Source organism: Moschus berezovskii, chromosome 12 (genome assembly GCF_049115385.1).
Source record: "Moschus berezovskii isolate FMDL1 chromosome 12, NW_MosBer_1.0, whole genome shotgun sequence".
NCBI classification, from domain to species: domain Eukaryota; kingdom Metazoa; phylum Chordata; class Mammalia; order Artiodactyla; family Moschidae; genus Moschus; species Moschus berezovskii.
In genome coordinates this window covers 89,270,089-89,558,446 of record NC_142471.1, presented here as the reverse complement: position 1 = coordinate 89,558,446, position 288,358 = coordinate 89,270,089, and the positions used below count along the sequence as shown (strand labels likewise).

Here is a 288,358-nt window from a genome sequence, read left to right as displayed (position 1 = left end):
CCCTGGGATTCTCCAGGCAAGAACACTGGAGTGGGTTGCCATTTCCTTCTCCAATGTGTGAAAGTGAAAAGGGAAAGTGAAGTCGCTCAGTCATGTCTGACTCGTAGCGACCCCATGGACTGCAGCCTACCAGGCTCCTCCGTCCATGGGATTTTCTAGGCAAGAGTACTGGAGTGGCTTGCCATCATGAACTGCTTATTGCCAAATTCAGACTTAAATTGAAGAAAGTAGGGAAAACCATTAGACCATTCAGATATGACCGAAATCAAATCCCTTATGATTATACAGTGCAAGTAAGAAATAGATTTGAGGGTCTAGATCTGATAGATAGAGTGCCTGATGAACTCTGGATGGAGGTTCGTGACATTGTACAGGAGACAGGGACCAAGACCATCCCCACGGAAAAGAAATGCAAAAAAGCAAAATGGCTGTCTGAGGAGGCCTTACAAATAGCTGTGAAAAGAAGAGAAGTGAAAGGCAAAGGAGAAAAGGAAAGATATAAGCATCTGAATGCAGAGTTCCAAAGAATAGCAAGGAGAGATAAGAAAGCCTTCCTCAGCGATCAATGAAAGAAATAGAGGAAAACAACAGAATAGGAAAAACAAGAGATCTTTTCAAGAAAATTAAAGATATCAAGGGAACATTTCATGCAAAGATGGGCTCGATAAAGGACAGAAATGGTATGGACCTAACAGAAGCAGAAGATATTAAGAAGAGGTGGCAAGAATACACAGAAGAACTGTACAAAAAAGATCTTCACGATGAAGATAATCACGATGGCGTGATCACTCACCTGGAACCAGACATCTTGGAATGTGAAGTCAAGTGGGCCTTAGAAAGCATCACTACGAACAAAGCTAGTAGAGGTGATGGAATTCCAATTGAGCTATTTCAAATCCTGAAAGATGATGCTGTGAAAGTGCTGCATTCACTATGCCAGTAAATTTGGAAAATTCAGCAATGGCCACAGGAGTAGAAAAGGTCAGTCTTCATTCCAATACCAAAGAAAGGGAATGCCAAAGAATGCTCAAACTACCGCACAACTGCACTCATCTCACACGCTAGTAAAGTCATGCTCAAAATTCTCCAAGCCAGGCTTCAGCAATATGTGAACCGTGAACTCCCAGATGTTCAAGCAGGTTTTAGAAAAGGCAGAGGCACCAGAGATCAAATTGCCAACATCCTCTGGATCATGGAGAAAGCAAGAGAGTTCCAGAAAAACATCTTCATCTGCTTCATTGACTATGCCAAAGCCTTTGACTGTGTGGATCACAATAAACTGTGGAACATTCTGAAAGAGATGGGAATACCAGACCACCAGACCTGCCTCTTGAGAAACCTGTATGCAGGTCAGGAAGCAACAGTTAGAACGGGACATGAAACAACAGACTGGTTCCAAATAGGAAAAGGAGTGCGTCAAGGTTGTATATTGTCACCCTGCTTATTTAACTTATATGCAGAGTACATCATGAGGAACACTGGGCTGGAAGAAGCACAAGCTGGAATCAAGATTGCTGGGAGAAATATCAATAACCTCAGATATGCAGATGACACCACCCTTATGGCAGAAAGTGAAGAGGAACTCAAAGGCCTTTTGATGAAAGTGAAAGAGGAGAGTGAAAAGGTTGGCTTGAAGCTCAACATTCAGAAAACAAAGTTCATGGCATCTGGTCCCATCACTTCATGGGAAATAGATGGGGAAACAGTGTCAGACTTTATTTTTTTGGGCTCCAAAATCACTTCGGATGCTGATTGCAGCCATGAAATCAAAAGACGCTTGCTCCTTGGAAGGAAAGTTATGTCCAGCCTAGATAGCATATTAAAAAGCAGAGACATTACTTTGCCAACCAAGGTCTGTCTAGTCAAGGCTATGGTTTTTCCCGTGGTCATGTATGGATGTGAGAGTTGGAATGTGAAGAAAGCTGATCACCGAAGAATTGATGCTTTTGAACTGTGGTGTTGGAGAAGACTCTTGAGAGTCCCTTGGACTGCAAGGAAATCCAACCAGTCCATTCTAAAAGAGATCAATCCTGGATGTTCATTGGAAGGACTGATGCTAAAGCTGAAACTCCAATACTTTGGCCACCTCATGCGACGAGTTGACTCACTGGAAAAGAGTCTGATGCTGGGAGGGATTGGCGGTAGGAGGAGATGGGGAAGACAGAGAATGAGATGGCTGGATGGCATCACCGACTCAATGGACATGAGTTTGAGTGAACTCCGGGAGTTGGTGATGGACGGGGAGGCCTGGCGTGCTGTGGTTCATGGGGTCTCAAAGAGTCGGACACGACTAAGCGACTGAACTGAACTGAACTGAACTGAACTGAAGGCTTTAGTTTGCTCTGCTGGGAGCTGTCCGCGGCTGGCGCTGGGTTGCATGCACTTCCCAGGTCTGAGCGGCTCAGGTTCAGGTCCTCAGGTACTAGACAAAGGTGCAGACTTGGCTGGGCCTGCGTTTTGTGCCTTCCCAGGTTGGAGCAGCTCAGGTGACCAGGCGTTTGGAGAGCGTGGTCGCTGCAACTTATTGCCTTCCCGGTCCCTGCCGCTTGATTTTCTGGGAGTACAGCCGGCGCACTTTCTCGGGTGGACATCGACCGGCCCGAACCCAAGAAGTCCTGGCCAGCAAGGAAGCCCGCCTGCAGCTTGGCACGGGAAGCCTCTCTGGGGCCGCGGCTGCCCCCGCCCGGCGCTGGCCGCCCTCCCCGCCCGCGTCGGCGGGGGCTGGGGGCTGGGCCGCCCGCTGCCTCTCGCTCCGCTTAGCGCCTGGTTCTGTGGGCAGGGCTGGCGGAGTCCTGGCTTGGGGCTTTTCACAGGTTTTTCCTACCTTTTCACCTTTTGGTATCTTAAGTTCAGCCCTCAGTTTGCCCTGGGGCGTTCAAGCCCGGTTCTCCCTCTAAGCGCCGCTGCTGCCCGCGCCTCCCTGCCCAGCCCCTGCCTGCTAGTGGGGGGCGCGGGCGTCTGCGCCGCTTCTCCGCTGAGAGTTTCCTCTGGGCACTTAGTCGGTGAGTTTTAATTATTTATGTCCTTTGTCTCCCAGTTATGCGGCCCTCTGAGATTCCACTTGCCAGTGCTTCCAGGTGTTTGGAAACTTCTCTTTTGTTTTTTTTTAAGCCTCCCTTCCCGGGAGGGAGCTCCGTCCCTCCCTCTTTTGACTCTCTTATCTATTTCCTACCTCCTTTCGTCAACTATGGGCTGCTTTTCTGAGTGCCTGATGTCCTCTGCCGGTGTTCAGAAGTTTTTTTGTGGGATTTACTCAGCGTTCAAATGTTCTTTTGTTGATTTTGTGGGGGAGAAAGTGGCTGCCCCGTCCTATTCCTCCGCCATCTTCCCGTGCTCCTCCTGGTAAACTTTATAACATCTCATTTGTGCTGAAGTTCTGGTCCCTGCTCTCTGAGACAAAGAAATGTGCTGAAGTCCCAGCCTCAGGCACAAATATCCACATGGTGCCACACCATCACATTGTAATAGCTAGTGTTCTTCCCAGTTGTTTTAGCCCAGCATCCGCCCACAGGTCCAGCCCGTTTGGGGGGCTAGAGTGAGAAATTAAAAGGATCATGTCACTGATGTAAAAGTAATTAAACCAGGAGGCCGCAGACGGAGTGGCTCTGATGCCTGGTAGCCCAGGCAAGCTAGCTGAAACCTCAGTCAGGTCAATTCACTGGAATCCAGGAAGATACACACATAGGAACAAATAGCCAGGTAACCCTTCCCCAGTAGGGCAACTGCCTGGGCTGCGTTGTTTCCTTGTTTTGTGTCCACGTCTTTTGTATGAAAACCTTTTCTCTTATTCCTGTTGGTGGCCGGCTCCTAACCATCTTTGATTTTAATCAATGTATGCTCAAATGGGGGCTTCTCAGCAGTGAAGAATCTGCCTGCAGTGCAGGAGTTTCAGGAGACACGGGTTGGATGCCTGGGTTGGGACGATCCCCTGGAGGAGGGCATGGCAACCCACTCCAGTATTCTTGCCTGGAGAATCCCATGGACAGAGGAGCCTGGTGGGCTACAGTCCATGGGGTCACAAAGAGTTGGACACGACTTAACAACTAAAAAACAATGGCAACAATGTCCAAACAATATCTTGAAAATTCTAAAGAACCTCAATTTATCTCTTACCACTGAGCACCTTTCACAGGCAGACATTATCAGCCTGTGGGCACAGCAGGACTCCCTGGGGGGATGAGGAGGGTCTGCCCAGGCTCAGAGCCCTTGAGGTTCTCAGCCCTGGACACACACTTCGGGGAAGGTCTGCTGGTACCCTGGAGTAGCCTCAGGTAAAGCTTCGTGGGTGCTTCCCAAGCTAGGGTCCCTCGGACCAGGAGGGTCTGTGGTTAAATGCCAGCACAGTGAAGGCTGGGAGATTGGCTGGCTGGCTCCCTTCTGAAATCTGAGGATCAGGCAATGTTTTGTTATGGAGTTTTGCAGGGCTGGCCAGGGAGTGGACTCCAAGTGTCTGAGGGTGGAAGTTTCCAGGTTTGGGGCAGGCTAGGAGCTACTTCTAAAATGCAGGGAGAATAGACCCAGAATTGGACTGAGGTTTCATGTAGCAAGGACTTGAGGATTTGGGTACCAGGTGGGAGCATGCTTGCCTGCTCAGTTGCTTGGTCGTGTCTGACTCTTTGTGACCCCCATGGGCTGTAGCCTGCACCTCTGTCCATGGAATTTTCCAGACAAGAATATTGGAGTGGGTTGCCATTTCCTTCTCCTGGGGATCTTCCCAACCCAGGGATCGACCCCCTCATCTCCTGGGTCTACTGCAGTGGCAGGCGAATTCTTTATCACTGAGCCACCTGGGAAGAAGGTAGATCCTAACCCTGGAGACACAGAGCGTGGACACCCAACAGAAACCCAAGAACAAACCATGTGCACTGCACATTCTTCCATCTGCTCAAACCAAGCCGTGAACAGTCAGCACCCTGAGTAGTGGGCAGATGGCCTCCCTTAAATAGCCATGGCCCAAGTAGTGTGTGTGTGTGAGGGTTTTAGGGGGTGGTGTCTCGGAGGTGGGGTTTGGAGCACATGGACTATTCCAGATTTAGAAAGCAGGTGTGTGGGAGGATGTCGAGGGCACTGCGGGAGGGTGTGGGCTGGTTCATCTCAGGGCCTCTTTTGAAGGACATAGTGTTCTTCATATGAGCCCTGCTGTCTCCAACCACATGACCTCGGGGAAGTGTTCTCTCTTGAGGGTCTGTTTCTCTTGATGGTTTGGTTACTCATCTGTGTTGTTAACCAATGTCACTACAGAATCTCTCCCAGGGCTGGGGTTTGGGGTGAGAGGGGGCTGCTGTGCTTCTTGGGGGCCAGGCGGGTGGATGACATCAGAGGAGCCCTAGGGTCCCAGCTGGTCCTTATTCTTCCAGGGCTGCAGAGTGGAGGCGAGGTAAGCTACAGGTTCCCATCCTCTGTCCACTGGAGGTGGCCCAGCCTGTCTGCTCAATATTCTTCCTGTAAGTTTTCATTTGGATAAGGATTCTGCACTTCTCTCAATCCTTTGGAAACCCTTGGAGCTCAGAAGCCTCTCCTGACTCTAACGTCTGATGATTCTGCCACAAGCCTTTCTTCTAGGACAACAGATCTTCCCTGCTTTCTTTGAGACCCAGAGTTTCCTGGACGAGACTCTCAGTGCTGAGACTCGGGGTATCCCAGGCAAGTAAGACAAGCTGGCCATCCTATCACATTCCCATGGTGCTGCTTATCTTTCGAGCCACACTTGCGTTGGAAAGCCTCTTTGATGCCTGCGTGCCAAGAAAAATGGGATTGGGAATCTGATCCAGTAGTAACACTGGATGAGAAGGGAGGGAGGCCCACCCCATCTCTGTCCGGGGGAAAAAAGCAGCATTTACTTTAACTTGCAAATCACAGAGTGGAAGCCAACAGGAGCCTTAGGCTGGTGTGACTGATGGGAGCCCAGGGGAAGGGGAAACTTTAAAAGGGAGAAGAATTTCACGCTGAATCTCTTAATGTGTTTTTACAAAGAGGCTCATAAAATCTTCAAATATAGACCTGGGATCGTCATATTTATAGACACGGCATCAGCAGCAATGGCAGTGCTAGAGTGTGACCAGAGACTCTGCAGAAACACAGCAGGGAGCAACGTGGGTTTAAGTGACAGAATCACCTCCAAGCAGGGGAGGAGGGTCAACCAGAACGTCTCAGTCTGGCTCCTTACTGTACGGAGGAGGCCGAACACAACCTAGTCTGAGGCTCAAGGTCACTGACTCTTGGTTAAGAGCTCGGTCATGACCATCTCTGCCAAGTTCACCCGGGGAGGGGAAGGCAGCCTAGGCCTGAGTAAGGTCCTGCCCACTGAGCGTTTAATCTTCTAGAGGAAGATGAGTGATGTCGACATTTGCTCTAGACCAGCAGACACTCTTGTGATGGATGTGAGCTGGGATGAAGACAGAGGTGAGGCTGGCTGTGTGGAGGGAGGTCCCTGAGGCTCCCTGGGGGGAGGCCCTGAGCTGGGCTCCAAAACATTTGGGAAGGTGTAAAGGGAGGGCACTGCCATCAGGGGACAAACAGAGCTTTTCGACCAGACTCGTCTGGGAGAGATGAACTTGGGAAAGAAGGTGTAGGAGAGGTACCTGCCTGCATCAGGGCATGACCTAAGCCTACCGAGGCTGAATAGTCCAACAGAACTGGAATAAGTCAAGTCCAAGGGCAGACCTTGCGAACCTAGTTCTCCTCCACTCTATGTGTTCCCACCACTGCCCGAGGAATCTGCGCCTTGGCATGGCTCTGTTAACATAGTGGCTTTTAAATTTTTTCCTGTTACGTGCATTCAAGAAGTGATTTCCAAACACTGAACTATGTGGAAAAAATGAAGAATCAAGTGTTCCCTTCTCTAAGGCAAAATGTGAAAAATAAAGAAAACATAATGAGTTTTTCATAAAGGTAAGTTGATTCAGCTTAAAGGGATATCCTCCCCACTGAGAGTGTGCTGTTCCTCTTATTGTTGTTTGGCTGACATCCTTGGTTCTTTAATGGGATTGTGGTGATGGGTGAAGGGCTGTTTGGTTGTTGTTGCTCTGTTTTGTTTTTTGTTTGTTTTAAGCTGTCAACCCAATGTCAGTCCCCAATTTAACTTTAAATGAAAAGCGCGGTTCTGGAAATCCTAAAGGCTGGGAATGATTTATTAGACTGCCAACTATCTCCCTGGCTGCCGTATATGTTGATATAACGTGGGATTTTGACATACAGGCTGTAGGCATCAAGGAAACAGCAGAGTCTGGATATGGGAGACCAGGATTAAGGAGCTGTGTTGGAGAACATAGGATGTTCAAGCAGAAGGTGGGTCCCTAAACGGCGAACCCCACAGCTTCCCTCCTGCTTCCTTGGTCCTGTCCCCTGGAAGATGCACCTTATCACAGTGACGGCAAGTGGGGATGCATCGTGAGGGGTTTAGTGATACTGTAACATTGTTGTTGTTTGAGACGTTCATCGGATTGGCTGGGAAATCAGGTCAGGACATTCTTCACAGGAACCAAGCTTGTGTCCGCTGCTGTGTCCCTGCTCCAGGGTCCCACTGCTTACAGAAGTGTCATTGTCACTCCTTATCACACATCAGACTCGTGATCAATACTTAACATACTGCCTTGTTGTTCAGTCACTCAGTCATGTCCTGCTCTTTGTCAGCCCATGAACTGCAGCACGCCAGGCTCCCCTGTCCTTCACTATTTCCCAGAGTTTGCTCAAACTCATGTCTATTGAGTCAGAGATGCCATCCAATCATTTCATCCTCTGTCGTCCCCTTCTCCCCCTGCCTTCAATCTTCCCCAGCATCAGGGTCTTTTCTAATGAGTTCACACTTTGCATGAAGTAGCCAAATTATTGGAGTTTCAGCTTCAGCATCAGTCCTTCTAATGAAGATTCAGGACTTTAGGATTGGCTGATTGGATCTCCTTGCTGACCAAGGGACTCCCAAGAGTCTTCTCCAACACCACAGATCAAAAAGCGTCAATTCTTCGGAGCTCAGCTTTCTTTATGGTCCAGCTCTCACATCTGGACATGACTTCTGGGAAAACCATAACTTTGACTAGACGGACCTTTGTTGGCAAAGTAATGTCTCTGCTTTTTAATATGTTGTCTAGGTTTGTCATAGCTTTGACAAAGTGTGAGACTGGGACCACCAAAATCTTTGTGAAAGTTGGTTTACTTGAGCTTGGGATGGGGAAGGGTTTTCTCTCCCTTGTCCCAGACACAAGGGAGATTAGACAGTGTCCTGAGAGGCTGAAAGCTGGCCTGCTCTGAGTCTTCTGTGTTACCCCTCCCTGGCTTTCCTCTGGCTATGTCCATTCCTAGAGGGTCAAAGAGTCCAAAAACCAAATTGACATGCCCATCTGGAGCCTGTGCCCCCTTCCCTCTGGGTGAGGCTCTATTTCTCAGAACCCTGGAATTCTCTGTCTAAATGGCTCACTTCCAGGGCTTGTACTGGCCTCCTTCCTGAGTCCATCTCCCCCAAGTGGGCTTTAGTTGGATGAGCATTTCTAAACCCACAACATGGCCAACAAAGGCTATTTGCAGGATATGGGGGAACTGCTTAGAAGATGAAGAACTGGTGGTGGTCATGTGATGACAGGTGGTCCAGGGTAAGCCGGGTGTGGGGAGTGAGAGAGAGATGAGAGTCTGGGGCAGCTGTGACCACACCGAACATCCCAAGGAGGACTCTCGGGGATTAAAAAGATGGTAGAATACCTATGGCTGATTCGTGTTGAGGTTTGACAGAAAACAACAAAATTCTGTAAAGCAATTCTCCATCAATAAAAAAAAATAGATTTAAAAAATAGGAAAAATACATTTACACAATCCATGGAAGAGTCCAAAGAAATTAGAAAAATGGAGGAAGAAAGGAAAATGGGGAAACAAAGGAAAAAAGACAAGGAAAGTATCAGGTCAAATTAGAAAGTCTAATATCTACAGAAGAAAACTAGAAAGAGAAAAGCAAAGAAAGTGGAGAGAAGAAAAGTATCAAAGAAATAATTCTCAGATTTAGCTGTTAGTATGAGGCCTCATTTGGGTGAGAGGAAGCACGTCAAGACAGCGGCCAAAGCAGAGCTCTGAACCCTCCCCCATCCTGCTTACACTGGTAATTCCCTCCAGCCCAGTCAGCGCCTCCTCTGATGTCTTGAGGCAAGATGGGCAGGCCCAGGAGATGGCGAAGGAAGAGGAAGCCACGCCTTCTTGCCATTTTTCAGTCCTTAACCACCTTCCCAACTCAGGGAAGTGGGGCAGGTGGGCGGAGTGGACAGCCACACTTCTCCGGCATGAGTCATCAGTAGAGTCACGGCTCCAGGAAAAGACTGGACTCGATTAGACGCTTTCATGCCTTTTTTCCTACTCACATCTATTTTTTCAGGAGATAGCTGAGCCCATCAAGCTGAGTGACAATCAGGAAGGAATCCACATAAAACTTATGCGCAGATACAGCAAGAATGCAAACAAGGAGGAAAGGGATATGAGAAAAAGTCGGGTGAATAATATGCTTCTAAAGAGGGGTTTTTCTTCCCTTCCTTGGAAGGAAAGCTATGATAAAGCCAGATAGCACATTAAAAAACAGAGACATCACTTTGCCAGCAAAGGTTCATACAGTCCACTATGGCTTTTCCAGTAGTCATGTTGGGATGTAAAAGTTGAACCATAAAGAAAACTGAGCGCTGAAGACTTGATGCCTTCAAATTTTAATTATGGTGCTGGAGAAGACTCTTGAGAATTCCTTGTACTATAAGGAGATCCAACCAGTCAATCCTAAAGGAAATCAATCCTGGATATTCATTGGAAGGACTGATGCTGAAGCTGAAACTCCAATACTTTGGCCTCCTGATGCAAAGAGCTGACTCATTTGAAAAGACCCTGATACTGGGAAAGGTTTAGGGCAGAAGGAGAAGGGGACGACAGAGGATGAGATGGTTGGATGGCATCACCAACTCACTGGACATGAGTTTGAGAAAACTGCAGGAGACAGTGAAGGACAGGGAAGCCTTCAGTTCCCTGGTGGCTCAGAGGTTAAAGCGTCCACTGCAATGCAGGAGACCTGGGTTCGATCCCTGGGTTGGGAAGATTCTCTGGAGAAGGAAATGGCAACCCACTCCAGTACTCTTGCCTGGAGAATCCCATGGAAGGAGGAGCCTGGACTATAGTCTATGGGGTTGCAAAGAGTCCGACAGGACTGAGCGATTTCACTCAGTTCATAGGGTCTGCAGTTCATAGGGTGTGCAGTTCATAGGGTCAGAGAAGGAAACTGCATTAGGAGCAACAAAAACCTGAAAATACACATTTGACAAAATCATGCAAAACAAACCTGTGCAAAGATGCAAAAATGATAGGGGCAGTGATTTACATGGAAGGGAAAGGATTGTGGTGCTTCCAAAGAAGAGAACAAAAGGAAAGGAAAATGAGACATAAACTCACCGGAAGGACTCGAATCTTCTATGCAACAAAGTCGTTGTATTCCAGTAAAAAATGCACAGAGTGATCAATTCTGAATCATAACCTTGTTTAGCTACTGAACACCATGACAAAGGCAGAATCCTATAAACAAAAAAGCCAAATGAGACAAAACAATACAAAAATCCCCCCACAACATCCAGTGCCTGAGAACGGTGGCCAGGATCTAGAGTTTGGCAAGGGAAGGAAATGTGACCCAGAGCTCCCTGGGTTGTAAAGACAAAGGACATTTTAAAGTATGAGCACAGTGTTCCTAAAAGCCTTTTTTCTTTTTGAAAGAACCCTGAGGATTCACCTGGTGGCTCATAGGTAAACAATGTGCCTGCAATTCAGGAGATGCCGATTTGACTCCTGGGTCAGAAAGATCTCCTGGAGTAGGAAATGTAGCCAACCCCAGATTTCTTGCCTGAAAGTGGTGGTTACACAGTTGTGTCTTACTTTTTTCGAGCCCATGGTCTGTAGCCTGCCTGGCTCTTCTGTTCCTGAATTCTCCAAGCAAGAATACTGGGGGGATTCCCATGGACAGAGGAGCCTGGTGGGTTATAGTCCATGGGGTTGCAAAGGGTAGGACACAACTGAAGCAACTAAATGGCAGCGACTGAGGAGTCAAACTCCAGATCTCAGAAACAAGGCTGCTGCTGCTGCTGCTAAGTCACTTCAGTCGTGTCCGACTCTGTGTGACCCCATAGACGGAAGCCCACCAGGCTCCCCCGTCCCTGGGATTCTCCAGGCAAGAACACTGGAGTGGGTTGCCATTTCCTTCTCCAATGCACCATCCTCAAAAGATTGGTGGCAAGCATAGGATTCATTCTACTCTAGAATTAAGACTCAACAATTCTTGGAATGATGTTGCAAAACAGAATGAACATGTTGGAGACCTGATCCATGTAAACAATGATGCATGGAAACATACTATCATGTCAGAATATAATAACCTCAAGTTCTTATCCTTTTATACTCCTTCCTCCCTTAACTTAGAGATCTTTTCTTCTTTTATATATTGCTTAGATTTTGAAAACATGATCGTGTTTTATTTTAACAGCAATAACAAAAAAGTCATTATTCCTAAAACATTTCAAGTTTTCTCTTTTCCATCTGGGTTGCTTCATTCAAGGAAAAAGAAGAAAGAATTTCCATGCCTTTGGAAGGCTCCGGGCCTAATTCAACATCCCCAGGGCAGGGGAGGAGCTGAGGGCTGCAGACCAGAGCCCGTGAAGGGTGGATGGGGGTCTCCTTGCTTCCTGCTGGCCGGGGCTCAGGGGTCTGGGCCAGGCTGGGAGGCTCTGTGAGCACCTGGTCTGAAAGAGTCAATGGCCCAGGGCCGGGGGGTGGGGTGGGGTGGGGGGCGTGGTCTCGAGCAGGCATGGGGCTTGTTTTGTTGGGCAGGATGCTGGGAGGTGGGCAAGGAGCGGGTCACCTGCAGGCCTTCTGGGAGTTCTAGGCCCCTCCTCCTGCCCCTCCCTGATTTCTGTATCAGTGGGCCCTCTGCCTCTCTGGACCAGGTGTGTGGCTTGGGCCTCAGACTTGCCCTGAGCAGCCATCCGGCCTGCTGGCGCCCTTTCCTTCCGTCTCAACTGTAACCCCCTCTGTCTGCAAACTGGAGCTTGAGCAGAGAGAAGCTGGGGGTATGTGGGAGGGAAGGGAAGCAGAGAGCGAGAACCTTTCCTTCCTTCTTTTCTTCATCCCTGCGCTGAGCAGCCTCGTGTACAGCCCTGTGCAGTCTCTGGGGACTGAGATGGCGTGACCCTCTCAGGCCTCACGGCACCCCTGCCAGGCAGGAGGAGACCCTCATGCACTAAATGAGGGCTTCCCCAGGGAAGATCTCCCGTGGGACTCAGGGCCCCGAGGGAGTTGGCGGGAGGTGGGGGTGGTGGTGGTGGTGTGCCCGGCACTATTTTAAAAGTGAGCAAGATGGTGGCTCCAAGCTGGGAAGAGGGTGGCTTCCGTGGAGGATGGGTTTCTCTGCTGGATCCCAGAGGGTGACAGTGGAGTGGGTCACATTGGGTTTCTTCCTGGCTCTTCCCTGGCAGAAGTGCCCATAGGGCCACTTCCAGCTTCCTGTGTCTCCCCACCTCCAGCCCATGCTGACTGGTCCAGTGCTGGGAGCACCTGACCTGCTTGGCCCAATCAGACTGAAACAGCACCAGACTCTGGTTCAGATTCCAGCTCCCTAATGGATTGGTTGGTGAGCTTGGGTAGCTAGTACCTGCTCTGTGCCTCAGTTTCCCAGTATGAACATTGGCTTTCAGGAGGATTAGGTAAGATAAAGCATGTGGCATCACACTTGGTGCCTGGTAAATAATGGCACAGGCGCATTCGGAGAATTGGAGGTGTCCTTGGTCCCTAAGGGCACACCTCGCCCTGGTTCTGATTCTTTTAGAAGCTCAACTTGTCTCTAGTTCCTGAAGTTCATAATCCAACCTGTATTTTTATGATCAACCCCTCTCTTTGGCAATGGTAATGGTGGAGTTCTGTCACTTGCAGTGATGTCCCAGATTGGAGGATAGGGGTGTGCAGAGGGTGTGGGCTGTGGGGTGTTTTTTAGGGTTCGATGGGTAGGAGCGAAGCTGAGCAAGTCTGGGCTGACGCCATTTAACTGGAGCGCAGAGTACTGGAAAGGGCAGCGACATCAGGACCAGGTTCTGAGTGTCGGGCTTGCCACATGGTAAATGCTCAGTGAGAACTGGCTTCCACCCTCTGCGGTCTGCGTTCTCGTGAGCCTCCGCACCCCCAGATCAATCTCTCCTGTAAGGAGAGCTGATCTCCAGGACCATTTCCAGCCAAGAAACTGAATTCTCTGGGGCAAGTGATATATTTAGTGTGTGTGCTGTGCTAAATTGGTTCAGTCGTGTCCGACTCTGCAGCCTCATGGACTGCAGCCCGCCAGGCTCCTCTGTCCATGGGATTCTCTAGGCAAGAATACTGGAGTGGGTTGCCGTTTCCTTCTCCGATATTTAGTGTATACAATTTATAAAGATATAACAATATATGAGATGCTTATCTAGACATTCCTGCACAAGCATCATTCAGTTTGATCCTCATATTCCTATACCCATTTTATAGATGAGAAAACTGAAGCTCGAGTACTGAAGTCACTTGCCCAGTAGTAAGTGGCAGAGACATTTGTACCTGGGCTTTCTAACTCCACATCCCTTGGATTTAATCAATATATTCATTTGCTCATTTGTGACTTGTTTAAATAACAATTATTTTTTCCTTCCAACTGGTGAATAAGGAGAAGAACTGCTTCCCAGGTGGCTCAATGGTGAAGAATCTGCCTGCCAATGCAGGAGATACTTGTTCAATCCCTGGATGGGGAAGATCACCTGGAGAAGGAAATGGCAACCCGCTCCAGTATTCTTGCCTGGGCAATCCCATGGACAGAGAGGCCTGGTGGGCTGCAGTCCACGGTGCTGCAAAGAATCAGACAGGATGGAGCACAGCACGGCACAGCAAAGCAAAGGGGAAGAACTAGTCAATTCATGCAGAAAGGATAGCGGGCAGGGAGGAAAGGAGCTTGTAATGCAGGGTTGTGTCAGAGGAGAGCTCTGCCAGGGCCGTTTCCCCTTAATTGAGAGTATGTTTGGAAAATACTCCCCTCTCTGCATAATGAAAGGCTGGAGAAACTGGCTTATTTTAAGGGACCATGAGCTAATGCATATGCACGCGAACCCTGCTTGTGCAAGCTTGTGTTATGTCTGCCTTTTCATTTGTTTTCTCTGGATGTGTCTGCATTTAATATACATAAAAAAATACCTCCATTGTAACCTGTTTCTCATTTAAAGGAAAAAAAAAAAAACAAACAAAGTTAGAAACCCAGTATAGAACCAAAAGCTTTTAACACAGCAATTCCATTAAAAAATAATAAAATCAAATTATTAAGTAAGCCGCCTGGTCCCCTAAAAAGAGGGTGTTATGATGGTCTTGGCCAGCTCGCTCTGGGTGCCGCCTTCCGCATGCTTCCCCCATCCCCAGGCTGTTATTACTTGTCGCGCAGAGCCTTCTTGGCCTGAGCTCTCAAGTGGGTATTTTCTGTGTGGATACAGAAGAAACGAGCTCTCTCCTTAGAGAGATGCCAACGATCTGACCTTTTGTACCAAAGACCCATCTGGAGAACCGAAATCATTCCAGCAGAATTGCTCTCGGGTGATATCTATGACAGCTTTTTAATCTCCATGATTATGCGGTTTGATTATCTCTCGTAGGTGAACAAGGATGCCGTCTCTGAGCTGTTCATTGCCAGTGTGGGAGTCAGTGCCCTGTGGTCTGAGGAGACGATAGTGTGGCTCCAGCTGAGACTGTTTCTGCATGTCACTTCAAAGGAATTGAACTGCACATTCAACCTTGGTTCTTTCAGCCCTGTTCTTATTGCTGGGTATTACCCTGACCTTGCTGGGTCCTTTTAAGCCTGCACTATTTCTCGCTGGCCAGTGGAGCAGCCAGCATCGACCTGCCCATATTAACCCTCATCACCCCTGACCCCTCCCAGGGCACTTCTACAGGTGACCTGTAGGCCCTGGGTGAGCAGGGGATGGTGGGCATCGTTTAGGAAAGGCTTGGGCAGAGATGAGTGGTGTGGTGGGGAGGGTACGGGCACAGTGGACACGTCCAACAAGAATCTGTCATCTTTCCCAGTGCTGACCTGCCTTTCAGTCTGCCTGCTCCAGGGCCCTCACCCTGGCCTCAGTTTCCCTCTGGCTTCTCTCAGCATTTCCCTCATGCTGGCTCATGTGGATGCATCTGTGACTCCACCTCTGGCTCCTCCAGGGACAGCCCCCACCCCACCTCATATCTCCGGATGCAATGACTGTCCTCAGGGAGCTCACAGGACGGTCCCCAGGGTGCCCCGAGAAGCATAGAGGATCAAGTGGGGCGGACAGTGGCGGTCTTCTGGAGGATGGGATGCTGAATTGAGCCTTGAAGGGTGAATGGGGAAGAGTTCCAGGCAGAAGAAACAGAGTATGGAAAGTTCTAGAGGCACACGGCTACACAATCGGAATTCAGGGTGGTTAGACAGAAGACTCCTGTCAAAGATGGTGACAGGTGAAGTCAGAGCCATCTGGGGCCCAAATACCTTGAAGGTGTCTCTGTGTTACACGCAGGATGGCAGGGTACAGATGTGTGGGTTGTGCACTGCACCACTGTGGCAGCCCAAAGGGCTGCCAGCAGGAGAGAGACCTGGCGGTAAGCGTGGCTGTGGAGAGTGGGATGGGGGCGGCAAGCGAGGAGGCAGGGGCAGCAGGGTTGGGAGCCTTGGGAGTCCAGGTGAGCTGTGCTCTCAGCGGCGCTGGGAGAAAGTGCAGGGTGGATTCTGCTGTTGGAGCTGGCAGCATCAGCACACCAAATAAAGAACACCCATCCCTTGTGAAAACCTCCAGTGAACAACAGGCCTGTAAAATTAGCCCCCATTCGTCATTGCTTTTCCCCAGGTACTTTCCAGGATTTTTCTCCTCCACAGTTTCAATGATTCTTGAAAAAATTATTTTGCTTATTTCAGATAAAATGCACACTTGGAAGCATTAAAAATTTTTTGTTGATGTATAATATTATATAAATTACAAATTGTATCAATACGATATAATGATTCACAATATTTAAAGGTTATATTTCATTTATATTATTAAATATTGGCTATATTCCCTGTGTTATACAATATATCTTTGTAGCTTGGAGGCATTTCTTTGGTTCAATATCTCTTCCACGCTAAGATTCAATACATTTTCTCTTTTGTGACTCAGAGTGTTTCATGATTCCTTCTACCCTCATGCCATATTGATTCTGGAGCTGCAGGAAAACGTGGATGCTTGAGATGGAAAAAGGCAGCAGGGTTTGGTAGAGTCCGACACCATAAATCTTCCACTCCCCCTCACCCCACACAGGGCTCAGTCCTTCACCTTCAGCACCCAATGGAATAATTTCCTCACCTCCTTTTTCTCTCCCAGGGCTGCCCTGGAAACAATCTGCCATGCTTAGTCATCTACTGACTCGGATGCTCTGCATGGCTGAGAAGGAGGGACTGGAGTTCCCAAGGGCGATTCAAGGGGTATCAGGGAGGGGTGGAGCGGAAGGGAGGACCCAGTGAGATGTGGGGAAAATGAAGGGCTTCTGGCAAAGAAACACATTTCCCTTGCTGGTGTGACCAAAGAACCAGAGTGCCATTCAGATGGAAATATGTGTGGTTGCCTTGGGACTTTCTGTGCAAGTTTGTGTAAGCGAGTTACTGTCACAACAAAATCAAATGAGCAGTGGTTTAATGCAGAGCAGTTCACTCCCTGCTCTCAGGTCAGGGTGGAGGCGGGGAGTGGCTGTCCTCCACGTGGTCACTCAGGGACCCAGGCCCTTGGTCCCAACCCCATGGTCCCAACCCCATCGCTCTCCGCATCCCTAAGGCTGAAGAGGAAGGGTCTGGAGAGGAACGTGTGGGTGGGTTTTACAGACAGTCCCGGAAATGGCATGCTCACTTCTTGTATTTATTTTTCACAGCTTCATTGAGGTATATTTTATTTATCATAAAATTTGCCCATTCCATGACTGTAGAACATTTTCACAGCCCCGTCATTAACCCTGCATTGGATTTCTTGTATCCATTTACTGTTTCTACCTCACTGCTGTTGTTTAGTCGCTAAGTCATGTCGGACTCTTTCATGACTCCATGGACGATAAAGCCCATCAGGCTCCTCCGTCCATGGGATTTCCCAGGCAGGAATATGGGAGTGGGTTGCCATTTCCTTCTCCAGGGGATCTTTCCAACCCAGGGATTGAACCCGAGTCTCCTGTGTCTCCTGCATTGCAGGTGCATACTTTACTACTGAGTTACCAGGGAAGCCCATTCCCACCCCACACATAAACACTAATCTACATGTCATCTCTCTAAACCTGCCTATTCTGAACATTTTGTGTACATAAAATGATACAAGGTGTGGTCTCTGTGTCTGACTTCTCTCACTGAGCGTAATGTTTTTGAGGTTCATCCTGACCTAGCTTGGGTCGGTACTTTGTTTCTTTTTAATGTCAAAGAGTAGTCTATTGTATGCCTGGACTGAACCAGGTTCACTTTTGCTCTCTTTCCATTGGTTGGAACTCAAGTTACGTGATCAAATCCCACTGCAAGAGCAGCTGGGAAATGTAGACCATGTGCCCAGAGGCAGGGAGCCTATTATGGTGAACAGGTAGTAATCTCCACCCAAGGACTCCTTCCTTGACTCCAATTACCTGACAAAAGTCTATAAACACACAAATGCCATGCATGAGTGATATGTGTGTGTGTTGTGGGGGGAGGGCAGAAACTGCAGAGTCCTGATCTGACCTGTTGCCAGTTCTGTTCCCTTTCACAAGCAACAGAGGGTGTGCTTGGGAGGAGATGGGAGGAGCACAGACCATAAGGGTCAGAGGTGACCTTGAGGACATTAATGTAACACCTTCCCTGCCCGCCCAGAGGCGTGGACTTCAGGAGGACAAGGTAAGTGCACATCTTACCCAGCTCCTGGGAGGCAAGGAGAAGCATGGGTTATAATTAATGAAATCCCTTCAAATGCACTTGAAATAGCTTGTGAGAGGGACCTGGGGGCCAAGGGTAGGTAGTTCCAAGTCCATCGCTTTTGTGCTCTTGGATTTTCACATCAACAGTCTCTTGTAGATTCTGCTTAACTGTTGATGCAGACGCATCAGCAGAGCTCCAAGTCTGGAGGCGTAATTTTTAGGAGAAAATATGAACTCTCCTTGCATTCTTAGAATAGTTGTCAAGGGGGAAATGTCTTCCAGAAAAAGCATGGTCTTTGCAGGAGGGTGAAAGGAATTGCACTCCCGGGCCTTTCCTGAACTTGATGCTCCTACCAGAAGTTCAGGGTGCAGAGTGGTTGGAGGTGCAGCCCAGGAGTTATTTCAGGATACATCTTGCCCCAGCTCCCTGCGATTCTCAGCAGTGCTTTTCACTTAATATTTTAATCATCTGGCAGAAATGTGGAGGCTGATTCTTTTCATGGAGTCAGTGAGTTTCCAAGCCAGAGAATTCTATCACCTTGAATAACAGGCCCAGCCGCCTACGCAGACCTGCAGTTGGCCGGCTTCTCCAGGACAGCTGAGTTCCCGCACCTGCTCTGGGAGCCCACAGTCTGGCCTGGGATGCCTGACAGTGGCCAGGCATCCGAAAAAGGGAAAGAAGTGCTGCTGTTTCCTCCGTTTGTAGGCAGAAGGCTGGAAATGCAGCTGGGACTCTGTTTTCTGGAGGGAAGTGGCAGCCGGAAGAGTTTAGAAAATTCTGCAGATAACTCTGAGGAGCCATTCTCAAATAAGTTCTGCCCTTCCCAGACATTTCTGATGATCTGAGGGGCAGGGGTCAAGAGGGAAAGAGGGTCGGGACCAATTTTGTTGAAATCTTGTGGTCCTTCCCTAGAAGACAGCTCAACTGTCTCATGTCCGAACGATGGCAAGGTGGGATGCTGAAAGTCCATTCCTTCTTCAGGTCCCCATATTTTAAAGATCCAGACAGCAAACATGAGTGAGTTTGCGTCAGAGCCAGAAGTAAAACGTGGTAAAATCAAGTGCTTTGAGAACCCACCTAAAACTTCCTCTTTCCATCCTATGGAAGGAACAGCCATCAAAGATCTAGGTAGAGTCTGCTGTGAACCAGGAACGTCTCCTATGTTGTCAGGTCATCCCACAACCTGCCAGGGGCACACAACTGTGATTCTGCTTTATCAACCAGGTAAGTTGGATTGATCAACCCCCTTGAGGTCACACCACAGGAAATGGAGAGAATTACAGTTTGAATCCAGGTCAGCCTCCCACACAAGCCTGGCTCCACAATGGCTCAGCCGGTAAAGAATCCGCCTGCCATGCAGGAGACACAGTAGACGTGGGTTCCATCCCCGGGTTGGGAAGATCCTCTGGAGGAGGAAGTAGCAACCCACTCCAGTATTTTTGCCTGGAAAATCCCATGGACAAAGGAGCCTACAAAGGACACTACAGTCCGTGGGGGTCACAAGGAATCAGACCCAACTGAGCGACTAACATTTTCACTTTCGCAGCCCCCAGGCCCAATCATGGATGAAGTGAGTGATCATGATGTTTTAACCTTGTGGGCCTGGCACATCCTGTCATGAGCTGTGGAGCCTTGCAGGATGGCCCCAGGTGGAAGCAGCAGCAAGTGACCAAACCTCGGCTGTCTGTAATTAGACCTGCCCGCTCTTCATTCCTAAGACAGAAACGCCTTCTCAAGTCATCGGTTGCTCAGACTCTTCTACTCTGTGGGGCAGCAGAGTCTCTGACTCTTCCATCTGAGCAGACGAGCAGGAGGGTGAAAGTCCTCCAGGCCCAAGGCAGGCTGTGCTTGTCTGGCCAGGTGGCTCTGTGGCACTGGACAGCCTCTCCAACGGCCTCGTCCTGGATCTCCACCCACCGGGGCTGTCAGCAGTGTCTGGCAACCTGGCTCCAGCTCATTGGCACACACAAAGCCCGACCATGCAGCCAGCCTGGATGTTCTCAAGAGCCAATTTGTTACTTTTCAGACCTAACCTCATCACTCTGCACTTCGGGGAGCTGAACTACTGCCCTTGGGGAGGTCTGAGGGGGCATCTGGCTTTCCTGCAGCCTGCTGGCCATCTGAAGATTTATCACTTGCTGATCACTTAGCCTGAACAGCTGACAAATCCTTCTGAGCAACGCTGGAGAAGACAGAGTTCCCTGGAGGTCCCACTTCCTAAAGGGGTCATTATAGTGTGGCTGCTGTCATTTGCGACCACCCATTTCTCAGCTTGCCAGGAACTTGTGCATTCCATGCTTTATCCTGTGGCCCCCGTAAAAAGATTATTTTTTGAAGGTTAAAGTCACAGATCTCAGAAAATAGGAAATGGACATGTCAAATTAATTTAACTCATCATTTAATGAGGAAATCAATAGTATGTTATAACCAGTTCAAAGAAAAATTAAAAGAGCACGCTACATCATGAGAAACGCTGGGCTGGAAGAAGCACAGGCTGGAATCAAGATTGCTGGGAGAAATATCAATAATCTCAGATATGCAGATGACACCACCCTTATGGCAGAAAGTGAGGAAGAACCAAAGAGCCTCCTGATGAAAGAGAAAGAGGAGAGTGAAAAAGTTGGCTTAAAGCTCAACAGTCAGAAAACTAAGATCATGGCATCCAGTCCTGTCACTTCATGGCAAATAGATGGGAAAATAGTGGAAACAATGGCTGACTTTATTTTGGGGGCCTCCAAAATCACTGTGAATGCTGATTGCAGCCATGAAATTAAAAGATGCTTACTCCTTGGAAGGAAAGTTATGACCAACCTAGATAGCATATTAAAAAGCAGAGACATTACTTTGTAAACAAAGGTCTGTCTAGTCAAGGCTATGGTTTTTCCCGTGGTCATGTATGGATGTGAGAGTTGGACTGTGAAGAAAGCTGATCACCGAAGAATCGATGCTTTTGAACCGTGGTGTTGGAGAAGACTCTTGAAGAGTCCCTTGGACTGCAAGGAGATCCAACCAGTCCATTCTAAAGGAGATCAGTCCTGGGTGTTCAATGGAAGGACTGATGCTAAAGCTGAAACTCCAATACTTTGGCCACCTCATGCGAAGAGTTGACTCACTGGAAAAGACTGATGATGGGAGGGATTGGGGGTGGAAGGAGACGGGGACGACAGAGAATGAGATGGCTGGATGGCATCACTGACTCTGTGGACATGAGTTTGAGTGAACTCCGGGAGTTGGTGATGGACAGGGAGGCCTGGCGTGCTGAGATTGATGGGGTCGCAAAGAGTCGGACAAGACTGAGTGACTGGACTGAACTGAACTGAAAGAGACCTTGGGGAGGCTAGACACAAATTTAGACATTGTTGCAAAACCGGTTGATACTCAACAGGGCAAGAGTCAGTGCTATTCCTCTGGACAAAATTCACTATCCGGTGTACAGGCAAATCATTTCCATTCTCTAAGTTTTCCACAATTTCCAGAGTTGTCAGTTAGCTCAAAGATGAGAAGAGCAGGCCCCTAGGAATCCGGCAACCCAGAAGGGACACCCACAGTCTTGTCTGCCCTCAAATCCTCCCACGTGTGTGCTTATGAGTCCTCATCCCAGCTGACAGCATGTTCACATCTTGTCGCTGCTTTCTGACCAAGATAAGTGACCAAGTGAGATCTTTGGACCCCGAGCTCTGGCTTTTGAGCTCTTTTGAGCTAAGTGGTCCCCCAAGGCAGAGGAAGGTGAAGGATGTCTGAGGTCCCGCCTGCTGCAGGTGTGAGGGTCTTCAGCCTCTGTTCCAAGTCTCTTATTCTGCTTCCATGACCACCACGCCCCAAGGCTGGGCCCAGCCGGACCTGCCTGTGGAAGGGAAGGGATGCCAGCTGGCCAATCCATCGGCTCCCTGTCTCTGAGTGTTTCCCACAGAGAGCTGGTCACACAGCTCCCAGTCCTGAGTCTGGCTTCCCAGGCAGCGTGGGTCATGTACACTGAGACCATTCTAGTCCCCGGCACAGGGACGCTCACGGCAGACTGAGAACATCCTCCTTATTTACCTTCATCTCACTTTCCTGTCTGCTTGGGCTGGAGGGAAGCCGCAATGCCAGTCCCTCTGTGCCGTGACCTCTACACCCCCCAGATGCTGGTCCTCTGCCAGCTTCTGCTCCAGGTGCCCAGCTCAGCACATCACATATGCAGTCTTGTTTACATGCCAACAACCCTGCAAGTCAGGGTCTGAGATCGATCCCTGGGTCAGGAAGATCCCTGGAGAAGGAAATGGCAACCCACTCCAGTATTCTTGCCTGGGAAATCCCATGGACAGAGGAACCTGGAGGGCTACAGTTCATGGGGTTACAGAGTCAGACACGACTGAAATGACTTAGTACAATTTTTCATTGGCAAGCACTCTGTCTTATGGCCGCCTGGGCGATAGGGAGCCTGGGAGAGGGAGCACAGGCCCCTAGGAATGCCTTGCTTCTCTCCCCTCATCACTGAGATGAAGACATCGAGGCCAAGGTAGTTCAAGGCCACACACAGGTCAGGGGCCGGGGCAGAACTGAAGCCAGGTCTGCCTAACTCCAAAGCTGGGCTCCTTCCACATGATGCCTCTGAGAGCGGCTGTGTGACCGGGGAGGTCCAAACCCACCAGGACACCCAGAGGAGAGACTTTTGGAGCCTGCCTGCCCTCTTCCCACTGGGCCCTGCTCTGTGTGCTTTAGGGTTTGGCAAAAACACCTGGGTCTTGTTTCCAACCTCACCCGAGGTGGGCCCAGGTAGAAAACATCACCATGGCAACCCTTGTTTCCAAGGGGCCGTGTGTTACTTCTGGAGAAAATGATACCTTGGTTCCCAGCACTTAGTGTGCTGTGGGTCTGCAGGATGAGTTTACTGGGCACTGCTTCTCATGATTGGCTCAGCGGACACACTTCACGGCTTTATGTCCCTGTTGTGGTTTCCAGGGAAGCATGATGTGTTTGCTCCTGGAAAGGAGGGGGCAGGGGAGTCCGGGTGTGTCATCTGCTGTCTGATGAGACGGCTGTCCGATGAGAAGGGCTGGGAGGGCTGGTGCTCTGTCTGGGAGGTGGGGGCACATGGGCTGTGTCTCACCTGCATCCCAGTGCCACTGCCTGTTCATGCTGAAGCCTGGCATGACCCCTCTCCCTTTGCACTGACCCCTGAGACAGAGAATATAGGAGCGGCCTGGAGCATTTGGAAGACGGCTCTGGTGGACACTGCTGGCTGGTCACCAGCGGCCCTTCCTGGTTCTCTCTTGCTGAAGGCCTCTGCCGTGATGACCCCTGTTTCCCCTCCCCAGGTCCCCGCTCTCCCAGGCTCCCTGTCGCCCAGGCGGCCACGAGACAGAGTGCTTGCCAATGAAATATTGTGCTAAGTCGTTTCAGTCATGTCTGACTCCGCAACCCCATGAGCTGTAGCCGGCCAGGTTCCTCTGTCCATGGGATTTTCCAGGCAAGAATACTGCAGTGGGTTGCCATTTCCTTCTCCAGGGATCTTCCTGACCCAGGGATCGAATGTGTGTCTCTTATCTCCTGCACTGGCAGGCAGGTTCTTTACCACTAGTGCCACTTGGGAAGCCTAGCAAGAAATTAGGGGATGTCTTCTGGAGGCATCTGGGGAAAATTATTCCCTTTCTCAAGAGCCCCTTTCTGCCTCTTGTCAGGAGTCACTCCAGGAGGGTTTGCAGTCATCTCAAGACCAGGAGAATTGCAGGCATTGACCACGTGTATAGACATGGTTGAGCTGGAAGCAGCCCTGCGTCTCTCACCCCCTGACTTCTTGCTTTGTGACTTGATGGAGTACCTTTTATGGTCTGAGCCTCTGCTACTCCAACTGTGATTCCCAACCAGCACCTTTGGAACCACTTGGGGGCTTGTTAGACACGCAGACTGTCAGGCCCAGCCCTAGATGGACTGATCCAGAAGATACAGTGAGAAAAGATCTCTGAGTAACTCACGTGACACAGAAACCATGAGAAGACAGAAGAGAGGGTGGTGTGCGGAGGGTGGAGAAACTATTTTTTGGAGATTTGTTTTCTTGGTATTTTGTGTTTATGCCTCTCTGAGCTATGAACGATGAAATTGTAACTCTATTTAAAAGGAAGGCAAAGTTTCTTCCCTCCTCCCTGCCCTCCAGCCTTTCTCCCCATCTAGCTGCACGGGTGGATGGATGGTGGGGTTCTTGCAGGCCGAGGATGGAGGAGGTATTTACACTTGGCTTACTGCTCTCAGGATTAGATCGTCCCTCATCCTCTCTGAGTTCCTTGGACTGCAAGGAGATCCAAACAGTCAATCCTAAAGGAAGTCCTGAGTATTCATTGGAAGGACTGATGCTGAAGATGAAGCTCCAATACTTTGGCCACCTGATGTGAAGAACCAACTCACTGGAAAAGACTCTGATGCTGGGAAAGATTGAGGGCAGGAAGAGAAGGGAGTGACAGAGGATGAGTTGGCTGGATGGCATCACCGACTCAGTGGACATGAGTTTGAGCAAACCCTGGGAGACCGTGAAGGACAGGGAAGCCTGGCGTGCTGCAGTCCATGGGGTCACAAAGAGTCAGACACGACTGAGGGACTGAACAATAGCAACATCCTGTCTGAAGTCTGGGCTTTACATTTAGAAAGATTAAACCAGCCTGTTCAAAACAGGGGAGCCATGAGAAACAAAAAATTGCCTGGGGCACTTTCTTTCAAAAAGCTTGTTTCCCTCCTCAGACGAGCAGTGAAGATGCTCAGAGAAGAATACGTTGTACATTTTTAGCTTCAAGGGACTGTCAGGAGGCTTTGTGGATGGGAAAGAGCTCTCTTAAAGGAGGGCATTTGGTTCTTGGAAGAACACAGAGAGCTCGGATTCCAGTGCAGCCTCTTTCCACAATGCAGGGATTCGAATGTTTTGCTTTTTTTTTCTTTCTGACAGGGCTGAACACCGGAGAACATGATAGCTCATAGGAGTTTGTGGGTGGAGGGACCTCAAAGTTGTAGACCATGAGGAGGTTTTCTCTGGGTTACAGCAGGGAGGCACCGCAGCTTCGGCCTCGCTCCCCAACGCAGGAGGGGTGTCAGAAGCTCTGAGGGGAACACGGCTTTCGGAGCTCCCTCGCCGGCAGGGGCGGAGTCGAGTCTAGAACCCACGTTCACAGTCTCCTCTTCACACGCCAGCACCACTCCCGCCCGCCCCCCGGCCAGTTATCATGAAAGGAAGGAGATTTGGGGTCCCCTGACTTGCTCTCAGCTTGTCAGGGAGGCCAGGTCCCTGAGTCGGGGCGATGCTAGGAGCTCAGAATTTTGACAGAGATTCCAACTTGGGCTCCTTCTAGCTGACCTTGGCCTCTCTGAATCGCAGTTTCCTCATCTGACTGAGGTGGGGAGAAGAGAGGCCAGGTTTACCCTTCCTGCTGCCATCTTCTTAGAGAACAGAACTTGAACGGCTGGACTGCACACCCCCCCCCCCCACCTTGCTGAATAAGCTGAAGGCGGTTGATCAATACCCATGGAGGAAGAGAGAAGGGTGGCCACGGACTCCAGGACCAGAGTGAAGGAGCATGGGAAGACAGAGAGGAGAGCAGAGCAGAGGCAAGTGCGGCTGGGCGAGAGACTTGAGGAAAGAGCATGGCCCAGCTGGAAAAGAATCCGCCTGCAGTGCAGGAGACCCCGGTTCGATCCCTGGGTTGGGAAGATCCCCTGGAGAAGGGGAAGGCTACCCACTCCAGTATACTGGCCTGGAGCATCCCATGGACTGTATAGTCCGTGGGGTCGCAGAGTCGGACATGATTGAAGGACTTTCACTTTTCAGAGGGTGTGGGAAAGAAGCCTGAAGGTTCCTAAGATATGGTTCTCCCTGGAGGCAAGGAATTCAGCGAAGACCTTTGTTCCTTTGCAATACGCTTATTGGCAGTGCATTTCCATTCTGCTTGGATGCATCTTGGCATTGCTATGTGCCTAAGAGGGGCCTCCCACAGGAGAATGGAGAACCACTCCCGCTCTTTAGTTTCCCCAAGACAGTCCAGACTAGAAATCAGGCTTGCTGGGCATGTGGTTCACGGGATCTGTTCTTTCACTTGGGATTTGTGGTGTGTGGAATTGTGACACCCCCACCCCACCTCAACTCCTAGCAAAATTCATTCCCACCTGGAACCCATGAATGTGACTTTATTTAGAAGTAGGGTCTTCACAGGTATAATCAAGTCAAGATGAGGTCAGTCTCGATGTGTGTAGGCCCGACTTCCAGTGTGACTGGTGACTGCAGAAGGTGAGGAAGCTGGGATTCAGAGCCACAGACACAGGGGGGAGAAGTCCAGTGGAGACAACGGCCAAATCTGGGACCATGCATCTGCAGGCCTAGGATGGCTGGTTACCACCAGGGGCTGGAAAGGGCCGGGAAGGATCCTCCCCCAGAGCCTCCACAGGGAGCTCGGGCCTGCCGACCCTGTGCTTTTGGACCTCTGGCCTCCAGAGCCACGAGAGAATGGATATCTAAGGTTTTCAGTGACCAGCGTGTGGGACTTTGTTACCGCAGCCCTGGGGCACAGATGCAGGGCGCCCCCCCCCCCCCCATGTCTCACCAGCTGCCCGCCCTCATGTCCCCTCCTGCTCCTTTCCTGGACCTTCCATTTGCTCAGATAATACCCCTATTCCCTGTCCCCATAAGGCTAAACTGGAGGTGACTCATCCCACCCCAGGAACCACCCTAATTCCCAAGCAGAGGTTTGATGTCCCCACCAGTGACTGGTTCTGGAGCAGGCACAAGCCAGTCTGGCCAATGAGAGATGAGGGAGTTGGGAGGGAAGGTTTCCAGGAAGGCTTCCTCTCTCAGAAAGGAGGCTTGGGAGGAGATGCTCCCTCTTCTGTGGTCTTTTCATCCCTTTAAGGCTGCCCTGGCCTACCCGTGACCCACCTGGGACTGTGGAAGGGAGGAGTCGATGCAGGCAGGACCGGGCTTCCCATGTGATGAGATATTCATGAGATCGAGAGTCATCACTGCGTAGGCCAGTGTGAATTGGGAGTTCCTTCTCCTGCAGCCCAAGGCGTGCTTATGACTCCCCAGGCCTGGGTGCAGAAGTGGGCAGGTGAGAACAGATGCCATGGCCAAGTAGGGGAGCATAAGTCACTGGCAGGCCAGCTGCCCCACCCCAAATAGCTGCCGCCCAGATGCCAGTGGGCTTCTTCGTTTGCTTCTTGAAGAACAAATGCAGTGACATCAGTTTTCGATTTTCTTCTTGATCTTTGATAGCTCACCCGTCTCAGGACATCCCCCTCTCGCACAGGCTCAGAACACTTGGGGCTTATTTAGTCCCAAGGCAACCAGTCCTGGGTCAGTGCTAGCTAAGAGGGATTGGATGCTGGGTGGTCAGTGGACTGGTTTGCTTCCTGCTGCCATGTGTGTGTTGTCGCTGATGGAGGCTGGATGGGCCTGCTTGCCCATCACTGTGATGTCTTTGCTGATTCCTTGTCCAGGCCACAGTGCTGGGTTCCAAGGTCATATCTGGTGAAGTGAGTGAAAGTCACTCAGTCATGTCCGACTCTTTGCGACCCCATGGACTGTCCGTAGAATTCTCCAGGCCAGAATCCTGGAGTGGATAGCCTTTCCCTTCTCCAGGGGATCTTCCCAACATACACATCTGGCTTAATTAGTTTAGTCATTCAGTCGTGTCCGACTCTTTGCGACCCTATGGACTGAAGCCTACCAGGCTCCTCCATTCATGGGATTTTCCAGGCAAGAGTGCTGGAGTGGGTTGCCATTTCCTTCTCCAGAGGATCTTCCCAACACATCTAGGATGACCTTTAATTTACACCTCCTTGGTCAGTTTTCCTCCCTAATGCACAATCGCTGCTCCAGGGTGGCTTGATCCTGTGATCTTCCTGACTTTGCCATCGGTCTCAACTCCAGCAGATGCCAGATACATCATCTTGTGCAGTTGTGCTCTCAGGGTCCTATGGTTATAGCTCACGATGCTTACAGAGTCAGCCCTCCCCGTGTGAGCCCTGCACGCTGTGTTGAGTCTGGGCCACCAGCTCAGCGTCCTCCTCTCTCCTGTACACTCCCAAGAGGGAGCCTTGCTATATTTTGCTACCTGCCATACTATTAGTGGGGCTTCCCTGGTGGCTCAGACAGTAAAGAATCTGCCTGCAATGCAGGAGACCTGGGGTTGGAAAGATCCCCTGGAGAAGAGAATGGCTACCTACTCCAGTATTCTGGCCTGGAGAATTCCATGGACAGAGGAGCCTGGCGGGCTACGGTCCATGGGGTCGGAAAGAGTTGGACACGACTGAGCAAGTAACACTTTCACTTTTCATACTATTAATAGAAAGCATCTCTTTTTCTCCCACACTTTCCACACTTGAAACTTAGGGTACAGGCACTGGAGTTCTAGACCTTTCTTCTCCAGAGGGTCTTGTGTTCCTTGTACAAATTGGTTTACCTTGTACTCAGAGCCCTGTGTTCCCAGGGTGAAGCAACTCTCAGAGAACACCATCTTAGTGCAGTTTGGGGTGAGATCTCAAGGTGCAGAGTGTGGCCAACGAAGCACAAGGAAGGATGGAGAGCCAGCACAGAGATGCATCCTTGAGGGGACCAGTGCACAAGGCGCCTGACGGCCTGATCCCACAGACCTTCTGAGACACGTGTGGAAGGGGTCTTCAAACTGTCCACCCAACAAAAAAAGGTGGAGACTCATGACCCCATCGATCAAGGGTGTCCCTCGGGGTGTTCACTTGCAAGCTGGGAGTAGGGGCTCTCTGGTAGTTCAAAGCCCACCGAGAGCTGGTTGCTGCAGCCTAGGTGAAGTGAGTGGTGGGCTGGGAGGCCCCCGGAAGGATGCTCAATGACAGGACAATACTCCCTGCCTGCAACACACTATGGGGTGCCTGGCAAGGGTGTCTCCTAACCTCTCAGTTGCATGACCAAGAACTGAGTCTGGACAAAGCACTGGACAAAGACAAGTGGCTTCAAGGTGGCTGCTGCCTCTGCCTGAAGCGGTGGTAGACGCGAGCCTTTGGCAGTTACATCTGCGCCTTCCTAGGCTGACACCGTCTCTAACTTCATCAACACCTGTCCTTCTGCTTAAAACAAACACATGCAGACCTAGGCTCTGCATACAATCCTAAATCCTGATTTTTTGTTACTTAATATTCAGCTTCAGTATCTCTCATCAGACGCTTGTGAATTTCATCCCCCATGGCTGCCTGACTTCCTGGTACGGCACCTGGTCTGAGGAAGGCGGCACTCTTGTGACAATCTTCTGCAGAAAGTGTCTTACTCTTCGTTTAACTAGTAGACGGTGACTCTGTTATAATTAGCCTACTTCAATTTGTCTCAAATGAGTGCAAAGGGCAGAGCTGATAAGCATGATCGCCCCTTTTTGATAAAGTCCAATGTATAATTTTTTGGAAATATCACTTCTTTATGTATTGGGGGCTGCTCTCCCCCAGGTAGTGGGGCAGGAAAGAAGCCAGAATTCTCTCACTATACCAGAAACCCACCAGCTACATCCTCACTCAAGCTTGGTAATTCCTCAGAAGGGCCCTGAAACTGGCTGAAAGCTGTTAAACTCACGATCGTGGTTTATTACAGGGAAAGGAGATGTTAAAATCAGCCGAGGGAGGAGGTGTCTGGAGGGAGTGCCAGAGAGTTCCAGGTGTGAAGCTCCCTGTGGTCTCTCCCACTGGAGTCATGGGCTTCTCCTGGCAGCGATGTGGATTTCACACTTGAGATTTTGCTGACCAGGACAGCTCACCTGATCTTTGGGGTTCAGAGCGTTTAGGGGTGTGCTTGTTGATCACCCATGGCTGACCTCAGTCTGCAGCCCCTCTGGTGGCTGAGCTGACAAAGCAGGTCCAAAGAAAAGTGAAAATGCTAGTCGCTCAGTTGTGTCCGACTCTTTGTGAACCCATGAACCATAGCCCACCAGGCTACTCTGTCCAAGGGATTTTCCAGGCAAGAATACTGGAGTGGATTTCCATACCCTTCTCCAGGGGATCTTTCCCACCCAGGGATTGAACCTGGGTCTCCCACTTTGCGGATAGATTCTTTACGGTCTGAGCCACCAAAGAATAAACCACCATAAATCACACTGTTAGACTATCCACCGTGGACCGGGACCCCCAGATAAACCAAGTCACTTACTAGCAGGCTGTCCCAAGGGCTTAGAGGTCACCTCCTAGGAGCCAAGGGCAAAGCCAGATCTTTCTTTGAGTGAGGTTAATTTCCTATGATGGCCACCTCATGCGACGAGTTGACTCACTGGAAAAGACTCTGATGCTGGGAAAGGTTGGGGGCGGGAGGAGAAGGGGACGACCGAGAATGAGATGGCTGGATGACATCACCGACTCTGTGGACATGAGTTTGAGTGAACTCCGGGAGTTGGTGATGGACAGGGAGGCCTGGCGTGCTGTGATTCATGGGGTCGCGGAGAGTCGGACACGACTGAGCGACTGAACTGAACTGAACTGAACTAAAGTAGCTAAGCATAGATGTATCCATGGACATGCCAGTCTGTACACAGACATCTAGGAACAGAAGTTCCATGCATTCTGGGCTGTCTAAGAAATCATTTCTCAAAAGGCCCTCCTCCCCTCCCTGTCACCTTTGTTAAGTAACAAATAGACACCTGGGGCTCTCTTCCACCCTAGTCCTTTTCCACTGCTGGTCTTTTGGCCAGACCAAGTGGTGATCACTTCCTCCCCTCAAGTTTTCAGGATCCTCCTTGACTGATGTCTTAGTTTGCTCAGGCTGTTATGACAAAACACCACAGACTGAACGGTTTATAAACCACAGGACTTATTTCTCCCAAAGTTGGAGGCTGACTGTCTGAGATCAGGGTGCATGTATGGTCCAGTGGGAGCCCTCTTCTAGGTTACAGATTCCCTGCATTCTCACATGGAGGAGAGCAGGGGAGGGAGGCAGGCTCTTCTTGTGGCCCTTATCAGGGCACTAACCCCCTTCAGGGAGGCCCCACACTCATGAACTCATCCAATGCCAGTTACCTCCTAAGGTCCCATCTCCTAATACCACCATACTGGCGGGGAGGAGGTACGATTTCAATATATGAATTTCTAGGGGCACAAACACTGAGCCATAACTGAGGGCCTCATTGGTCCATGCTCACTTTTGGGGTCAGTTTTTCCCATGGATGGCTGAATCCTCAGACGCCTGGGCCATAAACCAGGACATCATGGCTAACACAGTGTGGGTAAGTCCCCCCTCCACCTGCATTCAGACTTTCTGTTGTGCAGAAGGAAGATTTATTAGCTCATTACCAAGCTCTGGTGACTTCCTGGGCCACTTATGCTCCACAGTTGTGAGAGGACAGTGATAATTGAACATTAAACTATGCAATTAAAATTAATGTCAGGAAATGCCATTGTGAATTGTTTTGGGAGCATTCTTCTTGTGAGTCGTTGGAGCCACACTTTGGATGTCTATTTTCCCCCTGGCTTTCACAGGAACAGGGAAATTAAAAGCACATGGCAACTCTCAGGCATGTTTTGAGTTTTCAAATCCCAACCCTCAACTGGAAGTTTGAGTGCTTGTCATCTCTGGGTCATGTGCAGTTGGTTGGATGGTGCTAGAAGGCCAGGCTGCTCTGAAGGCGCAATTGCCAGCCTGAGCGAGCTCCAAGAGTCCAGCGAGGGGACCGGCAGGAAGCGCCCTCCCGCCAGCCGCTCCTCCAGCCCTGTCCCTGGCAGAGAGAAGACTGCGTTCCTTGGGAATGTTTCAGGCCCAAGATAAACGAGCTGGAGCCATGGGGCTGCTGGCAGAGTGTGCATGCCCCAGTGTTTTCATTCCACTGACAGCACCTCTGCCTGGAGTTCAGATGGTGTGGCAGGAGCCAGCTGATGGCTTTCACATCAACAACTCGAAAGCAGGTCTGGGAGGTGCATGAAAGGCTTACGGGAAGAACTGGGAGTTGCTTTATTGGCTCCCTGTGTGCAAGTGGGCAGGGCTTTTCCAAGGAAGTTTATGGAGCCATCAAGGAGTTCATGTGTCAGTCCATCTTTTATTTATCCAGGGTGGGAAGGGGCCAAGGTGTTAGCTGTGCTGGAGAGAAGGGCTGAGCGGGGCTGAGCTGGGCTTCCCAGGGAAGGCAGTCCCCTCTAGGGTCAGACCACGGCAGGTGGAGGGTAGAGGCGGAGGTATTTGTCAAGTCTACTTCAGCTGGAGCTCCAGGCAAACTGTGGAGGCCCTGGCACGGGGAAGCAGGACAAGCATTTGGGGTTGTGTGTCCCAAGGTCTTACTTTGGCATTCCAGTCCTCTATAATGAAAAGGGCATCTTTTTGGGTGTTAGTTCTAGAAGGTCTTGTAGGTCTTCAAAGAACCGTTCAACTTCTTCAGCATTACTGGTTGGGGCATAGACTTGGATTACTGTGATATTGAATGGTTTGCTTGGAAATGAACAGAGATCATTCTATCATTTTTGAGATTGCATCCAAGTATTGCATTTAGGACTCTTTTGTTGACTATGATGGCTACTCCATTTCTTCTAAGGGATTCTTGCCAACAGTAGTAGATATAATGGTCATCTGAGTTAAATTCACCCATTCCAGTCCATTTTAGTTCACTGATTCCTAAAATGTCAATGTTCACTTTTGCCATCTGTTTGACCACTTCCAATCTGCCTTGATTCATGGACCTAACATTCCAGTTTCCTATACAATATTGCTCTTTACAGCATTGGACCTTGCTTCTATCACCAGTCACATCCACTGGGTGTTATTTTTGCTTTGGCTCCGGCTCTTTTTTTCTGGAGTTATTTCTCCACTGATCTCAAGTAGCATATTGGGCACCTACCAACCTGGGGAGTTCATCTTTCAGTGTCCTAGTTTTTTTCCCTTTCATACTGTTCATTGGGTTCTCAAGGCAAGAATACTGAAGTGGTCTGCCATTCCCTTGTTTAGGGGACCACATTTTGTCAGATTTCTCCTCCATGACATGTCCATCTTGGGTGGCCCCACACGGCATGGCTTAGTTTCATTGAGTTAGACAAGGCTGTGGTCCATGTGGTCAGATTGGTTAGTTTTCTGTGATTATGGTTTTCATTCTGTCTGCCCTCGAATGGAGAAGGATAAGAGGCCTATGGAATCTTCCTGACGGGATAGACTGACTAAGGGGGAAACTGGGTCTTGTTCTGATGGGTGGGGCCACGCTCAGTAAATCTTTAATCCAATTTTCTGTTGATGGGCGGGGCTGTGTTCCCTCCCTGTTGTTGCACCTGAGGCGAAACTATGGTGGAGGTGAGAAAATATGGCGACCTCCTTCCAAAGGGCCCACGCACTGCTGCACTCAGTGCTTTCAACCCTGCAGCAGGCCACCGCTGACCCACGCCTCCACCAGAGCCTCCTGGACATTCATGGGCAAGTCTGGGTCAGTCTCTCATGGGGTAACTGCTCCTTTCTCCTGGGTCCTGGCACACACGAGGTTTTGTTTGTGCCCTCCAAGTGTCTGTTTTGCAAAAGTAGGAAGTCTAAAGATACCTGGAGTAACAGGCAAATTTGGTCTTGGAGCACAAAACAAAGCAGGTCAAAGGCTAACAGAGTTTTGCCAAGAGAATGCACTGGTCATAGCAGACACACTCTTCCAACAACACAGAGAAGATTCTACACATGGACATCACCAGATGGTCAACACCGAAATCAGATTGAGTATATTCTTTGCAGCCAAAGATGAAGAAGCTCTATACAGTCAGTAAAAAGAAGACCAGGAGCTAACTGTGGCTCAGATCATGAACTCCTTATTGCCAAATTCAGACTGAAATTGAAGAAAGTAAGGAAAAGCACTAGACCATTCAGATATGACCTAAATCAAATCCTTTATGATTATACAGTGGAAGTGAGAAATAGACTCAAGGGATTAGATCTAATAGATTGCCTGAAGAAATATGGACAGAGGTTCGTGACATTGTACAGGAGTCAGGGAACAAGACCATCCTCAAGAGAAAGAAATGCAAAAAGGCAAAATGGTTGTCTGAGAAGGCCTTACAAATAGCTGAGAAAAGAAGAGAAGCCAAAAGTAAAGGAGAAAAGAAAAGATATACCCATTTGAATGCAGAGTTCCAAAGAAGAGCAAGGAGAGATAAGAAAGCCTTCCTCAGTGATCAATGCAAAGAAATAGAGGAAAACAACAGAATAGGAAAGAGTAGAGATCTCTTCAAAAACATTAGAGATACCAAGGGAACATTTCATGCAAAGATGGGCACAATAAAGGACAGAAATGGTATGGACCTAACAGAAGCAGAAGATACTAAGAAGAGGTGGCAAGAATACACAGAAGAACTATACAAAAAAGATCTTCACGACCCAGATAACCACAATGGTGTGGTCACTCACCTACAGCCAGACATCCTGGAATGTGAAGTCAAGTGGGCCTTAGGAAGCATCACTATGATCAAAGCTAGTGGAGGTGATGGAATTCCAGTGGAGCTATTTCAAATCCTAAAAGATGATGCTGTGAAAGTAATACACTCAATATGCCAGCAAATTTGGAAAACTCAGCAGTGACCACAGGACTGGAAAAGGTTAGTTTTTGTTCCAATCCCAAAGAAGGGCAATGTCAAAGAATGCTCAAACTACTGCACAATTGCACTCATCTCACATTCTAGCAAAGTGATGCTCAAAATTCTCCAAGCCAGGCTTCAACAATTCATGAACCATGAACTTCCAGAAGTTCAAGCTGGATTTAGAAAAGGCAGAGGAACCAGAGATCAAATTTCCAACATCCGCTGGATCATCAAAAAAGCAAGAGAGCTCCAGAAAAACATCTACTTCTGCTTTACAGACTATGCCAAAGCCTTTGACTGTGTGGATCACAATGAACTGTGGAAAATTCTGAAAGAGATGGGAATACCAGAACACCTGACCTGCCTCTTGAGAAACCTGTATGCAGGTCAGGAAGTAACAGTTAGAACTGGACATGGAACAACAGACTGGTTCCAAATAGGAAAAGAAGTACGTCAAGGCTGTATATTGTCACCCTGCTTATTTAACTTAGGTGCAGAGTACATCACAAGAAATGCTGGTCTGGGAGAAACACAAGCTGGAATCAAGATTCCAGGAGAAATATCAATAACCTCAGATATGCAGATGACACCACCCTTATGGCAGAAAGCGAAGAAGAACTAAAGAGCCTCTTGATGAAAGTGAAAGAGGAGAGTGAAAAGGTTGGCTTAAAACTCAGCATTCAGAAAACTAAGATCATGGCATCCTGTCTCATCACTTCATGGCCAATAGATGGGGAAACAGTGGAAATAGTGCCAGACTTTATTTTTTTGGGCTCCAAAATCACTGCAGATGGTGATTGGAGCCATGAAATTAAAAGATGCTTTCTCCTTGGAAGAAAAGCTATGACTAACTTAGACAGCATATTAAAAAGCAGAGACATTGCTTTGCCAACAAAGGTTGACTAGTCAAAGCTATGGTTTTTCCAGTAGTCATGTATGGATGTGAGAATTGGACTATAAAGAAAGCTGAGTGCCAAAGAATTGATGCTTCTGAACTGTGGTGTTGGAGAAGACTCTTGTGAGTCCCTTGGACAGCAAGGAGGTCCAATCAGTCCATCCTAAAGGAAAGCAGTCTTCAATATTCATTGGAGGGATTGATGCTGAAGCTTCAACTCCAATACTGTGGCCACTTGATGTGAAGAACTGACTTGTTTGAAGAGACCCTGATGCTGAGAAAGATTGAAGGTAGGAGAAGGGGACGACAGAGGATGAGATGGTTGGATGGCATCACCGACCCAAGGACATGAGTTTGAGTAAACTCTGGGAGTTGGTGACGGACAGGGAAGCCTGGTGTGCTGCAGTCTATGGGGTCACAAAGAATTGGACACGACTGAGGGACTGAACTCAACTGAGCTCTCCCAAGGTCTTGCCCCTTCCTGGCATTTAAAGACAGGATATTGGGTGTGAGTGAGAGCTGGCATGGGGCAGGCTGTGCATATGTGTGGTGTGCACTTGTTCCAGGAAAGACCACTTCTCTCTGGATTATCATGCAGTCCAGAGCTAGCTTCCTAGGCAGCAGGTCGTGAGGATGTTGCCATTTGCAGATAAGGCTTGTGGGAGGAGAGAACACTTCCGGAAGCAGAGGGGGAAGGTGGAAGAGCAACAACCAGAACTCTGGCCAGAGCACTCACTTCAAAACAGGACCCAACGGGGTTGTGAAGCCACTTATTCAGGGACAAAGAGTCTTCTGGTGTCCAGTCTGCTGGCTTCTCAGGGATTCCCCAGCTCAGTGTCCCTGTGGCAGACTGCCTTAGGAGTTTGGCAGGTACTCCACTTGGGACCTTGTGGCGTTTCCAGGCACCATCTGGGGCAGCCCTGTGCCCGGTGATTGCGCTTAGTCTCTCAGTCGTGTCTGTCTCTTGGCGACCCTATGGACTGTAAGCCCTCCAGGCTCCTCTGTCCATGGGATTCTCCAGGAAAGAATACTGGAGTGGGTAGCCATTCCCTTCTCCCGGGGATCTTCCCAACCCAGGATCAAACCGCAGTCTCCTACATTGCAGGGGAATTCTTTACTGCTGAGCCACCAGGGAAGCCCGCCTATGCCCTAGTTACTGCTATTGGCTAATAAACTGCCCCAAACTTAGTGGCATAAAACAATGACTTTGTAATCCTTGCAGGTTCTGTGGGTCAGGAATCTGGAAAGAAGCCTGTGGGGATGGATGGCTCATCTCTATTTTCTGGCTTGAAGACTCAAAGGTTGTGTTACCTCGGGCAAGACGTGTCACAGTCTGTGTCTCAATGTCTTCATCTATTGGAGAGAATGATGTTAGTACTTATGGGATCTTGGAAAAGGGTAAAGGAATCAGTGGTGTGTAAAGGGTTTCTAGGTGTGTCTGCAGTGAGTGCTCACGCTCTGCTGATGGTCGGTTAGAATGGTCTCATTCAGTTCTCACAGCAGTCCTTTGAGGCAGGTACTGTTAAGCTGCCCGTTTTATGGATGAGGACACTGAGACACAGGGGTAATTCTGTTGTCTTAGTACCATTGGAGGGTGGGACACTTCTTCTAGAGAAGGAGTCTCGAGGAGACCTCAAGGAAGATCAGGAGAGAACATTCTTTCTATAAAGGGGGCATCGTTTGCCAAGCCCCGGAGTTGAGCTGGCACATGGAGCACATGTGGAGCTGCCTGTGGAGTGCGGCTGGAACCTCAAAATCAAGACAAAGTAGCGGTGAGAATGAGCAAAAAAGGGTGGCAGGACTTGGTGAGGCCCATGTGCTCGTCCACAGATGAACATTTACTGGTTCCTATTATGCGCTGGGCCTCGTACTAGGTTTAAGAATATATTAGTAAGTCTCTCCTGTCTCTATCAGTTAGGGTGCATTTGGCTGGGACTCAGGACACCTGAATAGCAATGACTCAAGGAAGTAAAGGGATTTTCCTCACATAACAATAAATCTGGAGCTAAGCAGTACAGGGCTGATGCAGTAGCTCAGAACCACTGGGTACTCTATCTTCTTCCATCTTTCTGGTACACCAGATTTAATTTGTGGGGTCCATTCTCATAGTTGCAAAATAGCTGCTGCCCCTCCAGACATCACATTTATGATCCAGGCATAAAAAATGGGGGAGAATAAAGGACAAAAATAGAAGAGAGTTGAGCTAGCTGCATCTGTCCTTTTTAAGAAAGCCCTGCAGAAAGCTAGACTATGCTGCAGGCCAGCTGAACTGCAAAAGAATTTGGGAAAGAGAATAGTTTTTTCCACTTCCCTGGAAAAAAAATTGATGTCCTCTAAGGTTTGAAGGAGCGGGGAATGACTGTCTTGGAGGCAGTCAGTATTTTCTGTCACGGGAGCTCAGGTTGAAGGAGAGAGATGCACATGTGAACAAATTATTCTGGTAAGTCGAGGGAAGGGCTGTCAGACCCAGGGAGGGCTTGTCTGAGTAAATCTTAGGAACAGCAGGAGTGAGCAGAGAAGAAGCAGAAGGCAGGGGGAAGGGAACCCACTGTAAGAGTAGTCATGGGAAGATTGGGTTCATGCTCCCAGCTCTTTACTGTGCCTTGGTTTGGGATTGACTGGTGACTTCATCTGGTTATTGGACCACTAAGGACATGACATGGGCACCTCTTGGCTTGCTCTCTGGCCCTCTTGGGACCTGCCATGAGAAGAGCATGTCCTGGGTAGCTTCTCAAAAGAAAGGAGTGGAGAACTCAGGATATATAATCTCTGAGGCCATTTTAGCCCTGAAATCCTGCCTTACTTTTAGAACCTTATGCAGATGTATGTTTCCCAATGAATTTCAACAAAATAAGGCATTTTTACCTCATGTATGCATCTTGGAGGCTAATTTTGACCTTGTTAAACTTATTACAGTTTGCTGTGGTTCTATCTCTAAATTCCCCAAGTTTTGTTCATTACTCTAGTTTCCAGAGGCTTGGTGCTTAACAGGCTGTCAGGACATGTTGGATAACCGAATGGATGAATGATGCACGAGCAGCTCTTACACTCTCGAGGGAGAGTGGGACAGGAAAGTGGACGATGAAAGCAAGGTCCATCTAAAGCGTGGAGGGTGGAGAGGCACAGTCCTGCAGGGGCCTCGAGCTCTGCCTCGAAAGACGGGTAAGAGAGACTGGGGAAACGCCAATTTTGTGAGCTGTGTGCAACTTACAAATATATGTTGGCACAGGCCGAAGATTTCCAAGAGGATGTTTATGAATCGGAGTGTTTTTTAGATTTATGCATTTCAATTAAATTCAATCTATTATGTGAAATTGTTGTTGCAGCCACTCTCTGTACACTAATTAGCAATCAAAATGCCGACAAGTTGTGCAGATTTAGCAAAGGCTGGCAAAGATGATCCCTGATTTACTGGAAAACAAAGTTAATAAGCGTGTGAGAGTCTTTCTAATAATCTCTGCTTAATGAGTTCTGGAAACTTGCCGAAGATCTAGGCAAGCATTCAAGTCTGATTCCTCTCAGATTTTAAAAAAGTAGGTGCTGTTTTTATCCGTCACAGATTATCATGACTAGAGAAAAATGGTGAATGAACCCCCAGATCTCTCCCTGCTAAAACTTTGTGGGTTAAGGGGTGGGAGAAGTGCCAGAGGGGGGCTTAAGTTGATTCCAGGGGTCACATCTCCCCCCGGCCTTCTGTGGACGGTGGGCCCCCTCAGGTCAGGGGCCCTGCCAGCTGAGTTTGAGGTTACCAGCTCAAGTACAGTGCTGGACTGTATACAGCAGGTGCTCATTGTCATTGTTGATTGGATATGTGATTTGTTGTTCAGTCGCTCAGTCGTGTCCGAGTCTTTGCGAGCCCATGGACTACCCACGCCAGGCCTCCCTGTCCATCACCAACTCCCGGAGTTGCCCAAACTCATGTCCATTGAGTCGGTGATGCTGTCCAACCATCTCATCCTCTGTCGTCCCCTTCTCCTCCTGCCTTCAGTCTTTCCCAGCATCAGGGTCTTTTCCATTGAGTCAGCTCTTCACATCAGGTGGCCAAAGTATTTGGAGCTTCAGCTTCAGCATTAGTCCTTACAGTGAATATTTATGGTTGCTTTCTTTTAGGATTCACTGGTTTGATCTCCTTGCAGTCCAAAGGACTCTCTAGAGTCTTCTCCAACACCACAGTTCAAAAGCATCAATTCTTCGGAGTTTAGCTTTCTTTGTGGGCCAACTCTCACATGCGTACATGACTACTGCAAAAAACCATCAGTTCAGTTCAGTCACTGGGTCGTGTCCGACTCTTTGCGACCCCATGAATCACAGCACGCCAGGCCTCCCTGTCCATCACCAACTCCCGGAGTTCACTCAAACTCACATCCATCGAGTCAGTGATGCCATCCAGCCATCTCATTCTCTTATGGAAACCATTAGTATGGGAACTGAAGCCTTTAACCTTTAAAAAAATTGTCAAACTTACAGAAAAGTTGAAAACTTGTACTCTTCACCTAGATTCAGTTCAACATTTGCCGTGTTTGATTTCTTTCTCTCTATAAGGCTGTATCTGGGCCTCTGTATCTACTGTACCCAATACACCTATATGTAGCGTGTGGAAATAAATTCTGACTATTATGACATTTCGCAGCTAAATCCTAAACCTTTACTACAAATCTCCTGAGAGCAAAGATACTTTCCTAGATCATTGCAGTAGTTTTTCCATTAAAAATAGCAGTTGCTTTAACTGTATAATATCCAGTCTATGCTCATAGTTGCTCAGTTTCTCAGCCATTCTAAGAATGTGTCTTATAGCTTTAAAAAAGAAAAAACAAAACCAGAATCCAGATGAAAACCAGAACACAGCTCGACACATGCATTACATTTGGTTGCTGTGTCTCTCGTTCTTCTAAACCTAGAATGGTACTTGCACATTCTTTTTCTTTCCTAAGATATTCCCTTTATAAAGTGTGCAGGCCAATTGTCTTGTAGAATACCCCACATTCTTGATTCATCTACTTGTGTCCTTGTGGCCTGTCTTCTTCCAGCTTCTGCATCTCCTCTTATTGGGAGTTGCTCTAGAGTCTTTGCTCGGTTTCTTTGGCGAAATGCTGCTTCATAGGTGCAGTTGCAGGCATCAGAGAACCTGGCCGGCATCAGGAAGCCCACAGCGTCTGGCTGTGTCACTGGTGGTGATCGCATCACTTGGATAAGAAGGCAACAGGGAGATAGCGCCGTGTTAAGACCGCCTTTTCCTTAGTGACTAGTCATCAGTGGGGTGATACATTAGCATTGTGTGAACGTCTTGTTCCCAACAACTTCTCGCCAGTGATTCTGGCCTGAATCAGTGACTGCACTGGGGTTTTGAAAGGGAGCTCTTCTGTTCCTATTGCATTCTAGAGCTGGGAATATCTCCTAGGGAAGAGCTTCCCCACCCCCAGGCCCACCCACTTGAGAAAGTCCTCTCACTGCTCTGAGCCACATTTTCTCTGGGAGATTTATCTCCGCTCTCGGAAATGTTGTGAGCCTCCGTAAGCCAAAGTAGTTTACCAACTGGTAAGTTCTGTATTTGCTTATGCAAACTGGGGAGATGGTTACAGACTGATCGGGCTGGTATTGAGTGAGGAGCATTGGAAAAACATCACGTAATGAGTGTTGTTTCAATGAATGATGAGTCCCCAAAACACAGGTGTTCCGGGAGAACAGCAACACATTAACAGGGGGAAAACTGCATTAAAAGTTTGCTCATTTTACACTACAAAAAATTTTGAATCTTACAGTTTTTTGACCTTAATTCCCTGGGCTTTACGGATCTCAGCAACCATACCTGTGGTTAAGACAGTTGGACCCACCCCTTACTCTTCAGAAATCATTGTCTGTAGGATTTGCAAAATGGGCCGAACGCTGGGCTCAACCAGGGTCAATTCTGCCACCCCAGGGACATTGGACAAAGAAAGCCTGAAAACATCCTGGAGGGCTTCCCAGGTGGTTCAGTGGTAAAGAATCCACCTGCCAATGAAGGAGACACAGGAGATGGTTCAATCCCTGGGTCGGGAAAATCCTTCTGGAGGAGGAAATGGCAACCCACTCCAGTATTCTTGCCTGGAGAATCCCATGGACAGAGGAGCCTGGTGGGCTACAGTCCATGGGGTCACAGAGTTGGATACAACTGAGCACTCCCGCAGGGACACAGTTGTCACAAATGCATGTGTGTCGGGGGGTAAGTGTCACTGTTACCTACTGGTTAGAGGCCAGTCGCTCAGTTGCTCAGTTGTGTCTGACTCTTTGCGACCCCATGGACTGCAACACTCCAGGGATGCCGCCAAACACCCTACAGGGCATAGGACAGTCCCACAACCAAGGAATGCCTGCCCCCAGATGCCAGAAGGGTGCAGGTTGAGAAACCCTGGAATGGAACTTGAGGCTCATTTAAAGGGAAAAGATTCAAGGGGTTGTGCAGGAAAACATGGGGGACAGGGGCGACCTTATTGACTTCCTCGCGTTCTCATGCACCCCCCAGGACTGGGTCTACCATGGAGGCAAAGCCGCTAGGAAAACAAAGTAGCAGGCGCCCCTCCCACACACTCTCCGAACCACAGGGCCCCCTTTCCAGCTCCACCAGTCAGAAGGATCCCTTTCCTCAGCATTTTAAGTGCTTAAATGGCTGCCCCGCCCTCTGATGAAAAGAGATTGCAGCTTCACAACTGGAGCCTGTTCAAGGCAGGGCTGGGAACAAAAGGAGAAAAAAAAAAAAATGGAGCAAAATGGGGATTTGTCCCCATACTCTGCATGGCAGGGGTGGCCTTGCTGAGTCTCTGCCCAGAAAGAGAGGATTTCTCTGGGGACTTATATTCTGCTCACATCTGTTGCACAGCTTGGCTGCCTTAGTGTCTAAGCGGGAAAATAAATGGGCAGGTAGTGACCCCAGGACATTCACTTCCGTATTTGCGTTTCTTCAAATTTTGATTTCTGTCTCTGCTCTGCTTACTATTGTTTTTGTTTTGATAGCTATTCCATCTTTTCTCTTGGAGTTTTTAGTGGGAAAGATAGAGCAGGTGTATCTCTCCAACAGAACTGAAGCCTGTAAAGTTATTTTTCATGGCTGTATCATGTTTCATCGTGCTTGATATTTTTCTCCTATTGGATTTTAGGCCATTTCTATTCACTTTCATTCTTATAAATAAGCCTCCATGAATATCTTTTTCTGTATTAAGAAATACTGTTCTTGAAGCATCAGCTCCTGCCCAAGAGTTTTGTCTCCAGGCCTGCCCTCCAGAATTCAAACTTTTCAGCGCCTCCATACGTGCGTGCCTGCAGAGTTGCTTCAGTCGGGTCTGACTCTTTCTGACCCCGTGGACCATAGCCCACCAGCTCCTCAGTCCGTGGAATTCTCCAGGCAAGAATATTGTAGTGGGTTGCCATTCTATTCTCCAGGGGATCTTCCCAACCCAAGGATGGAACTCAGGTCTCCTGCGTTGCAGGCAGATTCTTTACCATCTGAGACACCAAAGAAGCCCTTCCAGCCCCAAAGCAACATTTGATTTGTTAGAAGACTATTGTCTAATAAATAAAAGAGCTCTGAAAAACCTACTTCATGTAAAAACAAAGTTTAAAGAAGTGGGGGAAAAGAATTATTGTCTTACAGTAGATATTTAGGCAGGAATTACTGAGAGTTTAGGCAGAAATTACAAATAATATGAACATTTTTAGATCCTTGTGTTCTCTTCTGTCTGGAATGCTCTGCCCTGTATTCTTGCAACTGGGTTCTACTTGTCATTTATCTCAGTTTAAATGTCATCTCCTCAGGGAGACCTCTAATTCCTCTACCACTTGCTACATAAGCTTTCTTCCCTCATTTTTCATTTTTTTAATGGAGTAAGCGTGCATATGTGTTAAGTTACTCTAGTTGTGTCTGACTCTTTGTGACCCTACGGACTGTAGCCCACCAGGCTCCTCCATCCATGGGATTCTCCAGGAAAGAATACTGCAGTGGGTCTCCATGCCCCTCTCCAGGGGATCTTCCTGACCCAGAGATTGAACATGCATCTCTTATGTCTCCTGCCTTGGCAGGTGGGTTCTTTACCACAGTGCCAACTGGGAAGTCCCAACTTGAAGTACAGTTGATTTATAACGTTTCGGGTATACAGCAAAGTGATTCAGTTATATACACACACACATATATATTCCTTTTCAGATCTTTTTCCATTATACGTTACTACAAGATAATGAATATAGTTCTCTGTGCTACACAGCAGGTCCTTGTTGTTTATTTTATATATAATCGTGTGTATCAGTTAATCCCAGTTTTCTAATTTACTCCCCTCACTCCACCCACTAGCACACTCTTGATCACACCGCCCTGTTTTAACCTCTCCCGGGTTTAGCTCACCATCTGAAGCTGTCATGTTCATTGACTGTTCAGACTGTGTTCCCGTTATGACATCATCCCTTCCAGTTCAGGCTCCTGTCTCTCTCACTCTTCAATGTATCCCCAGCACCCAGCATTGTAGCTGGCACACAGCAGACAATCAACACACACTTATGGAAAAAATGATATAACATGGTGTTTAAACACATGTTCTTAGTCAGTTCGGGTTTCAGTTCAGTTCAGTTGCTCATTCGTGTCTGACTCTCCGCGACCCCATGGACTGCAGCACGCCAGGCCTCCCTGTCCATCATCAACTCCCGGAGTTCACTCAAACTCATGTCCATCGAGTCGGTGATGTCATCCAGCCATCTCATTCTCTGTCGTCCCCTTCTCCTCCTGCCGTCAATCTTTACCAGCATCAGGGTCTTTTCAAATGAGTCAGCTCTTCGCATCAGGTGGCCAAAGTATTGGAGTTTCAGCTTCAACATCAGTCCTTCCAATGAACACCCAGGACTGATCTCCTTTAGGATGGACTGGTTGGATCTCCTTGCAGTCCGAGGGACTCTCAAGAGTCTTCTCCAACACCACAGTTCAAAAGCATCGTTCTTCGGCGCTCAGCTTTTTTTAATAGTCCAACTCTCACATCCATACATGACCACTGGAAAAACCATAGCCTTGACTAGACAGACCTTTGCTGACAAAGTAATGTCTCTGCTTTTTAATATGCTGTCTAGGTTGGTCATAACTTTCCTTCCAAGGAGTAAGCGTCTTTTAATTTCATGGCTGCAATCACCATCTGCAGTGATTTTGGAGCCCAAGAAAATAAAGTCAGCCACCGTTTCCACTGTTTCCCCATCTATTTGCCATGAAGTGATGAGACCGGATGCCATGATCTTAGTTTTCTGAATGTTGAGCTCTAAGCCAACTGTTTCACTCTCCTCTTTCACTTTCATCAAGAGGCTCTTTAGTTCTTCCTCACTTTCTGCCATAAGTGTGGTGTCATCCGCATATCTGAGGTTATTGATATATCTCCTGGCAATCTTGATTCCAGCTTATTCTTCCTCCAGCCCAGCGTTTCTCATGATGTACTCTGCATATAAGTTAAATAAGCAGGGTGACAATATACAGCCTTGACGTACTCCTTTTCCAAGGAGTAAAAAGAAAGCCTTCCTCAGTGATCAATGCAAAGAAATAGAGGAAAACAATAGAATGGGAAAGACTAGAGATCTCTTCAAGAAAATTAGAGATAACAAGGGAACAGTTCATGCAAAGGTGGGCTCAATAAAGGACAGAAATGGTGGGAACCTAACAGAAGCAGCAGATATTAAGAAGAGATGGCAAGATACACAGAAGAACTGTACAAAAAAGATCTTCATGACCCAGATAATCACAGCGGTGTGATCACTCACCTAGAGCCAGACATCCTGGAATCTGAAGTCAAGTGGGCCTTAGAAAGCATCACTACGAACAAAGCTAGTGGAGGTGATGGAATTCCAGTTGAGCTATTTAAAATCTTGGAAGATGATGCTGTGAAAGTGCTGCACTCAATATGCCAGCAAATTTGGAAAATTCAGCAGTGGCCACAGGACTGGAAAAGGTCAGTTTTCATTCCAATGCCAAAGAAAGGCAATGCCAAAGAACGCTCAAACTACCACACAATTGCCGTCATCTCATACGCTACTAAAGTAATGCTCAAAATTCTCCAAGCCAGGCTTTAGCAATATGTGAACCGTGAACTTCCAGATTTTCAAGCTGGTTTTAGAAAAGACAGAGGAACCAGAGATCAAATTGCCAACATCCCTGGATCATCGAAAAAGCAAGAGAGTGTCAGAAAAACATCTATTTCTGTTTTATTGATTATGCCAAATCCTTTGACTGTGTGGGTCACAATAAACTGTGGAAAATTCTGAAAGAGAGGGGAATACCAGATCACCTCACTTGCCTCTTGAGAAACTTGTATGCAGGTCAGGAAGCAAAGTTGGAACTGGACAGGGAACAACAGACTGGTTCCAAATAATCTGGGTTTGGATCCTGGCTAAGACCTCAGAGTTTGAAAGTGAGAGTGAAGTCCCTCAGTCCTGTCTGACTCTTTGCAACCCCATGGACTGTAGCCTACCAGGCTCCTCTGTCCATGGAATTTTCCAGGCAAAAGTACTGGAGTGGGTTGCCATTTCCTTCTCCAGGGGATCTTCCCAAACCTGAGTCTCCCACACTGCAGGCAGACGCTTTACCATCTGAGCCACCAGGGAAGCCCTAAAGTGAAAGTCAGTCGTGTCTGACTCTTTGAGGCCTCATGGACTATAGAGTCCATGGAATTCTATAGGCCAGAATACTGGAGTGGGTCACCTTTTCCTTCTCCAGGGGATCTTCCCAACCCAGGTCTCCCACATTGCAGGCAGATTCTTTACCAGCTGAGCCTCAGAGGTTGATAGGGGTGTAAATGACAATGTATGAAAAGCTCAGTGCCTGGGGTCTGCTGAGTGTTTCAGGAATATTAGTGTTACTGTACTGTCTTCAAATCGCTACTTCTGTAAAATGGGGCTAGTGATTCTTCTTCCCTCTTAATGGACAAAAAGAGGATTCAGTGAGAGCATGTTCGGTTGTTAGAAAGGAAGGGGCCATTCAGATCGGAGGCTTTATGTCTTTTCACTATGCATATAACATAGTGAGAAAATTTAGAATGGGTTGGGAAGCCCATTACAGCCATCTGCCAAGAGTGGCAGTTAAAAGGAAGTTTCTGTCCACAGGCTCGCTCCAACTCCCTGATGTCTTTGTAATGTTTCATTTTGAAGGAAAGTGTTGAAGAAAGTCCAGGCTGGGTGTAAGAAATGACTGTGTAATTTCATTATTTTTAATGACATTAAATGTGTTTGTCACTGCAACTCGCCTTTGTGTGGCTAAGTGCATCACAGCCGATCCTTAATTAGAAACGTAATGAAGGCCCTCTTCTATGGGTTTCTCTGGGGAGACGCTCCAAAGGGCAGGAAGTGAGCTGGAAAGGACCCTTATGATAACTTGGCCAGACCAAACCCACAATGACTTTGATGCCTACTGTATGCCAGGCTCTGAACTGAGGGAGGTGTGAGACCCGAGGTCTCTATCCTTGGGGAGCTTCTGAGTTAATGAGATCAGACACCTTGCCACACACACACACACACACACACACACACAGGAGTTTTAACAGGTAGAGAAAGCTTAAGGCAGTTCATGATACACGGCCAAATTTAGTGGATAAAATCTCCTGTGGGACTGTGGGAAGGAGAAGTGACTGTGATTCCTGGCTGGCAAGTGTGTGTGTTTGTGTGTGTGTGTGTGTGTTTGTGCGTGTGTGTGTGTGTTGGGGGTTGCATTGAACTGCCTGTCTTGAAGCCTTGGTTGTCTCAATTTAGACCTGGACTCCGGATCCCAGGAGAATCTAGCACCTTAGCCCGCTCACAGCTCTCCAGGACTCCTGTCCTGACCTCAAGGACTCCGTGTCCTCCTCTCCACTCACCTAGCCTACCCATTTCAGGTCCCACCAATAATGGCACTTTACCCGTTCCCCCTGGGATGCAATTCCAGCCCCCAGGGTTGGGAATGAGTAGTGGCTGAGATGGTCTCCCATCTCGCAGTAATTCATTGCCTCCCAAAGCATTAAGTGGCCCTGTCAAACTCTAAGCCTGAGGACAGAGCAAGCCTTATGCCAAGTGCCCTGGAACCCACAGGCTTCCAGAGCTGATGCTGGTCTCCAAGAGGGCATGGATATAGGCTTTGGTCCAGGGGTTAGGCTCTGGTTTCACGGGCAGAAACCTGCTCAAACCCAGGAAGGACTTTTCTGGAAGAATCTTGAAGTCTTCGGTGGAACTCCAGGACCAGGGATGCACACCAGCTTCTAGAGCAATCAGAACCAGAGCTGGAACATCTGAAGAACACTTTCACGGTCTCCTGTTGTCGCCTGTTTAGCTTTCAGGATCATACTCATTCAGAGTCTACTATAGACAGCACAGTGAATCAGACACAGGCCCTGTCCTCAGGGAGGGACAGATGAGCCAGGACAGCTGACGTTATACAAGGCAACAAGCTTATAAAAAAGTCCCAGTTGTGTTAAGTGCCAAGAAGGAAACAGACATGTGCCCGAATGGAAAGCAGTGGATGGGCTTACTGTGGATAGAGAGGTGGGAGGTCTCCCTGGGGGGATGACGTGCAGACTGAGATGGACGAGGAAGCAGCAGGTGAAGGGCAGGCAGGGCAGAGGAATGGTTAGTGAGAAGGAGGGCCTACCGTATTTGAGAAAGGGAGAGAAGCTGGCTGGGGAGGGAGGCGGGAGAGTCAGAGCAGCAGTTGTGAGGGGAAGGACCAGGGTGGGTCCAATCACAAACGCCCGAGAAAGGGGTTCACACTTTATTCTTTTGTGATTATTTATTTTTTAAATTGAAGGATAATTGCTTTACAGAATTTTGTGGTTTTCTGTCAAACATCAACAAGAATCAGCCATAGGTATATGTGAAGGGGTTAAAGCTGGGGAGAGATGTGACTGATCGATCAGTTGTGAATTGATCCTCTGGCCACTGCTTGGGAACAAGTTTCAGGGAGTAAGAGTAGAAGTGAGGGCGGTTAGGAGGCCATCCAGCAAACTCTGCCTGGAGATAGTGGTGGCATGGATGGGAGTAGCAATTTGAGAGATCAGCATGGTACTCAGTCATGTCCAACTTTTTGTGACTCCATGGACTGAATTCTCCAGGCCAGAATACCGGAGTGGGTAGCCTTTCCCTTCTCCAGGGGATCTTCCCAACCCAGGTCTCCTGCATTGCAGGCGGATTCTTTACCAGCTGAGCCACAAGGGAAGCCCAAGAACACCGGAGTGGGTAGCCTATCCCTTCTCCAAAGGATCTTCCCAACCCAGGAATCGAACCAGGGTCTCCTGCATTGCAGGTGGATTCTTTACCAACTGAGCTATCAGTAAAGAGAGTAAGAAGATAAAACAGACTCATGGTTCATCTTGGAAGCTCAATCAAGATGTACTCATGATGCTCTCCTGCGGGTGTTAAAATAAAACTGAGTTCTGGGTTTTCTGGCTTAAGTCACCAGCTAGGAGCAGAATGGCATTACTTACTGAGAGGAGGAAATGGGTTTGGGGGAGCAAATAGGGAACTCACTTAGGACTGAAGTTTAAGATGTTGATGCGACATCTAAGCAGAGACATCCAGGAGGCTGTGGACAAACCAAACTGGAGCTCAGACTTGGGATGCAGGGTCGTGTGTGGTATTTAAACCCACAGGAGAGGAAGAGATCCCATAGAGAGAGGACAGCTGGAGGAAGAAGGGGCCACCCAGGGCTAAGAGCATGACCCCCTGAAAGTGAAAGTGTTAGTTGCTCAGTTGTGTCTGACTGCGACCCCATGAACTGTAGCTCAGCCAGCTACTCTGTCCATGGGGATTCTCCAGGCAAGAATTCTGGAGTGGATTGCCATGCCCTCCTCCAAGGGATCTTTCCCACTCAGGGATCGAACCCGGGTCTCCTGCATTGCAGGCCGATTCTTTACCATCTGAGCCACCAGGGAAGCCCTAGGGTGTCCATAAAGGATGAGGAGACAGAGCAGAGCACCCTGGTCAGGATGGTGGGAGGAAAGCTGAGGAAATGTGTTATTCTGGAACCCACTGTGGTAGAGGGTTTGGGAAGCAAGCCATGGTCCTCCGTGTCCAATGTTTCTGAGAGAGTGACTAAGAAGAGGACAATCAGGTTTAGCCACATGGAGTCCGTGGCTGATCTCACACAAGGGCAGTGGCTTCGACCTTCAGTTTGACCAAAACCATTTTTCCCTGCTTCTTAGCCTGCAGGGAAACTTAGAGCTCCTCCTGGGTTACATGCTTCATCCACAGGTCCAGCCACCAGCCGACACCGACTGCCTGAACTCCAAACCCCCAAGTGAGAGAATGTGCAGTGGTCCCCCCAGGCCCATCGGGTGTGGTCCAGGGCTGGGGAGAGGTGTAGTGCACGGGCTGAAGGCAACTCCCAGCTTCCAGCGCCAGGAGGATGCTGCCTCCTGGGCTGGACCGACGCTTGGCAGTGTGCCCACTGCATCCGGTTAAATAGTCCATGGCATGTTGCGGAGCTTTATCTCTGTGGACCTGAAGCTGCTGGTCACCATGGAAACAGAAGCTTTTTGTTCACCACTCCTCTTCTCTTTTCTCCCCCTTCTCCCCCCATTTTTCTTTCCTTCCTGTCCTTACACCTACTCCCTCTCCTCCCTCTATTTTTATTCCCCACCTTCTATCTCTGATTTATCTCTCACTTGTCCTGATTTCTTTGTCTGTTTTTACTTGTTCTATTTTGTGTAGCTTTGTTAGCCACCTTTAATGTCTCCTGTGGGAATAAGGTGGCAGAAACAAATATTCATTCAGACATCTGCATGTACCACCTACACACAGAAACACGTTCACAATACAGTAATTCCAGAGCTCTTCTTCCAAGTCAGTGCTACCCAAATGGTTATTAGGAAGAGAATCAAGAGCGGGGGAAATGCATTCTAGCCTCGTCATTCAACAAATGCTGCTTGAAATATAAGGAATTTCATTTAGATTATCCTGAGACCTGCATTTAGATGAGGCAGCGCTTCTTTGGTATATCTGAGTATAACTTAAACCAGCTAGGGTTTGATTGCCCCTATTTTAATAAACACAGCAATCCATCATGCTCAGCTAAAAATACCCACAGCACATCTTTTATTTTATGTATATACACAACCAATCCAGATTCTTCCAAGAATGACTCTGCCAAACGCTATACTCATTAATCAATTCAGGGCAGAGAGCCCAGCAGCTGACAAGTCTAAGAAGTGTGTGGATTTAGAGTTCTTCCTCTCTCAGGTGCCGAGCCTGGGACCACCTCCGTCACTAAGAGATCTTCCAGCAGACAGGCATTTCTGGACCACCAAGCAACTGAGTGCGGACTGGTCTCGTCAGATTTGAGGGTCACCTACAGAAGGTGATAAAGAGACAAGGGCCCTTTCGGACCTGTGGGGCCAGATGAAACCACAACCACAAAATGATTGAACCTGCTATTTGACTTTAGAGAGACAAAAGGGACTAGGGGTCCACTAGATTAAGGACGTTTTCACAGAATATATCAAAGGTCCGAGTGGAGGGATTGTTTTGGGGGGCCCGGTATGAAGGGAGTTAACGCCTTGCAGGCTGGGTTGAATTGGGGCTCCTGACCCCTGGCAGGCAGTGCTCCCCAAAGAGGGAAACCCCAGAGGGTGTTAAGGTGAAAACAAACAAACCCTGGCCCTCCTTTTCCCTGGGGAAATGTCTGCAGGCATGGGACTGTCACCTGGGCTTTGGAGAAGAGTCCCAGAGTCCAACCTCCGCTGCCCCTCGGGGATCTCCAGTGATAAGTCTGTTTCTTCACGTGTGCAGTGGACATGAGAACCCCTCCAGGGCTCCGTGTGGGGGCCCAGGAGGCAGTGGTTGCAGAGCTTGCCCACAGCAGGTGGGCAATAGTGGTCCCTATTATCCAAGGCTCTGGGAACCCTGCTATAGTGAACATGAGCACCTCGGAATTAGAATTGCTTACCAAGTATCTCTGCAGCCTCCCTGCTCTCCACCTCTGTTTCAGCCTTCCTGTCTCCCCTAAATCTCCTAAAGACGCTAGTTCAGTTCAGTTGCTCAGTCCTGTTGGACTCTTTGTGACCCCGTGGACTGCAGCACGCCAGCCGTCCTGTCTATCACCAACTTCCAGAGTCTACTCAAACTCATGGCTATTGAGTCGGTGATGCCACCCAACCATCTCATCCTCTGTTGTCCCCTTCTCCTCCCACCTTCAATCTTTCCCGGCATCAGGGTCTTTTCGAGTCAGTTCTTTGCATCAGGTGGCCAAAGTATTGGAGCTTCAGCTTCAGCATCGATCCTTCCAATGAATATTCAGGACTGATCTCCTTTAGGATAGACTGGTTGGATCTCCTTGCAGTCCAAGGGACTCTTAAGAGTCTTCTCCAACACCACAGTTCGAAAGCATCAATTCTTTGGCGCTCAGCTTTCTTTATAGTCCAACTCTCACATCCATGACTACTGGATGGATCCGCATACATGACTACTGGAAAAATCATAAGCGAAAGACCCTAAGCTTCTCCCATTCCTGGGCTCTTGAGACTCCTCCTTCCTGGACCTCTCAGACTGGGGAGCCAGAATCTGCCCCAGTCCTCAGAGCCATCACTGCTTCCTGAGAAGTGACTCTGATGCTCCAGGACTGGGGGGGGGATCCCCAGCTGGTGGAGGAGCTGCCCTACCCCCAGTGAGTGTTCCTGAATTACACTTCACCTCTGTTATCTGCTCCCTTGTCCACTGGACTGAGAGGCCTGGAAGCCAAGAGGCCTTACCAAGTAGCATGTTACTCAGTAGATACTTGTTCAATGCATTAGTACATGAAGGAGTCACCCAGCTAGGTAAATATCAGGGGAAGAAAAGTCATCCAGATCTGTTATGGGTTGGATTGTGTCCCTTCAAAAGGTATGCTGAAGGCCTCATCCCCAGTATCTATGAACGCAACCTTATTTGGAAATAGGGTCTCTGTACCTTTAATCCAGTTAAAGGGAGGTCATTAGCATGGGCCTCCACCCAGCACAAATAAATGCAGTCCTTGTAAGAGGAGGGGGATTTAGACACAGTTTCGGAGTCACGGAGGATGGGATGTGAAAGTACAGGGGCGCAGGTAGAGGTGAGATGGTGATGTGAGGATGGAGGCTGAGGTTGGGGGGACGGAGCCCCAGCCAGGAACACCTGGGGCTGCAGACACTGTAAGAGGCAACAGGGCGTCCTCCCCTGGAGTGCCTGGAGGGGCCATGCCCCGGGGTCACCCTGATCCCAGACCCCGGCTTCTGGATCCGTGAGAGGGTAAACTCAACGAGTTTGAAGTCATCCAGTTCGTGGCACTGCATCGCAGCAGCCCCAGGAAACTAACACAAGGTCCGTGGTGAGTCAGAGCGTGGCGCAGCAGTGGATGAGATGCCACGGGCACCTGTGTCTTGCATCTGTCACAGTCGGGGGCATCTCCACTAATACTCGTCACCGACTCTTCTGAGCCAAACCGGTGCTTCTATCTGGTGGGCACTACCAGGAGGCCCGCTGAGATGCAAAATCCTGGAGCCCGTGGAATCGGGCGGCTGTGAGAGTGCCCCCACCTGCGGGCCTGGCTCTGAGGTGAGGCAGGGGCTGGGGGCCAGGGGGCCAATCTCCAGAACCTATGGGGCGGGGAGTGGGTCACTTTTGATTAATGCTGAGATGACGCTGGAGGGCTCTTTGAGGGTGAGAGCTCATGGTCTTCGTCAGTCACTAAGAGGAACCCTACATCCAAAGCCATGGATGCGCAGAGGGAAGTGGAGTCAAAGAACTCTCCCAAGGCAGGGGCCCAATTATGTGGTTGGGCCAATGTGGCGGGGTTGAGCTCATGGGACGTGGCTCTCAGAGACCTGCCAGGCACTGTAGGCTGGTCTGCAGAGTGGGTCTGTGATGGTCCTATCTACTGACCTCCCCATGGCCCTCCTGGGTGGTACCATCCCTAGACAAGGGGAAAGGTCCACATTCCCCCCTCCCCCCGACCCCCACCCCGCCATGATCAGAGAGCTCGGGGCAGGGGGAGGGGAAGGGTTGCGGAGAGAAGAATGGTATAATCAGTTGCTGGTGCTTGGCCTTTTTGGCTGATTCTAAATGAAATCAGATGCCTTGCTGAAAGCTGTTCCATGGGGAGCTTTTACTGGATTTCCACTTGAGTCATGCTGTAGACATCGGAGACTGACCGTCAACCTCTGCATTTGGGGATGTGTCAGCAGAGATTTAATAACATGTGATTGGGAAGAGAAATATCCTGGGGGCTTTGAGTAACCCAGCAATTAAGCCTCGTTGGATCCAAGTAGCCCCGGACCGAGGCGTTTAGAACCAAGTGAATGGCTGGGGAAAGGCAGCAAGTGGTAGGTCCACAGGCTTCGCTCTGTCCAGTGGAGCAGCCCAGAACGTAAGTTACACCGCTGCTTTCCGGGCCTGGCACCAGCAGATCACTTTCTTCAGCACAGATTCAGTACTTTAGCAAAAGATGGTCTTTAAAAAAAAAAGTCGAGCCTAGTGTGGACAGCAGTCTGAATTTATAGAGACAGAATTTGGGTGGGATGGATTTTGCTGGACTCCAGCTGTTATGGAAGACTCTACTTGGTCGCCTGGTCCCCCTGCAGTGTCCCTGGTGCCTCAGGCAGACGCACCTGGCGGTCCTGAGACAGCTCAGTGAGGGCTTCCCCGCCCATCTCATCCCAGCCTGGACTCAGGCCATCTCCACCTGTTGGGGCACCCAGGCTTCCCTTACCCTCTCTGCCCTCATTTCTTCCTTTATTCGTTACCCATCCTACCTTCATCTTTCATTTCCTCTCTCCCTTCTTTTTCTTTTTAAAGTATTTACCCAAAGCTGTATGCTTTGTGATGTTATTGACTTTACCCCTTTCTCCTCTAGAACATAAGCTCTCAGGGGTAGTGAGGACGGGGGTTGGGGGTGCCTCTTGCGCACATCGGTTTGTCCTAAACTCTCCCGGGGGTCCAAGCCCTCTCAGCACGAAGCCAACACTCACGAACTATTTCTGAGTGCACGAATGAACTTATGGGAGAGTATCTATGGGGTGATCACTGGAACACTGGAAGAACATTTAAGCATTCATTTTCCAGTTATGTCAATGCTCTCAGGCATGCTTCAGTTCAGTTCAGTCACTCAGTTGTGTCCGACTCTTTGCGACCCCATGGACTGCAGCGCGCCAGGCTTCCCTGTCCTTCACCATCTCCAACAGCTTGCTCAAACTCATGTCCATCGAGTCGGTGATGCCATCCAGCCATCTCATCCTTTGTTGTCCCCTTCTCCTCCCACCTTCAATCTTTCCCAGCATCAGGGTCTTTTCCAATGAGGCCGCATCCGGTGGCCAAAGTATTGGAGCTTCAGCTTCAGCATCAGTCCTTCCAGTGAATATTCAGGACTGATCTCCTTTAGGATGGACTGGTTGGATCTCCTTGCAGTTCAAGGGACTCTCAAGAGTCTTCTCCAACACCACAAATTGATGGTTTCTTCAAAACCATCAATTCTTTGGCGCTCAGCTTTCTTTAGGGTCCAACTCTCACATCCATACTTGACTACTGGAAACACCATACTTTGACTAGATGGACCTTTGTTGGCAGAGTAATGTCTCTGCTTTTTAATATACTGTCTAGGTTGGTCATAGCTTTTCTTCCAAGGAGCTCCTAAGAGACAAGTGCACAGGGATGGCTCCATGTCACCCCGTGATCGTCAACAGGGTCAGGGTGGGCCATGGGGTGGGGCCAGGGGGCTTGTGGTGGTGACACTGGCTTCCCTCTGCTGCGTGGGGTGGCCAAGGACGCCGTGGGTACCCTGCTCACGCCTGCCTGGGTGACATGATTTGCTCTGTGTCTTGTCCATCCCGAGCAAGAGCATTTTGATAATAACATCGTATAAAGCGCAGAGATTTGAAGAGAAAGAAAAGATCTGACTTGAATAATAGCCTCTGTGCTAATGATAGAAAAGCTGATGGTTTAAAAGGAAAAGAGTTTTCCATTAGGAGGCCTCTAAAAATAGTCATTGTGATTTGAACCACCTTCTTCAGTTTCAGCCCAAATGTTAATTACATTAGCAAATCATTTCAGCAGTGGGAACAGGTATCCGACCTCTTCTGGGCTGCCTCCTGTAAACACTCCACAGAGAGGGGAGCTCCCCCTCCCTGGAAGTCCAGCTGTTGGGAACATACAGGCACACACACGCACACACCTTTCCAGCACTTCTCACAGGTGTCTCTCAGCATGAAGTTCACTGTGCTGAACTTGCCGGGGCAGAAACTCATAAATCCTGCTGGTGAGTCCCAGATGGTTACCAGACTTCCATCCGGCAGCTGCCGGGAAGTTGGAAACTTCCAGTAGAAAACAAGGGCTGGTTATTGCAGGGGAAGCCGCCACGTTAGCTCTGCCCCACCGGCACCATTTGGGGTTCCTTTCATCATTCTGGCTCTTGCTGGTTTGGGACCCTGCTTTCTAGAAAATGCTCAGGAATGGACTGAATCCTGAGGGAAATGTGAGCGGTTTCCTGCAGAGATTTCTTATCTTTGGAAGAGTACCAGTCCTTAGGGGAACAAAGTTTGGGGAAATTCGGTGCCCATGGTGCAAAATGTAGTATTTATTTAATAGTATTTTTTTTTTGTTTGTTTGTTTGTTTGGCATCCACAGAAGGGTATTTGCAGTGTGACTATTATGAAGTATTGGAGTTTCTGGATTTAATTTAGACAATTTTGACATCATGCACACAGGCCCAGAGGCTCAGAGACAGTTGAGGGAGGCTGACAATGATTTATATCGGGGATGTTTGGAGAAGGGCAATCTGACAGACCCCTCAGGATTCTTAGCTGCTTGGAACAAGAGCTGCTACATCTGCTGGAGTGTGGAGGGCCACTGCGGGTGGGCAGGAGGGATAAGAGAGCCTTGGCTTGGCATTGGCTTGACATTTCTATGGGGTTTCCAGGGTGTGAAGCATCTTTATTCCAGCTCTCTGCTGAGCTACGTAGGCATGACTGTCCCATTTTACAGATGAGGAAACTGAGGCTCAATACAGTTAAATAAGATTAGTCTATGGTCTTGTCCACATTCCCCTTTTCTTCCACATTTCTGAAGAGACTTCTGGAATAAAATGTGGGGATGCAGGAGTCTGGAGTGGGAGCAGGTGGAGGGGCTGGCCGGGGGACGCTTCCTGCAGTTGGTGACATGGTTCCTGGCGGGAGACGTGGGTGAGCAGGAATGGGGGGGAAACTTGGGGATGATGTGACCTCATTTCTGTATCTGGACAGAGGAGCCAATGCGATGGCCAGGGCAGAAGAGAAGCAGATTAGACCTGAGGGCAACCGGGAAGCCTGGAAGTCTCCCTCCCTTAGTGAATAAAAACTGAGAGGCCAGCAGTGGGGGTGATAAGGACATAATCTAATCCTTCCCATAGTGAGGCCCTAAAGTCAGCACTTTACACTAATTAACTCATTTACTCCCCACAGATCTGTGAGGTGGGCCCTATTTTTATTTAATTTGATTTGTTTATAATTTAAAAATTCTTTTCCATTATGGTTTGTGACAGGATACTGTATATAGTCCCCTGTGCTATATATATGGTAGGGTCTTGTCGCTTATCCATTCTATATATAATAGTTTGCATCTGCTAATTCCAGACTCCCAGTCCAAGCCTCCCCCACCACCCTTATTTCTTTATGCATTTTCAATTGAAGTATATAATTGATTCACAATGATTCAGGTGTACTGTAACGAGATTCAGTTATATGTGTGTGTGTGTTCTGTCACTCAGATATGTCTGTCTCTTTGCAACCCCATGGACTGCAGCCCACCAGGTTCCTCTGTCCATGGGATTATCTTGGCAAGAATACTGGAGTGGGTTGCCATTTCCTCTTCCAGGGGATCTTCCCGATCCAAGGATTGAACCCATGTCTCCTATGTCCACTGATCCAGGGTCCACTCTCTCAGTCAGCCTCTCTCTTACTGACTCAAGAACCGGAGCCGTCAGAAAACAGCGCCAAGGTGTTCCAGGTGCAGTGAAGGAAAAGAAGGATGCAGAGCCAGGAAATGAGGGGAGAAGTCCTCCGTGAGACTGAATTTTCCAGGACGGGCTTTCTGAGCAAGTGACATTTAACCAAGACCTAAAGGCTGAAAGGGATTTCATTTACACAACTAATATCTGTAAAGGTTTCATTTGAGGAAGAAAAGCTTGTATGTTGATTTTCATTGTTATGCTATTTTTATTTCACTTTATAAGCCTCATTAACTTTTTTTTCCAAAGAAGGAGTTGAGAGCTGCTTTAGCTGAGATGGGACAAACTCGTGAAGCTCCTCTAACTGGGTGGGAATCAATGGGAGATGGACAGGTCCAGCCAGGCTAACCCACGCCAGAGGCTGAAAATCTCCTATTTTTGTCAAGTTGTAGCTGTGTCTGGCAAACCTTGTTTAATTTGGATCTCTGGGGTGTTTAAAAATTTCATTGCTTTGGCTCCGGCTTTTCCTCCTTTCCTCCTTCGAGAACAAGATCCCTTGTAAAATTTAAAGTGGCTGGGACAGCTGGGGAGCGCTCTCTGTACACAGTGACGCCTAACCCCCAGCTCCTGAGCTCCATCACTGGGAGACAGGGAGGAGGGTTCCCTGGTCTCTGGTCTCGCAGAAGTATCAGGGTTTTCTTCCTCACAAGGGGCACCCATCCCTAGGAGGGCTTCACCCATGTCAGCAGAGGACCAGAGGGCTGGGTGGTACAAAGGTGCCACAAGATGTGTAGGTGGGTATCTCAGGTACCAGGCTGTACTGGAAGGCTGGACGGGTCACTTGGAGAAAAAGGCAGTCCAGGTGATACGAATTTCGAGAGTCGATTTCATTGCATGACTGCTTACTGAGCACCTCCAGTATGCCAGGCACCGGGACAGGTACTGAAGGGGACCCAGAGAGCAAGCAGGCTTTTACGCTGCTAAGAACTTTTCATATAGCCATGCAGCCAGCAAGTACCAGGTACCTTCTGCGTGTGGGAGACAAGCCAAGTGCTTTCTGCGCCCTCTCCTTAGAGAAGCTCGTTGGGCAGTGGGAAACTTGCAACTGCCTGAGGGTCATGGGAGCCACGTGCAGGGTGCTGTGAGAACCTGGTGGGAGGGGAGAGGATCTTCAGTCAGGGAGGGCTTCCCCAGGAGGGGATCTTGAAGTACAAACAGTTTCCCAGGAAAGGAAGGGCCAGAGAGCATCCAGGTAGTGGGAAAATCTGTGCACAAGTCAGGGGGATGATCACACCAGGAAAGATGGAGTGCACGATGTGGGGTCTCCTTTCTCCATTAGACAGTGATGAGCATGCACCATGTCCGATACGACAAGACAAACACAGCAAATAAGAGCAGCAGCTTACCTTCCCTTAGCACTTACTACATGCCAAGCTTCCAGCTAAGCAGTTATGTGCATCATATTATTAACGTCTTACCACGATTCTCTATTAGGTCAGGATCAGATTCTCCCACTTCGCAGATGCATAAACTGAGTCCAGGATGGCACAGTCAGCCCCTGCTCCAGCTAGTGAGGCATAGACTCAGGGTGAGACCCTGAGACCCACATTGGTCTGCCTCTGATGGGTAACCTATTAGTGCCCTGGGATGCAGGTCCTTGGATGGGTCTCTCCTGGATGGGTAATCATGTTTGGAGGCTGTTTATACATATGAAATTTAAACACTTGAATACTGAACAGCCCTCACCCCTACCTCTGGGATGGAGAATGGAAACAATAAACAAACAGGCTTCTGTTTTATCCACTGGACTTTGGAAGCTTGGTTTTAAAAGAGATTTAAGAATTTTATCCAGGTCGTTACAGCGGCTGCCAATTTTGGCTGTATACACAAAGCATTGGATTTTCAACCTTCTTAGAAGTAGAAATGGATTCTTAGCTACAGACTTTATAACTGGATGTGACGACTTACCCTCCTTTTCACATGGAGGAGAAAACGTGCTGAGGGGAAGGGAAAGGAAGTGTTTGTGGCTCCCAGGAGCTCCATCCTTTACGTCTGAGCCCCTCTAAAGCATTCTGCCTTTAAGCATGTGATTTACAGCTTGGGTCGAGTCATCAGTGAAACCTAGGTGTGAAGGAATGCACCAAGATTTTTTTAAAAAAAGTGTTTCCTGATTGTGCCCTTAAGGGTAGATGTAATTAAACTGAATAAAAAAAACCTCTCTGTTCTGCTTTGAATATATGGTCAGTGTTGTGATCTCAATCAGGTTATTGTAGCTTGAGAACAGGATCTACTTTTTTATTTATTGTTCAGGGTTACTTATATAATACAGTCTCTGCATGGCAAAAGGGTATATATCACAAATACTTTTTAATATATTGCCCTATTATATATCTATTACTTCCTAAAAGTCACTAGAAAGTTATGGAAGAATAAAAGGTTAATTGGCATTTCCAAATCATGAATTTTGGCTGACTCTAGAAGATGGTGCCATACAATTGATTGGTTTATTCAATTTGGTGGAAAAGAAAGAAACCAGTTAAGCTGGTCTTCCGTATTCAAATGGCAAGGTAGACATTGTTTCTGTAATCTGCATCCTGGTTAATACAATATTCTCTGTTGGTACAAGCATTTTAGGAATTTAAAAAAATACTTCTCAGATAAATTTTTCTTTTCCATTGGGTCCATAATCTTTAATGTCTTCTCTTGTAAACAAATAAAGACCACAGGTATGGCGGGCATGAGTTCATTAGGAATGCATCAGGGAAAATGAGTCTGCCTTCCAGATGGAGGTCACCTGCCCCCATGCCCACCTGCAAAGCTGGGGAGGAGGGTCTTATAACCTTGCATCATCACCAGCACTTGACACTCGCCAGCTTTCCCATTTCTGTGCAGCTAATAGTTGCCAGTTGATGCCTCCTCATTTTAATTTCTGTTCCTCTGGTTACTAACAACTTTGAGCATCTCTCTCTTTAGCTTTTCTCTGGCTGTGTGGTACGTGGGGTCTCAGTTCCCCAATGAGGGATCAAACCTGTGCACCCTGCAGTGGAAGCGCAGAATCTTAACCACAGTCCCCAGTGAGCTCCCTTTCATGCAATTAGTGATTCCACAGAGATTAATGCTCTTTCTCTTTAAGGTTTCATGCATTAGGTGACCATAGGAGCAGCTCCAGAATTTCCAAATTCGAGGAATTTAGATCCTAAGCAATTCCACTGGAAGGTGGGGCTAAAGATGTGCTAGTGGCTAAAGCCACCCCAAGAATCCTTTGTGACCAGCACTAGGGGCCTGTGCCTAAGTGCATCGTGGACCACGTGATCGGCCAGAGACTAGTGGGAATAGGCTTTGATCTACAAGAAGTCATTACTGCCCATCAGCTTGCAGGACAGGAGCAGAGGAAGGAGAAGTACCTCGATCTCTCTCTCTCGCATCCTCCTGTCTGCTGCTGACACCTCTCACTGACCATGACCAATCAGAAATCAGAGGACAAGGACGCTCGTTCCAGCAGCGTGCAGACAATGGACCACTGGACCACAGACTCACCAAGAGGGATGGGGATGGGAGGGGGTGCACAGAGAGGAGCCCTCATAGAGGTCAGAAGCGTCATATCTAACGTCTTGTCCTGTACGTAGTAGGTGACGAGAAATGCGGACTCTCCAGGGATGCTGAGCAGCCTCTGACTAATCTGAGTTCAGTGTCTCCCCAGGTGTCTGTTGGTATAATTTCCTAACAGTTTTGACAACAGCATCTTAATGTCCACAGGCGGAGCGTCTCAAGCTGAGGCAAGTTTCCCCAGGTCAAACTCAAACGAAATCACAAAGCAGAGGCAGAACTGAAGAGAAACTGAGCAGCAAGGGTAGGAGGAACCGTGAACCAAGAACAGGGCTTATCAAAAGACGCCAGGTCTATAGCGTCTGAGAGTGAGAACAAACATGTTGAAAATTAAATATGAAATGGGTAACTATGCGGCAATGAGATTGAGGACATTACAAAGGACACTGCCGTTTAAACCACCACATCTCAACAGAGTAATGAACACGAAAACCTTCCAGCTTTGTAATTATCATCATCGTTGCCATAACAACTTAGTATCTCTCTTTGTGAGCAGCTATCTTGAGACTATATTTTTAGCAATGACTGTGCCTGAACATGTATTTTTCTTTATATAGCAGATAATGTTTCAAATTACTGATCTTAAAAAAAAAAACAATTTCATTTTCGTTCTCTCTGAGTGTAAACGTCTCGGGGATAATTAGGGAAATGAGCAGGTGTGAAAGTTCGTTATGAAAATGCTATAAAAGTATTGATGTCTTGACAACATTTGCTTCAACAGAATGTTCTCTGGACCTGTACACTCTTATTGCTCCTTGTCAAGCAGCTTAACATACAAATTTTCTCTGTGGGGTTCATAAATATTTGAGAAATGATTAGCTCTGTAAGGTGTTTAAGGATTATTTGACAAGTACGGATTTATGTTGTGGGATAGAAATTGGCTTAGCAGAATCCCGAGGCTCAGGAATGAATGAAGAAACACTGGCTTACCTTGCTTAACAGAAATACACATAACAGATTCCCAGCTGAAGCAAGCAATGAGTTGACCTAAAAAAAATCAAACAAAATACCATTTGAAGAATTTGGAGAACAGGAGGAGTCCCGAGCTGCCATTTTGTTTTCCAAATTTGCTCCAGCTATTACACCCAGCTGGAAGGGTTGCTCTTACAGCTTGGCAAATATCCAAGATAAGTTAGCACTTTACTGAGCTCTGCTTACACTATTGGGAGATGATAATAGCCCTTTGTTAGGGTCTTAGACTTCAGTTAAATAAATAGTTTATTAGGTTGAGAACAGAGAGTTCTCAGAAGGAAGCACTCTTTCCCAATGCCATGAAAGCCCTCAGCCAAGATAAGTCATACAATAAAGACTCACTGAGAATTTTCTGTCTTTCTTGTACTCTATTGTGTGGAGGATGCAAAATAAGCAGATCTCAATAATTACCAGTTTATAAAGAGTTTAAAGACTCTGCACAAGGGACAATGAAGAGTACTCCAGTCATTGCTGCTGGCTGGTGTGCTGGGAGAACTAAGTTCAGATGAGTATGTGAGTCGTACGCAGAGGGGTTGGGTTTCCATGGGCTGGGTAAGCACTTTGTGTTCCTCAATAGGAGAACAACATTATAAATGGATGTTTCAGGGAGAAAGTTGGTAGCTTCCCATGTTGGGTGAAGAGCAAGCCACAGACGGCAGAAGCAGGGGGACCTGCTAAGCAAGTGCTCCGGTAGTCTGGGATGGGGTGCTGAACAATGGACCAGGTACTGCCAGTGGGAACAGAGGAAGAGACGATTAATGTGCCAGGAGAAGCAACAGGACTAGGAGACGCGTCAGCTGTCTTAGCAGGTAGGGCATGCATGGGGCAAAGTCTTCGTCTGGGAAGCTGGAGCATGAGGACTCCTCCTTGGCAGACAGGCTGGAGTTGAGAAGCAGGATGAGACTTGGTGAACAGGAGAATGAGGTCAGCTTGGCCACCCCTCATCCTAAACTTGATGAACTCTGGCTGTGCACTAAGCATTTCTAGGCAAGTCAGCCCTAGTAATGGAGAATCAGAGGAAGATAAAGGTGGCTCCAGGAACTGTACAGCGGGCTGCTACGTGTTGGGAGAATTGGCGTCAGTGCCAATTCTTGTTCTATTTGTTCTGCTTGCTTTAATTATGTGCCTCTCCATGGAAAACAAACAAGCAAGCAATAACACAGAGAACAGCGATTAGTGGGATTCATTTCCTGGTTTGAGGGATGTGTTGAGAATCTCGTTTGAGTGGGACACTCTCTGATGGTTTACCAGATGCCAGAGAGTAGGTGTATGTTATTTTAGTTATTTAAGAGGTGCCAGGAAAGTAACATGTTTTCAAAACCTGTGGGTTTGGGCCCATCAAGATGCAGAGTGCCTGATGTTAGCTGTTGCATCAACGCAGGAAAGCAGGGTTTAATCTGACTGGCAGTAGTTTATACTTTGAATCTGTGGGTGACTTTGGGCCTCAGTTTCCTTCCCTGAAGAATGGGAGGGAGAAAGTTAGTCTCAAGCTTTAACTGTATCAGACTCATGTGAGGAGCTTCTAGACATGGCAGTGTCCAATCCCACCCTTAGGAGACCCTGTGGGTCTGGGGTGGGGCTTGTATATTTAGCCAGGTCTGGGGTCTCTGGTGGAGGCGGTGCAGGGGGGCAACCATGTCTAGATGGAGGATTCCAGGCGATTCTCTTGCTTGTGCTTCATATAGCCAGCTGGAACTTCTGGGTTTATCACTTGCTGACTTTTTGCCAGTGAAGCTCCGTGTGGACTTATTTGTTGTCTGAAGTGCCTGGCTGTAGATAAAAGAGCCCCTTGAGTGAGCCTGGGAGATATATCCCAGAGGAGGGTGGGTAAGCATCCAGAAATGGGTCATGGACCAGCTCAGCCCAGGCTGCTTGGAGAGTGGAGGGGGGAAAGGAGGCCTTCTTCCTCTCTCACTCTGGAGACTTTTGCTGGCTCTGGGTTCCAGAACGTTCTGAGGGGTTCGACAACCAGGTTCAGGGACTCCTGACCCTCAGAGATAGGGCGGGGCCCACTTCAGCTGCACCTCCCACCCCCCAGCCATTCTGCTTTGGCTTAGGCCTGGAAGCCCAGAAGACCTGCCCTAAAGGACGGCCTGGTCATTGGTCTATGTGGGGACAAGAAGAGAAAACGAGCTGGTAAATGAGGGAGGCCAGAGGCAGAGGAGAGCCCCAGTCTACCCACTGTGTGGGCTCGAAAGTGTAGCTTCAAAGAAAAGAGGAGGACTTGCCTGGGTGCCCAGACCCAGCTCAGTGGCACACTGGAATGGCAGGGTCCCAGGGACTGGCTGGTGATAGCCCAACCAAGGGTTGAGGGTCAGGCTGTCCCTGGGGTCAGCAGAAAAAGCCCCCAAAGACACTCCTACCCGAATCCTGGGGCTCTGTGAATCGAGTCGGTTACATGGCAAAACGTGGACGAGGTCACCACCTTAAGAGAGGGGAATTATTCTGGATTATGAGTGGATGCACCTGATCACAGGACCACTTCAAGTAGAGAATTTTCCCCAGCTAGGAGGAGGGAAGATGTGGCAGAATGGGAGAGAGCTGGGGCCACTGGAGGGACTCAGCATGCCAGCATCGGCTCTGAGATGCAGGGCCCACGTGGGAGCACCAGAGAGAGAGGCTGCAGGGAGCTCCTCGCAGACGGCAAGAGGAGGGACACAGGCAGCTCCCTGGAGGGAAGACCGGCCAGTGAACAGGACCTCAAGGCTACCACCTCCAAGAACTGACCTCAGCCAGTGCCCATGTGAGCCTGGAAGATTCTTCCCTGGAGGCCCCACTAGAGAAGGCAGCTTGCAAACTGGAGCCTGGATTTTAGCCTGGGGCCGCCCACTCAGATTCTAACCTGTAGACCTGTCCCATAATAAGTATGTGTTGTTTTAAACCAGTACACTTGTAGTAATTTGTTACAACTGCAATAGGCAGCCAGCGCAGGCCACATTTCCCCAACATCCCGGCCTGAAGGATGAACACACAATTTTAGTGGGGGCAGGATGGTACTTTTTTCAAAAGGAAGTGAGCTCCCTGTCAGCCTGGTGGGCCCTGGAGTGAGAATCTGCTTACCCGATGACCCAAATATGCCCTGTGGCTCCCAGGACGGCAGTCCTAGGAGGGCTCCAGCTCTCTCCCCACCCAGCAGTCACTTCTCAGACCAGATCAGGGCTCCTGGTGGCTCAGAGGGTAAAGAATCTGCCAGCAATGCGGAAGACCTGGGTTCGATCCCTGGGTCAGGAAGATCCCATGGAGAAGAGAATGGCTACCCACTCCAGTATCCTTGCCTGGGAAATCCCATGGACAGAGGAGCCGGGTGGACTACAGTCCATAGGGTCGCAAAGAATCTGACACAACTGAGTCTAGCACTTTCAGACAAGAACTTCTAGGGACGCTAGACCCCACCCTCACGAACTTGACTCCAAGGAACCCTGGGGACCTGGGGACCATCTACAGTATCTGAAATAAGATCGTGGTCAGGTGGGGGAGAAAGTTTTGTCTGGCCAGTGGGGAACCCGCGTCTGGTGTGGAACCAGGGAAGAGGCAGGGGTCAGGAGAGCTGGAGGCTAGGCTCGGGGCTCTATTTGCTTTAGGACCTTGGGCCATCGAGGGTCACGGTTCCCCACCTTCTAAGGTGGGTGGAGCGCCCTTTCGGATAGACATTCCTTGGAGTCTCTGGGGAAGCAGGCTCCCAGCACCGGCCGGCTTCGGAGGGAGCTGAGGGGAAGGGGAGAGGTTTGAGACGGTTAACGGGATGGACGGTTCCCAGGGCCAGCCACCGCGGGGTCGGCGGGAAAGGCAGGGAGGAGGGGAGGGCGGGGCCGGCCCCCCTGCGCCCGCCCCGAGCCTCGGCGCGCCCCTGCCCGCCCAGCCCGGCCCGGCCCAGCCCGGCTCTGCCCAGCCCAGCCCAGCCCGGCGGGCGGGTCACACGCGCCGCCGGCCGGCCGCCTCCGCACCCCGCGCTGCTGAGCGCCCGGCGCCCCTGCCCCGCGCCGCCGTCCGCGCCCGCCGCCCGCCCGGCGCTCCCGGCGCCCGTGACCCTGCCCGGGGCGCGGGGCGGAGCGGGCATGGCCCGCCGGGGGGCCGCCGCGCTGGCGCTGGCCCTCGCGCTCCTGGCGGTGGCCCCGGCCGGGGTCGGGGCCCAGGGCGCAGCCGTCGAGGACCCCGACGACGACGTGCAGGAGACTTGGAGCCTGGAGCCTTCGTACGCGCGCCCGGAGCCCCAGCCCGAGCCCTTCTCGCCTCCGCCGCCCGCGGGGCCCTGGGCGGGGGAGCGGGGGCCGCGCCCACCCCAGCCCAGGCCGCCCAAGAAGGCGACGGCTAAGCCCAAGAAAGCTCCCAAGAGGGAGAAGTTGGCTCCGCAGACGCCTCCTCCAGGTAAGTTAAGTCGCGGCGCTGGGCGGCCCGAGGGGGCGCCCGTGGCCGTGTGCCTGACCCAGCGGTGGCCTGCCGGGTCTGGGGCGACAGCTGGCTTCCCGCTGCGTGTGTCTGGGGTGAGAGAGCCCCGCGAACTACCCCCATCGCGGCCCCCACCTCCTTAGGCACTGACCGCGCCGCCCGAGGCCCCTGCTAGCGCCCCAGATCTTAAACCTGACCAGCTGCCCTTCTCAGCTGCCTGGGGAACGGGTCCCTCAGCGCCAAGTTTGAGATTTACTGGGCAAAAGATCTTACTGCCTACTTCTCCAGTCTTCTCCCAGGGCGTTTTCTTGAGAGTGAATTTCCAATTTGGTGATGCGACCAGTGGGGGTCTGTTTTGGCATAGTGGCCTTCTGGGGAGAACTCAGCTGGCCGGCCCTTCCCCAGCCAAAGTTCCCCGGCAAGCTCCCCCCTTCCTATTTTCTGTGGATCCCTTGAATCCTCTGCCCAGGAAGGGGTTAGGATGGCAGTGCTTCTGCTGGGGAGCCTTGGGCTGCAGCCCCAGGAGGGCCCCTCAGACCCACCCACCCCTCCCATCCTTCTCAAATGCATCCCCATGTTCTGCCTGCCGAGCCTTGGGGAAATAGCTTCCATTCAGTTTCTTACACTCTTTGTGAATAGAGGACTTTCTCTTAATTGTCACAAATGTCCTGGGCTCAAATTGCAAAGGGCTGCGGTCCTAATATTTCAGAATTGAGGAGTGAGAGCAGGACTGTGGCCAAGTTCCCCGGCCCTGGAACAGCCTTTCTTGAAAGGAGATTCGTGCCCGTGGTGGCACTATTACACGGCTCCTGGCACGAAAGGCATCACCTTTGTTTGGTTAAACTGTTCACCGAGGATAGCAGCAAGGCCATGGGGCAGGAGCCGAGATGGGGGTCCAGAACTCCTGAATCGTGGGGTCGCATCGCAGCAGCAACTGTGCACTTACCTGAAGCGGCAGGGGTCCCGCCGTATTCGAGTTTGTGTGCTGTGTGTGCAATCACTCAGTCGTGTCCGACTCTTTGCGATCCATGGACTGTAACCCACCAGGCTCCTCTGCCCAGGGGCTTTTCCAGTCAAGAATACTGGAGTGGGTTGCCATTTCCTTCTCCAGGGATTTGAGTTTGTGGGTGATTGTAAACCTGCAGGCCCTTCTCTGAGTTGTGTCACCCTGCACAGAGCCAGCATTCCCCATATTTTCTGGAGAATTATGCCTATTAAGATCTGTAAAAACCACACTGGTTTAATAATAGGAATCGAAGTGGGAAAAGGCACTCATATTTGTAGACCATTCGCTGTGACTCTGCTAGGAGTTTTTTGGGCAGCCATCTCATTTATTTATTTTACGGGCTCCTAGGGGTGGATATTCTTGTTACTTTGCAGATGAGGAAACTGAGGCTCTGACCATGTCAGCAGTCTATTCAGGGTCACTCGCAAGGCGGCGTGGCAGCTTTTAGGCCCTTCTCCTGTACTTTTAACTCAAGGCCTTTTTTGTTTGGTCATGTGAATCAAGCTGGCATGTGTTTTTGTTTTTTAGCATCTGCCACGTGGTTAATGCAGCGCTGGGCATGGTGGGTCGAGTTGAGTGGGAGACAAATCTGTTAGGCTCTGGTATGTACTGGGGGGTGGCCGGTCGGACATGGGGGAAGCCCCAGGCTTGACTGAGAATCCAAGGACTGCACTGAATCCCAGTTCTGGGGCTCAGTACTCAGCTTCTTGACCCCAGCATCTTCATCCGCACATGACGGCTGCCTCGCTTTACTCTGTCACTTGTTCTGGGAGCTTTTCAAGAAAAGCTTGTAGAGTGTCAGCTCATAGTTGTGCTGGTCCCTTCTGAGCTGTTCGCTATTCTGCAGGTCGTTACCAGGATGCTCAGCATCAGGTACTGGGTGAGGTCCTGGGGGAGGGGATCAAAAAGGCCCCTCCCCCTCTCCTGGAACACACTGGAATCGGATGCTCAGAGGGTATTTGCAGGTGTGTTGAGAGCGGTGGCGTTGATTCCCCAAACTGAACACAGGTCCCTGGAAGCTCCAGAGACTCAGCCTCCAGGCCTGCTACCATTTCAGGGTGTGTTTCTAATAAACAGTTCGGGGCTTTTTAGACTCCGCCCCCCCCAACTCTGACAAGCAAAGTGTGACTTTGATCCAATACTTTTAGCTCTGATTCTCCCCATCCTCATCTTTTTGGCCCTTGACCAGGGGAACCCTCTACCCTGAACCTGAAGTCAGAGAGGTCAGAGTTTGGTTAAGAATAACTTTGCTTAGGGCGGTTAGTGATAGTTTTGTGCAGTGAAATTACAGTAAGAGAAAATGATTTTGCCTCCCTTAAGGGGTGGCTTGATACAGGTACTGCTCCTTTCCTGGTGGCTCAGTGGCAGAAAATACACCTGCCAGTGCAGGAGGCATGGGTCTGATCCCTGGGCTGGAAAGATCCCCTGAGGAAGGAAATGGCAACCCACTCCAGTATACTTGCCTGGAAAATCGCACGGACGGAGGAGTCTGGTGGGCTACAGTCCATGGGGTCGCAAAGAGTTGGACACGACTGAGCAACTAAACAACAGCAAGCATGATGTAATAGAAGCACTCATCTCTGTGTTGGGCCGTTTCATAAGCAGATTGCAGTAGTATCTTAGGACGGCGTTTATCATGTTCTTAGGGGCCACAGTGGGAATGTTTATTGTGAGCTTTTGGACTGGGTGGGCGGTGTACTGTCTAGCCACTGAGGCGGGAGTGAGGGGTTAGGTTTAGAGAAGAAGAGCATATGTGACTGCTCATTGAGGGTTTTCTCATGTGCTTTGTCTTCCCAGATGAGAAAATATTTCCCACATAGTTTGTATCGTACACAGAGGCTGGGCTCAAGAGAGGATGGGAGGCAGATGCTGTGTCTCTGGGTCTAGGGGAGCCTTGTCTGAATCCCACAGGAAGCTTTACTTAAGGGGCCAAGGGCACTGGGGATTCGATCTTGGTGTGAGTTTGGCTTTGACTCTTAGCTGTTTTTTCATGCCACCAATGTGCAATGGCTTTCACGGGCCGACATTCTCCTGGAAGTGGCTTGGCTAGCTGAATCCTTTGGTTAATTGAGAGTACTGCATTTTTCCATGAGTGACTGATGGATTCTGGAGTAGAGCCCTTATATACGGAATAGAGTGGAATCTTAAAATTTTTTAAAGTTTTTATTTGGAAATAAGTATAGACAAGAAGGAAATTGTAAAAGTAGTGCAGAGAGATCCTGTGTACCCTTCTCCCAACTTCTCCCAATGATAGCATCTTTTAGAACTATAGTACAAGATTTCTCTACCTTGGGAGTATTGACATTTTGAGGTGGACGTATGTGTGTGTGTGTGTTTATTCATGGGGAAGGCTGTCTTGTGCATGGTAGGATGTTTAGCAACATGCCTGACCTTGACCCTCAAGATGCTAATAGCACCTTCTTCCGAGTTGTGACAACCAAAAATATCTCTAGACATTGTCACATGTCACCAGTGTGCTAAGAATGGCTGCTATATACAGTATCAAAACAGGAAAATGACATTGGTACAATACTTTTAACTTTCAGATGATGTGCTAAGTTGCTTCAGTCGTGTCCAACTCTGTGTGACCCTAAGGACTGCAGCCTGCTAGGCTCCTTGGTCCATGCCTTGGTCTCTAGGCAAGAGTACTGGAGTGGATTGCCATTTCCTTCTCCAGGGGACCTTTCCCACCCAGGGATTGAACCTGTGTCTCTTACGTCTAACTTGCATTGGCAGGCAGGTTCTTTACCACTAACATCACCTGACATTCCCCAGTTTTCATGTGCACTCGTGTGTGTGTGTGTGTGTAGTTCTGCATTGCCTCACATCTATGGGTTCACGGAACCACCACCCCCATGAGGATACAGGACTGTGGAATCCTTGTCTGTGATTGAGCAGGACTCAATCTGAGGCCCTCTTTGTGAACATCAGCAAATCCCAGAATTTTAAATCTTCAAGGAACCTAAGTGTTCATTGAATGCAAATTCTTATTCATAGCAAGATTTTGCCAGCAGGCTGCTGCTGCTGCTGCTGCTAAGTCGCTTCAGTTGTGTCCGACTCTGTGCGACCCCATAGGTGGCAGCTCACCAGGCTCTGCCGTCCCTGGGATTCTCCAGGCAAGAACACTGGAGTGGGTTGCCATTTCCTTCTCCAATGCACGAAAGTGAAAAGTGAAAGTGAAGGCGCTCAATCATGTCCAACTCTTAGTGACCCCATGGACTGCAGCCTACCAGGCTCCTCCGTCCATCAGATTTTCCAGGCAAGAGTACTGGAGTGGGTTGCCATTGCAACCAAGCAGGCTGCTTGGTGTTAAAAAATGGTTGAAGAAGACTATTTAGGTGATACTAACTTGAGCACTTCATGAAGTGGGCAGGCAGTCTCCTTGTGGGGAATGGCAAAGTGGGGCAGAAGGCAGGAAGTTTTTATAGAACAAAGAGAAAGGAGAAGAAAATAGAAAATATCTGGTTGGCTGGGGTGAGAAGACCCAGAGTTGACCTGGCATTTGGGAATTAACTGAATACTTCTGGTCAGGAGAAGATTGTTAGTGCCAAGAAGTTTATGTAAGTTTAAATTTGGTAATGTGGCACCGCGGGCAAAAGCAGCTCCATCTTGGGCTTGGAAATTTACTTCTACATTGGTCTAGGCAACCATGTTTCCACTGATGGGTGCTCACCACCTTGAAAGGCTGCTTGTTCATTGGATAAATAGTGCTGATTGCTAGAATGTTCTTCCTCACAAGGAAGAGCTGCTTTTCTCTAATTCCATTTATTCAACTGTCCCTCGCCAAATTCAATATTTTCTAGATCCCTGCAGTTGGAGGTCCAAAGAATGAGTCTCTGGGCCCCGTTTTCATCCTCCCAGGGTGAAGAGTGAGATGAGGGAGCACAGTCCGGGCATACGAGTGGAGGTGGGGTGTACTTTCCATGTCATCTCCCAGTTGATGGCTTTGGTTTGGAACCATACTCCTCTCAGAGAAGTAAACCGTAGTCACATAACTGACTCGCCGTGCTCCCTGCCCAAAGAGGCAGTGAAAAACAAGCGAGTTCATGAACAAGACTCAGTAGGGGATTTGAAGATGTTTTGTTCTCCCCCTCCCATTGGGCTGGGAGTAGCCTTGCACGTTTGGGTTCCTCCGTGTTGGCTGCTTCCCTCAAGGGCTGGGGAGCACACGTCTGTTGGATCCACGCTCGCCTGCATCACACCCACGGTTCTGGCCCTCTGTCTTGAGCCCGTGGAATTCGCAGAGTGGGCAGAGAGCCACGTTTGTTTGTGTGTCTGTGCCCAGAATTGGCGAGTTTGTACTTTGTCCTGTGTTCTACTCCGGCCTGGGAAGGGGAGGGGCTGGCAGTAATCAGAGAGTTGTTGTGTGAGCATATCTGGTTGTAAACAAAGTCCTTTCTGTTACGCACTGCCAGCTAGTTGCTGGAAAGAGCTTCACGTTTAAGCTTTTGCTTCAGCACCCTTCGGGGCTTCTTGCATGCTTCGCCCTTCGGTTGGAAATGTCTTCTCTTGGGCCAAGCTGGTGTGTGAGGATTAGGAGCGTGTGTTTGTAAATGTTTCCCTGCATATTTTAAAAGCAATCACAAGGCCATCAACACACCTAAACAAATAATAAGAAATCTTTGCATCATGGAATTATATTCTCTCTGGAAGGGTTAAATCCAATTATTATTATTATTTTTTTTTGGTCCAAATCAACTTCCTAGAGAATTCCAAGGGAAAGGACTTTTTATAGAAAAGGTCTTCTCATGTACATCAGCAAGCAGCTTTCCTAAGACACCACCTCTGTTTCCAACATGCTTTCCAAAGTCAGCTCTTCATGCTGGCAGATCTCCCCACCGTGCCTGTGGTTCTAAAAGCCCAGGCTTGTGTGTGGGTGATGAAGGGGCAGACACCTGCGTGTTTGGAGAAGCTGGGTTGGAGGCCTGGCTTCTGAAGATAGCCGTCGTGTTTCCTGTGTGCCCTGAGCATCCCTGACTGCCGGGTCTCACGGAGGACAGTGCCTTAGATCTCATGGCAACAGCAGCCTGGGCCCTGGAGTCTGGATTTTTTTTCTTTTTCTTTTTTGGCCTTGCTTCATCGCATGCAGGGTCTTAGCTCCTCAGTCAGGGATGGAACTCTTGCCCGTTGTAGTGGAAGCACAGAGCCTTAACCATTGGACTGCCAGGGAAGTCCCTGGGAACCTGGAATTATGAGGTAGGGGTCTTCTCTGGATGTCCCTGAGGTGGTCAGGGAGCCTGAATTCTCAGGCTTGGCGTCTCCAGCAGCGGCTCTGCCCTCTCTGGCCTTCTGAGGTTCCTCTTGCTTCCCTGGGATCATGAACCCCATAAAATCGGGGTGGCTTGGAATGGCCATGGGAAGGGCTTGTGTCCGTAATTGACTGGCATCCCACTGGCTACTGATCTGGGCATCATAGGAATGTCAGAGCCACACAGGACACCTGCGGATGTTAATTCAAGGCTCTACGTCAGACTTTTATGGAATATTTGGTTCATGAGAGGCACGTGTGAGGGTTTGGCAGAGTTTGTTCAGGATTCAGAGAGATTCAGAATATGGCTGTGCCCCTCGTGGGCATAGGTGACATCGTCACGTCTTGAATCCGTCACTGTGACAGGGGAGTAATAACAAGAAGCAGCTTCCCAAGGTGGTGTGAGGTTAGAAGGTCAAGGCACAGCCTCCCAATCTCTCAAGGGACGGGTGAGAGGCAGCTCTGACCCAGGGTCTCCAGGTCCCCCAGCCACGTTGAGCCCTGATGGCTTCCTGACAGCAGTGCAGCTCAGGTTTTTGGCATCTCCTTCTCCGAGTCTCACTGCCTCCCCTTCTTCATTTGTGCTTCATGAAACTATCACCTCCCCCGGTCACTCCTGCAACACAAGGCCTTGTCCCAGGCTGTTCCAGGCAGAACCCAAATCGAGACTGCTCATACCCGCAGTGCCCCTGGCAGGGCCCGGCACACCCCACCTGCTGCTGTTCTGGGAGTGTCTCTTTAAAGACTGAGGGCTTCTTGGTTGCAAGTCAGGAAGGTAGAGGCTGCTGCTGCTACCTGGAGACTGGGAGGGGCTGTCCCTTCTGCCCCAGGGACCCTGGTGGAGACCAAGTTATCTGAACAGAAGGGTGGCCCACAGGGGCCAGGGGCTGACTTCCCAGGGAAGACACGGCTGAGTGGAGGATGGGGGTATGGGTGGGAAGAAGCGCTTGTGATGGATTAATTGGCTGGTTGGTTGATTGATCGATAGACTTTGGTCCAGTCCTGGTAAAAATAACAAACAAACAAAAAACTTCAGAAATTGCACCCGATGCCTCCATCTCCAACTCAGACCTTTCAGGTTGTTAGTTAACTGAAGCAAGCACATCCTTCCTGCACTCAACCTTTTGGACCCCAGGCTTTTACCTGATCCCTGGGAAACCTGTTCCCACCAGGACCTTGGCTCTCTCAGGTTTGGGATCTGGAAGAGTGCACAGGGCAGTCCCCGCCCCGTGTCATGACCCTTTTCCTGCTAACACACACAGGGAGCTCCAGTTTCGAACTGCTTAGTTTGGGTTTTTCACGTCCTCCTGCAAGATCCTCCTTGGTCCTGTGGTATTTGAGAAAGTGAAATTATTGTCTGTCCCAGTGCCGCCAGGCGGCCTCTCTGGGGAGCTTCGAGAACCCTCAGTGGCTTGGGGCCAGGACCTTCCTCCCCAGGCAGGGTTCTTCCCGAGAGCTGGTGAGGGGCTCAGGGCTCGGGGCTGCATCCTTCAGGAGAGAGAGAGAGTGCTGATGCTCCCGGGCTGGAATTTCCTGGGGAAAATGCAAATATGCATCAAAGAATTTTTTCGATTTCTGGGGCTGCTACTGTAAGCTCCTTGTATACTGAGGCGAGGGGGGTGGGGAATAGTTTCCTATCAACCAAGAAGCTTGATATTTATCACCAGGGACCAGAATAGAATATGCGGTCCCCACTGGCAATTCCGTTTGCTACTTTTAAGGAATTCGGTTTTGTCATGCAGCCCAGATGGAGATGTTGATTTGGCTCCGGCTCCTCCTCAGAGCACTATTTCCACTTCTCTCCTTTCATGTCTACAGACCATATGCTGCCTTTCTTGCTGCAAGAGAAGAGGTTGGGAAGGGCCCAGGCCTGGCACCGGGCTCCCACTCTGCCGCCTCCTGGCTCTCTCGGTGACCTTTGGAGGGTCTCTTCTCCTTTGGGTTTCTGTGTTCCCATCTGTAGGGTAATGGTCACAGCAAGCTTCCTGCCCTCGATGGGTATCTGCCAAGATGAAACGATTCAATCCACGAGAACCTATATGCATGTTCAGTTGCTCAGTTGTGTCCGACTGCTTGGGACCCCATGGACTGTCCATGGGATTATCCTGGCAAGAATACCAGAGTGGGCTGCCCTTTCCTCCTCCAGGGCATCTTCCTGATCCAGGGATCCAACCCACATCTCCTGCGTCAGCAGGCGGATTCTTTACCGCTGAGCCACGGAGGAAGCCCTAATCTATGAGAGGATGCCTTGTAAATTGTGACTCATGGGCCGCGTGTCGGCTGTTACTTGCCCAGCCACTGGGATGGTGCTCTGTGAGCGTGGGACTCGGGGCGCACATGAATAATGAGGAGACGGAGCCTGTCTTGTTCGCTGGTGGCCGCCGGTCAGGCGCGGCCCTCAGCGCTTGGATATACGTTGTCTGTGTGCGCCCCACGACTTGCAGCGAGGCGGGTACCATGTCTCCTTATTTCACTGATGAGGGGATGGAGCACAGCAGGGGAGAGGTGGGTTCCCCGAGGACACACGTGGTCGGTGCAGTGGCAGAGCCTGGCTGCCCACGGCTGGAACCACATCTGCAGGTAACTGTCCCAGAAGTAGGTCTTCCTAGAGAAGGTGGCAGGGGCCCTGCCTGTTTCTGCCTCTTTGCCACTCCCTGTGGGGACTCTGTTTCCCACATGTTGATCTCAGGGGTGACAGGACATCTGCCCCACATCTGGGCCGTTCTTGGCTTCCCAGAGCTGAGCGCAGGGCGTGGGTCCAGCCCAGGGGAGTGAGGCTGAGTGTGTCTGCAGGACCGCGTTCTCCGACTCCGTCTCCCGTGTTGCCCGCGGTGGCCCCAGAGAGGTTGACTTGGCAGAGGAAGGGCCTGGGATGAATGTCCGGCTTCTGGGAAGTGTTGGATGGAATGTTGTTCCCCAGAACTTTGGCTGTTTCCTCTTACATTGTGTAAAACTCCGCCCCCGCCCCACCACCATCTTATCTTTCTGCCAAATCAGACTCTTCCTTCTCAAAAGTTATGGCGCCCAATTTTCCAAACAATCAAGATTTTTACCGACTCACCATCAGGCTCTTTCAGAAGAAATCGTCTTTGGAAATCACTGGCCGTGACATCCCTCCCCACGAGAATGGGACCGGCGCCAAGTGACATCAGGCTGATGTCATCAACTGCACTCGGGTTGGCAGCCTTCCTCCTCTGGCCTTTCTGAATGTTTTGGTTTTTTGATTTCCTTGACCCAAGGAGGACTTTTAATTTTGTGATATATATTTTTTTAGCTTATATTACAAATGAAAGATACACCCAGCAGGTATCACCCAAGAATATGATGGAGAGAGAATTGCCCTTGGCCAGGCACGATGCACCCTTGATTTATTTGATGATGTTTTCTTGATAAATCTCTCTTTTTTTTTTTTTTTTTTTTGATGACTCTAGAATTTAATCTGAAATGACTTCATTAATTGGCACAATCCACTTGATGTTTTTGGTATTTCAGCTTGTTTCTTACCAGTCCAAACTAAGTATCTTTCTCCGTAGACCTTCCCCTCCCCTTATTTTTGCCTCGTTGGTCATTCACTGACTCATAATCATTCACGATCATTTGTTCATCACAGGCTTAACCAGACCCTGGAGGGAGAGCATAAGCAAAATCAGACACAGCTCCTGCCCCCATGCACAGAACAACATGTTGTATGTGTGTGATGATGTTATCCCAGACTGGGGAGCAGAGCTGTGGTGGGGGCAGCTGACACCCCACCAGGTCCTCTTTCCCACCCAGGCATGCCCCTCCCACAGCTGCTGGGGCTTGGCTGTGATGACGCACAGCTGCTCCCTTCTCTGGAGCTTGACCCTTGGAAAGTGACATCTCCCACCCCCAGTAGATCAGTCTATAGCCAGAGACCAACCAGCGTAGGAAAGGCGGCCCCTTGTCTCACGGTGGGGCCAACACTATGTGCGGTGTCAGCTCCAGAGCTCCCCGTGGTGTCAGGCTGAGTCAGATTCTTGCTGGGAACCCAGCCTAGCTTAGTTCCTTCCTCTGCCTCATCTTGCTTCCTCCCACGTTTTCTCCTTAGACCCCTCCCTCAGTACATTACATGCACGGAACCCCTGCCTCAGGCTCCGCGTGGAAGCAACTTGACCAGAGACAGGTGCTATCAGAGCCCATCAAAGGAGGCAGTGACGTCGGTGGGCAGTTCAGGAAAGCCATCTCAAGGAGGGCGTGGTTGAGCTGGGATCTGCAAGATCAGAGGAGGCGAAATAGATGGAGAGTGAATGGAAGGATGCTGCAGGAGGAGAAACAACACGTACTGAGTTCTGGTGGACAGAAAATATGATCTGAAGCTGGTGTCTGTGAGCGGAGAGAGGGCCCCTCCAGGCACTCAACTGGGGCCTTGGAAACAATTAGGTGGGAGGAGCCCAGCATGGTAGGAAATCTAGCTCCAGGCTCAGAGGCCTGGAGTTCCAGCCCTGTTTTATCCATTTTATCAGTTAAATGTAGTGTCACTCTTGGAGTGCCAGGGAGGGTCAAAAGTACCCCCACGGGACGTTTTGCAGGCTCCAAATAGCAGCCACCTGCAGATGTGCATTGTTTCTTACCGTGTTTATTTCTTTTAACACACTTCCTTTCCTGTACCCACCAGCCTCTCAGAGTTCAAGGTGCCATCACTAGGGTCTGGGGAGGCAGAGGGTGGAGATGGTTGCTTTGCAGGAGAAGATGGTTGAATCTCACCATCCTGGGATGACTCTGACATATGGGGAAGTAAAGGCATCTCTCTTGGTCTCTCTCTCTCTCTTTTTTTTAAGGTAAAAATATCAGAAGAAAAGGCGTGAGGACCAAGAGCTCTGAGAAGGCTGCCAGTGATGATCACGGCGTCCCCCTGGCCCGTGACGCTGTCCGAGAGGGTGAGTGAGGTCCTCGATGTGCCTGCTGCCCCAGCTCAGTCTCCGGTCCTGGGGGGACATGGGCCCGGACACAGAAGCCGAGTTCTGAGTTGGGGGCGGGGGTGGGCCGGGGGTCCTCTGCCTCTTCTGAACCACCTATGGGTGAGGAATGGAGACATGCCTATCACTTCTCTTCTGCACGCACAGTAACTACACAGTCATTGAGTAACTCAAACTCATTAGCTTGACTAAGGCCATTTCTGAGTGTCCTGGAGCTCTCGGTTCCCTTCCCTGCCCTTCCCTCACGCCCTCCTCCTTGAAGACAACCTCATTTCCTTTCCTGCGGGGCCTCATAGCTGCCCACAGCCTTGTGTGCACATTTCTTCTCGCCCAACAAAACCTAGAGTCTCCAGGTTCAGAGGTCAAGTCTTTGACTCCCAAAGCACGTGATGCTAGGCCTGGTGTTTTACAGTCATGTAAAAATATTAGTCCTTCGTTTGCTTACGTTGGGATAGTCAAAGCCGTTAGTTCTAGACTCACGGACAAGCTCTGGCTCACTACTTACAGCTAATATTATTATTATTAGCTGTTACTATTACCATTTTTGTATCTGTTGCTCTAAATTGTGGTACCTCCGAAGACGTTTCTGCTGACATTAGTAATACTGAACATGTATTAAGCACTTGAGTGCTCAGTAATTGCTGTGCACTGGGCCTCTTACTTCACACCTCCTGATGTCCCTCTGAGTATTGTGGATAGTATTATTATCATTATTATTACCATCATCATATCAAAGATGAGGAAAATGAGACTCAGTAGTATGGGTCATTTGCCTACTGTTATGCGGCCTTCAGTTTGTAAAACAAGGATTTGAACTCCAGATTTTCTGATTCTAGGTGTTCTGCTTAGCAGCACAGCTGCTTGCCATATATAGAGCATTTCACAAATTTACATTTATAGAGGCAGGATCCGATTTCAGCTGCCATGTGAGCCCATAAACCATGTAACAGAGTTGATTGTCACAAAGGGAATTGTATGTTCCCTTAGGCACATTGTGATGATCTGGGGTTGGGTTTCCAACCAAGAATGTGCCATCAAAGATATTATAGATAGGACTAACAGCACATCCTAAAATAAAAACAGAAGTTCCGCAGCAGTGAACTTCTGCAACCACTTAATATATGGGAATTCTATTATGTCGTAAAGTGGGCGGTCGAGTCCTGGGCTCATTGCCCTTGGGAGGACCCAGCATATCCGGAGGGTGTGTGGAGGACCCAGGGGTGCTGGGGCTGTGTTTCTGTGGGTTTGCCCTGAGAGTGGAGTCCTTTGGGGTTTCCACTCAGTGGGTGGTAATGAGACTTCCACGTTGGGTGGGCCTCGGTATGACTTTTTGTCCCTTGGCCCCAACAGGCTGATAAAACACCAGCTGTTTCTCCAGACTACAAGCCACAGGGCTAGAGGGGCTTCTGGTCTGGCCTTCCCTCTCTAGGTCTGTTGCTGTCAGATCTGGGACCAGAGAGTTCTTTCTTATCTTGTTCATTCTTTGATGCTTTCAAAAGTATTTTAAAAAATATTTTTCCAGATTTCTTTTTTAGTAGCTTTAGCACAAGGGCTGGTTTGAATTATCTTATTTCTTCATTACCAGGGTTGGAAGTTGTTATAATTTCAAAAGGCATTTTCACAAAGATTTTTCTTTTTCAATGTATTGAATCGAAGTATAACTGATTTGCAAGTTGTTTTGGTTTATCATGTACAACAAAGTGATTTATACATACATACACATACATATGTATATATTCTTTTTCATATTCTTTTCCATTATGATTTATTATATAATGCTGAATATAGTTCCGTATGCTATACAGTAAGACCATGTGTTTAGAAAGATCACTCAGAATTTTAAAAAAATCTTGCTTTGTTGTTTTATCACAAAGACTTTTCAAGGCTCATTTCTGGACACAAATACATGTACACACACGCACACACACACACAAACACACACACACTGAAGTCTGAACTTGTCCCCTGTTTTGCCACACGCCCATTCCCTGTCTCCCACTCTGGACCACTGAGGATTGTTCCCCTGACCTTGACCTCAGAGCCCTGTCTGAACAGTTGGGACCCCGTTCTCAAAGGCAGCCTTTCTGGCTTTGATTCACTGAGTGTCCTAGAAGTGATTTTGGCCTGTGGACTTTATTCATAATGTTCTTCTATTAAAATGAAATTGAGAAATTGAGGAAAACCCTGGAGGAAAGAGAAGCAGCAGGGGCCCTGATGTGCAGATACAGGAGGGAGAAGGATGGTGATGAGGGGAGGTCGTGTGCAGGAGGCAGGTGGCACAGCCATTGGGGAACATGGGTCTGGACCAGGAGGGGTCACCTTGAGGTAAGCTGGGAAGAACAGGGCCTCAGATGGGCATCTGGGCAGGCTCAGGACCCCTCGTCCATCATTTTCTCAGCATCTCCTCTGGTCGTGCTGGGGCCTTGCTGGAGATTTTGCAGAATGACGGGGTGGGGAGGATGGTTGTCATCTACATCATGTCCAAGTTGGCAGGTGGAACAGATGGCATTTGCTTCATTTTCGGGGTGGTGGGTAGAGCAGATATTAAGCACACTGAGCTATGTGAGTGGATGGCATCAAAGGGCTCGAGTCAGATGTGGATTTGAAACCACAAAACCCAGATCGGAACTTGAACCCACTGTCTTTCAGGTCCTGTCTCAGGGCTTAATGAAGCTCAGGTTCTTTACGTCTCATCACAGAAAGAGTTCAGTGAGATTTTTTTAGAGAGATACACATTTCAGAGACAGAATGTGGTCTCTCTCAAAAAGTGAGAGGGGCTTTGGGAGGAACACACTGCACAGACAGAGTAGAAGGCGAGAAGCCCCCAAATATGGGGTGGGTAGTTTTTCTGGCCTGGGTAATTTCATAAGCTAATGAGTAGGAGCATTATTCCAACTGTCTTGGAGAAGGGGCGGAGATTTCCAGGAATTGGGCCAGCCCCCACTTTGGAGGTTTATGGCTCCTGGGGTGTGTCATTTAGCACCTAATATATTACAGGGACAGGCTTTCCTGGTGGCTCAGTGGGAAAGAATCTGCCTGCAAATGTTGGAGACGTGGGTTTGATCCCTGGGTCAGGAAGATCTCCTGGAGGAGGGAAAGGCTACCACTCCAGTATTCTTGCCTGGAGAGTTCCATGTACAGAGGAGCCTGGTGGACTACAGTCCGTGGGGTCTCAAAGAGTCAGACATAACTTAGCAACTAAACAACAACAACAACAAATTACGGGGAGCGGATGATGAGTTTCAAGGTCCTCTGGAAGTTGACTCTTCTGCCATCTTGTACCTAGTTGGTTCTAACCAGTTTTTGTTGGAGAGTCCCTTCTTCTGCAAGGAGGTCAAATCAGTCAATCCTAAAGGAAGTCAATCATGAATATTCATTGGAAAAATTGATGCTGAAGCTGAAGCTCCAGTACTTTGGCCACCTGATGGGAAGAGCCGACTTATTGGAAAATATCCTGGTGCTGGGAAAGATTGAAGGCAAAAGGAGAAGAGGGCAGCAGAGGATGAGATGGTTAGGTAGCATCACCAACTCAGTGGACATGAATTTGATCAAAATCTGGGGGACAGTGGAGGACAAAAGAGCCTGGTGTGCTGCAGTTCATAGGGTCACAAAGAGTTGGGCATGACTTAGCGACGGAACGACGACAATGGCTATGTCATTCTTTTAAAGTTTGTGCCCTGCTCCCTTCCCTCCTGTTTCAGACTCACCCTGAGAGAGTCCTAGTTTTAAGGGAGAGATGATGTACATGGCTATCACGATGACTAAGGATTAGTGTCATCTGTGGCAAGTCTCCAAAATACGTCTTGGATATTGTTCTTTAGTAGCATTTGCAGTGGTTGAATTACTGGTGTATTCTTCACATCTCAATCAATCTACAGCCTTTGCTGTATGACTTTTCCATTTCCTTTGTACAAGTTGAAAGCCCGTTGATTGTGGGCTGTCCATGTTCTTTGTGGAGGCGAATAGAATAAGGTGGACTGAAAAAGTGCAGTTCTGGGCTGAGTGCTTAAGAGACTTTGCTCATTTTCATTTTCTCCTTATTCCCTGCCATCTCCATGAGAAGAATACACACATCTAGCCCACTGGTCCAAGCAGCCTAGGAGATGAGTGAAGCAGATACGGGCCCAGTCTGCAGCCTGGAGCTACCAGCTGAGCCCAGCTGATCTGAAGACAGCTAAGAAATAAGTGCTTCCTGTGTGCCACTGGGAGTTTGTGGTTTGTTACACAGCAGTAGCTGACAGATACAGTAAAGAAGATCCTCATTATTTAAAAAGTGTTCTATTGAACATAATTTATTTGAACTCTAGGTGATGGACATTTAGATTGCTTTCAGTATTTTGCTACTGAAGGAGGAGTATTGCAGTGAACTTACCATGCATTGGTTGCAGAATAGCTCCTTGCCTGCCATTCAGAGCCCACCATGATTTGACCTATTTCTGGCCTCTGTCTCTCTTTTTTTCACCCAGATAAGAGCTTGTTTCTCAGACATGTCCTGTGCTGAAAGCTTGCTCATGTGTTTCTTTCCTCCAAAAGGAATTGAGCAAGCATCTCAGTTAGTGATGGAGAAGCAGCTTTGGGGTCAGGCTCTACCCTCACTGGCTGTGAGGCTCTGGGCTAGTTACTAAATCTCTATGACCCAGTTTCCTCCTCTGTAAAGAGGGGATAATATCTCCTTTATAGCGTTTTTGTGGAGATGAAATAACGTGTGCAGAGTGGAGCATACACAGTAAGCTCTCAGCAAACATTAGCTGTGATTTTTATTTGCTGTCTTGGGATTTTTTTCATGCCTTAGTTATAGGAGTTGGCAGATATTTTTAAAGGATCATAAATATTACACACTTTATTGGCCAGCAAGCAAAGTCCAGGCTATTATGTTGGTATTTAAATAACCATTAAAAAATATAAAAACCATTCTTATCTCGTGGGCCATGCAGACGCAGATGGTGACTGGATTTGGCCCTGATGAGGACTGTAGCTTGCTGGATTCTGCCTCAGAACTTGTTGTTGTTGTTCAGTGGCTCAGTCATGTGTCACTCTTTGGGACCCCATGGACTGCAGCGCTCCAGGCTCCTCTGTCCTCCACTGTCTCCCAGAGTTTGCTCAAACTCATGTCCACCGAGTCGGTGATGCTGTCCAACCATCTCATCCTCTGCTGCCCCCTTCTCCTTTGGCCTTCAATCTTTTCCAGCATCAGAGTCTTTTCCAGTGAGTTGGCTTTTCGCATCAGGTGGCTAAAGTATTGGAGCTTCAGCAACACTCCTTCCAGTGAATATTCAGGGTTTACTTCCTTTGGGACTGACTGGTTTGACCTCCTTGCAGTCCGAGGGAAGACTTCTTAGAACCTGATAGTTGTGCTAATGCTGCCTCCAGGAAGCCCGTCCTGATCGCCTGCACTTTGCTTTCCTGCATCTCTTCTGCATGGCCCTGGTCTTCTCCTCTGACACCACAGTGACTCCTGGGCCTGACTCTTCTGTCCTGGGAGGCTGTCAGTGCTTGCGAGCAGGATCTGTGTCTGCTTCACCTAAGGCTATGCCCAGTGTAGGAAGAAGCAACTGTTGATCAGGGTACTGTGCTTCGTCGCTCAGTCCTGTCTGACTCTTTGTGACCCCATGGACTGTGGCCCGCCAGGCTCCTCTGTCCATGGGATTCTCCAGGGAAGAATACTGGAGTGGATTGCCATGCCCTCTTCCAGGGGATCTTCCTGACCCAGGAATCGAACCCAGGTCTCCAGCATTGCAGGCAGATTCTTTACCCTCTGAGCCACTAGGGAAGCCCTTTGATCACACCCCGCACTGTGTCACACCTAGTGTTCAGGTGTAGAGAACAGGTGTTCCATGTATGCTGAAGCTGACTGTCCATGGTCCACATCCACAGGACGGGCTTTTCACAGGAAGTGTTCTTTGATCTGTAGGAAAGAAGCCTCATTTCCCACCATGATGGAAGTAAGATGATTTTTCAAAGCAGTACATGTTGTGAATGGAACACCCTCAGCGCTCTGACTTTGGCCTGGGTTGGGTGAGATTTGAGGCCCCTACCAGGTACCAGAAACCCAAATAAGACAGTAGGTATTGCGAGGGGACATCAGAGGGCAGACACACTGAAATCATAATCACAGGAAACTAGTTGATCTGATCACATGGACCACAGCTGAATGTGATCCGCTGGAGAAGGGAATGGCAAACCACTTCAGTATACTTGCCGTGAGAACCCCATGAACAGTATCAAAAGGGCAAAATGATAGGATACTGAATGAGGAATTCCCCAGGTCGGTAGGTGCCCAGTATGCTCCTGGAGATCAGTGGAGAAGTAACTCTAGAAGGAATGAAGGGATGGAGCAAAAGCAAAACCAATACCCAGTTGTGGATGTGACTGGTGATAGAAGCAAGGTCTGGTGCTGTAAAGAGCAATATTGCATAGGAACCTGGAATGTAGGTCCATGAATCCAGGCAAACTGGAGGTGGTCAAACAGGAGATGGCAAGAGTGAACATCGACATTCTAGGATTCAGTGAATTAAAATGGACTGGAATGGGTGAATTTAACTCAGATGACCATTATATCTACTACTGTGGGCAGGAATCCCTTAGAAGAAATGAAGTAGCCATCATGGTCAACAAAAGAGTCCGAAATGCTGTACTTGGATGCAATCTTAAAAACGACAGAATGATTTCTGTTCGTTTCCAAGGCAAACCATTCAATATTATAGTAATCCAGGCCATTGCCCCTACCAGTAATGCTGAAGAAGCCGAAGTTGAACGGTTCTATGAAGACCTACAAGACCTTTTAGAACGAACACCCAAAAAGATGTCCTTTTCATTATAGGGGACTGGAATGCAAAAGTAGGAAGTCAAGAAACACCTGGAGTAACAGGCAAATTTGGCCTTGGAGCATGAAATGAAGCAGGGCAAAGGCTAATAGAGTTTTGTCAAGAGAACGCACTGGTCATAGCAAACACCCTCTTCCAACAACACAAGAGAAGACTCTACACATGGACATCACCAGATGGTCAACACCGAAATCAGTTTGATTATATTCTTTGCAGCCAAAGATGGAGAAGCTGTATACAGTTAGCAAAAACAAGACCAGGAGCTGACTGTGGCTCAGATCATGAACTTCTTATTGCCAAATTCAGACTTAAGTTGAAGAAAGTAGGGAAAACCACTAGACCATTCCGATATGACCTCAATCAAATCCCTTATGATTATACAGTGGAAGTGAGGAATAGATTTAAGGGACTAGATCTGGTAGATAGAGTGCCTGATGAACTCTGGACGGAGGTTCGTGACATTGTACAGGAGACAGGGACCAAGACCATCCCCATGGAAAAGAAATGCAAAAAAGCAAAATGCTGTCTGAGGAGGCCTTACAAATAGCTGTGAAAAGAAAAGAAGTGAAAAGCAAAGGAGAAAAGGTAAGATATAAGCATCTGAATGCAGAGTTCCAAAGAATAGCAAGGAGAGATAAGAAAGCCTTCCTCAGTGATCAATGCAAAGAAATAGAGGAAAATAACAGAATAGGAAAAACAAGAGGTCTCTTCAAGAAATTTAGAGATACCAAGGGAACATTTCATGCAAAGATGGGCTCGATAAAGGACAGAAATGGTATGGACCTAACAGAAGCAGAAGATATTAAGAAGAGGTGGCAAGAATACACAGAAGAACTGTACAAAAAAGACCTTCACAACCAAGATAGTCACGATAACGTGATCACTGACCTAGAGCCAGACATCTTGGAATGTGAAGTCAAGTGGGCCTTAGAAAGCATCACTATGAACAAAGCTAGTGGAGGTGATGGAATTCCAGTTGAGCTATTTCAAATCTTGAAAGATAATGCTGTGAAAGTGCTGCACTCAATATGCCAGCAAATTTGGAAAACTCAGCAGTGGCCACAGGACTGGAAAAGGTCAGTCTTCATTCCAATCCCTAAGAAAGGCAACACCAAAGAATGCTCAAACTACCGCACAATTGCACTCATCTCACATGCTAGTAAAGTCATGCTCAAAATTCTCCCAGCCAGGCTTCAGCAATATGTGAACCGTGAACTCCCAGATGTTCAAGCAGGTTTTAGAAAAGGCAGAGGCACCAGAGATCAAATTGCCAGCATCTGCTGGATCATGGAGAAAGCAAGAGAGTTCCAGAAAAACATCTATTTCTGCTTCATTGACTATGCCAAAGCCTTTGACTGTGTGGATCACAATAAACTCTGGAACATTCTGAAAGAGATGGGAATCCCAGACCACCTGACCTGCCTCTTGAGAAACCTGTATGCAGGTCAGGAAGCAACAGTCAGAACTGTAAATGGAACAACAGACTGGTTCCAAATAGGAAAAGGAGTGCGTCAAGGCTGTATATTGTCACCTTGCTTATTTAACTTATATGCAGAGTACATCATGAGGAACACTGGGCTGGAAGAAGCACAAGCTGGAATCAAGATTGCTGGGAGAAATATCAATAACCTCAGATATGCAGATGACACTACCCTTATGGCAGAAAGCGAAGAGGAACGCAAAAGCCTCTTGTTGAAAGTGAAAGAGGAGAGTGAGAAGGTTGGCTTGAAGCTCAACATTCAGAAAACAAAGATCATGGCATCTGGTCCCATTACTTCATGGGAAATAGATGGAAAAACAGTGGAAAGGCAGTGTCAGACTTTATTTTTTTGGGCTCCAAAATCCCTGCGGATGCTGATTGCAGCCATGAAATTAAAAGACGCTTACTCCTTGGAAGGAAAGTTATGACCAACCTTGATAATATATTGAAAAGCAGAGACATTACTTTGCCAACCAAGGTCCGTCTAGTCAAGGCTATGGTTTTTCCCGTGGTCATGTATGGATATGAGAGTTGGACTGTGAAGAAAGCTGCGCGCCGAAGAATTGATGCTTTTGAACTGTGGTGTTGGAGAAGACTCTTGAGAGTCCCTTGTACCGCCAGGAGATCCAACCAGTCCATTCTAAGGGAGATCAATCCTGGGTGTTCATTGGAAGGACTGATGCTAAAGCTGAAGCTGCAATACTTTGGCCACCTCATGCGACGAGTTGACTCACTGGAAAAGACTCTGATGCTGGGAAAGGTTGGGGGTGGGAGGAGAAGGGGACGACTGAGAGTGAGATGGCTGGATGGCATCACCGACTCTGTGGAAATGAGTTTGAGTGAACTCCGGGAGTTGGTGATGGACAGGGAGGCCTGGCGTGCTGTGATTCATGGGGTCGCGGAGAGTCGGACACGACTGAGCGACTGAACTGAACTGAACTGAACTGAACCAGGTACCATGCTTAGAGATTGTGTGTGTGTATGTGTGTGTGTGTGTGTATGAAACTTGAGGATTTTCTTTGTATCATAGACTCATTGGAAGAGACCCTGATGCTGGGAAAGTTGGAAGGCAGGAGGAGAAGAGGGTGACAAGATGAGATGGTTGGATGGCATCACCAACTCAGTGGACATGAGTTTGAGCAAGCTCCAGGAGATGAAGGACAGGGAAGCCTGGCATTCTGCAGTCCATGGGGTCACAAAGTCGGCCATGACTAAGCAACTGAATAACAAGAACAGATTTAAAGTTGTTTCGTCTTTTGGAGAATTGTTTTTTTCTTCTATTGTGTATTGACTTTGTTTAAATGACTACTTTTTGACTTAAAAAATCTATTTTGTGTGACATTAAGGAAATTTTTTAGCAATTTGAGGCCTTGGATTATCTTTTGAAAGACCTGGAACCATGTAGGAACATAGAATGATCTGTTCCTTGAAAGTATGAAAAGACTAGGCTGTAAATTCATCTGAGCTGGACACTTTCCATAGAGGAAATTCTTTGATAATGCTTCATTTTCTTTCATGGTTCCTGATCTATCGGGTTTTCTATTCTTTTGAGTTTATACTGAAAATTTTATTTTTCAAGATAAAATTTAATATATTAAATTAATATATATTTTGAAATTTGTTCATTTAATTTAGAGCAGTTTTTTCACACTTAGAGAAAAATGAGAGGGAAGAATTCCCATGTACCTCCCTCCAGCTCTGGCTTCCATTATTAGTAACACCTTGCATTCATGTGGTACATTTGTTAAAACTGAGTAGAGTCTGGCACTAGTGGTAAAGAACCTGCCTGCCAGTGCAGGAGACATAAGAGACATGGGTTTGATCCCTTTGTCGGGAAGATCCCCTGGAAGAGGGCATGGCAGCCCACTCCAGTATTCTTGCCTGGAGAATCCCATGGACAGAGGAGCCTGGTGGGCCACCATCCATAGGGTCGCGCAGAGTCGGACACGACTGAAGCAACTTAACACACACCCAGCTTCTTATTAGCTAAAGTCTGTAGTTTGCATTAGTGTTTACCCTTCTTGTTAACATTCTATGGGTTTGGAAAAAGGCATAATGACTAGTAACTGCCATGTATAACAGCAAATAGTTTCACTGCCCTGGAAGTCTCCTGTGCTCATCCTGTTCATTCTTCCTTCCTCCAGACCTCTGGCAACCAGTGTCTCCAGAGATTTGTCTTTTCCGAAATGTCATGTGGTTGGCCTCACACAGCGTGCACCCTTTAAAGAGTGGTTTCTTTCACTTAGCAGTTTACATTTAAGGTTCGTCCATGTCTTTTCATGGCTTGCTTGAGAGCTCATTTCTTTTGATCGTGGAATAATATTCCATTATATGGCTGCACTACATACATTTGCTTATTCATCTGTTGAAGGACATCCCCGTTGCTTCCAAATTTTGGCAATTAAGAATAGAACTGCTCTGAATATTCATGTGCAGGTTTTTGCGTGAGCATAAATTCTCAGCTCATTTGAGTAAATACCAGGGATGGTGACTGCTGGATCACATGATAAGAGTATGTTTAGTCTTATAATGAGTTTTGTCACTTAAGAAAAAAATTCAGTGTTCCCTCTCTCCCTTGTTTTGTATATTTTCAAGTTTTTTTCTGTCCATTCAGTGTGTACTTTACATTTGTTGCCACATCACCATCACTGGTATAATTTTCCACAGTGGTATTTCTGCTCATACTGCTTTGTGTAGGATATTTCCTACTTTTATTGTGAGATAACACATACTTATGGAAAAAGTCCACTAAATATATGTTCCATTAACAAATATTTATAAAGCCAGTCCCTATGTAACCATCACCTGGCTCCAGAAGCCAAACCATTGTCAATCTCCCTATCCAGCGTTTAACCCTTCAACTGTAGAGGTTACCTCCCTCCCAACTTTGTTAACATCTCCTCAGCTTTCTTCATAGTTTAACCACTTCTATTTGTATTTCTAAATTAGTGTGTTTGACCTGTTTTTGAAATTTATCTCAGTGAAATCATGCCGTGTACATTTCTATCACTGTTACGCTTTTTTGGTTCATTCATTTTTATTCCATCATAGAAATACTCAGCAATTTCTTTATCCATTTTAATGCTGAAGGACATTTGACATGTTTTCAATTTCTTTCTTTTATGAAGAGGGTTGCCAATGAAAACTCTAAACACAAACGCTGGTGCCCATGGGCTTGCGTTTCTCCTGGTGTGTATACAGTTAGCCGTGAAAAGACTGGGTTCGACTTGACTGTTGAACAAATGCTTGGGTGTTTTCCTCCCTGATCTTTCCATCCTAATTTTCCATCAGCAGGGTGTGGGGCCGCCGTGGTTCCACATCCCGAACAACTATTGTGTGATCACACTTTAATATTTTGCCAGTCTGTTGTTGTGTAGTCACTAAGTTGTGTCTGACTCTTCTTTGACCCCAAGGAGCATAGCTTGCCAGGCTCCTCGTTTCTGGGATTCTCCAGGCAAGGATACTGGAGTGGGTTGCCATTTCCTTCTCCAGGGGGTCTTCCCAACCCGGGGGTTGGACTCACATCTCCTACACTGCAGGCAAATTCTTTAACACCGAGCCAGCAGTGAAGCCCAATCTACTGGGTGTATAATGGCAATTCATTGTGATTTCATTCCATTTCCTAAGTTCCAATGAGTTTGAACATCTTTTCATATATTTATTTGTCATTTAAATATCTTTTTGGATGAAGTTCCTGTTCAATTTTTTTCTTTTAGATTTATGTATTCAAGTATGAGTTTTGACTTTATATTGTTTGTCCCAAATATATTCTTGTTTTTGTGGCTTAATTTTTGTTCCTATGGACTCTTTTAATAAATGGAAATTCTTAACTGTGATATAGTCATATATATCTTCTTTATGGTTGCTACTCTTTATATTGCTTTCTAATGCTTTCTTACACCTTTTTTCTCTTTCTCATTTAGGTCTTTATATACTTGGATTGGATTTTGTTTGTTTGTGATATGAGATTGAAGTTCGATTTAATTTTTTTCTTGTAAGTACCTAAAGGGAATAGTCATTCTTTCCCCACTGTTTTGCGTGCTACCCTTGTGTGCTGGATATCAAGAGTCTATAAATGCTTGGCTTTGTTTTGGGCTCTCAGTTCTGTTTTTTATCATTAATTCGTTTTTATACTCATCCATGAAACATCTCGCTATTGTAGCCTCATAATAAATCTTGGTAACTGAGAGAGCAGAACTTTGTTATTCTTCAATAGTTGTGGTTACTCTTGATTCACGAGTGTGTGTCTGCACACAGATATTTGCACCATCTAGTCAAGTTCTTTGGGCTTCCCTGGTGGCTCAGACAGGGAAGAATCTGCCTGCAGTGTGGGATACCCAGGTTCGATCCCTGGTTCAGGAAGATCCCCTGGAGAAGGGAATGGCTACCCACTCCAATATTCTTGCCTGGAAAATCCCATGGACAGAGGGGCCTGGCAGTCTACAGTCCACGGGATGGCAAAGAGTTGGACACGACTGAACAACTAAATGGCAGCCCACTCCAGTGTTCTTGCCTGGAGAGTCCCAGGGACGGCGGAGCCTGGTCGGCTGCCGTCTATGGGGTCGCACAGAGTCGGACACGACTGAAGCGACTTAGCAGCAACTTAGCAGCAGAACAACTAAAGCTTTCACTTTCACTTTTTCAGTCAGGCTCTTTAAAACCTTCCCTGGAATTTAGATTTGAGTTGCATTAATTCCAGAAAATCAGTCTGGAGAGGATTTACATATTTACATTGAGTTTTCTAATCCATGAACATGATATATCTCCTTATTTCTTAGATCTTTAAAAATATCTCTCAATATATGGGTCTTCCACATTTTTAATAGATTTATTCTTAGATAGTTGCTCTTCTGTGAATCTTTTAATTTCAGTTTTCTAATGCTTTATTGATAGCGTTCAGTTCAGTTCAGTTCAGTTGCTCAGTCATGTCTGACTCTTTGAGACCCCATGAATCACAGCACGCCAGGCTTCCCTGTCCATCACCAACTCCCGGAGTTCACTCAAACTCATGTCCATCGAGTTGGTGATGCCATCCAGTCATCTCATTCTCTGTCATCCCCGTCTCCTCCCACCCCCAATTCTTCCTAGCATCAGACTCTTTTCCAGTGAGTCAACTCGACGCATGAGGTGGCCAAAGTATTGGAGTTTAAGCTTCAGCATCAGTCCTTCCAATGAACACCCAGGATTGATCTCCTTTAGAATGGACTGGTTGGATCTCCTTGCAGTCCAAGGGACTCTCAAGAGTCTTCTCCAGCACCAGCGTTACAGTAATACAATTGATCTTTGAATGTTGATTTTATACCTGGTAACCTTGCTAAAGTCTTATTAACTATAAATTTGTTTGCATATTAACTTAGATTTGGGTACAAAAATCAGTATATACTAAACAATGACAATTTTCTTATTCTTTTCCATTTTTAAGGTTTTTATTTATTTTCCTCCTACTTCATTGGCAAAGACCATAGTTCAAAAATAGTAGCTCTTTCTTTGTATGTTTTAATTATGTCTTTGGATTTTTGGTTTTCTATGTTTTTCCCCCCTAGCATATCTTTTTTTTTTTTTTTGGCAAATGCAGGCCTTGTCTCTGGCACTATACTTAGGATGAACAATTTATAGGAAAACATTTTCCTGGTTATTACATCAAATCACATTATTTCTTTTGGAGTTTTTTAAATGGTGTACCTCTTTCAATGTTCTTCTTGTGGAATTTTTGTTCTTCACAGACTAAAAGTTAGTATTTGCTCTTTCAGTTCAGTTCAGTCACTCAGTCATGTCCGACTCTTTGCGACCCCATGAATCATAGCACACCAGGCCTCCCTGTCCGTCATCAACTCCCGGAGTTCACTCAAACTCATGTCCATCGAGTCGGTGATGCCATCCAGCCATCTCATTCTCTGTCGTCCCCGTCTCCTCCCACCCCCAATCCCTCCCAGCATCAGACTCTTTTCCAGTGAGTCAACTCGTCGCATGAGGTGGCCAAAATATTGCAGTTTCAGCTATAGCATCAGTCCTTCCAATGAACACCCAGGATTGATCTCCTTTAGAATGGACTGGTTGGATCTCCATGCAGTCCCAGGGACTCTCAAGAGTCTTCTCCAACACCACAGTTCAAAAGCATCAATTCTTCGGCGATCAGCTTTCTTCACAGTCCAACTCTCACATTCATACATGACCACGGGAAAAACCATTGCCTTGACTAGATGGACCTTGGTTGGCAAAGTAATGTCTCTGCTTTTTAATATGCTGTCTAGGTTGGTCATAACTTTCCTTCCGAGGAGTAAGCGTCTTTTAATTTCCTGGCTGCAGTCAGCATCTGCAGTGATTTTGGAGCCCAGAAAAATAGTCTGACACTGTTTTTCCATCTATTTCCCATGAAGTGATGGGACCAGATGCCATGATCTTTGTTTTCTGAATGTTGAGCTTTAAGCCAAACTTTTCACTCTCCTCTTTCACTTTCATCAAGAGGCTTTTTAGTTCCTCTTCACTTTCTGCCATAAGGGTGGTGTCATCTGCATATCTGAGGTTATTGATATTTCTCCCGGCAATCTTGATTCCAGCCTGTGCTTCTTCCAGCCCAGCGTTCCTCATGATGTATTCTGCATATAAGTTAAATAAGCAGGGTGACAATATACAACCTTGCTGCTGCTGCTGCTAAGTCACTTCAGTCGTGTCCGACTCTGTGTGACCCCATAGATGGAAGCCCACCAGGGTCCCCCATCCCTGGGATTCTCCAGGCAAGAACACTGGAGTGGGTTGCCATTTCCTTCTCCAATGTGTGAAAGTGAAAAGTGAAAGTGAAGTCGCTCAGTCGTGTCCGACCCTTAGCAACCCCACGGACTGCAGCCTACCAGGCTCCTCCATCCATGGGATTTTCTAGGCAAGAGTACTGGAGTGGCTTGCCATTGCCTTCTCCGATACAACCTTGATGTACTCCTTTTCCTGTTTGGAACCAGTCTGTTGTTCCATGTCCAGTTCTGACTGTTGCTTCCTGACCTGCATACAGGTTTCTCTTTAGTCAGCTTTAAATCAGGTAGTATCCAGTCAGATTTTCTTCCCTGGAGACAGTCTAAGCCTTTCCTCAGATCTGAAAATGTTGACCTAGTCAGTGTGCAAACCCCTAGTACAGTCTCCACCTTCTAGCAGCCTTTTCTCTTTTACATATTTTTGCTCTTCTGTGGTGCCAGCTTCTTCCCTCACTGCTGGGTCACAGACAGTCCGGCCCGATGGGATTCATGGGGACTTATAATCGCCTCCATGAGCTGTTATCACTGTTCTTCTTGTCCCCACACCGTCAGACTGTCACACCTCCCCCTGCATCCTGTCCAGTTGTGTTTTAAGGATTTCTGATCCAAACAGTTGTGGAAACTTGGCTAGCGGGCAAGGTGAGCACTTGGCCACCTCAGAAAGCCACGCCTGGGCTTCAGAGATAGGTGTCCCATTTTCTAGTTGCTGCAGACCCTGGGTTTCGTGAACAGAAGCATGCAAGAGGGCTGAAGGGTCTTCTGTCCTCCCTCGGTCACCTCCGTTTTTTCCCTCAGTTGTCTCCATTGCACTCACGTGTGGTGGATGTCCTTCCACCTCTGGCATTAGGTTGAAGCACTGTTGGGGGTCTTTCCTTATCTGCATCTTTATAGGTTTCTAGGATGGGTTTGGGAGAGGTTGCAGAATTTTAATCTAGAGTTCCCCCAAGGTCTATGATGCCTGTACAGCTGGTGACTTTATGAGTAAATAACCCTGAACACATTATGAGAAGGTTTTTCCTTTTGATATCCCTTAAAAAACTTTTCATTTGAAATAATTATAAACCCACAAAAAGCTGCAAACAAATGGGTCTTATGCAACCTTCAGTGCTGACGTTTTGTGTAACTGGTACGATAACAAAATCTGGCCATTGGTATTGCTACAATCCACAGAGCATGTTCAGATTCTGCTAGTTACACAGGTACACACACGTGTGTGTGTGTGTGTGTGTGTTTGTGTGGTCTGGAGCAGTTGCACCATATGTACTTTCATTGAAATGAGCGCTACAGATCTAGACAGTTCTATCACCTTAATGCTTCCTGGTGCTGTCCCCTTTGTAGTCACACCCTTCCTCCCCTGGTCCCTAACTCCTCAACCACTGATTTGTGCCCCATTTCTGTAATTTTATTTTTTAATAATGTTAGATAAATGGAATCATACAGTATACAGCTTTTTTTTTTTTTTTTGGTTTTATCCTTTCAGCGTAATTCTGAACTGGATACATAGACTTACTTTTGTATTAATATATTGTAATGAACTTCCCAGGTGGCATTAGTAGTAAAGAATCCGCCTGCCGATACAGGAGATGTAAGAGACGTGGGTTTGATCCCTGGATCAGGAAGATCCCCTGGAGGAAGGCATGGCAACCCACTCCAGTATTCTTGCCTGGAGATTTCCTATGGACAGAGGAGACTGGCTGGCTACAATCCATAGGGTTGCGAAGAGTCAGATATGACTGAAGCAAGTTAGCAAGCACACAGGATTTTGTAATAGACAAAAAAAAAACTAAGCTTGTTAAAAAAAATTATTATTGATGTGTACCACGCATACGGAAAAGTCTAGGAATCATAAGGGCATAACTCACTGGTTGTCACCTACACCACTCCCATGTGATGAGAATGCACCATTGTAACTGTCATTTAGATTGGAAATAGAACATGATCAGAATCTCTGGGAATCCTTCTCAAAGATAACCACTGTCAGAGATGATTTTTACCTGTTTTGAACTTAAATTCATGCATTGTATGAATCATACATTGTATTCTCTTTGTGGCTAATTTCTTTCAGTCAGTATTTTGTTGATGAGATTCATCCATATTGTGTAGAGCTATGGCTCATTTATTTTCATTAGTTTATAGTTTTCTATTGCATGACTGTGCTATGCTGTACTTAGTCACTGACTATCCCACAATTTATTCATTCTCATATTAGTGGACATTTGAATTGTTTTCAGTTTTTAGCTATTACATATAGTTCTGCTAGGATCATTCTTGCATGAGTCTTTTGGCATATGCATGAACATGTTTCTGTTAGGTATACACCTAGAAGTAGAATTACTTCCCTGGTGGCGCTAGTGGTAAAGAACCCACCAGCAGTGCAAGAGACATAAGAGATGAGGGTTTGATCCCCTGGTTAGGAAGATCTCCTGGTGGAGGGCGCAGCAATCCACTTCAGTATTCTTTCCTGGAGAATCCCCAGGGACAGAGGAGCCTGGCAGGCTATAGTCCATAGGGTCACAAAGTGTTGGACACGACTGAGTATCTGGATACAGCACATGGCATGAGTACCTGGAGTAAGTACTCCTAGAGAGTTTTCCAAATTGGTTGTACCAGTTAACACTTGTGCCAGCGGTGTTGCTTCATTTCTGCACCAACATTTGATAATATGCCTTTCTTGTTGCTGTTCAGACCCTCAGTCGTGTCCGACTCTTTGCTACCCCATGGACTGCAGCACGCCAGGCTTCCCTGTCCTTCATCATCTCCCGGAGCTTGCTCAAACTCATGTCCATTGAGTTGGTGATACCATCCAACTATCTCATCCTCTGTCATCCCCTTCTCCGCCTGCCTTCAATCTTTCCCAGCATCAGGGTCTTTTCTAATGAGTCGGGTCTTTTCTAATGAGTCAGCTCTTTGCATCAGGTGGCTAAAGTACTGAAGCTTCAGCTTCAGCATCAGTCCTTCCAGTGAATATTCAGGACTGATTTCTTTTAGGATTGACTAGTTTGATCTATTTGAGGTCGAAGGGACTCTCAAGAGTCTTCTCCAACACCACAGTTCGAAAGCATCAATTCTTCAGCGCTCAGCTTTCTTTATGGTTCAACTCTCATATCCATACATGACCACTGGAAAAACCATAGCTTTGACTATGCAGATCTTTGTTGGCAAATTAATATCTTTGCTTTTTAATATGCTGTCTAGGTTTCCCTTGTCTTTCTAGTTGTATTCATATTGTTGGGTGTGTACTGGTATCTCATGGTCATCTTAATCTTCATCATTCTCCTGAAGGCTAATGACTCCTGTTTAGTCACCTTTCGCAAAGAGTTGGACGTGACTGAACGACTGAACTGAACTGAAGACATCTTTTTTTGTGAATGCCTCTTCAGGTCTTTTGCTCGTTGTTCTTATCAATAATTGAGTTTTTATTTTTTTGTCTGTTTGCTTTTCTTAAAATTATTGTGGCTGTGAGTCTTTCATTATACATTTGCAGTGTTGTTGTTCAGCCGCTAAGTTGTGTCTCTTTGTGACCCCGTGGACTACAGTACACGAGGCCTCTCTGTCCCTGTCTGTCTCCCAGAGTTTGCCCAAGTTCGTGTCCATTGATTCGGTGATGCCATCCAACCACCTCATCCTCTGCTGTCCTGGTCCCCTTTTGCCTCCAGTCTTTCCCAGCATCAGGGTCTGGGCAGGGCATGGCTCATAGCTTCATTGAGTTATGCAAGCCCCTTCACCAAGACAAGGCAGTGATCCAGGAAGGGGGCACATTTGCATAGTAAATACCTTTTTTGCACTCTTTGGCTTTCTTTTTCATTCAGTACTCTTGAGTAACAGATCTTCTTAAATTTGATGTAGAACAATCGTCAATATTTCCTTTCTTACTTTTGTTTTATGTTTAAGCCATTTTTTAATGTACATGAAGATCATGAATTTATTTTTTTGTGTTATTTGTAGCAATGAAATTTCTTTTGACATTATATATTTCCATTAAAGTTACTTGACATAAATAGAAATTAAGTAATAGTAGTTAATAATGCATAGAAAGATTCATGAAGATGATACACAAGGGATTGAGGTTTGAGAAATGCTTTTTCAAGCCAGTAATTTCTTTTTTGGCTTTATAAGCAATATGTAAAGAGCAGACTGAATGCAGAGTTCCAAAGAATAGTAAGGAGAGATAAGAAAGCCTTCCTCAGTGATCAATGCAAAGAAATAGAGGAAAACAACAGAATAGGAAAAACAAGAGATCTCTTCAAGAAAATTAGAGATTCCAAGGGAACATTTCATGCAAAGATGGGCTCGATAAAGGACAGAAATGGTATGGACCTAACAGAAGCAGCAGATATTAAGAAGAGGTGGCAAGAATACACAGAAGAACTGTACAAAAAAGATCTTCATGACCAAGAGAGTCACGATAACATGATCACTGACCTAGAGCCAGACATCTTGGAATGTGAAGTCAAGTGGGCCTTAGAGAGCATCACTACAAACAAAGCTAGTGGAGGTGATGGAATTCCAGTGGAGCTATTTCAAATCTTGAAAGATGATGCTGTGAAAGTGCTTCACTCAATATGCCAGCAAATTTGGAAAACTCAGCAGTGGCCACAGGACTGGAAAAGGTCAGTCTTCATTCCAATCCCAAAGAAAGGCAATGTCAAAGAATGCTCAAACTACCGCACAGTTGCACTCATCTCACGCGCTAGTAAAGTCATGCTCAAAATTCTCCAAGCCAGGCTTCAGCAATATGTGAACCGTGAACTCCCAGATGTTCAAGCAGGTTTTAGAAAAGGCAGAGGCACCAGAGATCAAATTGCCAACATCCGCTGGATCATGGAGAAAGCAAGAGAGTTCCAGAAAACCATCTATTTCTGCTTCATTGACTGTGCCAAAGCCTTTGACTGTGTGGATCACAATAAACTATGGAACATTCTGAAAGAATGGGAATACCATTCCACCTGACCTGCCTTTTGAGAAACCTGTATGCAGGTCAGGAAGCAACAGTTAAAACTGTACATGGAACAATAGACTGGTTCCAAATAGGAAAAGGAGTATGTCAAGGCTGTATATTGTCACCTTGCTTATTTAACTTATATGCTGAGTACATCATGAGGAACCCTGGGCTAGAGGAAGCACAAGCTGGAATCAAGATTGTTGGGAGAAATATCAATAACCTCAGATATGCAGATGACACCACCTTTATGGCAGAAAGTGAAGAGGAACTAAAAAGCCTCTTGATGAAAGTGAAAGAGGAGAATGAAAAGGTTGGCTTGAAGCTCAACATTCAGAAAACAAAGATCATGGCATCTGGTCCCATCACTTCATGGGAAATAGATGGAAAAACAGTGGAAACAGTGTCAGACTTTATTTTTTTGGGCTCCAAAATCACTGCAGATGCTGATTGCAGCCATGAAATTAAAAGACGCTTACTCCTTGGAAGGAAAGTTATGACCAACCTAGATAGTATATTAGAAAGCAGAGACATTACTTTGCCAACAAAGGTCCGTCCAGTCAAGGCTGTGGTTTTTCCCGTGGTCATGTATGGATGTGAGAGTTGGACTGTGAAGAAAGCTGATCACCGAAGAATTGATGCTTTTGAACTGTGGTGCTGGAGAAGACTCTTGAGAGCCCCTTGTACTGCAAGGAGATCCAACCAGTCCATTCTAAAGGAGATCAATCCTGGGTGTTCATTGGAAGGACTGATGCTAAAGCTGAAACTCCAATACTTTGGCCACCTCATGCGGCGAGTTGACTCACTGGAAAAGACTCTGATGCTGGGAAAGGTTGGGGGTGGGAGGAGAAGGGGACGACGGAGAATGAGATGGCTGGATGGCATCACCGACTCTGTGGACATGGGTTTGAGTGAACTCCGAGAGTTGGTGATGGACAGGGAAGCCTGGCGTGCTGTGATTCATGGGGTCGCGGAGAGTCGGACGCGACTGAGCGACTGAACTGACTGAACTGAGCTGAAAGAGCAGACTAGTAATTTTCCATGACAACGCGGACACAGTGATTGTTAGCTCTGCTGGATTGTAATACACATTCAGTCATTACACAGGAAACATCAGTTGGGCTTTGGGATTCGGCGATGAGAGCTCACAGTTTCTGCCCTGTGATATTCAGTATGGTTTATACCTTGTTTAGGATGAGTGGGGCCACCACTGATCTGAGGTGGGAGCCTCCAGACTGCTGCGGCTCTGGGCAGGCTTCAGGCGTGAGAGGCTTCCACCAGCATGAGCTGATACCCTTCCCCTGAGAGTTTCCTCTGCCTGTCCCCTGGGGCCTGGGAAACAGAATCCTGGGTTTGTGTAGCCTTACAGGAAAACCAACTCACTGGAAAGACCTTGATGCTAGGAACGATTGAAGGCAAAAGGAAAAGGGGACGGCAGAGGATGAGATGGTTAGATAGCATCACTGACTCAATGGACATGAGTTTGAGCAAACTCCAGGAGCTAGTGAAGAACCGGAGAGCCTGGTGTGCTGCAGTTCATGGGGTCATCAAGAGTCAGACATGACTTAGCGACTGAACAGTGACAGGAAAGAGACACCAGTCAACCAGGTTCGGAGGGTATCAGAAGATTCACTTGGGAACTTTAAATTAAGGCCTGGGCCCTTCTCTAGTCCCATGGATCACAGTCTCTGAGGAGCGGTCTGCACATATCTTTTTCCCCCCAGAAGATTCTGTGTTTTTTTTTTTTTGCATAATCATAGGATTGTTTTTTAATTGGAGGATAATTTCTTTACAGTGTTAGTTTCTGCTGTGCAACAGCGTGAATCAGCTGTGATGTCGTTGTTTGCTGTTCTTTAGTCGCTCAGTCCTGTCTGACTCTTTTGTGACCCCATGGACTGTAGCCCACCAGGTTCTTCTGTCCATGGGATTTGCCAGGCAAGAATACTGGAGTGGGCTGCCATCCCCTTCTCCAGGGGATCTTCCCAACCCAGGGATTGAACCTGAGTGTCCTGCACCCTTATGGCAGAAAGTGAAGAGGAACTCAAAAGCCTCTTGATGAAAGTGAAAGAGGAGAGTGAAAAGGTTGGCTTGAAGCTCAACATTCAGAAAACAAAGATCATGGCATCTGGTCCCATCACTTCATGGGAAATAGATGGAAAAACAGTGGAAACAGTGTCAGACTTTGTTTTTTTGGGCTCCAAAATCACTGCAGATGCTGATTGCAGCCATGAAATTAAAAGACGCTTGCTCCTTGGAAGGAAAGTTATGACCAACCTTGATAGTATATTAGAAAGCAGAGACATTACTTTGCCGACCAAGGTCCGTCTAGTCAAGGCAATGGTTTTTCCCGTGGTCATGTATGGATGTGAGAGTTGGACTGTGAAGAAAGCTGATCGCCGAAGAATCGATGCTTTTGAACCGTGGTGTTGGAGAAGACTCTTGAGAGTCCCTTATACTGCAAGGAGATCCAACCAGTCCATCCTAAAGGAGATCAGTCCTGGGTGTTCATTGGAAGGACTGATGCTAAAGCTGAAACTCCAATACTTTGGCCACCTCATGAGACGAGTTGACTCACTGGAAAAGACTCTGATGCTGGGAAAGGTTGGGGGCGGGAGGAGAAGGGGACGACGGAGAATGAGATGGCTGGATGGCATCACCGACTCTGTGGACATGAGTTTGAGTGTACTCCGGGAGATGGTGATGGACAGGGAGGCCTGGCGTGCTGTGATTCATGGGGTCGCGGAGAGTCGGACACGACTGAGCGACTGAACTGAACTGAACTGTCCTGCACTGCAGGCAAATTGTTTATCATTGAAACACTCAGGAAGCCCGAATCAGCTGTAAGTATCCACATATCCCTCCCTCTTGAGCCTGCCTCCCACCCCACCTCCCATCCCCTACTCTCGGTCATCAGAGAGCACCGAGCTGGCCCCCCTGTGCTGTACAGCAGCTCCACTGGCTCGCTGTTCCCCATACAGTGGTGTGTGTGTCAGTGCTCCGCCCTCAACGCTTCCTGTCTTCTCTTCCCCCACTGCGTCTACAAGTCTGTTCGCTACATCTGTCTCTATTCCTGCCCTGCAGATAGGTCTGTCTTACAGAGTGAAGTAACCCAGAAGGTTCTGAGGTTGGCTCAGGGTGACAACCGCAGTCTTGAAGAGTCCAGAAGTCAGGGAGGAGCTTTCCAAGGATGATTAGATAAGGCTGGGATTAGCTCCTTTGCAAGACTGCGAGGGAAGCATCCCCCTTGAGAAGTCAGCGGCTTCTGAGACAGGCAAAGAGCCACTGCAAACACTTTTTCTCCACAGTCTCACTGATCAAAGGGAATGTTAGGTTCAGAAAGGCAAAGAAAGGAATGTCCTAAGTCAGAGCTATTCGGTTTATAGGCGACCACGAAAGCAGAGTTCAGGATGGCTGTGAACTGGCCCCTGGCAGTGCCCTCGAGGTCTTGGAGAATTCTTTGCTCTGTTTCCAGCAGACACCGCTGCAGGCCAGAAGGCCTTGGACTCATCTCCCTTCTGCCAACTGGTGAAGGCCTGTCTCAGCGCTACTTCCTGTCTTGCATGTGACCCCAAATGCCATCACGAAACTTGCATTTGTATCACATTCTTGAGTTTCCAAGTCAAAGAGAGGTGGTGCAAAGACTGTGCCTGGCATTTTAGGTCACACTTGACTTTCAAATTCTAACTCAGGCACTTGTGTGCTCAGTCACTTAGTCCTGTCTGATTTTTGGCGACCCCCTGGACTGTAGCCTGCCAGGCTCCTCTGTGCATGGAATTTTCCAGGCAAGAATAACGGAGTGGGTTGCCATTCTATCCTCTAGGGGATTCTCTCAACCCAGGGATCGAACGCGTGTTTCCTGCATCTCCTGCATTGGCAGGCAGATTCTTTACCACTGAGCCACCTGGGAAGTCCAACCGCTTAGGAGCTGCTTAACTCTGTGAGCTTCTTTGAGTCTTCTTTATGTGTGGACCGGGGCTGGTACTGGCCATCTCTCATGGTCCTTGTGAAGGCTGAATGACAAAGTGTCTGCAGAGGCTCTGGCTCACAGTGGTTGCTTGCACTGCTCCCCAAGTCACTCCCCTTTTAAAATAATTCTCCTGACTTTCATAACGGCCTTCCCTCCAGACAGATTGAGGGCTTGGGAGTGGGATGTTGGGATGGGTGCTCCCGACTCCAAATTCCAGCTTCTCCACTCTGTTCTGACTGTGCCCTGTAACTTCCAGGTCACAGACTGAATGCCACGAGCACTTCTGATTTGTCAGTGAGCTGGTATGTGCCTGTGGTAATCGACAGGGTGATAATAAGGAATCTGTGCCATAGTGCACTTGTGCTAAGTCACTGCAGTTGTGTCTGACTCTTTGCGACTCTATGGACGGTAGCCCACCTGCAGGGCTCCTCTGTCCATGGGATTCTCCGGGCAAGAACACTGGAGTGGGTTGCCAGGCCCTGCTCCAGGGGATCTTCCTGACCCAGGGATCAAACCTGCGTCTCTTATGTCTCTTGCATTGGCAGGCAGGTTCTTTACCACCAGTGCCACCTGGGAAGCATGCCATAGTGGTGCTGTCCTTTTTGTAGAGTGGCTGCAGTGCAGAGAGTTTTACTTAGGGACGGATTTGCTGGAACGCATGGGCCTGGTCGGAGGTGAGGTGTAGAATGAGGCAGAGGTCCCCTCTTCGCCGCCTCCTGGGCACGGAGCGCAGGCCCGGAGGCCGGGCCCCCTTTCGGCGCAGGGTCTTCCCAGAGAGCGGCATTGCCTGGACGAGAGAAGTCGAGTCATCTCTGATGACTGTCACTCTTCCCTCCTGGTTCTGACACATCTCCCGTCTCTAATTAATATTTTCCTCAAGTGTTCTTTTCACACTGTTTTATTTTTTTCCATGTTCTCCTCACCCACATGCTTCTCAGGATGAGAGTCTTTTTCCTCTTAGAAATAGCACAAATGTGATTTGATGACAAAGGGTGTTGTTTGTTTTTGGAGGAGCAGGGAGCTTTCTGGAGGGCTCTTCAGGGGCTGCTGCTGGAACGAACTGGCCCAGAAGTCCTGACTGAATCCGCTTCAGTGCAGCCTGGCTGGGGCCTTAGATCACAGGGGCGGGGTCAAGAGCTGGGAGTGCGTTTCCCATTGATTTCAAGCACTCTTTAAACCTTGTAATTACCTCCTCCATTGACATTATAGTCTTGATGATAGTACCAACATGTTGCACTCCAGTCAGCATGTCAGCACTCTGCCTGGCCTTGGTTCTGATGGCGGAGATTTAAATTAGGCTTGGAGACACTCGCGTCTCCTCCATTTATTCGATCCTCAAGGCGGCGCCCCTGACTTCCTCAGAAATATCTTCTAAAGATGGAGGAAAGTCCTGCTTGTCGGGTGGTGATATCACGATTGACAGCTCTTTGGATGGAACAGAATGTATCTTTGAGAATGTTGAGCCAAAGGAATTCTTGCCTCTTGCTTCAGCTTCGCAGTGCTTATGGAGTTCCGTGGCAGGTTGAGTAAAGTGGGCTCTTTTGGGGGGAGTCATTGCACAGGGCACCCAGCTCTTACTATACTGCATGGTGTATGTGTGTCTGTCACATTATTCCAGCAGTGTGTTTCGCAAGAATCTGAGGTTATGATGGGAGGTGGGTAAATTTTCTTAGCACTTGTCTGAAGTTGCCCTTTTTTTTGGTGGGGGGGGCAGGACAATATTTGGAAAATTTTTTCTTTAACTTTTAATTTTATATTGGAGTATAGCCACTTAGCAATGTTGGGATAGTTTCAGGAGCACAGGAGAGTGACCCAGCCATTCATAAACCTGTGTCCATTCTCCCACAAACTCCTCTCCCATCCAGGCTGCCACATAGCATTGACCAGAGTTCCCTGTGCTGTACAGGAGGTCCTGTTGGTTATCCATTTAAAATATAGCTGTGTGTACTATCTGTCTCAAACTCCCTGTCTATCCCTTCCCCTCTGTTAAACATAAGTTCATTGTCTAAGTCTGTGAGCCTGCTTCTGTTTTGTAAATAAGTTCCTTTGTATCATTTTTGTTAGTTACCATATATAAGGGATGTATACAATATTTATCTTTCTCTGTCTGATTTATGAAGATGTCCTTTTGACTGTTGACAGGTAGTGGGTTTCCTGTAGCCTTTGTCCCAGCAGTTGCCAGTGAGAAGCCCCGTGTTAGTGTGATTGTCACTCTGTAATCTCTGGGGAGTCGTGTATGAGACAGGATGGCTAGGATGGGGCTTCTTGGTTCCTTTCTGTCCCCTCTGCCCTTCTGGAGTTCCCTTGGAAGATGGCTGATTCATCCTGTGGGTTTTGTTTGGCTGTTTACTTACTGCCTTTGGGGCTGTGTTAGCAGCGATCCCCCTACTGTGTCCAGGTCCAGGCAGCAACTGAGCGGCTGAAGTCCCATAGATATCCCATCAAGGACCGAGAGGTGGCCTTGGCTGCTGGCTGGGTTTCTTAATCATCTGCATTGCTTTTTTCCCCCTTATTGTTCCATGTTTTGAGTGAGTTCAAGGGGGAGGGACAGCTTATTTTTGCTTATTTTGGACGTCACATTGACCTGCCAAAAATCTTGAGAATCGACAGGGGGCCGGCTGAAGCCTTCCGAGTCCTCAGGCAGCATGGAGCAGGTGATGAAGTGTCACATCCCTCATGCTCTTTACCTCGCCGGCCACTAGTACTCTGCCTCTCTGTGCCAATCCCGGCAGCCTTCTGGTGGATACGGGCAGAGGAGCAGAGTGGCATAGTCTCACAGCCTGGAGCTCAGAACCTAGAGACTGGAATGTGAGGTGCACTCTGTCGCTGGCAAGGAGGCCGTGGATGGTTCACCTCAAGTCTTGGGGCCTCGGTTTCCTCTGCTGAAAACTCGACGGCATCTCAGGTCCTGGCAGACTGAATTCCTCTGACTGCAGGGCGTGGGCTGGCTTCCTTTCCTGGTGCCTTCAGAGCCTCTCCTGCAGTCCCAAGACCAGAAGGGCCTTGCCCTCAGGGGGTCCCATGGATGGACAGACACCCCCGCATCCCCAGGTGTTCCTGGGATCCCCAGGAGGCACTCCCATCTCAGCAGTGACCCATGGGGCTTTTTAAAGTTGCTCTGTTACATCAGGGATTTCGGATACGTCTTGTGGAAGTAGATTTTGTTCATTTCTACTCCCAAGTGTTTCTTTCCTTTCCCCAGAGTCGGGTGTGAAAGGGAGAGCATCACTTGGTCATTTCCAGCCCCGTGGCAGGGTGGGTGGTGAGACCAGCAACCCAGGAGTCAGGAGCCCCCCAGAGCTGCTGTTAAAGCTTGTATCCGCAGGGACAATGGGCTGGACTGGGACGATGGCCAAGGACCTGCCCACGTGCCAGCACGTATTCCAGGAGCAGCTTGGACTAAACTGTGTTGAGTAGCCATTCTCAGAATTACCAGTCTTGCCAGGAATGGAAGGCAATAGGGTTCGGGTTTTTTTTTTTTTCCCTCTTTCTATTGCTGTGTTCATTAGTATGCACAATACAAAGGCCAGAGTTGCCGAAGCAAAACCATCAAGTTCTGATTAATTTGCAGAACTCAGCCATGGGATCGCTCTGAAATTTCTAACGAATAACGCTCCCTGGCTGAGTCACTCAGCGGAAGGACCCTTAATTGGAAACAGCCTCAGACAGTAGCATGGAGAGCCTCAGACAGAGGAATATTAGGGCAGAAACACCCAGAGAGGAAACGCCGACAAGAGAGAAAACTGGCACAGCGTGGACGGCTGAATCGACAGTGTTTGTCTGGAAACACCAGGCGTGCCAGTGAGTGGGGCTGACACAGCTGGAGTTTAGGGGGAAGACAGGGGAGCAGGTGGCCAGATTCTTCAAAATCAGAAAATTCGTTTCTGTCCATGTCTGTCCTTGTTTTTAATGAGCATTGTCCTTTCCAGGTTGCCCACCTCTTGGTCTGGAAACCTTAAAAATCACAGACTTCCAGCTCCATGCATCCACTTCCAAGCGCTATGGCCTGGGGGCCCATCGGGGGAGACTCAACATCCAGGTACCCACACGGAGGGGAGGATTCAGGCTGCACCGCTAGTGGCTCTGGCCACCGACCTGGCGATGGTTCATTGAGCTTGGGGCAGGCTGCATGCCTGGCATTTAACATGAATCAGCTCTAGTTCTCATGACAGGGAGGCGCTTGCTGCTTAATCCGCATTTTACAGAGACTCAGGACACATGTCTTCTCCAGAGACTGGTTAGCGAAAAGGATGCTGCCGGTTCCCGGGCCCAGCTTGGACCGCCTCCGTGTTATCTGTGCGGAAAGGACACGTGGGGACGCTGACCGCCTGTGACCGTGGGCAGGCAGTGGCCTTGGTCCTCTCTCACGTCCCTGCCAGTGTGTCTCATCTCTACCACGCATGCCTCTTCCAGGCTCTTCTGTGGCTCCTTCTGTCGTGTTCTGCCAGCTCAAACCCTTAGTGGCGCTCATCATGTCTGGTCTCCCACCCTGAGGCTCAAAGGCCTCTGTAACCTTGACCCTGAGTGCTGTCCAAGTCCTGCTCCTAGAAGGTGGGATCCTTCTGGCTCCCTTTGTGCACTGTGCACTTCTTGGCTGCAGGCCTTTTCCCAAGCAGGGCCCCTGCCTGCAGCTCCCTGCCCACCACTTTGTCCAAGCAGTGTAAACCCTGGTTCATCCATGGCATCATGTGCTCGCGCTTCTCTAACGTCATACATGTAGCCATTAGCATTCCAGATTTATTCTCCTAGAGTCCTGGAGGATAGACATCTCACTGGGCTCAAATCAAGGTACAGGCAGGACTGCGTTCCTCTTGGAGGCTCTCGGGGAAAATCATTTCTTTTCCTGGTCCTGCTTCTCTAGGCGCCTGCGTTCCTTGCCTGTGGCCCCTTCCTTCCTCTAAGCTGGCGATGACAGGTCGAGTCCTGCTCAGGCTGCCATCTCTCTGGTTTTCTCTTCTGTCTCCCTCTTCCACTTTTCAGTTCAGCTCAGCTGCTCAGTCGTGTCCAACTCTTTGTGACCACATGAACTGCAGCACGCCAGGCCTCCCTGTCCATCACCAACTCCCAGAGTCTACTCAAACTCATGTCCATTGAGTCAGTGATGCCATCCAACCATCTCATCCTCTGTCATCCCCTTCTCCTCCCACCTTCAATCTTTCCCAGCATCAGGGTCTTTTCAACTTTTAAGGACCCTTATAAGTACATTGAGCCCATCTGGATAACTCAGGATCATCTCCCAATCCCAAGCAACCTTGGCTGCATCTGCACCCTTCATTTCCCTTTGTCACAGAACCTTGAAGATTCACAGCTTCCAGGATGAGCATGTGGACATCTTTGTCGGGGAGGGGGCATCACTCTGCCAACCCATCCCAGGTGCCTTTTCCCTCCTCTTCCAACTCCAGCCGATCTACCCCTTCTCAACTTGGCATTTGATCCCGTGCCATCCTGTGCGTTTCTCCAGGAGTGTAGTTCCCTAATATTTTTGCAGTCTTTCCCCAACTGATGCGTAACTGTGGATGGTTGTAAACGCTTTGGTAGATATACCATCTCAGCCAGCCTCCTGGGAGGGAGGTATTCCTTTCACACCCACAGTGGGAAACCATCAAGGCTGCACTCACAGCTTCCAAGTGGCGGAGCTGACCTCTTATTCCCCAGTGGTCACAGTAAACATGCTGCAGGTGGCTGCCGTGCAAAAGTGTACGAGCCCCCTTCCCAAGGAGCCCCTGGGCTTGACAGGGGGACATCTGAGTGGAGCTCTGACTCCAAGCTCGCTTCCTTCATCTTGACCGCATCAGCCGCATCACTGCTTCTCAGTTCAGACAGATTTGGTAATATGAACTTTCATGAAATCTAAAGTTGTTTTAGAAATATCCATTAAAAAAACCCAAACAGCTGTTAAAATATTTGGGTGTGTACAGCTGAACACTGTTTTACCAGTGGGTGAACTTTCAAAGTTTAAATAGGAGTAAACTCCGGGAGTTGGTGATGGACAGGGAGGCCTGGCGTGCTGTGATTCATGGGGTCACAGAGAGTCGGACACGACTGAGCGACTGAGCTGAACTGAACTGTTAATAATTCTAGGGCCCCCAACACCCTGCATGGGGTCCTCCAATCCTCCAAGTAAATAAAGTCAGACCCGAGCAGGGCTGCATCCAGATGGGAGTGGGGCTGCCTCCTGCATCACTCAGAGGAGCTGTCATCTGGTGTCTCTGATTCCCTCTCTAGAATGAATTCCCTCTTCCTTCATTAAAGAGGAAGCGTTCACATTGATAACCCAGCTGGTAAAGAATCCGCCTGCAATGCAGGGGATCTGGGTTCGATCCCTGGGTTGGGAAGATCCCCTGGAGGAGGGAACGGCTACCCACTCCACTATTCTGGCCTGGAGAATTCCATGGACAGAGGAACCTGGCAGGCTATAGTCCATGGCATCGAAGAGTCGGACATGACTGAGTGACCTTGATGTTCACATTGATCCACACTTTCAATCAGAAGTGGAGAGGCCCAGCTAGTCCTAAATTTTTGGGATGAGGGTGGAGGATGGGAGCTGTGTGCTTCCCAGTTAGCTGAGTGGACAGGTTGAGTGTATTCCAGTCAGGCAGGCTGAGTTCAGACTTGGCCTCAACACTTAGAGATTTGGGGACCTTTGAAATAATTACCTCACGTTTCTTGAGCCTCAGTTGTCTCATCAGAAACGTGCGAGTCCAAAGCACTCACTGGATTCCTTGAACAGTGAAATTGGGTGATTTATAGTCAGTGAAGTTAAGTGTGATTTATCCATGGTGGCTCAGTGCCAAAGAATCTGCCTGCCAATGCAGGAGACCCAGGTTTGATCCCTGGGTCAGAAAGACCCCCTGGAGAAGGAAATGGCAACCCACTCCAGTATTCTTGCCTAGAGAATCCCATGGACAGAAGAACCTGGTGGGCTATACACTCCATGGTGTCTCGAAGAGTCAGACATGACTTAATGACTCAACAACAACAACTTTAAAGCATTTTCTGGATGATCTCACTCCTCTGCTGAAGCTGCGAGGACCCCCTTTGGTGGGTTCCACCTTCCAGAATCAGTGCCACATGAAGTGTGATTGCATCCTGACAGGTGCCCCGGAATGTGTCTTCCCACACACGCAGACTGAATGGAGTTTAAAAATAACCACATCTTGTCTCACATCTGAGTATTTGGTAGGCGTGTCAAGCTAATGGGATTTTATGTGCGAGAAACAGCAAGGTACTGGCATTAGAAACCTTATTTAAATGCATTTAGCGCAGGAGGTAAGCAAGGTCAGTCCAGCTCTTACGCTGCTCTGGCTCCGTGGATGTGAACGTGGTCCACTCAGAATGCGGTCCACTCAGAATGCAGGCTCGGCGTGCACACTGCTCCTCCTGCTAACGAACTGAGGGGCTTTAGGTAAGATGCTCACCTTTGCTAACTTCTCAGAATATGAAGATTAAAAGGAGGAAGAAAGGGAATTGTCCTCCTCGATTCTCAAATACCATTTTCCTTCCCATTAGATCCATTTCCTCACCTGACCATTTCGAAGTGCCCTTTATGTGCCAGAACTGGGTGGCCCTAAAAAAAGGCAGAGGAGAAGAGTTCCTGCTTATTCCATTTCCCCAAGATTCCTCGGTCTCCAGCAAGGAGACTAGGAATTGGCTCTGATCTGGTGCTGTGCTGGGTGATTTACCTGGTTCCTTTATTCCTTGATGTGAGACGAGGACTGTTATTTTTATCACCTCTGTCTCTAAGAAAGCAGCTACACGGATCGGTAGAGTAACTTGGTAAAGGTTTCTCAGGAGAGGAAGGATGTGACTCCAAGCTGCTTTAAACCTGGAGCTGTGGCTCCCAACGACCCCATAAAATGGCTCAACCAACAACTAAAGTATTCTAGGCCCCTCTGGATGCTTATTAAGCCGTGTGCCAGTCTCTCTTCGGACCTTTATCTCGCGCTGGTTTACTGGGGGGTTCCCCTCCTCAGGTCGTGTGACTCGTGTTTGTCCGAGATTCCCACACTGTGTGGGCTCCGTGTCTGCACATACATGTGTGCCTGCTGCAATGCCAAGGGCACTGTGGCTGCCATGAGCGATGGCATTATGACCCAGAGGTGGCGTTGGTCCGTGTACCAGTTTTGCCAGTACATCAGTGTCATATGGGGCCAGGTACCAGCCCTGAGCCCAGCACTGTTCACGCAGCTGCGGGCAGAGGCCTCCGAAGAGCTCAGTCCCGTCCATGGCGCTAGTCGCTCGGTGCCGCTCTGGCTCAGGGTGGCCGCATGGCCCATCCTAGGCTGGTTGCCACTCAGGTCCTTTACCCGTTTAGCTGTTGTGAGCACAACCCACTAGCTTCCATACTCCCGACACCCTCTTCTGTCATACTGCTTTCACTGTGTTTTTTAAGGTCAAGTTCTATCTTTTAATGATAGAATTAAATGATATTAAAATTTATTAAAATTTTTTAAATTTAAAAATGTATTAAAATTTTTTCTTAGCAATTTAACATGTCTCCTTACCAGAACTAATTTTTTTTTTTAAGAATTGATTGAGTTTTTTTGTTCTTCTGATTACAGAGCTGCATAGATTTTGAACCTTATTTTTTTCCTGTGAGCTTGGTTTTTATGAGTGCAAGATTTTGCAGACTATAAGCATTCACTGGATTGCATTTTTCATGTTATAGCAGAAACACCTGTCTCTGTGTTAGTTCTTTGGAAAGTCGCAAAGTCGCTCAGTCATGTCCGACTCTTTGTGACCCCGTGGATTATACAGTCCATGGAATTCTCTGGGCCAGGATACTGGAGTGGGTAGCCTTTCCCTTTTTCAGGGGAATTTTCCCAACCCAGGGATTGAACCCAGGTCTCCCGTGTTGCAGGAGGATTCTTTACCAGCTGAGCCACCAGGGCAGCCCAGGAATACTGGAGTGGGTAGCCTATCTCTTCTCCAGCGGATCGTCCCAACCCAGGAATCGACCTGGGGTCTCCTGCACTGCAGGCGGATTCTTTACCCAGTGAGCTGTAGTTCTCTGGGGGTTATAAGCCATGCAGGTTCATTCCTCACAGCTCTGGTGGCTGGAAAGTTCAGGATCAAGGTCCTGGCATATTTGGTGTCTGGAGAGGGCCTGCTTCCTGGTTCCTTGATGACTGTCTTCTGTGTCCTCAGGAGGTAGAACGGGAGCATCTCAGGGTCCCTTTTAGAAGAACACTAATCTCGACTCTGGGGTGGATGCTGGGAGAGAGTGAAGGACCAGGAGGCTTGGGTGCTGCAGTCCGTGGGTTTGCAGAGGTCGGACTGGACTTGGTGACTGAACAGCAGCAATCTCTTTCAGGAGGGCCCACCTTTGTAACCTAATCACTCCCCAGAGGTCCCTGAAACTATCACCTTGGAGGCTAGGTTTCAGCATATGAATATTGAGGGCGTGTGCACTCAGTCTATAGCATTCTTTTGTCCTCAGTTTAAGCATAAGACTTTGACAGATTAAAAGCACCTTATAATTCAACTTCTAAATTCTTTTTGCAAGTGGAGTTTTGCTTGTGTCGATTTAGTAATGTAAGCTCAGAGGAGAAGCCCAGGTTTATGTTTCATAGGTACACTGGACAAGAGAGAGCTTTAGGAATTCAAGGGAGGGGTCCAGTTCATCAGGATAGTCTTACCCAGGTTTATTCTGGCAGTGTCCCAGGGTCCTTTTCTACTAACTTACTAGTGAGGCTGTCTGTGGTCTCATTTAGAAACAATCATTGGCTTCTTCTGCTCTGGGACCAGTCACAGGCAGATTGGAAATTAACATCCCAGGTCTCAAAGAGAAAGTTTCCGTAATGATCTCTAAAATTACACTTGGGGCATTTGTTTGCCTGTGCTTGGTCTTAGGAGATAGCCCTGTATTCAGGTGGGTCATTTAACAGTAGCCATTGCCTGTCCTGTCCCAGCAGAATCCTCTAAGGACCCTGAGAGGTTTTCCGTGGCTCGTAAATTCAGCAAGGTGGTGTCAGAGACAGTGCCACTCTGATTTACCCCACCACCACTGTTATTGGCAGCAAAGCCTTGAGCAGCTTATGGCAGCACTTGCGTTTCTAAGGGCTGGGTTTCAGTTTCATTCTTAAGACTCTAAAATGATGGTAAGTGTAAGCCTGACATGTGATCCAAAGAAATGAAATACTGAGAGCCTGATTGGACCTCAGGATGTCATCGTGATTCCTGCCAATAATCAGGAATGTAACAGGGGTGATATTCTGATCAGAGTTTTGAAGAGAGAGCTGATGTTTTGAGGTCACAAGGGAAAACATGGAACATCAACACCTTCAAATGTCTTTGTGATGCTTGGTCATCATTTGACTATCTCTGGCCCATGACTTGTCTCATGTGTGTTAGCTGTCTTTCATGAGGAAGTCTAGTTATAATAATAGCATCTGTCTGAGCCACTTCTCAGCACCGCTGGAATGAAACCCAGCTCCTCTTGGAAGTCATTCCATTCAAGGAATTCTACAGAGCATCCAGATCCTGATATTAGAATCCGCTGCCAATGTTCTGATCATTTTTTACCTGAAATGAGGTGTAAGCTGTGAAGATGGTCGATGCCCACGGCTTCAGATATGTGAAAGTGAAAGTCGCTCAGTTGTGTCTGACTCTTTGTGACCCCATGGACTGTCCATGAAATTCTCCAGGCCAGAATGCTGGAGGGGGTAGCCTTTCCCTTCTCCAGGGGATCTTCCCAACCCAGGGATCGAACCCAGGTCTCCCGCATTGAAGGTGTTCTTTACCAGCTGAGCCACAGGGAAGCCCGATATACCCATGGGGAGTTGGTTATAGAGCACTGAACCAGTTTTTACCTAGTGTTAAAGTTCAGGAGCCTGAGCACATCGCACATGTCTGTCTGCCAGTCCTCTTTGGCCCTGGTGGCACCTGGTGCCCCACCCTGGCCAGATATGCATGCATGCTTGCTCAGTCCCTTCAGTCATGTCCGACTCTTTGCGACCCCATGAATTGTAGCCCACCGGCCTCTCTGTCCACGGGATACTCCAGTCAAGATTGCTAGAGTGGGTTGCCTTGCTCTTCTCCAGGGGAGCTTTCCGACCCAGGGATCGAACCCGCATCTCTTATGTCTCCTGTACTGGCAGGTGGATTCTTTACTGCTAATGCCACCTGGGAAGCCCCATCTGGCCAAAAATGGAGACCACGTTTAACTTATGGACACCACCCAGGGCAGCACCATTTTCTTAGGCATGGCCCTGGGCACCCTGACTCCTGCCTGTGTCTGGAATCATTTGCACTCAGGGTCTTCTGACCCCAGAGCCTGTCTGTTCCTTCACACCATTCTAGTTCTCTGACTGCAGCCTCTCATTGCTTTCTGGTTGCACACAACCTTGCTGTGAGTCAACAAGCCCTCCCTGGGGGCTGTTTACGTGCTGGGTGCTGCAGAGGCAAAAATCATCACAGTGGGTATAGTTTCCAAACCCAAGAATGTCATGCTCATTCCCATAAAGGGATTTTTTTCTGCGTCTGGCTTCAAGAAATGGTCTGGGACACAGTGTCCAGATATCAGGATGCAGGAATTTGGGGTATTTGGATTTTTATGGGAATAACAGGACCAGATATTTTAAATCATGACTTTAGGAAAATTCAAAGTGAGAATTTACCATAGTGAGATCGAGGTGCTGTTGTTATTTTCGGTCACATCTTGAAGGCAAGTGTGGTGAGAAGAACTAGGCGCCGAGCAGGATTGGGAAGACAAGGGTACCCCGAGGAGCAGAGACGCTGGGCCTGAGGGTCTCAGACCGTTCTGAAACCACTAACCCCCTGGTGCTGAAGCGGACCCTGCACCACTTGCCATCTGAATTTTTTCTTTACTGTTTTCTAAATTTCACTAAATTATTATTCCATTTCATCTTCAGTGTACTCAGAGGGAAGCTCTGGTTTAGAGAAGAAGAACTGAGGTCAGGGGCTGAGTGACCTGCCCTAACCCGATACCCAGTAAGCGCAGAGCTGAGATGCAGAGGGAAGGGTTTTCCATGCCCGTTTCTTCACATCTTAGGTGCCCACGGGAAGGTTCAGCTTGTGGTCTCCTCCAGCACCCCATTTCTGACTCATCTCCCTGACCGCTGAGTCTCCTAGTACCATCCTGGCAGGACCCAGAGAACTTGGAGGGGTGTCAACAGTCATCCCCATGGGGCTTCATGTCCATTCAGCTGGCAGAAACCACTGTGCCTTCTCAAATGATGCCTTGTGAAGATGGGCCCTCTGGGCTGTGAGCCCAGCCACACTGTCTCCTGGGCACATGCAGTTGGGAGCCAGGAGTCCAGGTTCTTCGGAGCTAGGGCTTCAGTGGACACAGCACACACTGCCAAGGCAGAGAAGACTTGCGTGAAGAGAGGATGTGAGACGGGGAAGGGAGAGGAGGAGGGAGGGAGATCAGAGCAGAGTTTTTCTCATCTTCACTCATTTCATTCAAAACCCCGCCTCCTGGGAACCTTACCGGTGCCAGGCAGGCATTGTCAGACGTCTTGGGGAGACAATGGTGAACAAAACCAGAAACACTCTCTAATCTTTTAGCAAATACTTAAGGAAGGGCTTCTGTGTGCTGGGTCATGTCCTGGGTCCTTGGGATACTTCCGTGGCCAAAACAGAGATCCTCACCATCTGACAGCTTGCAATCTAGTGGGAGTTGTTCAATCCCTAAGTGGTGTCTGACTGTTGTCTGACCCCATGGACTGCAGCATGCCAGGCTTCCTTGTCTGTCATTTTCTCCCAGAATTTGCTCAAATTTGTGCCCATTGAATCAGTGATGCCATCCAACCATCTCATCTTCTGTCGCCCCCTTCTTCTCCTGCCCTCAATCTTTCCCAGAATCAGGGTCTTTTCTAATGAGTTGGCTCTTCGCATCAGGTGGCCAAAAGGAGGCACATAAAAGCAAGAAGTGTAACAGGATGATTTTTATAGTATTTCAAAAGGTGATAAGTGTGACAAATGTATAGCCAACAGTGGGGTTGGGAGGGCCACCTCTGGGGAGGGGTCAGGTTATAATTAAAAGTGATCAATGTCAGGTATGAGGACATAATATTTGGGCCAAGTTGGCTTAAAGATCAGCAGGGGATTGGGTAGCTGTGGGAGGAGCATTCCGCAGTGGGAGTGACTTGAGTGTCTTGTGGTGACAACTGGCTGAACATTACCAGTTAACAAGGAGCAAGGGTGGCTGGGGCCCAGATAGTGCAGTGAGGAGTCGCCAGCCCAGACATCACTCTGGGAAGACTTTGACTTTTACTCTTGAGCAAATTGAGGGGCCATGGAAATGTTTGGGGTGCAGGAATGCCATGCTCTGCTTTGCAAGTGTGAAGGAGTAATGCAGTCTCTGTGTTGACTTAGGGGAGCAGGTGTCAAAGCCTGGGAGCCTGGGAAGAGTGACGTCAGCACCCTGCATGAGAGGTGGTGCTGGCTCCGGCCAAGCCAGGGGTGTGGAGGCGGTGAGAAGTGATTGAGTTTTGGATATTTTGGAAGCAGGCTTTTCTGACGAGGAGGAGAATGAGGTTTGGATGTGAGAGAGAAAAAGAGGCGTCCAGGATGCCTCCTCCAGTGTTATTTTGGCCTTGGGTCATGAAATGGGGAAATTAAATTATTTTGAAAAAAATCTCATGGGTGAGATTGCCCAATGGCAACCTGTGATGAATACACAGAAGGAGAGGACCAGGTACATTAGTTCCAGGGGCCTCCATAGCAAAGTGTCACAAGCAGCGTAAAGCAACAGGAATTTATTCTCTCATAATTCCAGAGGCTGGAGGTCTGAAATCAAAGTGCTTGTAGGTCTGAACTCCCTTTTAAGCTACTAGTAGAGGGCCTTTCCTTGCCTCTTCCAGCTGCCAGTCCCCAGGCATCCCAGGGTGGGTGTTCCTGGCTTGTAGTGGCATCTCTCTAGTCCCTGCCTCTGTGGTCACAGGCGGTCTCCCTCCTACATCATCTCTCATCTCAGTGTGTCTGTCTCTGTAACCAGAATTCCCCTCCTTCCAAAGACACCAGCCATCAGGTTTAGGCCCTCATCTTCATCTGCTAATTTTATCTGCAACAACCCTATTCCGAAATAATATCACCTTCTGATGTTCCAGGGATTAGAGATTGAACCTATGTTTTTGGAGGATATAATCCAACCCATAACACCATGGTTTTTTATACCCAACAAACCTGCCTCAATCTAGAGATCTGGAACACTTTCCTGAGGATGGGCTACAAGGTTTGAAGCAGGATTAGGTTAAGAGTTTATCAGACAAAGAGTTGACAGAGGGGACAGGAGAGAATTCCCAGTTGAAGGGAACAGTGTGTGCAAAGGCCCCATGGTGGAGGGAACATGTTATATTTGAAGAACTAAAGCAAATCTAGTGTGACTGGAGCTGTGCTGTGCTTATGGAGCAATATCATGGCCAATAAACCTAAGAAAGTGTTCTTTATCTTTAGTCATCAAGTAAATACAGATTAAAATCGCAATGATATGTAGGCACCAGAAAGGCTTGTTTTTTTTTTTTTTTTTAAAAGAACAATATCAAGTGTGGGCAAAGATACGGAGCAATAGAAAATTTTATATTGTGCTGGGATCATGAAATAGCATAACCACTTTGGGAACCTGTTTGGTAGTATCTACTGAATTCAACATTCTTGTACCTGTTAATCTAACAAATTCTTTCTTAAGCGTAAAAGAAATGCATTCATATATGTACAAAAAAGATGTACAGATAGGTTCATAGCACTGTTTTTTGTGATACTCCCAATATAGTAGTAATCCCTGTGTCCATCAGACAGTATAAAAGGATAAGTCATTTGTATATGTGTACAGTGGAATACTATACAGCAGTGAAAAGGAATAAGTTACTGCTACCTGTAATAATATGGATGAATCTCACAGATACCACATTGAGCAAAAGGAGCCAGGCACAAAAGAGTTGTCATAGAAAGTTCCATTTATAGAAAAGAGAAAACAGGAAAATCAATCCAGGGAGATGGATGTCAGACCAATGGTTATCTTAGGGGAAAGATAATGCCTGGGTGGGGCCACCGGTGGGAACTCTGGGCATGCTGGTCATGTTCTACATTTTTATCTGGGTGTGAGTACCTGGGTGAGTGCACTTTATGAAATTAAAAAAAAATTATTTATTTTTTGGCTGCACCAGATGTAGGGCCTTTGATCTTCATTGTGGCATGCAGAATCTTTCATTGTGGCTTGTGAATTCTTAGTTGTGTCAGGAAACTCTTTGATAGATTTTCTTTTAATCATTTTTCATTTCAAACTCTAGATATTTATTGTTTTCCTTAGCTAGTGCAAGACATTTTAAAAAAATGAATTTTAGGTTTAAAAATGGATTTAAAAACACTGAGTATTTCTTTTTAATCAACTTTATTGATGATTACCCCTTCATGGATCACAGACTTTTTTTGGCGAAGAGGTTTGCGTAATTCACTGAAGGTATGAACCATGACATCCAGGGCCACTCAAGACAGACAGGTCACAGAGGGGAGTTCTGACAAAACATGGCCTGAAGGAGGGGATGGCAAACTCCATAGTCTTGCCTTAAGAACCCCATGAACATTATGAAAAGGCAAAAACATGACACCTGAAGATGAGCTCGTATATGTGAACCGAGAACTTCCAGATGTACAAGCTGGGTTTGGAAAAGGCAGAGGACTAGAGATCAGACTGCCAACATTCGTTGGACCATAGAGAAAGCAAGGGAGTTCCAGAAAAACATCTGCTTCTGCTTCATTGACTGTGTGAAAGCCTTTGACTGTATGGATCACACAAACTGTCGAACATTCTGAAAGAGATGGGAGTGCCAGACCACCTTGCCTGTCTCCTGAGAAACCTGTGTGTGGGTCAAGAAGCCACAGCTAGAACCTCACATGGAGCAACGGACTGGTTCAAAATTGGCAAAGGAGTATGAGGCTGAACATTGTCACCCTGCTTATTTAACTTCTGTGCAGAGTACATAATATGAAATGCTGGGCTGGATGAATCACAAGCTGGAATCAAGATTGCCAGGAAAAATATCAACAACTTCAGATATGCAGGTGATACCATTCTAGTGGCAGAAATCGAAGGGGAACTAAAGAGCCTCTTGAAGAAGATGTAAGAGGAAAGTGAAAAAGTTGGCTTAAACCTCAACATTAAAAAAACTAAGATCATGGCATTCAGTCCCATCCCTTCATAGCAAATGGAAGGGGAAAAATTGGAAGAAGAGACAGATTTTATTTTCTTGGGATCCAAAATCACTGCTGAGGGTGACTGCAGCCATGAAATTAAAAGATGCTTACTTCTTGGAAGGAAAGCTATGCTAAACCTAGACAGCTACACCTAAAAAGCAGAAACATTCCTTTGCCAACAAAGGTCCATATAGTCAAAGCTATGGTTTTTCCATTAGTCATGTACATATGTGAGAGTTGGACCATAAGGAAGGCTGAGTGCTGAAGGATTGATGCTTTCAAATTGTAGTGATGGAGAAGACTCTTCAGAGTCCCTTGAACCGCAAGGAGATCAAACTAGTCAATCTTAAAGGAAATAAATCCTGAATACTCATTGGAAGGACTGATGCTAAAGCTGGAGCTCCAGTACTTTGGCTACCTGATGCGAAGAGCTGGCTCACTGGTAAAGACGCTCATTCTGGGAAAGATTGAAGGCAAAAGGAGACGGGGGCAGCAGAGGATGAGATGGTTAGATAGCATCACCCACTCAATGGACATGAATTTGAGCAAAGTGGGAGATAATGAAGGACAGGGAAGCCTGGTGTACTGCAGTCCATGGGGTTGCAAAGAGTCAGACACGACTTGGTGGCTGAACAGCAACAATACTGATGATTAAAGTCTGAAGTGGCAGGAAGCTCTGCTTATTTGCTGAAGGATCAGCTGATTTGCACCAGGCAGTTTTATGCATTTATCAAAAGTTTATCACAGAGGTTTACCAAAGGTAGTTACTCAGAGAGCATTATGGCCTCTTTTGGGAGAGTAGTTCAGTTCAGTTCAGTTCAGTCGCTCAGTCGTGTCCGACTCTCCGCGACCCCATGAATCACAGCACGCCAGGCCTCCCTGTCCATCACCAACTCCCGCAGTTCACTCAAACTCATGTCCACAGAGTCAGTGATGCCATCCAGCCATCTCATTCTCTGTCGTCCGCTTCTCCTCCCGCTCCCAACCTTTCCTAGCATCAGAGTCTTTTCCAGTGAGTCAACTCGTCACATGAGGTGGCCAAAGTATTGCAGTTTCAGCTTTAGCATCAGTCCTTCCAATGAACACCCAGGATTGATCTCCTTTAGAATGAACTGTTAATCAGATATCGCAGCTAACATTTTTAGGTAATCACTGCCTCCAAAAGGGGTAACTTGTTGGTAACTATAAAGTTTCAGCCTCTGTTTCTAAGACTTTTTTTCCTGAAAAAGATTTTAAAAGAGCTATTACTTTATTCTGTTTCAGTCCAAATAGCCCTGGGTTATGTTTACAAAGTGGCAGCTGGGTCAATTATCTGGGAATTGCCGAATTGCTAAATTGTTACACTCACTTGAATATAACTTTTTAATTTGCTTCCAGATGTTTCTGTACTGAGGCAGCCCATGATCATATGTACAGTGGAGATCAATGGTTTCACAACAGCAGAGTGATTTTGAGATTCACAGTTTTCTCTATATGCCATAAAGCAAATTGCATAGTACCTAGCACATAGCAGGTGCTCATGTAGACACCTAGAAAATTAAAGAGTAGTTTAAAAAGTAGGTTGTATCATATTTGTGCATTTGTCCTTATTCATCTTCGAAATTAAAAGACGCTTTCTCCTTGAAAGAAAAGCTATGATCAACCTAGACAGCATATTAAAAAACAGAGACATTACTTTGCCAACAAAGGTCTGTCTAGTCAAGGCTATGGTTTTTCCAGTAGTCATGTATGGATGTGAGAGCTGGACTATGAAGAAAGCTGAGTGCTGAAGACTTCGTGCTTTTGAACTGTGGTGTTGGAGAAGACTCTTGAGAGTCCCTTGGACTGCAAGGAGATCAAAGCAATCTATCCTAAAAGAAACCAGTCCTGAATATTCACTGGAAGGACTGATGCTGAAGCTGAAACTTCAATACTTTGGCCACCTGATATGAGGAACTGACTCATTTGAAAAGCCTCTGAGGCTGGGAAGGATTGAAGGCGGGAGAAGAAGGGGATGACAGAGGATGAGATGGTTGGATGGCATCACCAACTCGATGGACATGAGTTTGAGCAAGCTTCGAGAGTTGGTGATGGACAGGGAGGCCTGGCGTGCTGCAGTCCATGGGATCACAAAGAGTCGGACATGACTGTGCTGAACTGTATTTGTGCATCTATCTATCTGTATTTGTGCATCTCCTTTCCTTTTATTTTAGTCAGTTTTATAAGCAAGTAGTTAAAGAAATCAAATCATTAAAGGATTATATCAGATTACCAATAGAATGGTTGCTGCCAGGGCTGAGCAGGAGAGGAAATGGGGAGATGTAGGTTAGAGTATATACTTTGAGTTGTAAGAAGAGTAAGTTCAAAGGATCTAATATATAGCATGGTGATTATAGTTAGTAATGCAGTATTGTGTAATATTGAAAGTTGTTGAGAAATACATCTTAAGCATTCTCACTACACAAACAAAAGAGTTAGCACTTGAGGTGATGGCTATACTAATTATCTTGATCTTGGTAACGTATATGCCTATCAAATCATCAAGCTGTACATATGTACAATTATATCTGTCGATTAGTCCTAATAAAGTTGGAAAAGACAAAAATAAAAACAAAGCGATGGTCCCTATAGAGGCATTCCACATTCCACCCCACTCCCTGACCCCTATCAAATGCTGTGAATGGGGCAACTACTTCCAGCCTTTTTTACTTGTTTCTTTGGGAATTTAAATCTTAATTTCTAAATAATATGCATGTATTGATATATACTGATTTATAAATTTTGGACTTTATCATTTGAATCTTTATTATGGAAGATGACGATTTCAGCTCATTTCTAATCATCCCTATTTAATCTTTTCAACAAAATTGTATCTCAAAGTTTGGACAAACCTACATTTGAGGTTTTCGTTGTTATGACTATAAATACTGCTTACTACTGAGCCAAGGATTATTGTAGTTTTGAGCCAAGAATTAATTCCCGTTATATAATTTCTTGATGACTTTTTGTTTTCCTGGAAATGCTCATGTTTTAAGAAATCATCGCACGCCCTGCAATAGTCTGGGTCTGTGAAACAGCCTTCAGGGTAACTTTCTGTTAGGTCAGATCTGCTCAGCCATTTTTAGTGTGACTTTTGCTTTTGTGTTTCTGTAGACATCCTTTCAGGAGCCCTTTGACCTGCTGTGTTTCTGGATCTTCTACATCACTTGTATCTTGGGATTTCTTCACCATCATCCTGTTTTGGAACCTTTGGTTTCTCAATCTGACATCTTCCTCTTTTTGGTGTTCTGCTTCATTTATGTGGAGCATATCCTATAGTAACTTCATGGAAACAGCATGAGAGAAATTTTTTGAGGATCTGTGAATCTGCAGACTATCTTTTGTGATCAATAGTCTATGTATAATATTCCAAGTTGGAAAATCTTTGCTTTCAGAATTTTGGAGTGGAAAATCTTTGCTTTCAGAATTTTGGAGTTGTTATCTCTTCATTCTTTTAGCTTCAGATGTTATTATTGAGAATTCTGGTACTCTTCTTAATCTTTTATTTTGTTCTATTTTAAATTTATTTTTTAGATTCTTTACCCATAAAGGTCATTACAGAGTATTGAGTAAAGTTCCCTGTGCTATACTGTAGGTTCTTATTAGTTAACATTTCTATGTATATTATAGTAGTATATACATATCATTCCCGATCTCCCAATTTTTCCTACCCTTCTTTGTTTTATTGTTTCCTCTTTGAAAGCTTTTAGAATCTTCTCTTTCGGATATTTTGAAGTTCATAATGATATCCTTCGGAGTGGATCTTATTTGAGTCATTGTCCCATATTCTTAGTTCTTTGGAGACTTAAGCCATAGAGATTTGGGACATTTTCATATAGTAGTTTTTTGCAATTTCTTCCTCTGGAAAAAAAAAAAACCTCTGACTTTGCGCTCTGCTCTTCTTTTTCTAGTGTTATTTATTGTTATTGGAATCTTCACATTCCCAGAGTTCTTTCTTGTGCACCACTATTTCCTCCCTGAGACTGTCCTATTTTTGATTTCTGCAAACAAGATCTTCTCTTTCAAGGTATCATAATTATAGTTTCTTTGAGGTTTTTTCCTGTTCTCCATTATATTTTCAGCTTATTTATTTTTTGTTTGTTCTACACTTGGCTGCATTGTGTTCTAGAATTGCATGGAGGACGAGAGGTGGGTCATCTCACACTTCACTATGCTGATTTATTTCCACTGAATTCCGTGTACTTGTCTATCATATCTCCCCTCCTCTGTGTCCAGGGTTTTCAAATCTAGTCTCTCTGCTTGCCTTTTTTAAGAGAAAAAAAAATCAAGTTTTTGCAGAAGAGAAGACTATACACATGGACATCACCAGATGGTCAATACAGAAATCAGATTGATTATATTCTTTGCAGCCAAAGATGGAGAAGCTCTGTACAGTCAGCAAAAACAAGACCAGGAGCTGACTGTGGCTCGGATTATGAACTCCTTATTGCCAAATTCAGACTTGAATTGAAGAAAGTAGGGGAAACCACTAGACCATTCAGGTATGACCTAAATCAAATCCCTTACAATAATATAGTGGAAGTGACAAATAGATTCAGGGGATTAGGTCTGATAGAGTGCCTGAAGAACTATGGACAGAGGTTTGTGACATTGTACAGGAGGCAGTGATCAAGAACATCCCCAAGAAAAAGAAATGCAAAAAGGCAAAATGGTTGTCTGAAGAGGTCTTACAAATAGCTGAGAAAAGAAAAGATGCAAAATGCAGAGGAGAAAAGGAAAAATATACCCATTTGAATGCAGAGTTCCAAAGAATATGATGGAGAGATATGAAAACCTTCCTTAGTGACCAGTGCAAAGAAATAGAGGAAAACAACAGGATAGGAAAGACTAGAGATCTCTTCAAGAAAATTAGAGATAACTAGGGAACATTTCATGCAAAGATGGGCACAAGAAAGGACAGAAGTGGTATGGACCTAACAGAAGCAGAAGGAACTAAGAAGAGGTGGCAAGTATACACAGAAGAACTGTACAAAAAAGATCTTCACGACCCAGATAACCACGATGGTGTGATCACTTACCTAGAGCCAGACATCTTGGAATACAACATCAAGTGGGCCATAAGAAGCATCACTATAAACAAAGCTAGTGAAGGTGATGGGATTCCGGTTGAGCTATTTCAAATCCTGAAAGATGATGCTGTGAAAGTGCTGCACTCAATATGCCAGAATATCTGGAAAACTCAGCAGCGGCCACAGGACTGTTTTCATTCCAATCCCAAAGAAAGGCAATGCCAAAGAATGTTCAAACTACCGCACAGTTGCACTCATCTCACATGCTAGCAAAGTAATGCTCAAAATTCTCCAAGTCAATAGTACATAAACTGTGACTTTTCAGATGTTCAAGCTGGATTTAGAAAAGGCAGGGGAACCAAAGATCAAATTGCCAACATTCGTTGGATCATTGAAAAAGCAAGAGAGTTCCAGAAACACATCGACTTCTGCGTTAGTGACTATGCCAAAGCCTTTGACTGTGTGGATCACAACAAACTGGAGAATTCTTAAAGAGATGGAAATACAAGATCACCTGACCTACCTCCTGAGAAAACTGTATGCAGGTCAAGAAGCAACAGTTAGAACTGGACATGGAACAACAGACTGATTCCAAATAGGAAAAGGAGTAGGTCAAGGCTGTATATTGTCACCCTGCTTTTTTGACTTATATGCAGAGTACATCATGAGAAATGCTGGACTGGATGATGTACAAGCTGAAATCAAGATTGCTGGGAGAAATATCAATAACCTCAGATATGCAGATGACACCACCCTTATGACAGAAAGCAAAGAAGTACTAAAGAGCCTCTTGATGAAAGTGAAAGAGGAGAGTGAAAAAGTTGGCTTAAAACTCAGCATTCAGAGAGCTGAGATCATGGCATCTGGTCCCATCACTTCATGGCAAACAGTGGAAACAGTGAGAGACTTTATTTTTGGGGGCTCCAAAATCACTGCAGGTGGTGACTGCAGCCATGAAATTAGAAGACACTTGCTCCTTGGAAGAAAAACTGTGACCTACTTAGACAGCATATTAAAAAGTAGAGACATTACTTTGCCAACAAAGGTCTGTCTAGTCAAAGCTATGGTTTTTCCAGTGGTCATATATGGATGTGAGAGGTGGACTATAAAGAAAGCTGAGCACCGAAGAATTGATGCTTTTGAACTGTGGTGCTGGAGAAGACTCTTGAGAGTCCCCTGGACTGCAGGGAGATCCAACCAGTCCATCCTAAAGGAGATCAGTCTTGAATATTTGTTGGAAGGACTGATGCTGAAGCTGAAACTCCAATACTTTGACCGCCTGATGTGAAGAGCTGACTCAATGGAAGAGACCCTGATGCTGGGAAGATTGAAGGCGGGAGGAGAAGGGTTCGACAGAGGATGAGATGGTTGGATGGCATCACCGACTCAATGGACATAAGTTTGAGCAGGCTTCGAGAGTTGGTGATGGACAGGGAGGCCTGGCGTGCTGCAGTCCATGGGGTTGCAAAGAGTCAGACACGACTGAGCATCTGAACTGAGCCGAAGGCTGGGGAGGTGGGGCGAACGTGAGAATCTAAGTTTTTTGATGCTCATTTTGAATCAATTCCCCGTTTTTAGTCCTCTCTCACTCTCACCTTCCAAGATATCTAAGAATCCAGTTTTTGAGCTTTCTTAAATTCTGTGTGGCTTACTTCCCATTGGTGTGCCCCTAGGAAGTTAGCACTTCCTTCTCTTACTGAGTTATTCAAGAGCCCTTCATCTGATTTCTGTCTTCATATATTGTGATCTGAGTTTTAGAAACATCTCCTAGTTCTACCAGTGGTCAAAGTTGTGTTTCTTTATCTTGCTTTCTTTGTTTAGAGGAACTTGTGAGAGAAGAACCTGGAAAAACCAACATATTTACTGCATCATTTTGAAACAGAAAATTCCCATTTGATTGATCTTAAATGAAGAGTATCAGGTTTTCACTTTGTTATGGAATTAATAATTCCCCCTTTTATCTTAAGCAAAGTCTTTTGTCTATTAGATGTCTTGATAGGGATTTTTAAGGGAAAAAATGATGCATATAAAAATTGCCTTGACAAAATTACATTAATTCCTCATTTATTTGGTACTCTAGTAGAAACAATCATTCTATGTAAGTGGTATTTTGAAGACTAGCTTCCTTAAAGTTTAAGGAATCAAACCTTCCATTTCAACAATTTCTGACTGAAATTTCTCCAAAATTTATGAAGTACTTCTCTGCATTATTAAACAGAAAAGGATGACTGTTTCTTGGTTTCTCAGACGTGTTACTGATATCATTTTTGGCACTCTGGTGTAATTTGGTGACATCTCTGAGACTGGTACCCCCTCTTTCACTGAATTCTCCTGGACTCTTGCTTTATAAATTTATAACTGATTTTGCAGAGGTGGCTGTCATGTCCCAAAGAGTCAGCTTCGGGCAGGGCTCTTCAATCCCCTGACACCTTATTACACTTAATTGACTGTCTGGTGTGCTTAGGAAGAGCTGAGATTGGCAGCAGAAGCAGGATATCCAGGCTAGCAAAACCAGGAACAGGAAATCGAATGTCAGATCCCAGACAGTAGGCTTTGGTTGAATGGCATGAGGACAGCTGCTCCAAGCGTTCATGATCTTGGAGGGGTAAACATCTTGAGCTGTATGGCAGGGCTTTCTTGTCTGCTTAGCCCAGGAGCTGGCATGCTTAAGGTCTGCATGATCAACGTTTGGGGCTGGGCAGCTCTTTGCGGCCGGGGCGGTCCCACGGTTGCAGAATGTTTCACAGCGTCCCTGGCCTCTGTCTGTCACTGCCAGTTGCACACACTGCCCCCAGTTGTCACAGCCAAACATGGCTGCAAGCATTGCCATCCCGTGGGGGGAGGCAGCATGGACTCCTGTTGAGAACTGCTCTTGTTTCAGATTTTATAACTCTCTTCTGGATATTTCATGTTGTACATACTGTTACACCAGTTGACTGGAATCTTGTTGCAATTCCCTAGAATTTTGTAAAATGTGAAATAATTCGTAAAACATCCATATTTTCATGATTTACCAAATATTCATTGTTTTAGATGTACTGATTTGTTGTTGTTTAGTCGCTAAGTTGTGTCTGACTCTTTGAGACCTCATGGACTGTAGCCTGCGCCAGGCAGTCTCCTCTGTTGGTGGGATTATCTTGGCAAGAAGACTGGAGCGGGTTGCCATTTCCTTCTCCGTGGGATCTTCCTGACCCAGGGATCGAACCGTGTCTCCTGCTTGACAGGTCGATTCTTTACCACTAAGCCAGCAGGGAAGCCCAGCTGTACTGATAACTAGTGTTAAGTGAGTGTTCAGTTCTTTTGGCATCCATGTTAACCAAGTGCTAGCCCCTGTTGAAAGCACAGTCAGCATCCTAAGGGAGAAATGAGCGATGCTCTCACTTGAACAGATGGGGAAACAGAGGCACAGTGCAATTTAGGCAAATTGCCTGAATTTGTACAGTTGAAGGTTGGAGAGCTGAGATTCACACCCAGCTAGGACTTCAGAGCACAAGCTCTTAATCAGCCCGTTGTGCAGTGGTTGATCTTGAGATGCTAACACCAGAAGATGCCGTGAGGGGACTTTAGTCCATCTGCCTGTTCTGAGTTCTGGGAAGGCAGGTCTGACACCATGTTGTCTTGTATTCCTCCTGCCTGGACCTTCACTTGGCAAATAGCAGAGGCAAGGTGAAGGTTAATTTCAATAAGTAAATGAAACTGTTCTAAGCTCTAGTCTCATGGGTGGTTTACGAGAAAAGGGGAACTGCAACAAAAACTCAGTGTGTATTCTGGTTTCTTGAAAGAAGGTGAATTGTGCTACTGTAAGTCATTAATGGGTTGCAGGCCTCTTCCTCTGGGGGATAAGTGCCGTAGATGAAGAAAGGGAACAGTTGTGTCATTATAGCCTTCAGACAGGGTTGGTGATCTCCCTGATGACTGGCAGTCCTGGGAAATGAGGCATGATACTGAAGAGTCGGCATCGCTTTAACAAAACTCACTGAAGTGCAGGTAGAACCAGCCACACACACTTGCAAAATTTGGCTTTTCTTTGGAGGCTCTGGAAGGCAAAATCTTGCAGCACCTCTAGGTGCTTATTATGGACAACCTCTGTGCCTTCAGACACGGAGGTGCTGCTTAACGGAGAGCGTGAGTTTCTGGAGAATGTTGACTATCAGCCATTTTATTCACCTTCATTTGAGACGGGTGTGCTTTTAGAAGAGCAGCTGGTGCTCAGTCGCTCAGCGGTGTCTGACTCTCTTTGACCCCATGGATATAGCCTGCCAGGTTCCTCTATTCATGGAATTTCCCAGGTGAGAGTAGAAGACCATGGTACATTAGTATTCCAACATTTGCTCTCAGAGCTCTTTCAGGATTGTTCCAGGAGTGGACTGGGAAGCATATCCTGTGTTGGTCCTGATACAAGGCTCATGTTAGCCAGTGCAGTGCTGGATGAGTTCTGTCAATAGGACCCTTTGTCAAGCTGTGTCTCTGCTATAGCTGGGCTCTGGGTTTCACATCACTGTCGGCCATTAAAATAAAGCTGACGCAGAATTTGAGCTGAAAAGTGCTCAGAGGTGGGGAAGATGGACTGGCCTGTCATTTTCATCTCTTGAGTATCATTCAGACTTTTTCTCATCTGATTATGTACATGTGAAATAGGCATGGGAAACTGAGATTAATGCAGAAAGGGTCTTAGTAAATTAGTAAGTTTCCCCTGACTCCTTTGTCTTTTTTTTTTATTTAAACATCAGGGAGTTGTCTCAATTCTAGAGCAGAAATTCATCCACGTTGTAAATTCAAATCAGGAGAATCCCTGGTGGCAAAAGCAGCTGATACTCAGACCCATCAAAGGACTTAAATGCTAATAAGTAAATTTCACTAGATAAACCTAACCTTCAACATCCTGTTCAAATACCACCTCTGCCTGGGGGCTTTCTGTCCCTCGTCTCCCCCAGCTCAAGTTAGCTGTGCTGTCCTTGAAAACTCCCAATGCAGTTTGTTCTTATTCCTGAAATAACCCCTGCCCTATTGTGTTCTCACTCATCTATTTTCACGTCTTTCTTCCTGCCTGGATCTTGAGGTTCCAGGAGGGAACGATTCACCTTTGTGCTCCCAGCACCTGGCGTGTGTGGGCTGGTACGTAGGAGACAGTCTGTGTCTATTGGATGAATGAGTAACAGGAGAACTCATTAAATTTCATCTTTCACACTGGGCAAGAGGAGGACTTATCATATTGAAATATTTCCAACTTGTTAATAACAAGCAGCTCATTTTTATGATTTGGAATTAAGAGTTCAGGGCACAGTGACTTTTTTCTTTATCTACTTCCTCATTCTCTTCTATCCCTCCCACCCACCTTCCTCGAAATGTCACAAAAAAACTTGTCTAAATTTTCTTTGAGTATATTCTGGGTCCTTCTGAAGAATGCCCTCCCTTTTTTTTTTTTTTTTTTAAAGTATCTGTGTGTGTTCAGTCACTCAGTCGTGTCTGTCTGTTTACGACTGTAGCCTGCCAGGCTCCTCTGTCCTTGAGACTCCTCCTGGCAAGAATCCTGGAGAGGGTTGCCATGTCCCTCTCCATTTTTTAAGTACAGTTGATTGACAGTGTTGTATTAGTTTCAGGTGTAACGCAACGTGATTCAGCTCCATCTTTTCAGATATAGCTTTTTCAGATTCTTTTCCCTTACAGATTATTGCGAGATACTGAGCGTAGTCCCCTGTGCTACACAGTAGGTCCCTGTTGGTTGTCTGTTTTATATGTAGTATTGAAGAACACCCCTCTCTTTCTTTTCAGGCGGGTATTAATGAAAATGATTTTTACGACGGGGCGTGGTGTGCGGGGAGGAATGACCTCCACCAGTGGATTGAAGTGGACGCCAGACGACTGACCAAGTTCACGGGTGTCATCACTCAGGGGAGGAACTCGCTCTGGCTGTAAGTGTGGCTGGACCCGTGCTTAGGCTCTGGGCTGTGGGCCTGAAGTTCTAAGGTTCAGACAGAGTCAGGGAAGTTGCAGAGAAGAATCTGGTGACCGACAATAGAAGGGAAGAAAGTTACAGGGAAGACGGGAGGCTGGCCTTGCTGTAGACACCCTGGGAAGGTGCATCTTTTGGTCAAAACCTTCCCCAGCGCAGGAGCAGAGAGAGGGATCTGCGGGTTAGACTGAGGAGGCAAAGGTACTCTTTGGCAGGTAGTTGCCTTCTTGGATATGGGGTGAGTTACTGGTGCCCTGACAGGTGGGCTGAACAGGTGTTCAGTGAGCAACCAGTAGCTGGCTCCACCCACTGTTCTGGGGTAGAAGGAATGAATCTTCCCGATCCTGGGAAGAAAGAGGAAGCACAGGCAAGTTCCCGAATAAAGAACTAGAGGAGGAGGAGATTTGAAGGATGAACCAGTGAGAATAAGATGGCGTCCCACTGCTCAGAACGGAGCTTGAGATCAGGGCTGGATCAGTAAGAACAGTAATCCCCGAAGAGGTGGGCTCTAGTCCCTTACAATACTTCATCTCATGGTGCTGTGCTGTGGTCGATCCCTTCAGTCATGTCTGACTTTCTGTGGCCCACCAGGTTCCTCTGTCTGTGGGATTTTCCCAGCAAGAATACTGGAGTGGGTTGCCATGCCCTCCTCCAGGGGATCTTCCCAACCCAGGGGTCAAACCTGCATCTCCTGTGTCTCCTGCATCGCAGGCAGATTCTTTACCACTGAGCCACCGGGGAAGCCCAGTCTCATGGTGGATATATACAGTTCAGTTCAGTTCAGTTCAGTCGCTCAGTCGTGTCCGACTCTCCGCGACCCCATGAATCACAGCACGCCAGGCCTCCCTGTCCATCACCAACTCCCGGAGTACACTCAAACTCATGTCCACAGAGTCGGTGATGCCATCCAGCCATCTCATTCTCCGTCGTCCCCTTCTCCTCCCGCCCCCAACCTTTCCCAGCATCAGAGTCTTTTCCAGTGAGTCAACTCGTCTCATGAGGTGGCCAAAGTATTGGAGTTTCAGCTTTAGCATCAGTCCCTCCAATGAACATCCAGGATTGATCTCCTTTAGAATGGACTGGTTGGATCTCCTTGCAGTATAAGGGACTCTCAAGAGTCTTCTCCAACACCACAGTTCAAAAGCATCGATTCTTCGGCGATCAGCTTTCTTCACAGTCCAACTCTCACATCCATACATGACCACGGGAAAAACCATTGCCTTGACTAGACGGACCTTGGTCGGCAAAGTAATGTCTCTGCTTTTTAATATACTATCAAGGTTGGTCATAACTTTCCTTCCAAGGAGCAAGCGTCTTTTAATTTCATGGCTGCAATCAGCATCTGCAGTGATTTTGGAGCCCAAAAAAACAAAGTCTGACACTGTTTCCACTGTTTTTCCATCTATTTCCCATGAAGTGATGGGACCAGATGCCATGATCTTTGTTTTCTGAATGTTGAGCTTCAAGCCAACCTTTTCACTCTCCTCTTTCACTTTCATCAAGAGGCTTTTGAGTTCCTCTTCACTTTCTGCCATAAGGGTAGTGTCATCTGCATATCTGAGGTTATTGATATTTCTCCCAGCAATCTTGATTCCAGCTTGTGCTTCTTCCAGCCCAGCGTTATATACAACGGAATGTTATTCAGCTTTAAAAAGGAAGGGGATTCTGACACACACTAGAATATGGATGAACTTTGAGGTCGTTATGCTCAAGGCAATAAGTCAGACACTAAAGGACAAACACTGCATGATGCCACTTCCATGAGGTTCCTAGAGCAGGTAAAGTCATAGAGACAGAAAGGAGAAGGAACAGTGGCTACCAGGGTCTGGAGTGGAGGGGAATGGCATTATTATCTAATGGGTACAGAGTTGAGGATGATGAAAAGTTCTGGAGATGGATGGTGGTGATGGTGTCACAGAATTGCACACTTAGACATGAGTTTGAGTAAACTCCGGGAGTTGGTGATGGACAGGGAGGCCTGGCGTGCTGTGATTCATGGGGTCGCAAAGAGTCGGACACGACTGAGCGAGTGAACTGAACTGAAATGGTTAAAATGATACATTTTTTGCTATGTATATTCTGCTACAGTAAACAAAAAAATCTACACGAACAAAAGGAAACCTTTCCCTTCATCCCAGGGCTGTCGGTAGAGATGGAGGTGGGACAGTGTCTGTGAGGCTGTTCTGTGGCTCAAGTTGTGTCCAGAGCAAACGGCGGAGGCTGGGGGCTGGGCGAGAGTCAGGAGGGGCTGCATAACGTTGGGCGTTTTCTGAATTTAAACAAGAAACGTTCAGTTCCTCTAGCATCTGTCTCTGTACTGAGCAGCCAGGAGCACAAACGCCCCACACTGAGACATCAGGAAATTGTGCACTTAGTTAGCCAAACACCCTCCTGCCCTGGCGCCTCCACCTGCTCGGTCTGCACACTCAAATCCCATGTCTTGACCCCTTTCGGTTTTACTGATTCAGTTCAGTTCAGTCGCTCAGTCGTGTCCGACTCTCCGCGACCCCATGAATCACAGCACGCCAGGCCTCCCTGTCCATCACTGGTTGGCAATCAGGCTTCCCTGGTGGCTCAGCAGGTAAAAAATACATCTGCAATGCAGGAGACAAAGGAGATGCGAGTTCAGTCCTTGGGTCGGGAAGATCCCCTGGAGGAGGAAATGGCAACCCACTCTAGTATTCTTGCCTGAAAATTCCCATGGAGAGGATCACAAAGAGTCAGACAGAACTGAGCAAATAAACCGACAGAAAGAGACAGTTGGCAGCCATATAAAATCTATCATTGGTTGATTAATTTTAACTCCTAGAAAGGTCAACATTCATAAGTAAACCAAGATAAGAGAAGGGAACCTGGCATCTGTGCTCACATTTAAATGTCTGTCATTGTCACTGTAAAGGGGACTTTCTTATTAGATGACAGTTGTCAGGCAATGACTCATCCTGTTTTTGTCTGAATCTTTTTTTATTGTAAGGACAAGACTGTAACCACTAACAACGTTTAGAAACATTACTGGTGATTCCACTGTCCTTAGGCAAACAGAATTTTTCTGCATATTTGTAATCATATTACCTATGCAATTATTATTTTTAATTTAAAGTGTATCTGTAACATTTTCATGCTGCGACTCAGATTTCATAATGATCATTGTTAATAGCCTATAATTTACTCAGCTATGCCTCACTCACCGTCTCAATTTTCCGCTATCACCTATTTTGCAGGAGAGCATTTACATACTTTTTTCTTTCTTTGAATTACTTCCTTCAAATAAATTTCCAGAGGGGGATAATCTGTGCATTTTGATGATGCCGGTTATGTATTTGTGTTACTTTGCATATCAGATTTTATTCACTTTACTTTCCAGTGGCACTTCTGTATGTGTTCATTCCTGCTTATGTTTGCTCTGTGGTATGTGTTTTGCTAATCAGTGACTTATTACCATAACTATTGTTTTCACTGTGTAGATTCTTAAAAGGCAAGGAATTTAGAAACTCAGAGAGAAAGACTGATTTGAGATGATCCGTAGGGATGAGAGAAGGGGCTTTACCTCAATGCTTGGATAGTAGGCTGTCTAATCACTGTCATTAGAGATGCAGTAGTTGGGTTATTATTGGATCAGAAAGAAAGAGCTCGGTAGAAGAGCCGCTCACATTCTGTTTCAGCTGGAAACACAAGAGGGTTTGGAGCGAATAAGAAATTACAGTAGAACAATATCTTTCTTTGACTTAGCCCGGGACAGGAACATCTAGAGGGAGGCAAGGGATAGAATTGCTTTTAAGAGTCAGTTTTTTAACGTCTAAATGTATTTCAAGTCAAGGACAATGAAAAGAAATCCAGTGAGTTTCAGTTTATCTTCCCTCCTGGAGTAGGACTGTGCACTAAGGAGGGAGGAGGAATGGTCAAGAGTGCATTTTGGTATCTGAGCCCCTTTTCCCAGAGGCATGAATAATGCTGGAGGCATTGGCTATATTCTATTATGAGCGGAAACTTGCCAGCAACAGAAATCACCAAATACCCATGGTAAAGAAGGCAGTAGTTGTCTTTCTTTCCCTCTCCCAGGCTGTCCTTGAGTTGTTCCCACGTGGCCATCGTATGACTTTTAATATTTTTGTTTATTGGTTTCCATATTTCTCCCCACTAGTCTGTGGACACAATAGAGGCAAAGCTATGATAGTCTGTATCTCTGGGACCTGACCTAGGACCAGGCATCCGGTAGATGCTCAATGAATGATTCTTAATGAATATTGTAAGGAAGTAACAAATTAGCAAAGAGCCATTCACACCGAATACTGATGTGTTAATTAATTTATGAGTGTAAATAACTGAGAGCAGGCTTAAATTGTACGGGGAGAGGAGAGGGGATGTGGAAAGTCTAGTTGAGGAGTGACAGGATTTTTAGAGATGAAAGCATGTAAAACAGCATGACTTTGGAATTACATCATGGCTGACTCTTGCTGGTTATGAGATTTTTCTTCTTTGAACCTCAATATGCTCTTCTTTAAAATGGGTTAACTACTGTCTAGCTCATAAAGATGTGGTGAAAGTTAAATGCAATTGTGTCAATAATGTTTCAAAATTACCCAGCACAGAATAAGTGCTCAATAGATGGGACTTTCTTCCCTTTGCACCTCCTTGGGTTTATCTAGAACAGTGGTTTTCAAGCTTATTTTTAGTCACAGATCTTCCTTCTTATAAAGTCTTTCTTGGAAACATTTAGAAAACACAGATAGAAGTTCCCCAGTGGTCCAGTGGTAAAGAATCTGCCTGCCAGTGCAGGAATCCGGGTTCAGTCCCTGGTCCCGGAAGATCCCACACGCGTCGGAGCAGCTAAGCCCATGAGCCACAACTACTGAAGCCTGAGCGCCCTAGAGCTGGTGCTCTGCAACGAAATAGACCACGGCAGTGAGAAGCCTGTGCCACTCACTAGAGAGCAGCCCCCACTCAGTGCGGCTGGGGAAAGCCTGACAGAGACCCAGGGCAGCCTTAAATAAATAAATAAACCAGAAAGAAAAGAACAAAATACAGATAAACCAAAAAGAAAGAAAGAAAAGAAAAAACAGACAGGTGAAGCTGCTTCCTGTGCATCTGGTAGTGGGGAGCATTGTCTGCTAGGCTCTCCCTTCACCCCCTCACAGGCGCATCCTCGGAGGATGTATCCATCCAAGGATCGCTGTGTAACAAGCATGCTACACAGGGAGCCTCTTTGCAGGTTACAATCCTGCCAGCTCCTCCAAGCGGTGATTGCTTCTTCCTGACTCCAACCGGGTAACAGGCGGATGTGGATTTCAGACAAAACAAGCAATGGCAGAGTTGGAGTTAGAGTCTGATTTCTTCGCGTTAAATGGGAAGAACATCCGCTAATCTCAGAGTGCTGCATTTGGTTGGTGATGTTTTAGAAATGGAAGGAAAATAGGGTGATGGGTCCTTCGGGTTGGCCAGACGGATGTTGTTATTTGTAAATAGTGCCTATCTGATTGTTAGAATGCACAAGCACTTTGGAGCATTAATCAGTTCAGTTCAGTTGCTCAGTCGTGTCCGACTCTTTGTGACCCCATGGACTGTAGCACGCCAGGCATCCCTGTCCATCACCAACTCCTGGAACTTGGAGTATTAATATCAGAACACTGTGAATATTTTTCATTCATAAAACTTTTATGATTGGTATTTTAAAATGGACATCCATCATCTTATTTGTTCCTGACCTCCTCTTTATGTGTTTATGATTTCATTCATCTCTTTACTGAGCATTCTGATCTGAACACTCTGCACAAGAAGTGGCCTGCCTGCAGGGAGCTCTCAGCCTGGAAGAACCTGATATGTTGACAGATCCACTAGAATTGGCACAGTCCACACTGGTAGGAGGGGAAGAGGGGCGCTGTTCTCAGACCTGTGATTCAGATGTGAAGGGCAATACAGGGGATGGTGATGCATAGCCATGATCCAGGACTAGCTCATAACCAAGTTGATGGAAAACTCTATGATTCTAGTTTTGATAATTTTCAAATAATTCATGCTATTTGAAAATAATGAAGCATAATTGTTTCCATGATACTGAATAATTTACATTTTTCACCAATATAAATGATTCTTTCCCATTGCTTTGCAGTTTAGTGGAACGTTGGTGTGCTAGAAAAAGCCAATTTTTGTTTTGCTGATTTCAGAAAGTATATTAAATGTGTGAGTGTTGCAGTTACAGCCAATATGGTGACTGAAAAGTTAATTATTCTGCCTGAGGTGAATAGATGCGTCTAACGACTTGGGTGAAATACAGGCAATTTAAAACAACCAAATGGTTTAAACTTTAATTATTTCATAAACAGAACAGTTCTCATCCTCTCTTGAGAGTCTGTAAATGTGTCCTTAATGAGAAGCAGCCATTTGATTGATGGATTTGTAAGGTGAGCGTTGGGCAAAGTTTGTCTGGTTGGCTGAATTTTTTAAAAGCGGTTTGGCTAATTAAGCAGGATGAATGGCTTATGGCTGAGAACCCAGAGATGGTAGGAAAGATAGCCGCAGCCCAAAGAAGCTGGCTTTCAGTCTGTTGGTGCAGAATCTTGGCTGAGATTCTGAATGTGAGCGTACCCTTCGAGAATTCTGAGGGTGGAGAAAATGAGCAGATGGGGTCCCCAAGTCAGACGAAGAGAAGGTCAAGGAAAGGCCTGTTGCTGGCTCTTTTCCTGGACACACCGTGGTCCTGGGAAGGACAGGTGGCCGATGGAGCAGGTCCCTGAGGGGTGAGGGTAGTGGTGAGTGGTGGGGCTGATGGGGGTGCAGAGGCTCAGCTGGAACGAGGGGGTCCACCCGTCCCAAGAGAGTAGAGTTGGGAGTTGGGGAGTAAGTGCTGAAGTGGGTTCAGAGCCTTCACACTGGAGGGTTTTCTATTCTTGATGAAGTAGGAGGTGGGTTCTCTGCAGACAGTGAGTGAGGCAGATTCAGAGGTTGGAGATTTAAGGACAGGGAACTTCACTGTCCCACTAGAGAAAGGGCTTGACTGGCCTCCCGAGCTCAGGGAATTGTAATGGGCTTAGTGGTAAAGAGTCTACCTGCCCCTGCAGGAGACTCAGGAGATGTGAGTTTGATCCCTGGGTCAGGAAGATCCCCTGGAGAAGAGAATGGCAACCCACTCCAGTATTCTTGCCTGGGAAATCCCACGGACAGAGGATCCTGGTGGGCTACAGCCCACAGTGTTGCAAAGAGTTGGACACGACTGAGCACGCATGCACTCATGCATTTCCCCAGTGTCACTCAGTCGTGTCCAACTCTTTGTGACCCCATGGACTGTAGCCCACCAGGCTCCTCTGTCCATGGAGTTCTCCAGGCAAGAATACTGGAGTGGGTGACCATCCCCTCTCCAGGAGATCTTCCCAGGGATCAAACCTGGGGCTCCTGCATGGCAGACAGATTCTTTACCGTCTGAGCCATTAGGGAATCCTGCACATACGCATTAGGCACCACTGATGCTTTCTCCACTAGAGGGTGGTGGAGTTGGTGGCAGTGCAACTGAAATCCTGGGACTAGGCCATTGCAGGACCCGGTAGGACACAGCGTGTTAGGAGTGAAGGGTTGTGAGGGTGAGATCCAGGGCTGGTCAGGAAGGAGTCCAAGCCAGAGGGCTGATTCCCTGGAAGTTAAGATCAAGTTCACAGAGCCCCCGAGGGAGATGAGGTTTCAGAAAAGATAGAAACTTGGAAGCGGAGGACACTGACCATCTGGGGACTCCACGGGGGCAATCGAGGTGATGCCTGGGGTCAGGGAGTGGGGCTGGAGAGGAGCAGACGTCTGGGAATCTTGAGGTCGCAGGCTTGGCTGCTCAGGGCTGTTTGTGTTGGGAGAATCTCCAAGACGCGCTGGACCCTAGATCAGGAGGGGGATGAAGAGGCAGCTGAGGAGGCAGCGGGGTCTGTGTGGGAAGGAAAATGAAGGTGAGGAGGGACAGAGGCCAGTGCAGAGGCCGCTGGAGGACGTTCATCCAGAGACCAGGGAGAGAGATGGAACCTTCCCAACCGCCTGCTTGGCCTGGGGTTCCGCCCAGGGGCTGGCCCTCTGGTTTCCACAGTGAGAAGCATTCACCCGGCCCCTCCCTGTCTCTTCAGTTTCATCTGGTTTTCCACTCCTGGAGATCTGAGCCTTGGCAGTCCGGGCCCCAGCCCTGCAGCATCGCTCCAGGGTGCAGAGGGAAGGGGCGCCGGGCTGGGCCGGGCATGTGGAGCCCCTGGAGGCAGGGCTCACAGGGCTGCCGCTGCACTTTGTGAATCACCTGCTCATCTTCTCGCAAAGAGTCGGACACGGCTGAAGTGACTTAGCACGGCACACAGCACATCTTCTCGGGAGAGAGCCTGTGTGTGTTTTCAGGACGTGTCCCTTTGCGTCTCCTCTCTCACTGGCAAAATGAAATGTTTGGCACTTGTGGGGGCTGGGAGACAGAAGTTTCCAAACTCCTCTCTAACCTCTGAAAACCGTCAGTTTCTGAACTGCTGAGTTTGGCTAAAATGGAGGGGTTTTGATGACAACATCTCCAAGTTCAAGTAGAAGGCAGGCATGCCATCATATCTCCGCTTGTGTTATGTTCCCACAATGCAGGGAGGGTTATCTGAAGCTGAACAAAGTGCTGTCTCCTGCGGCTCAGTGGCTCATACTTGGTTTCCTGGCTGCCAGGTGACTAAGGAATCCATTCAGAAGGTAAAATCTCTATAAAGGAAACAGTGCTAGAACTTGTTCCTGGAGATGAAGTTCCTGCCATGGTTTATTCCAGGGCCCTTGTTCCCTGGCTGTCACTCCCCGGGAAGCCCTCTAGGAGGTCTCTGGGTGCATTCACCTTTTTTTCTCATCTATTCCTGGTGGCCAGTGTCCCCTTGAGGGGGCACCCTCCCCAGCTGGGCTCACATAATGCTCTGACAGGCCTGCACCCACAGGGCGGACTGACTCCCACTTCCCGTTTGACCTCCTTCCCTTTGCTCCTTCATTTCTAGCCCAGGAGCCTCATCTTTGTTCTGCAGATAAGCCAGCATGCTCCTGCCTCAGGGCCTTTGCACCTGCAGTCCCCCCTGCCTGAAGGTACACCCTGCCCTGCGCTGCCCCATTCCATCATTCAAAGCAATGATGTCCTAATTCTCTCCTCTTCTGAGGCTGGCCAGCAACCCCCATCCCAACCCAGGGTCTGCCCACTATAGGGGGCCCTTTAATGAACAGACCATGGGGAGAAAATAAGCCACAGCCTGTGGGGATGCAGCTGTCGTATTCCTTTGGTGTCCCTCCTGTTCAGATGTCTCGGTGGTCATCTGGTGTAGCTGAGCAGATAAAAGTGCAGATTCTCCAGTGAGACTGGGATTCCAGGCTCCCAACTGCATGGCCTTGGGTGTGTTTCTGAGCCTTTCTGTGCTTCAGTTTCTTTATCTGTAAAATGGAGATGATAATAGTGCCTGGCACATAGGATCGCTGTGAGAATTAAATGAGTTAATGCGGGCTTCCCTCGTAGCTCAGTTGGTAAAGAATCCACCTGCAATGCAGGAGATGCTGGTTCCTCTGGGTCGGGAAGATCCGCTGGAGAAAGGGATAGGCTACACCCTCCAGTATTCTTGGGCTTCCCTTGCAGCTCAGCTGGTAAAGAATCCGCCTGCAATGCAGGAGACCTGGGTTCGATACCTGGGTCGAGAAGATCCCCTGGAGAAGGGAATGGCTACCCACTCCAGGGTTCTGGCCTGGAGAATTCCATGGACTGTATAGTCCATAGGGTTGCAAAGAGTCGGCGACGACTGAGCGACTTTCACTTCACTTCAACGCGTTATCAAGCTGTAAAGACCATCCTTGGCAGTGGTGAGTGCCTGACAAGTGTCTTAGGGTCCCTCCCCTTCTCTGGTGGGGGGTCCTGCTCACAGGCTCCCCTCCACCCCAGCCCCAGGCCTCTTTCTCCGCTTGAGTCAGTGCCCTTGCTGTCTCTCCTCTCCCCGATGGCCATCGCTCCCTCTGTCTTAGAGATGTTAATGGTGGGGGGTGATCCTGAGAGGGTGGGTGTTCCTGGTGGTCTCCTTAGCCTTCCAAGCCTCAAGTTTCCTGGCTGGTGAGAAGAGCTTATTTTGAACCTTCAGTGAGATGCAGATGGAAAGTCCTGGCACATTCTGGACCCAGCAGATGCTTAAGGAACCGTGGCTGCTGTTATTTATGAAGCGGCCTCATTGCACCCTTCCCCGTCTCCGAGCCCCCAGTCCCCCAACCATGCAGAGTTGAACCTCCAGAGGCCCAGGAAGGAATCATGGTAACTAATTAGATCTTTAAACAGAGGGATGACCCTGGATTGTCTGGGTGGGCTCAGTGTGCTCATGAATGTGAAAGTCGCTCAGGCCTGTCCAGCTCTTTCAGAGCCCGTGGACTATACAGCCCATGGGATTCTCCAGGCCAGAATACTGGAGTGGGTAGCCTTTCCCTTCTCCAGGGGATCTTCCCAATCCAGGAATCGAACCAGGGTCTCCTGCATTGCAGGTGGATTCTTTACCAACTGAGCTATCAGGGAAGCCGACACTTAAGGCCCCTTAAATGTGGGGCAGTGAGGGGAAGAGAGGACCAGAGAGCTGGCAGTGTGAGTGAGCAGGACCCCCTGCTGCTTGCTGTGAAGACAGAGGAAGGGGCCACGAGGTGGGAGCATGGGCGCCTCCGGAAGCTGGAAGAGGCGGGGAAACAGATTCTCTCCTAGAGTTTCCAGAAGAAACGCAGCCCTGCTGAACACTTCGATCGCAGGACTTCTGACCTCCAGAACCGTAAGCTGATAAATCTGTGCTATGTAAACCACTGAGTTGGCAGAAAATTGACAGCGGTCCTAGAAAACTAATAGGTCCACCGGGGCAGGAGTAGTCACAGCCCATGAGAGCCCTCCCATGCCCTGGCTGCCCCTGCCCCACGCTGTCTCTGGTGTGAGGCCGTGGTGGAGACCTCCAGCTGTGGACCGTGCCTGCCAGGCAGTGTCATGCCGTCATGCTCCACTCATGATATCACAGCAGAATCCGGGCCAGTCCTCCCCTCTGCGTTCTTTAGGTTTCCTGTGAGCCATTTCTTTGGTTCCTTTCTTCTCTATCTTTCAAGCGTCTCTTTCAGATTTGGAGGAATTTAAATACTTTCTTTTTTTTCTTTCTTTTAGTTCTCTTCAGTGGGGCTTAACTAGGAACTACCTCCCTCTTTACCCAGATTTATTGGACTTGGCCCCCAAAGTGGCATTTCCCCCCCTTTCCCTGGTAGACAATTTTTACTGGAGGTAATGGAAAATAGATAATATTTCTAAGTTCGTAACATTCCATCCAGTGCTCTGGATTCTCAAATAGCCATGGTAACCAGTCTGAAGTGAAAGAATCTAATAACTCAATGGGCTGGTTTCTCAGAGTCTGACATTTGTCTGCCCTGGGAATGTGGCAGAACCATTTCACTGTGTGACTGTGGTTCCAGCAGAGGAGGAGAGAGAGGAAGACGAAAGAGTGGCAGGATCACTCACGCTCTTGAGTGTCGGGTGTGCCCACGCTCGCTGTAGACCCCCAGATAAGCCTTTTCCTCCCATATTGTTTCTGGAAGTCACAGAGTCAAGGTTAGACCTCTGGGGAGTAATGGTCTTGCCCAGAGTTGCAGTTGGGCCACAGCCAGGATTTGAGGCTGCTAAGTTCTGTCAAGGAGGTGATGGACAGGAAGAGGAAGCTGCCAGCTTCCAACAGAAAATTGGCATAAAAACTAGGAGAGAAAGGGATTTAACAGTGCTTTCCCTACTTGGGATTTGGCCTTCCCTAGCTCAGACGGTAACCCACTCCAGTATTCTTGCCTGGAGAATCCCATGGACGGAGAAGCCTGGTAGGCTACAGTCCACAGGGTCGCAGAGTCGGACACGACTGAGCGATGGAACGGAACGGAACGGAACAGCTCAGACGGTAAAGAATCTGCCTGCAATACAGGAGCTCCTAGAACTTGCTCAAACTCATGTCATTGAGTCGGTGATGCCATCCAACCATCTCATCCTCTGTCGTCCCCTTCTCCTGCCTTCAGTCCTTACCAGTAACAGGGTCTTTTCTAATGAGTCAGTTCTTCTCATCAGGTGGTCAAAGTATTGGAGCTTCAGCTTCAGCATCAGTCATTCCAGTGAATACAATCTGACTAGTAAGAGCAATTGCCGTGAAATTCCAGTGTGACAGAGCCCCAGTGCGCACCGTCAGATCTTACCTTACATCCACTTGATATTAGTCCTTCGACTGTGATTTGAGCTACTGGTGCTTTTCCCGATTATTCTCTTTCTTATCATTTTGCTTAGAGGACCTTCCCATGTACCAAAATTTTGAATTGTTATATGGTTACTGTAATCATTCTCTTAAGATTGATGTCATGCTTAGAAAGACCTTGTCTCTGCTGACAATACAATAAAAGTAATTCCACCCGTATTTTCTTCTAGTATTTTTGGATTGCAAATTTTACATTGACATTTTAAATCTTGTGGAATGGATTTTGATGTAGGTTATACATAATAGATCAGGCTCTTTGTACCTTCAGATGGCCATTAAGATGTCCCAAATTATTTTTCATATTATCTCCAACTGCTGTAATCTGAATATTTGTGTCCTCCCAAAATTTAAATTCTCATGCCTGATGTGATGGCATTTATAGGTGGAGCATTTGGTAGGTGATTAGGTCACGCGATGGCAAGCCACTCCAGTACTCTTGCCTAGAAAATCCCATGTATGGAGGAGCCCGGTAGGCTGCAGTCCGTGGGGTCGCTAAGGGTCGGACACGACTGAGCGATGTCACTTTCGCTTTTCACTTCCACACATTGGAGAAGGAAATGGCAACCCACTCCAGTGTTCTTGCCTGGAGAATCCCAGGGACAGGGGAGCCTGGTGGGCTTCCATCTATGGGGTCACACAGAGTCGGACACGACTGAAGTGACTTAGCAGCAGCAGCAGTAGGTCACGCGAGCGGAGCCCCTTGGTTGGGATTAGTGCTCTCATAAGAGACCTCGCAAAGGTCCCCAGCCCCTTCCATCACGTGAGGACACAGCATAAAGTCTGTGACCCAGAAGCGGGCCCTCACCAGACGGTGCTGGCCCCCTGGTCGCGGACTCCCAGCACGGTGAAAAATAAACTGTGTTTATTACTCCCTAGGTTATGGTGCTTTACTACAGCAGCCTCAGGGACTGAGACATCCCCTAAAGTGCCCCAACGTGATATTCTAAATTCTGGTCTTCTATGGGGTTTGCTTCAGGACTTTTTATTCTCTTTGCTGTCTCTGTGAACCAGTACCCCTCTGCTGTATAGTTACTACAGCATGTCCTCTTAATGTTTCCTAGATCTAGTTCCTCCTCCTTATTAATCTTTTCAGAATATTCCTGGCTATTCTTGCCATGTTCTTTTTTCATATGAATTTTGCAAAAAGTCCAAATTATCTCCAAAAAGAATTTTGGGTGATGTCTTAAAGGGGAATGCCTTAACTAATTGCACTCCCCTCTAACTGGCATCCTCAAGATCAGAGTGTCTTCCTCTTAAATGGCTTTTTCCTTCTGTTCACATATCCCTTTCTAACTCTGTGCTGTTCTGTGTTTTTTAAAAACTGTTTCCCCACCCCAGTAGTTCTCTGTGTTAATTGCACGGTTAGTTTTATAAGAAAGGCTGTGTTATTTTCCAAACACTGTATGTGATCCAGGTTCTCTGAATCCTCCCTAGTGTTTGGTCTTGTCATTATTTTATTATTTTAGCTGTTCTCACAGGTGTGTAGTGACATCTCGTCATGGTCTTTATTTGCATTTGTCTAATGGCTGATGGTGTTGAACATCTCTTCGTGTACATATCTGCCGTCTGTACGTCTTCTTTAGTGAAATGTCTCTTCGTATCGTTTGTCTATGTTCTCATTGCCTTGTTTGTGTTTTTACTCTAGTTTGTTGAGAGTTCTTTATTATTCTAGATATGTCTTTTGTCAGATATGTGGTTTGCAAATATCTTTACAGTCTGTAGCTTCTCTTTTATCTTCTAAATATGAGCTTTCACACTGGTTTCTCAGAGAAAAAGTTTGTAATTTCAGTCAAGTCCAGTTTACTGATTCTTTTCCTTTATGGATTGTGCTTTTGGTGTCATGTCTAAGAACACTTTACTAAACTCTAGATCCCAAAGCAGAGAAGGCAATGGCAAGCCACTCCAGTACTCTTGCCTAGAAAATCCCGTGGACGGAGGAGCCTGGTAGGCTGCAGTCCATTGGGTCACTAAGGGTTGGACACGACTGAGCGACTTCACTTTCACTTTTCACTTTCACACATTGGAGAAGGAAATGGCAACCCACTCCAGTGTTCTTGCCTGGAGAATCCCAGGGACGGGGGAGCCTGGTGGGCTTCCGTCTATGGGGTCGCACAGAGTCGGACACGACTGAAGTGATTTAGCAGCAGCAGCAGCAGATCCCAAAGATTTTCTCCTTTATTAACTTCTAAAGTTTTGTAATTTTATGTTTTGCATTTAGACGTGTGATTCATTTTGAATTAATTTTTATATAAAGTGTTCGGTTTAGTGAAGTTTAATGATACATGTTGCAAGCTAATGATATGTAATTATCTATAGATACATATTAATTGTTCCAGTGTCATTTGTTGGAAAGATTGTCCTTCCACCATGGAATTGCTTTTGCATCTTTGCTAAGGATTGGTCAGTCATATGTGTATGGATTTATTTCTGGGTTCTCTCTCATGGACAGAGGAGCCTGGAAAGCTACAGTCCATAGGTTTGCAAAGAGTTGGACACGACTTGCATAGATGAATGTGTCTGTCCCTCTACTAATAATTAGTACAGTCTTGATTACTATCCCTATATACTATCTTGTAATAGGGTAAATGGATTTTTCCCACTTTCAGTTCAGTTTAGTTCAGTCTCTCAGTTCTGTCCGACTCTTTGCAACCCCAGGAACCGTAGCACACCAGGCTTCCCTGTCCATCACCAACTCTCGGAGTTTACCCAATCTCATGTCCATTGAGTAGGTGATTCCATTCAACCATCTCATGCTCTGTCGTCCCCTTCTCCTGCTTTCAATCTTTCCCAGCATCAGGGTCTTTTGAAACAAAGCAGCTCTTCGCATCAGGTGGCCAAAGTATTGGAGTTTCAGCTTCAACATCAGTCCTTCCAATGAACACCTAGGACTGATCTCCCCCAGGATGGACTGGTTGGATCTTGTAGTCCAAGGGACTCTCAAGAGTCTTCTCCAACACCTCAGTTCAAAAACATCAATTCTTTGGCACTCAACTTTCCTTATAGTCCAACTCTCACATCCATACATGAACTGGAAAAACCATAGCCTTGACTAGACGGACCTTTGTTGACAAAGTAATGTCTCTGCTTTTTAATATGCTGTCTAGGTTGGTCATAACTTTCCTTCCAAGGTGTAAGCAAGCGTCTTTTAATTTCATGGCTGCAGTCTTTATCTGCAGTGATTTTGGAGGCCCCCAAAATAAAGTCAGCCATTGTTTCCACTATTTCCCCATCTATTTGCCATGAAGTGACAGGACTGGATGCCATGATCTTAGTTTTCTGACTGTTGAGCTTTAAGCCAACTTTTTCACTCTCCTCTTTCACTTTCATCAAGAGGCACTTTAGGTCTTCCTCACTTTCTGCCATAAGGGTGCTGTCATCTGCATATCTGAGGCTATTGATACTTCTCCCAGCAATCTTGATTCCAGCTTGTGCTTCTTCCAGCCCAGCGTTTCTCATGGTGTACTCTGCATAGAAGTTAAATAAGCAGGGTGACAACATACAACCCTGAAATACTCCTTTTCCTAGTTGGAACCACTTTATTCTTTTTTAACATTGTCTTAGCTATTCTAGTTTCTTTGCATTTCTACATTAATGTTAGAATCATCTTGTTTATATTTGTAGAAGAATCTTACTGAGATTTGGTAGAAATCTCATTAAATTGTGTATCAACTTGGGGAGAATTGACAACTTTACCATGTTGAGTCTTCCATTCCACAAGTACAGTGTTTTCCCATTTATTTAGATCTTATTTTGGTCTCTTTTATCAGCAGTGTATAATTTTTCGCATACAAGTCCTATACAGGTTTTATTAATTTGCACTTAATAATAAGAATTCCATGAGCAGTTGTGAATGGTATTGTTTGCTAATATTTTATCTAGGATTTTGCATCAATATTCAGATGTGACATTAAGCTACAGTTTCCTTTCTGTGAACAGTATTTATTGCTTTCTGGTATCAAGTCTTCCAAGTGAGGGACTATCTCCTTCCTTTTCTGTGCTTTGAGTACATCCAGACGTGAGGCCTCGAGGGGGCTGGTAGGTGGCTCTTTGATGACTGGCCCTCTTTGTGTTGTGGCCTCAGGCTGTTCAGATTTTGTCTCTTCCATCCGTTTTGATAAATTCTTTTGTCCTAGAAAATTTGCGTTTTCAAATATATTTGTGTTTGATTCAGCAAAGCCCAGAATTGTCTTAAGGGTTTTTAAAACTTTTTTTCTGATTATTATTTTCTAAGTATTTTAAAGTATTTGTGAATTTCTTCTTTTTCTTACTCAATCGTTTGCCTATTATTTCTTTTCCCTTTTTTAAAGAGCAAGCATTCCTTGTAATTATTTATTAGTTCTGCTAGTCTTCTGTTTTTGAATTCCTTATTTTTTTAGATCGATTCTTTCCCTTTGTAAGAGTTTTTTATTGTTCTGTTAACTTCCTGAGTTGAATTCTTAGTTTACTCTTCTTTCTTATTTAGTGATATGTTTATAAGATTGAGAAACTTGTGCTGAGTAGTGTTTCTGCTTTACCTTGTGGGTTCTGATATAAAATGTTTTTATCACTGATTTCTAGACATTCTGTGGTTTCAATTTTGATTTTTCTCTTTCATCAAAGATTGTTCAGAAGACTGATTTAAATTCCCTGAGAAAAGAGGATTTGTGATTTTAAATTTTATATATTTCTCATTGTATATGAATATCATCTCTACTTTCTAATTTCATGGTGTTTTAAAAGTTTCTTTTGAGACTTAAACAGAAGACAGTTTTTCTCTTAAAGCTCCATGAATGTTTGAGTAGAAAGACTGTTTTTGTTTCCAGACTGCAGAACTTTATGTGCAATAGTTAGATTTACTTTATTGATTATGGTAGTTCGTTTCCTTCCTCCTAATGATCCAGCGTGGCCTAGCAACACCCACTCGCTCTCCTTGTATCTCCAGTCATTTGTTTCATTAATGTTGATGCACAGTTGCTCTCATCTCACACACTAGCAAAGTCATGATCAAAATTACCCAAGCCAGGCTTCAACAGTAAGCGAACCATGAACTTCCAGATGTTCAAGCTGGATTTAGAAAAGACAGAGGAACCAGAGATCAAATTGTCAACATCTGTTGGATCATTGAAAAAGCAAGAGAAGTCCAGAAAAACGTCTACTTCTGCTTCATTGACTATGCCAAAGCCTTTGACTGTGTGGATCACAACAATCTGTGGCAAATTCTGAAAGAGATGGGAATACCAGACCACCTGACCTGCCTCTTGAGAAATCTGTATGCTTCTCAAGAAGCAACAGTTAGAACTGGACATGGAACAACAGACTGGTTCCAAATAGGAAAAGGAGTGCATCAAGATGTATAGTGTCACCCTGCTTATTTAACTTACATGCAGAGTACATCATGAGGAACGCCAGACTGGATGAAGTACAAGCTGGAATCAAGATTGCCGGGAGAAATATCAATAACCTCATATATGCAGATGACACCACCCATATGGCAGAAAGCAAAGAAGAACTAAAGAGCCTCTTGATGAAAGTGAAAGAGGAAAGTGGAAAAGTTGGCTTAAAACTCAACATTCAGAAAACTAAGATCATGGCATCCGGTTCCATCACTTCATGGCAAATTGATGGGGAAACAGTGGAAACAATGACAGACTTTATTTTTGGGGGCTCCAAAATCACTGCAGATGGTGATTGCAGCCATGAAATTAAAAGACACTTGCTCCTTGGAAGAAAAGCCATGACCAACCTAGACAGCATATTAAAAAGTAGAGACATTACTTTGTCAACAAAGGTCAGTCGAGTCAAGGCTATGGTTTTTCCAGTGGTCATGTATGGATGTGAGAGTTGGAATGTGAAGAAAGCTGAGTGCCAAAGAATTGATGTTTTTGAACTGTGGTGTTAGAGAAGACTCTTGAGAGTCCCTTGAACTACAAGGAGATCCAACCAGTCCATCCTAAAGGAAATCAGTCCTGAGTGTTCATTGGAAGGACTGATGCTGAAGCTGAAACTCCAGTACTTTGGCCACCTGATGCGAAGAACTGACTCATTGGAAAAGACCCTGATGATGGGAAAGATTGAAGGTAGGAGGAGAAGGGGATGACAGGGGATGAGATGGTTGGATGGCATCACCGACCTGAGTTTGAATAAGCTCCAGGAGTTGGTAATGAACAGGAAGCCTGGCGTGCTGCAGTTCCTGGGGTCGCAAAGAGTTGGACACGACAAACAACTGAACTGAGTGTTGATGCTGTGGCTTGGTGAATAACCGTTTAGTGCCTTATTGTGAGCCGTATCTTTTGGAGTCGTGTATTGCCATGCTTTGTCTGGCTTAATGCCCTTTTCCCAGTGAGTTCAACCTCCAGGTTTTACATTTACTGTCTCAGCTCTCTCTGCATTTGCATTGGCTGATACTTCCATGCCCATACTTCTGTTTCAATCCTGCTGAATCATTTTGTGTCTCTCGTGTATATCCACAGAGTCGTGTTTCCTCTGATAGTTAAGAAGTTCTGTAATATAGCTCCCGTGGCTCTCTGGCTGATTACAGTTTTATATAGTGTTCCTAATACAGTATTTCTCTAGACACTATCTGTCAACACCCTGTATGAACCAATAATTAAATTTATGTGATTCTTCATATCTTAAATCACCCTCTAACTCCTTGCAGTTTTAGCTAATTACCTTTCTTAGTGTTTACCGTTGCCTATTAAATGTTCCTAAACTCTACTGCCTGATTTGTTACCTTTAATATCTTTTAACCACCCTTCTTCTTCAGCTATTAAGGGCAGGTTAATGAGAGCCAGGGTACCTGGGTGTGGGGTCTCATCCCACCTCTAAGTGAATGGTGAATACCCTTAAACTCTGTGGCCGGTGGAGAGGAGACCAGGCAGAGGAGAGCTTGCAGAGGAGACCATAAGCCTACCAGGGAGAGGCAGGAGAACTTTCCACTTTCAGTCTGACTCGCAGTGAGTGACAACTTCTTGTGCTTCTGTCTCCTTCTCTGTCAAACAAGAAGAAAATAGCACTTACCACGTAATGTTGATTAAATGGAATAAAATAATTAACATGGTTGGAGCTGTGTCTGGTCCACAGTCATCATCCGTGGGTGTTCACAGTGACACCATAATGATCGTGATTACTGGAACTAGACGAAGCTTTATGCAGAGGATGGATCACAGAAGATGTTCACGTTAATTGCAGCCGAGAGCAGTTAGGAAGCCATGGCACCGTTCTCACCCCGCAGAGCCCTTTCTGCAGTAACACATCAGCCTGTAAAGACCTTACATTTTGCAAAATTGTGCACTTAATAGAGCTTATTTGGGCTGGCCTCACAAAACCAAAGCAACTTGGAACCAGAACATCACTTAAACCAACAACAATCCTAATAAAAATATCAGCACAGCTAAAGACGCGTTGCATCCTGTGTTCAGATACTTAAAGGGCACTACTTTTCACCACAAAGTGGAGTTGCTTAGAAGGGTGAGGGATACTGTGTTATGCTCATGGAGACAAGCATACACGGGCCTTATCATCTGAGGGCAAGTAGCGGGGTTCGCAGCTGCACATGTGAGACCAGAGATGAAGACTCCGGGTGGTTATCTTTTGCATACTCTTTTTGAACAAAGATAGTAAATAAGCATGCATTCAGCACTTCCAAGTCAGAGCACTTGGCCAAACTGAGCAGAGGAAGATGGGCATTGCACACCATGCTGGAAACTTCCGTGGCTCTGCCTTCAGTTGAGTGGGTGTGTCTTCCATTTGGAAGCTGTCGCTTGGTGGTACAACCATGGACAATGCTGGAAAACCATCAAGTACCAACCAAGATGCCTTGGGCCTTTTATGCATTATTTCTGCCCCCTCTCTGATGAGTATCTTCCATGCACACGCATTGCATATCTGTGAGGAACATATGGTGTGATAGGCCCTCATGCAGCCTTGCCAGTGGATTCTCCGCATTATGAAATCCATTCCGAATTGTGGTTAACGCACAACGAAGGTCCAGAAGACGAATGCTTTCCCGTCATCATCCTCTACCCAGAAGCTTCTGGTCTTCCTGGAACTTCTGGTAGGTGTCCAAGCATCTCAGCAGAAATTTCCAAACCATGTTTGGTAGTTTTGATTTGGGAGCAAAGGAGACTCACGTACGCAAAGCCACGATTCCTCTGGGAGCAGGGCCTTCTGCGTCGATCCCACCCCTTCTGGTCAGGCCGGCGAATGACAGTCAGTTGAGCGCCCGAGTCCTTGCTGCCCGGTGTCCTTCAGCCCTGGAAGATGTCACGTTGCTTTCTCAAACTGTCACAGCGAAAATATCTACCTCGTGTTGAGCGGCTTCAGTAGTAAGTATATTTTATGTGTTAACTTAGTTCCTTACGGCATCCCTGGCAGTCGGCATTTATCCGCTTACTCTTGCAGAGGACAGCAAGGGCCGCAAGTGGCACGGCCAGTATGTGGCCAAGTGAGTCTGTGAGCCCACTTCTTGTTTCCAAGGTGCCATCCAGCATCAGGAATTGTCCTCAGATCTCTCTGCTCCCTCTCCATGCTCCAGCTGAGACTGAGAGCATACCGGTCTCCTGCGTGGATTTTGCTTTTTCAATACCATCTTTCCTGCCTTGTAGGATTCTTCCTGTTTTCCCCGGAGACCTTTCTTACTTGGAGGGGAGAGTTTTCATTCTTCCCTAGCTCCCATTCAGGTTCAGAGAAGTTGAACCCATGATTTTTCTAAGCATTTTTAAAAGTCAAACTCTTCGCTAAGTTTCAAAGCAGTCGTTATTTTTCTTCTTTTTCAGTAACCTTCTGATCTTCAGTTTTTCTTTAAAGTCCGTCTGAAAAATAACATTTAGTGTGGCCAACAGAGTAGTCAATTGGCAATATTACATCTAGGACACAAAGCGGGCGATGGGAAGTGAAAAGCAAAGTGTTTTCCAATTTTGCTCACGTCAAATTCCACTGACTTTCTCTCCAGAGTAACATAGTAAAATGCGAACCCTTAAAAGAAAAAAGAAACTCAGCTTTTTAATCCTGCTTTCAGTTTATAGCTGAGATACAAATTGGCCTCAATTCATGCCTGCGTTGGAAGAAAATGACCCTGAACTGGGTGGAAAAAAACTGAGAAAGTGCCAGAGGAGTGAAGCAGAAATGAGAAATAAATATGGGGCTTTATTTTGTAATTAACAAATCGTGTGTGTAATTTAAAGATCAATTAACACTACTTATAATTAAACATAGCTGACCATGTCCCCATACCTGTTGGTCCTGGTTCCTGGTGTCTTAAGGCAACTATTGCAAACCCTTTAGCTGTTTCTCCAATTTTAATTTTCTTAAACCCTGTGTATTCTGAACAAAATAGTGGGAGAATTTAAGTCTCTTGTTGAGTTGGCTCTAACACACACACACACACACACACACACACACACACACACGTTCTCATTCTGTCTTTGTATCTCTCTCTCCTCCCAAAAGATTTTGTTATATTTTCAATTTTAGCTAAATCAAGATTTAACTAAAATGTCTCCGACATTGCAGGCAGATTCTTTACCAGCTAAGCCACGGGGGAAGCCCAAGAATACTGGAGTGGGTAGCCTATCCCTTCTCCAGGGAATCTTCCTGACCCAGGAATCGAACCAGGGTGTCCTGCATTGCAGGTGGATTCTTTACCAACTGAGCTATCAGGGAAGCCCCAGTTGTATTATCAATTTTAGCTAAATCAACATTTAAATTTTGCATCATGATCATTGTTGAGCTGTTATTTTATAGTTGGGTGACTTGGTATGCTGTTATTAAATTTCCTTTCCTGTGTAACTTTTTTGCTTTTACTGGAGGTGATAATCACTACTTTTTCATGGCTTCCTTTGTTTTCTAGTTCAGTTCAGTTCAGTTCAGTTCAGTCGCTCAGTCGTGTCCGACTCTCCGCGACCCCATGAATCACAGCACGCCAGGCCTCCCTGTCCATCACCAACTCCCGGAGTACACTCAAACTCATGTCCACAGAGTCGGTGATGCCATCCAGCCATCTCATTCTCCGTCGTCCCCTTCTCCTCCCGCCCCCAACCTTTCCCAGCATCAGAGTCTTTTCCAGTGAGTCAACTCGTCGCATGAGGTGGCCAAAGTATTGGAGTTTCAGCTTTAGCATCAGTCCCTCCAATGAACATCCAGGATTGATCTCCTTTAGAATGGACTGGTTGGATCTCCTTGCAGTATAACGGACTCCTCTTACTAATTCATTCTGAGACCTTCTGATAGATCTGAAAACCTCCTCTGAATGTGTGCATGCTAAGAACAAGTCACTCTTTCCTTTTCTTCCTGGAGGTGTCCTTCTGGATGCCCTCTGGGCCCTGCTGGCCTCTGAATTTGTTTGGTTTTCAAGCCTATCGCATCGCTCTCGTCTCTTCACGCTTGTTGGAATTGTCTTCCTGTCTTTCCTGAGTTCTAGTCCCTATTTCTTAGATCCCAGGGCTCTCTGTTTTTCTGTTTATTTTAGTGGTACATAGCTTCTGGAAATGGAACTCGGGAGGTAGAATTTTGGATTCCTGAAGTGTCTGAAAATACGTTTTTGTTGACCTCACTCTTAACTGGCAGTTTGGAAGCAATTTTCCCTCACAATTTTTAACAGCTTTACTGAGATAATTCCCATATTGTACAATTCATTAATTGAAGGTATACAGTTCATTGTGTTCAACTTACTCACACAGCTTTGGTATCATCACAACGTTAATTTATAACATTTCATTGTCCCCAAAACAGACTCCATACTTCTGATCCCTTATTTTTTCCATTTCCTCTTTATCTTCAGTTTTATAAGGAGCCAAGGATATTCATACTTGGAAACTTGTGAATTCTTTTTCTCAGTACAGTTTCGGCCTGTTTCTGTATCCCTTGTGCTGATAGCTGTTCAGTGTTATGCCGTGTTGTGGCTGGCACTCCTTTTTCATTAATTCTTGGCCGCACTGTGTGCCCTGTGGGATTTTAGGCCTCTGCCAGGGATCTAACCTGTGCAGTGAAAACACCAACTCCTCACCATGGGACCCCCAGGGAATTCCCTGTAGCTAGCACTTGATGTGATCTTGAGGTACGGAAATTTGTATTTTTCAGTTCTGGGAAATTCTTCGCCTTCTTCTTCTTCTTCCTTCTCCTTTTTATTCTGTCTTCATTGTCTCCTGTCAACTTTTTTTGTTTTGTTTTGTTTTAATTTTATTTATTTATTTATTTATTTGCATTACAATAGTTTAATATGAACAATCATGTTGAATCTCTCGTATTAATTTTTTTCTTCAGCCTGTTACTTCCTTTTCATCGTTCACATTTCAGCTCAGACACCACTTTGCAGGAGCCCTTTCTCCATCCAGCCTTAGATAAGTCAGCACCGCCCTCCATTTAGAAGTTCTTTCTTTATTTCTCCTCTGAACGACTTCAAGGTTGCAGCTTAATAAGTAACTGTACCGTTAACTTTGCAGGCTCCGTCTTCCCCAGTAGACCGTGAGCTCCCTGAGGCCAGTGCTGGGTTTGTGTCGAGACTCACTCTGGCCCAGAGCCTGGCGCCCTCCCTCTTTCTGGGGCTGATGCCTGTTTGGTGCCGAGTGAACTCGGGTAGCAGCTCTCCTGGGATGAACTTGGTGTGAAGTGAGGTGGGCACGGTCTGTCAAGACAAGTTTTGGTAAGCAAAGGCACAGTGTCACCTCGTTCAGGGGTGTTCCAGAACACTTGAAAGAAAACCAGCTTCTGTTCACGGAGCATCTGTTCGTCACAGCTTCTGTTTGTCACAGGTGTCTGTCAGGCAGCTAGCCACCTTCCTTGAGCTCACTCAGCCACCACTTTCTTCCTCGGTCATGTATGTGTTTCTGAGTCCTTCCTGGTATTTAGGCAAATTGATAGGAGAATGTGGAGCAAGTTTTATTCGCCAATATCCATCCTGGTATTTAAAATGTCATGAACCCCCATCTCAGTTTCCTTGTTAGGAAACTGCCAGTAGCGTTTATCTCAAAATAGTTTGAATGAATCAAATGGAGAATTGCCATCTCGTTTTTTACTTGTTTGAAGTGGGGTTTCTCGGCCTCCGCACTCTTGGCATTCTGGGCTGGATAACTTGGCTCTGGGCATCTGTCCTGTGTGTTCTAGCCTGTGAGTGGCATCCTGGCCTCTATGCACTTGATGTAGCCCCTGACTTCGCCCCCTACGCCCTAGTCATAACATTCAGGAATGTCTCTGACTTTGCCAAATGCCCCCCGGCGAGCAGAATCACCCACCATTGAGAACCACTGCTGTACATGCAGACTTGGGGTCTCTTCCCAGAAATATACAGTTGGTAGCACTGCACTGCCCAGGGCCTGTTGGCATTCCCCAGAGCAGTGGGGGTCCACCCATGTGGTGGGTGGAGTGCTCAGAAGAGCATATTGGGTCTTGAGCTGGAATTGGAATTGTTTCTAGAAGCCTCCAGTGCCAATACGATGGCCTGCTTGTTCTTGCCAGTTGGGCTCATGATGGGTAAAAAACAGACCATGCCTGTTTCTGGCACGTGACTTCCAACATCCCATAGAAGGAACCAAATGTTTTGAGAAATACGAGGAAACTCAACTCTGGTAAGTGGACCATGAAGTTAAACATTGATTTGTCAGATGGGAAGGAATTTCCTGAGTGTTGGTTGAATTCTGATTCCACCTTGGGAGAGACTGATGCGTTGAGATGGGCAAGGTGACTTAGATTTCTGTGGCTGTAGTTTTCTGGCTAAGCCCCGAGCTTCCCCTTCATTGACTGCAGCTAGGGAACCGTTGATTTATCCTGTTGGGACTGAGGACATGTCTGGACCCAAAAGCCTGGGGAAGAGAGAAAGGATTGGAATGAGTCTAAGAATGGAGCTAGAATCCAAGTGGGGCCCCCGTCATGGGCAGGTGTCCCCCCAACCAGATGTCCACGTTCTGATCCTGGGACCTGTGAATCTCTTATCTTTCATGGCAAAAGGGACTTTGCATATGTGATTAAGTTAAGGACTTCGAGTTGGAGAAAGTGTTCTGGACTATTCACGTGGCCCAATCAAAATATGGGTTCAGTTCAGTTCAGTCGCTCAGTCGTGTCCAACTCTTTGCAACCCCATGGACTGCAGCACAACAGGCCTCCCTGTCCATCACCAACTCCCGGAGTTTACTCAGACTCATGTCCATTGAAGTTGGTGATGCCATCCAACCATCTCATCCTCTGTCGTCCTCTTCTCCTTCTGCCTGCCTTCAACCTTTTCCAACTGTAGCCAGAAGAGATGTGACTACAGAAGACTGGTTACAGAGATGCAACACCACTGGCTTCAAAGATGGAGTGAGGGGAAGTCGAGAAGCGTGGGTGCCGCTAGAACCTGAAACAGGCGAGGAAACAGCAGTCCTTCCCTAGAGCCTCCAGACAGGAACCAGCCGTGCTAACACCTTGACCTTAGACCAGTGAGACCTGTATTTTGCAGAACTGTGCAATAGTATGTTTCTGTGGTCTTAAGTCAGGAAATGTGGTAATTTATTACAGCAGCCATAGGAAACTGACATAGCTCTCAAAGTCTAGAGGTCAAAATGAGAGTCCAGTGAGCATAAAGTCCAAAGCACGGGGACTTGGGAGCAGACATTTCAGAGTGAACACTGATCCTTTGATTCGTATGTTAACTGTGGGTATATTAGACGTGTGTGTGTATGTGTGTGTGTTTACGCATGTGTGTGAGTGAGCATGTTTTTACTGGCCAGAATACAGAGCTTTGCAAGCTGGAGAGACATGGCCTGCTCTGGGCAGAAACCAAAATTCCAGACTACTTGGAAAGCTTTATATCCTATTACTTACAGTCCATCATCCAGACATATCTGTTCCAATTTGGTACCTAATATTCCTTGTCAGGTCCTATTATTTTTATCAGGAGGTTCAAAAGGGGATGGGATTATATTTCCAGTACATTGCTACGTTCCTGAGTACCGGAGTTGATGCATATATATATATATATATATACAGGAGCTCATTTAGTCTTCACAAATGACAGTTGTTAGAGGATAGTGATGATGCTGATCTGCTCTCTGACTGCATTCCGTGTTGCTTGGGAGCACGGTGAAAGGTGTTGGGATGGATTAATGAGACCAGGCGAGATCAGGTTGGCGATTGATCTGGGGGTACTAAAATTCTGCACCCAGAGCCAAGGGAAAAGAGGAGTATGACGAAAACCAAAGACTGGGAGACTGGAGCTTCCAGGATGAAGGAGCAGGAATGAACATCATCTGACCCTCTCCTCCCAGCTCACAGCCACATCCTTGCTGAGACACTCGGCTTGTTCTTCTGAGATACAGTAAGGTCATGTGTATGGAAACAGTTTGTAAACTGAAGGCTGGGGGCGTATGAGTTATTATTAGGAAATGTTAGTATAGTTGCTCTTTCAAAGATGGGGAAAATTGTTTATTTATAAAAAGTTGATGGTGATGATTTAGTTGCTAAGTCGTGTTTGAGTCTTGTAATCCTGTGGACTGTAGCTCAAGCACCTCTGTCCATGGGATTTCCCAGGCAAGAATACTGGAGTGGGTTACCATTTCCTCCTCCAGGGGATCTTGTGTCTCTTGCCTTGGCAGGTGGATTCTTTACCACTGAGCCACCAGGGAAGCCCCTTATAGGAAATTACCAGGGCAAGTATTTTTGTTTTTTCCTTAAAATATGTTGATTGGGCCATTTTGCTGTGCAGAAGCTTAGCCTGTAACATTCAAATAAATATTTTGTCTTTCTCATTGTGTAATGTTTGATGGATACAAAAGCATTGATGTAATATATACTTAAGGTGCGTGCATGCTCAGTTGCTTCAGATGTGTCCAACTCTATGTGACCCTATGGACTGTGGCCCACCAGGCTCCTCTGTCCGTGGGATTTTCCAGGCAAGAATACTGTAGTGGGTTGCCATGCCCTCCTCCAGGGGATCTTCCCGACCCAGGGATCAAACCCATGTCTCTTGGTAGGTGGGTTCTTTACCACTAGTGCCACTTGGGAAGCCCATACTTAAGGTAGTATCATAATAAAGGGCTTCCCTGGTGTTGCCTGGAGAATCCTAGGGACGGCAGAGCCTGGGGGGCTACTGTCTATGGGGTCGCACAGAGGCAGACACAATTGAAACAACTTAGCAGCATCAGCAGCTGGTGGCTCAGACAGTAAATAGTCTGCCTGCATTGCAGGACACCTGGGTTCTATCCTTGGGTCAGGAAGATCCCCTGGAAGGGAATGGCAACCCACTCCAGTATTCTTGCCTGGAGAATCCCATGGACAGAGGAGGCTGGCGGGCTACAGTCTGTGGGATCACAAAGAGTCAGACATAACTGAGCGACTAACATTTCATTTTCCTCATAAGGAAAGCAACAGTCACAAACCCACTGCACACCTGAGGAGCTGGAACATTGCCGATACTGTTGAAACTATTTATATGCTGTTTCCTCATCCTGCTTAGATGCTTCTTCCCAGAAGTGAAACTGTTCTCTTTATAATTTATCTATTGTCCCCTTGCCTTTTAAAAACAGTCTTATCATGTATCACACATGCAAACAGTTTTCTTTTTTGGGGATTTATAAAAATGATTTTGTACTTTATTTAGCTTTTTAAGCTTGTCTTCCCCCCAAAATTATGCTGCAGATGATCATTCGTGTTCCCTCTAATTGTGGTTCGTTAGTTTGTTCTGTTTGACCTTGTGTGTCTGACTCTCTGTGGCCCCATGGACTGCAGCAGGCCAGGCTTCTCTGCCCTCCACCATCTCCTGGGGTTCGCTGAAATTCGCGTCCACTGGGTCAGTGACGCTCTCCAGCCAGCTCATCCTCTGCCACCCTTTCTCCTTTTGGGTTCAGTCCTTTCCAGCATCAGGCAAATGATGACTGGCTTTTCCAGTGAGTCATCTCTTCACATCATGTGGCTAGAGTATTGAAGCTTCAGCACCAGTCCTCCCGATGAATATTCAGGGTTGGTTTTTCTTTAGGATTGACCATATGCGACCGTTTATCCACTCTCCTTCATGGAGATTGGATTGATCCCTTTTCAGTTTTTTATTATTTTATTATACTTTTTTTTGGTCTTAAAACTAATATTGCTGTTAACACTCTTGTGTATGTCTCTTGGAGCACGTGTACAAGGGGATCTTCGTGGTATGTACTTGGAGTAGAGCTGCTGAGGTGGAAAGTACGTAAATGCTGAGCTTAATGGAACAATGACAAGTCGTTTTCCAGAGCACTTGTCCAAGTAGCCTCTGCTTCTCCAGTCGTGTTTTAGAGTTCTTGTTCTGCATTCTCTCCAGTATTTGGTATTGCTGTTCTCCTAAATTTTCAGTGTAAACATTGTCTTTTCAATATAAAGCAGTGTCTTCCCTTGTCGTCCTAACTTTCATTTCCCTAATTACTAATAGGGTTGAACTTCTTTTCCCATTTTTACTTGCCCTTTTCTTACCTTTGCTGTGAAATACTACCATGTTTCTTGCTGTTTATGTTGTTTTTTTCCCCTTTGTCTCATTGCTTTATAGAGTTAAAAAATATATATTCTGAATACTAACCCTTTTGTTAATTAAATGTCCTCAAAATATATTCTCCCAGCTTAAGGTTTCTCCTACTGATTTCTTTATGATGTCTCTTGAAAAATGAAAAATTTTTATTTTTAGTTAGTTCAATTTGTTTGTATTTCATGATTATATTGTGTCATGTAGAAAATCCTTTCATACCTTGTGGTTACAAAGTGATTCTCCCATATGTTCTTTAATTTTTTTAAGTTTCGCGTCTCACATTTATTAGTTGATAACTTCTGGTTATGATTTTTGTAAAAGATGTGAAATATCAGTCCAGTTTCAACTTTTTTTTATATTAATATCCAGTTGTCTTCAGACACTGAGAAGGCAATGGCAAGCCACTCTTGCCTCGAAAATCCCATGGACAGAGGAGCCTGGTAGGCTGCAGTCCATGGGATCTCTACGAGTCAGACGTGACTGAGCGACTTCACTTTCACTTTTCACTTTCACACATTGGAGAAGGAAATGGCAACCCACTCCAGTGTTCTTGCCTGGAGAATCCCAGGGACAGGGGAGCCTGGTGGGCTGCCATCTATGGGGTCACACAGAGTCGGACACGACTGAAGTGACTTAGCAGCAGCCTTCAGACAGGTTTTGTAATAGTTTATTTCCCATTGCTTCTCTCATAGCTCAGTTGGTAAAGAATCCACCTGCAGTGCAGGAGACCCTGGTTTGATTCCTGGGTCGGGAAGATCCCCGGGAGAAGGGGTAGGCTACCTACTCCAGTATTCATGGGCTTGTCTTAGGGCTCAGCTGGAAAAGAATCCACCTGCAATGCAGGAGACCTGGGTTTGATCCCTGGATTGGGAAGATCTCCTGGAGAAGGGAAAGGCTACCCACTCCAGCGTTCTGACCTGGAGAATTCCATGGACTCTATAGTCCATGGGGTCGCAGAGTTGGACATGAACGAGTGATTTTCACTTTCATATTTCCCTTTGATATATGACATCTCTGTCAAGGCATGGGTCTGTTTCTGGGCTCTCTTCCATTTATAATGTGTCTTGATTACTAAAACTTTAAAATAAATCCTAATATCTTAATAGGACAATTCCCACTCACCCTGTTGCTTTTTCCTGTAAAGAGTCTTGATTATTTTCTTCTGTGTAAATTTTAGTATCAGTTTGTCAAAGTTTCTTTACTATGCTATTGGGATATTTTGCTTAGAATTGACATATTTTTCTCTTCATGGGCATAGTATATAAATCTTCACTTATTTATGTCTTTTAAAATGTCTTTCAATAAGTTTTCTCCACACATGCCTTGTACATCTTTTGTTTATTTTATTTCTAGGTATTTTATTTTTGGCTGCTGATGTATAGAACTGTGGTCAATTTTTGTATAGTTGCCTTATGTCCAGTCATCTCGCTGAACTCTCTTATCAAGTCTAATAACTTTTCTAGCTTCTTTGGAGTTTTCTTTGTAGATAGATAAATTCTTTGGGGTCTGAATTTTTTGCTTCTTGCTTCTGCTACTTCTTTCCCATGGAGGATGTTTTCTTGTGTGTTTAATGATTTTTTTTTTTAATTGTGAGTGTCTATGTAATGGAACTTAGTGAAATTGTTGAGAACCTAAAGTGAAGATTCTTTTCTTTAAAGAGGATTCATGGGTGCTTCTTTGGGGAGCCAGGTGGATGCTAGTGTTTTGAAGCCATTTCAGCCCCCTTTGAGAGCCCAGGAAAAATTCCCTGAATCAGCTTCCTGTCTTTTGTTGTCCCCAGGCTTAGTGTTTTGATTCCAGCACTGCTGTATGCATTTTTCTCTGGGGCAACTCTGCTCTTTCTCTTTGCTCACTGTTCACGTTTTTTTTTTCAGTTCACAGATCTTTTTTTGTTTTTTATTTTCCCCCTTAGAGATTTCCTTGACTTGCTTTCTAGCACTCTGATGTTTTAAAACATTCGGTTGTTTTAATGTAACCAGCAGCTAGTTGTACTGAAGTAGAAAGCTGTGTAAGTATTTAGATGAAGGACATTCTTGGCTTTTATTTAAACCAAATTAACATCAAATTAATTATCTGAATGTGTTCCAGTTTTTTTTCCTTTGTAGCCCACCTCCTGTTTCCTGATCTGAAGGAAGGCTGTATTGGTGGGAATCTCATATAAGGATAGGATTTGGGGGGAGGGGGCACTGTTTTTTTATTTCTGTTTTTGTTTTAAGTGAGGCAGGCGGCTGGAGCCCAAAGGAGAGTCAGCGTGGCCTCTCAGTCTTTCTGCAGTCAGGAAGTCTTTGACATTAAACCTTTCTTTACTTGGGCTGCTTTGCTTTTAGTTGAAATCTCCAGTCACAGAGATTTAAATGTCAAGGTGGTTTTGTGATGTGGAAAATCTCTCTGAGGAAACTGGAAAAAAGCCACAAAGTGCTGTGAATTTCAAGCCTTCCCCAAGGATTAGGAGACCAGGAAACACTGGGCATTATAGCTTTGATTTTTGAAGCTGAGTCTCTAATCACAATGGATGTGTCTGTCACAAAGAATGAAATATGTGACTTTTACCTTCGATAAGGAGTATGTTGCGTTCATTAACCTACCCTCTGCCTCCTTCATTCCTCTGGGCTGCACACACTTTCTCTGCCCTGCCACAACTTCCTGCACTCACCTCATCACAGCACTTAATCATAATCTCTTGTTATTTCTAGTTTACTTCCCCTTCTCCCCCATTAACCTGTAAACATCTTGAGTCAATAGTGTAGGCATTGTCTTTGTAGTTCAGAGGCTGGATTTGTATTGGGAGTGTAGTAGCTGCAGGGTTAGGAACAGGACTTAATGCTTTCCACGTTGCCTTAATCTTTTCGGGCAGATAGAACTTTCAGACACAAATCAGTCCCACCCCGGCATTGCTGCTGCTGCTGCTACTAAGTCACTTCAGTCGTGTCCAACTGTGTGCAGCCCCATAGACGGCAGCCCACCAGGCTCCACCGTCCCTGGGATTCTCCAGGCAAGAACACCTAAGTGGGTTGCCATTTCCTTCTCCACACCCCAGCATTACTGATTGGCAAATCTGTCTTCTATCACCCTGGATTATCAGTTCAGTTCAGTTCAGTTCAGTCGCTCAGTCGTGTCCGACTCTCCGCGACCCCATGAATCACAGCACGCCAGGCCTCCCTGTCCATCACCAACTCCCGGAGTACACTCAAACTCATGTCCACAGAGTCGGTGATGCCATCCAGCCATCTCATTCTCCGTCGTCCCCTTCTCCTCCCGCCCCCAACCTTTCCCAATTTAATTTAAAAGTAATTAATTCTTAATTTTTTTATAGCTGTGACAGCCCCGATAATTATTATTACTAGGGCCTGAAGGTTCTCTGAAAGTGTCTGAGGGAGCATCTGAGTTACGTTTACAGTTCAGTTGATAGTCCTAGATGCTGGTATAGCATTTGGCAATAGATTAATTATGATACACTGTTCATATGAAGAGCTTAGATTTATGGAGCAATTATTACGTTCCAGGCACTGTGCTGGGACTCTACATGCATTACTTCACTCACCCTTACTCACTGTGCAAAGGTGTAGAGTGACTTTACAGCTGCCTCGCAGCTGCAGCTCAGAGGTCACGTGACTCTCACGCAGGTCACAGTTGCTAAGTGGAAGGACTGAGAGTTTAGTTTGGGCATCTTGACCTCAAAGCGTGAGGCCTTAATCAATGTACTATAGCATCTCTCAATGTATAAATGAATATATATATATAAAACTTCCTGGTAGGAGGCCTGATTATTTTTGGAAAGATTTGGCAGCTTCTCAAGTGTATGTAGTTAGTAAACAACAAAGCCGGATTTAAGCAAAAATGGTTCGTGCTCATTTCTCCACTCCCACTCTTATTGTACTTTCACTAAATGTCACAGCAGTAGTTTCAAAATGTGTGCATGTAAATGAAACAATGCTTCAGAAGCTAATGAAATCAAATATTTTAAAGTACTGAAAACGTCAACCTAGAATTCCCAGAAAAAAATATCATTCAAAAATGAAGGTGAGGCGCAGCCTATTCAGACAGTAAAAACCTATGCCAACATATCAGCTTTCAAAGGAATATCAAAGGATGTTCTTCAAGCAGAAAGAATATTTTCCCAGATGGAAATATGAAAATGCAAAAATAAATGAAGACTAGCAGCAGCAGAAATGTCAAATAAGTAGGTTTACAATTACTAACCATACAAAGCAGTAGTAGTAAATATCTTAGAAAATTTAAAGAATTTATAGAATTAAAAATAAATTCCAAAATCATGCAAAAGGCAGAGGGATTAATGGACTTAAATTATTGCATGGTTCTAGTATTATCATGAAAGTGTTAGAAATTAAAATTTGAATAAGACTACTAATTCAAGGATACATATGTAATCTCTAGGCTAGTTATGAAAAGAATAGTGTGAATATTTAACTAGTAAATTAATAAAGAAAAAAATAGAATAGTAAGAATATTTGATCATAAAATGAAAATTCAAAAAGGAAAATGAAATAGATGGGTCAAATAAAAAGAAATAGTAAGGTGGTAAGTATAAATCTAAATATAATACTAATTACATTTAAATGAACTATATTATCCAATAGAAGAATAATATTATCATACTGTACCTAAGGAAAAAAATTCCTGAGAGACATAGTTTAAATAGTTTAAATTTAAACTATTTAAACTGTGTCAGAGGTTAAAAGTAAAGAATTAGCAAATATATCAATCTTAACCAAAACAAAGCATGGTTAGCTATCCTATCACACAAAATGACTGTAAGGCAAGAAGCATTGATAGAAATTTAAAAAGCATATTTCATAATCATTAAAGTCAATCTACAAAAAATATATCACAACCTCAAATCTGTATGCACTCAACAACATAGCTTCATAGTGTACATGGCAAAAGTTGAGAGAACTAGCAGAAACAAATAAATTCACAGTTTGGCATTCTTTTTTACATACTTCTTTCTGTAACTGTTAGAAAAAGCAGACAAAAAACCATGGATGCAGAAGACATGAACAACATAGTTAATCATGCTCGTGCTCAGTTGCTTTAGTCGTGTCCTACTCTTGGCGACCCTAGAGACTGTAGCCCAGCAGGTTCCTCTGTCCGTAATATCCTCTAGGCAAGAATGTTGGAGTGGGTTACCATGCCCTCCTCCTGGAGATCTTCCTGGCCCAGGGATCAAACCCATGTCTCATGCCTCTCCTGCATTGTAGGCAGATTCTTTCCTGCTGAGCCACCAGGAAAGCCCAACATTTGTTCAAAATTGTATGTGTGGAACATTGCACACGGCAATCACAGAACTGCAATGAGTTTTAGTGCACATGGAACATTAGCCAAAGCGCATGCTGAGCCATAAAGGAAGTCTCAACAAAGGATCAACATGATTCAAAGTGTGTTCTCTGTTCACAATGAAATTAAATTAGAAAGCAGCAGTAAATAGATAACCAGAAAACCTCTAGTACCTGGAAATTTAAAATTGTACTCTTAAATAGTTCATGGTCAAAGAAGAAATCATAATCACAAAGAAGAAATAACACTGAAATTTGTATTTTGAACTGAATCCTAATAGTTTAGAGGCAGTCAGGGGACAGGACAGGAGGAGTCCAGACGAATGCAACAGTGTGTGCAAAGGCCCTTAGGCAAGAGAGAGTGTAATTGATATCAGGAATTGAGAGAAAGAGAATGGAAAACAAGAGGTAAGCAAGGGTTTTGGAGAATATGGTGAGAAATTTGGTCTTAATGCTGAGATAAGAGTGATACTTTAAGCTGGGGGTGATGTGATAATATTTCATTAAGAAAAGTAATTCTCTGACTTCAGGATAGATCGGAGGGCAGTTTAAATTTTAGAAGACCGTTTAGAGGCAACTGCAGTAGTCCTGGCCAGAGAGATTGGTCTGGATGGTGGCAGTGGAGCTGGGGGAAGTGGGAGGTTCTAGAAAGCTCTGGGAGGTAAAATCGACAAAACCTGGTGATGAATTCACTATCAGGGAGAAAGGGAGGGTGGGGAACCAAGGAGGACCCTGGGATTTTGTTGCCCTGGGTGGATGGCAGTATTTTTTCTGGGGCAAGGGCTCCCAGGTTGGGATACAGAGTGGACGAAGTGAATCAGTTGGTTTGGGCGCAGGTTTTAGTTGAGACGTGGCTGAGATGTTAAGGGGAGAGGTCAGGCAGGAGGACATGATGCAGGTCTGCAGGTCAGAAGAGGGGGCTGAACCACATAAGCAAGTGTTGAATTAGTTCATGTTTTTCTTTTTATTAAGTTTGAGAAATCATTATTTGGTTTTCAATCTTCGTTTTTTCTCTCTCTCCCCATTTCTTTGGAGAACTGGTTTGAGTTTTTCTTTCCATCCCTTTCTTTTTGTTTATGTGCTTCTTTTGAGCATGCTCAGTTGTGTCTGACTCTTCGCAACCCCATGGACTGTAGCCCACCAGCCTCCTCTGTCCATAGGATTTCCCAGGCAAGAATACTGGAATGGGTTGCATTTCCTTCTCCAGGAGATCTTCCCAACCCAGGGATCGAGCACGTGTTTCTTGCATCTCCTGCATTGACAGGCGGATTCTTGACAACTGCGCCACCTGGGAATCCCTGCTTCTTTTGAGAGGCTTCCTAGGTTCATCATCTCCACCCGTGCAGGATACACCCCTTACCTCTGCCGCTTACCTGGCAGGGTCACCATGGGGCGTGATCAGCAGAAAAACAGATGGCAAAGGAACTAAGGATGCAAGTCATTGGGAAATGATTTGAATGTGGGAAACAGGTTGCTATCTGGGGTGGAGATAATTTCCCATTGCGAAGGATCTGAGCACTTGCTGAAGTGCCTTCCAGAAGGTTTGCTTATTGGGCCTTCACACATAGGCATGGGCCCCAGTCCTTAACCTCCCTAGGAGGAACGTGTTGCTTGATAAATCCTGGCTTCCAGCAGGTACTCACACAAAGCTGGTGGGCAGGCGAAAGAAGAACGGAGAAGGTTCAGCTGAAGATTGGTTCCCAAGCTCGTATAAAAGCGTCTAAGAGTAACAACTTTTAGGCTTCCCTGGTGGCTCAGATGGTAAAGAATCTGCCTGCAGCGCAGGAGAACAGGGTTTGATCCCTGGGTCAGAAAGATCCTCTGGAGAAGAGAATGGCAACCCATTCCAGTATTCTTGCCTGGAGAATCCATGGACAGAGGAGCCTGGCAAGGGAACCTTCTTGCGATCTATCTGGATCCTGAGTCCCAGGAGATTTCACAGTCAGAAAACAAGAATTCCAAATGCTTCAGCTGGTGGAATGTTCTAAGAGATTAGTCCATTGGTGCTTTTAGTTCCAATATTTTAAAAATTTAAAAAGGAAGATGCTCGGGAAGACTTTTCTCCATTGCTTTAACAAATAATGTTATAAAAAACTGAGGCAGAGGGGGAAAAAAGTCTTTTTTTTCTTTTGGCCTAGCCTACCACATTGACCTCCACACTGGGAAGTCATATTTTGGCTCTTTTTCCCTCCGTAATTTCTGTGCAGTAGGATGTGGTGACAGGGATCTGGCCTGGGGCCCAGATATCTCTGGATTATTGCTGGAGGTGGGGTCAGGGAATTGTCTGTCCGGCTCTGGCAGCCAAGGAGAAGTCTACTATCTCTCAGAGACTCAGGCTGCTGTGTTTGTGGTTGGTGGGATCTCATTTGTTACGTTCCCAAATCAGTTTTCCAAATGAAATTTCTAGACTGACTTTTCCACTTTTACTGAGATTACTTTTCCATGTGGAACTCTATTGCTGTGTGTGACATCAGTGTTCCATATAAACAAACATGCAGGTATCCGTGGCTCTTTATGTGCGTGACAAACTTTTAATGTTTATTGGGGGCCAAGCATTGTCCTAAGTGTTTAAAGGGTATGAAACCTTTAAAGGGAATGAAACGATTCATTGCTTACATTAATATTTTAAGCTTGGTGCTTTTATGATTCCCATTTTATAGATGAATAAACTGTAGCATGGAGAAGGAAATGGCAACCCACTCCAGTACTCTTGCCTGGAAAATCCCATGGATGGAGGAGCATGGTAGACTATCAGTCCATGGGGTCGCAAAGAGTCGGACACGACTGAGCGACTTTACTTAAACTGTAGCATAGATGGGTCACTTAACTAGCCAAGGCCACAGGGAGGGTGAGAGTTGGGCCAGGGTGTGACCCTGGGACCCACGCTGTCCACCTCTCGGACCCACTTTGCCTATGGCTGTACCTCTGTGTGGAAGAGGAAAACCTTTTCAAGTGCGTAGTCCCAACGATGTTTTATTTTTTCTTAGGAGTGACTGGGTGACCTCCTATAAGGTCATGGTGAGCAATGACAGCCATACGTGGGTCACTGTTAAGAATGGATCTGCAGACATGGTGAGTCCCTTCTAACCATGCCCTGGGAATCTGGCCGTCAGGGCTCTCCAGAGAGAGGCAGTGGACACCCAGCCAGTGTTTGCACCTGGATGTTGGCTGATTCTGTGCCAACTCAAACCAGCCATCCAGAGTGATGGATGACGACCCCCGTCCATGCCCTGATGCTCAGAACCACGTGGTCCGCATTCAGGGCTCATGTAAAAGTCAGAGTCGCTGCGATGTGGTGTCTTCCGCAGGTCACAGGTCAGCCCTGGAAGATAGTGGCATGTGGGTTATGTTGGTGCCCACACGGCTCTTCAGTTATAATAGCTCCTGAACTTACTTTAATTACCTTGTCTTTCAACTCCACGCCTCCCTCCAGGCTAGCCGGTTCCGATCCTGTCACCCTCTGTCTCTCTCAGTTTCTCGAGTTCCTATCCCGGTGCTCAGTGCCTTCCACAATCTGCCTGCAGCCTCTGTCTTGACCTTCTTTCCCATTCTCAGCCCCCATCCCCACCTGGTACCCACTCCTCTGTGTTCCAGTAAAAGTGAGGCGGTTGCTCTTCTGCTGAATCCAGTGTCTGAGCTCCTCCAGCTATAACTTCCTTTTCTCTAACATCCCTCCCGTTCCTGCATCTCGAGTTTTCCTTCAAGGCCAATTCAAATGGCACCTCATCCCCAAAGCTTCATCTGGTCCTTTCCTTCTTCCGAAATCCCAAAGCTCTGTGGCTGTCTCTCTGCTATGACACTAATAGATTTCACTTCTGATATCTAAACTTAACCCTCCTCCTCCTCCCTGCCTTGTCCCCATTAGATGGGTGCTTCCTGAGGGCAGGGTTCAGGCCTGATCCATTTCTCCTCCCCCTTCCCCCCTCACCCCCAAAAGCCAGCCTCACATTTAGGTGTGCCTTAATGAGATATCGCGGACTGAGTGAATTACTGACTCTTTGATGACTTGATAATCAAGCTCTAAAAGAGCCTCCTTCTCCCCCTTGTGCATAAATAGATATTTGAAGGAAACAGTGAAAAGGAGATCCCTGTACTGAATGAGCTGCCTGTCCCCATGGTTGCGCGCTACATCCGCATAAACCCCCAGTCCTGGTTCGATAATGGGAGCATCTGCATGAGGATGGAGATCCTTGGCTGCCCGTTGCCAGGTGGGTCTGCCCTTCTGTGCTTCCTGCAGGGAAGGAACGCTGGTGGAAGACAGGTGCTTAGCCAGCAAGGTGAATAAAAATAAGCCACACGGTCTTTTTCTCATCTAAGAAAATTATCACATCTATTGGAGAATATTTAGAAAACATAGGTAAACAAAAAGAAAATGAAAATCTCCCAGAACAACACTCAGAAACACTCTGAGCATTTGGAGTACTAAAGTAACATGCCAGCTGTGGTTTTGCCCACTGGGACTTTAAGATGATGCTTATTTCAAGGTTGAAAATTCACCCAGCGCTTCTACTCAGAGACAGGCAAAAAATTACATAAAAGCTTTTTGGTAACATGTTTAGTTGCCCTTGAATGCTCTTGCCACACTGGTTAGAGGACTTGGCAGAAGTTAATTTCAAATTGACCATGTATATAGTCTTTTTCTGTTTACATAGTGAAGTCTCTTTCTATTTAAGTAGCTTCTTTTGGTTGCCTGTATCTTTGGGTGCTTGTTTTTTTAGGTTGTGTTCCCCTTCTCCTGTTTTCACATGATGGAATTGGGTATAACCCCAGGGTGGAAGGAAAAACGGACTTGAATTAACACGCACTTTTTGCATGTGGACCTTTGCTGGTGTCTGCTCTGGACAAGCTAATCTGGTCTGGCTTGCAGTTCTGTCAGCCTTTCAGAACCTAGGGATTTGTGCCTGTATGGAGCCTTTTGTAGGCTTCCCTGGTGTCTCAGATATTAAGAATTTGCCTGCGATGCAGGAAACCCAGATTTGATCCCTGGGTCAGGAAGATCTCCTGAAGAAGGGCATGGCCACCCACTCCAGTATTCTTGCCTGGAAAACCCCTTGGACAGAGGAGCCTGGTGGGCTAGAGTCCTTGGGATCGCAAAGAGCCAGATAGGACTGAGCTACTGACACTGCTACTATTACTGGAGGCTTTTGTGGTGGCTTCTTCTTCCTTGCCAGACATCTCCAGGGCAGGAAGCTGGCCTCCAGAACATTCCTAAGGCCCTTCACCGGAGCCTCTAGGAATTTCCACCTCCTGTCCAGCCACAGTCAGACCACAGCAAACAAGGAGCACAGCTTTGGGTTATCTCTCCTGTACTTCCTCCTCCAGGGAAGTCTCAGCATTCTTGTCTTATCTGAAACTCAGGCCTTACTCTCTCTGGATTCCCCCTGCCAGGAGGAGGGGTACCACCAGCTCTAATGCTCTCAGGTGCCTCTATATCCATCATGCTATTTCTATAGCCATCCCACCCCCCACTGTGAGCTTACACTTACTGAGTTTTCAGAGCGTATTTCATATCATTTATTGCTTTTCCCTCAACCCTTTGATATCCATGATCTTGTTTTGCCAAGTATGAATTTACTCAAAACAAACTCTATATTGGTGAGAAAGACAACTCTGCTCACCTGCCATCTACTTACCCTCCCACCAGACAGATTCTTTGTTCCTTACTTGTACTTACTAGATTACAAACTTTTTTCATGTCACTAACATTATTAGAGACCATCATTCTTGTGGGTCTAGTAAAGTCATGCTCAAAATTCTCCAAGCAAGACTTCAGCAGTATGTGAACTGTGAACTTCCAGATGTTCAAGCAGGTTTTAGAAAAGGCAGAGGAACCAGAGATCAAATTGCCAACATCTGCTGGATCATGGAGAAAGCAAGAGAGTTCCAGAAAACCATCTATTTCTGCTTCATTGACTATGCCAAAGCCTTTGACTGTGTCGATCACAATAAACTGTGGAATATTCTGAAAGAAATGGGACTACCAGACCACCTGACCTGCCTCTTGAGAAACCTGTGTGCAGGTCAGGAAGCAACAGTTAGAATTGGACATGGAACAACAGACTGGTTCCAAATAGGAAAAGGAGTACGTGAAGGTTGTATATGGTCACCCTGCTTATTTAACTTATATGCAGAGTACATCATGAGGAACGCTGGGCTGGAAGAAGCACAAGCTGGAATCAAGATTGCTGGGAGAAATATCAATAACCTCAGATATGTAGATGACACCACCATTATGGCAGAAAGTGAAGAGGAACTAAAAAGCCTCTTGATGAAAGTGAAAGAGAAGAGTGAAAAGGTTGGCTTGAAGCTCAACATTCAGAAAACGAAGATCATGGCATCTGGTCCCATCACTTCATGGGAAATAGATGGGGAAACAGTGGAAACAGTGTCAGACTTTATTTTTTGGGCTCCAAAATCACTGCAGATGCTGATTGCAGTCATGAAATTAAAAGACGCTTACTCCTTGGAAGGAAAAGTTATGACCAACCTAGATAGCGTATTAAAAAGCAGAGACATTACTTTGCCAACCAAGGTCCGTCTAGTCAAGGCTATGGTTTTTCCCGTGGTCATGTATGGATGTGAGAGTTGGACTGTGAAGAAAGCTGATCGCCAAAGAATTGATGCTTTTGAACTGTGGTGCTGGAGAAGACTCTTGAGAGTCCCTTGGACTGCAAGGAGATCCAACCAGTCCATTCTAAAGGAGATCAATCCTGGGTGTTCATTGGAAGGACTGATGCTAAAGCTGAAACTGCAGTACTTTGGCCACCTCATGCGACGAGTTGACTCACTGGAAAAGAGTGTGATGCTAGGAAGGATTGGGGATGGGAGGAGAAGGGGACGACAGAGAATGAGATGGCTGGATGGCATCACTGACTTGATGGACATGAGTTTGAGTGAACTCCGGGAGTTGGTGATGGACAGGGAGGCCTGGCGTGCTATGATTCATAGGGTCGCAAAGAGTCGGACACGACTAAGCGACTGAACTGAACTGAACTGATCTTGTGGGTTTTATCCACCATATCTCAGATTTTCAAACTGCCTCTTATAGTTGGAAATTCCGTTGTTTGATTGGAAAATTGGAAATATAGTCGGAAAATCAGTTTGATTCTAAAGAATTTCACAGTGGACGTCTTCATTTCTGTGTCATTGTGCATGTCCAAAATTATTGGGTGAATTATGGGATTATTGCTTAAATTAGATGATGGTACAAAAGACCCTGATGCTGGGAAAGATTGAGGGTAGGAGGAGAAGGGGACAACAGAGGATGAGATGGTTGGATGGTATCACCGATTCAATGGACATGAGTTTGAGCAAACTCTGAGAGATAGTGAAAGACAGGGAAGCCTGGCATGCTGTAGTCCATGGGGTCGCAGAGTCGAACACGACTGAGCAATTGAACAACAACAAGACGTGGGATTGCTGGTGGGAAAGCAGTGTGTGTTTTCAAGGCTGGTCCAGAGAAAACGTGAAGGCCTCCCAGTGTGGGACCCCGGCCCCCTTCTGTGGCTCATTCATCCTGGGGTGGCGATCACAGGGCCCGCCCGCTGCCCCGGAGGTCCTGCTGGGCTTTGCTGAGCTCCCTGCGTCTGCAGACACAGACCCAGGCAGGGGACTGTGAGGCCGGCTTTGTGGCTGGTTGCTCAGCGCGGCCTCACTCTGCTTGCTTTAAAGAGCAGGGTCACGGTTTCTCTCTGAGGGCAGGAATTCATCTGTTGTTGGTTAAGGCCAAAGGGCAGCCTGTGAGAGTCTCATGAAATAAATATTTTCCTGTGAAGTTATTCTTGGGGTGTGTGTGTTTGAAGACAGTTCCTGGGGGCAATTTAAACACAAAGACAGAGTTACAGTGTGAAACCTGGACGGGTTTCAGGTCTGGTCTGGAGTGGTTCTATTTTCCAACCCCAAATATTTAAGGTCGTTTTTCTTCTAGAAGTTACTTAGCAGTCTGCCTGGAGGGGAGCTGGCCTTTGTACATGCCACCTGGTGGTGGTCACATCCGAGGTCCTGGGGTGGCTCAGGGGTCCCCACGTCCATGTGGGTAGGTGAGTCTTGCTCAGTTGCCTTGCTGCTGACGTGGTTCCTTTGTGCAAGTTAATGAGGCCAGAGGCGGAGGTGACCCGACCGAGTCAGTCACTCAGCCCCGTGTGACTTTGTGCTGATAATGCATCTGCTCGGCATCTGTTCTTCCTGAAACTCTTGTTTATGAAAAATTCATTTACCTTTGCTTCTGCTTCTCTTTGTTCTGTCCTCACTGTCTTCCTGTGAATCCTCAGTTTGGGGCAGAGGAAGGGGAAGATTCTTTTTAAGTCTTCATGAATAATGTTTCTGGAAATTTTTGAACTAGAACATGAATTAACCTATACATGGCCAACTCATTAGCAAAGACCCTGATGCTGGGAAGGATTAAAGGCAGGAAGCGAAGGGGACGACAGAGGACGAGATGGTTGGATGGCATCACCGACTCAATGGACGTGAGTTTGAGCAAGCTCCGGGAGATGATGAAGGACAGGGAAGCCTGACGTGCTGCATGCTGACGTGCAGAGAGTCGGACACGACTCTTTTGAGTGCCTGAACACCAGCAACAACAAAGAGGCTCAAAACTAATGGAAAAGGGAGAGGGTTGTTTAATGGTTATAGTTTCAGTTTTGTAAGATGAGAATGTTCTAGAGATCTGTTTCTACAAGAGTGTGAATATATGCAATGCTACTCAACTATACTCTTGAACATGGTTAAGCAGAGGGTTTCCTGGACTTGGGTGAGCAGCCTGGTGATGCTGTGAGGTGGGGTTGTATGAGATGGGGCAGAAGATAAGCACAAATGGTGACTTGGTGCAGATGCTGCGAGGTCGGGTGACATGAGATGGGGCGGAAGATACACGAACGACGCGCTGCCCCCTCCTTGGAGCCACGTGGAGCTGTGGGTTTGATGCTTTCACTGACAGTAATGACCTGTGATCAGAACAAGCTCTGCCAGGGGTCTGCGTCTCCCCTTGTTCCTCTTGGAGCGACCTTGTCATAACAACAGTCACAGGGGGTTGGACAAGTGCAGCTTCTTCTCATTAGGGTGTCAAGCTTCTTACAGAAGGAGTTTGGTGCTGTTTACACTGGTGCCAGGTCATCTGTGCTCAGGAGTCTCTGTTGAGGTATCAGGGCTTAGGGTGATCATAAGGCCGTGAGTGAGAGTGAAAGTGTTAGTCACTCAGTCGTGTCTGACTCTGTGTGACCCCATGGACTGTAGCCCGCCAGGCTCCTCTGTCCATGGAATTCTCCGGGCAAGAATACTGGAGTGGGTTGCCATGCCTTCCTCCAGGGGATCTTTCTGACCAAGAGATTGAACCCGGGTCTCCTGCCTTGCAGACAGGGAAGCCCCATAAGGCTATAATAGTGGGCATTTCCTTGGGTGAGGGGCTGGCCTCATGGCAGGGAAGGCAAAGGACTGCTGTGGCTGCATTTCTGGTGTCCTATTAGTCCTCAGAGAGCACTTTGAGGTCAGCTGTTGTTTTTGTTTTTAAATGAGGTGAAACTAATGTAACATGGAATGAAACATTTTAAAGCATACAGTTCAGTGCTACTTAGTGTATTCACAAGACGGCATGATCGCTGGCTCTCTCTGGTTCAGAACTTTGTCATGGACCCCAAAACACCCTGGACTCACTGAGTAATCACTTTCGAATCCCCTTCCTCCATCTCTGGGTAACCTCTAACCTGCAGTGTCTGTGGAGTCACCTGTTCTGGATAAAGTGTATCATGAGCTCAGGGACTGTGGATAGCAGTGAGCCCCTGGTCCAGCAAAGGTAGCCTTTCCTCTCCCAGTTGAGAACTCCCTCCCATCAAGCAAGATCCCAGCCCCCAGAGCAGCAAACAGTTGAGCGGAGTGGTCCAAGAGCTGGGGTGTTCCCTTGGATGTCCACTAATGGAGTTTCTTCTGCAATTATGACCGTCCTGTGCAGGATTTGGGAGAAGAGCGTGTGTCCACGTCAGTGAGGAGCCAGGGATGTTCAGGGTGTCCAGTCATTTCCAGGGCTTCCATAACTCAGTACCAAAAACTGGGTGGCTTTGGATAACAGAGTTATCATCTCAGTTCTAGAGGCGAGAAGTCCAAGATCAAGGTGTATCAGGGCGGTTTCTTTGAGAGACCGTGAGGCAGCGTCTGTTCTTGCCTCTCCCATGGGCTGCTGGTGGTTTGCTGTCTAATTTTTGATGCTCCTCAGCTTGTGGGTGCCTCACCCCCATTTCTGCCTGCATCGTCACATGGTTTCCCCTGAGCGCTTCTCTCTGTGTTCACCTTTCCGCTTTGGATAGACACAGTCCTAATGGAATAGGGCCCACCCTGAGCACCTCAGTTATACCCGATGAGCTCTGTAAAACCCCTCTCTTCAAGTAAGCTCACGTTCTAAGGTCCTGGGGGTCAGGACTCCAACAACATCTCTTTGGGCGGGGACATCACTCAACCCAAAACATGCTGAATGAGTAGACCTGTTGGGATGGAGCAGGATTTTGAGTTGTGGAGTAAGAGAAGTGAACGGGGGAGGAGGTTGTAGACTCCACCATCCCCATCTGGAGTGAGTTTATTCCCATAACTAAGGTGTTCCAGAAGGAATAAGCTGGTTTTCAGTACATCTGATGCATGAAGCCAGCCGCATGAAAGGAAGCAGGAGGCTGATTCTCCAAGGCGCCATCTGTGAGAACAGGGTCTTGCAGACTGAATCAGGACTTCTGTTTCAAACGTCGGAAGTCCTGTTCCAATTCGCTGAAGTGAGGAGGGGAGAAAAGGGAAATTTTAGTTCACAGGAATAAAAGTTCCAGAGGTAGATGTGACTCTGGCTTCAGGCAAGAAAGGGTTGACAATCTCGGGGTCTTCTTGGTGCAGTCAGGGCTCCCCTCCTCACCAGCTTGCAGGCAGGGAGCTTGGCCTCAAACACCCTGAGCTCATCCACCATATGAGTTGACTCCAGCAGGAGGCCCTCCTCCTATGGCTCTGGGAAGAAAGTCATCTTACGAGCCCAGCTTGTATCCTGGGATCATCTCTGAGCCAGTGGCTGTGGCCAGAACATGTGTATTTTCACTGGCTGGACCTGGGTCACATGCCCATCCCCGTGAGTGTTGGGCGAGGCTGTTCCATCAGAAACATCTGGGATAGATTCCGCACAGGAGATAGGGATTCTTTTATCCACAGAAGAAAAAAGAGGACCGTGGGTTTGGCTGATTAACGGGGCGTGCCTGCAGACTCTGGGCCCCAGGGTGGGGCGGCTGGGTTTGGTTCTCACTTACTACCTGCAGTGTTGAGCTCCTAAGAGGGTCTCTGTAAAACTTCATCCAATCAGAATAAGCGGACAAATAAAGAAGTATTTGTACAAAAGGTGAAAGGTAGAAAGTTGTGAAAAAATGCTCACTGGGGATTCCAAGACAATTCTGGAACTTGGACCCATATCCTCAGACAAATTGGTTAGTCTCAGGGAAAGAAGGAAGTTACCAAATATGGAGATATTTCATATGTACAGTTCTGAGCTTTCCTTCAATCCTTTTTAAGAACCTTGAAGGCATAACTTATGTTTGAAGACAAAAGGGGCTTTGCAAGAAGAGTTATAGAAAGAGGTTCTGGGAACTTGGAGAGTGGCGAATAGCTCTTAGGAATCAGCTTGTGGGTACATTCAGGGTCAAGTCATGTGAAAAATGTGCTTTACCTTGACTTTGAAACCGACAGGTTTGGAAATCAAAGGGCAGGTGGCTTGCCAGAGAATGCAGTCAGCCTGCCCTCCCCAAAGGAGAGAGCTTGGAACAGAACTGGGGGCCTTTGCTAAACCTGAGTTGCTTTTGCTTCTTTTCTGAACAGAATACTAGCTTGCCCCCTCTCCCCCCGCTGCATACATTATTTGCTTCTAATAGTGTTACTGGAAACCCTTTTGTGATTATTGAAAGCCGCCTTTTTGGCCTTTGGGTCTGTATGTGGTTTTTAACGTGTTGCATGTGGCCCCAGTTCTCCAGGGTGAAGCCAGTCTTTCAGGGAACCTCGGGACTGGTTCCATGTGGCAGTCACACCCTGTGGGCATGGGATGCAGACAGGTAGCTGGCTCAGGTGATCTCAGTGTGTGTAATATTGCTGGCAGTGTGCTCAGTACTTTAACACCGTGCTTCTCAAACTTCTGGATTTTTTAAAAAAGTGGATTCTGATTCAGTAGGCGTAGGCTGGATCTTGCAAGCAGTTGGTGTTGCTGGCCTGTGGCCTTGTTTGGTGGCATGAATTGGGACTCTCTGCTCCTGACCCCACTGGGAGCAAGTGTTCCTCCTTCTATCACCCGCCACGGCCTCCACCTGCAAATTGTCCTTGGAGCCACTTGGATCAGATGCCTGCTATGGTTCCAGCTTTGCTCACGTTGTTCCAGAGTTCGTAGGTTGACCTGTCTAAAGTACCACGTGCTCGCTACATTGCAAGGAGATGTAAGCTGGTCAGGATTCCTGGCTGTGTGGAGATGGAGGTGGAGGTCATGAGCCTGGCTGAGGCTCTGTAGACCTCGCAACTTTTTGTCAGGTCAGGAGGGAGTCCTCAGGGCCCACTGCATGGTCCTTTCCCCCTTACCCTTCTTCTAGCTCTTCCTGCTCCCTCTTCCCTCCTTTCTTCTGAGTGTTCTTCGTTTTTTGGAGTTATATAAACAATATCTGCTTATAAGAGTTAAAGAAAGAAGTCAGTTTATATGGAAGAGAATCAGGTCAAGAATAGACGTCTCCTCCCCAGTCCCCAGGGGTCACCACTGTTCTGTATCCGGATCATGCCCGTCAGGGTACTTTGGCTTCAGCAACAGAAACCCAGCCCCCACTGGCTCAGCAGTTCAGGAAATTCTGTATCTCACGTGATTGAAAGTCGCAAGGGAGGCTGATGGGGATCTAGGGTTGCTTCACTCAGTAACTATTGAGGTTCTCTTCTCACTCCTCTGTGCCATTCAAGGTCTTCCCTTCAGTCTGGACTAGTAAGAGTGGCCAGGGGTGCTGTGCTCTGATTGGCTTAGAGCAGTCATGTTGTACCCTTGCAGCTGAGGGCATGAAGTCGGTTTCCTAGAAGTTGAGAAGCGGGGATTCCCGACACCACAGGGCTCCTGTTAGGAAGGATGGATGTTGCATCCGGGCTGCATGTTGGGTGAGCAGCTGATAGTGTCCACCACACTTCCAAACATCTCCATGCAGTCGTGATGTTCATTCACGAATGCACTTATTCACTCACTATCCCTTCCTTCATTTAGTGTGACAGTTTGCCAGACACTAACAATTTTATGTTATTAATATATATAATACATATAATAAATTGTTCATAGCAACGTATTAACATTGTTAATAAAATAACAATGGCATCACCAACTCAATGGACAGCAGTTTGAGCAACCTCTGGGAGATGGTGAAGGACAGGGAAGCCTGGCGTGCTGTAGTCTGTGGGGTCACAGTGAGTCAGATACGACTGAGCAATTGAACAACGAATACTAACAATGGATCAGCGAGAGAGGCACCGCTGTTCCCCTGTTTATGGGTGAAGACATTAAGGAAAAACTGCTCTAGTGACTTATCCAAGGTCACGCAGCTCACAGGTAGTAGAGCAGAGATTGGAACCCGGGCATTCTGGCTCCAGGTCTGTGCTTTCCCCACTAGGTTAGTTCTGGCTCTTAAAATGCCTCTTGAAATTTGGCTCTTTCACCTCTGTGCGAATGCTAGAAGCTGGAGGTTGGGCTCTGTCCCCACATGGATCAGGCCCCTAGCAGAGCCAGCGTAAGTAAAGGAATGGTATGGATGAATTCAAAACCGTGTTTCTGTCCCTAGATCCGAATAACTATTATCACCGCCGGAATGAGATGACCACCACCGATGACCTGGATTTTAAGCACCACAGCCATAAGGAGATGCGGCAGGTAAGCCTCGGGTTTGTCAGAGGGAGTCTGCCTGGTGCCCGGAGCAAACAGGCTTTGTGTCTTTGCGGTTCGTTGAGGCCACACTAAATCTAGTGGTTTCGAGGTTAAGAATGCCTTGTTGGGGTTGGGATGACCAGAGGAAGCCTCTCTTTCCAGCAGGCGATTGAAGCAGAGTTCGAACCCAGACTTTCTGATTTAGTACTATAGCTCTTACTCCTACACTGTCGGTGGAAAGTTGGTGCAGCCACTCGGGAAAACAGTATGAAGTTTCCTTCAAAAACTAAAAATAGAGCTATACCGTATGACCCAGCAATCCCTTTCCTGGGTATGTATTCAGAGAAAATGAAAATTTTAATTTGAGAAGATTCATGTGTTCCAATGTTCATAGCCATGTGTTCATCAACAGATGATTGGCTTTAAAAGATGTGGTATATATATATATATATACACAGTGGAATATTAGCCATAAAAAAAGAATGAGCATTACTATTTGCAGCAACATGGGTGAATTAAGAAAAAAATTATCCTTACTGAAGTAAGTCAGGCAGAGAAAGGCAAATGTTATGACACCACTTATATATGGAATCTAAAAAATAACACAAACAATTTTATATGCAAAATAGAAACAGACTCACAGACATAAAGAACAAACCGTGGTTCCTAAGGGAGAAAGGGAGGGTTGGAAGGATACATTAGGAGTGTGGAATTAGCAGATCCAAACTACTGTATATAAAACAGACAAGCCACAGGATTTACGGTATAGCACAGGGAGTTACAGTCGGTATTTTGTAAGGATCTATAATTGAAAATAGCATATACATTATATATATGTGTGTGTGTGAATCACTTTGCTGTACTCCTAAAACTAACATGATACTGTAAGTCAAGTATAATTAAAAAGATACTGTAGTTCTGAAGAATCACTGTGGGCTTGAGAGGTAACACTGATTCAAGGACATTAGTCATGTGCAGAGTGGAAGAAGAAAAGAATCTAGAACAACACCAGTGATGGTGATAGCAGGAAGCTCTCACATGGCACCTACATCTGTTTCCCTACATTAGGAATTTACGTGTGTTAACCTGGTCAGTCTCTAACCACCCCAGGAGTGCAAGATTATTGTTGTCCTTATCTTATTGATGGAGAAACTGAGTCACTGAGGGAATATGTAACACCCCCTTGTTATTCTGATTCTCTGATTCTCAGTGTTCGAATCACTGGAAGAAATCTGGAAAAATACCTGTACTTGAAACCCGCCTCAGGCCAACTGAAGTAGAATCCTTAGGAAAAGGGACTAGGGATCTAAAGTTTTAATGAAAGCTCTGCTTGCGGTTCTAACATACAGGGAGGTTTCAGAACAGCTGGTTGATACCTTTATGGCTGTTAGTGCTTTAGTACTTTTAGGAGGAAAAGACATTACAGATGAGATTGTCCTCAAACATAAATACAGAAGCCAGGTACTCCAGAAGTAAGTCAGAAAGAGGAAAGCAAATATCATATACTATATGATAAACATATATGGAATCTAGAAAAATGGTACCGATGAACCTATATGCAGGGCAGGAATAGAGACTCAACAGAGAACAGACTTACAGACACAGTGGAGAAGGAGAGGGTGGGGCGGACTGAGAGAGCAGCGTTGAAATACATGCGTCACCATGTGCAAAACAGCCGGGGGCGGGAAGTCGCTGTATAGTGCAGGGAGCCCGGCCTGGTGCTCCCTGACAACCTAGAGGGGTGGGAGGTTGTGGGGGTAGGAGGGAGGTTCAGGAGGAATGGACGTGTATACCTGTTGGCTGATCCGTGTTGATGTACAGCAGAAACCAGCACAGCATCGTAAAGCAATTATCCTCCAGTTAAAAATAGAAATTATGCAAAAAGAAAAGTAATTTAAGAAATAAACATCTCCGCAATAATTAAAAACAAAATGAGAGAGAAAGAAACCAGGTACTCCTGAGCTGTTGACAGCATTTGCACACCGGGAGTGGACCAAGCATTTAGTAGGAGAGGCTGAAACAGCAGCCCAGTGCTGTAATGCTTTGTCTGAAACCCCTGTTCAGCATTTGCCCAGCCTCGTGCTAGAAAGCCCAGGGAAGTGCTGGCAAGTGGAGAAGTCCGTAGATAATCCGAAGAATCTGCTGGAAGAGACAGAGCAGAGAAATAGACTCACAAAGGTGTTTAAGGAACCAGTGTTCACCAAAGGCCAAGAGGGCGTGGCTCAAAGCGAGGGCTCAGAGGTGCCGGGAGGGAGCCAGCCACCGCACGAGGGCAGGAGACGTCCCTGAGGTCGGAGCAATTAGGCTGCGCCACATGCGCCCTCTGTCTCAACACGGAATCCACAAACCCGGGCTCGTCCTGATGTCAGCTAATCTGAGATCCTCACACACAGCTTCCAGACCCCCGTCAGCACAGACGTGGGGGTGGGACGTGCTAAGGAGATTGTCTTGCTGTCTGGCTCTGCAGGAGCCGGGCTCATGTGCTCGGACTCGAGTCTGTGAGTCATCCCTGCCGCTCTCCACCTTCGGGTGTTGATGTGACTCCTCTCAACCTTCCGTTTCATGAAGCGTTTGTGTCTTGACTCAGCTTGGCTCAGTGGGCATCTCAGGACATCTTTGTGCCCAGAAATTAGGCAAATATCAACTCAGCTAGTACAGTTAATGTCAAAAGCAACCTATCTAAATGCATTGTAAAACGAGCTCACTGCACAGTCGTTCCCCATGGGGAATGAGGGCTCTTCTCATATGAAAGAGCTAATGGATGTGCTTCATTACCCTGAGGGACTATGGTCCCTGTCATTTGAACTAAGAGGAACCTGGGAAGGCAACTGACCCCTGCAGGGGACAGTGGGTGATTCATGCTGAGATTCCTGGACCCCGCAACTGGAAACTGTCCTGGGGGTGCATCTATCAATCCCGAAGTGTTCAGGCCAGAAGTGGCTTGCCATTTGGATTCCTGGCTCCTGGGGATGGGAGAGAAGCCAGCACTTTTAGCAATACCCTGTAGGGAGTCTGCTAAATGACTGCAGAAATCTTTCTACTTCAAGCAGGGAGACAATGTTAGTTTATCCTAGTATTGAGAGAGACATTTGCAAAAAAACATAAAAATGAGAAGCAGATGCAGGAGCAGGGAGTGAAAAGAGAAAACAGGACAACTGTTGCTTTGGAGGGAAAGTCATGAGAATGTGAGCGACTCGTGGGGGAATTCTTTCTGGAGCACTGGTTTATAAAACACTGTGCTCCCCACAAGGGAACCCCTGGGGGGCTTGTGGGAGAGGGGAGCGAGGAGACTGAAGGCAGTCATGTGATCACTGCTACTGTGAGGCAGAGTGAGTTAATTGTTTTGAGCACTGAAAGGACTTCACACCTCACGTAACCATTTCTAATCACCTAGTCATCTCTGTCTGCATGGACATTTACCTTTCGCCTTCATCTGGGACCATGAGGGCAGACAATCAATCGTCTTAAATCCATAAAGTGTACAGGATTTGTTGTTGTTGCAGAGAGATATTTGGGGGACAGGAAGGAGAGGTCGCTGGCGTAGTTGGCTGTGGTTGGGAAGGGATGGGGTTGCAGGTGGTCCAGGGCCTGTGGCAGGAAGAGACAGAAGGAGGGCAGTCCCAGGAGCGAGGACAGGGGAGCAGGACCATGGAGGTGGGAGGGTTGGCACCCCACCAACTCTCTCTTGGTTTTGATTTCCAGGGCAGCTAAGGATGGTTCTGGGCAGCAGGCTGTGGGACCGCTGAGCTCTCGACCATGGGGTGGTGATGGTGGCAGCAAGCCAGGGCAGGACCACAGGCTTGCAGATGCAGACAAGCCCAGCTTCGCGCCCATGGGCCACAGCAAATGAGTTAAGATGACAGAAGAGGACTTTTCCTCTTCTCATTTCTTTATTATTATTATTTTAATCCATTGGATAAACAACATTGGATCCATATCAAATGCAAACCCAGCATCTCAAGGTTAATCTTCCATGAACCCATGGCTTTCATCCCCACTTCATTTTTCTCCGGGGTTTGAATTTCTGTGTTCACAGAATTCACGCAGTTTTGATCAGAGGATGGTTAACCGCTTTGCGCAGATTGTCTCACGTCATGTTGGATCATTAGCCATGTCTCATGCTGGCTTCTTAACTGTCATTGAAATGCTGCAGGATGAATCAGAGTTTTCTCGGCTACCTTCCTGCTCTGGAACTTTGGGATCGCGCCCCACTTGTAATGAACAGTGAGAGAGGATCAAACAGGCTACACCAGCATCATCATGCATGTAACTTACCGCTCTTTATGAAAATTTCCTCTGACGTATCCCTAGAAACTGAATTACCAGGAAAGGGGCTCTGACTTCTGTCTCCTTCAGGAGAAGACGGAAGCAACAGAGACAGGGGGATTCAGTCGCTCCCAGGGTGTGATTTATTCAGAGATGAGGGAACAGACTCTCGAGGGTGCTGGAGATCTTACAAAACCCACTTCTCTTGACGATAATGTTTCCCTACTGGCCCTTTCTAGACACTTTTCCTAATTACCCATTATATCAAAAACTAAGGAATAAGATTTTGTTGGGTAAGGTTGCACTTTGGAGGGTCATAATGGACATGAGTTTGAGTGAACTCCGGGAGTTGGTGATGGACAGGGAGGCCTGGCGTGCTGTGATTCATGGGGTTGCAAAGAGTCGGACACGACTGAGCGACTAAACTGAACTGAAAGCTTGTAAGAGCTAAGATTTTTACCCCCGGAGAACCAATTTTCACTTCCTTTAGGGTGATGTCACCCTTGTTGAGGATGCATGTTTTTAAGGCCATCAAGAAAATTCTGTCTCTTTCTCTCACTTTAAACTTCAAGACCCAAGCATTTACCAGTAAGACTCAAACTCCAGAATGTCCTTTTTGACTCTTTTCAGGAATAAGCAAGATGGATCACCAGCTGAGTCTTAGATGGTGCCTGTGGCCCCCGGAGAAACATTTCCGCGCATTGCAGGGGCCCACCAGGCTTGGTGGCTCAGATGGTGACGAATCCGCCTGCAATGCAGGAGAGCTGGGTTTGATCCCTAGGTTGGGAAGATCCTCTAGAGGAGGAAATGGCAACCCACTCCTGTATTCTTGCCTGGAGAATCCCATGGACAGAGGAGCCTGGTGGGCTGCAGTCCACGGGGTTGCACAGAGTCGGACACGACTGAGCGACTTTCACTCACACTTCCTAAAGGGAGTCTCCAAATGCCCGTATTCTCGTTCCTGTGTGTAGAAATGATACTTGTGATATCAAAACGCCAAGAGGAAACCCTGACTGGTATAAAAACACTGCAGTGGTGTGTGGAGGATGAAGAGGTGACTGATGACTCATGGTCGAGAGTCATCCATCCTGAGATGCTGTGTCCCTGGCTGACTGCTCATCCTAGGGAGGACGCCGTTTGTCTTTTTTTTTTTTTCAATATCAAGGTGGAGATTTCCAGCACAGGGGGGCCTGGTTCTCAGGCAGCTCTTTGAAAGGGGAATGAGGGTAGGCGTTAAATGGCAGCCAGGCTCTGTGCTGATCACCTAGTTAAGGATGAGCCGAGTGGCTCTGTGTCTGCAGAAATGGTCATTGATCTGAACACAGGACCGGGGACCACACTGATTTGGGATTTGGGGAGGACCAGCTGACCGGCATTTGGGGAGGTCCACACTGGTAGTGGAGAATGACTGTGCGGTCAGCAGGGACAAGTATGTGAGACCCAATCAGATAGTGCTTGTGCTGGGACCATCCTTCAGAACGGTCCCATGTAAAGCAGACAGAAGAGGTAGCAGCGTTGATTTTGATTGCTTTACTGCTTCTTCATGGACAGAGTGCTAGCAAAGTAATGCTCAAAATCTTCCAAGCTAGGCCTCAGCAGTACATGAACCGAGAACTTCCAGCTGTTCAAGCTGGATTTAGAAAAGACAGAGGAACCAGAGATCAAAGGCCAACATCTGATGGATAATAGAAAAAGCAAGAGAAGTCCAGAAAAACATCTACTTCTGCTTCATTGACTATGCTAAAGCCTTTGACTGTGTGGATCACAATGAACTGTGAAACATTCTGAAAGAGATGGGAATACCAGACCACCTTACCTGTCTCCTGAGAAACCTGTGTGCAGGTCAAGAAGCAACAGTTAGAACCGGACATGGAACAACAGACTGGTTCCAAATCAGGAAAGGAGTATATTGTCACCCTGCTTATTTAACTTATATGCAGAGTACATCATGTGAAATGCTGGACTGGAGGAAGCACAAACTTGAATCAAGATTGCCAGGAGAAATATCAGTAACCTCAGATATGCAGATGACACCACCCTTACGGCAGAAAGTGAAGAGGAACTGAGGAGCCTCTTGATGTAGGTGAAAGAGGAGAATGAAAAAGCTGGCTTAAACTCAACATTCAAAAAGATCATGGCATCCGGTCCCATCACTTTAGGGCAAATAGATGAGGAAACAATGGAAACAGTGACAGACTTTATTTATTTGGGCTGCAGAATCATTGTGGATGGTGACTGCAGCCATGAAATTAAAAGATGCTTGCTTATTGGAAGAAAAGCAGTGGCAAACCTAGACAGTGTATTAAAAAGAAGAGGCATTACTTTGACAACAAAAATCTGTGTGGTCAAAGCTGTGGTTTTTCCAGTAGTCATGTATGGATGTGAGAGTTGGACCATGAAGATGGCTGAGCGCCAAAGAATTGATGCTTTTGAGCTGTGGTGTCAGAGAAGACTCTTGAGAGACCTTTGAACTGCAAGGAGATCCAACCAGTCAGTCCTAAAGAAAATAAATCCTGAATATTCATTTGAAGGACTGATGCTGAAGCTGAAGCTCCAGTATATTGGCCTGATGCAAAGAGCCAACTCACTGGAAAAGACTCTGATGCTGGGAAAGATTGAAGGCAGAAGGGGATGACAGAGGACAAGATGGTTGGATGGCATCACCAACTTCAATGGACATGAGTTTGAGCAAGCTCCGGAAGATGGTGGAGGATAGGGAACCCTGGCATGCTGCAGTGCAAGGGATCACAAAGAGTTGGACACGACTGAGCAACCAAACAACAATGACAATGTGGACAGATAAGGACCCACGAGTCCAGAGCCCTGGCTCCACCTGGTTCTAGATGGGTGACCTCGGGCAAACCCCTTAATGGTCTCTCTGAGCCTCAGTCTCCATATCTGTAGAATGGGTTCAGGCCCCTTTGATTACCTACTTCAATTATCTACTTCATTGGTGGTTGTCATGGTAAGACTCAGTAGAGAAATAGAACTTGCTGTGACTAATGACATCAATACCGTCTCTTATTAAAACTTGCTGCCACTCCTCTATGGCCCCACTTCAGCCCCGCGGTGTGTATTCCTCATTGTGAGAGATGTGAAGCTAGATCAGCCTTGCTTGCATGTGCTTTCTCCATGGATGGTGGGTCTCCATCTCTGCCATGGTTGGACTAGAGTCCTTTACAGTCGTCTTTCTCTTTCTCTCACCTAGATATTAAAACACAAAGTGAGTTATCATAAATCAAAGCATGCTTCCCCCTCGCGGGAGCAGTGAAAGAATTAAACCCTGAATGCCTGACCAGGGCTCTGTTGTAACACCTCATAGGTGTGTCATGAGAGCCAAGCTCCAGCAGCAATGAATCCTCCATTCCTTTAGGGATACGCCCCAATGCCCCATGATTGCCCTCCACACATCAGTGCAGAATGCAAGAAAGGCAAGAAATGCAAAGAAATTGCAGAATACAAGAAAAGCAAACCGGTGTGATGTCACTGCACTCCGATAGAAGTTCTGCCTGATACCATTTTTCCAGTTCTCTTAGCTTTCAATCTACTATAACGTTTGCAGCAGATTTGTCATGAACAATTTACCAGGACATTTTATAGATCGTTTGGCTGATAGGAATGACTTGAAAGGTGCATCGAGCACGTCCAGGCCCATGCTGCCCCCATGTGAGCCGCGCCCTTGCTCACTGCTAGCCCAGCTCCTGCTCAGCTTGAACGAGGATGGAGCTCTCCCTGGTGGGCACACGCCCAGGCTGGGATACCCTCACTCACTGCTTGCGTGGTACCCGAGCTTCCCTCTTGGTCTTTAAAACTTGTGTACCCTCCTGACGCCACCATGGGGAAGTGTGGCTGGTCTGGTGCCTGGCAGGAATGTCCTTTGAATCAGAGCTTCTTTCCCTTGGGGATGGCACAGGGTTTTCACACAGAGAGAGTCGAGGCGACTTACCAGCTCACCCATAGGTACCTGTTCAGAGATAGAGGCACGGCAGCCTCTGGTGGGTGTGTCTCTGTCCTTCGCCCCTGTCATCAGCAGACCCTCATCCCCTCCTCTGGAAGCTTGTCTGACGAGCTCAACTATCAAAGCAAAATTCAGGAACCGGCATGTATGTATTTGACTTTTCCATGGAAGCCAGTGTCCCCCACCCATCACAGCATGGCTCCCATTACCTTGTGCCCCTTACTTGACACCAGTGAAGTGGCAATGGTCTGACTCCATCTGCTGCCACGCTGTGGGCTCCAGGAGGGCAGAGCAGCCTGACATCATAAATGTTCATTGAAGTATAAGACAACATGATATTCAGTAATAAATACTTATTTAGGCAAGGGATTCCCTGGTGGCTCAGACAGTAAAGCGTCTGCCCACAGTGCAGGAGACCTGGTTCGATCCCTGGGTCAGGACATTCCCCTGGAGGAGGAAATGGCAACCCACTCCAGTACTCTTGCCTAGAAAATCCCATGGATGGAGGAACCTGGTAGGCTACAGTCCATGGGGGCGCAAAGAGTCAGACACGACTGAGCGACTTCACTTCACCACTTTAGGCAAGGCTATGGCTGCTCACTCCAGTATTCTTGCCTGGGAAATCCCGTGGACAGAGGAGCCTGGCAGGTTACAGTCCATGGGGTTGGAAAGAGGCGGACAGGGCTTGGGGACTAAATCACCACCACCACAGAGAGAAGAGGCTCGGTCTTTAGGTAATAAAGCCACCCAGGGAGGTGGTAAGCACAAGCCAGAGGCTCTGGGAGACAGGGCAGGGGGAGCAGAAGGGGAACCTTCCAGGCTGGGGGGGAGCACTGGTATGTAGGAGGGTGGGAGTGTGCGGGGCCGTGGGAGGGGGCTGTCTCCTTGAGCGCTCTGCCCACTTTGGTGCACAGCCATCATGGCTCAGAGCCATAAATCCATCTTATTTTGCAGTTGATGAAGGTTGTGAATGAAATGTGCCCCAACATCACGAGGATTTACAACATCGGCAAGAGCCACCAGGGCCTGAAGCTGTACGCCGTGGAGATCTCTGACCATCCCGGGGAGCACGAAGTCGGTGAGGCTGCCTGTCTACAGTGCCCTGGCCCTTCGTGTCTGGTGCTTTCTTAAAGAGCGAGGTAGAGGGTCACTGAGAACATTCATGAAGCAGGGCAGGAGCTGGCCATGCACCCACTCTCGCAGACAGGTTCTGCCAACTTTGGTTCTGTGTAGTATACTCTTGCCTGAGAGCTTCATGGACAGAGGAGCCTGGGACGCTACAGTCCATGGGGTCGCGAAGAGTCAGACACGACTCAGTGACTAACACTTTCACTTTGGGGCTTACCTCATGGCTTAGGCTATAAAGAATCTACCTGCAATGCAGGAGACCCAGGTTAGATCCCTGGGTCAGGAAGATTCTCTGGAGAAGGGAGTGACAACCCAGTCCAGTATTCTTGCCTAGAGAATTCCATGGACAGAGGAACCTGGTAGGTTACAGTTCATGGGGTTGCAAAGAGTCAGACACGACTGAGTGAGTAACACTTTCACCACACATTGTATGATGTAGGCCCTCCAGTTATTTAAGCTGGAAGTACCCTACTTTTCTCCAAATGGACCACACTAATTCTGTTCTTCTCTGAGACCAGTCACACTAACCAAAAAGGAAAATGGCTGAGATGCTTAAGACCGACTCCTTTTTCTGGAGAAAATTCTGGACTCCCTGGTCATTATGGGTTGGAGTGAGAGGTGGTTCCCTTAATCTTCTTTTAAATTTCTACCCTATTTTCAAGCATTTCCTGTTTTTAGCCACTTCTCATTTAATCACTCCAAAAACTGTGTTAGGGGATGCAGGGTTGGGGTGGGGATGGGTGAAAGATTTTTCTTTTTGCTAAAATTGTGAACCCTTTAGAAATCCACTGGAAATGGATTTAATGTAGAGATTTATCTGATTCTCTTGACTTGAATGTTCATCAGTATTCCAGAAGTTGCTCTCAGGAGTGTCTTTTAAAAGGTGAGGGCTTTATCTGTGGGTAAAGTCACATTTCCTCAAAAGCAGTAGCTTGGCCAGTGAGGGAGGCAGAAGTGCTGTCAGCTCACACCCAGCACTGATAAATCCGACAGTGAAAAGCTGAGCTTTGAAAAAAGCAAGATCAAAAACAGCTCCCTTTACAAAACTGTGTCATTGCCCACTTAGCCTGACACTGTTTTCTGTTTGCATTTATTCATCTCCTTATCTTTATAAAATTAAATACAAAGTCCTTTTAAGAAAAAGAATTACCTCCCCAAATAATTGCTCCGATTTGTGTTTAATTTGTAACTTTTAAACCCTAAACCCTGTATTATCTATTCTTGCCAAATAAGAATAAGCAGCCTTGCTTTGTGGCTATTGCCATCTAAGGTTCTTCTGCACATTTTCTCATATACCTATCTGAGAGCTAATAAAAATTGTACTGACATAGCTTCAGTTGATGTGCAGGAATTGTACGTTTCTGTTATTCAGAGATTTATTTCCTAACACAATGTGCTGAGGACTGTTTTGCTGTAAGCAACCGATATGATCGCCTGTTTTTTCCCATCTTTGAGTAAAGGTGAGCCGGAGTTCCACTACATCGCCGGGGCCCACGGCAACGAGGTTCTGGGCCGGGAGCTGATGCTTTTGCTGATGCAGTTTCTGTGCCAGGAGTATTTGGCGGGGAACTTGCGCATCGTCCGCCTGGTGGAGGAGACCCGGATCCACATACTCCCCTCCCTGAACCCCGACGGCTACGAGAAGGCCTACGAGGGGGTAATGGACGGCTTCCCTCCCCCAGCACGGCAGCGGCCCCCACCCCCTGCACACACACGCATGATGCACTGAGCCAGGAGTTGACCTGAATTCCACATCCAGCTTTCTTTTTCAGTGTCTTTCTGCTGAGACGGGGGAGCCCAGAAGGTTTATGAAAGATGCATTGCACTAATTGAGAATTATGGGGGCCCTGAGAAGTGGACACACTAACAGACTGAAGAAAAGGATATGAAAAATAAAACTATTATATATACAATGGAGCCAGTAGGACAGAATAGTGATAACACCTAACACTGATCGAACACTTAATCAAAGCATACTCTAACCTTGATGATTACCTATAAATCCTCTCATCAGTTTTCTGAGGACAGCTGTTTTTATTATCCTGATACATGGTTTATGTTTTATGTTCTGGTTATAATATAGAGTTTATAGGCTATAGTTATGTATGGAGTATATATATGTGTAGAATTATGTAGAGATTACAGTTAGTCTAATGTTGTATATTCATAATTATACATCACGGTATCTGGGAATAAAATGGCAAACTATACTTCAAACAATGGTACCCATCAAATGCAGATTTACAGATTTTTGCTTGTGTTTATTGGGGCAAATAGTTGGTTAGAGATTTGTGTTGCTAAATCGTGAGCCAGAATTGCAGGTGAACATATGAATATGGTGGCTTTGGATTTTTGCAGTGACAGAGTCTTAAACTTATTACTACTTGGAGTTTCATTCAACCAGTGTAGAAGAGGTGAAGGCAGAGGAGGCAGGAGAGAACTAACCCTTTTCTGAGGACTGCTCTGTGGCAGGATGACTCTGTACATCCCCTCTTTGGAGTGGGAATAATAATAATAATGACTACGTTATCCATCACCCACCAAACATTAACAGATTATTAGCCAAATAGTCTCCCTTGGATGTCATCTTTGTGTCAGAAGGTGTTTGGAGGCTTCGAGGCATTGCCCAGATGGAGACCGAGATGGAGCGGTCTTATGCGTGAGAGGCAGGAGAGTCCAGAGGTCTGTGAGTCCCTCACATTCTGAATTGTCTCCCAGGGTTCCGAGCTGGGAGGCTGGTCCCTGGGCCGTTGGACCCATGACGGAATTGACATCAACAACAACTTTCCCGACTTAAACACGCTGCTCTGGGAGGCTGAGGACCGACAGAACATCCCGAGGAAAGTTCCCAATCACTATATTGCCATCCCTGAGTGGTTTCTCTCTGAAAATGCCACGGTGAGTAAGAATACCCCGTAATCTGTAAAGCAGAGGAGGCCAAGCACCCACTGCAACTGGCAGAGGATGTGACATTTAAGAACAGGAAAGAATCATTTGTTTCCTTTCAGGTCTTCTCTAAACTAGGGAAGTGTGCTAGATAATAACTACCTATTAAATTGAAATGTGAGCAGATTCTTCCCAGAAGAGAAATCATTTAATTAGATTTCTTTGCAGTACTTCAAAAAAAAAAAAAAACACCTTCACCTGAATTATGCATATTCATTAATGTCATTATTACCCTTACATTTGGCAGTGCTGTGAAATTTCAGTGACATTGTCCTTAGATCTCACTGATTGCTTGAGATATCTTATTTTTATTTCATGAGTCCCTATGGATTTATTACTCATGGTGCTTCTTTGGAAAGAAAAATGCAATTGGATGGGAAATATTTTCCCCAAATTTCTTAGCTCTAGTTAGCAAAAAGTATCTTGTAGAATAAATAATCTTCACAGAATTTCCCATGCCTCTTATTGTCTCCTCTGCTCACTGTAAATTCTCTTATACCCTTAGTCTTTGGCCCTGTATGCTCTTTAAAAAGGTCTGCATTGGTTGCTATATATGTGAGTGTTAGGTTTGGCTATACCAACAGAAAAAGTGGCTTAAAGAGGTCGAAATACCAACAACCTCAGATATGCAGATGATACCGCTCTAATGGCAGAAAATGAAGAGGAACTAAAGAGCCTCTTGATGAAGGTGAAAGAGGAAAGTAAAAAAGCTGGCTTAAAACTCAAATTCAAAGCACTAAGATCATGGCCAGTCCATCCTAAAGGAAATCAGTCCTGAATATTCATTGGAGGACTGATGCTGAAGCTGAAACCCCAATACTTTGGCCAGCTGATGCAAAGAATTGACTCATTGGAAAAGACCCTGATGCTGGGAAGGATTGAAGGCGGGAGGAGAAGGGGATGACAGAAGATGAGATGGTTGGATGGCATCACCTACTCAATGGACATGAGTTTGAGTAAACTCCAGGAGATGGTGATGGACAGGGAGGCCTGGTGTGCTGCAGTCCATGGTCGCAAAGAGTCGGATACGACTGAGTGACTGAAGTGAACTGAACTGAAGATCATGGCATACAGTCCTATCACTTCATGGCAATTAGGTGGGGAAGAGGTGGAAACAGTGACAGTTGGACGGCATCAGTGACTCAATGGACATGAATTTGAACAAACTGGGAGATAGTGAAGGACAGGGAAGGTGGGCATCTTACAGTTCATGGCGTCACAACGAGTTAGACACGACACAGCGGCTGAACAACAGTAACAATGGGGTAGACTGTTTATTTATTTTTTTCTCTCTTTTCACATAAAGAACCCTGGAGGCAGATGGTGCAGGGCCAGACAGATAGGAGCCCCGTGATCATCAGGAAACCAGAAGCCGTCTTTCTGCTTCCACGTGTTAGCAGGTGGACTTTCATTCTCAGGGTCATCATAATCCAAGATGGCAATTTGTCATGCCTTTGGAGGAAGAGAGGAAAGGTTAAAAACATTCCTCCTCTCAGATAAGTCAGTGAACTTTAAGAGGCATTCCTAGAATTCCTACATAATACTTTTGTTTGAATCTTATTGGCCAGAATTTAGTCAAAAGATGATATCAGTGCACCAAAGGGAAGGCTGGTGAATGCTATATTTTAGGCAAGCATATTTGCAGTCTCAAAAAGAATTATTAATTGGCTTCTCTCCGGATAGATAGAGGGCAGCTCTCCAGTTCTTTCTCAGAGCTCCAGCTCACGTCACACGTGGGTACCAGCCTGGAGGAGGGCCAGCCTGGTTGCCTCGTTTAGTGTTGCACAGGATGGTGTCATCCGGTCTCTCAAAAAGCAAATGACAGGGCAGTACCGCATGGTACTTAGGATGCCCAAGGACGGCTTATGGGAGATAAAGGACTTGGACCCTCTGGGTCTTCTGAATCCTTTCTCACGTCCTAATTCCATCCTAGAATTCTTCTTTTTCAAGCAAACATACTAGTGACATCTGGCAAAGCTGAGGATTCAAGTGATGTTATAATTTGGGAACCCTTGGACCAAAATTGGAACATGGTTGCCAGCTTTCTTAGCCTTGAGGTGCTAAGAGAGAATTATTTTAGCACAGTGATGGGAAGTCCATGAATTTCAGTCTTTGCATTAAGATCAGAATTTAGTTTTTGAGCTTGTTCTTTAGAAACACAGGGAGAATTACACAACCCTGCCATCACCAATACCTTTCTCGGTTATGGACAGGTGAGACAGATAAACTGATGATGATGGAAGTGTTGTCCCTTCAGTCATGTCCGATTCTTTGTGACCCCGTGGACTGTAGCCAACCAGACTCCTCTGTCCATGGGATTCTCCAGGCAAAAATAGTGGAGTGGGTAGCTAGCCATTCCCTTCTATGGCGGAATCTTCCCAAGCCAGGGAACAAACCCAGGTCTCCTGCAGGTGGATTCCTTACTGTCTGAGCCACCAAGGAAAGCCCCTGAGAGAGATAGGAAATCAGCAAAGATAGAGATTTGAATAACAGTTAACAGCCTTGACATAGGAAATTGTAAGAATTCTACAAGAAGTAGGAGTATTTATTGTTCTGAATAATCCCTAGAGCATTTTCAAAAATTGATGGCACTCTGGGCTATAAAGGAAATCTCACCGAAGTTCAGAAAATGAGAGCCAGGCAGATCATGATTCTTTCACCACCATACAATTAAACTAGCAGACAGTATGAAAAGAACTCTTAACTATTTAGAAAATTTAAAAAAAAAAGAAACTTCTCAGTAATGGGTCAAAGAAAAACTTCACATTGACAACTAAAAATAAGTAGAAATTAATGATAATGAGAACACTAAAGATTAAAATTGGTGGTTGTTCAGTTGCTCAGTCGTGTCTGACTCTTTGCAACCCCATGGACAGCAGCACGCCAGGCTTCCCTGTCCTTCACCATCTCCCGGAGTTTGCTCAAACTCATATCTGTTGAGTTGGTGATGCCATCCAACCATCTCATCTTCTGCTGCCCTCTTCTCCTTTGGCCTTCAATCTTTCCCAGCATCAGGGTCTTTTCCATTGAGTCAGCTGCTCGCATCAGGTGGCCAAAGTATTGGAGCTTCAAAATTGGTGGAGTATAGCAAAAAATGCTTTCAGGAATTTACAGCTTTGAATGATTACATGTCAAAAGAAGAAAGATTAAACATCAGCTAACTTAAGAAGTAAGCAAAAGGGTAACAGAAGAAGCCCCCAAAAGTGTAGAAAGATTTTGATTAAAAAGAGCAGAAATCAGTGACATGATAGGAAAAAACCAATAATTTGTCTGCAGAAAGAAGCATTTGATAAAATTTAACATTTACCATGATTCCTCAGGGTGAGGAGAACAGTTTTAAATGGCATTTATTATAAAAGATTGGTAAATTCAACTACATCAAAATAAGAAAGCCCATTCATCAGAAGACTTTCAAAACTATCATAACAGCAGGTTAAAAACTGAAGTGTTATTTGAAAATTATTTAATTGGAAAAGAACTAGAATTTCTAAAAGAATAAAGAAAAACAAATGAGAAAAATAGAAACAACAGAAAAATGGGTAAAAGATACACAGAGGCAATTCATGGAGGAGGAAACATATGGTCAGAAAACAAGGAAAGATGTTCAGCATTACTAGTGCTAAGGAAATGCAGATAAGAGAATATTTGACATCCATTGATTGGGAAAACTAACAGTAGCCAAGCGCTGGGGAGGATATGGGACAGTGGATCTCTTACTCATTGTGAGAGCTTAAATTAGCACAGTAACTTGGGAAAATAACTTGATTATTTTGTAAAGTGAAATATGTATATATCTATAACTGCAGCTATACTTCTGGTGATTTATGCAAGATAAATTTCACCACAGGTGTAGGAGATCTGGATTCGATCCTTGGGTTGGGAAGATCCTTGGAGGAGGGCATGGCAACCCACTCCAGTATTCTTGCCTGGAGAATCCCCATGGACAGAGCAGTCCATGGGTCACAAAGAGTCGGACTTGACTGAGCGATTAAGCACATCTTATCACAGCCCACCAGAAGACAGCGCAAGTTAAAAGCAATGCTGTTCACTATAGCAGAAATGGAAAATTTTCTACGTGCCCATCATAACAAGAGCACATAAGTGATAAAATCTTCATATTGAAGTGAAAAAGACTGAACAATATAGCTTTATGCAACACAGATTAGTCTTACAGACATGTTAAGAGAAAAAATTTACAGAAGACAAAAGTATGTTACCCACCCTTTTTTTAGATCAAAAGAAAGTAAAGCCAAGTAATACATACTTAGGCATATGTGCGTGCTCAGTCATGTCCAACTCTTTGCAACCCCACGGATTGTAGCCCACCAGGCTCCTCTGTCCATGGGATTTTCCAGGCAAGAATACTGGAACAGGTTGCCATTTCTCCTCCAGGGAATCTTTCCCCGATCCAGGGACCGACCCCTTATGCATACATGTATGGAGTTAAACAAGAGACTCGGAATAATATTGTTTTGGGTGTAGTGGTTACCTCTGAGTGAGAAGCAGGAGGATGGGAATCACAGATGTGTGCAGAAACGGTCAATAAAAGCTCACCATTGGGACAGATGGTAGGTTCACAGGTGTTTATCGTATCAAAATATGAAAGAAGAGGACGAAGCACGGATCCATAATGATCCTGCATTGTGAGCTGAATTCTATGCTTCGTCCAACCCAAGGCCCTGATGTGGTTAGGAATAAAAACAGAGCTCCATGAATCCTTCAGATTACTTCCATTCCTTAATCAGTTTGCTACACAGTACAGTTAGACCATTTCCAATGTTTATTTCTTTTCCATTATTAGTTTTTTTTTCTCCTGGAATTATCTTCAGAGATATCAGTAACTTATGACAAATATTTGATTCATTGATCAGTATTTGACTATATCAAGCTTTCCAGTTTTAGCTTCTGTTTCCTGGCTTTCTTCTCTCCTTCCTTCCTTCTTTCCCTCCTTGACATTAACCCTCTTTCCTTCCTTTTTTTCTCTTAACTTTTTAATCATAAAAAGTTCGGCATACAAAACTAGAGAGGGAACTGCAGAGAATCCCATCCATGTACCCGTCTCAACATCAACGCTGATAAATTCACATTTCATCTACATATTCAGTCACTTTCTCCTCCTCCCCAAGACTATTGTAGAAAATTCCAGACATCGTGTCATTTCATCTGTAAATATTTCATTAAGTATCCTTAAAAGATCTGAGTCTCTTTTAAAGCCATAAATTACTATTATCATATCAAAATAAGCTATCTCTTAATGTTATAAAATATCCAATCAGTGTTTGCATTTCTCCTATAATCATTTTCCATCTCGTTCTCTTACAGAATGTTTTAACTGGGATCTAATTAACACCCATTCATTTTGATTAGTTTATAAGCCTTTCAACCCTTCTTTAAACTGTACTTTTCTCCTGTATCACTTTCTCCTTTTTTTTCTTGCAATTCTGTTGTTGTTTATCTCGTAACAGCTATAATATAAGCAACTAGATTGTCGTCTAGCATTTTCTACCGTCTGGGTGCTGCTAACTGTATTCTCGTGATGCAATGGAACATATTTCTCTATGTTTCTTACAAATTAGCAGTGAGATTCAGACCACTCAGCCATGTAGACTAGGGAGGGGTTGGTAACGTGGGCCTCGTCCCGCCCAGGCCTGTTCCTGTATGATGTTTTACTGGAAAACAGCCATGTTCATCATCTGATTGTTGTCCAAGGTCCCACACTGCTCCAGGGGTAGAGTTGAATATTTGCTACTGGCAGACTTGAGTAGTTGCAACAAGGACTTCAGGGCCGTCAAAGCCTAAAATATCTCCTATCTGGCCCTTAATAGAAAAAGTCTGCTGGCCACTGCGCTAGAGGCTTCCTCCCATACTGGGGGGATGGGTTTTTAGGTGTGTGCTCTTTCATCCAGGGGATAATGTGTTTGCTTCTTTCTCTGTATGCTGTTTGTTACCATTCAGTTCAGTTCAGTCGCTCGGTTGTATCCGACTCTTTGCGACCGCACGGACTGCAGCACACCAGGCTTCCCTATCCATCACCAACTCCCGGAGCTTGCTCAGACTCGCATCCATCGAGCCGTTAGTGAACCTTAATTCATTGACCCAGGAATTCAGTGAAGTTGCCAAATGCTGATCCTTTAATTCTGTCATTCCCTCTTTGCGTATTGACTGGAGTATTCCTCCAATAAGAAATTTCTCTGGATTTCTCTTTTTAGCCATTACTTCCACAGTGGCCAGTTTTCCCTAGACAAATTTTGAGATTCTAAATTTTGCTTTGATGATGCCATAAAATGACTACTTTTTCAACTCTGTCCGTCTTTGGAAAGCTCAGGAGAAAAGGCAGTTTCCTTCTGCTTTTATTTCTCAAATGTGCTAAAATTGGGAATGTTCACAGGTGGCAGTGGAGACCAGGGCAGTCATAGCCTGGATGGAAAAAATCCCCTTCGTGCTGGGTGGCAACCTGCAGGGGGGCGAGCTGGTGGTGGCCTACCCCTACGACATGGTGCGGTCCCTGTGGAAGACCCAGGAGCATACTCCCACGCCCGACGACCATGTCTTCCGCTGGCTGGCCTACTCCTACGCCTCCACTCACCGCCTCATGACGGATGCCAGGAGGAGGGTGTGCCACACGGAAGACTTCCAGAAGGAGGATGGGACCGTCAATGGGGCTTCCTGGCACACTGTGGCCGGAAGTAAGTCTCTGATGGTCCTGCTGTCGTCGTGGGGCCCAACGACAGTGGACTGCTGGATGGAGGTGGGGGCGACCCCGTGGTCCAGCTCTCCATCTATCCTTGTTCCCAACACAATAACTACCGTAATTAACCATGTATAAGGTGCGAGCACTTGCCTGGACTCTTCTTTCACCTTCACAATAGTCTTCAAGTGGATGTGGCTTACTCCTCTTGTTATGAAAGAGGTAACCGGGGCTTTGAGATGGGAAAGGGATCTGTCCAAGCTCCCAAGGAGCAGAACTGGGATCTGCCTGACCCTGTAGTCTACTCTTAGCTGCCGAGCTGTTTGGATGTTACAGGGTCAGAGTTAGTAAGTGTAGTCTTAGGGGAATTATTGGCCAGAAAAGCAAACCCAGCAAAGGGGCACAGAGCACTGTGGTGCTTTGCAGCCTGGGCACTGTACCCGGAGCCATTCCTGCAGTAGGAGACGCCCCGTGCTGCCGGCCCTTGGAAGGGGGCAGAGGTGGGGAGCAATGGGCCCATGCTCAAGACTTTTTCAAATCGCTCGTTCACTGGAGGCCCCGCCGACCCACCAGGGTGTCTGGTCAAAGTCCCATTGTTGTGATGCAGGGAATATGATGTCCTGTCCCCAGCACCCACTGAAGACAGAGAGGAAGCCCGGCAGAGACTTCAGGGATTCTTTTGCAGCAGAGGACCTCATGGTCCAAGTTTCAGGATCAGCCCTTTGTTTCCTGGGTCAGGGCTGCGCCTGGTCTCGAGTTCTCAAGTGAGGAGAGTTGAAGACATCACATTCCCTAAGGTGTCTCTGCATTGGGATGGCAAGACCCGAAATGTAATGTTCATTGCTTATTTTCTTGACTTTGTGAAGGTTGGTCAAACTATTCTGTGTCAGATGGACCTAGTTCATCACGGAAATGCTGTGTGACTCTGGAGAAGTTACTTTACCTCTCTGAACCCCCGCATTTTCCATTTGTAAACTGGGCCTGATGTTAATGGCGATGATAAGGATGATGGTGGTGGTCACCCTGGGACTGCTGTGAGCACGACAGAGATGGTGGCTGTGCGTTCTGTGTCTTGCTTGTCAGCAGCACTCTGTTAGAAATTCCCACTCCTCTCCCCGCTCTTCTAGGAAAGCGCTCACCATGAAACCTTTTATGAGCATATCCCTGTTCTCTCTTTTACTTTACTGATTCACTGTAGTATTATTTTTCCTTTGCTAGAGATTCAGCCTTCACAAACTTTTCAGGTATGTTTCCACTCTGAGGGAAAATTTTTTTTAAAAGAGTAGGCATATTTGTTTCCTTGGCCATTTAAAAAAAATAAAGCATGCAGAAAGCTTGCCATTTTTTTCTTGGTTACAAACCAAGCAGAGTTGTTTTATTTTTTTCTTCATCATGGCTTTGCTCTGTTCAAAGGAAAAAAAAAACAAAACACCCTAATTATCGACTATCAATACTCCTAGCCCTGTCTATCAAGAAAAATATCCTAATAGCGAAAAGCATACTTGCTTGTTCAGTTCTAGTCCTAAAAACCTACGATTATCTTTTTGAGAAGTATCTGCTTAGTTTTTGTGGCCACTGTGACTAAATTAGGTTCGGACACTGCAGAATTTGTCAGCAGCATGTCAATAGCACCGTTCTGAGAAGTTGGTTGCTATCTAATCACACGGACAGCATTTGATTTGTTTCTATCCCTTACATTTTCCATTATGCGGGGGACTTCTGTGGCAGAGCTGTGTGGTGGCTTGAGCCTTTTTAATCATTCTTCCTGCAGGCGGTGTGATGAGGCCTGCAGATTCATTTCTTTGTAGACTAATGAGATGCGATTTCTAATTTCCTTTCCTCCCGCTGCCCCTCCACTCCTTCTTTGTGTTCGGTTCTTGCTGGCTCATTAGCGGTGACCGACAGGTCTTAGCTGGTGGGAGTGGGCCGCTGGGAGCAGGGTCCAGTCCCGCCCAAAAGGCACAGCGTTTGCTGTGTGTGTGTTTCAGCTCCGAAGAGATCTGAGCCCTTCTTTGTGTCAGCTGCCGTCCGGCCTCCTCTCCCCACGAGGAAGGCAGATGTTGTGACAGCTTTGGGCACACGGCGCTCTAAGGAATGTGCTGCCCTGTGTTCCCGTATTGAAGCCGTGACAAGAGCAGGATGCCAGGCCCAGGGAGAACACAGAGGAGGTCTCGCCATCCCCAGCCAGGACCCGAGGCTTGAGAAGCTCTATCTGGGTTGCCCCACACCTTCTGTCCACACGTTTCACTTTCAAAGCCATTTCTTACCCAGGATTCTCCACTGCACCGCATTCACTAAAGGACTGGAATTCGGTGTTAACCATAGCCTGGCTTCTGCTTTGCCACCGTTCTCCTGGTTTCTCATCATTTTGCCAATTCTTCAAGCACTTCCAATGCTGTTGAAGATACACACTTACTGCAAAGGGGCATCCCAGGTGGTACAAGTGGTAAAGAACCCGCCTGCCACTGGAGGAGACATCAGAGACATGGGTTCAATCCCTGGGTTGAGAAGATCCCCTGGAGGAGGGCATGGCAGCCCACTCCAGTATTCTTGCCTGGAGAATCCCCATGGACAGAGGAGACCTGCAGGCGGGCTATGGTTCATAGGGTCGCTAAGAATTGGACACAAGTAAAGTGACTTAACATGCACGCATGCATGCACACATTTACTGCAAAATGGCAGGCCCACCTCAGAGTTTTAAATATCACATTTATTTATTTTAGTACTAATAAGGTCTGAAGGTTGGGGTAATGAGAAGTGTATGTGTGTGTGTGTGCGCGTGCGCGCAGTTGGAGCAGTCCTGTGATCCAGGAGGGCCTGCCTGTCATGCTGCTCTGTGGGCGCGGTCCACAGGCCTCCCTGCACTGTCTGTGATTCCACGCCTCAGGTTCTACTGAAGGAGCTGGCCTGGCATTTTGACCAACCTCCTTCAGCCAGACCAGGCCCTGCAAGGGATTTTCCATGAACTTGACATTGTTCCAGCCTGCTTATCCCCCTGCTGTCACTTTCCATATTTTATCACAAATGTGATCAAAGGTCCGTGGCTGCTGACACGTGAATGGTTCAAATCTGGAATCTGGTAGAGAGAGAGACATTATGTTTTGCACCATTTTGTTTGTGACTTGACTGATTAGGCAGCAGGTTGATACAGAATTTCTCTTAACACCCAAAGTCATGATTTTTGAATGGACTTTTGTGCTTGAGGATGCTCCACTGAGCACTCGGAGGAGGAAGGGAAGATGGGTCAGCTGAGGCTGGTGGAAGCACAGGAGGACCTTTTAGCCCCTGCCAACAGAGGAGCCAGCCCTGCCGACTCCTGCTCTCTGTGGCCTTGACTCTCAGAACCCAGGGAAGGCTTGGTGGAGGCACTTTCTGTGGGGGGACTCCCCTGGCTGTCACTTGGGACACAGTAGCACTGTGTTCTTGCTAATCACCCTGTTCCCCAAAACTGAAAATGTTGGGTAGAGATCCCCTGAACTTCATGTCATCCGACATTCATTTGTTCATTTTGCAAATGTTGGGTACTTTAATGGGATGGGGCCCCAAAAAAATGTCCACTTCCTAATCTCTGGAACTTGGGTATGTGACCTTATTTGGAAAATGGGTCTTTGTAGATGTCATTGGATCTCATGATGAGGTCATCGTGGGTTACCCAGATGGACCCTAAACTCAGTGACAGATGTCCTTATAAGGGGCAGACCAGGAGAAGATGCAGACGCTGAGAAGGCCCCGTGAAGACAGAACCAGGGCCGGGAGTGGTGTGGCCACAGCCAAGGAACACCGCGGGCCGGTGGGACTGAGAGAAACGAGGGAGAGCCCTTGGAGGGAGTGTGGCCTTGCCAGCACCTTGATTCTGGACCTCTGGCCTCTGGAGCTGCGAGAGGATAAGTTTCTGTTGCTTTTGACAGCCCAGTTGGTGTGATCCTTGATACCAGCACCCCTAACAAATGAACACAGGGCCCAAGTCCTATTGTAGGCATGTCAGGATGTATGAGGCTGTCTGCTGTCCAGCCGGATGGGGACAGCATTTGTCCTACAGTCCCTGAGCACACACCTGGGTTCAAACCCCAGCTTTGTCCAGATGCGTGATTCCGAATGCATTCCTTAATGCATTCCGACCATTCTCTGCTTCAGTTTTCTTATTTGTGAAATTGGGCTACAACTACCTACCTCTCTGCTGGTTTGTGGTGAAGAGTAAGTGAGCTTGGCTGTAGAGCACTAGAGACAGGTTCTGGCTTACGTAGGAACTCAGTAAATGGTGAGATGGATAGCTGTGTTTATGAGTTAGAGCAGACAACTACAGGTTTCATTCCACAGTTGCTGAGCTGTAGGTGAGAGCAGCATAACAGCTGAGCTAAATTTAAACTAAAAATCCACATTATTAATGATACCTTAAAAAATAGCAAAATAAAAAGCCCCAGAAACAAAAGAAAAAGAGACAACAAGAATTTAACAAAATAAAAAAAGTGGGGTTTCTCTGATGGCTCAGTGGTAAAGAATCTGTCTGACAATGTAGGAGACACGAGTCTGATCCCTGATCCAGGAATATCCCACTTGCCGTGGATCAACTAAGCCCGTGGGCCACAGCTGTAGAGCCTGTGCTCTGGAGCCTGGGAGCCACAACTGCTGAAGCCCTTGGGCCCTAGAGCCCATGCTTGGCAACAAGAGAAGCCACTTCAGTGAGAAGCCCGTACATCATACCTGGAGAGTAGCCCCCGCTCGCTGCAACTGGAGAAAAGCCCATACAGCAACAAAGATCCAGCACAGCCAAAAAATAAATAAATACAATGATTACAACAAAGTTAAACAAGAAAAAGAAGTGATACCACTATCCTGAAGATAGTATCAAACTGATTTTAATAAAATGAAAATGGTTTTATCTAGAAGACACTTCTTTCAGTCCCCCTTTTCTCAGTCCCCCTCTTCTGCACTTGCCTGTCTTCCCTGTAAATTGTTCCAGCTGCATCTTGTCTCTCTCTCAACGCCCGCCCTCCTCTTTCTTGCTCTAATGTTTTGTGTAGAGTAGATACTTGATGCCTCTTTGTTCAAATGAAGTCCTCGGAGTCGTGTGCTTGAACATTCTTGCTGTCTCTCATGCCCCTCTGAGCACCGTGAAGCTAAAATGTTACCTGGTTGGCTTGGCAGGTCTCAACGATTTCAGCTACCTTCACACAAACTGCTTCGAGCTGTCCATCTACGTGGGCTGTGATAAATATCCACATGAGAGCGAGCTGCCTGAGGAGTGGGAGAACAATCGAGAATCCTTGATCGTGTTCATGGAGCAGGTATGATGCGGGCACTCGGCGGGGATGGGGGCTCACTAGGGAGCAAAGCCCTTGAGATGGCCAAAAGCCTGAGATCAAAACTAGTCCCATCACTCTGGGCTGCTGACTATAGTGTCGGAAGGAGCTGTTGTCTCTGAGCTCTGTGTCCGTGTCAGTCACTCCCACTGGTTCTTGGTGAGTGAGACTCCACACTGCTGGTCCGTTGGGAGGGGTGCTTTGTGTCCAGCCAGCATGCCCAGGCTTCCTGTATTCATCTGCTAGGTCTAGCATAACGAAACACACAGGCTGGGCAACAGGAGAAGGCTGGAAGTCCAAAATGCGTGTGTCAGCAGGTTGGTTTCCCTCCGAAGCCTCTCTTCTTGGCTTGCAGAGGGCTGCCTTCTCACTGTGTCCTCACACACCCTTTACTCTGTGTGCAGATACTCCTGGTGTCCCTGTGTGTCCAGGTTTCCTCCTCTTTTAAAGACATCAGTCAGACGATAAAGCCCACTCTCCTGGCGTCAGCAGTTCTTTAAAGATGCTCTCGCCAAAAGCAGTCACCTTCTAAGGTACTGGTGGGGTGGGGACTTCAATGTATGGATTTGTGGGGGGCACAGTCCAGCCCATAACATCAGCTTGGAGGCAGAGGACCAACCACTGCAGGTAACCGGGTGCCACCTGGGAACAGTTCTAAATCATGCCAGCCAGCTTCTGCTTGGAGCTAGTGAGCATCTGCTTGTAGCCAGTGAGGAAGCCTTGCTGTGTATGCTAGGCCCTTCACACACCTTTCTTTTCTTCTGTTCGCAATGACACACCTGTCTCATAGTATTGGGCAAACTGGCTTTCGTTTGGTACTAAAACTAGCCAGGTAACATCCATTCCCCACTAAGGAATAGACTCACAGAAACCAGAGAGATAAAAATTAATGTTGAACTTCAGACGATTCTACCATGACTCCCATTCATTAGGAAGTAAGATGCTGAGGCTGTTTTGGGAGGTTGCCCTTCTTCCATGGGTGGCTGTAGATGAGTCAGAAGAAGCATATTAGCCAAGGGCTTGGGCCGCCAGCTTCCTGATACCTGCACCTCCATATGGGTGGCAAAGGATGGCACCAGCTTATAGCAATAGCATCCACGTCAGATCCATGAGGGTCCTGGGAGGGTCAGTGCAACCCACAGCTCACTTTCCTGGTAGAGAAGGCTGTGAACCTTAGGAAGCCATGAGCACACTTTCCATCCCCACTCTGGAAGTCTGTGGGGAAAGGCTCTTTTTTCATTTTATATACGCAGAGAAAGAGGACCCTACTCATTCTAATATGATGATCCCAGTTTAGCCAAAGAGCCTCCTATAAATAAAATACCCAGGCATAGCAGTACGTATGAAGAGTGTCATTGGAAGTGATGGCATGTCAGCTTGGGTCTTCATATGGGGAAACCTAGTTGGTGTGCATCACATGACACAGCTCATCAACGGAAGGGCCCTGGGGACTGAACTGTACTTTACAGGAGCCTCTTTGAGTCTTTCCTCTCCTGTTTGACTCTTAGAGTCTATTTCTTAAGTCTGTAGAGTCCAGGAAAGTCAAAATAAATGTACCTGTAAAAATTAAATTCCATTTTTACTGGATGTGTTTTTTAATGAACCATCTCAGATCCTCATATTTTCTCAACCTCTGGGACATTTTAACTCTGGGGGAAGACTTTCCAGTAGATGGGCCTGAAAGGAATACAGAAATTTACACACCAAATCCACACGGAGTTGGGGCGCTTTCGAGCCAGCTGTGGCTCTGAGGGGGTCTGAGTAGCCCTGGGCTGGCAGTAGGTTTATAGCCCCATTCGCTCTGCCAGACGGTCTGTAAGCCCCTGTGTTTCCCTTCATGTTCACGAGTAGGTCCATCGCGGCATCAAAGGCCTGGTGAGGGATTTGCATGGAAAAGGGATTCCAAATGCTGTTATCTCCGTGGAAGGCGTTAACCATGACATCCGAACAGGTAACTGCAAGTGTCTGTGAACTGTTTCTCAGGAGGAAATACCCAGGTTCTTGAAGCGTTTGACTTGAGTTAGAACCACAAAGTGAGGTCCAGAAACTTCCTCCTCTGCTCTCCCTTATCCTCTCTTTCCTCCAACTTTCCCTGGGAGGCCCTAGAAGCCAGGTATTCAGCCTATGCTTTCTGCTTTCTCTCTGTCCCTTATTCAGGTGGAAGCAAGACGCTCAGAGAGGCTGGAGGACCCACTGAAGGTTCAGGATGTGGGTGGGGCCTGGGTTGAGGTGTGTGAACAGCTGCATGCTGTGTCCCTGCTGGTTCCAGAGATCCCGAGCTGGCGGGAGGGCAGCCTGCAGACACTGGGCACCTGCCCGCCGGCTGCCTTCTTCTCTGCTGATCAGAAAGTGAGGTGAAAACACGCCCAGGCTTTTCCTTGCGCCCCAGGACTGCCATCACCTGGGATGGCACTTGCTGTGTTCAGGGGGACATGTGAAACAGAGACCTTGACTTTCGATGGACAACGTTGGCGCCACAAGGCAGTGACAGATGTGCGTGGCAGAGAATTGCCTGGATGCCCAAGTCAGACTGTCAGCAGGAGTTCTGCTGGGGATGGTGTGCCCACAGGCATGATCAAACCAACACGCGGAGGTTTTCGTAGGGGGTGGGGGCAGCTTTAGAGGGCACTGAGTCTGCAAGGCAGACACTTTGCTGTCAGCAGCGGTAAGCAGGTCACTGGGTCCTGCATTGGCTTCCCATGGTTGCCATGACAAAGGACCACAGACGGTGAGGCTTAAAGCAGAAATGTATTCTCTCTCTGTTACGGAGGCCAGGAGTCTGCAGTCCTGGTGTCGGCGGTGCTGTGCTTCCCTAGAGCCCCGGAAGGATCCCCCCTCAGCTCTTCCAGCTCCTGGGGGCTTTGGGTATTCCTGCGCTTCCTTGGCTGTGTCGCTCCAGCCTCTGCCTGTTTCCTCCTGGCTCCTCCTCTTCTGTCTCTTCTGAGGACAGATCGTTGGATTTAGGACCCACTCATGTAAACGACAGAATGATTTCTGTTCGTTTCCAAGGCAAACCATTCAGTATTACAGTAATCCAAGTCTATGCCCCAACCAATAATGCTGAAGAAGCCAAAGTTGAACGGTTCTATGAAGACCTACAAGACCTTTTAGAACGAACACCCAAAAAAGATGTCCTTTTCATTATAGGGGACTGGAATGCAAAAGTAGGAAGTCAAGAAACTCCTGGAGTAACAGGCAAATTTGGCCTTGGAGCACGAAATGAAGCAGGGCAAAGGCTAATAGAGTCTTGCCAAAGGAACGCACTGGTCATAGCAAACATCCTCTTCCAACAACACAAGAGAAGACTCTACACATGGACATCACAGATGGTCAACACCGAAATCAGATTGATTATATTCTTTGCAGCCAAAGATGGAGAAGCTCTATACAGTCAGCAAAAACAAGACCAGGAGCTGACTGTGGCTCACATCATGAACTCCTTATTGCCAAATTCAGACTGAAATTGAAGAAAGTAGGGAAAACCACTAGACCATCCAGATATGACCTAAATCAAATCCCTTATGATTATACAGTGGAAGTGAGGAATAGATTTAAGGGACTAGATCTGATAGAGTGCCTGATGAACTATGGATGGAGGTTCGTGACATTGTACAGGAGACAGGAACCAAGACCATCCCCATGGAAAAGAAATGCAAAAAAAGCAAAATGGCTGTCTGAGGAGGCCTTACAAATGGCTGTGAAAAGAAGAGAAGCGAAAAGCAAAGGAGAAAAGGAAAGATATAAGCATCTGAATGCAGAGTTCCAAAGAATAGCAAGGAGAGATAAGAAAGCCTTCCTCAGCAATCAATGCAAAGAAATAGAGGAAAACAACAGAATAGGAAAAACAAGAGATCTCTTCAAGAAAATTAGAGATATCAAGGGAACATTTCATGCAAAGATGGGCTTGATGAAGGACAGAAATGGTATGCACCTAACAGAAGCAGAAGATATTAAGAAGAGGTGGCAAGAATACACAGAAGAACTGTACAAAAAAGATCTTCACGACCAAGATAGTCACGATAACGTGATCACTGACCTAGAGCCAGACATCTTGGAATGTGAAGTGGGCCTTAGAAAGCATCACTACTAACAAAGCTAGTGGAGGTGATGGAATTCCAATTGAGCTATTTCAAATCCTGAAAGATGATGCTGTGAAAGTGCTGCACTCAATATGCCAGCAAATTTGGAAAACTCAGCAGTGGCCACAGGACTGGAAGAGGTCAGTCTTCATTCCAGTCGCAAAGAAAGACAATGTCAAAGAATGCTCAAACTACCGCACAATTGCACTCATCTCACGTGCTAGTAAAGTCATGCTCAAAATTCTCCAAGCCAGGCTTCAGCAATATGTGAACCGTGAACTTCCAGATGTTCAAGCAGGTTTTAGAAAAGGCAGAGGCACCAGAGATCAAATTGCCAACATCCGCTGGATCATGGAGAAAGCAAGAGAGTTCCAGAAAAACATCTATTTCTGCTTCATTGACTATGCCAAAGCTTTTGACTGTGTGGATCACAATAAACTATGGAAAATTCTGAAAGAGATGGGAATCCCAGACCACCTGACCTGCCTCTTGAGAAACCTGTATGCAGGTCAGGAAACAATAGTTAGAACTGGACATGGAACAACAGACTGGTTCCAAATAGGAAAAGGAGTACGTCAAGGTTGTATATTGTCACCCTGCTTATTTAACTTATATGCAGAGTACATCATGAGGAACGCTGGGCTGGAAGAAGCACAAGCTGAAATCAAGATTGCTGGGAGAAATATCAATAACCTCAGATATGCAGGTGATACTACCCTTATGGCAGAAAGTGAAGAGGAACTAAAAAGCCTCTTGATTAAAGTGAGAGAGGAGAGTGAAAAGGTTGGCTTGAAGTTCAACATTCAGAAAACAAAGATCATGGCGTCTGGTCCCATCACTTCATGGGAAATAGATGGGGAAACAGTGGAAGCAGTGTCAGACTTTATTTTTTTGGGCTCCAAAATCACTGCAGATGCTGACTGCAGCTATGAAATTAAAAGATGCTTACTCCTTGGAAGGAAAGTTATGACCAACCTAGACAGCATATTAAAAAGCAAAGACATTACTTTGCCTACCAAGTTCCGTCTAGTCAAGGCTATGGTTTTTCCCGTGGTCATGTATGGATGTGAGAGTTGGACTGTGAAGAAAGCTGATCGCCGAAGAATTGATGCTTTTGAACTGTGGTGTTGGAGAAGACTCCCTAGAGTCCCTTGGACTGCAAGGAGATCCAACCAGTCCATTCTAGAGGAGATCAATCCTGGGTGTTCATTGGAAGGACTGATGCTAAAGCTGAAACTCCAATACTTTGGCCACCTCATGCGATGAGTTGACTCACTGGAAAAAACTCTGATGTTGGGAGTGATTGGGGGCAGGAGGAGAAGGGGACGACAGAGAATGAGATGGCTGGATGGCATCACCAGCTCAATGGACATGAGTTTGAGTGAAATCCGGGAGTTGGTGATGGACAGGGAGGCCTGGCGCGCTGCGATTCATGGGGTCGCAAAGAGTCGGGCACGACTAAGCGACTGAAGTGAACTGAACTGAACATGTAATCCAGGCTGAACTCATATCAAGAGCCTGAATTACATCTGCAAAAACCTCTTTTCCAAATAAGATCAATTCACAGGTCCTGGGTAGTAGGATGTGGGCCATTGGGAGGGTAGGGTCCTGCCCAGGTGTAGGGAACAGATGCACCGTCAGCACGAGGCAGGAAATCCTGATTGTCATTAAAAAAATGACTTCTTCAGTCGCAAACACCCTTGAACTGGGAGAAATGAGACTTGACACGGACTTGGCCTGACCTGTGCCTGGTGGTCTGAGAGCTTACCCTGGGCCCAGGTAGCCAGCCGCCTTGGTCATGACGTGGCATTTCCCAGACACACAGCGAGAGGCCGAACTGGTACTGAGCCAGGGGTTTGAGAGTCTCCATGGCGTGCCCTTCCCTTGTCCACGCTGTTCCTCCCGAAGGAGAGAAGGGGCCTTTTCCCCACTAGCTGATCACATGCATGGAGACACTGTCCTCCCCGAAATGATCCCATTTGACCTGCGAGGAAGCTGAAGCTCTGGACAGGGAGAGGTTGGGATTCAGTACATGTTAAGAGTGTCACCGGCCCAGGTGTTCTTCAGTGCCAGGCTGTCCGCTCACGTGCCTGACAGAGAAGGACAAGTATCGTGTCAACGGGTGGCACGCGTCTGAAATGCCATGAAGCAGTGGACTATGGTGTGATGCCCTGAATCACCTTCTCTCAAGGTAGCTAACCTGGTTCTTCACTCAGCCGTTATTTCCTGAGCATCTCACCACTTTTCCCCCAAGATCTTGTAGCTACTGACCGCGAGGCTGCACACTGGGTTGCATGGCATTTGGTACACAGGAGCCCCACCGAAATGAACTGAACTGAGCCCCACATGGAGAGGCATACACTGATCCATTCTCAATTCATTCATTCGACAGAGGCCGATTGCAAGCTTGTCATGGGCCAGACATGCAAGGGGCGGGTGATCCTCATGGATCAAATGGGCTGTCTGATCTGGTTCTGCCCAGGACTTGTATTTTAAACATTCTTAATGAGCTCCTATAAAAGAGTGATTCGTTAAAGAGCCTGGAACATTCCTTGGACCATTAGCGCCTTGTAGGCAATGGGAGAAAAGGAGAGTTTTAAACAGAGTGGGAGATAAAATGTCCACGGGGCCCCACAAGACAGCAGAGAACTCTGCCTGATGAGCTCAGAATTTCAAGCCCCTGTCATCAAGGAGAGTTTCGATGAGCTAATGGGAAACTCAGCTCAACCTCCCTTTATTCCCCCAAAATAATCTCCCAGCACCTTCTCATTACAGAGGAATGAATCCCATGTGTCATGAACGGTTCTTCATTGTGTTAGTTTCAGGGTCCTCCCGTGTGTCACATAAGCTCTGAATCTGCCTTGATTTCTGTCTGAGGCTTATGTGATCTGACAAGTTTTATTCCAGGAGGGATTTTGCATAAAACAAGCAGGCTTATGAAGTGGAATTCCACAGGGAGTGAAGTTGGTACGGATGCTTTCTAAATGCATGCAAATGTGCTGGCCCAACACCTGGCTCAGAATGCCACGTGACTGTCTTTTGTTCAGAAGACACTAACCCAACCTGCGAGTGAATGGCCCTCCATTAGGACCTGGCTTGTCCCTTCCATCCACCCATGCCGGGCAGTGCCAGCTGGGTGCCACGCTCCCCGTGCAGCCCCACAGAATGCTCCCCTCAAACACACACCTGGCGGGGCATCATGATAAGAAGGCTGGCACACCACAGATAGGTGGATCGAGGAGGGTGTGAGGAGGGAGCCTTCTGCTCTTGCTGGGAGAAGGAGCATTCCAAAGCCGTCTGATAAATCTGAATGAGTACTGCTGACAAGCATGTGCTATTTATGGATTTCTTTCACTCCTCTGGCTCCCTGAGCGCCTCCCTTGGTGGGAACCTGGGCTGCCCCTTCCCTGGGCTTTCATACTGGCCTCCCATGTGTCCCCAAGGTGGGCAGTCCCACTGAGAGGCCTCACCTCCAGGGGCCTCCATCAGGGCAGGCAGCCTTTGGCAGGAAGCCAGTTCCTAACCTTAACTAATCCGCCCCTGCGTTTGTGGGGAGAAAGTACCCACAGTAGCTGAGACGTAACGTGTTCAATTTCTCGCAGGAATAGGACGTTTGCATTCATGTTTGCATGACTGTTTGTCTTCATCCTGCTCAATCCAGCTGGCATGCTTGGACGACGCACTATTGAAACCCAGGGTTAAGTGGGAAAGAGGAAGCACAGGTCATATGGAGCCCAGGGCTCAGCACGGGGCCAGGATGGGACAGGGAAGCTACTCACACTCAGGTCATGAGGTCTGGAAGAGCAGAGGTGCCCCCCGGCAGGTGTGTCTGGGAGCTGAGAGCTTGGAGGAATGTCTCAGGGGATGCCTGCCCTGCCCAGGAGGTCGGGGCCATCAGATTAACTGGACAAAGATGGCCAGACGCGGCTCTTGGTCTCTGAAAAGCCATGAAGTGACATTTTATGTAGTTGAGAACCTTGCATTCTCACTGGAGAAAGATGCAGGTGCTGAGAAAGACAGGGAAAGCCTGCCTGTGTTACATGCCCAGGGCTCTCACATCGAGGCCTGTTTACCAGGTAGCGGATTCTGCGAGCGTGTGGTGAACAACTGCCTGCACATTTCATTTTTCACAACATCTTGTGCTTTAGTGAACTCATTGCATGCATTGCATGGGACGTCTCAGATAAATAGAGGAAATGGCAACCCACTCCAGTGTTCTTGCCTGGAGAATCCCAGGGACGGGGGAGCCTGGTGGGCTTCTGTCTATGGGGTCACACAGAGTCGGACACGACTGAAGTGACTTAGCAGCAGCAGCAGCAGTGATGTCAGTTTAAACGTGCTGCTTTAGAGTGTTGTGTGTGTGTGTGTAAGATACATATTCATTTACACAGAGAATTCTCGTCCATCCATTAGAGGACTTCTGGACTCGTTCAGATGAGTAAATCTTGCCCAGGCCTACATAGCACTTGATCAAATCCAGCCTTTTCTCTTTAGACTGGACAGGACAGATTGTCCTAAGAGAGAGAACAAACCTGGCCCTGGAAGACCAGTTGATCACTAGTTGTGTGACCTTGTGTAGATGTGACACTTCCCTGGGCGTCCAGTTACTCCTGTAGAAATGGAGATTGTTACATGGCTTACCACGGAGCTTGACTGGGTCGGTCCAGTGGATTGGCACCTGTCTCATCCTTCTGTGCCCTGCATCAGAGTTGACATTTCCTTTTTGGTCCGTCGGATACGACTGAAGTGACTTAGCAGCAGCAGCAGCAGTCAAAGCTATGGCTTTTCCAGTGGTCATGTATGGATGTGAGAGTTGGACCATAAAGAAAGCTGAGCACCAAAGAATTGATGCTTTCAGACTGTGGTGTTGGAGAAGACTCTTGAGAGCTCCTTGGACTGCAAGGAGATCCAACCAATCCATCCTAAGGGAAATCAGCCCTGAATATTCATTGGAAGAACTGAAGCTGAAGCTCCAATACTTTGGCCACCCCATGCGAAGAACTGACTCACTGGAAAATACCCTGATGCTGGGAAAGATTGAAGGCAGGAGGAGAAGGGGCTGACAGAGGATGAGATGGTCAGTTGGATGGCATCACTGACTCGATGGACATGAGTTTGAGCAAACTCTGAGAGTTGGTGATGAACAAGGAAGCCTGGTGTGCTACAATCCATGTGGTCACAAAGAGTTGGACACGACTGAGCAACTGAACTGAACTGAACTTCCTATTGCAAAGCCTCCTTAATGTCAGAGGTCCAAGTGATCTCAGCAGGTGTGGGTCCCCTGGGAAGGAGTGGCCTTGGCCTCAGACCCTGCTTTATTCAACAAAGATCTAGCCATGAGCTGAGGCTGGACATGGCTCCAGTTGGATCCCTGTTGGATGCCTGATCAATGGTGTCACTGAGGGGGGTGGGGAGGGGGAAGGGGACACTGTCTGCAACGTGTAACTGCCCCTGAAGCTCCAGTTCTTCATGGAAGACCAGGGAATGACGTGCAGACCTGGGACCTCTTTCCAGGTCACTTGGCCCAAGTCCTCTGTAGCCTTTTCCTTCTCTTTTTCAGAATTGAAGAGCCCCACCCTCATACTACTCTTCTATATTTATAGCCATGCTAAGGGAAGCCAGGAAACCAGGCACAGATGGCTTTTCAAGATGGCATTCTTTGGCAAGGGCATCTGATTTAGAAGTTCAAGTTCATAATGAATGGTGTGTATTGTCAGAGAGAAAGGAATGTTAGCGATCATGTCTCCATCTCTGCTCATGCGTACTAACACTGCAGGGAGCCTACACTCCAGTCCCCTTCCTGTTAAAACCATTAAGGTAACGTCCCAAAAGGAAAACATCTCGGCGTCCAAAATGCACTAAGAATTTGCATCTGCTGGGGCTTGAATTCCACACTGCCTGCCTGCAAGTCTCTCCCTGGCCAAGAGGCTGGCCTTGGAATAACAGGGCTGGTTGGTATCTGTGTTAAAAAGGGACTGCTTTCAATTCTCCTGTTTTCTTTTCACAGCCAGCGATGGGGATTACTGGCGCCTCCTCAACCCTGGAGAGTATGTGGTCACAGCCAAAGCAGAAGGTTTCACCTCGTCCACCAAGAACTGCATGGTCGGCTATGACATGGGGGCCACGCAGTGCGACTTCACGCTCAGCAAAACCAACCTGGCCAGGATCAGAGAGATCATGGAGAAGTTCGGAAAGCAGCCCGTCAGCCTGCCAGCCAGGCGGTTGAAGCTGCGGGGGCGGAAGAGACGACAGCGCGGGTGACCTCTCAACTCTTGAGTCATGTCCCGGACCCCTGCAAATTAAACCACCTTGGTTGTAGCTTCATAGAGGACTCACTCCTTGTTGTTTTCTGTGTAATTCATGAAGGCCTGGGAGTATGTGTGCACTGCAAGTCTGGTCCTCAGCGGGGGATTTAGGATAGTTTCTTTGTTCCCATTTATCCAAATAACTTGGGCAAAGCAGCAGAGGAAGGCTGGTAGAGGTGAAATAATTCAATAAGCCAACCTGGGGCTCAAGAGAGAGAGAGAGGGAGGGAGGAGCTTGCCTGTTGAGGGTCTCCTGGCTGTACAGGAAAGGAAACGGGTGCTTCTCCTGTTTGCGTGACAGTAAGAATTCCCAGTGCATTTGCAATTTGCACAGTGAAAGTGGCAGCATTCCCAGGGCTCTGCTGTCCCAAATGTTACCAGCTGAGTTGCTCACAGGCATTCTAAAAACCCACCCTCTCTGGCCCCAGGACATTCCAAGCTGCTACAGAAGAATCCTGCACTCTGTTGACAATAGAGACATTACCAAGTGAGCATCAGCCTGCCTCTTGATTTAGCTTAGTTCCCCTTTCAACAAAGGATCATGCTCATAAAAGGAGAGAAAGGCTGAAATAATTCAAGAGTGAATGTGGGCAGCAGGCACGCATTGGGTCGAGTGGTGTGCAGTGGGGCCCACAGAGAACCCCCAAAACTTCCTGCTGCTGCAGTTGGGGGCTCCCTGAACAGGGACAGAAGGAGGCGCCAGCCTCCCTAAGGAACCAGAGCAGTTAGCCTGGCTCTCTGACCTCCTGGGACTTGAAAAGAGCAAAAGAGGCTGACCGCCAGCCCTCCCTGTTCAATATAGTCCTCCTTTCCTGGAAACGAGCACTCCTAAGCTGGCCTGACATCACCCTGGCAGTTATTTTTGGTATGTGGGATGCTGGGCCATCCAGATTAGACTCCATTTGATGAAAAGCTCTTAGAATTATCAGGGAGCATTGGTGTGGGAGGGGTTATTGAATCTCCATGCAAGAGCACAGTTCGTCTTGGTTTTTATTAATGTTGCTGCCTCACTGACCTGAGAAGAAGAGAAAAATAAAGCAAGTGGTGAGATCCTTCTAGTCGTGTGGTTTTCTCAGGTAGACTTGCAGCCACCCAGACGCCATGCCCCACCTCCTCTCTCTGCATTTGGTCATCCTGGTGAAGGCTCCTGTTCTAGAGGGGCAGTCCGTACCCGGATCAAGGTCCGTAGAGGTGCGGCCAGCTCTGTGTCCCCTGTCTCTTGCCCCAGGGTGGGGATGGGGGTGCCTGTGTTAGGGTGAAGTCATCCTGACACTTGGGACCCACTAGTAACTCCTGGAGCTGCCAGGGAGCGCCTTCCCAGAAAAGAGTCTCATGTCACTTTCTGAGAATCTACACAAGAGATCGGCAGCCTTATAAAGGATTAGATCGTAAATATTTTAGGATTTGCAGGCCATAAACTCTGTCACAAGTACTCAGTTCTGCTATTCTTGCACAAAAGCAGATATACACCATATGTAAATCAAGCGGGCGTGGCCGTGTTCCAGTAAAACTTCATTAAAACATGTGGCAGAGACTTCCCTGGAGGTCCAGTAAGGTTAGGACGCTATGCTTTCACTGCGGTAAACCAGGTTCAATTGCTGGTGGGGGAACTAAGATCCTACAAGGAGACCAAACATAAAAACATGTTGCAGCTGGGTTTGACCACAGTCTGGGGCATTGTTAGCTGACCCGTGCTGTTCACTAGAACCTTCGGTGGTGCTGGAGATGTCTGATTCTGTGGTACCTAACACAGCAGCCAGTAGCCACACATGGCCTTTGAGCACTTGAAATGTGACTCGTACAACTTGAGGAAAGCATTTCCAGTTACATAATTTGAATGAATTTAACTTTCCGTAGTCACATAGCTATTCACCACGTAGCTCGCCATGAAGCCTATTGTAGGAAAACCTTCCCCTTGCAGCATTAGTTGTGACAGGTGACACTAGAAAGCCCTTGAAATGATCAACCAGCCCTGCAGTTCAGAAGGATTAGCATTCCAAGGGCATCAGCAGACGGTGGATCAGCAGATCCCTGCCACAACCTACTGGGAAGCCTGGTCCCTGCACTTGGCACTGAGATGACTCTCATTGCCAGCGTCTATCTCTCTAACCCGTGGGGTGTGGTTCACCATCTGCCGTGTTCAGCAAGTCTCAGCCCTCTGCAAGCGTATCTTCAGACTTAGCCCATCCACAGGTGTCGGGTTTTCAGGCTGGAGCTGTGGTTTCCAGCCCTGGCACCACCCTTTAGTATGTGATCTCGGGCGGGGCAGCCTCTCTGTTCTCTCCTCTGCTCCTGTGGAGTAAGCCCATGGGCTTGTGGACGGTGAAGGCCTGTGGGGCTGTGATGTCCCCTGATCTCTGGGAGAGAGGTGATATTCCAGATCCTGACGCTCTGGGCTATTGAAGCTGCTCCTCCACTCAGCCGCTTCAGTGGGTTCCCCGTTGGCTCTGTAATAATTCAGCGGCTTCTCCTTGCTGAGCCAAGCCCAGACCATATTCCTTCACCTAGTTCCTGGGGCTTCTCTCCAACTGGACTTCTCTCCTGCTTTCCAGCCAGAACTACCCCTCCCGGATCTTGCTGAGAGGTGACCTTGGGCCTCTGCATCCCTGTCTCTCATCTCAAAGCCTTTTTCAAATGCCACCTCCTACAGGAAGCCTCCCTACTCTCATAACATGGATGCATTGGGACAGATGGACTGGGTCCTCAGGGCCTCTGGCTGTCCACCCCTTTCCACTAGGAGTCGTCTCATGGCTGGTTCTCCCGGCCGTTGCCCCATAATCTCCCCAAGGGCAAGAATGATGTCGTCACCCTGGGTCTCTGCCCCACATGGCTGGCTTGGCTTCCTGCTCACAGCACGTGCTCAGTAAATACATGTAGACTGAACCAGGCTTGTGCGTGCGCTGCTCTTTGGTTGTATGTTTTTGGCCACACAGCACAGCATGCAGGATCTCAGTTCCCCTTCAAGGGATCAAACCCATGTTACCTGCCATGGAGGCATGAAGTCTTAGCCACTGGACCACCAGGGAAGTCCATGTGCTACTTTGTGAGATGCCCTTAAAAGTTAAGAAGATGTGATTTCAGAAACTCAAAAGCTGTAACATGGATTTATTCAGTATGTTATTACCTCTTCAAGAGTCTTCCTTTCATAGGTACGTATAAGACTTGACTGAATAGCAACTGTTTGAAAGATTTGTAGAAGGTTTTGCTTTCCATCTGGATGTCTTTCTTTAGAGTAAAATCAACACAAAACATCTGCTTCTGGCAGAAAATCCTCTGTTTATCCTTACTCTCCCACTCAGGGCCCAGGTGGCCGCTGCAGCCCTGCTCTTTTTAATGTCACCTATGTTTTTGGTTAAAGGGCGTTTAAGGAACTGCTCAGATCAGGATCCTTCAGGGATTGCATCTCAGTTTCAATGACTTTAACAGGAAACCCTGAGATTTATCCAGTCTTTGTGTAACAAAGATATTAAGAAAACTTTTTTTTCAGTATTTTTTTACTGAAGTATGTTGATTTACAATGCTATGTTAATTTCTGCTGTGCAGTAAAGTGATTCAGTTATACATATATATTTATATAGGCTACCCTGGTGACTCAGCTGGTAAAGAATTCACCTGCAATGCAGGAGATCTGGGTTGTCGTGAAGATCCCCTGGAGAAGGGAAAGGCTATCCACTCCAATATTCTGGCCTGGAGAATTGCATGGACTGTATATAGTCCGTGTATAGTTGATTTACAATGCTACGTTAATTTTTGCTGTGCAGTAAAGTGATTCTGTTATACGTATAAACATATATATATATTCTTTTTTAATATTCTTTTCCATTATGGTCTATCATAGGATAATGAATATAATTCTCTGTGCTCTACAGTAGGACCTTGTGGTCTGTCCATTCTATGTATACAGGCTTACATCTGCCAATCCCAAATGAACAACTTTAAAGCTACAACATTTTGTTAATGTCCAAGTCACGATGTAACATAAAGCATGTTTTATTAATATTTATATGGTATTTGGGTGGCTGGGCCGGAAAAGTAGCACAAATTTTCAGGTTCAGAATTGGTCCTGGTGGTCACCGCCCAGCCTGGAGAAGCTCACATTCCCACCCCACTTTGTGTTGACACCCCCATGCCCAATGGGGGAGTCACAGTGGTTGGGGTCACTGCCACCCACAAAGCTGCACCTAGAAGGACTAAACAGAAAGCTGGCCAGAGACAAGCTCCCCGCAGCCAGATTCTGAAGCTGAGGTCTGGGTACCAGGAACAACCTCTCCTGAGGTTATGGGAGTTCTTCCTTCTGTCCGTCTATCCCCTGCCACACAGACACAGCTCCAAGTTCCTAGCCAAGACACAAGGTCCAGAAAAAATTAGAAAAAAATCAGAGCAATGGAACCCATGGGATAGAGTCTCCAGTGCCCGCTGGTATGTATGGAGGAGAATGACAGGTCTTTAGAGCCGAGGGGCACCTCAAGATGACTGAGGTTTCCAGGGGTGGAAACCACGTGTCCCCTTGCAAGCCAATTCTGATGCATCAGTAAGTAGCTGCTTGTAGGGCCCTGGCTCAGTGGGAAGCAATGCGACAATTGATTAGCTATGTCTGCTCTGGGTATGGGAAGGGGTGACAGCACTGATGACCGACGTTTCCATCCTTAAATAGCCCCATCCCCCTGGGTTTAGAAATGGAAAAACCGAGGTCCAGGGAGAGGCACAAAGTATTCAAAGTTGTGTGTCGGTTCACGGCAGAGGCTGGACTCTCAGCAGTGCTCTTTCCACTGCCCTTCTGGAACACCATAATTAGGTCCTGGAGCAGCCTTGTGCTCTGTGCCTCTCAGCCTTTCTTAGGAGCAAAGAAAGTGATGGAGTCGGGGTGAACTTGGGAAATCAGAGGAAGGAAGATGGGAATCCTCATCTGATCAGCTTGTCTGGGGAAACTGTTGGTGAGGAGCCAATGAACATGCAGTACAGCCCCGAAGAAGCTCCTGGGCCTGACTCTGGGTGCTTCTTGCCGTCGGAGCGCTCTGTCCACTTCAGAAGGCCTGACAGCTGGGTGCTGCCCTTGCTCCCGGCCCCATTTTGATTTTCAGTTAGTGATGCTTATTGGGGGTGCAGCTCTGTGTCCTTCGCAGCTTCGTCATCTCCCCAAGGTGGGCATCACCCTGGCGCTGCTTGTTACCGCTTCTATCACGAGAACAGCCCTGATGGGGAAGGGCCGCAGGCGCCACTCATGCTCATTGGCGCCTGGGTTAGTGGACTCCGTCTGCATCTGGTCCACTTGTCAGCATCTGCGAGAGGACCTCTTTCCGGAGGCCCCGTCAAGCCTCTCTCACTCCCCTCTGACTTATTTTAGAGCAAAATGTTTAAAAGCATCTTTCTTGCAGCCAGTCAGGGTTGTAGTCCCAGCCCTGCCTCTTAGACTATGAGAGTTCTTCCTTCTGTCCGTCTATCCTATGCCGCATAGACACAGCTCCAAGTTCCTAGCCAACCTCGGGTGAGTGATATAACCTCTGCGACTCGGTCTTCTCATCTGTAGAATCTGTAGAATAATAGGACCTCCCTCACATGTCTGTGGTGAGGCTCCACCTTGGGGGGCATTTAGGCTGGCTCTTGGCACACTGCAGGCACTAAGAGGCAGTGCTAAATCATGCTAAATTGCTTTGGTCATGTCTGACTCTGCTACCCCATGGATTGTAGCTCACCATGCTCCTCTATCTATGGGATTTTCCAGACAAGAATATTGGAAAGGGTTGCCATTTCCTTCTCCAGCAGAACTTCCTAACCCGGGGTTCCAAACCATGTCTCTTATGACTCCTGCATTGGCAGGCAGGTTCTTTACCACTAATGCCACTTAAGAGGCAGAGAAGAAGATAAGTACTTTTATTCAGGTACTATGTCCCCAGCACCGTGCGGTATGACTTTTAATCCTCGTAAAGTATAAAGTGTTAGTTGCTCAACCGTGTCTGACTCTTTGTGACCCCATGGACTGTAGCCCACCAGGATCCTCTGTCCATGGGGATTTTCCAGGCAAGAATAGTAGAGTGCGTTGCCATTTCCTTCTCCTTAATCCTCATAGCTGCACCTAGAGATAAGTATCATTCCTATTCTCCAAAGGAGAAAACTGAGGCTGAGGCCTGGAATAAAGAAGTATAGCCGGATCATCTACTTCAGTTGTTTTTGCTTTTTTAAGTTAATCACTACTGTGGAAGCAACCGTCTTGATCTACTCCTTGATTAGCTCTGGGAGGCTGTGTTAGCAGAGCGCTGACAGAGAGCTGAGCTGAGGAGACAGATACCCCAGAGCGACAGAAGCAGATCTGGCCCTGGAGAACACTTACTGCACGGCGTCAGCTTTTAAGGAATTTTCACCGAGAGTTGCAGTTTCCTGTCTGAGTCTGTCTCGCCGTTCTCTCCAGACATGTACTCTAGCTGTCAGGCTTCCCAGACGGGGACACAGCAAAGGCCACTGTCCTTCGGGTGTTGTCCCTGTCAAGCTCTGGGAAGTCCAGAGACTCCAGGACGTCAGATTCTGGTTCTGTGTCTTCAGCAGTTTCCGTCAGAACACACTGCACAGGGCCAGGGGGATTCTTCAGGGCAAGAAGACAGGGGGACCTTTGAACCCCATGGAGAAAGTTCCACTGGCACCCCCAGGCCAGCAGAGGAAGGAAAGAGCCCTCCCATGAGTCATGGCCCCTCTCGGGAGGGGGCAGTGAAATAGAGAGGGAAGGGAAGGGAAAGGGCTTTGGGGGACGGGCTTACGTGTAATCCTCCCTCTGGCCATCTGAGTGGCATTTAACAAGCTTCTTTATCTCTCTGAGATCTCCCACCTCTTAAACAGGTTTAGTCATCCCTGCTGTAGGCAATGGCAAGCCACTCCAGTACTCTTGCCAAGAAAATCCCATGGATGAAAGAGCCTGGTAGGCTGCAGTCCGTGGGGTCGCTAAGGACACGACTGAGCGACTTCACTTTCACTTTTCACTTTCACACATTGGAGAAGGAAATGGCAAGCCACTCCAGTGTTCTTGCCTGGAGAATCCCAGGGACGGGGAAGCCTGGTGGGCTGCCATCAGTGGGGTCGCAAAGAGTTGGACACGACTTAGCAGCAGCTGCTAACAGATACTGTGGAGAGTCAATCAATGTTAATGTATTTAAAATGTTTGGAAGTTTCAGCATCCAAAAGATCTAGCAACAAAAAAGGACTATTTTTAGAGAAAAGTGCAGCTGCTTTAGGAAACAGTCTGGCAGAATTCTTAAAACGCTCAACATGGAGTTACCATATGATCCAGCAATTCTACTCGTAGGTAAATACTCAAGAGAAATGAAAACTTGTCAACATAAAACTTGTGTGGGAATGTTCACAGCAGCATAATTCACAGTAGCTAGAAAGTGGAGACAAGCCAAATGTCCATCAACAGCTAAGTGGAGAAGTGAAATGTGGCCTAGCAGCACAATGGAGCATTGTTCAGTCATAAAAGGACATGAAATACTGACCCATGCTACAACGTGGATGAACTTGGAAAGCATTGTGCCAAGTGAAAAAACATTAGTCACCAAAGACCACAAGTTGTACGATTTTATTTACATGAACTGTCTGGAATAGGCAAATGCATGAAGACAGACCGGATTAGTGGTTGCCTAGAGCTACAGGGCGGAGAAGGCAATGGCAAGCCACTCCAGTACTCTTGCCTAGAAAATCCCATGGACAGAGGAGCCTGGTGGGCTGCAGTCCATGGGGTCGCTAAGGGTCGGACACGACTGAGCGACTTCACTTTCACACATTGGAGAAGGAAATGGCAACCCACTCCAGTGTTCTTGCCTGGAGAATCCCAGGGACGGCGGAGCCTGGTCGGCTGCCGTCTATGGGGTCGCACAGAGTCGGCCACGACTGAAGCGACTTAGCAGCAGCAGCAGAGCTACAGGGATCAGGAGCTTGGGTGGAGGTAATGGCTGAGGGGTGTGGAGTTTCTTTAGAGGGTTATGAACACATTCTACAGTTGATTGTGGTAATGACTGCACATATCTGAAAAGTCATTTAATTGTACACTTTAATGAATTGTATGGCATAGATTATATTCAATAAGGCTGTTTAAAAAAAAAAAGGTCATCCCAGATTAAATAAGAATTATTTTCTCATATGACATTCCAGACAAGACCTTGGTTGCATAAGTAATTTTTCCAATTATATCCTAGCAAGAAAGAGACCGGGTTCCTACAAAACTCATGCAAACAACTACAGAGCCATTCAAAACAGGGAGACTCAGTAAGTTTCTGAATTTAGTTATTAAAAAATAAAGCAAATAAAATTCACTTTGTAAGTTTATTCTTCATTAGCTCTTCCACATTCTGGAATAAACTGACACTCCAGTAGAGGACAGGTTGCTTTAAGGCAAAGCTACTCTTTTCCTTGAAAAATAGGAGCATGTACACAGCTGTATTTCCCTATCACTGTGGCTTCTGGTATAGTCTTAACTGATTGTGGCCATTATAACTTTTAACCAAAGTAAGCAACTTCTTTTTTATCCAGCAAACTGTGGGGTGGATAATTGACAACCTTGTCGCTTATCAGCATTTTAGCAACTAGCAGAGTTCATGTATCAATATAACAACTTTCTGGAGCCATGTACCTCCCTTAAAAGAATCTCTAAAAGTAGCAAAAATGTTCATGTTCATTAATATAACTCAATGAATATAAAAATAAGAAGCAGAGTTCTATCAATGCAAAACTGCTTAGTAATCATTTCAGCATTCATCTTGCTTAGAAATGATCTTGGCATCCAATGATTATCCTTTAGTTAATGAAATTTAGTGTCAGTCCCAGGGTTTAAATTACTTAAAGATCTTGGAAATTATCTTCATGCTAACACACTACAAAACACAATTGCTGTTGAAATATACAGTTTGTCAGAAAAAATGATTCAATTTAGTTGAACACAAACTCAAAGCCTGAAATATTAACTAGGAATAATGTTAGCATCTTTGATAAGTAGAAGAGAATAAGTCTAAGAAAAAACACCCTTTAGAATAAAAGTCACCTATTATACATAGCATTAATCAATTAGAGAAGACATAGTAGTCTTTACTAAGTCAAAATCATTAAATTAGTCTCATTTGCCAAAGATTTACCTTAGTTGTATGGATTCCTAAAATGTTTCTAAGTTAGCTTTAGCCAGCATATTAAAGAATTATAAGTTTAAGGTCCTTATTTTCTGATAATTATATGAAATAATTTATGTAAGTGTTTATAAACCAATCAGATCCTTGTTCCTTTCATTTCAGAGACTTTGTAATTTTACTTATTAACAGCTTCTGAAGATAGGAAAACATCCAATACACTATTAAAGGTAAAGTTCTTTCTGAGCTACAGACATGGACATAGGTATCCATAGAGGGCTGACAACTTCAACACTACCATTTTAGCCACTGTTCATAACAACTCACAGATTCAAATAGAAAACTGCTGTTGTCTTTCTTGAAAATAAAGTGAAAGTGAAAGTCACTCAGTCATGTCCGACTCTTTGTGACCCTATGGACTATACAGTCCATGGAATTCTCCAGGCCAGAATACTGGAGTGGGTAGCCTTTCTCTTCTCCAGGGGATCTTCCCAACCCAGGGATTGAACCCACATCTGCCACACTGCAGGTGGATTCTTTACCAGCTGAGCCACCATGGAAGCAGACATACAATTCTTAATTGATTTGTGTTCAAAATATACAGATGAGAAATGAAAGACTGTAGGTGAGATCTTACTTCCAGCAGCCAGCAATGATCTTTCTAGGTTTGAGGCTACCCTCCAGCTTTAGGGTTCACTTTGCTTGTATTTGCCAGAATAGTGAGGACATTTTCTCCCCTGGGTATCCTTTCCCCAGTGAGTGGTAGGTGTCAGTGTGTAATTACTCCAACTGCCTGATCCTTGAGTTGAATGTATATTGTCCCCAGGAGTCCCAGAGGGGCTAGTCAAGGTCACTCTTGATGGCACTTGGCTTATAACACGTTTGTCCATGTAAACATATAGTTGCAACCCAAAAGTTGAGAGTTACGTTTTATTCGGCAGAAATTTTTAGGACTTAAGCCCAGAAGACAGCATCTCAAGTAGCTCTGAGAGAATTCTTCCAAGAAGCCAAGGGGAGGAGCCAGGTTATATCGAAATCTTACAACAAAGGGCAGGTAGTCAGAACATCAAAAGATTATTGTTATTTAAAGAAAACCAGATATCCCAAGTTAAGGAATGTAGTGCTTTTCTGTGTATGGGAAGATGCAAGAGCCTGGACTCACTGAAATAATTTCCTTCTCACGCATCTCAGCGGTCTGGGGCCAGTTCCCTGTGTTTCCATCCGTGCTCACCAGAGGGAGTGGCTGCAGCCCAGTGCCTGCTGGATCACAGGTACTGCTTTCCTTCCTGGCTTCCTTAGGTCTCAGAAATTCACATTTGGAGGGCTGCAATCACAATGACTGTGAAACCCTTGTTTACTGATAAGGTAGGAACACTCCGTGTCTCATGTCCTTGCTTAGAACCCTTCACTCTTCATCCAGCATCTCCATACTCTTACCTCCTTCTCCTGGACTCATTTCCCAGTGACTCCTTTTCACAGAAATCCACATTTCTGAAACTGCTTCTGGAAAACCCAACCCACGTGTTTACTTAATGTCTCCTTCATGTTTAGTAACTGAACCCTGAGTATATTCAAGGGCCACTTTCTTTTTTCTTTAAAGGGCATTTTCAGTGGTTAACAATATGGACAAGGAAAAGGCTACATATCTAAATTGTCCTTGAGGGTAGGAGTGGCACCATGCTTGTAAGCTCTGGATAATGAGATGTAAATGAGAATTCCTGGATGTGCAATTAAAAGGAGGGCTTGCCTTTTTGTTCTTTTTTTCTTCCTCCTTCTGTCAGCCTGGAACAGAGACATGAAGGCTGGCACTCCAGCAACCATCTTGGATACAGGCCTCAAAGATGGAAACCAAGCCCTGAGAATGGCAGAGGCCAGGGCCTGGAGATACTGAAGTGCCACCATATCAGCCCCCAGCTGTCTTCCTCTGGACATTTCCCACCTACCTCATTTCAGCCTGCATTATCAGGGGATTTTAGGTTATATGCAGCAGATCTTTATCCTAACTGACGCAAGGCTCAAATTCAGGTCTCTCTGATGGGAAAGTTAGCAACTCCAACCCTTCAGCAACACTGAACTCAGGAACATTTTTGCATATATTTTACTAATTTAGTCTGCCTTGGAACTTCAGAAACCAAAAGCCAAAATGCTAAATGGTGACTAAAAAGAATAACTGTGTTGCTGGGGTATTTTCAGCTCCTCTGTTCAGATGTTCCATTATGCACCAAGGTCCTTTGTGGATAACCTCACCGAATCGCCTGCTATTTTTAATGTTTCTCAAGCTGTCGCTGGGCACCACCCCCTAACTCAGCAGCCATTGTTAAGGACTCTGGAGTGTAAAAATGCTTCAGTTCGCTGACCTTGATGGAGCCGTGGATGCTACTGTGGTCACACATTTGAGTGGGAACTTTCAGCACGGTGAATCTGTATCAGTGACCCTGGATCATTTTGCCAGTGCAAAGAATAGAAACATACTATGTCAAAACACTGCTTCAAACCTTCTAGCTGATCAATAAATAAAGAATTTTAAAAATATTTCTTTTGGTTGACAGAAAGGAAGGCTTCCCCAGTGGCTCAGACAGTAAAGAATCTGCCTGCAGTGTAGGAGACTGGGGTTTGATCCCTGGGTCAGGAAGACCCCTTGGTGACAGGAATGGCTCCCTACTCCAGTATTTTTGTGGGAAATTCCATGGACAGAGAAGCCCTGTGGGCTACAGTCCACGGTGTCACAAAGAATCAGATACGACTGAGGGACTAACACTTTCAGTTTCAAGGGTCACCCTCGGGTGTTTACTTGCTTGTTCAGTTACTTTAACAGAGATTAAATTGTCTGTGTTCTCCTAAAACCCTAGTAAAGAAATGTGTCCTCTTATAAAGGTTGGGTTTTGAGTCAGGTGGTAGAGGGACATGAGAAACTGAATACGTGAAGGCGCAGCAGTCGGAGCATATGCAAAACTGGATCTGACTCAGTTTGCAGCACCCAGCCCCGGAAACCAGCCTGCTCTAAGTCAGGCTTGCAGGAAGTCAGAATGCTATCTCTTGTAATAATTCAGGACCTAAACAAAAATCCCTGCAAATGATCAACCCATAACGGCCAGGACTTGATGAATCACTGACACCTTCCCTAGTTTCTGTCCCTGCTTCTAAGTTGGAACTAACCAGAGGCAGTCCAGTATGCGCCCTGTGTGCTCATTCGCTAAGTCACGTCTGACACTGTGCGATCCCATGAACTATAGCCCACCAGGGTCCTCTGTCCATGGGATTTCCCAGGCAAGAATACAGGAGTTGGTTGCCATTTCCTCCTCCAGGAGATCTTCCCCACCCAGTGATCAAACCCGTGTCTCCTGCATTGGCAGGAGGATTCTTTACCACTGAGCCACCTGGGATGCTCCCTAACCAATCCCATAAGCTGCTTGCTTCTCTTTAGTTCATCTCCAGCCTCCCTAGGCCAACAGCCTCCCATGAGGGCACACCTGGAGTCTTCCCTGTTCCACTAGAAAGCTTTCTACTCCTCTGCCTGCCTTTGAATCTCTCCCAAAATGCAAAAGGTAGTGGCTGCCTCCCTGCTAGAGCCAACTCGGAAAAAAATAGCCCCTGCTAGTTCTCATGTAGGTGGTCTTCACTGATTGCATAGGAGAGAGCTTGGACATTGGAAGGAGAGAAAAGTGGATTTGATTTCAGACTGTCATTCGCTATCATATGACTGAGAAAGTCTCTTGATCCTGCTCAGACTCAGTGTTCTCACCCACAAAATGGGCCAGCAACAATGATCATGCAGAGTCCCTTTAGTGATCCCAAAGGAGGTGATGAAACAAGCATCCTGCCTGAGGCTGACTCAGAAGGAACAGGCTTGCAGGAAATGAGGGACCCTCAGCTTTATGACGGAGAAGGCCATGGCACCCCACTCCAGTACTCTTGCCTAGAAAATTCCATGGATGGAGGAGCCTGGTAGGCTGCAGTCCATGGGGTCGCTAAGAGTCGGACAAGACTGAGCGACTTCACTTTCACTTTTCACTTTCATGCATTGGAGAAGGAAATGGCAACCCACTCCAGTGTTATTGCCTGGAGAATCCCAGGGACAGGCGAGCCTGGTGGGCTGCCGTCTATGGGGTCGCACAGAGTTGGATACGACTAAAGTGACTTAGCAGCAGCAGCTTTATGAAAATCACTTCCTAGGAATCAGTTCTGTTACCTTCAGGGTTTTCTTCTTTTTGAAGGGTTGTTGTTGTTCAGTGTCTCCGTTGTGTCCAACTTTTTGTGACCCCATGGACTGCAGCACACCAGGCTTCCCTGTCCTTCACTGTCTTCTGGAGTTTGCTCAGTCTCATGTTCACTGAACCAGTGATGCTATCTAACCATCTCAACCTCTATCACCCGCTTCTCCTCCTGTCTTTACTCTTTCCCAGCATCACGGTCTTTTCCAATGAGTTGGCCCCTTGCATCAGGTGAATACAGGGTAAAAACAAAAAATGTATTTACATGGCATTTGGTAGTTTACAAAGGACTTGCACAGTCATTGTTTTATTTGAACCTCCCAGCAATGCCCCGGGGGAAGTTGTTATTGGCTCCATTATGCAAATGTGGCAGCTTCCCCTGGGGTTCAACCGGTAAAGAATCCACCTGCAATGCAGAAGACAGAGGAGATGCAGTTTCGGTCCCTGGGTCAGGAAGATCCTCTGGAAGAAATGGCAGCCTACTCCAGTATTCTTGCCTGAAGAATCCCCATGGGCTGAGGAGCCTGTCGGGCTACAGTTCACGGGTCACAAAGAGTCGGACATGACTGAGCAACTGCGCATGCACACATACAAAAGAGGGGAGGCGGTCAGAGCGCCTCAGGGTCGACTTGGTTGGTTGGTTTGCCTGTTAGTAAGGGCTGTGCAGGGGCAGCTGTGCAAGGCTCCTACCCATCCTGAGCCCTTTACCTACAAAGAGGCCACCCAAATGCGTTTGCTTGGCTCGTGGGAGTGTTTGTCTAGGATTGAAACCCTTCAATTCAATGGACATGAGTTTGAGTAAATTCCAGGAGTTGGTGATGGACAGGGAGGCCTGGCGTGCTGCAGTCCATGGGGTTGCGGAAAGTCAGACACAACTGAGCGACTGAACTGAACTGAAGGCCTTCAGACAATGATATGTGTATTTGGAAGATGAACCAGTCCCACTGACAGACCAAGAGAAGAAGAAAAGGGTGGGTCTCTCCGGGGGGGAGAGGACAGATTGTGCCACAGGCCAGACAGACACCGGTGTGTTGTATTTGAGGAGCTAGAAAAGGATCTGGCCTGAGAGAGGGTTAGCAGTTTCAGGGAGGAGAAGCTGGTGGTGGCAAACAGGAGGCAGGGAGAATGGCACCAGGCTTCAGGCACTGGACTGGGGTTGAGCAGAGCCCTGGGGGTGCTCCAGGCCCACAGGGAGCTCAGCCGAGACCACACAGATGGTTCCAAGAAATACAGGAGAGCAGGAGCATGCTTCTTGCTGAGAAGTAATGGAAACATTTCAGAGAGTGGCTCCTTCAGTTTACAAGTGTGTCGTGGGCTTTTGTTGATCTTCTGCTTCAACTACCTTAAAAGGAAAAAAAAATTGCATGTAGTCCATCTTGACTTTAGGAACATCTCAGAAGGAGACAGAGAAAGAAGGCAAAATAAATGGTACTGTGCTTAGACAGGACAGCAAGAAAGCCTTGAGTCCTAAGTAGCATTTGGCTGGTTTCATAGAGATTTAGCTGCTGATATTGATTGGCTCCTCCACAAAGATTAAACAGTATTTTCTTAGTAAAAACAGAAACAAAAAACGCAAACAAACAAACAAAACCCTTTAAAAAAAATAAATGGTGTGGAAAAACTCTTTAATTCTTAAGAAAGATACAATTTTCTTTTCTTTTCAATTAAGAAATTGCAGGACAACTTTAGGATCTAATTGCAACCCTAATTTTGGTGAATCTGCTGCCTTTGTAAGCATTTCAAGCATCAGCTTCCCAGCACTCTCCCCCAAGACAGTAGTAAAATGGGAAGACTGGTGTAATTATTTTCATTATACTGAGGGGGAAATGAAGCCTGGGAATGGTCAGGAACTTGCCTAAGCTCTTTTCAGTTTATCGAGAAGGAGAAATTTTGAGGGAATAGCGTTTAGTAAAAGGATAGATAATTAAAAGGTTTGCAAGATGGGAACAGAAAAAGGTCCACAGTGAGATATTTTGTCTAACTGTATGCCTTGGTTTGGGGCTCCGTGAAAGTAAAGTCTAAGGCAAGAATTTGGGTGAAGGGAGTTTCTTAGGGGGCTGCTCCCAGGAAGCAGAGGTGAAGGAGCTGGGTAAGTGATGCAGAAAGAAGACACCAAGGTAAGGCTGCTGTTGTTGGCAATGGCGGCTCATGCCCCCAGCATCTCCGGGAAGCAGGCGGATGCCAGCCGCTGTCATCTGTGGGAGCGACAGGAGGCTGGAGCTGCTGTGAGCCTGGTGGGCTCCTAGGTATCAGAGAAGGGCCCGAGTGTGAGACGCAAGGCACAGAGCCTTGAGGGGGCACCGCTGGCAGGAAGTAAGTGTGACGCTCAGGTGACAGATGAACGGACCCAAGGGCACTGGTCACTGAATACATCCCTGAAAGAAGCGCACGTGAGGGCGGGGCCAGGGGGCTGACCGGCGTGTGAGGGCCGAGGGGGCGGGGCCCTGCACCAGTGAAGACCCCGGTGATCTCTGCCCGCTCATTCGTCTGACATGCTGCTGGTCACCAGGAATCGTAGACTGCTGGCTGTCTATGAATCAAGAGGATAGAACGTACTGTTCTTTCATCCACGTGTTCAGGATGTAAGATACATAGTCATCCAACAGAGGGTAGCAAGTGAACTGGAGCTGGGCCGAACATTTCCAGTCATCCACTCATGCACTCAACAGATGGACTGGAGCCTGCTGTTCACCAAACACTGTGCTGAGGCCCAGGGGTACATCAGGGGAGGAAACGTTACCAGATCAGGTCTGGCTGCGCACCACTCGAAAATCAAAGAGAGAGATGTTGGTAGAAAGGAAAGTTGCTTTTAATCCAAATGTCGGCAATCTGGGGAGATGGTGGACTTAGTGTCCCTCAAAAACCACCTCCGAAGATGCTGCTCAGTCGTGATCATTTTCAAAAGGAAACAGGGAGTCACCTCAGTTAATCATGGAGGTGGGGGTCAGAGTCATCACCATCTCCCACTGTGTGCAGGCTTGTGTGCAGGTTTGTGTGCAGGCTTGTGTGCAGGCTTGTGTGCAGGCTAATATGCAGGTTTGTATACAGACTGTTGACTTCTTGTTTCGAGGCTATTTTGTTCACAGTTTATTCTCGAGATTACTGAGGGGGAAGCTGGGGAAGAGATCTGGTCATCTGTTACCTACTTGGTCTTCATTTCTACTTCCTTGATCTCTGGACGGAGCCAACAGATTAGGCAAGGAACTGTGTGATCAGAAGATTTGAAAGGTGGGCTTGAGCCAGAGATGAGTAGAATATGGGGGGTACCCAGTTTAAAGTTAGGGACAGGGCAAAGAGGGGGGCCCCCTGTAGAGAGCACTTCTCTGCCAAAAGCTGCTTTCTGTCTTCATGGAAATGGTTCTTTCCAAGTGTTCTTCTGGGTGTCTTGGTGAGTGTGCTCTGGTTTGAAGACCATCCTTGAGCTCACAGGTACAGGAAGTCAGGTGCGGTGATTCCTTGTCAAAGACACTGAGGTGCTCAGCTACTGTGCAGGTTAAAGTCACCCAGGAAGAACAAAGAGGTCTGCCGGATGTAAACATCTTCACCCAAATAAGTGAATTTCTAGAGGCAGATGGGAGGCCAGCAAATCTCAAGCCTTCCTAATAGATAAAGGGTTAGTCCTTGTCTGTTCAAGTATCTTTACATCCCATAGATCATGTACTGTTTATATCCTAATATCCTTGTGAAGTCCACAGAGTCAGACACGACTGAGTACACATCACCAGCCTACTCAGGGAAGATCCCCTGAAGGAGGAAATGGCAACTCACTCCACTATTCTTGCCTGAAAAATCCCATGGAGAGAGGAGTCTGGCGGGCTACAGTCCAAAGGGTCAGACACAACTGAGCACGCATCACCCCCTTATGAAACAGAAATGTACTTTCTGTGGGAAGGAAGTATCTCTGCTCTGCAAAGAAATTGTGTGTTTTCCTGGGGAAGCGTCAATCTGCTGAAAAATTAATGCTATCAGCTTACACATTGAAGTCACTATCAATCATCCCACTCAGCATACATGCCAGAGGCTGATTTACATTCTTGTTCCTGACATGAGCTCTGGATGTACCATTTATCAGGCAATAGAAAAATGACTGCAGGCGAGATAAATAGGAGGTTCTTGTAGGGGCAGCCTTTAGTGGGCTCTACTTGACAATTTCCAGCCTTCACGCCACAAGGAGTTGCCCTATAAACCCCAAAGGCCCTGGAGAGCTAGGTATTAGTGCGAGACCAGGTCAGAGTGTCACCTCTCCGAATTCTCATGCATTCCTCGAAAGGTGAATCATTGCCCACTGTAGCGAGTTCCCAGACCTGGCAACGGTCTGTGAGAGGAGGCACCATCTTGCTCTTACTCAAGCTGAGACCCAGGAACAGAGGGAACAAAAGGCAGTGCCAACCTAGGAACGCGCCCTGCATGCCCAGCCCCGGGGGACAGCCAGCACCACTTAGCCACCCGCAGAAATGCCGCCATCCCAGCTTCTGATTGGAGGCTACCCCACAGGGTCATCGGGGCTTCCTTTCCTGAGGACTTTTAGGAGAATGATTTGAATTAGGACTTCGCTGGTCCAGGGGTTAAGCCTTTGCCTTCCAAGGCAGGGGGTATGGGTTTGATCCCTGGTCAGGGAGCTGGGATCCCACATGCATCATGGCCAAAAAAACAAAACAGAAACAGTGTTGTAACAAATTCAACAAAGACTTTAAAAATGTCCACTCCAATTTTTTTTTTTTCTTTCAGAAAAAGGACTTCCCAATGTCCATCTTCTAATTGGAACCCTTTTTCAGGAAGAGTGGTATCTGAGCCAGCCCCAGACCCTTTCCCGAGGGGCTGGGGTTAATTGACCCCACGCAAGCCTACCTTCTCAAGCCCAAGCGTGTGGCCACACTAGCCCATGCAGGGGGGAGTAGGGTGGAGACAAGCCTAGAGGGAGGCTGGGGAGACCCTCAAGAGACAAAGAGATTCAGGGGGAGGCAGGGCCTTGCTGGAACAGCTGCCACCCTTCTCCTGCCAGCACCAAGGCTGCAGTCACTCTGCATAGGATCCGTGCACCTTAACTGGCTGGCTTCCCAGGGGTGGTGTTTTGTGAGAGGAGGTGCCATCTCACTTTCACTGAGGCTAAGATGCAGGACAGGATAGCAGCCAAATATGCCAGGCTAGGAAAAAGACACATGCAGCGTGCACGCCCAGTCCGGAATTACCAACCACCACACTAAGTAAAGAGAAACAAAAGTGCCTCTTGATGAGGGTGAAAGAGGAGAATGGAAAAGAAGGCTTAAAACTCAACATTCAAACAACTAAGATCATGGCATCCGGTCCCATCACTTCATGGCAAATAGATAGGCAAAGGCATCCGGTCCCATCACTTCATGGCAAATAGATAGGCAAAAAGTAGAAGCAGTGGCAGATTTTATTTTCTTGGGCTCCAAATTACTGCGGACAGTGACTGCAGCCTTGAAATTAAAAGACACTTGCTCCTTAGAAGAAAAGCTATGGCAAACTTAGCGTATTGAAAAACAGACATAACTTTGCCAACAACGGTCCCTAAATTCAAAGCTCTGGTTTTTCCAGTAATCATGTATAGATGTGAGATTGCACCACAAAGAAGGCTGAGAGTTGAAGAATCGATGCTTTCGTATTGTGGTGCTGGAGAAGACTCTTGAGAGTCCCTTGGACAGCAAGGAGATCAAACCAGTCAATCCTAAAGGAAGTCAACCCCGAATACTCATTGGAAGGACTGATGCTGAAGCTCCAATACTTTGGCCACCTGATGCAAGGAGCTGGATCACTGGAAAAGATCTTGATGCTGAGAAAGACTGAAGGCAGGAGAAGGGGACAACAGAGGGTGAGATGGTGGATGACATCACTGACTCAATGGATGTGAGTTTGAGCAAGCCCTGGGAGATGGTGATGGACAGGGAGGCCTGGCGCGCTGAAGGCTACGGGGTCGCAAAGAGTCGGACACGATCGAGTGGCTGAACAGCACCACCGTGAAGAGGTGGCCCAGAGCTATCAGCGTGGCTGGATGTTTAAGAAAAGGCTGAAATCGAGATTTTTACAGGTCTTACATGTTGGTCACTAGTTTAAATAAAAATAATGGCTGGGGTTTGTGGGGATGAGTTTATGACTTCTGATTTGACTCAGCTCTGTTAAATTTCTCTTTCTTTTCCTTTCCTCTTCCCCACCCCAATCCCAAAGAACTAGCACATACAACCTAGGCCTCTAAGATCCTATCAGTAACTCTGGAAAACAAGAGGCATCTTTGTTTGAACTTAAGAGTCTGATTCAATCTTTTCAAAGCATTTAGCTCAATTATAGCCTAAGCCAGTCCCCAAAACATTGTCAGTGGGAAATATGATCTCTAAGATCATATTTAAGATCTCCAAGAGGAGTTGAGGTTACCAAGATCACTTTTAAGGTGATTTGTATTAACCTTTTGGGGAAACAAGTAACATTGTCTTCAAGCAATTCAAACAAAGGCACTTTTGTCTTCTAAATTTGCTTGTAACCCCCACTGTTTACCAATCTGCTAAAGAAAAAGCTATATTCTATATTTCTATATACATACATATATATATATATATAAAGAAATATATGTATTTATATATATATAGCTTTTATGTCCTAGAAAAGCTCAATGAAATGCTTTTGCTGCTTAGTCACTTCAGTTGTGTCTCTTTGCGACCCCATGGACCGCAGCCAGCAAGGCTCCTCTGTCCATGGGATTATCTAGGCAAGAGTACTGGAATGGGTACCCTTGCCCTCTTCCAGGGGATCTTCCCCAACCAGGGATTGAACCCTGATCTCCTGCATTGCAGCAGATTATTTACTGCTGAACCATCAGGGAAGCCCTGATAAGATGCTACATGTTGCTTTTGCATGATTCTTCTCTCCTGGCAAGTATACAGGAAGGAAAAGTGGTCCTCTGCGCTCGGAAGATTAGGTGAGAGCCCTCTCCCAGAGTCGGGGTTCCTGGCACCAAAAATGACTCTGAGGGAAAAGGACAGAGAGAAGAATGGCTCCCCACAATGGGCTGACAAAGGAAAGGACTCGGGATAGTGGGCGTTGAGGTGAGGTGCGGATGTGGGGAAGGAAGTAGCATAGTTGTGGGGATGGAGAAGAGGAGAGAACTATCAGCTGGCAGTGGTCTGAGTGTAAGTGGAGGTCCAGTGGAGGAAAAGGATTTGATTTGTTCCTTGACTTTGCTTCTCAAGGGTATCTCCATCTGAAGCATCACTGACTTGATGGACGTGAGTTTGAGCAAACCCCGGGCTATGGTGATGGCCAGGGAGGCCTGGCATGCTGCAGTCTGTGGGGTCACAAAGAGCTGGACACGACTGAGCGACTGAACATCTCTCCTCACTTGCCTCGCCCTTACCCCAGCCCTGGGTGGCAAACAAGAGCCCTCAGGTGAGTACGGCCCAGACATCATATGTGGAACAGAGGTACCTCCATGATGATCCCTTAGAGCCACAAAATCTTGAGAGATAATAATATGGTTGTTGCTTTAAGCCACTAAGTTTTGGGTAGCAATAAGCAACCCAAACAGGTGTCTAGCAGTTCCAAATCTACATCCTCACAGGACTGACTCAGGTCAAGTGTCCATCCATGAACTGGTATGATCGTGGCCAAGGAAGGTGCTGACCAGCCAGATCTGGTCACACATCCAGCCCTGGAACTGGGAGGCAGTCAGCTCTGCTTGTCAACCCAGACAGAGAGCAAGGAAGTGGATTTTCCAAGGAAGACCGAAGTGTGGTTATCAGAAGAAGGGCAGTGGAGCAGGGCAGAGCAGATCCAAGCAGTAGTCAGCTACAATTGGATGTCCAGATACCCCAGCAGAAGCAGGGAACCACTGGACTGGGAATCCTGAGGGTGTTTATGTAACCGTAGTGACATCTATCCTTGTGTGGATTATAGGAGATAATTTTAGGTAAACCATTACATCCAGTGCCCGACACACAGTAAATGCTCATCTATGGATGGTTATTATTATTCTATTTCTGTTAGTGCTATTGAACAGTATCTATATCATATGAATCGATATTCCTGTCTCTGAAGACACCAGCCTGAATTTGGTCCTAGCACAGACTATATTCTCGCAGAAGTGCATTTGGCTCTATTTGAAGGACGGTCTCTGCTCTATGCGACCCAGTATTCAGAGGCAGAGAAGTGTAGTGCTTGTCTATTTGAAAGGTTGTCATCTTATTAACTCTTAGCCGCAGGGTCTGGACTCTGCTGTGGCTCCTTATTTAGGAGACAAATAACTCAGCCTGGCCTAGTCCTGTCTGGTTTCAAGGTTTCCATGGAGACGGTGGTCCAGACAGAGGTAGCTTCGGAAGACTCAGCACCTTTCCATGCAATCAGGAGATTGGCAGTCCATGTTCTTGTGCGTCTTCTGTGTTGAGAGATGTGTGTGTGTACAAATGCTTGTATGTTAGAGACATGAAATTCTATATCCACAAGTGCACAAGTGATCGCCTCTTAAGAGACACATGCACTCCTAGAAATCACAATGAAAAGTCACCATGCGTGCTGTGGATGGTGTAGGAGAAATTTCCAGGACAGCTGACCACAAATCCTCCTGTTAATGGAGTCCCACTGCCAAAGGCTGGCTGGGCTACTGGGTAGCTGGTATTTCTTAATCTTTAAGGTCAGAGGATAGACTGCATCACAGTTTCAGTCACGTGGATGCGAACAGCTTGGACAAGCACTTGGTCTTCCGGAAGCAAAGGTAGGAGCTGTGACTCTGGTCTCCCGGAGCCTGGATGCATGTGGTTTGGGAGCAGAGATGAGAGTCTGCGTCCCTGGGACACCCGCTCCATCTCAGAGTCTGTCTCCTTCTTCACTGCACTCTCTTTCCTGAGCATCTGTTGCTTCCTGGCCACTGATCCACACGCTGCTCAGTAAATGCAACTTTGTCCCTCCACAAGCTCACAGTCTACACCGGGAGGCTGACAACAAACCAGGAATCAGAGCAAACAGGCTGCAAAGGGTTACAGAACCAGAGAATAGAGCCACCTCCCTACCTGTGGCCGGGAAAGTCTGGTGCATTTTGAAGAGACCCGTCGATCTCCCTATTTTGCTTCAAATACGCAAGGAATGGGGCATGCGACTTTTCATTGACCCTACCCTCCCTCAGAGTTGCTGGCCACAGAGTCCCTCATCCTGGCCTGGCCTATATCATCCCCGCTGTGGTTTAGCAACTGAAGCACATCATGTTCCCACTTCTTTCCCCAACCTAGATTGGGGCTATCTCCTGATACGTGTAGCCCCTAAAAATCTGCTAATGTAGGAGGGGATTTGTGATTTGGTTCCTGAGTGAGGTGGACTTGTCAGCTGGAGAAATGGGAAGAGCTCTTCAAAGAGAGGAAAGGGAATATGCAGAGGACAGGGAGTGGGTGAAATGGCACAGCCAGGCTCAGTCCGGAGGAGGCTTGGCAAGGTGGCCCCAGGAGGGCTGGGGATGTGGCTTAGAACTGGATTGTGGAGCCTTTTTATGTGCAGCCACATAAAAAATATTCACCCAGTATCAGCCAAGACAGCGGATGTGAACAATCTTTGAGTGATTTTTAAAAGACTCCACCAATATCCATGCATTGTTATTGGATCACACACTCATCATTGAGATTGGGGTCAGGACTCAGATCTTAGACCCCTTCCCTTCCCGAATTCTGCTCATCTCACGCCATCAATGACTCCAAAATTGGTGTCTGTGTCCAGACCGCTCCCCTGAACTCAGACCGTCCACACCTCGCTGTGGGACATTCCCACTTAGGAGTTACCTGGGCATCTCAGACTCAGCCAGCCGAGCCCCTGGCCTTGCCTCACCCTCTGCCTCTCCTACAGCTTTCCCCACACCAGGTCGGTGGAGAGTCCATCCTTCTGGTTGCTCTGGCTGGCTAAAAGTCCTGGAGTCATCCAACTTGACTCCTGCTTTCTCTCTCACCCCCAGACCGCCCCCAAGTTCACCTCATTGGTGCTTCTTTTCCAAACAATTCCAGATCTGATGGATGAACAGCACTTCATGTCTGGCCGTGTCTGCTATAAGCCACTCTTGCTACTTCTGCCCCACCTCCACCTATTTCTCAATCCAAGCAGCGAGAGCGATTCTTTTCAAGCCCAAGTCACACCACATCATTCTCCTTCCACCAGGCCCTCGGTGGCTCCCTCTCGGCACAGATGCAGTAAAGGTCAATATCCTTACTGTGACCCACAGCGGCTGCCAACACCAGGAGCTGGAGGTGAAAACACACACTTTGGTCCTGGGATAGTGGTTCCCAAGCCTGACCAGGCCCCAGGATCACCTGGAGTGATCATTCCAAACATGACTCTGGGACCAGTCCCAAACCTGCGTATCCATGAGAAGTTCCTCGATGGGGATGTTCTGCTGGTATCAGGGCGAGGACTGGAGTGAGGGACTTAGGGCATAAATTTTCAGGAAACATTCACTTTGAGGTGCTAATTCAATACTGTCATGGTTTGAAAATGAGCACCTCTTTAAATTCCCATGGCTCCCAGCACCTGACTAGCCTCACCCTCACCCCAGCCCTGGGTGGTAAGCTTCCTGTTTTTATTTATCTGCTTTCATGCATGCTAAATCGCTTCAGCTGTGTCTGACTCTGCAATCCTAAGGACCATAGCCTGCCAGACTCCTCTGTCCATGGGAGTCTCCAGGCAAGAATACTGGAGTGGGCTGCCATACCCTCCTCAGGGGATCTTCCTGACCCAGGGATTAAACCTACATCTCTTATGTCTCCTGCAGTTTAGAGGAGAAAACAAGCAGGTTCTTTTCCACTAGTGCCACCTGAATCCCAGAGATGCACTTTCAACTTCCTGCGTCCTCCATCCTGACCTAAAGCAAATACTCAAACTGCACACCAGCCCTGCAATTGGATTCACTTCGGATCAGCCATATTCTGTTGGGAGGAAGAGGATCGTTCAGAGGTGGCTGTATGGGTGTTTCAGGGGACCTCACTACCCTTGTGATGGTAGAGGTTAGACCCTAAGTTTTCATCTGCTCATGTTACTGACTGGTTGACAGGAGAAGGGAGGGAAAAACCAGACAGCTCAGAGGACCGATTTAGTCTTGTTAAATACACCGGAAGAGCAGAGCGTGGGAGTGATCAGCTCCCCATGGGTTGTGGTTGTAAAGGTGCCTGCTTGCTAACATGCCCAGAGAAGTTACTCCACAGCTACTCTGCAGGATAAATAATAAGATGTTTTTTTGTATCTTACAGGCTGTGGGGGGAGGAGGAGAGGGTGGAATTCTGAAGGAGATAAAAAACATAGTCTGAAAAAGAGAATATAAGCTTCTTTCGGTTTTTCACATCTTATTTGAGGGACCTTATTGGTGCTAGTGGTAAAGAATCTGCCTGCCAATGCAGGAGACACAAGAGATGTGGGTTGGATTCCCAGGTTAGGAAGATCCCGTGGAGTAGGAAATGGCAACCCATGCTGGTATTCTTGCCTGGGAAATTCCGTGGACAGAGGAGCCTGGCGGGCTACAGTCCATGGAGCCACAAAGAGTCAGACACGACTGAGCGACTGAACACACACACATACCAGGAGGACCCTCGAGCCCTTCTATTTTCTAGTATTTTATTAAACAAACGCTACAATTCATCAGAAGTCTGCCTGGAGCAGGAGACCGGCAGTTTTCATGATTTAGGAGGTGAGACGGTTCGTCTTCATCAGCCAGATATTTAATTAAACGCTAACCTAGGTGTTGCTGGGAAGTGGATGTGGTTCACATCTACGCTCAGACGACCGCAAATAAAGGAGATAATTGCCCTCTGTAAGGGCAGGGGTTGCTCATCCAATCAGCAGGAGGCCTGAAGAACAAACACTGAGGTTCCCGAGGAGGAAGAAATCCCATCTCAGCACTGTGACAGCAACTGCCCGCGTTCCTGGCCTGCCAGCCCTGTGAAGCTCAAACTTGCCAGCCCCGTGATCACATGCTCGAACTTCTTAAAATAAATCTCTTCATATACTTGGTTTTATTTCCTCGGAGAACCCTGGCTGATGCCGGATGCCTTTACATCCCTTTTTTTTTTTTTGCTTTAAATAGATGAAAGGCAAGAATCTGAAAACCAAGTGACTTCAACACAGCACACGCATGCACCTCACACGCTATGAGGTTGGGAAAAGAAGCCTGTGGGCCAGAGAGGAGCTGGAAAACAGGGACACTAGTCTTTATTAAGTGTTTTTAGCTTTATTTAACGTGCAGAGGGGCGCAGCCACTTCATCTGTCAAGGCCCTGCCCTCAGCTCTGTCTTCCGTTCTCTGACCTCCACCTCATCCTGGTCCTTAAATGACACCTGACCCCGTCTCTGCAGACTCCTCATTCCCCCGGCCTGGATTACTGAGATGCCTTCTTCCTACTTGTCTTTTTCTTGTTTTTGCCACGTTGTCTCTCTTTCTCTAAACAGCTCAACTCCTTGGTTCAGGCTCCCACAGTCTTTTCGCTGCCTCTTCTCTCTGTCTCCCTCCACCTGCCCCAGAAACGCCCACTGAACACCCATTTGCTGGGTGACCTTGTCACTCAAATAATTTGAACCACCTCCTAAATCGTGATGCTTCTGAAGCCTTGTCTCCATCCTAGAACCCTCCCCACTTCTTCACAATCATCCAACCAACTGCACACTGGACTTGTCCACCCAAGTCCCGCCTGAGTCTCAGACTTGGCATATTTACGTAGACCCATCATTCCCACCCCCGTGCTCTTGATCACCGCCGGCAGAGTTTCCATCCAGAGCTGGTATCTCCCCTAGCAACAAGCCAGTCATTCTTGTTCACACCCGATTTCCTTAAGAGCAATGTAAACGCTTTGACTTTATTGAAGTGGTGCAGTTAGATTCCTCTGAGACACGATCATTAGTCTAGGTCCATGATTTCTGTAATGTGATAAGTGGCTGTCTCTGCCCCCAGATGACACCTGAAAGAAGTGATATGTGCACCTGCATTTTTAATCAAACTGGAAAATAATAACCAGGGGAGTCTAGAGGCACAGCAAATGTGTTAGCGGTGCTTCTGGTAAGTTCATGGTGGCGGGCTGCTGGATTGTATCCACGTGAGTGAATGACAGGGCAAGATAAGTGGAGACAGACTCCGCTCACAGTGCAGTGATTAAGAATCTGTTGGCCAAGGCAGGGGACTCGGGTTCAATCCCTAGTCTGCGAGGATTCCACGTGCTCTGGGGTAACTAAGCCCGTACGCCACAACTACTGAGCGCAAACCTAGAGCCTGTGCTTCACAACGGGAGAAGGCACCGCGCTGACAAGCCTGAGCAACGCAACAAAGGGCAGCCCCTGCTCACCGCCACTAGAGGAAGTCCACACAAACCCTGAAGACCCAGCGCAGCCAAAAATGAATGAATGAATTTAAAAAAGAGACTGCTGGAGAACAGAACCCAGAGCGGCTTCAGGCCTTCACAAGGGCATGACCTTTGTCCTAAGTGCAGTGGGAAACCACTGGACAGTTCTGGAAAGCTTGTGACATGATCAGACTGAAGGTTTTTAGACAATCTGAGCTCCGCATGGGACAGGTGTGGATGTGGCCAGAACAGAGCCCAGACTCTGGGCTCTGATTCAGCTGGTCTTGGTAGATGGGAGGCATCAGGGAGACGTAAAATTCTTCATGTGATGCCGGTTTGGAGCCAGGTCTCTCGAGGTGAAGCCACAGAAGCATGACCTCCCCCAGCCTAAGACTGCATCCCCAGAGTTTCTCACTCCCGCGCCAGTCCAGGCCCAGCCTTCAGCACCAGTTTACAGCTCCAGCAGATTCTGCTCCAGGACGTTGAAACAGACCCTGCAGCTACGCTGGGTCTACAGAGGGACACTGGTGTGGGTTGCTATTTCCTTCTCCAATGCATGAAAGTGAAAAGTGAAAGTGAAGTCGCTCAGTTGTGTCTGACTCTTAGTGACCCCATGCACTGCAGCCTACGAGACTCCTCCGTTCATGGGATTTTCCAGGCAAGAGTACTGGAGTGGGGTGCCATTGCCTCAGACTCAGCCACTTAAGAATGGGTTTATCAAGGTGTCTGGCTCTGATGGATCACTATACACCCCCCCAAACACCCCAAATTCTATTCCTGTTTAACTTGAGGTCCAAGTTGAATATTAGAATGACAATTCAAAGCAAACAAAATCAATTATGTCATAGATAACCACACTGAAGATCCAGAAGAAAGATAATGTGAAATTCTCTTGTTCATTGGGTACAGTTTTTAATGAAAGTGATCAGGCGTTGAGAGACCTGGGTTATCAGAAACACGCCTTCAGTAAGCTTCTGAGTAAGGGCTTGGCTATTGCAGAGATATGCCACATACAAGGAACATAGCATGTAAAGACAAGTCTGACTCAATGGATCTGTGAGCGGCTGATTGTGGTATTTGTTTCTACAATGAAATCTGTATGTCTGGCTCTGGGCCATCCACAGCCTCCTAGACCACATGCCAGCCCAGCTTCTTTAGGAAGTTTTTCTTGTGAACAGCAATTTGGATGAAGAACTAGATGAGTATGTTCAAAACTAACTCCCTGGGAAAATTAAAGTAATAAGAAACACAAAGCATGGGGGGTTGGTCTGAGGATGAAAGGATCAGAGCAACTGTGATGGGACTGAACCCTTGTCTGTCATCCAGGAGGACTGCGTGCCTGGTGACCAACACCGTCAGTGTTGCCCCTTACCTCAGTTCAGTCCTCTGGATTGTGAGGAGGATTCAACTGGGGGTTACCCTTCAGATGAGAACTTATTCCCTTTTCCAAGCTCAGAGGACCAGCAAGAGCAATTTACCAATGAAATCACCTACAGTTGCTGGAGAATTGTTTGCCTTGAACAGAAACTATTTCATTGAACTGGACAGTGACAATGCCACAAATATCTGGGAAGGAGAAAATTTAGAAATACCACGTCAGATTTGGATGGTGGAGGTCAACTCTCCATCCCTTGCTCTAAAGTTGGACACATATTTGGAAAAAGGCGACCATATGGTTCTCCTGAAGGTCAGGATATCGTGACATGCATGAGGAGACTGGTTCATGGTTAGCTGGATGAATATGAGAAGTAGTACTTTTCCATAAGATCTGACCTGGAGTCCAAAAGCTTTGGAAATATCAATAAGCATCTTGAATCGAGGAGGAAGTTGGGTTGTAAATCACTTCAATGATATTTGGATAATGTTTACCAAGAGATGCATATATCTGAGCCCCATGCCAAACCCTTGCAACCCAGTTGTATCAATAGAAGGCAGAACCTCCCCACCTCAAAGCTGTTCAATGGGAGAAGCTCTATCACCTCCAGATCAGTAAGTGTCTGGTGATCCAGGGCTGCCTAAGTCAAGAGGGAGGCCTAGGAGAGCTTAAGGGGTGTGGCTATGATGATCCAAGTCTGATCTGAATTTATAAGGAAGAGCATGGATTGGTTTTAAGTAATCTTCCTTGGCTGGATATATCAGAAACATGTTCATCAAGAGGCTCATGAAGTGTGATGGGTTAGGAGGGGCCCAGCAACTGACTTTGGGAAGAATGATTGGCTGTGCCAGGTGTCAGGTGGACAGTGCCTGAGAGTGGTTGATCTCCTGAGTCGCAAAGGCTATGTTGCTATGTCAACCTGTGTTGGCATCTCCTGCCAACAGGGGCATTTGGAGGGTTAAAGTGGACGCTGTGGCTAGAATGGCAATTCATCACACCTGTCCTCATTGGACAGAGGTGCCTGAGTATATCAGTGGAGGCAAGGCAGCAGATATGCTGGGGACTGGAGCACAGAGGGAGCACCAGGAGGTGAAGAAGTAGGCTTCACCGAGACACTAAGGTCACTTCTGAACTTCTGTTGAGGAACGTTTTTGCTTATGACAGAAAGCCAGAATATAATTTTAACTTGATAAAGAGTCAGGTTTGTAGAGCAGGACAAAACCCAGGAAACTGACATGCTTATTCAAATCTATTTATGCTTCTTTATTTAAATCCATTTTAATAATGGAAGGACATTTATCTGATCAGAAATTGTTATGATTTCCTTTCCTAGAAGACTTAATAGAAGACATTTTTTCACTTCTGTTATCATGTTCTAAATAGATAATTTTAAACAGATTGCATCCACATTACCTTCAACTCCAGAAGGCATCATTTATAAGATTATATTTAAGAGGCAATTTACTATTATAAATTATTTGATGATTATAGGACTATCTACATTTAAAGGATCCTTTTTATTACTAAAATAAATAGTTGCTCGGTTGTGTCCTACTCTTTGCAACCCCATGGACCGTAGCCTGCCAGGCTCTGCTGTCCATGGAATTTTCCAGGCAAGAATACTGGAGTGGGTAGCCTTTCCCTTCTCCAGGGGATCTTCTCAACCCAGGGATTGAACCTGGGTCACCTGCATTGCAGGCAGATTTTTAATGGCTGAGCCACCAAGGAAGTGGTTTTTATTACTAAAACATAATAATATGGAACTAGGTGAAATTTCCTGCACTATATTAAGTCCTTCAAAACCTGAGACCCTGTTACATCCCCACAAGAAAAATTCCTGCAGGGACTTCCCTGGTGGCCCAGTGGTTAAGAATCTGCAGAGGACATGGGTTCAGTCTCTGGCCTGGGATGATCCCACATGCCACGGGACACCTAAGCCCAAGGGTCCTAGAACCCATGGTCCACAAGAGAAGCTACTGCAGTGAGTAGCCCACTCCCCACAACGACAGTAGCCCCCACTCACCGTGAAGAGAGAAAGCCCACACGAAGCAATGAAGATGTAGAGCAACCAAAAATAAATTAATAAATTTTTTTTATTAATAAAAGAAAGATTCCTGTAGCCTGAGCTTCTTCAGCCCAGTAGCCACAGAGAACTCACTCCTCACCGAGGCAACTCGTTCTCCTTCAGGCTGCTCTGATGTTGGAAAATTCTTCCTTATTTCAAAGACCAGGTCTTCTCCATGGGTTCAGTCTTGCCCTCTGCAGAGCACACATTCCAGTTCTTTTAACAGCCCCACCCATGAGCTGGTGGCAGGGACCTCTGTTTCCTTCCCTTTAATCTTCTTTTTCTTTAATATATTATGAAGGCATTGAGACTATAAAAGCAAGATGAAGGGCAAATAAGCCAGACCTCCAGGCTCTGGAATCCTCCCCCAAGAGACAGTCATGTTACCACTTCCTATCTTTCCAAGAGAATTCTATGCACTTGCAAAGTATACACATTATTTTTTAGGCAAAAGTATGACATACACGATTCTGCACCTTGCTTTTCTTGAACCTAATAATAAATTTTGGAGATGATTTCACATCAGAATTTAAAGCCCCACCTGACTCTTTTAAAACCACATTTCATTAAACCAGTCCCCTGTTGATGGACACTAGGTAGCTTCCAATCTTTTGCAACTGCAGGTGAAACAACCATAAATATCCTTGCATTGCATATCCCTCTTCGTGCAGGTTATCTGTGTGATAAGTTTAGAGCAATGCAATTGCTCGATTGAAAGATACGTGCATTTAAAATTTTAATGCACATTGCCAAATTGCCACCCAATGAAGCGGTGCCAGCTTGCTCTCCACTAGCAAGGTTGGTGAGTGCCTGCTGTCTCTCACGGTTAGGAGATGAGCCAGTTTGTAATCCATCTTGGAACTGTCTTTCCCTGAACTGAACCCACTGTTTCTGCGTGACCCAATGACCTCAGTGAATGTAAAACATCCTCTCTCATGCGAGTTACTCTGCTTGTCATTCAAAAAAAAAACAAACTTCAACACCAAAGCTGCCATTGTGACCAGGGCCACATCAATGACATTTAGTCATTAAGCTCTGTTCCACAGTGTAGCTGCTGACAAGTTTCTCCCTTTGGGGGCCTGGGCTTTGGGATTTTTGTATGCAAGTTGCAGAAGTTTCCACTCACCTGTACATTTTTTCCTTCTGCCAGTCAGTTACACAAATTTGGCGCCTTAAAGCAATGCAGACTTATTGTCTTCTCGATGAGCTGCTCCAAAGTCCAAAATGAGTCTCAATGGGCTAAAATCGAGATGTCGGGACTGAGTTCTCTCTAGATGTCCTAGGGGAGATGCCACTTGCCTTCTCCAGCCTCCAGAGTCTGCCTGCCTCCCAAGGTGCCTTCCTCCACTCAAAGCCAGCAGCGCGGCCTCTTCAGTCTCTCTGGCTCTGACCCTGCCCCCTTTGTCCTTTCCTCACTCTCCCACTTCTGTCTTCTTTCCATCTTTTAAGGCCCCTATGATTACAGATGGAGAAGGCGATGGTGCCCACTCCAGTCCTCTTGCCTGGAAAATCCCGTGGACGGAGGAGCCTGGTAGGCTGCAGTCCATGCGGTCGCTAAGAGTCGGACACAACTGAGCGACTTCACTTTCACTTTTCACTTTCATGCTTTGGAGAAGGAAATGGCAACCCACTCCAGTGTTCTTGCCTGGAGAATCCCAGGGACAGGGGAGCCTGGTGGGCTTCCGTCTATGGGGTTGCACAGAGTCGGACACAACTGAAGTGACTTAGCAGCAGCATGATTACATTAGGCTTGTCTAAGTAATCCAGGATAATATTCCTGTCTTAAGATCCCCAACTCAATTATATTTGCAAAGCCCCTTATGCCATGTAAAGTAACATATTCACGGGCTCCAGGGATTATCTTTAGGGAGCCATTATTCTCAGACCCTGATCTGCATTAAATACCATCTTGTAGAGGTTAATTGCTTCTAAGACTGTTTGGACATAAATGGGCTTTGAGGGAGCGGCTGGGTATCCTCCCTTTTACAGGGATTTTAAACTAAGTACCAACCAGTACATGATGTTGAGCTGAGTATCCTTGGAGCTAGAGTGAAGAAGACAAAACAACTAACAGGTGGATCAGTACTTCGCAGTTTATAAAGAGCATTTACATCCGTTACCACAAGGTATTTCGGTTTGCCACTGTCAGGTAAGGAATCTGCCTGAAGTCACATGGCAGGTACATGTCAGAGAGAGTCTTCAAGCTGCAAAGCTGTAGCCCTTCCCATCCCAACTGCACCAAAGTCAGGCCACCAGCCCACATGGAGTCTCCAATAAACGTCCTTGAGAACTTTGTTCCTCTGTGGGTTCCTAGAGTTGCCTGTTCCCATAAAAGACCAATTTGATCTCCTTTTACCAATAAAGATTTACTTAAATACCATCTACTTTAAAAATTTACTTTACTTTAAAGATACCATTTATTTTAAAGATTTACTTTACTGGTAAAGGTGTCCTTTTATCAGTTTATAGAGCTTGTTCTTACACCTTAACTCCCTAGAACTCAGCCTTGTCAGCTGAGCAGTTCTGGCCCGGAACGGTGTTACCACATCTGTGATGGCACCAGGGAGATGGAAACCCAAAAGGATTGGGACCACGACCCAGGTCACAGGGGACTCAAACCTACAGGTCTCCTGACACTGAGCCACTCTGTCTTTTCCAGAGAGATAACCCTGAAAAGCTAGCAATTCCCAAACTCCAAAATAATCTGACCTTCACTTCAGAGGACATTGTGGAGTTCTCAGAAGTTGGAGGCTGAGTAGGGAGCCATGAAATTAAAATACACTTGTTCCTCAGAAGCTATGATAAACAGAGGCAGTGTATTAAAAAGCAGAGACATTACTTCACTGACAAAGGTCCGTGTATTCAAAGCTACAGGTTTTCCAGTAGTCAGGTATGGGTGTGAGAGTTGGACCATAAAGAAGGCTGAGTGCTGAAGAACTGATGACTTCAAACTGTGGTGCTGGAGAAGAGTATTGAGAGTCCCTTGGACTGCAAGGAGATTGAACCAGTCCATCTTAAAGGAAATCAATCCTGAATATTCATTGGAAGGACTGATGCTGAGGCTGAAACTCCAATACTTTGGCCACCTGATGCGAAGAGCCAACTCAGTGAAAAAGGTGGTGATGCTGGGAAAGATTGAGGGCAGGGGGAGAAGGGAGTGACAGAGGATGAGATGGGTGGCTGGCATCACTCACTCAATGAACATGAGTTTGAGCAAACCCCAGGAGATAGTGAAGGACAGGGAAGCCTGGCGCGCTGCAGTCTACGGGGTCGTAAAGAGTTGGACGTGACTTACTGAACAACAAGAAGGAAGCTGACCTACATGGAGTGCCTCCTGTGTGCCAGCTCTTCCCAGAGATAGCTCATTTCCTCTTTCTAACAGTTTGAGCGCTGTTATCACCGTTTTACTGATGGTGGCTCTGAGAGGTTGAAAGTCCCAAAGATAGCAATGAGTGGATTCCATACCGGGTCATTCTGATTCCAAAGTCTGTGACTTTTCCTCTTACCCATTCTGGAGGACAAACTAAGCAGGATTCCAGGTTTTTTTAAAAAAATCTAGCACCTGCTTTATGAGAGTCCGAAGCCCTCAAATGCCCTGGTTAGGTTTGCAGCTGATTGGATGAAAGTGAGTGCAGCTGACGGGAGAGGCAGGGAGGGAAAGCGCCGGCCAAGTGTTCCCTGGCTTGTGTCCAGTGACCTGCAGCCCTGGGAGCAGGTGCCAGAACCCTCTCCCAGCCAAGAGGAGAGAGAGGCGGTCTGGGGGTGGGGGGAAAAGTCAGAGCCAATCAATCAACAGGTAAAGTCACCAAACACTAGCTTGAGAGCTACAGGCTTGCCTAGAACAGTTCTCAGGGCTTGCTCTGATCACCATTTGAGCTAAGCTTCATTTCCATTTTTCCTTCAATTTAGACCCCATCTGCTGCTCTGTTTGCCTGGGCCCACCACTAGAGACACAGGCATGCAATTATCCAACTCCTACGCGTTTTTCTTGTTCTCTTTCTCTTTGAGTTTAATTTGCATCAGAGGCTCTGCCTTGAGCTTGCTTCAGTTCAGAGCTTGCTTAAAACCCTGCAATTACGAGAAGGCAGCTAATGAGACCAGGAGCAAACTTCTGTACTGTGCAGCTATTTTTTTTTTAATGAGATAAACAGGGAAAATGTCAAAGAGAGGGATTTCTATGTCGCTCCCAATGACTGGAAGGGTCCCCAGCGTCACAAATAAACAGGCTGCAATTAGCATATGTAGGGGTTCAGTTCAGTTCAGTTGCTCAGCCGTGTCCGACTCTTTGCGACCCCATGAATCACAGCACGCCAGGCATCCCTGGCCATCACCAACGCCCGGAGTTCACTCAAACTCACGTCCATCGAGTTGGTGATGCCATCCAGCCATCTCATTCTCTATCTTCCCCTTCTCCTCCTGCCCCCAATCCCTCCCAGCATCAGAGTCTTTTCAAACGAGTCAGCTCTTTGCATCAGGTGGCCACAGTACTGGAGTTTCAGCTTCAACATCAGTCCTTCTAATGAACACCCAGGACTGATCTCCTTTAGGATGGACTGGTTGGATCTTCTTGCAGTCCAAGGGACTCTCGGGAGTCTTCTCTAACACCACAGTTCAAAAGCATCAATTCTTCAGTGCTCAGCTTTCTTCACAGTCCAACTCTCACATCCATACATGACCACTGGAAAAATCACAGTCTTGACTAGACGGACCTTTGTTGGCAAAGTAATGTCTCTGCTTTTTTAAATATGCTGTCTAGGTTGGTCTATGTAGGGTTTGGAGGGTGGTAATTCTCGCCCCTGGGGTCCTTGGGCTTCTTGACCTTGCCCGAGATGTAACTAGCAAGGTCAGTTACATAACTGGCTCTTGACTGGCTGAAGATCCACTGGCCAGGTCATGGCCAACAGAGAAGCGCCCAGAAAGGTCACTGCCTGTGTCAGCAAGGCTCTGACCTCGGCCACACAGCTGCGTTTCCGAGAGCGGCTTGCTTTCCTCCTCACGCACATTATGGGGTAATGACTGGGATTGTGGAAACTGCAAGCAGCCTGTGTCATAATGAGTATTTTGACTTGGAACGCAGTTTTCTGAGCAGCTCCCGGGGTCTGTGGAAACTCAAGAGGTGACAGAAAAAAAAAAAAAATCTGTCGTGAAAGCGCCTCTCACACAGTATAGCTGATAGTGGAAATTCAATTGCAGGAGCGTTTATTTAGTGCCTGCTGTGTACCTGGCTCTGGGCTGAGTACTTGGGATATAGAAATGAATAAGATGCAGCCTCTGACCTTCTTTGGACCTAACAGAGAGAATTGGAGAGCTAAAATGATGCTTTACCTAAGGAAGTCCCCCTGCCATCCCCTCCCTTGCCCCGCATCCCTTAGGTCTAGATTTTCCCAATGAAAAGGAAAGATTGGGTCAAGGCTTATGGTTTTCCTTGAACTAGCACCTATTTGAGGTCCGTTCTCCTGCCCCAAGGGAAGAACATTCTCCTGCCCTCCTGTCTGCCCACCACACCATGAGAGCCCAGTTCAGGGTTCAGAGGTCCCCGCCCTGCCCCTTCCAGGGCACACCAGGGAATGGCTCAGGGCTATGGTCCCTGATCCTGGCCACACACTGTAGGGCCTGGGTTGCTTAGCAACAGGGCAGACACCGGCCCCTGGGCAAAGGTTCTGATGTGCAGGTTTGGGACTGGTCCCAGAAGTTGTGTTTAGAATGATTGCTGCAGGGGATTCTGGTACCTGGTCAGGCTTGGGAACCACTAACCAAGGACCAAAGTAATGTTCTGTCACCTCCAGCTGTAGTGTAGTCCGGCGCCTCCTCCCTTCTCCTCCTTCCCTTTCTCCCGTCTATAAAATATATCTGGTGATCTCCGAGGCCCGCCCTACCTCTAACCACCTGTGTGTCCAGAGACAGGCTCCCCGGGGGCCCCCTGTGATGCCGGGCCTCCTTCACACCCTTGTCTCAGAGGAGGAGAGAGCGGGCAAGCCTGAACCTGAATCAGGTCCCAGCCCCTTCACCTGCTTCCTGGTGACCCAAGCCAGGTCCACTCCCCTCCCCGGGCCTCAGGCCAGGGTAAACCTGTCAGGAATTTCAGCAGGTAACCACCACTTTGTGTTTCTTTTCCTTGGGGAATTTTTCAGGGCAGAAAGCAAACCACTTTGAATGCAGTCGGGGGCCCTGGGTGGAGGCCACCTTCGAGGCAGGGAGACCCAGGGAGAGCCAGAGGGGCGGCTGTGGGGGGGCTCTGGGGGGTGGTCCTGGCCTGCCATCATGGTGCAACCCACCTGGGGGCATGGAGCCGAGTGAGAGGAGAGAGGAAGGGTCTGCCCTGTGTCCAGCCTGCCTCCAGAGAGCCTGGACACCAGTTCACACCACTCTGAACTCAGCCAACCCATCCTTAGGCCAGCTCTCGCATTTCTGCAGGAGCTGAGCACTCAAGAGTGGGGGTAATCCATGAGACCCCCTCATTGTACCCCACTTCTGAGAAGCTACTTAAAGGAGAAGGGAGGCTAAACCAGCCCTCCATGAGACTTCTAGATGGACCCTCCTCACGCCCTTGTTGCCCACCCCACAAACTGCATTTCACAGACAGAATCCAGTCTATGAATTTGGGTGAACACGTCCTTGTTTTCACTAAAATTTAAGCATTACCTTCAATTACTAGATTATAGGGGGTGTTAGTCAGTCTATAACTTTATCACCAATGGAAATCATAGGTAACTGCACATCATTTTACAGTTGATACAGATATTCCAAGGAGATCAAACCAGTCAGTCCCAAAGGAGATCAACCTTGAGTATTCATTGGAAGGACTGATGCTAAAGCTGAAGCTCCGGTCCTTTGGCCATCTGATGCAAAGAACTGACTCACTGGAAAAGACCCTGATGCTGGGAAAGATTGAAGGCAGGAAGAGAAGGGGACGACAGAGGATGAGATGGTTGGATGGCATCACCAACTCGATGGACATGAGTTTGAGCAAACTCTGGGAGACAGTGAAGGACAGGGGAGCCGGGCGCGCTGCAGTCCATGGGGTCGCAAAGAGTCGGACACAACTGAGCAACCACAACACAGATATTCCAAATCCTGTTTGGGCTCATCTTTTGAAATGATAGCAAATTCTGAGATTGTCACTGTTCCTTGTTATTCAATGTGTTTAATAGCAAAGCACATATATCACTATACTGCAAGCATATATGAAAATGTTTCGGCAACATTTTAATGTGATTGTTTTCTTTCAAAATTTTATGTATTCATTCCTTTTAGAAAATGTTATTTGGATGAACCCACAGGCTTCGCAGTTTGCCAACAAGTCCATGGTACATCAAACTTTAAGACTCCACTTCTGAAGTCATCTTAAGATGACTCTGAAAAGGGGCACTGTGGAAAAGTGAAGAATTCTCAATAATGGTAAAAAAAAAAATAATTCTGAGTATTTGTCAAGATTTCCAGGAGCTAGAATAGATCTTAGAGATGAACACTTCAATTGTTAAACTGACATTATTCAGCTTTATGTGAAATAAAATGCATCTATTTTTTATTGTTACCATGCGCTCACTGTTTAACAATTGTGGCAAAAAACAAATAACATAAGCATTACCACGCTAACCATTTGCAAGTGTACAGTTCAGCTGTGCTGGACATACGTTGTTATGCAAAATGCACTCATTAGAAGCACGTGGTTTGATTAGTTAAGACATTATACCCAAGAACGTCCGCTACAATTAAATACACAGCATTTCTCTCTCGCCCAGAGTGCTTCTTTGTGCCTCTTTATTGCGCCCACTACCCCAAACCTAAGTAAATATCGATTCGCTTTTTGTCTCGACAGACTAGTTTTGTCTTTTTGAAGTCAACCATTTCACATGCATGGAAATCTACAGAATATACCCCAACTGCTCATCCGCCTGTTGATGAATGTGTGGGTTGTGTCAAGCTTTGGATTATCACAAGTTTACTGTGAACACTACGGGACATGTCTTTCTGTAGACACGTGTTTTCATTTATCCCAGGAAGGAAGGCAGGTGTGGAGTTACCGGGTTATATGATAAGTGTAAGTTTACCTTTATAAGAAACGGCCAAACTGTTTTCCAAAGAGCTTGCATCATTTTGCGTTCCCAGCAATTATGTATGGAAGTCCCAGTGGTTTTCTCTTCTTCCCAATACTTGGTGTTCTCGGTCTCTAATTTCAGCCATTCCCTGCGTGCTGGCATCTCATTGTGGTTTTAATTTGCACTGTTCTGATGGCTAATAATGTTGAATGTCTTTTCGTGTCTGTGAGCCATGAGTGACTTCTTTGGAGGAGTCTAACTCTTTTGCCCTTTCTTATTGGGTTGTCTTATACAATCTGGATGCATCTTTTTTTTTTTTTTTGCTAGACACATGTATTGCAAATATTTTCCCCATTCTGTAGCTTGTTTTCATTTTCTTTATGGTGTTCTGATGTAGACCATTCATCAGATTTTTATTTTATGGTCATGCCTTTCATATTCTATCAAAGACATCTTTGCCCCAAAGCTAAAAAGATTTTCTCCTACATTTTCTTCTGGAAGTTTTATATTTTTAGTCTTTATGTTTGGGTCAATAACATGTTTCAGGGCTTCCCAGGTGGGGCCAGAGGTAAAGAATTTGCCTGCCAATGCAGGAGACACGAGATGAGAATTCAATCCGTTTCAGGAAGATCCACGGGAGGAGGGCATGGCAACCAACTCCAATATTCTGGCCTGGAGAATCCCTTGGACAGAGGAGCCTGGCGGGCTACAGTCCATGGGGTCGCAAAGCCGTAATTTTGCATGCATGCACAGTGCACAGGATGGAGTGTGGGCCAGAGTTTATTATTTCTTTTGGCATGTGAGTGCTCGGATCTCTGAGCCCCCATTTGATGAAAAGACTCCCCTTTCCCTGTTGACCGCTCTTAGCACCTTTGTTGAAATCCGCGGACCACGTGTGTGGGGGTCTATCTCTGACTCTGTGTGTTTTCCCACTGACACGCGTCTAACCTTACACTCTGTGTGCATGCATGCCAAGTCGCTTCAGTTGTGTGCAACACTGGGATCGAACTCCCATCTCCTACGTCTCCTGCATTGGCAGGAGGATTCTTTACCACTTGCGCCTCCTGGGAATTTAGAGCTGAGAGAGGAAAAAGCCTTGTACAAGGTCAAATCAAATAAGCCAGAGGTCAAGATGGAATGTGGCTTGTGTAAATATTCATTTTTATTCAAGTTTTCCTTTCCATCGGCAATATCAGCACTGCCCACAGTGGCATCCACCAACCATTGTGAGAAAAAGTCGTGCAATGCGTGCTCAGTTGCTTCAGTTGTGTCCGGCTCTTTGCAACCCTATGCACTGTAGCCCACCTGGCTCCTCTCTTCATTGTCTGCTAAATACTCATTTTTAACTCCTGTTGGAAGTCCGCAAAGAGGGATACAGTGAAGAGTAGCAGGATACTGATGCTGGGGAACTCTGCTGGAACTGGGAGAGGTGGAGCTGGCTTTTCATGGAGCAGCCCTGTGACCTCACACAAGCTGATCCACCCCTGTAGGTTCCTGTGTTGGTCTGGATTCTCTAGAGAAACAGAATCGCACACACGTATCTTTGTATGGATGAAAGGAAACTTATTATAAGGAACTGGCTCTTGCAATTATGGAGGCTGGAAAGTCCCCATAGTGTGCTATCTGCAAGCAGGGAGGATGGTGGTGTAATTCAGTTCAAGTCCAGAGTCCTGAGAACCAGGGGATGTCAAGGGCAGGAGGAGATCCATGTCTCAGCTCAGGCAGGAAGGAACAAATTTCTCTTTCTTCCTTTTTGATCTATTTAGGCCCTCAGTGGGCTTTCCTGGTGGCTCAGATGGTAAAGAATCCACCTCCAATGTGGGAGACCTGGGTTCGATCCCTGGGTTGAGAAGATCCCCTGGAGGAGGGCATGGCAACCCACTCCAGTATTCTTGCCAGAGAATCCTCATGGACAGAGGAGCCTGGCAGGCTACATACAGTCCATGGGGGTTGCAAAGAGTCTAACACGACACGACTGAAAGATTAACTTTAGTGCAGCACAGGCCTTCAGTGGATTGAATGATGCCCGCTCACACTGGAGAGGGTAAACCAATTGACTGAACCCACTTAGTCAAACGTTAATTTCATCCAGAAACACTCTGACTCACCCAGAAAATAACCACATCACATCATGTAGTTGCTCAGTCGTGTCCAATTCTTTGCCACTCTGTGGTCCGCCAGGCTCCTCTGTCCATGGGATTTCCCAGGCGAGAGTACTGGAGTGGGTTGCCAGTTCCTTCTCCAGGGGATCTTCATGACCCAGAAATTGAGGCCAGGTCTCCAGCATTGCAGGGAGTTTCTTTACCAGAAAATAATGTTTAGCCAAATATCTGGATATGATCCAGTCAAGTTGACACATTAAACTAACCATCACAGTTCCTTAACTGAAATATAAGGGTAAGAATTAAGCCACCCTAGGTCACTTTTGGGTGTACTCCGGGAGTTGGTGATGGACAGGGAGGCCTGGCGTGCTGTGATTCATGGGGTCGCGGAGAGTCGGACACGACTGAGCGACTGAACTGAACTGAACTGAGGTCACACAGTAAGTCAGTGCAAATTTATTTCTCATAGTTCTGGAGGCTAGGAAGTCCATGATCAAGGCACCAACAGATTCAGTGTCTGGTGACAGCTTGCTTCTCTAGTTCACATTAGTGTCCCCAGTGGCTGAGGGTCAAGAGAGCTCCCTGGGGTCTTATTTGTAAAGGCATCAATCCCACTCATGAGGGTTACAGCCTCATTACCTCCTCGTGACATCACACCATGGATTAGGTTCAGCATAAGACTTCTGGCCCCTCTGCTCTGTGTGTTCATGGAACTCTCCAGGCAAGAATGGGTGCTCTGCTGGAGTGGGTGCCCATCCCCTTCTCCAGGGGATCTTCCCAACCCAGGGCTTGCACTCGGGTACTCTTGCATTGTTGGCAGGTTCTTTGCCATCTGGGCTACCAGGGAAGCACCCCATGAATTCTGGAAGGACATACATTCATTCATTGTGTGGCAGGTGCCTGGCACAGGGCCCAGCACACTGCAGGCGATCATCAGATGTGGGGCTTCTTACCTTCGGAGGTCCTTCCTGCTCTCCTTCTGGAATCTGAGCAGCAAGGAGTTATTGAGCAAAGCCTAAGTAACTGGGTCAAAAGTGGCCAAGGTTGCCTGGTATTGAATATTTGGGAGGGTGGGGACAGGTCTGCCAGGGTCAGGCAGTCAGTCCCTGGGCAGGTGTGTCCAGGAGGGGTAGCTGCTGGGGGCTTGGGCAGGTACGAAATGGTCCCAAAGGATGAGTGCTATCCCTGGGAGGCTGTGTGAGAGAGAGGGGCATCTGAGGTGGTGACAGTGGGAGAGAAAAGAGGATGCAGAAGACAGAAAGATAAATACAAAGAAATATAAACACATCCCACCACAAAATTATGAAATCACCATTTCTGACAATGTACTTGTGTGTAATAAAACTACCTTCACACCAGGTCAACAAAGTGTGGATGAGATTTTATAACAGGAGGCTTTATTGGACAGAATCTCAATACATATTTTCCCCTGTAGGAACTCTCAATTCTCTCATAAAAATTTATTACAGCATTTGATATGTATGCACTAAACACAAGCTGTTGTAAACAGAGCAGGCAACACTGGCCTTGGACTCCCTGATCCTGAGTCCCACTGCAACAGAAGACAACCGTTGGCAAGTGTATCGCATGAAAGGTTAACAGTGCCACGTGGGGAGGGCTTCTGGTGATTATTTTTAACGGAGCTGTACTTCTGTTTCATAAATTAGGAGAAAATAAAGCTAAAACTCTGATGGAGACAAACAGTGCAGAGGATGGTCACATTTTGCTTTGCGTGTTTTCTGCTTGGGTTGCAGCTGTTGGTGAACAGTTGCCCATATGCACACCCGCAGGGAAGCAGAGTCGCGGGGGCACACGGTGAAGGGCATGTTTGGTCCAGCACAAGCATGCAGATGTCCACCCCTTTTCCTATAGGTCTGATTTCAGAGACAGAACATCGTACGGGAGCTAGGCATTTGCAGCTCCCTCTGTCCCTTAAAATAAAATATCTTTAGTTTTTCTAAATCCTAGTTTCCAAAAGTATTTTTGAAGCATCTAAAGATAAAGTACATTTCCATGAGGAATGCTGAACTAGCTGGCACCTACCTTAGGTTTCCTGAGTGCAGTCGCCCTTCTGTTCTCTGGACCCCCTCCAAGCTATGGATAGTGTAAGCCCCCCCCCCACCTCACTTTGCACAACCCCTGCCTCCTCCCAAGTAAAGAAATCTAGTAGCTCAGATGGTAAAGCATCCGCCTATAATGCAGGAGATCCAGGTTTGATCCCGGGGTGGGGAAGATCCCCTGGAGAAGGAAGTGGCTACCCACTCCAGTATTCTTGCCTGGAGAATTTCATGGACAGAGGAGCCTGGCGGGTTATAGTCCCTGGGGTCACAGAGTTGGACACAACTGAGTGACTAACGCACACATGAAAAGTGAAGGAAAGCAAAGAATTCAACTTGGGTGCACTCATAACTGGGAGCTACCAGGGCTCAAAGGGTAGCATCTAACCAGTCTGCTGCAGGAAGGTGGGTGGCTCCCATTTGGACGCGGGGCAGGATGAACCTCTGTGTGGGAGATGACCGTGCTCCATTAGGTAGGATGGATGTTCAGACAGGGCAGTGGTTTTTAGTTGCTAAATCATGTCCAACTCTTTGCGACCCCATGGACTGTAGACCACCAGGCTTCTCTGTCTATGGGATTTTCCAGGCAAGAATATTGGAGTGGGTTGCCATTTTCTTCTCCAGGGGATCTTTCCCACCTGGGGATCAAACCTGGGTCTCCTGCATTGCAGGCAGAGCCACCAGGGAATAGGGTGGCTGAAATTGTCCACTGGCATCCGCTCCACAGGACACCACAGCAGAGGGACAGATTTATGACCTCCAAGGAGCTGCCTCACCACAATAGACAATGAACATCCAAATGGCAAAGATCTGAATTCCTTCTTGCAAACTAGCCTAAGAAAATACAGACTGGCCTATCCCAGTGTTTATAAAAATGCCCGGTGTTGGTAATGAGGGTAGGGCAAGGCAGTTCTTTTATTTGTCCCTGGACTTGCAGGGTTTTCCCTGAAGAAATCCTGATGGGGTTGGCGAGACACCGAACTCCTTAAATGTCTCTCAAATGTTCCACACTTGAGGAAGTGTGTTTACACACTTGTAAAACAGGGTCGTTAAGGTTTGGAACGATTTCAACTTGCAAGGGAACTTGGCATTTGAATACAGCATGAGTTTGGGTTACTGATAATCCAAGCAAAGTTTTGGCACACATGGCTTGAATGCTGGGCCATGGTGGACTGAGCCTCTGGGGGCTGGTTGTTTGGTATTTTAGGCAGGCAGGAGCCATCTCTCTGATCCAGCCATTGGGAAATTGACTGGCCCAGGTCAATTGGTCAGTTGTGTACCATTGCGGTAGCATCTGATACTCCCTAAATACAGTCCCTATGAGTCATCTGGGGAATTGAGAGGCCTTGACGACTCTAATCTGACTCTCATGATTCAGTGTGGGATTCCTGTCTCCAGACTTTAGACTCTTCAAAATGTGAACTTCAGGTTCTATTAAACACATGCAACCAAGCTGCCCTGGTGGCTCAGTGGTAAAGCATCCACCAGTCAAGGCAGGATACATGGGTTCCATCCCTGATCTGGGAAGATCCCACAAGCTGTGGAGCAACTAAGCCTGTGCTCCACAACCACAGAGCCTGTGCTCTAGAACCTGGGAGCCACAGCTCCTGAGCCCACGTGCTGCAAGTACTGAAGCCTGTGTGCCTAGAGCCCATGCCCCACAACAAGGACTTCTCATCGCAATGAAGCCTGCTCGCCACAACTAGAGAAAAAACCGTCAAAGCGAGGAAGACCCAGCACAGCCAAAAGTAAACACATGAGTATTAAATATATAAATACAGAAACGTATCAAAAAACACACATGTGCAACCGCTGTTCCATGCCAAGGAGTAAGATACTGACTATAGTCACTAGGCCTCCAAGAGAAGGGACACAGGAAGTGCCCCCAAGTCAGTGTTCCTAAGAGCGTACGTGCTCCAGAAGGCACGAACACAATCTTTTGAGTCAAAAACTTAAATTATTTCAAAAGTCCTTTTTGTGGATATATGTGATAAACTATCACAGGGCTGGGAAAGACTGAAGGCAGGAGGAGAAGGGGGCAACAGAGGATGAGAGGGTTGGATGCAAACTCCAGGAGGTGGTGAAGGACAGGGAAGCCTGGCGTGCCTCAGTCCGTGGGGTCGCAAAGAGTCGGACACGACTGAGCGACTGAACAGCGTCACACTGCTAAGACTGAGCAGATGCATAATGTTGGAACGTCAGTGCTAAACACATATTTACATGACACACCACGTGAACAAACTGAACACCCCCCCCGCCCCACCCCCAGAGATGGGTGTGAGTGTGAAGGGTGGAGGGGGGCCGAACTGTTACTGGGCACAAGGGTGGCTTTTGCAAATCTGGTTGTTTCTGCTGTGGATTCTTCCAGTTGTCCCCAGGGATTATGGGCCCTGCCCACGTGGGCCCTGTGTCATTATGGAATGTGTACACACCCTTCTGAAGACATAGCGTCATTCCCTCTCAGGTGTGTTAGCAGCGGATGCACCCTGGTCAATGAGGTTTCCTAGAAATGAATCCTGCTTGGCCTCCCAATTCACTGTATAATGTGGATGCTCCACGAAAGAAATGCAGTGCATTCAGCACCTCCCACCCTTCCACCCACCCTTCCTTTCTTTCTTCTCTTTCTCTTTCCCCCTTCTGTTTTTCACTAGCTAAATTATGTGGATTCCCCCAGGTCTTCTTCCTAAAAGAGCTCTAATTTGGGGACTCCCGAGTTCAAGACCGTGATGCTCTCCCCTAGAGATCACAGATCACATGCAGTCTGTCTCAGGAGGCACGTCACCTCCTGACACACAGCTGATCTCATTCCTGGACACACGTCTAGCTCTCATCCCACCAAACTCCACACCAGACATGTTCACGCCTCCTTCGTGTCTTGTCATGCGATCTTCCCCAGTGCAGGTTCAGGTCCAAGGTCACCCAAGGGCACCTCTAGGAAACCTTCCCGAAGCCTCTCTCCCCACTGTCAAGTATGTCAGCCCTCCCACTGCGCCCCTAGCCCTGTGCACAGCCCACGAGGGCAGCCCCAGCCTCCATTCTGTAGAGTAATCCCGGTCTCCCCAGAGCCTGACGCAGCCCCAGGCTGGACACACAGAGGGTGCTCTGTAAATGCAGAGTGAGAGGCGGGCATTCCTGCAGTGCTGGGCTGGAATCCGTGGCTGCCGCGGGCCGCTCTCCAACCTCTCCGGAACTCAGCTTCCCTGGACCTTCACAGCCCACAGTGATCAGTCCAGGTCAGGCTGAGCAAAGCCTCATGTCCTAGCCACGTTGCCCTCCTGATGCAGATTACCTGGAAAGGCAGGCAGTTCCACTCACGGGGATTCCTCTCTCCTAGATAGCTGGTTCCCGGAAGTGCCCAGGGCCTGCTCCTTTGACCGTATGTGTGGAAGGAGGTGGGAAGAGGGCTTTGACTCTGTGGCTGCGTCTCCAGCGGAGAGGCAGGAGCGAGACTGAGGCCCCGACGTCTCCTCCTTCCACCAGCAGGCAGAGGCAGCGGGCCGGAGGTCAGGCTAGCTCGCTGAGGGCTTCATTCCCGATGCTGTGGGTCTTTCGGGAAAGCAGTGGGAGCCCCAAACACATCCAGGACCTCTGTCCTCCCCCTGGTGCCTGTGGTCCAAAGGACACGAGTGGATGCAAGGGATTTCTGGCACCTGATAAAACATCCTCATTAAAATCATAGGTAAATGAGTGGATGCTGAATTGGGGTAAATTCTAAATATGCACAGCCCGTGGTCCCCCCCAACCCACATGGTCACAGTACAGTCCTGCAAAGACATCATCCATGGGCACTGAAATATGTAAAAGGACAGCAACCAGGACCTGGACCTGGCCTGATCTTTCCATCCTCTCTCAGAAAGAAAGGCATCATGAGAAAGGAAGCTAGTTTCACAAACATGAGGAGAGAGGTTTATTGCTCATGGTGACAGAAGGCTGAGCGGAGTCCTAGAAGGAAGGTACAGTCAGTGTGAGAAGGGTCAAGGCAACTTCCCCTCCTCCCCTGCCGCTGTGACTTCTCCAGAAAAGCAGGCATGCTCTCAGGGAAACATCTTTGGGAGGTCAGCTGACCATGAGACACACAAACCCCCACAGCCACGACCCTCACCCCTCAGCTGGTCCCAGGGCTCTGAAATCCCCTCCTTCAAGAAGCAGCATAAAGAAAAGTTGGAGTTGCAGAGTGACTGCGAAAGCCATTGTGGGTGGAGTTTAAACCTACAAGTTCAGAGCATGTTGGGCCAGGAACTGAGCCCTGTATGTGGGATTTGAGACCCCTCCATTCTAGGCTCTGTTCTCCAGCTTCTTAAAACACTTTCACACTGAGCCCAGCTGTCCACCAGCGCTCAGGCCTTCAACATCAAGCCTTCCGCTGGGCTGCTGTCAAGGAAGTCATCCCAGGCCCTTGACAGAGTTGCTGATCTGGACCTTCCTAAGTGTTTTACCTGAGAAATCCATGTGACATTTGATAAATTTACCAAATGAGGTAGATAATTCTCTTGGGAATAATGAAGCTGGGGAAATTTTATAGACTGTATATAGATGAATATAAACATCTATCTAAAGGTAATCCTAGCAGAGTTGGTGGATATCGATCAGTAACGAAGTGATCTTATTCTCACTTCTTGGGTTTTGATACCTGTGTCCTAATAATAATGAAAATACCCAATCAGCTGGCATGTTTGGGGGGCTATCACCATTATGCCAAAACAACTGTTTCTGTTGGTTTGTTGGCAGTCCTAAGGTTTAGTATAAATTATGAAATACCTCTTCTCAAAATAAGTGACATTACAGGTGACAGATCTAATTTTTTAGCTAAAGAAGAGGTGAAAGGGATCAAGTTGCTTCCAGGAGTATAATTTGTTGCCTGCACAGAGCAAGCAGGAAGAGGAGTTGACAGTTATTCCTTCAATCTGACATTGACGAAAACTTATTTGACTGTTTGAATCTGACTATTGACTTCAGCCACTGGGTCACTACTCCTCCGCTGCCCAAAGAGTATTTGTGTGAAAGAGAGACGGTCGGATTCAATGATGCATATTTTCCTGGCTCTTTGCTTGTCTTCAACCTCACTGATGCTTTGGGGTTTGGGACAGCAAAGGGGGAACAGCTGCTTGATGCTAGGAAAGCGCAACAAAAGTGAGTACTTGTTGTGATTCAAACCTGAGGGGCCAAAAGTGCTCTGAACCAGAGCAATTTTGTTTCAGTAGCACACAAAGTCCTGTATGGGCAGTGATGTGCTGGGAGATGTTTAGCAATGAGTTTTCAGTGGAGAAAAGGGCCTCGTTTGTAGCCTTTTCTGACTTTCATGGTATAAACATGCCCATCACGGCTGATTTCAAGCTACCAAGGTGATGTCCCAGAACATGGAATTGGGACGGGCTGTGTGCCACTGGCTCCTCTAAGCAGGTGTGAGTATACCTCCAGCTGCGATGGGGAGGCGTCAAGGCTTCCAAGCCTACATCGGTCTCCATGGAAACTTAGAAATGAGACAAGAGTAGGCCAGGCTCAGTGATTTGTTTTCTAAATGAGGAGCTTGGGTTAGTAAGACGCCATCTTTTCAAACATGCATACCTATGGCTATTTTTTGATACTGGGGCCACTCGGCAGTGAGAAGCATCAGGTTCCTCCTGGCTGGTCCCCGTGGAGTGGGGTCCTCCCTTCTCTGTCTCCAAAGTCAGGCTGTGCCCAGAAAGGAAGGGGAGAATGAGCCCTCTGAGCCTTTTGCTCCCATCCTTTCCACCCTGGAGGAGCCACTTGTTAGAGTGAAGGATGGAAAAATAACTGCTCTTAGCATGCACACGTCATTCGAAATGGTAAAAAGACAAACGGGCAGAGAGCCTGGTCCACTCATCTTGTTTTTATGAAAACAAGATGGCGGCTGCTAGTGGATTGGTATAGTTTTCCGAGTTATGGTTTTCGGTAAAAATTTCACTCTCCCATCATGGGCTCAGGGCACTTTCTGGATCACCTTGGGAAGCCTCGACTGTCTGTTCATGACTTACAGAAACTAAGATATTGAACCCTAGGGATGATGGAACTTAGTGCCTTAAAATCAGGCTAAAAACCTGCTCAGGTCTGTTCTTCTCCAATCACATCAAAGAACATGCCGGACAAGACGCATGAGACAAGGTGAAATGCTTCCTGCGAATTCAAGTCACAGATTGGGGTTTGGGGACCTGCCAGGCACGTTCCTCTGCCCTCTCCTCCTTGGCTCCAATAGTTATGACGTGTGAATCAGAAGAAGGTGACTTCGGGTCAGACCTCAAAGAACATTATTACATGTAGTACCTGCCTATTGAAAACCATTTTCATGCTAAGGGTGTCTACACACACACACACACGTTAGCTTTGGGGCAGGGGCAGGGACGAGAGAGAGAGAAAAGTTGAATCCAATATGACCATGTCTAATGCAACTTGTCAGCCACAGCTGGGTAACACTAGCTGTTGGACATTTTCCCCTTGGGCTTGGGGGCCCGAGGTCCCAGCTGAGCACAACCAAGTTAGTATCAGCTGAATGATATTTGGATTCCAGCAGCCACCACTGCACATGGCCATGCCAGACGTGGGGCCAAATGGCCACTGCCAACCTCTCTCCCGGGGTGACCGAGGGCCCACGGAGGTCACCTCTTCTTTTCAGCATGGAGCCCGATGGTCCTGGGGTGAGCAGGCAGGTAGACACCGGGCTTCCCCACCTGCCCCCAGCACTGTGTCCTTGATCATGACCGCACTGGGAGTGACTCCTGGGGAGTCTCTGCTGAGTCTCGGAGCTCAAAGGAGCTTCTCAGAAAGAAAAGCCGGAGCACACAGCATGTGCCTTGGTCATCCTTTGGTGATAAACAGGGGCAGTTCCACGTCTGCCCTGCAGGCACCAGGAGCCAGACTTCAGAGCTGCCCCAAGCCAGGGGTCCAGCATCCCTAGGCTTGGAGGTGGCGGCGGCTGGCCGTGTCCACCCAGGCGCCCCGAGCCCGCCCGTTCCCTTCTTCTCAGCAGCCGCCTCCTTCCAAGCTCTCCAGCGGAGCAACGTCCTTCACTCGGAGACCGGCAGAATGTTCTGGCTGTGGGAGTCCCCGCTGAGGCCGGAGGAGCGGAGCGATCGCCGGTGGAGGACCCTGCTCAGGATCTCTTTGCAGCTCCTGCGGTACTGCTGTCGCAGTAAGGAGTACACGAAGGGGTCGGACGCGGCCTTGCTGTAGGCCAAGCACTTGGACAGCACCCCCCAGTGGGAGCTGATGGGTACTGCAGAGGACAGCTCCACCAGCCTGCGGACAGAGACCCGGAGGATGTTGGCTTAACGAGAGCACAGCTGGGCGATGCCCGCGCTCCGGCCCGAGCCCCTGACCCCAGCTTCCTGTCGGAGCTTCAGAGTCTCTGAGGCTGCCTCCTCCAGTGACAATGACAACAGCAGTAACAACCATTAACCACGATGCCCACTTACCAAGCACTTCTTTCAGGCCAGGTACTGTGTTCGTGACACATATTACACACGATTTCATGGAACCCTGGAAGTTTAGACATCTCCATTTTACAGGTGAGGAAATCGACATCCAAGGGTGTTAAGTACTTTGCTAGTAAGCTGCAAAGGCAGGATCTGAACTCAGGTCTGTCTGATTCGGGAACCCGAGCTGATCTGAGAAACACACTCAGGGTTTCATAGCATCCTGGCCACTGGCTCTAACTCTGCTGCTGACTTGCTCTATGACCCTGGGCAAGTCATTTGCCTTCTGGGGCCTGGGTGCTTTATATGAAAAGTGAGAAGCTGTATAAGATCATCCCTATGATCACTGCAGCCAGAAGAGATGGATTCTTTGCTTCAGAAAATCCTAGCTCTGCCTTCCAAGGGAGGTTGCCTGAGAGGAAGGGCTGAGAACAACTTTCCAAATATTCAGCAAAGCTCAAAGTATGTCTCGCAGCAGGGAAGAATCTGCTGGTGAGAAAGGCTTCTTCCCAGGGCTGGGATCTGGGGGCCCCTGGCAATAGCAGCAGTAGGGGGTGCCCTAAAGTGACCTTATTCTTTAGGAGGAGGTGAGGGAAGAGGCGGCTTCTGTGTCAAAGGGGCTCAGTTCTGAGACCCATCCAACAATTCCATTCAACAGTGCTAAGGCCATGCTGTGAGGGAGTGACAGCCTTAATCTCGGTAAATGGAAAGAAAGCAAAATTGTCAGTCACTTAGTTGTGTCCAACTCTTTTCAACCTTATGGACTGTAGCCTGCCCTGCAGAGTCTGTCCATGGGATTCTCCAGGCAAGAATACTGGAGTGGGGTAACCATTCCCTTCTCCAGGGGATCTTCCAGACTCAGGGATCAAACTCAAGTCTCCTACATTTCAGGAAGATTCTTTACCGTCTGAGCCACCAGGAAATTCCCTCCAAATCAAGCCATTAATTCTTTTCTCCCAAATGTGTCCAGAACCTTTGGCCATATTTGGACATTAACTAGCATTAATAGAAGGTACGAAAGGCCACAGAGCTGGGGAGGAGCTTGGAAATTATAAATTACCCTCTCCCTACCCACTGTCAAACGTAGAAATCAAGGCCCAGAGAGGGAAAGAGGTTGCCCAACATCACACAGCAAGTCCATGATGGAGGAATATCCACTAACTGTGCTCAGACTGGAATCTGGCATCTGTATCCTACCTGGGGGGGCAGAGGAGGGTGAGGAAGGGGTCGGCAGGATGGAAGGCAGGGTGGCTCTCAGTGTGGAGGGCTGCCCAGGTGAGAGCCCAGGTACGGAAGCCACTGAGCTTGGGCTGTAACCCTGTGTTGCCAACTTGAGTGATTTTCCTGAAGGTTTCTTTGGGTTTAGGTCATGAGGAAGAGCTCATGAAGGGAAGGAGGAGGAAGGAAGCTGATGGGGTGAGATTCCCTGTTGCAATGATCCCCTTTGAGAACAGATCCTTGATGTCTCCATTCTGAGGCCCTTCTATCTGGCATCCTGTTTCCAGCACCACTATCTGCCCTTGCCCTCCCACCCCAAGGGGGAATGTGGCCACAGTTCTACTCCTCTCCTTGGAAGCCTGAATGGGGAAAAATGGAGCTGTTGGCATCTGGGAAATCTGCACTTTTAAGAAATCTATGTTGGGAAGTGATGAGCATAAGGGAACCAAAACCCCTGAGTCTAGAATTCACATCTAATAATAACAATGAAATAGCTGAATGCCAACACATTGTTGCTATGCAATGCCAGGTTGCTTTTCCAGAATGTCTAGTCTTCTCCATATAGATAAATTCAGTCTGAGCATTTGAGCTCTCCTAGGAGAACTTATTAAAAGCCAAATAGCATCAAACCATCCAGCAAGATCAAAATTATTATTTGCAGGTTCTGTAGATTTCACAGAATAAAATTATTGAGGACAATTTAAAATTTCACCATTTAGACAATTAAGAGGTAAAATCTATTGCATTTGCTTCTCAGAGATTTTATGTCCAGTCTGAACATGCCTGGCTCAGTAATAACAACTCCCAGTTACATATCTCCTTTGGGCCAAAAATGAGATGTGCACACTCCCTAATCTTACAGTTATCCTCTGCAGAATGGGTGGCATTCATCCCACTTTACAGACGAGGAAATCAAGGCTCAGAGTGACTGTGCAGCAAGCCGGCATCTCCTCAATGGGAAGCCCAGTTGCATCTAACTGCAACCCATATCTTGCTGGTATTCAAATCTCCGCATTGCCGATTGGACAGGGTGAGTTCTGGGGTCCCTCCCAGCCCTGAGAACTCCCTTTCTGTGAAGTTGCTATGTGCTACCCAGCACTTCTGTCACCCAGCACTGTCCACAGTGCACAGGACTTCTATTCCAAAAAGCCAGCATCTGGCCTTCACAAGGCCTCCAGGCAAAGAGATGCTTCAGATCAGCCTGGGCCTGGGCACTGCTCCCATGGGGCCCCCAGGCCAGGGTGAACCTAGGAGGCTCCCTTCCATGACCAAATGTGGCTGGTTGACCTGCTTTCTGATTTTCCTGTGCATGGGGACCCTCCCTGCCACGTGGCCACTGTGGCTGGCTTTGTTCTGTTCCAGCTCTGACAGTTCCAAGTCCCTACTGCTTTAGGGGACTGGGCAGGGGTTTCTGTGTTGCCACAATTGCTTCTTTCTAATTTCATATCTGGGCAGGGGACAGCCACGTGGTCCCCTCCAGATGACCTTTGAGCAAGGGAATGCTCCAGCCCTTCTTCTCATACCAGGCCCAGCCACCACCTCTGAACACCCTCCCCTCCAGGAAAGGGATATTATCATTCCGATCAGTCACAGCTTCCTCATGAGCAGGATCACCGTGTGCTAAGAGTGGCCTGGCATGCTCTGCCTCTTCTCTCTGCACATGATGGATTATTGAGCTCCCCTCTCCTGCCCCTGCCCGCAGGTCTGGCCCAAGAGCCCTGAGTTTAGGGGTTATTGGCTCAGGTGTCAGTTAATTAAGGGGGATTTGGTTTCCTCTTTCCCTAGCCCCCTGTTGTAGGTTGAACTATGTCTCCCCAAATTCATAGGCTGAAGTCCTAACTCTCAACACCTCAGCTGCTGCTGCTGCTGCTGCGTCACTTCAGTCGTGTCCGACTGTGTGACCTCATAGACAGCAGCCCACCAGGCTTCCCTGTCCCTGGGATTCTCCAGGCAAGAACACTGGAGTGGGTTGCCATTTCCTTCTCCAATGTGTGAAAGTGAAAAGGGAAAGTGAAGTCGCTCAGTCATGTCTGACTCGTAGCGACCGCATGGACTGCAGCCTACCAGGCTCCTCCGTCCATGGGATTTTCCAGGCAAGAGTACTGGAGTGGCTTGCCGTTGCCTTCTCCGCAACACCTCAGAGTGGAACCTTATTTGGAACCAGGCTTGTTGCAGGTGTAGTCAGTTAAGATCAAGTCCAGCTGGAGGAGGGTGGGCCCCTAAGCCCATGTGATGACCGTGTCCTTACAAAAGTGGGGAGTCTGGGCACAGATGCACACAGAGAGAACGCCGCAAGATGAAGTTAGAGATGGGGTGAGGCTTATGAAGCCAAGGGACACTAAAGCTGCCACGTAAACCGTCAGAAACTCCAGGGGGCGGTGGGGAGGCCTGGAAGAGCCTCCTTGGCAGCCTCGGAAGGATCCACCTGGTTGACACCTTGATCCTGAACTTCCAGCCTCTATCTGAAGCCACACAGTTCTACTGTTGAAGCCGCTCAGTGAGCAGCAGCTAGCTTCAGCAGCAGGGCTGGGAAACAGATCTATGTCCTCTGAAGAGCCTGCGGGTGTGCAGAGGGTGTCAGGCAGGATCTGGTTGTTTGTGGGCCCCTGGTCATAACACTAACATGGCACAAACCCTTTGGATATCCTGGAGCCTGTGGGCACTGAGGGTAGCCTTTGGGGTCAGCAGAGGTCAGCAGCCCCCAGAGCAGGGCACTGACCCTTCCTTCCCCTCCAGGAAGCAGGGTTTTTTCCTTACAAAGCAGGGCACCCTGCCCCCTGCCCCCACTGTCCATTAAGCACCAAGGTGACTTTCCAGGTCCCGCCTGAGGTGTGTGCCTGAGAAACCTCTGCCATCGGGCAGTGTGCCGGGGGAACGTTTACGCTTCTGTGCTTAGAATGTACACGTGCCTGTCCCAGACAACCTTGACACAGCTCCCCCGAGGAGCCCTGGGCTGAGAGCACACAGGCTGGGCGACCTGTCAGGCTGGGGACTGACGGGGAGGGGAGGTCAGGAGTCCGCTTTCCTGAGCATCTCAGGTGGCTCAGAGATGGCAGTGAGCCCCTGGGGGTTCCAGGGCACAGCCTGGCTGGGGTGGGAGATGTGAGATGCTGCAGGATGTCGCTGCTGCCAAGTCGGAAGCTGAGAGTGGAGATGGGTGTTTATCTGACTCAAGGTGACCCAGGGCAGACACCTGTGGTCCTGGCCTACCTGCCTGTCCCCACCTCTGGACCTCCTTTGCTCTGTATTTGTTCTGGGGGACCCCTCCAGAGAGCATCTCCCCTCTCTGGGCACAAGGCCCTCTGATCCAGGTCCCAGGGAGGTCTCTGTACCGGCTGCCACAGCAGAGGGCTGACTGTAGGGAAGCCGCCCCCTCAACCTTCACCTACAGGGTCCTCACACCCCACCCAGCAGCATGGCCACCCTGGTCCTGGGAGGATGATGGAGGTATCCTTGCCAGGACTCCCGGGCAGTCTCCAACCTCCCCCTTCCCAGAGAAACTAGCGTCTCAGCTCTGGTTGATGATGGGAATCTGCAAAGAAACTAAATTCTGGGGGAGAAAAGACCAGTAACACCAGGAATCCCAGACCCTGCTCCTCTTCTGGGTCCTCAGAGGCTCGGGGCTTTGACAGCCACTTTCACAAATAGGGTCTCAAGTCCCCCTGGCAGTGTCCCTTGTCCTTCACACAACAGGGCAGAACCTGAGGCAGACTGACAGGCCAAGGCCATGTGGCCTGGGCGTGGGGGTGGATTTGAATCCTGGACTGTGGGTGCCAGGCGGCGCCTCCCAGCTCCTTCAGTCAGTTCTAGGGTGCAGCAAGGGCCTTCACTTTCAGCCCTTGAATTTACAGTGGTGAATTGGTGCCCCTCTGCACACTTCCACGACATCATCTCTCCCCCGACACACGCACACACACATTCACACACGCACACACACGCACATGCTGGGCACCAAGTGCAACACGGGCCACAGAACACCCTTTGGGAAGCAAGCCCGATGTCTTCTCAAGACGTCTGGAGAATCTGGTCTGCGTATTTGAAGATATGTAAGTAACAAGCTGGGCTTCCCTGGTGGCTCAGCTGGTAAAGAATCTGCCTGCAATGCAGGAGGTCCAGTCCCTGGGTCGGGAAGATCCCCTGGAGAAGGAAATGGCAACCCACTCCAGTACTCTTACCTGGGAAATCCCATAGACGGAGGAGCCCGGTGGGGTACGCTCTACGGGATCGGAAAAGAGCTGGACACGACTAAACAACAAGCTGAGCTTTTAATGTTCATGAGACATTAGCATGGAAAAGGTTTTTGATTAATAGAATATTAACACTGGGCATATTAGAGCCCTCTGCTGTCATAATTCCATGACTCTGAAAAGCCACAATAAAGCTGCTATCAGATCCACAAAGGCCTTGAAGCCCTACTCCTATGATCTAGACAATAATAATTACTTGTAAGCATATATCGCTGGGGAGACAATAGCCTTACAAATGCTTCTAGAAAGTGCATTTTAATTCAGAAAAGTGTAATTCAAGCTTCTGGATGAGAATCTCCAGATCCTCACACCCTGCAAAAAGCCAGACTTGGCCCACTAGGGCTTTTGATGTGTGTGAATAGAAGGCAATGACCGCTATTAAGAGTGAGGGTGGGGGGACTTCCCTGGTGGTCCAGTGGTTAAGAATCTGCCTTCCAATGCAGGGGACATGGATTTGATCCCTGGCCAGGGAACTAAGATCCCACATGCTATGCCTTAAGATCCCATGCCACACCAGGGCAACTAAGCCCACGTGCTGCAACTACTGAGCCTACATATTGCAACTAGAGTCCATACACTGCAACAAAAGATCCCGTGTGCCACAAGTAAGACCCAACGCAGCCAAACAAATAAAAAGAGTGAGGGTGGAGGTTTCCAGTGCATTCCTCTGTCATCTGACGTGCCCCAAAATGCAGGTACAAGGGACTTTTTGGTCGGTTGGGGCGATGCGGGAATTTGAGACCTATGGATGCATGGTCACCGTTGGGCCACTCAAGTCTGCTGATGACTCCAGCTGCCAGTAGTGATGACCTCTGGGCCCGACTCCAGGTCCACACAAGCTGCTGTCAGCCTGGTGGGAGGTCAGAGGTGACTCCATGCAGACACTGCTGCTTCCAGTGGAAGGACTCATCACCTGCCTGGCTTTAACCCACAGGAATCTGGATACTATGTTTAGGTTCAAGCCAAGATGCCTGGGCCTAGGAAGTTGGGTCAAAAGCCTGCGGACAAACTTTTCTATGTTTTCAGCGCCTGGGCCCCAGGCTTTGGGGATGTAACTTGGTCGCAGGGCTAAATTTTTCCCAACAGGCCTGGTGCTGGCCTTGAACCCCTGGATTTGCCAGTCGCTACTGCTGTGGCCATGGGCCACTCATCTCACCTTGTTGGCCCTCAGTAAATGGGGATTCTAGCACTCACCTTGAAGGAGAGCTGTACAGGGTACAACCAGGTAGGTGCTGGCATATCCTGGCTACATTATAGGTGTTGAATAAGTGATAGGTGCGACTTCACTTTCACTTTTCACACATTGGAGAAGGAAATGGCAACCCACTCCAGTGTTCTTGCCTGGAGAATCCCAGGGATGGGGGAGCCTGGTGGGCTTCCGTCTATGGGGTCACACAGAGTCGGACACGACTGAAGTGACTTAGCAGCAGCAGCAGCAGCATGGTTATAAAGGGCCTTCCCAGGTGACGCTAATGGTATATCTGGATCGAGAAGATCCCCTGGAATAGGAGATGGAACCCACTCCAGTATTCCTGCCTGGAGAGTCCCATGGACAGAGGAGCCCGGAGGGCTACAATCTACAGGGTCACAAAGAGTCAGACACGACTGAAGCGACTTAGCACACACGCATGGTTATAGAGACTCCACATGCTCCAATAAGGGAAGTCTGAGAATCTATTTGAAGACTTGAGTGGTTCTTAACCCAAGAATGCTGCTTCCCGATCTGAGACAGTTAGGCAGATGTGAACAGACTGGGGATAAGGAGAAGGGGCCCCCTCCCCGCCAGCTGGACCTTCCTGATCAGCTCAAATCAGGGGCAGATGTCGTAGCACAAGCCCCTTCTCTTTCCTGATGTTCTGATTCTGCTATCTCCCTGTGTTCCCCATGGCTAATCTAACATCAACCCACGGGCTTGCACATGTCTCTACCCATAAGATCGGAGGGGGAAGTAGCAGGCAGGCTGCTTAGATGGGGGTTGTCCTTGTGGAGTTACCGGAAACAGTAGCATCTGTACTGACGGCTTAATGAGGGGTTTAAGTACCACTCGAGCAACTTGATCTTAATCATCGCAGAAGCTGCAGCTTTGTGTTCTGAGTGGGTCATGGCACCAAGTGCCTTCCTACATCCTCTGGGACGAAGGAGAAGCCTCCATGCAGGGCAAGGGGACAAACGGGTGGGCTTTGGCTCCAGGCAGACCCTGGCTGGAACCCTGGCCGACTCACTCACAGGATTGGCCTCAGAATCCATCTCAACGACTGTGCTGGCTTGCCACGTGTAGTGGATCCCAGTTGGCCTGCAACCAGCTCACTCCCCCTTGGATGAGCGGCTGCTTGAGAAACTACCATTTCCATAACCCACGGCTCTAGGTTCTCCATAGGGAATCATCTCCTGCAAGAAGTTAAATTCTCAGCCAGATTTCAGAGCAGAGCCTGACTTCGCTTCTGAGACCGGGGCGATTGTGTCCACACTCGGAGACCAGCTGGGGAAGAACAGGAGAAGAATCACCTGCCACCAAAAATCTGAGCGGTCCTGATGCCAGTGCTGGGGGCAGTGGGGGGCGCGCTCTGAGGAAGGCCTTGCGCGGGTTATTTTATGCATTCCTTCCTAGAGTCTGACTTCTCCCCACAGTGAGTGTGCCGTTCTCAGCCCTGACTCAGGGTACGATGGCAGAGTTTGGCTCCAGCTCCTTGGAGGCAGGGGTCAGAGCAAATTCTGCCCCGCCCCCAGTCTACCCCACCTCACCTGTTTCAGCAGTTCCATGGCCCTGGCACTGGAAGTGCAGCTCAGGTGTGACCCTGGACTTACCCGGCACATGGCTGGAGCCCAGAAGGTCCCCTGCACGTGATGAACAAGTTCACACGTGCCCCTCTCCCTGGGGTGTGCCTGGGGCCCCCACTACCACAATGGGCCCCTCATGGGAATCTCTTCTGTCTTCAGTCATGGAAGGGGCCTGGGGGTAGGGCGTAGGCAGGGGAAGCTGGTTCCAAGATGGGTGTCATTTCAAGAGGATTTGCCACAAGGATCTGCCGGCCACAAAGTCCCCACCCATCTCCCTGTGCTGGGACCTGACGTCCCCTCATTCAGACCCGCGAGGACTCCTGCCTTGACGCACTTGACCCACAGAGGAAGCTACTGATTTGGCCACTGCTCATTCTTGCCCGTCTAGACTCCAGCACTGAGCAGGGCTGGACAGGCGAGGAGGGGAGGAGGCGTTCTGAGCACTGTGGCAGCGCAGCCAGAAGGACCATCCCAGGAACCAAGGTGTTCCTGCTCAGAAAAGAACGATCTAGAGGTCAAGGGGATGAGGGAGCTGGGAGTAAGAACATGGGCACGCCTGGACCCTAGATTTTCTGACTAGAGGCCAGCACTGTCTGACAGAACAAGAAGGTGAGTCCCAGGTGTGAAAAGAAACAAGTGAAGTTACTGTTAACTACAAACCTTATTTAATTCAATATATCCAAGACAGCACCATTTCACCATGGAATCGATATGAAAACTTTTAACTATACATATATCGGTGGTTTAGTAGCTAGTCGTGTCCGACTCTGGCTACCCTGTGGACTATAGCCCACCAGGCTCTTCTGTCCATGGGATTCTCCAGGCAAGAATACTGGAGTGGGCTGCCATTTCTTTCTCCAGGGGATCTTCCCAACCTGGGGATCGAACCTGTGTGTCCTGCACTGCAGGCAGATTCTTCACTGCTGAGCCACCAGGAATCTCATATATATATATATATATATCTTCATGGGAAATAGATGGAAAAACAGTGGAAACAGTGTCAGACTTTATTTTTTTGGGCTCCAAAATCACTGCAGATGCTGATTGCAGCCATGAAATTAAAAGACGCTTGCTCCTTGGAAGGAAAGTTATGACCAACCTTGATAGTAAATTAAAAAGCAGAGACATTACTTTGCCAACCAAGGTTCGTCTAGTCAAGGCAATGGTTTTTCCCGTGGTCATGTATGGATGTGAGAGTTGGACTGTGAAGAAAGCTGATCGCCGAAGAATCGATGCTTTTGAAGTGTGGTGCTGGAGAAGACTCTTGAGAGTCCCTTGGACTGCAAGGAGATCCAACCAGTCCATTCTAAGGGAGATCAATCCTGGATGTTCACTGGAGGGACTGATGCTAAAGCTGAAACTGCAATACTTTGGCCACCTCATGCGACGAGTTGACTCACTGGAAAAGACTCTGATGCTGGGAAAGGTTGGGGGCGGGAGGAGAAGGGGACGACAGAGAATGAGATGGCTGGATGGCATCACCGACTCTGTGGACATGAGTTTGAGTGTACTCCGGGAGTTGGTGATGGACAGGGAGGCCTGGCGTGCTGTGATTCATGGGGTCGCGGAGAGTAGGACACGACTGAGCGACTGAACTGAACTGAACTGATGTGTGTGTGTAGTCCTGCTAAGTCTTGGAAACCAGCATACATGTCATACCTAAGGCACATCTCAGTTTGGACAAGTCATGTTCAAGTATTTCAGTGGGACCCATGGTTGGTGGCTCCCCTGTCGGGCTCTAGACCTGGCCCACGCTGTCCCTTCTGCTGGGATTGTCCCCCTGTGTAGCCACGCCCACTTCACTCACTCCTGCCTCAGAAGTCTGAGACGCTTCCGATCAGACGCCCTGTCATCGTGTTCCATCCACGTGGGAGGGCCGTATCTACAGGGTCACGTACCCCTCACGGGAGGTCTCCTGCAGAGCCTCACCAGGCCATGATTCCCCTGCAGGGTGTCCTTCAGGCTCTGCAAAAAGAGGGTGCTGGGGAGATGCGTGTCAAAATGAAATGACGGTATGTTTGCATGTTTTGGCTTTTCCAGTAGTCATGTATGGATGTGAGAGTTGAACTATAAAGAGAGATGAGCACCAAAGAATTGATGCTTTTGAACTGTGGTGTTGGAGAAGACTCTTGAGGGTCCCTTGGACTGCAAGGAGATCCAATCAGTCCATCCTAAAGGAAAGCAGTCCTGAATATTCTTTAGAAGGACTGATGCTGAAGCTGAAACTCCAATACTTTCAGCCTTTCCACCTGATGTGAAGAACTGGCTCATTTGAAAAGACCCTCATGCTGGGAAAGATTGAAGGCAGGAGGAGAAGGGGAAGACAGAGGATGAGATGGTTGGATGGCATCACCAATTCTATGAGTTTGAGTAAACTCTGGGAGTTGGTGATGGACAAGGAAGCCTGGTGTGCTGCAGTCCACGGGGTCGCAAGGAGTTGGACATGACTGAACTGAACTTGCATGTTTCCTGAGCTTGGTTTAGGATGGTTCCTTTGCACACAGGAAAGTCAAGGCAGTGGCTGGATTGGGGGGTGGTGGTGGGGGTGGGGGAGGGTTTCACAGACGTCTCCTAAGCATCTCTTTTCCTCCCCTATAAGCTGCCATCTGTCCCCACAAAAGATGAACAGTTTTATGAGTGTTTTTTAAAAGTCCAAATGCACCATGTCCATTTGGAGAGAATATATTGAGTTGTGAACCGACCGTCAATTTCACTGAAACAGTGTTTTTTTTCTGGGCACCATTAGAGGGAAGCAAGCTATAATCAGAAAAAAGGAAAGTTTTGTGGGGAAATGCGATTAAGCCAGGAAAAAATCCAATAGCTTAAATTTGGAGCTGAATTACCTATCGTCCGCTGAGGGTTCAAGTTCACCTCATTAGCCTGCAAGTCCCCTTTACCGTGGGAGCTGAGAGAATGGGCGTCCGCATGCCCTGCCTTCCTGATTCATCTCTCTCCTCTCTGTCTAGGCCCCTTTAGTTCACATGCCAGCCAGTTCCAGGCCAGGCACCATGGCCGGTGTGGTACGTAGGGGTGGGAGGGTGGGTGCATCCAGATCAGGCCCGTGACACACACAGGCCCCCCGGGCTTGAAGCCCTTGAACCCTGACAACAACCCTAAGGGGCAGGCACTGCTCATGTCTGGTTTATAGGTGACAGGCTGGAAGCTCAGAGAGGCAATATCATTGGCCCAAGGTCACACAGCAAGCAGGAGGAGCTGGAGTTTGAACTCCAGAGCCCAGGCTGACAAACTCTGCAGCCCATCTTCAGAGAGCAACTGAAACCCACTCTCCTGTGTTTCTGCCTGGGCTTCGTGTCCCACAGAAACCCGCATCTCTGCAAGTTCTGACGTCCTGGCTAGACATGGCAGACCTACACCAGGGGCTCTCACCCAGGGCTGGTTCTGGTCCCCAGGTTGCCCAGATCTGTCAGTGTCTGGAGACATTTCTAGTTGTCGAAAGCGGGGAGCAGGAGGGAAGAGGTGCTGCTGGTGGGCAGTGATAGATGACAGAGTGGCTGCCAACATCTCACGATGCACAGGACACCCCCACCCACAACACAGACTGTCAGGAGGGCTGAGGTCTCGTGGGTAATTCTAGAAGGTAGAACCAATGGATCTGCTCTGCTGAGGACAGACTCATCCAGAGATCTGCAGACAGCCTGACGTACTGTGTTTAAAGTGAGAGGTAAGCGCACTAGCCTTCCCCCAGAGGGAGCGGCAGCCACAGAAAAGACAGTGAGAGATGCTCTGGGCTTGTGCTATCTGGAGAAGAGAAGACGGGCGCTGCTGGGGGGCCCGACTCACCGCCTGCCTGTCAGCAGGGCCCCGGGACAGACGTCCTCCCGGACTGCAGAAAGCAGGACTGGGAGTGTGGGTGGGACCACGGGGAGCCAGGCTTCAGCTCAGTGTGTGGAGGGACAGGGAGAGACAGACGGACCTGGGCACAGTGAGCCTCTCCTCCCTGGAGCACCCTCCCTCTCTGGGATGCTGAGACAGGGCATCCCTTCCAGGTCCTAGCCACCCGAGGATGCAGGAAGATGCTGGGGGATACTGGGGGTGCTGAGGGATACTGGGAGTGCTAGTGGATACTGAGGGATTCTGGGGATGCTGAGGGGAGGCTGAGGGATGCTGGGGGATGGGCCATATGCTCTCTTTTACACACACACACACACACACACACACGCACACAAAACCCTGCACAGCTCCTACTTCCCAGGCTCAACATTCACTTTCCAATAGAACATCAAAATCCTTTCTGTTTTCATCTTCCCAAATAGTTAAGCCATTTTGGATACAAATTTGTGTGTGCAGGGGTGTTTCCTCTCCAGTGAGCAAAATTGAGTGGGTAACACTTTTGTTTTTTTCTGGCTACAACACGTAAGGAAAATTCTGTAGTTGGAGGAGGTTGGCTTCTGGAATGTACAGCCCTGAGGCCATCGTACTGCAACCTTGGCTGGCATGGGGGATGGGGACAGGGAAAGAACGTGACAAACCACAAGACTCACAGTGGCAGATCCTGGAGCCGTGGACGGGTGGGCCCGTCTGGCTGGGCACGGAGCATGCTCCCTTGCCCCCTGGGCAGGTGGCACCTGCTGATCAGGGTGTCTGGGCCGGGGATTCCAGGCCGGGCTCTCCTTCACTCGGTGGGCAGTAAGAACCCACCCCCTGCAGGCTGTTTTCCCTTATCTCTTCTCCCTTGCCTCCTCCTTTAGAGCTTCCTGGGTTTGGGGACTGAAGGTTAGAATGATGTGCTTTGAAATCAAGTGGGGCGTCTCACCACCTTTCAGTCCTAGGTTTAATCCAGGAGAATCTGAGGCTGAAAAGCAAAAGCTTATGCCTCCTTCTCCCTCATCTGTCAAGGTCCTTCTCACCCTCCAATCCACCCTCTGGAAAACAAGTGGCCAAGCGAGGCCTGCCACGGCTAAAGGCCACATGGGCCAGCGTGGCTCTCTGGAGCCCCGCGCCTAACCCCACCAGCCCCAAGCTCTGGGCCCGCTGGCCAAGCTCACCTGGTGATCACATAGGGCGCAAAGCACAAGAGGAAGGTGCCTATGAAGGTGCTGATCTTCTTTGTGGCCCGCTGCCGCCGCCTCTTCTGCTCCTCCAGACAGCGTTCCCGCACACTGCGCACAAGATGGGCAGAAGGTGAGTCACAGGGGGGGCTGGCCAGTCACAGAGACTCACTATCGCGCACGTAGGTGGTGGCCCTGACAGTAGGAACTTGGCCATGGAGCAAGAGAGACCCGAGCTCAACTGGGCTGTAAGCACGTGACCTGGGGTACCGTGTCTGACATCACTGGGTCGTCATCTGTAAAATATGGAGAGTAATACAACAAAACTCTGCACACAGGGGCAAGGGAAGGGTGGGACCAACTGGGAGATTAGGACTGACCATATATACGCTGAAGTGAAAATGAAGTGGCTCAGTCGTGTCCGACTCTTTGCGACCCCATGGACTGTAGCCCACCAGGCTTCTCCGTCCATGGGATTTTCCAGGCAAGAATACTGGAGCGGGTTGCCATTTCCTTCTCCAGGAGATCTTCCTGACCCAGGGATTGAACCCAGGTCTCCAGCATTGTAGGCAGACACTTTAGCATCTGAGCCACCACGGAAGTCTATGTATACACTACCATGGGCAAAGTAGATAAGCTAGTGGGAAGCTTCTGTACAACAAGGGTACCTCAGCTTGGTGCTCTGTGATGACCTAGAGGGTGAGATGGGGGCTGGGGTGGGAGGGAGGTGCCAGAGGGAGGGGATATATGTACGCATATAGCTGATTCACTTCGTTGTACAACAGAAATTGACACAACATTGTAAAGCAATTGTTCTCCAATTGAAAAAAAAAGAAATGAAATAAAATGTTGCAAAAGGCTGCTTTGAGAATTAAATGCCTGAAGCATACAAAGCAATTAGCACAGTGCCCGAGCAAGGACAAATAAACACACTGCCTAGGTAGTATCTCTAATTCTTATCTTTACCTTATCTAATTCTTATCTCTAATTTTTTATCTTTTTATCCTGCCGGGTGGGTGTTACTTGCCCTGCTTTACAATGAAGACCCTGAGTTCATTGAGGCCAAATGATTTTCTCAGCTGGTAAGTTGCAGAATTTGAATGCGTGTCTGGGTGACTGGAAGCAGGTTCCCTCCAGCTGAGGCAGCCTGGACTCTGTGTGCAGTGTGGCCCGGGCTTTCTTTCCTCCACACCTTCAGCCCTATTTCTTCCACCCCAAAGCCCCAGCTCACCCAGGGCTACAGACAGCACAGTATCAGGTGACTGAAGAAGTTACTTGATTCCTTCAGAGATGAAGCTCCGTGAAGCTACGGGACCATTAAGTCCCTGGAGAATCGGGGACACAGCTCCGAGGACGGCCACCTGCACCTCTAACCACACCCTGTTCCTGACTCCCCTCTGCTCCCTGCCCTTCGGGAACTGACATCTCAGGCCAGCTGGGAGCAGCAGGTCTTGCAACCCCTTTCCTGCAGCCTCAGCAAAATGAACAAGCAGCAGCCGGGCTGTCCATCTCTGCAAGCGAGGCGTCACAGCCACCAGATCACAGGGCCCAGCGTGGCCACATGTTCCTACTGTTTACTTATTTTTTTTACAACTGAAAAAATATACTGATTTATTTTATGGAAGATAACCTGATGAACTCTGGACGGAGGTTCGTGACATTGTACAGGAGACAGGGACCAAGACCATCCCCATGGAAAAGAAATGCAAAAGAGCGAAATGGCTGTCTGAGGAGGCCTTACAAATAGCTGTGAAAAGAAGAGAGGCAAAAAGCAAAGGAGAAAAGGAAAGATATAAGCATCTGAATGCAGAGTTCCAAAGAATAGCAAGGAGAGATAAGAAAGCCTTCCTCAGTGATCAATGCAAAGAAATAGAGGAAAACAACAGAATAGGAAAAACAAGAGACCTCTTCAAGAAAATTAGAGATTCCAAGGGAACATTTCATGCAAAGATGGGCTCGATAAAGGACAGAAATGGTATGGACCTAACAGAAGCAGAAGATATTAAGAAGAGGTGGCAGGAATACACAGAAGAACTGTACAAAAAAGATCTTCACGACCAAGATAGTCACGATAATGTGATCACCGACCTAGAGCCAGACATCTTGGAATGTGAAGTCAAGTGGGCCTTAGAAAGCATCACTACAAACAAAGCTAGTGGAGGTGATGGAATTCCAGATGAGCTATTTCAAGTCTTGAAAGATGATGCTGTGAAAGTGCTGCACTCAATATGCCAGCAGATTTGGAAAACTCAGCAGTGGCCACAGGACTGGAAGAGGTCAGTCTTCATTCCAATCCCAAAGAAAGGCAATGCCAAAGAATGTTCAAACTACCGCACAATTGCACTCATCTCACACGCTAGTAAAGTCATGCTCAAAATTCTCCAAGCCAGGCTTCAGCAGTATGTAAACCGTGAACTCCCAGATGTTCAAGCAGGTTTTAGAAAAGGCAGAGGCACCAGAGATCAAATTTCCAACATCCGCTGGATCATGGAGAAAGCAAGAGAGTTCCAGAAAAACATCTATTTCTGCTTCATTGACTATGCCAAAGCCTTTGACTGTGTGGATCACAATAAACTGTGGAACATTCTGAAAGAGATGGGAATCCCAGACCACCTGACCTGCCTCTTGAGAAACCTGTATGCAGGTCAGGAAGCAACAGTCAGAACTGGACATGGAACAACTGACTGGTTCCAAATAGGAAAAGGTGTACGTCAAGGTTGTATATTGTCACCTTGCTTATTTAACTTATATGCAGAGTACATCATGAGGAACGCTGGGCTGGAAGAAGCACAAGCTGGAATCAAGATTGCTGGGAGAAATATCAATAACCTCAGATATGCAGATGACACCACCCTTATGGCAGAAAGTGAAGAGGAACTCAAAGGCCTCTTGATGAAAGTGAAAGAGGAGAGTGAAAAGGTTGGCTTGAAGCTCAACATTCAGAAAACAAAGATCATGGCATCTGGTCCCATCACTTCATGGGAAATAGATGGAAAAACAGTGGAAACAGTGTCAGACTTTGTTTTTTTGGGCTCCAAAATCACTGCAGATGCTGATTGCAGCCATGAAATTAAAAGACGCTTGCTCCTTGGAAGGAAAGTTATGACCAACCTTGATAGTATATTAAAAAGCAGAGACATTACTTTGCCAACCAAGGTCCGTCTAGTCAAGGCAATGGTTTTTCCCGTGGTCATGTATGGATGTGAGAGTTGGACTGTGAAGAAAGCTGATCGCCGAAGAATCGATGCTTTTGAACTGTGGTGTTGGAGAAGACTCTTGAGAGTCCCTTATACTGCAAGGAGATCCAACCAGTCCATTCTAAAGGAGATCGATCCTGGGTGTTCATTGGAGGGACTGATGCTAAAGCTGAAACTCCAATACTTTGGCCACCTCATGCGACGAGTTGACTCACTGGAAAAGACTCTGATGCTGGGAAAGGTTGGGGGCGGGAGGAGAAGGGGACGACGGAGAATGAGATGGCTGGATGGCATCACCAACTCTGTGGACATGAGTTTGAGTGAACTCCGGGAGTTGGTGGTGGACAGGGAGGCCTGGTGTGCTGTGATTCATGGGGTCGCGGAGAGTCGGACACGACTGAGCGACTGAACTGAACTGAACTGAACTGAATTACAATATTGTGATGGCTTCTGCCATACATTAGTATGAATTGGCCATAGGCATACATGAAAATAAATGACATGATTGCAGAAATGGACAGGGAGGAAGACTGTGGACAGTCATCCAGGAGTGAAGGTAACTTGGCAGAAGTCAGGCCGGGGCTGCAGTGCGTGCATGCGTGTTCAGTCTCTGTCGTGTCTGACTCTTTGCAGCCCCACAGACTGTAGCCACCAGACTCCTCTGTCCATGGGATACTCCAGGCAAGAATACTGGAGTGGGTTGCCATGCCCTCCTCCAGGGGATCTTCCCAACCCAGGGATCGAACCCAGGTCTCCTGTGTCTCCTGCATTGGAGCTTGTTCTTTACCCCTAGCGCCACCTGGCAAGCCCAGACCAAACTCTAGGGACATGGAAGTTTTGGCCCAAATGCTTCCAGAAGGTGTGCAGGCATCATCCTTGGCCCATCCTCCTAAGGGTGGACTGTGCCACCTCTTTGCTCGGCTGGAGACCAGAGACATGGCATCTGTGAGCAGTATGTGGATGCAGATCCTGCAGTGTCTACCATGTACAAAGGAGGCCCCTTTCTGTGCTGGGGGAGCCAGGCTGGGAGACGAGGCAGGCGGGCTGTGTGCACAAAGCCAGTTCTGCTCTCCCTGCTGCGTCCAAGGAGCCTGAGGACCCTCAGTTTGAACCCAACCTTGCAAAGCCTTCCAGACTGAACTTGCATCACGTGTCCCCTGCATTGGCAAGAAGATTCTTTACTACTGAGCCTCCTGGGAAGCCAGGCTGCAGTGACTTGACACCAAAATAGGTCAGTCTGTTCAATGAAAGCAAGGAGTGGGGAGAACGTTCATGAGCCAGGCTCGTGAGCAGCATGGACACCAAGGCAGCCTCCCCCTCCCTCCACAAGAACCAACATTTTACTAATTAATCATGGCTCTTCTTTATCAGATTTCTGGTCACAGATGGACAAGTCTATGTTAGTTTGGACTGGTCCCCTAAAATTCCTGCAGAATTATTTTTCCTCCCTTGACTGTATCCTTCCAGGAATTTAGAAAGTTGAGAACTGGAGTCTGGCCCAGTACAGACAGATTTCATACTGGTTGAAATGTATTACTCATGACTAACATCATGAATTAATTTCTAATCACTCACATCAATAGCCACCCACATTTCTTGATTTCTTTAATATATGTGCCACTTAGATACTGTGATAGGGGTTCATTTGCATTCATTGATTGGATACTCACATCTCTATAAGATAGTAAGTAAAGTTGCTCAGTCGTGTCTGACTCTTTGCGACCCCATGGACTGCAGCCCACCAGGCTTCTCCATCCATGGACTCTTCTAGGCAAGAGTACTGGAGTGGGTTGCCATTTCCTTCTCCCGGGGATCTTCCCAAACTAGGGATTGAACCCGGGTCTCCCACATTGCGGGCAGACGCTTTACCATCTGAACCACCAGGGAAGCCCAATCCTATAAGATTAGGACAGATAAAACTGTAATCTCCACTTTTTCAGATGAGACCAAGGCCCAGAGAAGTTAACTTGCTCAAGATCGCACAGTGATTGGGAAAAGGGTGGCAGTGGCGTGACCGACTTGACCTGGGCAGTCAGGACTGTCCTGGGTTTAGTACTAAAAGTCCTGCAGCCTGGACGGTTTACACAGGACTGTCCGGTTTCCAAACCGAGGATCCCACATCTGAGGACCACTTTCCATCTCAGGCAACCCAGGATGGTTGGTCTCCCTAAGTGATGGCAGTAGTTGAACCCAGGTTGTCTGACTCTGAGTGTCACCTGCCAACTCACTGGGGTCATTACACCTCCCTGGGGATGTGTGTATGTCATCTCATTCGGAAAATCTGAAGCATACCACCAAGAAGGCAGAGAACAGAAGGGCGATTTGGCCTAAAGTCACACAGCAAGGGTCGTCATAAATCTCTTCACTTTCCATTTACACCTGGGCGTCTGCAGCATCTTCTTGCAAAGACCTCTGGCTCTTGTGACTTGTGCAGATACAAATGGGCATGGAGAGAAGGCACGGGTCCCCACCCTGGAGATCTGGGTGCAGTGAGGTGACCAGTCCGTCTTGGTTTGCCTGAGACGGTCTTGGTTTTCAGGATCAAAGTCACACATCCTGGGAGCCCTCACAGCCCCAGGCAAATCAGAACAATGGTCACCCTCGCAGCGTGTCTGGTACATTCTTTACAACACAGGACCACTTGTTTTAATGAGGAGATCCTTCTCTTAAAATTCAGTGTGCTCAGTGCAGGAATTGCAGGAGACATGGGGGCGTGAGCCGGGGGTCCCGAGTCGCCACAGTGCACTCACCCACTGGAGGGAGTATAGCATTCTGGACATCTCCTTGAAAGTGAGGATCAAAGTCATACCGTAAATGGCTCATCAAGGGGCACCAGAGAAACTGGTGATGGCACTGGAAACTGGCCCTCCTCCGGGGTGTGACCCCCAACCATATTTTCCATTTCTCAGACATTTTAGAGTAACCCTGACCAGTGAGCAAGCTCTGGCTATGTGTCCTAGTCCCAGCTTGCCCTCACAGCTATGTGGCCTCAGGGAAGTAACTCAGCCTCTCTGAATCTGGTTCCCCATTTACCGGAGTTGGATTTCACAGTTAGGCCTATAGCTAGAGCAGCCACTTAGCAGGGACAGAAGTGACTCACAGGCTACCCAGCTCTGGAGGAGGGAGAAGCTTCCTCTGCCCCCCAACCCCACCTCTGAGGAGGGACTTGGGTTCCTGCTGAGGGTCTGAGGACCCAACTGTCTCCCCAAAAGCAGCATCTCTTCCTCCCACCACAGCAGACAATCCTGCCCCCGAGCCTTGAGGAATATTTAAAGACAGACATTCACTGAAGCTTTGAAGGTCCTCAGAAGGATAAACAGAAACATCTCAGGGACTCTTCGAGGAATAAAACAGACCCTTCAGAGGCTAGCATGATCAAGGTCACTCTTCATTGTAAAAACCTGTGGGGAATTCATTTTATCTGTTTCTGCAAAGCTCTGTACAGGAGAGAAGGATTAAACAGCAGGCACTCCACAGACACATTCCTTCTTTGAGTTCCCACACTACGAAGCTCAACATCTTGTACCCAGAAAAACGTAACGAGAGTATGCCATTTGAATTAATGAACAACCCTTAAGAAAATTAATACTCAATCATTTTAAAGTGACCTTATCAAAAGAGATGGTGGTAGAAATCTGCTCTAGCACAATTTTTTTAAAGCTGAGACTTAAGAATCTTGAGCCTTTCAGACAAAGCAAGGCTTGTCAATAGATGTCAAGCTGTGAACCCTTCCATGGCCTAGAGTCCTTTCTGGTTAATACTGAGTGGTCAGCACACAAGCTGCATCAGAGCCAGACCTCTGGGCTTATCTATGCTTCTTGCACTGACCTGTTGTGTGGCTTTAGGCAAGTTACATAGCTCTTTGTGCGTCAGCCTCTTCATTTCTAAAATGGGGACAATGCAAGTACCTGTGTGGCAGGATCCTATTGAATTTAACTAAGTAAATACCCTGGAAGGAGCTGAGACAGTGCTTGACTCAGAGTCAGCACTCATTCAGTGTGGATCCTAAGTCTTATTCATCCAGTATATATCTATGAAACAATGGCTTTGGTCCAGCACTACCTTGAACCCCCAAACTCCCTCCCACTGCAAGATTTCTCTTCCTATATTTACGAGAGAGCACGCACTGTGACTCGAGACTGTTGCCAGGTAAGATCTGAGCTTGAGTCCGGGCTCTCATGCCGTGCAGAGGGTGAGAGGCCCGAAGCTGTCTTGGCCAGGCTCGTTGGCCCAGAGTGCAAGCACAGTGCCAGTGTGTGTGTGTGTGTGTGTGTGTGTGTGTGCGCACGCTCACGTGTTGGGGGGCTGGGGTGGGGAGTTGGTCCCAAAGGCTGTGACAAGACACAGCATTCCCTTGATCCAAAAGGAGATGGACTCTCCAGCACGGTGACATGTGGGGTCAAAGCCATGCTCCCCAGGAGGCTTCGGGAACGGGGCAGAGGGGTGGATTATCCTGGGGATATCTGAAAAGTCAGTACATGAGGTGACTGTGGCTAAAACATGTCGGGGGTGGGTCCTGGCTGACCCCCACAGGACAGTAGCTGGCCCAGGGCTCAGAGAGACATCCGTATTTGCCTTCTGGCTTTTAGGAAAATGAAACAAAAGGCAAGGAAACAGGTTGACTGATGGAGAAAAGCCTTGAGTTTGGGGTCAGGACTGGTGTGAGCAGGCCTCCCCAGGAAATGAAGAGTTCGGGGCTAAGGGGATGGGGACACTCCGAACCCACGCACTCCATCCTAGACCGTGTGTGCGTGCGCGCGCGTGTGCGTGCGCGTGCTCTAAGTCACTTCAGTCATGCCCCACTCTGCCACTCTGTGGACTGTAGCCCACCAGACTCCTCTGTCCATGGGATTCTCCAGGCAAGAATACTGGAGTGGGTTGCCATGCCCTCCTCCAGGGGATCTTCACAACCCAGGGATCGAACCCAGGTCTCCTGTGTCTCCTGCATTGGCAAGTTTGTTCTTTACCACTAGCGCCACCTGGCAAGCCCAGACCAAGCTCTAGGGACATGGAAGTTTTGGCCCAAATGCCCTGGTCCTGCTTCCAGAAGGTGTGCAGGCATCATCCTTGGCCCATCCTGCTAAGGGTGGATTGTGCCACCTCTTTGCTCGGCTGGAGACCAGAGACATGACATCTGTGAACAGCATATGGACGCAGATCCTGCAGTGTCCACCTTGTACAATGGAGGCCCCTTTCTGTGTTGGGGGAGCCCGGCTGGGAGACGAGGCAGGCAGGCTGTGTGCACAAAGCCAGTTCTGCTTTCCCCACAGTGTCCAAGGAGCCTGAGAACCCTCAGTTTGAATGCAGCCTTGCAAAATGTTATAAATGTGTACTTCTCAAGTCAGAAGGCTAGAACATCTTTCATTTAACAGTTTGTGTGAGAAGGCAATGGCAAGCCACTCCAGTACTATTGCCTAGAAAATCCCATGGATGGAGGAGCCTGGTAGGCTGCAGTCCGTGGGGTCGCTAAGGGTCGGACACGACTGAGCGACTTCACTTTCCCTTTTCCCTTTCCACTTTCACACACTGGAGAAGGAAATGGCAACCCACTCCAGTGTTCTTGCCTGGAGAATCCCAGGGACGGGGGAGCCTGGTGGGTTTCCGTCTATGGGGTCACACAGAGTCGGACACGACTGAAGTGACTTAGCAGCAGCAGCAGCAGCAAGTGCTAAAGAATTGATGTTTTTGAACTGTGGTGTTGGAGAAGACTCTTGAGAGTCCCTTGTACTATAAGGAGATCCAACCAGTCCATCTAAAGGAGATCAGTCCTGGGTGTTCTTTGGAAGGACTGATGCTGAAGCTGAAACTGCAATACTTTGGCCACCTGATGCGAAGAACTGACTCACAGGGAAAGACCCTGATGTTGGGAAAGACTGAAGGTGGGAGGAGGAGGGGATGACAGAGAATGAGATGGCTGGATGGCATCACTGACTCAATGGACATGAGTTTGAGTGAACTCCGGGAGTTGGTGATGGACAGGGAGGCCTGGGATGCTGCAGTCCATGGGGTCGTCAAGAGTCAGACACGACTGAGCGACTGAACTGAACTGAACTGAAGTTGAATTTAGAAATTCTCAATATTCATGTAGATGGCTTGTGAAACTCCATTTGTACTACTGCCGCATAATCCATAAACCTTGGTGGCAGACCTGGGTGGAGCCACAGTCTTGATCTGTTAAATATGGCAAGTGCTCCCTCTTCCCTGGGGGTCACAAATTCTTCATCTACAAAATCAACAGCACAGGGAGGGCCCTTCCATCTAGCTTTGCACAGTTCTGACACCCTCTGGCTCAGCTCTCACCCTGTAGCCCTTGATCACAAGCATGCCTATGTTTCACCAAAGGTCCAGTCTGAAGTCATGAACCTGTGCCGGCAAGTGGCGCCCTCAGCTGGACGCGGAGAGCAGGGCTGCGGCATCAATATCGGGGGGGGGCCCCATGCAGTGCCCCCCATCAGGGCTCCCCATCGGAGTCCTTGAGGGCACCAGAGATAGGATCTGGCTATAATCGGTTCCAAGCTGTGATCTGGGAGAACTGAACCCAGTAGACTGAGTGGTTAGAGACCAGATGGGTAAAAACTATTAGAAATTCCCATTTCCTTTGCGACTGCAGTAACCCGAGAGACCACTCCAGAAAGAAGGGAGTAGGGGGCGGGTCTCTCAGGGTCCCTGATTCAACTTAAGAGCAGAGAGTCCCTGACCTTGAGGCGGTGCTGAAGCAGAGGAATCCAGCCCGTCATTCTCCCTGTCAAATGCTCTGCAGGAAGAGCTGGCATCACTCAGGAGCTTCCTGACAAATGCCACCCTGGGCCTCAGGGAAACTCAAAATTAAGTCCCAGGAGGCCAGCAGAATGGTGGCTGTGAAGGGAATCTTTCAGGGAACAAAGTCACCTTGACCCACCACCCTGGGCAACCAAGCCTGACTTCTACTGATCGGGACTGGAACCAACTGGCACCAACTGGCCCTGGAAGCTGCCTGAAGCCTTAGCCCCGGATGCTCAGGGGGCCTAGGGGCAGCCTCCTCCCCCGCTACCCTGGAGCTAGCTCTGCTGTTTCTCACTTGCAGGGAGGAAGAGTTTGGAGCCTCCAAGAAAGAAGCCTGCAGATCCACTGTCCGAGAGCCGGTGCCCTCCTGTGAGGCCTCCGCTCACGCTCTCCCTCTGGGAGTGGACCCCACAGAAAAAGGCAGGCTGTGGTCACTGAAGGGACAGTGCTGTCATGCCCGCCCACTCCTCCGTAACTTCAGGCCGGCCTCCGCCAGCGGGGCCTGTCGGAATCAGCAAATACAATCCTCCCAACCCCCAGAAAGTCCTTCCTCTCCCTACTGCAGGCTGCCCTTGCTCCTTGGCCCTGCAGGACCCCAGGGCTCTGGGAAGAGGGTTTCCTCAGGGCGTCCTGGGGCTCAGAAACAGTGAACATCCCCCTGGAGGGGCGCAGAGGAAGGAAGAGAGGCCCAGAGGCCAGCAGTGCGGCTGCCTCTTCTCCTGACTCCCCCAGGACCTCTCTCCGTGGTGTCTGGCCTGGAGTCCGTGAGACATCTGCAAGATTGGAGGTGACCCAGGTGGCACAGAGGTAAAGAATCTGCCTGCCAGTGCAGGAGATAAAGAGACACAGGTTTGATCCCTGGATCGGGAAGATTCCCCTGGAGGAGGAAATGGCAACCCACTCCAGTATTCTTGCCTGGAAAATGTCATGGACAGAGGAGCCTGGTGGGCTACAGTTCATGGGGTCACAAAGAGGTGGACATGACTGGGTAGCATCTTAAATGGGCTGAAAAGAAGCCACCGTCCTCCTGTTCTGAAAGTTGAAGGGAGAGAGGCGATGGGGTTTGTACTGGTCTAAATAAGAACTGATTCCTTTCCCAGCTGAGTCCCTCCTCCACTGTTAGGTTCTCGATGAGTGGGCTCACTCATTCAAGTTCCGGGAGTTCAACAACACTGCCCACAGCTTCTAGAGTGCTCCCCGTGAATGTCCTAGGGAAGACGCACCTTCTCAAGTGAGGTCCTCTCACCCCAGGGTGATGGGAACGGGAACAGCGCTGCGATCCTTAAGTGACACTGACCCACGCACGGCCATGTGCAGCGAGGCAGGGCGGGTTTTTGTTGGTGCACACCTGTGGTCCGTTACACATGCAGCTGACACACAAGCACGTCAGCCTGTGTGTGTGACGCTCACATGGTTTCATACATGGTTCAAACGCCCTGGTGTCTTTCACAATGGATGTAGTGTACGTGATTCTGGGAGGAAGATTCTGCAACTAGAAGCTCTGGGCTGGCATGTAATATAGAAGGACCATCCTGAAGGGAACAGGGAACACAGGCTTACATGCCCTTCTGTGTTCAGACAGCGTGAAGCTCAAGGTCTTCTCTTTGTTTTTTGCTCATGCGCAGAATAACTCAGAACTGAAGGAGCCTTTGGTCAGACTGACTCCCCTCACCTAGAGGCTTGCTTCTCCCCGGCCCGGGAGGCATTCGCACCCTGGGGACAGAGCTCCCTCCCTGGCTCCTGGTCTCCCATGCCCTGGTCCTCTCTGCCTACCTCACTTTTCATGCCATCTTGACACCAAAACCCCCTTTCAAGGGTCCGGAGCATCAGGACATAAAATAGCAGAGTCTATAGAACAGGGACCCAGCAGCAGTTCCCCTCCTCACTCCCCTCTCCTCAGAAGGAAAGCCAAGGTGCTCTCAGGACAGTTCAGCTAAGAGTCTTTCCACCTTCTGTCCCTGAGAGGCTGAGGGGCGGGGGTGGGGGGGATGCTAGGACTTGCTGGGGTGGGGGTGGGGAGGGGGAGGCACCCTAACCTGCACTGCCCACCCTGAGCTGCCTTCCTGAGAAACAGCAGCCGGGGAGGTGGAGGTGGGTGGGCAGGTTTCACCATGGGAGTCTCAGGATGACACCCTCCCTCTGCAGGGACTCCAAGTCCAGGAGACACGGGAGGGCGCTGTCTGGGAGGGGCAGGAGGACCCCCGCCCAGAGCCCTTCAGAGGCTCCTTTAAGGACCGCAGAGGAAGGGGCCGCCCAGGACTCCCTCCCTCCCCCCTCCCTCCCTCCCTCCCTCTCTCTCTCTCCCTCTCTCTCTCTCTCTCTCTCTCTCTCGCTCACACACGCACACACACAGACACACACACGAAGAGACAGAGGCAGTGCCAGGCACCAGAGAACGGAAAGAGCCGGCAGAGCGGCATGCTGCTGTCTGAAGAGCTCTTAGCAGCACCCCAAGCACCCCGGCCAGGCTCTCAGGGCCTGATGAGAGCCATGCAAAGGCCTTCAGCAGTGAACAGAGATCACTGCCTTCCCGTATATGCTGTTACTTAAAGTGAACAGTACACATGCAAAATAAGAAGTCCAGCAAAGTTCCGAGTCTCTGTGGTTTCCATCCCGATGAGTCATGGAATGTGTACATTCATATCTCACCCACCTTTGGGGAGGTCCTGCTTGGTTGATGCTCTAAGCACCTGCCTTGAGACCCACAACATTGCCCCTTTCCCCCACCTCAGTTTTCCAAAGAGGACACGGAGGCTCAGTGTGAAAGGGGCTTGCCCAAAGCTGCACGATGGAGCGTGGGGGAAGTCAAGGACCCCTTGACCCCTTTTCCCCGACAAAGTTCCCACCCCGCTCCTCCACCAAGTCCTGTGCCCCGCGTCCTCACCTGGGGTGGATGTCCACCAGCAGCACGAGCGTCTGCATGGTGATCACGTCGATGCGCTTGCAGTGGAAGCGGGCCACCTGGAGCACCTTGCAGTATGTGCAGCAGAGCACGACGAAGGACAGCAGGAAGCTGAGCGCGTGGAAGGCGCCCGTGAAAACGGCGAAGCGCAGGCGCTCGTCGGGCCGCCGGCTGCAGAGCGTGCAGGACGCGTAGAGCTGGTGGAAGCCGAGCCAGGACAGGGCGAGCGCGGCGGCCGGGAAGGCGAGCGCGTGCAGCCACGTGTAGGCCACCATGAGCGCGGCGTCGCGGAGGCGCATCTTGGCGCGGTAGCTCAGCGGGAAGACCACGGCCACCCAGCGGTCGATGCTCAGCGCGGCCATGCTGAGCATGGAGTTGGCGGCCAGGAAGGTGTCGAGGAAGGCGGCCAGGCGGCACAGGCGGTCCCCAGCCGGCGGCCGCTGCGCCACGACGCCGGCCAGCGTGAGCGGCATGTTGACCACGGTGCACAGCAGGTTGCCGCACGTGAGGTTCAGGGTGAAGAGCGCCGGCGCCTGGCGGCGGATGTCGGCGCTGTGCAGCAGGCAGAGCAGCACCAGCGCGTTGGCCAGCAGCGAGACGCCCATCGTGCCCACCAGCAGCCCCGCCAGGCCCGCGTCCCACGAGTTCATGGTGCGCGCCCGCCGCGGGCGCTCAGGGCCCGCCGCCCCGCGCCGCCATGGCGCAGCCCGCCGCCGGCTCAGCCCCTCGGCGGCCGCGCCGCCGCCCCGCGCCCCCGGCTCCCCGCCGCCATGGCCCCCCTACCCCCCGCGCCCCGGAGAGGGCGCGCGGCCACCCCGGAGCCCGGCGCCAGCTCCCGGGCCGGCGCCCGTGCGCCGCCGCACCCGGAGCTTTGCGCGCCCTCGGACCCCGGATTGCGGGCGCTGGAGGCCGCCTCTCACCCCATCCCTCCGCGCTCCGGCTCGGTCCCCGCGGCCCCTCCTGCAACCTTGCTGTCTCTGCTGCTGCTCTCCTCGCTCTTCCTCGCTGCCCTCCTCTCCACTGTCTCTCCCTCTCGCCTCTGCTGTGCTTTCTTTCTCACCCACTGCTGTTCTCTCCCTGTCTCTCGCACCCCTCACCAGTTTTCTCCTCCCCTCTTCCTCCCTCTCCTCTCCTCTCGCTCACTCCAGAATCTGGCTGCTTCTATCACAGAAATTCCCCGCTGAGGCGCGCGAGCGCGCGCGCACACACACACTCAGAAAGAACCAGCCCTGAAGGCTCCGGTGCGGGGTGATTGGCTCTTGGTAGCTTCCTGTCTCCCACCCCCACTCCCCAATCCTCCCCGAATGTGTGTCAAAGACAGGCTGAGTCAAGGAAGTCTGCCCGAGAAAAGGGACGGATGTCTGGGCACCTTCGTGCCTCAGGGCTACCAGTCCGAGCCCCAGCGCCAGCCTGGCCAGACGGGGACGGGGAGGTCCTGCCCGCCCTGTCCCTCGGACCCTCGCAGTGCTGAAGTTGCTCCCTCTGTGGGCTGAGCCTGGGCAGCTCAGGTGGGCTCCTTTGCCGAAATGGGAAGCAACACACCTCTCTCTAACCTCTGTGATCAAGGCCCTGGCCCCTGATGTCTCCCA

At 47.7% G+C, this 288,358-nt stretch overlaps 2 protein-coding genes and 1 pseudogene across 4 annotated transcripts; 2 read left to right on the top strand and 1 right to left on the bottom strand.

Moving 5' to 3' along the window:
• The first annotated feature begins 65,801 nt into the window (after nt 1-65,801).
• CPXM2 (carboxypeptidase X, M14 family member 2) lies at nt 65,802-212,031 on the top strand. 3 transcript variants are annotated; one of them, XM_055424451.2, is made up of 14 exons: nt 65,802-66,126; nt 77,201-77,299; nt 105,221-105,330; nt 128,270-128,409; nt 165,412-165,496; nt 166,482-166,632; nt 176,224-176,312; nt 185,485-185,608; nt 187,119-187,315; nt 188,377-188,556; nt 194,993-195,290; nt 200,438-200,577; nt 202,444-202,543; nt 210,679-212,031. In XM_055424451.2, exons 1-14 carry the CDS (start codon nt 65,817-65,819, stop codon nt 210,930-210,932), a joined length of 2,277 nt encoding a protein of 758 aa, XP_055280426.2. In that variant the 5' UTR covers nt 65,802-65,816; the 3' UTR covers nt 210,933-212,031. The 3 variants fall into 3 exon arrangements, with proteins under 3 accessions (XP_055280426.2, XP_088698533.1, XP_088698532.1); XM_088842407.1 differs by lacking the exon at nt 210,679-212,031 and adding an exon at nt 210,232-210,370; XM_088842406.1 differs by lacking the exon at nt 202,444-202,543.
• A 22,618-nt stretch (nt 212,032-234,649) lies between these two features.
• Nucleotides 234,650-239,925, top strand: LOC129555125 (polypeptide N-acetylgalactosaminyltransferase 11 pseudogene; annotated as a pseudogene).
• A 20,323-nt stretch (nt 239,926-260,248) lies between these two features.
• On the bottom strand, nt 260,249-287,419 carry GPR26 (G protein-coupled receptor 26). Its single transcript, XM_055425904.2, has 3 exons — nt 286,752-287,419; nt 273,906-274,019; nt 260,249-260,480 (listed from the first exon to the last, which is right to left on the bottom strand). The coding sequence occupies exons 1-3, from the start codon at nt 287,417-287,419 to the stop codon at nt 260,249-260,251; spliced, it is 1,014 nt and encodes a 337-aa protein (XP_055281879.1).
• Between the last annotated feature and the right edge of the window lie 939 nt (nt 287,420-288,358).

Excerpts from the sequence above, each read along its gene's own strand:
- CPXM2 (XM_055424451.2), top strand. The coding sequence starts at position 65,817 with ATGGCCCGCCGGGGGGCCGCCGCGCTGGCGCTGGCCCTCGCGCTCCTG. Across the intron at positions 166,633-176,223 it reads CCTTGGCTGCCCGTTGCCAG|ATCCGAATAACTATTATCAC; the intron begins GTGGGTCTGCCC and ends TTCTGTCCCTAG. Across the intron at positions 195,291-200,437 it reads CTGGCACACTGTGGCCGGAA|GTCTCAACGATTTCAGCTAC; the intron begins GTAAGTCTCTGA and ends TTGGCTTGGCAG.
- GPR26 (XM_055425904.2), bottom strand. The coding sequence starts at position 287,419 with ATGAACTCGTGGGACGCGGGCCTGGCGGGGCTGCTGGTGGGCACGATG. Across the intron at positions 274,020-286,751 it reads CTGGTGGACATCCACCCCAG|TGTGCGGGAACGCTGTCTGG; the intron begins GTGAGGACGCGG and ends TCTTGTGCGCAG. Across the intron at positions 260,481-273,905 it reads GCGCCCTATGTGATCACCAG|GCTGGTGGAGCTGTCCTCTG; the intron begins GTGAGCTTGGCC and ends CTCTGTCCGCAG.